Below are 285,423 nucleotides of genomic sequence, written 5' to 3'. Positions count from 1 at the left end.
TCGCCTTCACCGACCGCCCTGACCAGAGTCGCCTAGGGGTACTGAGGACCGGCGAGCGCCGTGGGCCCAAGGGTCTGGGCTGGTGGTCTTGGGGCTTCTCCCCTCCAGCGCCCCAAAGCCGTGCGCCTTGGGGCCGCCGCTTGCCCTGCCGATTCCTGGTCGCCCGGCAGCGAGCCTGCGCATCCTCGGGAGATGGCCTTTCTTTTCTTGGCTATTGACCTTTTGTACATTATTCAGTGGCCTAGACCAGCAAAGGAAAAGCCCGGAGTGAGAGGAGGGGAGTGCGACATTGTGGGCCCCAACCCTACATTCTCACACAATGGGGCAGGGCAGTCAGGCCACAGTTTCCATTTCTGTTCCTCCCGTCCCCCTTCCGACTGCCAAATCCGCCTCTCCCTTCCCGTCCCCACGCGCCTACATTTCGCTCTCCCCCACCCTATCCCTGTGCTGCCTCCTATTCCATGTTCCTTTCCGTTTATAAGTTACAGATGGACATACCCAAACTCTGCTGCATAATCCTTAATAGCAGATCATTATAAAATATGGTTAAGAACGTTAAAACTGGAGAGTTTAATCATATTAAAATACCCTCCACCTCCATCACCAAAACACGTCGACAGTTTCCTTTCCTTTCTCATCGCCCCCTCCTTTTCCTTTTCTCGGTCTACTGGAGCGGCAGAGACACCTGCTGATCCAAGAGAAGGGAGGGAGTAAGAAAGGACTGTGCTGCCTATTAAAAATAGAGAATTTCTCGACATTCAGGTCTTCGGATTTTTAGGGTGAGACTTCATTGCTTAAGGTTGAATGAATTTTCTGATCGAGGGCACTCAAGATTCAAATATAAGAATGACAATAAAACAAATCCAAAGATGATTTTTTTTTAGTCATCTGTTGTTTCTACATTCATGTATTAGTAGAACTCCTAGTTGCAGTGCATGGGGAGATGGAGTTGCATGTTTTTCAAACCCAGAATTTGTAACAAGCTGATCTTGAAATAAACAATGTAATAAGTACAATAGTATTCCATATTGTCTTCAAAACGATAGTCCGATTTCAATTTGGAAAGCCTTTCTAGTTTTGATATAGTTGTTGTCACCACCTGTTTCCTTGTTAATTAACAAAAGGTGTGGAATCTGTGTCATAAAGCCAGCAGAAGCATTTCAGTACTAATTCTTTCTGGAGGGAAATGATGTATACACACATAACAGCCTCCTCCTCCTTTCTTTTTTCAGAACTTTCCATCTTAAACCTGAAATACTCACCCATGGAGAGAGGAGCATGCCATTATTTTCTACTTTCAGTAGGTGGGCATGCTGATCATTGATAAAATAACAACTCAAATGTTATTTTATAAGTGAAGCCTTTATTTTTTAATACAATTCAAGATATTCTGTGCTGTTGAGTCTGGATTGATAGAGCAAATATTAGGGGGGAAGGTATTATCTTTCCTATTATTTTGAGCTAGATTTAGTAATATGCTATAAAAATGCTTGGATCAGAAACCACTTGGATCACATGCCTTATGCTTTCATTTTTCATGTGTGAGACAAACAAAAGTATGTCTGTACAAGTAGTCACATTCAATAGAACAAATGCTTAAATATTGACAAAACAAGGCAACTCAGAAATGTTAATTTCTTCCCCTGCACCAGAGTAGACAACCCATTTCTATACAAGTTCATTATCACTTTTAACTAGCTCATTGATGTTTGCTTGTACTTCCTATTAAATATATTCCTCTCAATTCAACACCCTGTCCCTCCTTTATACATGCTCCAGTTTGGGAACTGGAGAGGCTGTAGTGTGATAGCTCTAAGAGAACTTGTGGGCTTGAGAGACACCTACTTCAGGCAACTAGGGAGAGGAGATGTTTGTGGAGCAGGACATATAGAGATCTTTGACTGTTCTGTACAGAGGTGTAGAGAAGTTGCTTTTTGGCTCTGGTAAATGTGGCATCCACGTGTAAACTTGTTAGCCTTGGAATAAATGGAGATGAGGCAGAAGAAGCATTGTACCTTCTTAGTCTAGAGGGGAAACCTGAACTCATTAAATAGTGAGTTTTCAGGTAGATTTAGGAAGATGAAATACTTCTGGGGAATAGGGTTTTGTAGGGTGGGAGTTAGAGAACTCATTATTTCTGTAAAAGAAAAAGACTAGATTAAAAGGGAATAGGTGAAATTATAGATAACTTCTATTTAAATTACATATAGTAATACTAATGTAGTGAATAATAGCAAAGTAGGCTCTGGCAATCATTTAAGAATGGTATATAACTATTATGGAAGATATGGTTATGAAATAGTGCAACTCATTTTTTAACACTTTTTTAAAAATTTTTTACATTTCAATTGAGTGTTGTCCTAAAGTAGTAAACTTGGGGAAATGTACTTTTGTTAGCCATGTTGGCATTGTTAAAAACATTATGAGAATTCTTTCTTAGGTATAATTATTGTGACTCTTTGAAATTCCTACTTTAAAAACAACCATTCTTTTATTAAAAATAAAAGCAACATGCTGGGCGCAGTGGCGCATACTTGTAATCCCAGCGGCTTGGGAGGCTGAGAGAGGACAATCACGAGTTCAAAGCCAGCCCCAGCGAGGTCGATGCACTAAGCAACTCAGTGAGACTGTGTATCTAAATAAAATACAAAATAGGCTAGAATGTGGCTCAGTGGTCAAGTGCCCCTGAGTTTAATCCCTGGTACTGCCCACCCCTCGAAAAGCAACAAATTGTCATGAAAGAAAAAATAGAAACCATAGATTAGCAAAATGAAGAAAACAAACACTATGAACCTGCCCAAATTTAGGTATTCACTAATACCCTGATCTGTATCTTTACAAAATCTTCCACAACTATTTTTATGTACACACACACACACTCTCACACACACACACTCTCACACACACTCTGTTCCTTCCTCTTTAAAAAGTAAAAACAACATACTAAAATGTAGTTATTAAATCTCTGCAACTCATTTTTTAGAATATACCCAGTGATGGGATAAATCTTTACCTTTTGAAGATGAATATTTTTAAATTACACAATGTTATCTAGAGTCAAATTGTAGAGTAGATGTTCATCAAACTTTGAATTTTTAAACAGACCTCTCTTCAATCTATTCTCTATCTGGATTCCCATTGTCACTGACCTCATCAAGGCTTTTGGTATCTTGAACCCAGGTTATTTCCATAGCTTGCAACAGTTTCTTACCTGCTCTAATTGCCACCAGAATAGCCCCTTGAAAATACATATATATTTTTACCAATCTTTTGCTTAAAATGTTTTAATAGTTTTTCAAAGCCCTTACCATGAAAGTCCAAACCCTCTTGGTATGGCATTCATTTGAATTTGTAAAGAATTTTATAACCTCCTAATTTTAGAATCATCTTTTTCTTTTAGCTCCCCGAACACATACATACTTACATTTATATGTCTATTACATTACATCTTAGTCATTTTTTTCCCAAAATAAGTCATGGCATAGAGGGGAAACACCAAGTCCAATTACTTCTTAAATCCCCACCCATAGCATGTGTATCTGGAATGTGCTGTTAAGGAAGCTATAAACTCAAAATACATAAAACATGATGTTTACTTAATGTAACTTGTAAAGGGGTTTCCATTTCCAAAGAAGAGTTAGAGAAATACTTTTGAGTGATGAACTACACTCAGATGATTTGGTCTTGGTTTTGCTTCTTAAAAATCTTGATCTTATAGAGCAATGCTATCAATAGAACTTTTTGTAATGGTAGAAATATTCCATAGTTCTACTATCTCAGAGTAATCATTAATCACATGTGGGTTTTTTTTTTTTTGTCATAGATGGACACAATACCTTTATTTTAATTGTTTATTTTTATGTGGTGCTGGGGATCAAACCCAGTGCCTCACGCTTGTTAGGCAAGCGCTCTGCCATTGAGCCACAACCCCGGCCCACACATGTGGTCTTTGAGTACTTGAAATGTAGCTATGGTGAGCATGGAACTGAATTTTTAATTTTTAAAATTTAATTTATATCTAAATAGCCACTATTGTATAGCACAGCTCTAGAGTTGCATCTCAACTATAAAAGAACACCTCCCAAATTAGTGGCACCCTAACTAATGAGCTTTACTATATCTCAATCTCATTCTTCAGGAATATGTGTAAACCAATCTTCACCAAAGTAATGAGAACAGGGCTTAAAGAGCTCTCATAACAAGCCTAAAATATCAAGTAACTTATATATAGATAGATAAAGATATATTTGCATGTATACAATATCTTTGCATATACAAATATCATATGTATGTTTGCATGTATATACAAATCTATCTCCATATATTTGCATTTGTGGGTGAACAAACTACATTTTTACCACATCTTAGCTCAGTGCTGTGGAGATATTTTAGAACCTATTTTAGAAGAACATGTTAATAACAATAAATATTGAAATGCCTGCATATGGTTTCTAAGGTTGCTGAAAACATCATATCAGAATGACAGGCATTGCTAGTCGTTCTTCCTGTTTGTCTTGTTAAGAGAATTCTGATTTAACTTGGAATGGCATGCTGCTAAGTTAAAAGTGGTTTCTTCGCTGGACTTTCTCATGGGAAATAATGATCATGTGACATAATTCTGGCCAATGAGGTATAAGTTGAGTGTTATAGAGAAAACATTTGCTATTATTATTCTTGAAATGAGGATATGATGTTTGGATGTGATGCTGCAATCTTTGGAAGGAATCAGAAACATTCCTGAAGTTGTAGAACTTCTACAACAGCTTCGGCTGTTTATACTTGGATTGCTTGTTTCATGAGTCAAATAAATCCCTATCTTGTTTAAATCTATATTAATTTTTCCTGTCATTTGCAGCTAAACACATTACTGTTACGCTTAGCACATGTGCATGCATATATACATACAAACACACATATAAGCCCATAGATTTTCTTGTTTTAGCTAATCTATAATCTAGTCAACTGGTTGATTTCTATGGTTAGTAGTTTAGGAATTGCAATAATCTTTATGAAAGCATAGACTTTCTTTTTCAAAGTTAGAAAAGATGCCTCTATGGTTTAACTCCAACTATTGGAAAGAAGAAATTTTTGAACCGTGAAAATAGGCTTCAGTTCTGGCTTTTCTGATTTTTAATTAATTATGTGGCTTTGGCAAAATCACTCTAAGTTAGTTTTCTTACCCTTACACAGTGTTGTAAGGGAAAATTAGAGAACATACAAAAGGGATTTGTAAACTATGGTTCATTTTACCTTAATAAGCATTACTTGGTACTAGAGATGGTGCTCAGCACTTTTACTGGATTGGCTTATGTATTCTCAGGAACCTACTTTGAATATTGCTGTAGAGTAGGGACTCATCCCCATTTTATACATGGAGAAATTAAGAATCATATCTGGTAAGCTGTTCAGATTCATCTCCTAATTCTCTGCAAAAAACAGAATAGTTGCTCAAAATAAATTTTATGGCAGAAATGAATACATTTTGTTCCTTTCAAAATTCTGTAATTGAGCTGCATGTGTTGGTGCATGCCTGTAATCCCAGAGGCTCAGGAGGTTGAGACAAGAGAATCTTGAGTTCAGCAAAAGAGAGGCACTAATTAACTCATGAGACCCTGTCTTTAAATAAAATACAAAATAGGTCTGGGGATGTGGCTCAGTAGTTGAATGCCCCTGAGTTCAATCCCTGGTACCTCCCCACCAAATTCCATAATTGTATACCACTTAGGATATTATAACCCATAGTAGATTTGGCTATAATAGAGGACTGCAACTGAAGGCCTACTAAGTGCCTCCTTGTTGTCCAGCATCTGAATGGAACATTTTCTACTAGAGCTACTGAAATAATCACTCTTTATTAAGGTGGAAACCAAATATAAGTATCTTAGGCTAGCCTTTTTTCTTATCTTTCAAGGTTTTTGAGGATAGATTCAGAGGTTCCCAGCTTTTAACATACTAGCATATTTTTGGCTCACAGGCTCAACAAATATTGTTGGCAATATTTCACAGAGATTGATTGTTGGGGCTCTGCAAATATTACTACATTAAAACAATTCTTTGATTGACAGAGTGTATTCTGGAAAGATTTTAGTAAATTAACACATCAGGTATTGGAGTTTAATTTTTTCAAGATTTTTAAGATATATACAAGGTGATTTTTGTTTGCTTTTTGCAGGATGGGGGATTGAACTCAGGAGGATTCTACCATTGCGCTCAACATTCCTCCCCTTTTTATTTTTTAGTTTGGGACAGGGTCTTGCTAAGTTGTCCATGTTGACCTTAACTTGCAATCTTCTGGCTTTTGGTATCAGGGTAATGCTGGCCCTATAAAATTAGTTTGGAAATGTTCTCTCCTCTTCCACTATTTGAGAAAGATAAATTTTCTTTAAATGTTTGGTGGAAATTACTAGTGAAGCTATCGGGTTCTAGGCTTTTCTTTGTTAGGAGGTTTTTGTTTACCAATTCAGTCTCCCTACTCATTCTTAGTCTGTTTAGAGTTTTTATTTCTTTGTGAGTCAATCTTAGTAGAGTTTATGTTTCTGAGACTTTTCCATTTCTTCTAAGTTATACAATTTATTGTCATATAATTGTTCATAGTTTTTAAATGATTCTTTAGATTTCTGTGGTATCAGTTATAATGTCTGCTCTTCATTTACAATTTATTTGAGTCTCCTCTTCTTTTTTTAGATTTTTCAATGCTGTTGATCTTTTCAAGTAAGCCAACTCTTCGTTTCATTGATAATTTATTTCTCTTGTCTATGTTTCATTTATTTCTGCTCTTAGCTTTATTATTTCCTTCCTTCTGCTAACTTTTTCTAGTTCCCTGAGGCTTAAAGTTAAGTTGCTTATTTGAGATCTTTTATATTTTTCCTCTTTTTCTTTGTCTCTCTCTTTCCTTCCTTACCCCAGGTATTTGTATACATATTTGTAAATTTTCCAATTTTCCTGCTGCTATAGGTTTTCCTCCAAATTTCAAATTTTATACCATTTCAAATTTTAAATCATTGTGGTTGAAAAAGATACTTGTATGGTTTCAGTCTCCTTATATTTTTTAAGAGTTGTTTTATGGTCTAACATATAATCTATCCAGGATAATGTTCACAGAATGTATACTTGAAAAGAATGCACATTCTGCTGCTGTTGGATGCAATATTCTGTTATGTCTTTTAGGTCTATTTGATCTATAATGTCATTCAAATCCTCTATTTCCATATTAATTTTCTCTCTTGATGATCTATCCATTATTGAAAGCAGGATGTCTAAATTCCTTACTATTATTATACTGCTATTTCTTCTTTCAGGTCTGTTTCTCTTTTGCTTTATATATTTAGGTGCTCTGATGCAGGTAGCATATATTTACAATGGCTATATCTTTTTAGTGTACTGACTCCTTTATCATATAATTATCTTTACCTCTTGTTATTCTTTTTGACATACTCTATTTTATGTGCTATAAGTAGCTACCTCTGTTTCCTTTGTTTAACATTTGTATGGGGTATCTTTTCCATTTCTTCATTTTTAGTCAATGTGTTGTCCTTAAAGCTGAATGAATCTCTTATAGGCAGCATATAGATGGATATTGTTTTCTCTTTTCAGTTAATTCCTCCACTCTGTCATTTGATTGGAGAATTTAATCCATTTACAACTTAAGTAATTATTGATAGATAAGGACTTAACTATTGCCATTTTGTTAATTGTCTTCCAAATGTTTTTTAGCTCCTTTGTTTTAATATTCCTCTCTTACTATCTCTCTTTATGATTTGATGCTTTTCTGTAGTGGTATGCTTTGATTCTATTCTGTTTACCTTTTGTGTGTCTAACATGGATCTTTTCATTGTGCTTACCATAAATAAGACATATAAAAATTTTAGGGTTGTAATAGTCTAAGTAACAACTTAATTCTATATACAAAAACTCTTTAATTTAATCCCCCACATTTTATTTTTTGATGCCACAGTTTGCATATTTTTATATTGTATATCCAGTAGCAAATTATTGTAGCTATAGTTATATTAAAGTATTTTGTTTTTTAATTTTTTTCTCCTAGGGTTAAAAATGACATATATACCACCTAACATAACATTAAAGTATTTTGAATTTGATTATATCCTTGCCTTTACAACAAGTTTTCACATATTTTCATAATAATGCCGGGGTTCACAGTGCAGCTTGCAGGGGGCTCTTCCTCCACGTCCCAACTGGGGACTCAGAGAGATGGGCATGGGGAATCCTTGAGGCTCTTAGGAAATTTCACTCCACTTTTCCTGCTCAGTGGTGTCTTTGGTAGGCATGGTGTTCTTCTGTGTCTCATTTTTATTCATCTTGGCCTTGCCGAGCTCCTCTTCCTGCCCTAGCGTTGCTGCAGCAAGAGACCTAAACCCCTTTATAAGGCGGGTCTGGTGGGAATGAACTCCCCCAGCTTTTGTTTGTCTTTATGTATCTTCATTTCTCAAGGACTACTTTGCCTTATTTAGAGTTTTCTTGGTTGGAAGTTTTATTCTTTTAGCACTTAGAATCTATGATCTTAATCTCTTCTAGTCGGTAAGATTGTTGCAGAGATCCACTGACAGACCGATGGAGGGTTCCCTTGTAATGTAATGAGTTGTTTTTCTCTTGCTACACTTAAAAATCTCCTTTTCTTTAATTCATGGCGATTTAATTATAATGTGTCTCCATGAAGATGTTTTTATGTTTAATCTATTTGGGGTCCTTGGGCCTCATGAATCTGGAGGCATTTCTGTCTTCAGATATGGGAGGTTTTTCTGTAATTACTTTTTAAAATATACTTTCTGCCCCTTTTCTTTTTCTCTGCTTCCGAGACTCTCATAATGTATATATTGATCTACTTGATGATGTCCCATAATCCTGTAGACTTTCTAGGTTTTTTAAATTATTTTTTTTCTTTTTGTTCTTCTGATTGGATAAATTTAAAATCACCGATTCTTTCCTGTAGGCTTTGTCAGCTGTTGAGGCTCTCTGGAAACTTTCATTTCAGTTATCATGTTCTTTAGCTCCAAAATTTTTGTTTGGTTCTTTTGCATGGTTTCTTACTTGAAAATGTCATATCAGAAACGGTGGGAATAATAGGGTTGTCACTAAGAATCCAGATTTGTTCTCAGAAAGGTGTTTCCAAAAGAAGTTTTTATCATTATGTATTTCCTTCACAATGAAAAAACTGGTCAGAGATAAGAAAAAGTGAGAAAATTAATGTTCTGTGAAGGAACCAGTGATCGAAAATTCTATTCTACTATCCTGCTGATGCCACTCTGTAATTGATTTTTAAAGGGCAGACAAATGTGAAATTGGGATTTTCAGTATCACCATTTTTAGACAAAAGCATGCATACTAATGAGATACATGCACATGTTAAATCTTCACAACTAATGAGGTGATTTAAGCCTTACTGGAGCTATTTCAGTCACATATTTCTTCATAGGAGGCTGGCATGCTGAGTCACTTCATCAACCATGGGGTAAAAGCATCCTATGAAGTAGGGATTACCCACATAAGGACACCTTCCAGGATGTCAATGAGTTCCTAGCTTCAGGGGATCCAAAATTGCATTCTGATGATTATGAACCATTTTTTCTTATCTGTGACCCTTCTTTTCACTGCAAAGGAGATTTATTTAATTGCAGAAAGCTAAGTGGCACTAAAAATCTACTTTTTAGGAAATATGCTGTCAATGTAGAAGTATTAATATATTTGTAAAAAAGCTCATAGTGAAAGTCAAGATGTTTCATAAGTTCCTTAATACTCATATGCTTTTGTAATTCATACTGATTAAAACCTCTTTGAGACCCCTTTCTAAGGACAAATCTGGTCCTAAGAGAGATATATAAGAGTTTTGACATTACCCTGGATTTTCTGGGCTTGTACACTCTTTTGTCTATTGCTATTGATGAGACATTTGTTTGCAAGCCCAGAAATTCCAGTGTAATGTCAAAACACTTATCTATCTCTCACTGTAAGTTGTGTAACACTGAACGTTTTAATTTTAGAGGCTCTTACCAACTTTCCTGTTGGTAAAAACAAGTCACCAAGTAACCAATGTTGTTAACTTACTGCAGAGTACACAACAATATATTTGATTTGGTGTCTTGAATGTAAATTAATTGAACTATCCCTAAGGAGTTTACAGTCTAGTACAGTGGTCCTCAAACTTGTTTGAAAAATTGAATTGTCATCTCAAATAGTCAACAGTCAGATCCAAAAATTTAAACTAACAATTCTTTTATTTTTCAGTTCCATAAAAATGCTGTATAAAATTGACAGGCTTATTTTTTGTCTTTTCAGATATCAGCACATCATATGTATCCATATTCTGTTGATGAAATAGTGGAATGTTTAATTTTAATGAAAGCCAGTTAAAAATGGATAACAGAATTACTTTGGAGAGCTTATAAAAATTCAGACTTTACCTAGAGATTAAAGTTGTCAAGCTGCAAAATTATCATGGAGGGTGGTGAAAGGGTGGATCTTCACATTGTATTCTATGAGAATAACATTCCTGGGAATGTAAGTGTTCTGCCTTTGTGGCTATAGTCTGAGAAGCATATAGGCATTGTGGTGTTTTCTCATCAATTTCTCCTTATCTTGTTCATACACATCCTCCCATTTTTACCTAGTGTGCTTTAGGAGAAGGTGTCTCCATGACTGGATATAGGTGTAGGCACATTGCTTAGAGTTAATTAGTGTGAGCCCATTTCATGACTGAATTATTCACCTCAGGAATGGGCACTTGACTCAATTCAGGTAAAGAAGTGTTTCTATTTTAAGGGAGAATGCTTCTTTAGAGTACTTGCAGAAACAACCTCCTCTTTTTTTCTAAGATGTGATACAGGAAGCAGATTCTCAGGGAATAGAAGATAGCTCTCTTCAGAATGAAGCTGACACCATGGAGGGTGGAGAGGAAAAAAAATAAAGCAGTTTTTGCTGACATTGACAATTCACTGAACTTATTTATAAAATCTCATTTAATCTCCTTTCATTTAAATTTTTTTATTTGTTGTTGTTGTTGCAAACAATAAAGTAAATCCTAGCTGAATGGTAACTTTAGGGTGAACCTAGTATTCCTCATTTTTAATAAGCTACAATAGGTGATTCTGAAGTGGGTGGCATTGTGCCTAGTGTAATGTTTGGACAGATATCATTTCAGAGAGTAAAGGTGCTTACTTCATAAACTTTATTTTAGAAACTTTAAAGGAAAATATGTTAAATTCATAAGAATTTAACATTTTGATAGTTTGAGTTACTTGTTTGTAATATATCTGACAAAGATAAATGTTCTCAAAACTTAAAATCATACATTTTCTGTTTGTTAGCATTAAAAGTGATTTCATGGCAGCCACAATGACACAAATTTTATGCCTTTTGTATGGTAGATAAAATGGGTTTTAAGCAGTCATTAATGAAAACTGAATTGCCATCTCAAATAGTCAACAGATCCAAAAATTTAAACAAAACTGACAGTTCCTTTAATCTTCAATTCCATAAAAAATGCTGCATAAAATTGATAGGCACCGTTATTACTGTTTTTTCCCCAAATATCGGGTCACCATATGTATCTATATTATGTTGATAAAATGGCGAAGTGTTAAAATTTAATGAATGACAGTTAAAAATGGACAAAAGAGGGGCTGGGGATGTGGCTCAAGCGGTAACGCGCAGGGCACTGGGTTAGATCCTCAGCACCACATAAAAATAAAGATGTTGTGTCCACCTAAAACTAAAAAATAAATGTTAAAAAGTTTATCTCTCTCTCTCTAAAAAAATGGACAAAAGAAAATCATTGTTTATTAACTAATACCTTAGAGGATTGAGTATTAAAATATTTTGGTAAATGAGAATTCATTAATATTCTTAATTGAATTTATTTCAGTTACTTGGAAGTACTCAATGTATCTGCTATTTACATTTTACTCTCCTGAAAAGTGTATGTTTTATGGGGAAAAGACATAAAAGGAAGGGGATAAATACAATTTTAATGTAGTTTCTATAAAATTTCAACTTGCACTTTTAAAACACCTTAATTTCTTAAATAAATGAATATGATTTTACAGCACTTATCTTTGGCATGAGTCTGAAATCTTTTTGTCTGGTAATAGAGGTCTCTAAATCCCTTGAGGCAGAAATTCCATTGACAGCAAGATATGCAGAATTTTAAGATGGTCCCTAGTCTCACCCTCCTACCCAGAACCTGTGATGAGACTTCACTTTTTGTGATTGTTTTATATTGTATGACACAATTGATCTTAAGACAGAGAGATTATCTAAGTGGGCAATAGAAATCAGAAAGACTCAGTGTGAGAAGGGGTCCATGTGCCATTGCTGGCTTTGATGATGTAGGGGGCTACATCTTAGTGACTTTAAGGAACTGAGAGAGAGATCCCTGGCTGGTTGCCAGCTGGGAAACAGGGACCTCAGCCCGGGTTCATGGGACTGAATTCTGCCAACAACTTGGATGATCTTAGAACAGATTCTTCCTGGAGTCTCCAGAAAAAAGCCAGACAGCTGACATTTTGACCTTAGCCTTGTGGGTCTCTAAGTAGAGAACCAAGCCAAACCTCCCTGAACTTTTGACCTATAGATCTGTAAGATCATACATGAATATTGTTTTTAGCTGCTAAATTTGTGGAATTTTTGATACCACAAAAACTAGAAAACTAATATAGTCAGGAAATTTGTGACTAGAATATTCAAGGTAGAGGGGACCTAAAGAGCTTCTATCCACTGGTATCCTAAACAAAGGAGTTCCCTAAACACTGGAAACTGTGTGAAACTCAAACTGATTTAAAACTTTAAAAAGCTTAAATTAAGAAATTCAAATATTGTCAAATACTGCTGCACAGGCTTACTTAATCTTGATAAATCACCCTGTTCCTTTGTTTTCACTCCTACTGAAACACAAGCACTACTTGGGCAGGGACATTGACTCCTTTGTTCACCACTGTCCCCAGTGCCAAGTGCAGAACCTGACACCCAGTAGGCACTTAATACTCATTTATTGAACAAATAAATAAATGATTAAGGCTAGAATTATATCAGTCAGTATTAGAACAATTATTCAACTGTTGGCAATTATTTATGCTTGAATTCATTATAAAGATTATAATAAACTTATTTGATGTGAAAATGCAGTTAGATTGGCCATTTGAAACAGGATTCATGAGTGTGTTAGTTAGGTTTTCATTACTGTGACTGAAATACCTGACAGAACAACTTAGGGAAAAAGTTTTGGGCTCATGGTTGTAGAAGTTCCAACCCCAGTTAGCCAACTCCATCACTTTGGGCCCAGGTGAGGCAGAACTTCATGATAGAGGGGCATGGTAAAGGGAAGCTGCTTAACTTATGGCCACCAGAAAGCAGAGAAAGAGAAGGAGGAACCAGGGGGACGTGATATAATCCCCAAGGGTACATCTGCAGTGATGCACCTCCTCCAGCCATGCCCTGACTGCCTACAGTTTCAACCTAATTAGTTCTTTCAAATTATTAATCCATCAAATGGATTAATCTGATTAGGTTACAACTCTCACAATTTAATTATTTCACCTTCTACATTATCATAGGAGTTTTTGGGATCATCTTATATCCAAACCATAACAGTGAACAATGGAAAGTAATAAAAGGATATTAGTTATTAATTTGGGGTTTTAAAACATTATTTTTGTTTTTCCTTCCTAAAAATACAGGTGAAAGAATGGGAGCTCGATTTAGGCTAAATAATATCTGATAACTAAATTGTGGTACTGGCTTTGCATGTTTATAATAGAAAATTCTTTAATCACACAAGAGTCCATCCAAGTTTAAAACTGATAAGTAATGCTGCTAAATCAGCTGTGTGAACAGAAAATGAAAACAGACTAAAAATAGTAGGTTTCAAATTCATAGTCACCAGAACATGAACTCAATTTCATTTTGTTTAATGAAACAAAATCTACCAAAAACTATGTGTAAGATATTAATAGATATTCTTTGTGTTAGAAGTATGAGCAAACATACTCTGACCTTCTAGAAGTTCCAGTCTAGGAAGGGTTCTTAAGGTAGAACATGAGGGGCACTATTATGGAGGTACAAGCAAAGAACTATGGTAGCAAAACCAATGTGGTGTTTGTTTCTGTATTTGTTTTATAGTTAGAAGTGCCTGGAAAAATTTTGTGGGGAAAGGCTTCACTGAAGAAGCATTCTCTGGCAGCATGGCAATGGTCACCGAGTAGCCTTCAATGTTTATTTACAATAAACAGCAAGGATGGCTCATCAGAAACTTGACATTTGGATTTTTGTCTCATCAGTGGCCTGGAATCTAAACAAGGAAAAGTAGCTTATAGAATTGGTATGCCTCAGAAATAAGCATTGTTTTTAATTTAACCTAATATTTTTGTGGAACTAGGAATTGAGCCCAAGTCATCACATGGGCTAGGCACTAGGCAAAGTGCTATGCTTCTGAGCTCCATCCTGCCTCAGAAGTAATATATAGAAACTTCTTAGAATGAACGCTGGACTTGATTTTTACTTCCTGGGTTTCATAAATGCTTATTCCCTTGTCCATAGTTTTTTTCTTAAATATAATGATGCTTGACTTCACCCTCAGAACAATATAGAGACCTGGACATTTTTAAAATGTTAAAGATATAGCACTGATTTATTCAGATAGCTGCTTCATCTCTCTTTTAGTCTGTAGTTTCTTTTCTCCTGGCCAGGGAATTAATCCCAGACTCCATACTGGCAACAGTCTGTTTCAAGTGTTCTTTTTTACATTTGTGGAATTTTTCCTCAAGATTAAATGTAGAATTGATGAAAAACATGGCAAAATGTACAATGAACATCTGAGAAATTAGATACATTTTTAAAAACTACTTCTGTTACCTGGAAAGGCATCTACAGCGTATAGTAATCTTGATTACATTGCCCTCTGGTGGTGATATGAGATTATGAAGTGCAAGAAGCATTCTCCTTTAGGTAGTCTTATTCAACATTTATTGAGCATCTATTGTATACCTAGCATCGACAGGTTGGCTTTGAGGCTACTGAGATGATGAAAACATAGTTATACTCTTGTTTACTTCTAAGTCTAACACAAGCTGCATTGCAACAAAATAGAGCAGAAGTACTACAAAGATTCATGAGTGTTCTGAGGAAGAAATAGTCAAAATTTCCCTAGTACAATGTAGATGGACTTTTCAAATTCATTGCATTTGAGCAGCACCTTGAAAAATGCATAGGAGTTTTTTGCGTGCATGTCTGTATGTGTGTATGTACACGTTTATGTAATAGAATTGGTATGCCTCAGGAACAGCCTGTGTGCCAGAAGCCAGTCATTAAAATGCAGGGTGTGCTCAGGTGACCATTAGGTGCCTTTCATGTGAGATTCACAGTGTGTTTCAACCAAGTGTGACCATCCTGCTTCCCCACTATCATACCCACAAAATCCTTCTCAAACTTAGCTCAGGTTATATATTAGAAAGGTTCAGACAAACTAATGAAAGGCATTTCCATCATAGTCAAGATTTTGCTCCACCATGGTTCTATCATGATTATTTATAATAATGTATCTTATATTTAATAAAATATAATAATATATGTATATATAATAAAATATAATAATATGTACAACATTGTTTTCTTAATCTAGATACCTGTTGTTATGATGCATGTTCTCATCCTCTCTTTCCTGGGTATATAACGTTGACTTTCTTTTACCAGTCTCTAAAAATTCATATGGTTTCTTGATTTTGTTGGGGGGAATTAGAGCTTGAAAAATAAACCTACGTAATCACCAAAGTCCAGTGGATTTGTTGACTTACATTATGGATGAGGGTCTTTTTCTGGCCTCTGGGCCAAAACTCATGCAAAGTCCTGTGCTATTCCCATCTCAGCTACCATCTGGCTCATGTGCCTTAGGCAATTTCTCCTAGTGTCCATGTGTTTTATCAGGTCTGTGGAGTGAGAAATGGAGGGAGGGTGAACAGGATAATTGTCTATGACTTCCCTCTGTAAGGGCAACATCTGGTAGGCAAGCAAACTTGGGTTCTGGAGGAAAGCAAATCTAGGTTTAAATTCTGGCTCTGCAATTTACTGTGTGATGTTGGCAAGTGTCTTGGTCTCCTGTAAGTTTCTTCACCTGTAAGTACAAGATATTAATATCTAGCTCCAGGATTGCTAAAGGGATTAATAAGAATATGTGATAATGCTTGGAACAGAGAAAGTAATCAATGAAGATTTTCCTTCCCAATTCCCCTCATTCATGAGACAATCACCAGCTGTATCATACTTCCACTTAAATTTGGGATGATAAAACAATTTTTATGTATATTCCGTTTTTCTGAAACTACCTAACATCTATGGACTCACCATCTGAAACTTAATCTCAAATACCTCATCTCATTTTGGAACCTTACACAACTCAGTAGGTAGGGCATCTTAACATCTCTTGCCCACCGTTATTGAGAGTCTGCTCTGTGCCAAATAAAATACTAGGATTAAAGCACTCAATCACTGCCTCCCCCACCCACACTCCCATCTAGTGGGAGGAATCAGATGGTAAAACCAGCTATAACTGGGCTTGCTATGTGGCAGAGGAAGGGTATTAACGGGGAGGACATCAGGAAGTGCATCTACTTTAGTTGACCCTTGGGGTGAAGTGGGAAGGTAAACTGAATCAGGCAGGAGAAGTAGGGAGATGGGAGGAAGAGAGGGAGGGGAAAAGGGAGACTGGGGAAGAAGAGGATGATGGGAGTAAACATTTCCAGGAAGAGGAAACACAAATTGTTGAAGGTAAATGACAAAGACCATACTTGTGATCATATAACTCTTCAAGGTCACCATTGGGCCTTAGAGTTGTGAAACAAATGGGCTTTGTAGCCCAGGTTACTGGAACATCTTTAAAAACAAAACAAAACAAAATGAAACAAAACAAACAACAACTGTTGCCTCTGTCTGAAATAACCTAGCCATATTCCAGTTAAGCACAAATCAAAATCATTAATTAAATCACTAGCATCTCTAGTACTAATTAAAGAAGCAGTTATTTGTTTTTGGAGTCATGGTGCTGATACCATTTCATATAACACAGATATTCCTATGAGGCATTTTTTTTCTTAAAGAAAGTGATACATTTCTTTAACTATAATTAGTACCCTTAAAAGTAGGAATAGTTTCTTAGCTAACAATATGATTTATTTATTCATTCTGCCCTTACCCATTCCATCCATGCAACCCGGCTATTCAGCAGATGTGGAGGTTTTGGATTCACTCCTCCTTTTGCTTAGCTACAAAGGAAGCTCTCAAAAATTAGAATGCCAATTGTAAGGAGAAGGGGAACTGCAGTGTGAGGAACAGGCTTCCAAGCTACGATGGCGATGAAGATGTGCTGTGAGATGCACAGCAAATTTTTTTTTCCCTCCCCAACTTGGGCAGGGTGAATTCTCCAGCCTTGATTACTGGCATGAACAACTAAAGAGCTGCATTTTTAGAGACTTTTTTTTTCCTGAGGGGTGGGGTGTGAATGTTTGGTGTGTAGGATTTTTCCTCCAAGGATAATTTTAGCACCAAAAATGCATCAAATTATTTCAAATCCTGGCAAGTTTTAAAATATGAGTGGGTGACTTAGGGAAGATCTATTCTCAAGAAATAACAATGGTGTCAGCACAATCCAAGAGACTTGGAAAAGAATTTACACACACACACACACACACTCTCTCTCTCTCTCTCTCTCTCTCTCTCATTCTTTCACTTCCCAAAAATTGAAATTGATTTAACACATTGAGATCATGTTTCTTGGGTGTTTCTTTTAAATGCCTAGGAACAAATTTACTTTGGCATTGGAGGAAAAAACAGTTCTAACCCATAAAAAAGAGGGCATAAAGTTTGGGCTTAAAAAGTATTATGGCATAATTACTGTTACAAGTGTAACCCTTTCCCCTGTTCTCCACTCCCTCGCCTTTCTGAGGTTTTCCTCATGGAATATCAAAATCAATGGGGCACCAAGCATGATGGTGCATGCCTGTAATCCCAGTGACTTGGGAGGCTGAGACAGGAGGATAGCAAATTTAAGGTCAGCCTGAGTGACTTAAACCTTGTCTCAAAATGGAATCAAAAGGATTGAGGATAGGGCTGGAGTTGTGACTCAGTGGTAGAGTGCTTGCCTCGCATGTGTGAGACCTGGGTTCAGTCCTCAGCACCACATAAAAATTAAAAAAAAAAAAACAAAGAGGGCTGGGGATGTGGCTCCAGCAGTAGCGCGCTCGCCTGGCATGCGTGCGGCCTAGGTTCGATCCTCAGCACCACATACAAATAAAGATGTTGTGTCTGCCGAAAACTAAAAAATAAATATTAAAATTCTCTCTCTCTCTCTCTCTAAAAAACAACAACAACAACAACAACAAAAAAAAACACAAAGATATTGTGCCCATGTATAACTCAAAAAATATTTTTTTAAATAAAGGACTGGGGATACATAGTTCGGTGGCAAAGGATCCCTGGATTCAATTCCCAGTACTACAAAAATAATAGTTTAAAAAAATCAATGGAGTTTAAAAAAACTTTAATAAATCGATGGGGCAAGTAAAATAGAGATTCAGGAGATATATCAATTGTTCTGCATGGTTTCAGAACATACATATGAGGACAAAAATGAAACACCCTGAAAGAATAAGTAACTATACATTAGCACATATAATTACTCATATTTGCTTGTATTCTTCATTCTCCTTCTCTTAATTTCTCCCCCTGTCTTACAAGTATTGAGAAAGGACTGCAAGATGTATTTTCCTAGGTACAATATCTTCCCAGGTGGGTGCCATTGTCTGTGGTAGCAGGTAAATAGTAGATTTGAATTGACTGCTTTATTTCTTTGTATTTCAGAGACCAGAACAATCTAGGAGCTCAAATTAATAGTTCTGTGCATTGACAGGCTGAAAGTTAATCTACACATACATACACTCAGTCACCAGACTTTCAAAATATTTCTACAGGACCAAACAATGACTCCCCAGTGTTTGCAACCTGGGGTTCTCTGGATCACAGACTCAGGGAAGCAGCTCCTCTTTTCCTCATTTGGTTGAGGAAGGTGCCTTTCTAATCATGGTGGAGGTCCTTAAAGCCATTGGCAATTCTTTGCCTCCTAGTCTATCCCTTATTAAATTCCCCACCACTGCTCTTTTCCAGCTCCCTTGTTTCTGCTGTTTCCCAAACTCTTCTGAGGCTTTTATCTTATAAGGGACCTGGCCATTGATTTTAATCAAGATCTTAGGCCACATTATTTGAACCTCTTAACTTCTTTTGTCTTTGCTTTAAATCTCCTTTTTCTTTACAACTCTGAGGAAGAGCTACTCCTTACAGTGCTGAGTAGACAGTTAACTGTATCTTGGTCCTCCAGTCACAGTTAATTACAATCTGAGTCAAAGTCAGACCATCCAATGGCAATCTGGTTTTCTATTTGAAAAGTAAAATAAGCAAAAGATGGAAATTAATGTCTTTACACAGGTTTGACCCTAAAACTGCTGTGGAGTCAGGCATGGGGTAACAGTCTGGGTCATGCATTGGGAAAGCAAAGAGTAGAAGGAGGATGAAGCAGGTAATAGGGAGCAGGTGTGGGATGTTAGTGACCCCAGAGTGAGCAAGATGAAGGGAGTGGCTTCCAGATCACTGACTGGTTCCCATGAAGCTGTGCTTTCATTCTCAGTTTCTGGGAAATGCCCCCAAATTCTGTCAATAATCCCCATTTTTTACTTGTGCTAGTTCAAGTGGGTGTCTGTTTCATGCTAACTTTCTGGTTGGCCACTCTCTGCCAAGGTTGAGAAATCTTGGCACTATTAATATATTGGGCAAGTAATTGTTTATTGGGAAAGAGGTGGTGTGTGCATTATAGGATGTTTATTAGCATCCCTGGCCTCTACTCACTAAATATCAGTGTCTGCCACTCCCAGTTGTGACAAACAAAAATATCTCCAGGATACTTAAGCCCCAACTTAGTAGGATGTCAAGCATCTGGAGCTGTTCTGCCCCGAGTAGCAAGGGGGCCTGGAAGTGCTGTGGGCAGGGAAGTGAGAGGTGGGGACTACGGCCTGGTGAACAGATAGTGCCCACTAGGGGTTGGTCAGGGAGTGGACTGGCTGGTTGGGCATTTTGTACATATGCTTATTTTTTTTCTTAACCTGGAGACTCGTTTTGGCATTTCTGCCTGTCTCATTCCCTGAGATCTGGTGAGAGATACAAGGCCAGAGTTGGAGAAACTCTCCAGTTGCCTGGTGAGACCTCATTTTATGGGAAAGCTTAAGATGTCCAAAATGCATGTGGATACTGGGGAATCAGGTAAGAAAACTAAAAAATAAAGATATAATACTGAGGTCATCCTGCTTCTCATATAATTGGAGAGGAACAAGGGGAGAGGTGAGGCCATCCTGAGGAGGGGTGTGACCAGCCTGAAGAGGGGTGTAGGCCTGGCTCTGGATAGCTGCAATGATGTGAAATCTCAGAAATTATACTGACACACAGATTCCTACAGTGCTTGTGCTTTTTGTATTTAATTTTGCATAGTTTCTAATAAAAGACTAAAACATTTAAAGCCAACTAATCAACCAACAAACCAATAGTGTCTCCAGTCATTGCCAAATCTCCACTGAGGGGCAATCTCATCCACAGGTGAAAACTTCAATCCTAGGCTAATCCCTCCTTAGGCTCTCAATGCTGATTGCTCTTTTCAGCCCGAGGATATACCATAGCAATGCTTTTACTTTAACTTATAAGCGTGCTCTAATATCCTCTATTCTTCATTGACTAGTTTTACTTTCTAGCTATTTTCTCCCTTTTCTCCTTTCCTTTATGGTTGAACTGAGTTTACTGTCTTGTGCTTACTCTTTTCAACCTCAACCAGTCGGATTTCCCTGTTGGAATCTCTAGGACTCAATACTATTTTTTCAGAAAGTCTCTTCTAACCTCATTCTTCAATAAATCCAATGTACTCATAGGAACCCTACCCTTCACCTGCAACCTCTATGCCACCGTTGCCATCTATTCACCTGTGCTATTGGACTAGACTGACTTGGAAAAAAGAGAGCAAAGCACCATATTCTTTGACAGCTATACTCAGCAAACTTTTAGCTTTCCTGGTATAGCAAAATGTACTCACAAAACAGTAGGAAAATTATCATAGAAAAATGTAACAAAATTCTAACTTGAGTATCATTAAATATTAAATACAGGAAACACATTTACTTAGGGAATTATGGCAGATCCAGTTTTGATATTATAGGGAATGGAGAAAAAATAATATTTGCACTCAAAAAGTTTATATTTTAATTACAAATCCAATGCATATGCATATGACTATATATGCAGATGCATATGCATAAGATAATATATAATGGATTTGTATTATAGGATATAGAAAACAAATACTATACAAGTTAAGAGGAGAACTAGCTTTAGATTACCTTATATGCATAGTCATCCCTCTGTCTCTGCAGCTTCTGCATCCACAGTCAATTGACCTTGGACCAAAAATATTTTGAAAAAAAATCTATCAGTAATGAACATGTACAGATATTTTTCTCGTCCCCACTCCCTAAATAATATAGTATAACAACTATTTCCATTTATATTGTATAGGTATTATAAGTAATCTAGAGAAGATTTAAGGTATACAGGAGGCTACATGTAAGTTATATGCAGATACTGGTTCATTTTATATAAGGGACATGAGCATCTGTAGACTTTGTAATACTGAGGGCAGGAAGTCTTGGAACCAATTTCCCATGGATACTGAGGATGATTGAATGTACTATTTTTGCCATTCTCTGAGAATAGAAACATAACAATTACTTAGTGAATATCTGCAACATGCCAGTCTCTAGGTAGAGAATTTGACACTATTTGCTTTGTTGTACAGGGAATGAGATATTGAAAGGGACTTTTCTAGAGATCTTGGACTTGGTAAGCTCTTCAAATCTGAGAGCAATGGACCCTATATTTTTAATTAGAGTTATTGAAAACACCCCTGCCAGACTAATTGAGAGGATAGTTGGTAGGTAATTGATATAAGAAGGAGGAAGGCAGAGGTTGGAGGAAAGTAAAACTATTTCCTATATTTTTTTCATCAAGTTCAGGAGGTTAACAAACTGGCTGAATACAAAACCCTGTGAAGTATGATCATTGCCTGATAATGCTGAAGTTCAGAGGACTTTAGTTACCTGTGTGAGGTCTCATGGCCCAAGAGTTGAGATCTCAGAGCTGGAACCCTGGGGCCTATGATGTTGTGCCCAGTGCTCCCTCTGTGTCAGCTGTTCACTTAAACAGAGCAAGGTTTGAGGATGACATTTTTTTAAAAAGATAGGGAATTTAAAAGAGAGTACAGGTGATGGCTCTGAAGGCAGGTATGTGTGAAGTCTTGGGACACTGTACCAAGAAGGGTCCATATGCAGAGGACAGTCCAAAGTAAAGTCAGTTAAGGAGAAGTTAGGTTACTAAGATGCACTGAGATCTGAAAAGGGGAATCTGGTTCCAGCTGTCCTAGTAGGACTCTGAGCCAGCAAGTTAGATAATGAAAATGTTTCATGAAGGTGGCCTAATAGGGGTGAGGGAAGACTCAACACAGAAACTGGACCCTCTCAGCAGCTAGGGTGTGAGAGATAATGAGGGTTAGAATGATGATGCTAGCAACAGAAATTGGCAGAACATAATAACAGTGGGAATAAGGAGAGGCTTAAATAGAAGATTACTTCCTTAATCTGTTGAGGTAAATAGCTTGAAGGGCAACCTGTCAGTCATAGCTGCTGTTAAGAGCCCACTCTTACTCAGGAAGGAAGATTGGCCTAATCTAGTTTGGTTTTCCTTCTGTTCTTTTCCTTGAATGGGGACACAGTGTGAATTCTGAGGCCTGTGGTTAAGGCAATTCACAAGGGCATTGCCCAGGAAAACCAGCTGACTTCCAAGACACCGCACAGGGTGACATTCACTGTAGTGCATTAAACACAGGGAAGGGTCTGGTGTTAACCAGAATTTTCCCCTCCGCCTTCTTCTTTCCCTGGGGCATGGCACATTCCCAAATCCCCTCTGAGGTCAGGCATGCACTAAGCAAAGTTAAAAGAAAGGGGTCCTTTGTTAGACCCTCCTCCTGAAGCAGGGACTGGAAACTCTGTAGTTCTATCCCAGGGAAGGAAAAAAAGAAAAAAAAAAAAAGCAGATGGAGTGATTGACAACACAAACCAAGCATAGAGGAGGGGAAGGGCTGAGATCAGAGAGCTAGGGTTGGAGCCCTTTAAAAGACAGAGGTGGTAGGGAACAAGGAGGTTTTGATAAAGGGGAGAGGCTCCCCAGGACCCTGGGAAAGGGGTAGCTGTGTGGGTGGCCTGGGAGTTAGGAACAAAGGCCAGGCGGGGGTGGAGCTCTGAGTAGGGTAGATGCTGTTGGGATTAGAGCAGATGGTTTGAGCAGGAAGTTACTGTTCTGAACATTCTTCTGGACGTGTCAGCGTGTGAGATTGATCAGCTCAGCTTTGTACCATGAGAGAAGCTCTCCAAAGCCATAGAAATGAAAATGTAACCAGAATGCCAATGATAGATTTTATAATGAAAAAGACAGCTGTCCATAGCAGAGTATTTACGTCAGCAGGTTGTGAGTTATCATCTTGTGGGCAAGATGCAAGGGAAGCCAAATTATGGACAGGAGGTTGTCATAATTCACCACAGGAATGCAGCCTGCACAAAGCAGGACCATCCCCTGGGCAGCATTTAGAAGACTCCAGTAGCCTTTCTTAGTGGTATTTTTGTTTGTTTGTTTGTTTTTAATTGTCTAGGCTACTGAAAACTGCCCACATCCAAATTCACCAGAAAACTTAAATATTCAGATTCCTAGGTGTTATCCCAGGCTTTCCAGAATCAGTCTCAGAGAGAGGCCTTGGAATCAGCATCTTAAATAAACTTTCCATAGAATTTATGAAGCCTAAGAGCAGTTTGAAGCTAAGCATTCACATTATTTTAAGTCTTTCTTTAAGTGGAATACATTTGGTGGATTAGGTTTAGCTAATTAAATGTGTGATGAGGTCAGGAATGCCAGCAGCTCATTCCTCCCCCACTTTGGGTTTGAACCCATTAAGTGATCGATATAAGAAGGCAAATGGGATTCTAAGTGTTAGTTTTATGTAGTGCTCTATAGACAGGCTTAGATCAACAAATGGGTTAGGACATCTCAGCTCTCTATCAGATCTTGGGACTTTCTTAGGCCTGAAGCTAGAGAGTGGGGCCATGCCAAGGGGACGAGGGGTTCTGCGTGGACAGTGGAGGCAGAGTAAGCCACCAATAAGCAGGTGTAGAGGAAGTAAGCGGCAAGAAGCTTAGTGGTGCTGAAACATGGTAACCCTGCCTGATACACAGGTGTGACTTGGAAGTCCCTCCTCCTGTTTGGAATAGGATAAATCTTGATAGAAGAGTTTCTATCTAGAATCACACTGAAGTTCTGCTTCCTTGAGTTCTTAGTTGACTTTTACCTGACTTCTCAGTGAGTTTGGGGAATCATCTAGCCTCGTTTTTTGCTTAGCTCTTTCCTTTAGCTCAATTTCTTTCAGTGTGTCTACTGGGGCTTCTGCTTTTTTCTTGCCTCCAAGGATCTATGCCCAGGCTCTGATCCCCTAGTCAGGTCTCCAGGCAGACCACTAATAATAGAATAAGGGGGAATCAGGCACAAGCTGGACCCCAGTCTTGGTTACTTCTTCTTGTGTCTCCTTCTAAAGCTACCTTACCAATATCACAGAGTTGGAGAATGATTTTTAGTCAAAGGAAAAGGCATAATTGTGCTTACTTACTAGACTCTCCAAACAGTTCTGTCAGTGGTTTTGCATTCATGGTGAGCCTTAGTCAGCCTGAAAAAATCAGGATGACTCCACAAAGCAAATGTCTCTTTCCTGGCAGCCTAGGACCAGCAGAGTTGCCTAAGTATATTTGTGCAAGTTATGTGGCAGCCTATGGCAGGAGCTTGCTGGTCGGTGGGGAGAAGATGCAACATGCCTGAAACAGAAAGGCATGTTGAAGAATTTAGGTACAGCAAGAGCCAGCGGAGGAGTGAAGTGAGAAGAGGCTGGAAAGGGGACCGGAACCACATCCTGATGCATCTTCTGTTGTGCCAAGCTTAAAAGTTTGAACTTTATCCTCTGGTCAGTTGTCTCCAAAGTGGTTTTATCTACCCCTTGTTTGGGATATGCAAGTTGAACTACTGCAGTGTGAAATGAAAACCTAGACCTAATTATATTCATTAACAAAGATTAACTTTGGGCTAGAGTGATGATGGCTCAGTGGCAGAGTGCCTATCATGAGCGAGGCACTGGGTTCAGCTCTCAGCACCACGTATAAATAAATAAAATAAAACTCCATTGACAAATAAAAATTTAAAAACAATTTTTAAAAATCAACTTTATTGAGGTAACTCAATTCTAATCTGAGAAAATTAGAAATAAGTGAAACATTCCTAAACTATATGGTACAGATTTGCCTTGACACCATCTCTTATTCTATCTGTCCAATGTGTCACCTATAGAATATGAGGTACTCTGAGGGAAGAGAGGAAAGGGAGCTCTGTAACTCAAGAGGCCCTCTTTCTTCGCTCTCTGCATATAGCACATTAGAATCCTTATTACCTGCTTATTTACAAAATAGATACATTGTTTAAAAGAGTTTAGCAAAGAAATTTGAGATTACTAAAAAGCTTTTTGCAAACTGGGCTGGGACACAGCAAATGGCTTTTAACTATATGAAGAGATATTTAGTCTAACAGTGATAAATACAAACTAAAATTTCCACTTAGTAGATTGGCAAAGATCCAGAAGTTTGATTCAATGCTGCATTGGTAAGGCTGAGGGGAAACCAGTGTTCTTGCATTGTAGGGGGGATGCAAAATGGTAGAACCCCTATCGAGAGAGTTTTTATTATCTAGCATAATTATATAAGCCTGATTATTTGTCAAACCAGATATAAGAAAGCCATTAAAGACTACTGGGGTCATGTCAAAAAAAATGCAGGAGTCAATTTGAATTGGCTTCTACTGTTCATATATGGGACAAATTGAGCATTATTCTTTTTATTTATTTATTTAGTTGTAGATGGCACAACACCTTTATTTATTTATTTATTTTTATGTGGTGCTGAGAATCGAACCCAGTGCCTCAAACGTTCTAGGCAAGCACTCTACCACTGAGCTCTAACCCAAGCCCACAAATTGAGTATTAAAAAGAAACCTAAGTGGAGTGGATTGAAACACATAACATATGTTTAAATCTATGTGTTTATAATGATAAAAAAAATTTTGGTTACCTTTGGAGGATGGTAAGGAGAAAATTGATAGTTTGAAAAAAATATAGCACTTATTCTCCTTTTCCTGTGCAATTCCTATTCCTTTGACAGTAAGAAGTATTGACTTTAGCTGGGCACTATGGCGCACATCTATAATGCCAGTGACTTGGGAGGCTGAGGCAGGAGGATCACAAGTTCAAAACCAGCCTCAGCAACTTAGTGAAGCCCAAAGCAACTTAGAGAGACCCTGTCTCAAAATAAATAAATAAATAAAAAAGACTGGGGATGTGGCTTAGTGGGTAAGCACCCCTGGGTTCAATGCCTGGTACAATAAAAAAGTATTGACTTTATATTCAGTTTACTAAGTGAAGATGGCATGATAGAATTAAAATATAACCATGAAGAGAGGGTTGTCTTTATACATGCATTCCAGCTAATAAATGAAAAAAGAATGCTAAAATTAGAACAATTTCATGTTTGTAATGAATTAATGGATTTATGCAATGATTACCTAAGGCTGCTAGCATTGTAAAATATACCTTCTGATAAAATTGCACACCATTCATAGAGTGATTTGCCCAAATCAGTTGAACTTGAATTTGATTAAATATCTATATGTAATTACCAATTTATGGGAAATATAGGCAACTGAGGAATATGTTGCATGACACCTGACCTCTGAGCAAAATCCAGGTGATGGGAAATGTATAGGACAGATGACTGTTTTTTAACATGTAAATTGGAGGGAGGGAAAGGAGAGAGAGAGAGAGAGAGAGAGAGAGAGAGAGAGAGAGAGAGGAAATTTATATTGAAAGAGACTTAAAACATATATAATCAACCACCATGTCTGAATAATATCTGGATGCTAAATCAAATAGATAAAAAAATTAAAGTTAATATCAGAAAGTTTTGAAGAATGTATATTCATGACGTTAAGGAATTATCATTATGTTTTAAAGTGTGCCAATGGAATGACAGTTTGCTTTTTTGATATACACACTGACACAATTACAGATGAAATGATATGCTATGAGGATTCACTTCAGAATAATCTATGGCCAGGGAGGGTGCTGTGAGAAGTGGGGGGAAGTACAGATGAAACAAGATTGGCTGTGAATTGATAACTGATGAAGCCGAGTGAAGAAGAGATCACAAGGTTCATTTGCTATGTCTACTTTTGCATATAACTAAGTTATTTCTATAATAAAATAAAATAGATTTTTACAAATAAAACACATCCTAAATATAATACAATAATGCAGATACCAACAAAAGGGCAGAGATGACAAATGTATTCCTTTATGAGTCTTTCGTTTGCCATCTAATAAGACAAAAGCAATGCTAACTTAACTAGAGAAAAGTTGGGGGAAATCATTTAAATTACCGATACTACTTGAAATATTTTTAAGGATGAACTGTGATATTGTGCTAGTAACAGTACAAGATGTCAGGATTTCTGCTCATGACTATGAGAGAGTAACAGGGACTGGACTCACTCTCCTGAATCAAATGACTGAAAATAAAAAAAAAAAAAACATGCAAAATATATTAATCAGTGGTTCTCAGACATTGGATAACAGACAATGTGGGCAGTGATCTCTGAAATAAGGAAAACGAATATAGTGAGCCCTACAATCACCTCAGCTGTTAGAGAGAGTTTCCAGGCCACCACACCAGGAAGAAATCCCAAAGAGCCTGGTGAGCAACTTGAATTCAGGAGACAGAGCTGAAAATTCAGAGGCCAAGCTGTTTAGATGAAAAATACAATGTATAAGATGAAAAACATACTGAATATATATGTATGTGTGTGTGTGTGTGTGTGTGTGTGTGTGTGTGTGTGTGTATATATATATATATATATATAAATATTAGAATTTCAAAGGTGAAGAAGAGTTGAGGGCAAACAGTTTTGAAGAAATAATGGCTGAAATGTCCCCAAATTTGATTTTAAAAAAACCTAAATATCTACATATCCAAGAATCTCAGTGAGCTGTGAACAAATAAATAATTGAAAGACCCAAGGGACACCCTAACCAATTTGATTAAAATGAATAATAAAGGGAAAAATCTTTAAAAAGAGCCACCATAAAAATACATTACATAAAGAAGAACAAATGTAAAAATGACAACAGACTTCTTGTTAGAAATAATGTGAGTAAAAAACACTGGAGTCACTTTAAAACATTGAAAGCAAATGTACCTATTAGAATTTTATACTTAGCAAAAATATTTTTCATAAGTGAAAGCAAAATGAAAATGTTCTAAGGTATGAAAAAGTATTAGTTAAACAGATAACTAAATACTCTCTCTCTCTCTCTCTCTCTCTCTCACACACACACACACACACACATAGTGTGTTTTTCATCTTATACATTGAATTTTTTATCTCTAGAATTCAATATGAGTCATTTTTATACCATCTATATCTCTCCTGAAACTACTCTTTTCTTTCTACATATTGGAACACGTGGAATGTTAATCATAGATTTTTAAATATTAATATCTCTTAAGTCTACATTCTATAGTCCATTGTTTCTGGGTTTGTTTCAGATTGACTTTCCTCCTCACTGGGGGTTACCTTTCTTCTGAGAAAATACATAATCATTTTAAAATCTCTTAAAAGACCAGAATATTATTTTAGTGAGCAAAGTGCTTCCTTTTCTAAGATCAATTAATAAACAACATTATCTTATGTTGCCTTTAACCCATTCTTTAAATATTTGTTTTTATATTAATTTTATTATGTATCACTATATTAGTACAATTATTAATACATGTTATTTGTAAGCAGAAAAAAATATAGAAATTATACATTTTGTTTTCTGATAAGGATGAATAACCAAAAATCTTAGAGATGGCTGTCATAACTTAAAAAGACCAATTAGAGGGTTTTGAATAGTGATATAATCTCATTTAATTATTTGATTTTACTCTTAGAAAAAACCATGGGGTTAACAATATAGATAATTGCTTGAAGTAGTAGGTAATACCTAGAATAAAATTAAACTGATAAATGTGATCTCTCAAAATTCAAGGTCACTCAAGAACCCAGCTCACCATAGAATATAGGACTTTGATGACTAACTTCAAGCAAAAATACATGTGCCTCATCTTGGATGGTTGTTTTTGCTCATCTACAAAAAAGACAAGGCTTTGAACTATGCAGAGTTTTTAAGAACCTTGGAAATGGACCAATACTTATTTTATGAATTTGGAAACAGGCCCACAGAGACAAAGTTACTTGTCTAAACTGAGAGCTGCTTAATTAGATGGCAGTTGGCAGGCGTTTACCTATTATACTAGACTTTGAGGAAACTAACACAGGAATTTCAAGTAGGATCCCTTAGTTGCGACATCCTTAGGGATCCTTGTCTGTTGTGCAGAATTTTTGACAGTAGATGGCAACCTAGACAATAATGCCAACTCACCCTGTGAGTTCTCCAGTTTTGATTATCTGTTTAACTAATACTTAAACTGTTTGATTATCTGTTTAACTAGTGCTATTAACTAATGCTATTCCATCTTTGTTTCCATAAAATAAAGACATTTCCAAGTATTTACCTGGCTGTGTTGGAATGTAATAAACATGATATTCAGGGATTGATAACAACAAACAAACAAAAAACCTGTTAACAATTTTAGGAAGGATTGTTCCTTTATCTACATTAGCATCTTTCCCTGGAAAAATAAAGAAGCATAAAATTCCAATATATTCACTAGAAATCACATACAAACTTCCATTTTCTCCATTTAGCACAGATACAGTTGTTTACCATGCACTAACCTGCTTAGTACAGGAGGGTCTTTCGGGTCAATTCCATCTCATAAATTTCACCTCTCAGTGAACCTTTTGCCTTCTCACCATCTCCGTGCCTGCTTCCTGGTTCAAGTCTTACTATTGTTTTCTTGGATTCTTACAATATCTTCCTAGCTTGGCTTCCTGTTTCTGTTCAAACATATTTCAAACCCATTTCCCGTACAGTAGTCTGGTAGTCTTTTTGAAAATATAATCTGATTATTATTCCCTCTTATAAAATGCTTAAGGGGAATTTCTGTGTTATCAGGAAAGCATAGCAATTATTATTAATTATTATTGTTTGGAGTGGAATGAAGCTCAATGGACTTCACATTTAACCTCAGGATGGGGGATGGGGAGATGTGGGGATGTGGGTTCCAGCAAGGAGGAAGGGAGAGAGAGAAAAAAGAGAGAGAATTACCCCTATTACACAAGAGTTGTGATATCCTTAGGGCTTTCAAGGTTGCCAGACTCAGGTATATTCTCCCTTTTCCCCACCACAAGACGATAATTTTTGATAAGTTAAGCTACATAATATGGTTGGGAGCACGTACATTTGGGATGTGAATTTGGTTGTGGGAAGAGACTGAATTTGAAAGAATGATTTCTTGGGGAATAGGGAAGAAATACAAAGGATTTCAAAGGATTCTGGAATAAACCCGATTCCTTATGAAAAAAAAATTATAAGGCAAAAATATCCAAAGACTTATCTTAAGGGCCAAAATGTATAGCAAATAAAAGCCCCCAAATCCAGAAAGTTATCTAGGAGGTAGCTTTATTCTAGGCTATGAGCAAAAATGAGGATTCTGATGGTATCTAGGCAAATGTAAAAGAGACAAGGAGAAAACAACACTTCCCTCTTTATAGATGATTCCAGAACTCAATAGAATGCCCCTTCTTTAGGGATGAGTAAACTAAGATCAACACAAAACCAAAGGGAATACTTTCTTTAGCAATAAAGATAATAATACAATAATACAACACTCTAAAAGCTGGGAAGAGCTTATTTTTTATAAAGACCCACTTCATGAAACTAGTTACTTTTAGTGATCTGTGTTGAAAATATGGACTATATAAATGAGAAAATCAAAGATGAGAAGATAAAATATTGACATAGAAAGGGAGCTGATTGAGTGCTGGGTAGAAGAAGAGTTGGTTTTAAAAAGGCAAATAATGTTTAAAGGTAGTGAAAATGAAGAACAAAACTAAAAAAAAATCAGAATCAATACTACAGAATTAACACTATAGAAAATCAAATCTATGCTGTGGACTCCAGAGAACCAATATCAAAACTCTTCCAGGACACAGAATAAAAGAATTAGAAGAAGAGCCCTATAAGAAAGAGAAGGTTGAATATAGGGGATAGAGAAGAGATCTGAGGGTGCAGATCAGAAGAAAAGGCTAGAACCAGTAGAACTGGGGCAATGATGTCAAATATATGTAAACTTAAACTCAAGAAATATTTTAGTTCAAAAATAAAAGTAAATCATTGTGGTGTACTAGGGATGTTAATGTAAAGTGGCCAAGACTTAAGACAGATTCTGGTGGATTTTTTAACTGAAAACTTTATTGATATGATTGTAGGTTAATTTACAGTTGTAAGAAATAAGATGGAAAACCCCAAGTACTCTTACCCAGTTTCTCCTAGTTGTCATATTCTGCAATATCATAACCAACATATTGACATTGATACAGTCCATCATCTATCTTATGCAGATTTCTCCAGTTTTACCTGAGTTCATTTGTACATGTGTATTTTGTTCAATATGATTTTACCACATCTGTAGGTTTGTGTAACCACCACTAAAGTACCTATGCTGAATATTTTCATTACCAAAAGGATCCTTTGTATTGCCCCTTTATAAACCTCTTTCGTGCCTATATCCTGCTAGCCATTTATCTTTTCTCCATTTCTAAATTATTTTTTTGTTTCAAGAATGTTGCAAAAATGAAAACAAAGTATGTAACTTTTGGGGAGTGGCTTTTCACTAAACATAATTTCTTGGAGATTCATCCAAGTTGTTAAGTATATCAGTAAAAATTTGTTCCTTTTGATTACTAAACAATAGTAATTAAAAGAGAATAGTAATGAAGCAGTTTAAAAAATAAAGTGAGATCAAACATTCCAGTTTTGACAATGAGTGTTAATGGTTAAATTCTCTTATTATAAGGCAGACTTGCAGATTATACATGTAGGGTAATTTGGAGCCAAACCTAAAACAAAATTTTTTAAAAAGTTTAAAAGATGCATGGACGTTTTATAACAACTCCTGCTTTTCTAGAAGTAGGTCTAGCACTCAGGGGCCTCATTTTGATGTCAGAGCATCAGCAGCTCTTGGGTTAGTTGTGACTCCATAAAACTTGCTGCAAAATGCCACTTCAGTAGAACTAAAATTCCAGCCTCCTCATCTTTTCCACTTCCCCCTATAGTAGGAGGTTTACTTTTGGGAGAATCCTGTGTTTATAAAGGCAGGAATATCTTGACTAGTTTCTCAAAGGCAAGAAGAGAAACCAAGATAATTACAATGGTCCTCCCCCCTATCTGTGGTTTCTCTTTCCATGATTTGTTATCTGAAGTTAGCTGTGGTCTGAAAATAATAAATGAAAATTTTCAGAAAATTTTTTTTATAAATTTCAAATTGCATACCATCCTGAATAGTGTGATAAATTCCCACACTATTTCATACAGCCTAGGATGGAAATTATCCCTTTGTCCAGGGTATCCACAATGTATATGCTACCTTCCCATTAGTCACTTAGTAGCCATATCAGTTATTAGATCAACTGTCTTGGTATTGCAGTGCTTCAAACTTTATTTTGTTCAATAATGGTCCCAAAACATGAGAGTAGTGATGCTGGCAATTTGGATATGCCAATCAGAAGCCATAAATGCTTCCTTTAAGTATCATTTCATATCATCACAAGAAGTATGAGGATGGTACAATAAGATACTGAGAAAGAGATGTCACATCCACTTAACTTTTATTATGGCAAATTGTCATAATGGTTCTCTTTTGTGAGGAGTTATTGTTGTTAATCTGTTAATCTGTTACTGTGCTTAATTTATAAATTAAACTTTATCAGAGTTATGTATGCATAAGAAAAAGACACATGTTGGGTTCACAATGGTTTCAGCCATTGGGGGTCTTGAAATATATCTCTCACAGATAAAGGGCGACTAGTATATTTGTGAAGTTTGAGAGATTGTTTTTCTGAATGAAAAGGAGGCTTATATCTTACACTCCAGAAAAAAGTTTGGAAAGCTATAGTGATTGGAAGAAGGCTGAATGAGAGGGGACAAGAAAATTCTCTTGTGAGGCTTTCTCCTTGAGTTCCTGAAAATTTGGGGCAAGGGTGGGGAGATATATATATATATATATATATATATATATATATATATATATATCTCCCCATTCTTCCAGACTTGCCCGAGTTGGGATTGAAAACTGCAGACAAGGATGGGAGTTGTAGCTTGGTGGAGACTTCCATAACTTGGATCAAAGAGTAATATGCAGCCATTCTGGGTACCATCTGCAGCCAGATAGAAGATGTGTTTGATATTTAAAAGGGCTGTTCTGTGCCTAGGGAAGTTTCTTGGGATTGAAACCCTCACCCATGGGCATCCTCCATCTACCTAGTCTAGATAATGAGCTGGTTCAGCAAGGATGACAGACAATAAGAGTCAGTGGCTACCTTGTCACCACTGACGGGTGGTTGCTCATAAACGAGAATAACACTTAACGACGAACAAATCAGTAATCCTCAATGTCCCTTTTGCAGCCACATAAGAGAAAGTCTTTCCCTGCTACAAGCTGAGAGACAGTCACAGGGATGAGGGGCAAGAGAGCATAATAATGGTGTTGCTGACTTCCTCTCCTTTCCCCACTCTCCTGGACCCTTTCTCACCAAACCACTGCAAGCACAAATCTATTCTGTACTTGGAGGAGGGGGAGACATTAATATTCTAACTGGGAGCCTCAATAACCTAATAAGAAATGAGAATTATAAGATCAAACTAAAATATTATAAAGAGTCTATTCAGCTCAGCTGACAACAGTCATTTGTATAATAAAGCAATTCCATGTTTGTTCCCCCAATGAGTCAATATGCCTCAATCAAAATGGTTAAAAAAGGAAAAAAGACTCTATAATATTAATGTAGAATTCGAGAGAAAATGCAATCAGTGATCAAGTATAATTTCCTCAAAGGATAGCCATGACATTCAATAAAGATTTATAAAACAAAATGTTGCTGGGTGCAGTGGCACACTCCTGTAAATCCCAGCACTTGGGAGGCTGGGGCAAGAGAATTGTGAGTTCAAAATCAGCCTTAGCAACTTAGCAAGGCCCTCAGCAACTCAGCGAGACCCTGTCTCTAAATAAAATATTTTAAAAGACTGGGGATATGGTTCAGTGATTAAGTACCTCTGGGTTCAATTCCTGGAGATGGAAATATATATATCTCCAAAACTATCCAAATATATATATATATATATATATATATATATATATATATATATATATATATATACACACACACATATATATATAGTTAATTGTATATACAAAATAAATCTCAAAAATTGTGAGAAAGAAGATTCTTGTGATTATGCACAGAGAATATTATTGATTAAAAAGGCAAAATATCTTTGGAAGATTGAAATGATTTAATAATATTTTGATTTCACAAATTGGCTTTCATTTTTCAAGCAAGAACAAATAAACAGCCAAGCACCCAGCAAAGGAGTCATAATCTCATTGCATATGAAAGTCAACAGCATACAGCAACTGCCTCCTTGCTTCTTTTCCTCTCCTCCCTCCCTTATAAATAATTCGTGTAATAAATGAAACACGAATTTTAATAATAAAAGGGGGAACTCTTTCCTTTCCTCTGACCTCCAGACCCTTGGAATAACACTGTAGTCTGACAGTCTGCTACAGACCAGATGCTGATAATTACAGTGTCTCTTCAGCTTTTTTAGAAATTGCCAAAAGAACAAACTCTGCAACAACAACAAAAATATACACATTTGGGCAAAGTTTTCTCTTTGTAAAGTCTTTACATGTATAAAATTATCACATGGAAATTGTACATAAAAATCACATGGGCTGGGGTTGTGGCTCAGCAGTAGAGCACTCACCTAGAACGTGTGAGTGATGAGTGATGCGAATTTACATCATAAGGAAAAAAAGCTCCTATTCTCTCATACTGATCCATGAAGAAAGGGGAAAGGAGGCATCTTATAAGGTATGACTTAAAATAGACTAACAGCATTCGTCTATTCATGAGGGTAGAACTCCCCATAACTTAATACCTCCCAACACTATTGCTTTGGTAATTATGTTTTAACCTGTGAATTTGGGAGGGGGCATAAACATTCAAGTTCTTGCATAACACACATATTGCTATAAACCAAATAGTTGGGTTGCCAACTTTCCATCACTCAGCCTCATGGCTGTACAATGTAGCATTGGGTGTCCTACAGAATAATATTAACACAAATAAAAATAGGTAGCTCTCACTCTACTTCAAACACAGATTGAATAACAGGTTAAATATTTAGGGTAACTGAAGAAAAAAATATCCAAACATAGAAATTATCTATCTGTCTAAATTATCTATTTCCTGAAAAGATTTGCAGTATCTTCAAATTTTCAATAAAAACCCATATAAATTCATTTAGGTTTTCAGTGTCCAAGAGGCAAGGTTTACAAGGTGCATGTTGCTTTATCAGTAGTCATTAGATGCAAAGCTTTTTCCTGAAATATGATATGGCAATTGGATTTCCATCAAGAGGTATAACTTCCAGTGGCAGCTTGTTCCTAAAAATACCCTGTACTTTAGTTGTGTAAATCTGTCTCTGTTATCTTACAGGGAGCAAAAGGGATGGGAGGGGTGACTCAGGCCTACAGGAATAGGAGAGAACAGTGACTTCTTAGAAATGAAGAGCTGAAATAAAATCCTTTGAGTCAATAGGAAAGTTGCTACAATGGTGTGCATGCACACACATGCAAGTCTATATTTAGAGATGTGAATCATAGCCAGGAAGAATAGAGATTTTATATTCATACCTTATAAGATGCCTCCTTTCCCCGTTCTTCATAGATCAGTATGAGAGAATAGGAGGTTTTGTTCCTTATGATGTAAATTACATTCACATCACTCCTCACAGTCTGTAATAAGTAGCAGGATCCCCAGATTTTGCCCTAAATCTTGAAAAGTAACTCTGAACGTAATGGTGACATTTTATTTAGTGCCATTCCTGCCTACATTGAAAGTCTGATTTTGATCTTGCTTTTCCTAAGATAACTTGTCCACATCCCAAAGGTGGTAATTTCACAAGCACCTGTGTAGCCCTTTCTCTGAGTCTGAGATCTGTAGGAAGTGAAATGTAACCTGAGGAATATTAAAGGGGCCAAACTCAGGACATTGGAATTGGGTAGATCATAACCAGAAAGTGGAAAAGATTTAGAGTCAGTGAAGGAGTTCGCAACTTACTACAAAACTGACAAAGGCACCAAACCTCAGATTGAGCCTAAGCCTGGACTTTAAAAAGCCCTGGATTCTGCTTTGGCCATGTTATTACCCAAAGCTTTCCAGGTTCTTTTGGCAAAGAACTAATCAACAAATGACTGTTTTGTACATCTGTGGAATCTTTGGATCTTATATATATATATATATATATATATATATATATATATATATATATATATACATACATACATACACACACACACATATATATATATTAAGGAGGGGGTGTGGAGGTAGGAAAGATGGTGGAATGAGATGGACATCATTACCCTAAGTACATGTATGAAGACACTAATGGTGTGACTCTACTTTGTGTACAACCAGAGCCATGAAAAATTGTGCTCTATATGTATACTATGAATTGAAATGCATTCTGCTGTCATGTATAACAAATTAGAATAAATAAATAATATACATTAAGATAGCCTTTTGATTATCACTACATTATATCAGTTCCCAATGTACATCACCATGGGATTTCTGGGGTTATTTTGCAGAGGAAAAGTAATGTAAATTAAAAACAGGAAACAAAATGTAGGAATATGGGCACTTAATAGAGAGCTAAATAACTGAATCCTGAGGGATCTGAACAGAACTAGTTATTTTTCATGATTAGAAATATACTAACAAAGGACATCTGTGGTCAACCTTCTACATTTGTAGGAGACATTAAATTATTTGAGGGAGTGAAATAGGAGCCAGTGAAGATAATCATAGAGAGCTCACTGGAAAATTAGCAGCAGGGTGTTAGTGAGGGCAGATGCAAAGTGGAGTGTGAGGAAATATAATGATTTGAATTTTGCTTATGTGAATGGAATGGATTTTGAATTGTATGATATGCTCAGAAAAGCCCTAAAGTCAGTTTGACCCAGTGAATAGCTTTTCCACAAAACCTGGCTGAACACCTTCAGTGAGAATACTGAAAACAAACCAAAAGAATGTAATCTTGCCTGGGTTTAAAACCCTGGTTCATTCATATTTAGAAACATAAAACCACTATGACTGAAAAAAAAAATCAGCAGAAATGAAGATCCAGAGAAAGACAATTAGAATGGTTCAGCAGATGGGGGAATGTCATAAATAGACAGTTTGAAAACTAAGTATACATCTATCTGGAAATAGGAAGAGTAAAAGGAGATATCAGCTTTGTTCAGAAAAACATAGGGGAATGTGAAAAGAATGGATAGTGATTCATAAGTCCTGGAATATCAGGCCTGGGGATACTGCTTGAAATGTTACTGACAACAATAAAGATGATGATGACAGCAGCGACCACGTGGTAGGAAATGATTTTGTGCTTGAAGGATCCATGGTTACTGAATGCTTATCGAGTGAAATGGATCAACTACGCTCTTGTGGGCTAATGTCTGAAAAGCTGTTTCCAGGACCTCCCTCAGGAACAAAGGAAGATTTCCCTGGGCCTAGTCACACTCCCTTTGTCACTGAGAAAATTTTCCCAGAGCAGTAAGCAGCTGTGTACAGCAGTCCAAGACCGCCTCATCTGAGGAATGGAAGCCTCCTGGCCTGGTTATCGAATACTGGAGTCCCCAGGAAGCAGACCTTGGGGATTTTAGCATGCAGGGAATTTTTTTAAGGAGCGCTTTTGAAATTAACCCCTGTAGAAGGGAGGGAAAGGAAGCAGGATTGGGTAGAGGAAGAAGCTGAGCTGTGATGTAATATCAACAGATGCCTCAGCCAACCATACTGGGAGTAATGAAGGCTGAACCTTTACTCCATTCTGATAATCAGTTACTAGATGTGGGGCTCTGTGGGAAGGAGATAGGATCTTGATGAAGGCAGTTTCCTTACATTGAGGCAATCTACAAAGGGGACTGCCAGCTGAGGGCAGGGTGCAGGTAGCAGTCCCAACAGCCGGGGTTGGTTGGTCCTTCATTCCTGAAGAGGGATCTCAGGAGCTCATTCCAGCATCTCCCACACTCACCTCCATTTTGACCTTCAGTTTCCATTCCTGACTGACATGAGTGAACACCAGGAGGATATTGAGGATTTGTTTAGTGAAAGATGGTGACTTAGTTGACACATATAATACCAACCCCTTGCTCCCTTCACAATGCTTTTTCCTCTCCCTGCTCCTCCTTTCCTTGTAACTGCCCTTCTGCTGGCCTCCCTGACTTCTAATACTCCCAACTGTCTGGTGGAAATGATTTGATAAATTCATTCACCCAAACCTCTCAATGACAGAGGCTGAATTTGCAAAACAGTCTTGGGCCAAAAGAGTAAAATCCTCTGGAATTTCAGGCTGTTTGTTCAGTGAGGGGGTACATCTTCATGAGTCTTAGGAATGAAGTGGTATTAGGAATATTCTCTCTCTCTCTAAAGTATAGTGTAACCCTGGAAAAAGCCCAGAGATTGGTGCAGATAGAGCCAGCCAAAAAAAGAGGAGGAGAAAATAAGCTTTTCATGAAGACTCTTGCCTGCTGGGCATGATTGACAAGTGCTGATAAAAGCAAGAGCTGGGTGCCTCAAACTGGGAACTGCTGCTGCCTAGCAACTCAGGCTAAAGAATCAAAGCAGGGGTTTTTCTATCCTGAACTAAGAATCTGTCCCTTGCCAACTTTGAGGAGTTTGTTAAAGTAAATCCGAGCAGAGAATGGAGAAGCTAGATCTTTGTTAAAATGATGATGCTGAGGTAGTTGACTATTGTTAGCTCATCGGCCTTCTTCCTCATTAAAGACCTATTGTAGCTGCCAATATTCTACTTTTCAGTAGTAAGAACTTCTGATAATCTAAAAGAAGACCCTAAGAAGAATCTCAGATTTTACTGATAGATCATAACCCTTTTTTCAAGGCTAGATGCTTTCTCAAAAACTCTATGTGATCAAATGTACTATAAAACTGTCGTTATATCTCTTACCATTGAAGAACTTGACTCTTCCTTTGGTAATCCATAATTTACACCATGGATAACAAGTCTGGCAATGTATTTTGAAAAAGTTCATCACCCACATTTTAATATTGGTTGTTTCCTAGAAGCAGCATGTGTAAATTAAGTGAGTTACTGAAGAATGATGAGTAGATTTGGGGGAAAAAAAATTCTAGCTGTTTCTAGTTTTAATTCAGCTATGCTTCTGTTTACTTTCAATATAATTCTTCTGTATTATCAGTAATTTTTTTTAGATTTCACTAGAATGGAAATTCTATAAAGACAGGGATTTTTTTGTTTGCTTTGTTAATAGATTTATTTCTGCACTGAGAATGATACCTGGAACTTAGTTATGGAATCAGTAAATATTTATAGAATAAAATTAATATTTCCCCTTACCACCTGGGAGTTAGAAATTCACAGGCTGCTTTTTAGCATCTCAGGACATATTCAGTTCTCATAAAAATATAACTGTCTTTGCCTCAATCTCTCTTTTTGCTGATAATGACTTAACTAGTATAAGTTAAGTTTATTGTATATTGGTTTAGTATATTGTAAAAAGTTGATGAGATATTATGATTCCCAGGATTCGCCAAGTGTCAAACTAATAATTAGTTGGGGAACCTTAGAAAACTCATTTAGCTTTTCTGGATTTTAATTTGTTCATCTACAAAGGATAATTTAACAGTGTTTTTGTCTTTCAGGATTTTGATTTGATTAACTAGCATAACAAATAATTTAGTGGTTAAAAGTAAGAATTCTGAATCTGAAATCAAATCCTAACCTTTCTACTTTTGTCTTAGGCAAGTTATTGAATCTCTATAGGCTTTATATATATACATATAAAATGGAGATAAATATAGTTCCCTTCCCACAGAATTTTGTGTAGATAAAAATAGTATGTGCAAAGCATTTAAAATAGTGTTTGCCACATTTGAAAGTACTCACAGTAAATGTTAGGTGTTATTATTAAATGGAAAACACATTTAGAAAATTGTGAATTTCTGTACAAATATAAGATAATTAGACTTCCATTTTAATGGGTCAACAGTGTCTCAAGCTAAAATGAATGATTAATGTTCAAATTATAGACCCTGTAACAAGCTAGGGAATAAATGATTTGGCATCTCTCAAGTTACACCTCATGGTTGGCTATGTATTCTGTCTATTTCCAGAAATGGCCTGAGGTGCTCATCCACAAGGCTACCTGATAATTTACTCATGATGACTTTACCTTTCTCAGTCCTGTCATCATCTTCTTATGTGACATTGGACAAGGCCAATAACTTATCTGATTCCTAGTTTCCTCATTTGTAAAATGGGAATAATAACAACTTCTTGTTCTTTTTAGAATATTAAGAGAAAGGCCTAATTAAGATACTCACTATTCAGATGTGAGGTAATATCATCTACTTGTTTTTTCTCCCTAACATTTTGAAAGTGTTAACTATTCTGCTCTACAAAAATAGTAGATTGCTCAAATGTTCTTTTCTTTTTTGGTCCAGACTCCCCCATGATACAAAGTTGCAAACAGACTCAGTAAGTCATCCAACACGCTAAGGCCCAAATTGAAATGGATTGCATAGATAGCGGTGTTAGAGAAGGGCTTGTTGATTAATCATTTAGTTTTTATAGTCTATATCAGGCAATCTCAAAGTAAAACAGTGTTTGAAAATGGCCAAGTTAGTCTAATTGGCTTAGTTTCACAAGTTTAATATATTAAACTCCTTAGTGAATGAAATCATTTACATTCTTGTTATGTTCTAGAAATATGAATGTTATAGCATTAGAAAATTGGATGGAACTGGGGGTGGCAGCCCACACCTCTAATCCCAGTGATTCAGGAGGCTGAAGCAGTACATCCAGAGTTCAAGACCAACCTCAGAAACTTAGCAAGGTCCTAAGCAACTTATCAAGACCCTTTCTCAAAACTAAAAATTAAAAAGAAGGCTGGGGATTTGGCTCAGTGGTTAAGTGCTCCTGGGTTCAATTCCAGCAAAGGAACTTAACAGATACTTCTCAGAAGAAGATATACAATCAATCAACAAATATATAAAAAAGTTCAACATTTCTAGTAATTAGAGAAATGCAAATTAAAGCTACTCACTCCAGTCAGAATGGCAATTATCAAGAATACAAGCAACAATAACTGTTGGTGAGGATGCGGGGGGAAAGGTATGATCATACATTGCTGGTGGCACTGCAAATTGGTGCAACCACTCTGGAAAGCAGTAAAAGATTCCTTAGAATACTTAGAATGAATGCACGATTTGACCCAGCTATTCCACCCCTTGGTCTATACCCAGAGGACTTAAAAGCAGCATACTATAGTGACACAGCCAATCAATGTTTATAGCAGCTCAATTCACAATAGCTAAACTGTGGAACCAACCTATATGCCCTTTAATTGATAAATGGATAAAGAAACTGTGATATATATACACAATGGAATATTACTCAACATTAAAAGAGAATAAAATTATGGCATTGCAGATAAATGGATGGAGTTGGAGAATATGCTAAGCCAAGTAAGCCAATCCCCAAAAACCAAAGGCCGACTATTCTCTCTGATAAGTGGATGCTGATCCATAATGGGGGCAGAGGTCATGGGAAGAATGGAGGAACTCTGGATTGGACAAAGGGGAGGGAGGGGAAGGGAAGGAGCATGGGGTTAGGAAAGATGTTGGAATGAAACGGACATCATTACACTAGGTACTTGTATGATTACACAAATGGTACGACTCTACATCGTGTACAACCAAAAAATGAAAAGTTGTTCTCCATTTGCGTACAATAAAATGAAATACATTCTATTGTCATGTATAACTAATTAAAACAAATTTTAAAATAAACTACAAAGAAAATTGGATGGAGAATTTGGAAGAGGTTAAAAAAGTACTTTCATTTGTGTTCTTGAATTCAAATCTTGACCTTATTTTGCTTTCTGCTATGATATAATAATAGGTATTGAATTATTCCTGCTGAGGCAATCATAAAACTGGACAAAATATATGAAAAAATTGTAAAACACTGGAAAACAGGCAATATAAACCATGATCCCAATTTAAACCTATGAGATGAGCCTCACGTTGTTGTAGATTTGCCCAGCAACATTCTCCCAGACATGGCACAGGGAGCTATGACCTAAGCAGAGCACTACGTATGATACTGCTGAGCTGAGGAAACTTCAGAGTTTGGGATATTGGAAGTGACTAGAATCTGCAAGGAAAGGTGTCAGAGGGGAGAAGCTACACAGAATTGGGGTGAGGTCTTGGATGGAACTCTGCCTCAGTTTTTGGTTGAGAATTTTAATCTCATCTGAAGGGAAAGACTTTACAAGTTTTAACAGAAAACAACTACTTCACAACTGAGTATAGAACAGATAGTAAAAATTGAACAGAATTTGTAGATATTGGAGATCTTCCACAGCTACAGTGGATAGTCATCATTAATATTTGTAAACTTCTTAAGGTTTGAAACCAAGAATGCTGCACCTGAGGATAAGGACCACACCTTACAGAGAGTAAGATCTACTCTCTCAACCTCTCTACAATATGAATCCTTATAAGAAGCTAAATGGGAAAGCTTTCTATACATCTACTCGACAAAGTATAAAGACAAATCTATACAAGTTCAGGATGATCAGCCAATAATTGATCTGTGCTACAATAAAAGTTAACATTCCTTGGGGCTGGGGTTGTGACTCAATGGTACAGCACTTGCCTAGCAACTTGTGAGGCACTAGGTTCGAGCCTCAGCACCGAATAAAAATAAATAAATAAAATAGAGGTGTTGTGTCCACCTACAACTAAATTTTTTTTAAATTAACATTCCATTAAGGCAGATAACAGAATACAGAGTTTCTATACTATCTTGTGAATAATACCCAATATTCAAATAAATTACTGGATGTACAAAGGAACAAGAAATGCTAGGTGGCATGATCAAAAGATGGTAAACAGGTGAACTGGAGGGACTAGGGAGGAGTGATCCAGGCAGGAAGGGGGTGTAATTAACAACTCTCTGTAGAGAGGGACAATACCTGGGACAGGTTACCTTAGCAACAGGTTGGAGCAGGGGCAGGTTATCTTGATAAGGGTGGAGGAAGGGTTCTGAAGGAATTAACATTTCAATTTCTCCATTCTCCAGATCAACCTTTGCCTATCTGCCTGTGTAATTCTGGCTTCATTAACACATGGATAAATCCACAATCATAGTTGGTGTTTTTAACATTTCTCTGTCAGTAATCAAAATAATAAGTAAAACATCAGTAAGGATGTGTAAAATCTTAATGACACTGACAATAAATATACACAATCAACACAGTGAACTACATCAAACAATGCAGAATGCTTATTCTTCTCAAGTGTGTTATGCTCGAATTCAGGACCCCCAAAGACCACCAGAGACCCAAGATCCATGTAAGCAGCAAAGAGGTGTTTATTGCGAGCTAGCTTGGTCCTCCGCACGCATACACAGTGACTGGTGATGCTGAGAGGCCCGAGCCCAGGGTTTGCAGCAGTTTTATACATTCTTTGGAGAGGGCAGGAACTTTACATACATTATAGCAAATCATCACACACCTCGGGAAAATCAAATAACAACTCTAAAACATGATTAGCACATTCACTGGCGGGAACAAGTTGGGTAGGGGTGATTGGTCAGTACAAAAGGGGTATTCATTTGAACTGATTGATTTAAGCCAAGAGGGGTGTATGTGCTGAACTACATGGTTTCCCAACATGTTATCAACCACCATAAACTGGGAGGGTCATCTGGCATCCCAGGTATTTCCCTGTCTCATGCTGATTGGTGGTTGCTAGGGGGTTGCTATGGGTCCCCACCTAGCCTGACTGAGTCAGAGACACCTGGCGCAGCAGATCTCTCCTGTTATTTGTAGATAAACAACTTAGCAGGGTGGGAATGTGCTTAGGAGTGCTCTGTGGGTTTTTCCAAGGACAAAGGTGATATCCCTTCCTTGGACAGGCTTTGCTCTGAGATAGAGGCTGGTTTTTCAAGTGCACGTTGGACATTTCCTGAAATAGCTACATGCTGAGTCATAAGACAAATCTCAATTAATTTAAAAGGATTGAAATCACAGAGAGTATATCTTTGGCGATAGTGAAATTAAATGAGAAATTAATTCTAAGGAGCACTCTAGAAAATTCCTCAAATACCTGGATATTGAAATAATACATTTATTAATCCATAGCTTAGTGAAAAAAATCACAAATGAAATTAAAAATATTTTGAACCTAATGCTAATGAAAATATAAATTAATCAAAAATTGGGACTTGAGGAATTTAGAGGTTTAAATGCCTATTTTAAAAAGAAAAATGTTTCAAGATCAATAAGATCTAAGTTTCTGGAGATTCAAGATGGTGAACTTAAGGTTTGAATTATTCTTGCTGAGGTAAGCATTCCTTGTTGTATTTCTTGTTGCTCCTTAACTGGGTATTCAAGCAGAGGAAATATTGTTTCTCTGAGAGGCAGCCATGGCTGCCAACTGATCCCCTGCTGTTTACCCCCCATTCTTCCCTTGTCACTCTACCAGCAGGTTTGGTTACATGCAGCTGCCGCCATCTCAGGACACCAGCCAGGGTCTGCAGGTTTGCCACTGCTGCCATCGTGGGGCGTGCCTGTCTCAGTCTGGGGACACTGACCCAGGCTTGGAGATATATTGTTGGGGTACCTGCAAGTCTGGTTGCACCTGAGGTCTTTCTGCTGGGTGTGCTAGTGGCTGCCATTGGTGCCTCTTTGCAGGGTCCCTCCTTTGTGTGAGAGCATGGTGGTCTCTCTGCAAGTGGAAATGGCATTGGTATCTTGGGACTGCAGCAAGGCAGAGCCTGGAGAAGCTGAAGCCCAGGTTCTTCAGATTACAGCTAGTTCTTCAGATTACAGGGCCAGTCAGGGTCTAGCAAACCTGTGGGAAGCCAGAGACTAGGGACAGTATCCCTGGGGAAGCACAGGTTGGAGAAATTGAAGAAAACCAGGTTCTCTTCTACTCAGTGAGCCCTGAAGTGCACAGGGATGGAAGGGGCCAGCTAAAATGGTTGGGAAACCTGAAAGAGTGTGTGAGGGCATCTTGCCATCAGCTTGCCCAGCCAATCAGTTTGGCATCTACTGGACTGGAGGTACCATCAAACTTCAGACAACCCCACCTCTCCACAGAGAAGGGAAGCTGAGAAAATTTTTGAAAGCCAACAGAAGCAATCATTCAATTTTCCATTGAGACTTTTCCCCCTTCATCTCTACTATCGTTGAATCCAAATATTTATCATGCATCAATTTATTAGGGAATGGGATGTCTGATTAGTATATTATGGTTTTGTTGTATATGCTTATATTTTCTTTTTTTCTTTAAACTGTATATATATTTTTTCTCTCACCTGTCTCCCTGGAATCTCTTTCTCACTTCTCTCATACTAACAGTCACCTTCTATTAATTCTTCCCTTTGCTCTTATTATAAATCTTTACCTCTATCTTCTATCCTTTTCCCTTATAAACATCACATCTTACACTACTTCTGTTCCCTCAAAATTCATCATTTGAAACAGTAAACCCTTTTAGCATACTTACTGTTTACATTATAGACAATAATTGAATGCCCCATTTCTGTTTCTTGAAACAAAACTATAGAGGCTTAATAGGAGCTATTTGGTTTAAGGTTGTATATTGTTTGCATTGGGTGCTATTAAATTGGTGATGAAGAAGGAAATATTACGATGGACACTACTGAAATACAGATGATATTTAGAAACTATTTTGAAAATTTACACTCCAATAAAATAGAAAATCTTGAAGATATAACAATCATAAATATATATGCCTCCCCCTTATAGGTGAGGTAGTAGAAGCCTTCAGGGACACTATAAGACTATAGGGTAGAAACTATACTGCCTTAGATCCATACCACTAGATGGGAAGACACACAAACAACATGAAAAAACAAGGAACAAAGTGCCTCAAACAAATCAAGATGTTCCAAAACTAGAATCCATAGACAACACAGCAGAATAAATGTCAGGGAAGAAGTTTAGAAGGCACATAGACTAATCTTCAAAATAAAGGGTGGTGTTGGAGAGAAAATACAGAGAGTGAAACATCACTTCAATAAAGAGGCAGAGATTATAAAAAGGAATCAAGCAGAAATCCCCAAAATGAAGTAAATAATAAACCAAATTAAAAATTCAATGGAAAGCATTACCAATAGACAAGACCACTTAGAAGACACAACCTCAGGCAATGAAGACAAAAAATATATACTCTTGAAAATAATGTTAAAAAATCATGATCAGAACTTCCACAAAATATTGGATAACATGAAAAAAACAAATTTAAGATTTAAATAGACAAAGGCATGGAGATACAAACTAAAAGAATGTACAATCTTTTCAATGACATAATATCAGAAAATTTCCCAAACCTAAAGAATGAAATGGAAAATCAACCACAAGAGGCCTGCCTATAGGACCCCAAACGTACAACATTACAGCAGACTCACAACAAGACACGTTATAATGAGAATGACTAACATACAGAATAAGGATAAAATTTTAAAGGCTGAGAGAAAAAAAAAACATATTACATATAGGTGGAAACCAATTTGGATTTCAGCTGATTTCTCAACCTAGGCTCTCAAAGTCAGGAAATCCTGGAATAACATATATCAAGCTCTGAAGGAAAATGGATGCCACCTGAGAATTTATATACAGCAAAATCAGATTTGAAGATGAAATAAAAACTTTTCATGATAAACAAAAGTTAAAAGAATTTACAATTAGAAAGCTTGAACTATAGAACCTACTTAGCAAAATATTCCATGAGGAGGAAATGAAAAAAAAAAAAAAGCAATGAAAACTAGCAAAGGGAGGAACAACACTAAAGGAAAGGACAATCAAAGGAGAAACTTAGTCAAGTTAAAAGCCAAAAATAAACCAAAATGACTGGGTATACAAATCATATCTCAATAATAACCCTGAATGTTAATGGCCTAAACTCATAAATCAAAAGTTATAGACTGGCAGATTGGATTTTTAAAAAAAGACCCAACAATAAGCTGTCTTCAAGAGACTCACCTTTTAGAAAAAGACATCCACAGACTGAAGGTGAAATGTTGGGGAAAAAACATCATTCTCATGGGTTGCATAAAGAAGCAGGGGTTCCTATCCTCATATCTGATACAGTGAACTTCAAGCCAAAGTTAGTCAGAAGGGATAAAGAAGGAAATTTCATACAGCTTAAGGGAATCAAACATCAACAAGATATAACAATAATAATTATATATGCCCCAAACAATGGAGCATATATGTACATCAAACAAACCCTTCTCAATTTTAAGAATCAAATAGACAACAACACAATAATATTAATAATACTACTGAGTGACTTTAACACACTTCTCTCACCACTGGATAGATCTTCCAAACAAAAACTAAACAAAGAAACTACAGAACTAAATAATACAATCAATGACTTAGACTTAACAGACATATATAGAGTATTTCATCCATCATTGAGCGAATATACATTCTTCTCAACAGCACATAGATCCTTCTTTAAAATAGACCATATATAATGCCACAACTCTCAACTCTCAACAAATACAAAAAATAAAAAATAAAAAAATAGAACTAGTACTCTACATCCTATTAGATCATAATGGAATGAAACTAGAAATCAGTGATAAAATAAAAAATAGAAGCTACTTCAATACCTGGAGACTAAATAGCATGCTACTGATTGATGACTGGATTACAAAAGAAATCAGGGAGAAAATAAAATATTACTTAGAGGTAAATGAGAATAATGATACAACATATCAAAATCTCTGGGACACTATGTAGGCAGTGCTAAGAGGAAAGTTCATTGCATTGAGCTCATGCATTAAAGAAAAAAGTCAACAAATAAATGACCTAAAATTATATCTCAAAGCCCTAAAAAAGATGAAATCAACACCAAAAGCAGTAGAAGACAGGAAATAATTAAAATCAGAGATGAAATAAATGAAATTGAAACAAAAGAAACAATTCAAAAAATTGACAAAACAAAAAGTTGATTCTTTGAAAAAATAAATAAAATTGATAAACCCTTAGGTACACTAACAAAGAGAAAGAGAGAGAAAACACAAATTACTAAAATTGGTAATGAAGAAGGAAATATTACGTTGGACACTACTGAAATACAGATGATATTTAGAAACCATTTTAAAAATTTATATTCTAATGAAATAGAAAATCTTGAAGATATTGACAAATTTCTAGAGACATGTGACCTACCCAAACTGAATCGGGACATACACAGTTTAAACAGACCAATTTCAAGTAATAAAAGAGAAGACACCATCAAAAGCCTACCAACTAAGAAAAGCTCAGGACCAGATGGATTCTCAGCCGAGTTCTACAAGACCTTCAAGAAGAATTAACACCAATACTCCTCAAATTATTCCATGGGATAGAAAAGGAGGGGACCCTTCCAAACTAATTCTATGAGGCTAGTATCACCCTGATACCTAAACCAGATAAAGACACATGAATGAAAGAAAAACTTAAAAAAAGAAAAAAGATTTACATACTTAAAAAAAAAAAAAAACTTCAGACCAATATCCCTGATGAACATAGACACAAAAATTCTCAATAAAATTCTGGCAAATCTCATACAAAAACAAATTTAAAAGATAGTGCACCACAATCAAGTGGGGTTCCTCCCAGGGACGCAAGGTTCATTCAACATACGGAAATCAATTAACATAATATATAACATCAATAGACTGATTGATTAGGCTTCCCTCCGCTTGACTGCACTCTCCTGCTTCTGTAACCTGGCTTGCTTGCATTGGCTAGACCCCGAACATCCCTTTTGCAATTTTCAAACTTATAAGGAGCGCCCTTGCAATTGTTTGGGGCTGATCAGGGGAACAGCTTTATGTTCTGGTCAGTCGCTACCAATGTGCTTCAATAAAGGCTTGATTCGATTATACATGAGTGGTCTGGAAGTCAGTTTATGAAACCCAAGGATGAAGCTTTAACTATAATCTCAGGCATGAGAATAACTGTTCTATTTTATATATTGCTATGTTGTAATAAATTTGTAAAAATGTAAAAAAAAAAAAAAGATCTAAGTTTCCAAATTAAGCTAGAGAAAAGTTAAATAGAAAGAAGAAAATAATGAAGATAAAAATAGAAGCTAATTAAATAGAAAACAATAAAGAGAATTATCAGATCTAAAAGTTGGTTTTTTGAAAAGAGAATATTCTGGCCAAAGTAGAAATTATTCTATCATTTTTGGGGATTGAACCCAGGAGTGCTCTGCCATTGAGTTACATCCCAATCCTATTTTATTTTGAGACAACATCTCACTAAGCTTTCTTTGGCTCCATTTTTGACCATGTCTATTTTTTTAAAGAAGCTTCATTTAAATAAGATGAACAGGCAATGAGCTGTAAAAATTTCAAGTGTACAACTTAATAAATTCTGACCTACATACATCCAAGACACTATCATCACAATCAAGAACACATCCATCAGTCATGGAAATTTCTCTTATCCTTGTATAATCTCTCATTCCTGTCCTCCTTTGCCACCCAACTCCCACGTCCCATCCCCAGAAAACCACTCATCTGCTTTCTATCAGTATAGATTATTTTGCCTTTTCTAGAATTTTATTTATAGAATTTTATACAAATGGATTTAGACAGTATAAACTTTTTTGTGCTTGTTTTTTTCTCACATAATTTTTAAAGTTCCAAAATGTTTTTGCATGTATCACTATTTAATTTTTTAAAATCATTGAGTGGCATTCCATTGTACACAACTAATTGTAAAATTTAACTGGAAATGCAAATAAGCTAAAATAGTCATCTTTTTTTTTTAGGCAAAGAACAAGTTGGAAGATTTATACCACTTGATTTCAAGAATTATTTATAAAGCCACAGTGACAAGAAAGTATGTTATTGGCATAAAGACAAACAGATTAGTAGAATAGAATAGAGATTCCAAAAACAGATCTACATATTGGTAGTTGATTGATTTTTCAATAAAGATGAAAAAAAGAATAGTTTTTCAACAAATGGTGCTTAAACAATTGGAATAGTCTTATGAACAAAAATGAACCTCTTCTCTTACTTCATACCATAAACAATAAAGTTGATCAACACCTCGATAAAGTTGATTTTAAAATTACCATAGTCACTACATATACTATATCTAAATGTAAAAGCTAAAACCAAAATATAGGGGACTATCATCCTGATCTTGGGGTAGACAAAGATCTTAGAATCTAAAAGACCAAACTATAAAAGAATTTAATAAATTGGATTTGATCAAAATTAAAACATTTTGCCCTTTGGAAGAATCCACTTAGAATATAAAAAAGCAAGCTATAGACTAGGACAAAAAATTTTATCAGACATATATCTGACAAAGAATTATATCTAGAGGATATAAAGAAACAATAAGAAGTCAACCAACCCAATTTTTTGTTGGGGGAGAGGCGGGTACCAGGAATTGAATTCAGGGGCATGTGGCCACTGCCACATCCCCAGCCCTAATTTGTATTTTATTTAGAGATGGGGTCTCAACTGAGTTGCTTAGAACCTCACTGATGCAGAGGCTGGCTTTGAACTTGTGATCCTCCTGTCTCAGCCTCCTAAGCTGCTGGGATTACAGGCGTGTGCCACCGTGCCCAGCCAAATCCAATTTTAAAAAGCAGAAAATTTGGACACTTGACAAACAGATATATAAATAAGGCAATAAGCACACAAACACATGCTCAACGCCTCTCATCGTCAGGGAAGTAAAATTTATAACTACAGGCAGATCCATTGACAAGCCGACTGGAGTGACCAGAATTAAAAGACTGACAACAACAACTGTTGGTGAGGACCTAGAGCCACTGGCATTCTCCTGCCTTACTCACGAGAGTAAAATAATCACAACCTTTTTGGGAGACACTTTGGCAGTTTCTTATGAAGTCATTCCTGCTCTTGCAGCAGTTCCTGTCTTGTACTTGCCCAAGAGAACTGAAAACATATGTCCACACAGACTCGTATACATTTGTTTTTGCTGTGTTGTTCAAAATAGCCAAGAATTGAAAGCAATCTAAAATGTTCATTGAAAGTGAATGGAGCCAGGTGCAGTGAAACAGGCCTGTTCTCCCAGTACTGGGGAGGCTGAGGCAGGAGGATCACCAGATCAAAGCCAGCACTTAGGAACTTATTGAGGCCCTTAGTACTTAGTGAAACCTTATCTCAAAAAATAAAAAGGACTGGGGTTAAAAGCCCTTGGGTTTAATCCCTGGTACAAAAAAAAGTGAATGGGTAAACAAATTACGGTGTTTCTAAATAATAGAACAAAATAAAAAGAAAGAAGTATTGAGTACATACAAGGACATGGATAAATTTAAACAACTTTTGCTGAGCTAAAGAAGCCATGTACACAGATATATATACATATATATATACCTTATGGTTCCATTAATTACAATTTTAGAACAGATAGAATTAATCTCTATTGACAGAAAACAGATCTTTGGTTACTTAGGGCCAAGCAGGAATGGGATAGATGACTTCAAAGAGATACAAGGGAGGACTGGGGTTATGGCTCAGTGGTAGAGTGCTTGCCTTGCACGTGTGAGGCACTGGTTTGATCCTCTGCACCCCCCACCCTCCTAATAATGTTTTTTTTTATAAAAAGAGACAGAAGGGAAGTTTCTGGAGTGATGGAAACATTCTATATTTATCTTGATTGGGGTGGAAGTTGCAGAAATGTATACATTTTTTAAAATTCATTGAACTCTACCCTTATAATGGATGCAGTTTTTGTTATGCAAATCACATCTCAATAAAGTTGATTTTAAAATTACCATAGTCACTACATTGTGGGTTGCTGCCACATGGCATTTCTCCTTTTGGATACAACTTTTAGTACTCATGTGACCCAGAATTCCAGGTGAAAAAAAAAAAAAAACAGGAAAATGATAAAGAAAAGAAAAACCAAAACTTTATTTCTAAATACTTGTTAGCTTAAAAATACAAGGACATGCTTTATAGTTTTGTTGCTTTTGGTACTGAGGATTGACCCAAAGGGCATTCTGCCACTGAACTGCATCTCCAGCCCTTTTTATTTTTTATTTTGAATCAGGTCTCGCTAAATTGCTTAGGGCCTTCCTAAGTTGCTGAGCCTGGCCTCAAACTTGTGACCCTTCTGTCTTAGCCTCCCAAGTTGCTGTGATTACAGACATGTGCCCCCATGCCTGGCGCTTTATAGTTTTTGAAAGGTAACAAATGGGCATTACAAGATAATGGGAAAGTTTTTTCATTCAAGTAAACATGGGAAAACTCATTTTGCAAAAAGGCAAACTGGCATCTTATTTTGGCATGTACACAAAAAACGATACATACTGAGATTTATGAGTTTCCTAAGAATCAGAAGACAACTAAATACACTAAACACTAAAACTCTGCTGCACAGCATTGACTCTGATGACTCACCAGGCTTGTCACTCCCTGGGCCATTATTTATAAACACTGTGCTGGCAAAGAGTTGAAGACAGTACTATCAGAAATTAACAGATTTCCTACTTATAGAAGGTGAGAAGCAAGGGAATTCAATGCAGTAATATTTTTTGTTTTGTTTTTATTTTTGCTTTTTGGTACTGGGGATTGAACTCAGGAGCACTCGACCACTATGCCACATCCCCAACACTATTTTGTATTTTATTTAGAGACAGGGTCTCACTGAGTTACTTAGCGGCTCGCTTTTGCTGAGGCCGGCTTTGAACTCACGATCCTCCTGTCTCAGCCTCCTGAGATGCTGGGATTATAAGCGTGCACCACTGTACCCAACTGCAGTAGTGTTTTGAAAGAGGTCTTTTCAAAGTAAAAAAAGGAGTGAGTCCAATGGAGGAGATCTTAGGAATGAAGGAGGGCAGTGAAATGGGCCCAGTTTCTATCAATATTACCAGAAACAAGCTTTTGCTCTCATTTGCAGAGCCCAGGAGATATTTTTCTCAGCTGACAAGCTGAAATAAATAATTAGTGTTTTCTTTGTAAAAATCCCATTATTAAGAGAGATCTTGGGCTTTATCTTTTAACAAATCAAAAGGGGAAATTTAGAAATAAAAAGAGACATATCAACCAATTAAAATGCATTAAAATACATTAAACGTATTAAAATGTACAGGCCTAATTATTTAGACCCTGATATAAAGCAAAACAAAACAAAATTTTGTGGGATCATCAGGGAAATATGAATACTAATTTGAGTGATGGTAGAAAAAAATTGTGGGTAATACTTTTTAGGTAAACAATGGAATTTTAGTTTTGTTTCTAAAAGTTGTTTTTAGATACACACTGACATATTTATGGATGAAGTTATTTGATGTCTGGCATTTGCCACTATATAGTAGGATGAGAAAGGGCATAAAACTTTGGCATAATATCTGATTCTTAAAGGAAAATAGCTCCTGGAGTTCATTATTATGCATGCCTCTGAATGTTCACGTTAGAGTGATGCTCTGGGGAACATTTCTGGAGCTTCCTTTTCAAGTGTTTGGAGCATGCTCCTAACCAAGGTAACAAGAAAAGGAAAAGAGCCTTCATAGCTTTTTACTCTTTGATTTGGAAATTGCCTTATGCCATGTGCTTCCTTTCCCTCTCTCCATGTCTTTCCCAGCTTCTTGACTCCTTCTTTTTTTCCTGGTGTTAATTCCAGTGGTGGATCTGATTGAGTGCTGGCACTTCCTTGGTATGCTGTTTCCGGCATGCAGTTCTTTATCTCTGCATATACCATGACCATAGCCAAGTGGCACCATGTCCCCCAAACTTGCCAAGCCTCCTGGACACAACACTTCAACAGAAGTTCTCAAAGGCCATGTCTGTTTGAGGAGATGGAGAGGAAATTGGTCATCTACACAGTTTTCACATCTGATGATCAGAATTGGAAGAGAAAAGGTGAAATTATGGATGCATGACAATTCTACCAAAGAGTTGATGAGCAATATTATAAATTCCATATAAAACAATCTTGGAAAGTACTAATTAAACTCACTTTCTATTTATACATTGAATTTCATCAGAATGCTATAAATTGTGATAATTTAGATAACACTTCAAATAATGTAATAATTTTCAAACTACAGCTCATGTCCCTGTAATGGGTTGTGAAATTAATTCAACAGGCAGGAAAAAAGGCTTTTTAAATCGATTAGAGTAGGCCAGAATGGAACAGAATAAAATTAAAATATTAAAGTAAATGATAAATAGTTACAGTGAATATATTTTTGTAGAACTTTTTCAGTTTTGCTAAGTAATGTGTGTGTGCACACTTGCATGTGTGCAAGCTATGTCATTAATTTGAAATTAATTTCTTATTGTAGCTAATGCTGGAAAAAAAGTCTGAAAACCTCTAGGTAATGAATTTCTATATATAATCATCAAAAATCAAAAGGATTCAGGGCAAAAAAAAAAGATAACTGAATGAAAATTTCTTTCCAATCACAATCTTAATAATTAAATGGTCACCTAAATCAGAGAATTAAATTGCACCAACCAGCCAGAAATCAGAATTAACTGGACAGAAGAAGTAGGTTGCTGGGTGTCACCTGATTTGCTGTTGTGTTTTCATGTGCCTTTGCTTACTCTGCTTTCCTGCTGATTTTTAAAGGCCTTATACATTTTTGTTACTTGGTGACTGTGATTTTCCAGATTGCAATTTATCTCTTTTTTTTTTTAAGAGAGAGAGAATGAATTTTAATATTTATTTTTTAGTTTTCGACAGACACAACATCTTTGTTTGTATGTGGTGCTGAGGATCGAACCCGGGCTGCATGCATGCCAGACAAGCGCGCTACGGCTTGAGCCACATCCCCAGCCCTGCAATTTATCTCTTTCTAGATGCAACCAGCATGCTACTAGCCAACAGAAGGAAGACTGAGGTTGTGCCCCACAGGCCCAACTGAAGAACTATCCAAGCTGTGCACAAAGCTTAGGTCATGGTAAGAACAAGGTAAGATGACATTCGTCATTAGACTCAAGTTTTAACACCCAAGGCTCCTGCAAGGTTGGCTGTATGCCAAGGCCATATTTGGTCATAGAATGTGTGCCCTTTAAAATTCCAGTAGATACACACCTACAAATTCTCAGCTAATGAAAGGTTCATTTATTCTTGAAGCCCTAGGGTGGAGAAAACAATTTCCCCTGCCAAATATTTCTTTTATATAAAACTTTAAGAACTAAAAATTCAGTTTTTTTTAAATGCAAATCCTCTAAAAATCAGTGACACAGACTCTCCTTTAAGAGTCCTTTCAGAATGGATTTGCATGTACTCATCCCTTTATACAATGAGGTTAACCCAGAGATGGGGTGTAGGGGGTATAGTTCACTGGTAGAGCAAGTGCTTGGCATGTGCAAGACCCTGGGTTCAATTCCCAGCATCACATTAAAAAAAAAAAAAAAGATTAATTCCCAACTGGAAAAGCACTTTGGAGTGCGTAATTCAGATGAAAAATCTTTATCAATATGGCATGATCATTTGAAAAATGCAAAAATATTCAAAATCTGACTGAACAATTTAAGAGGAATCAAATGTGAAAGTCTTAAAAGGGGGTAGAGTGTAGAATACGGTTGGGTACAAAATATAAAAAAAATGTACATTATTTATCAGATGGCTTCACCCTGTGATCTTATTGGTAGCAAGTCCCTGTGCATGAAAGAGGCAGGCCTACCACAGAGAATGCAGAATACAGAGAGCTTGGCGTGGTTCCTCTGAGCAGCCACAAGTGATTCATCAGGGGCACAGCTGGGGCCCCAGGCAGATGGGTGAGGACACAGCAATGTGGGCACTGTGGGTTCCCAGGACCACAGAGATCCACAGCTCCAGCTCATCTCTGAAATAAACCAGGACCTTGCCAGGCTGTCATTTCCAGGAGGGCAGAGTCTGCTCATGTTCATGTTCTTGCCTAGCTGCAAATTTCAAATGAGATGACAAGAATAACATCTGGAACTTTTCCTGGCAAAGAGGTCATTTCTTCTCTCATTTCTCAGGCCTTGTTCTCCGCTTTCCTCTCTCTGCTCCAGCTTCACATTGGAAGAGTCTGGCGAGGGCATTCAAATCCACCCTTCCTACTTGCTTATTATGTGGAAACCATTGGCCTCTAAGCCTGTTTCTCCAGGAAGAGAATATAAAGAGAGAGATAATAACTTAACTTACAGAGTTGTATGAGGATTGGGATAATCCTTTTTTGGGTGTGACAACCAAAAATGATCCAGACATTGCCAAATATTCCCCATGAGGCAAAATCACTCCTGGTTACCTATGACTTACTTTCTCTCTCTCTTTCTCTCTCTCTCTCTCTCCACCCCGCCCCCCCTTTCCATTTTGGGCTGACAAACTGTCATATTAGGGACAGTGCAAATGGGCTTTAAAAGGGTGATTAAGTTAGAGATAAGACCAAGAAGAAATTTGGACACATAAAAAGACACCAGGGACGTGCCTGCAGGGCAATGACCATGTAAAGCCAAGCAGAGAGGCCCCAGAGGAAACCAACCCTTTATTTTGGACTTTTTTCCTCCAGAAGTATGAGAAAATAAACTTCTGGGGGCTGAGGATGTGGCTCAAGCAGTAGTGCACTTGCCTGGCACGCATGGGGCGCTGGGTTAGATCCTCAGCACTACATAAAAATAAAATAAAGGTGTTGTGTCCACCAAAAACTGAAAAATAAATAGTAAAAAATTCTCTCTCTCTCTCTCTCCTTCTCCCTCTCTCTCTCTCTCCTTCTCCCTCTCTCTCCTCTCTTTCTCTCTCTTTAAAATAAAAAACAACAACAACAACAAAAATAAACTTCTGCTTTTAAAGCAAGCCAGTCTGAGGTACTCTGTTTTGGCCATTGAAGCAAATGAATGCATGACTAACTGAGGTGTCCTGATGGTGATGAATTTAAAAGGCTACCATGTTCATAGGGTACACATGTGGCTTCTTCAGGACCTCAGAGGAAGTCTTTCCCAGGGCACAGATCTCTGGCATGGTAAATATGCAAGAGTTCAACCCTCTCTCTGTTCCTATGCATAACAGTTTACCCCCTTGCTTCTGGGGGTCTTTTCCCTAGTGGCCATATATGTTTCAATGATTTTTAATGCCTTTCTTGCTTCAGGCGTTAACATTCGGGGTGAATTTGGATCTGATGGACCTTTTAGGATATCAAATAAAGGTCCCAACTCTCCTGTTGGTATACCTAGATAAGGCCTTATCCAATTTATGTCTCCTAATAACTTTTGAAAGTCATTAAGTGATTTGAGTTGATCTACTCGTATTTGAATTTTTGGTGGACGGATCATGGTTGAGGATAATAGAACTCCTAAATAATTAATTGGAAAATTTAATTGTACTTTATTTATTGCTATCTCTAGATTATAATTTTTTAATAAGTTTGTAAGTGTGGCATAACAGTCTAGCAATGTGTTTTTAGCTTTGTGTGCTAATAATACATCATCCATATAGTGAAATATTTGTAGTTCAGGATTTTGATTTCTAAGTGGCTGGATTGCTTTGTTAACATAAATTTGACACATAGTTGGGCTGTTAGCCATCCCTTGAGGGAGTACTTTCCATTCATATCTCTGATCAGGACCTTCATGATTCAGTGCAGGGATAGTAAATGCAAAACGTGGACTATCCTCAGGATGAATTGGAATTGAAAAAAAACAATCTTTAATATCTATAACTAAAACATACCAAGTTTTTGGCAAAGCAGACAATTGAGGAATCCCCGATTGAGCAGGTCCCATAATAACCATCTCATTATTAATGGCTCTTAAATCTTGCAATAATCTCCATTTACCAGATTTCTTTTTGATGACAAAAATGGGAGTATTATGGGGAGATACAGAAGGTTGTATATGTCCTTCTGCTAATTGTTGTTTGACCAGATCATGGGCTGCTAGTATCTTTTCTTTAGTCAGGGGCCACTGAGGAACCCATACTGGTCTTTCTGATTTCCAAGTAATTTTTATTGTCTCAGTGGCCCTTTCTGAAAATCCAACCCATGTCTGTCTGTTCCTTGATCTATTTGTATTGGTGCTGCTATACCTTGTTCTTGTTTTCCTAATCTTTTTCCTTTCCTAAAACCTTGTCTAGTCATAATAGTGGGTGCATTTTTGTTGATGTTATTTGTTAATGTCAAACCTAATTGATCTAGGACATCTCGTCCCCATAAATTTATAGGAAGATGATCCAATACATAGGGCTGTATAGTTCCTTCACATCCTTCAGGATCCTTCCAATCTAATACCATTGCACTTCTATGGGGATTAGTCGCCACTCCTAGGCCTCGAAGCATTTGAGTGACTTGTTGTAATGGCCAATGTTTTGGCCATTCTTGACGAGAGATGATGCTAAGGTCTGCACCTGTATCTAGTAGCCCATTAAATTCATGTCCTTGAATATTTAGTTTTAGCATGGGGCGAGAATCTAAATTTAAAGACAGCATAGCCCAATCTACACCTGTGGAGCCTAATCCCTTGGAACCTCTTTCTATAGCACGACTGGAAAATTTATCATGTAGGCTTGGTATTATTAGTAACTGTGCTATTCTATCTCCTGGTGAAATTACTGATATACCATTTGAAGAACTGTCTATAATTTTTATTTCACCTTCATAATCGGGATCAATTACCCCAGGACTTATCATAAGTCCTTTTAGAGTAGAAGAGCTGCATCCCAATAATAAGCCTACTGTTCCTTTGGGAAGAGGTCCTTTCACCCCTGTGGGAATGATTTGAACTCCCATCTCTGGAGTTAGTACTGATCTGGTGGAGGCGCAGATGTCCAACCCTGCGCTCCCTCTGGTTTGTCTGATGAGGGATCTGATGGACAATGTGTCCTGGGCACTACCCTGATGGGGTTGCTGGGTTCCTCCAGTGCTCCGTATATTTGTGGTTTGGGGCCCCGGAGCATTGGGCCCCCCTGTCCATTTTTTGGCAATGGAGCCCAATGCCTTTCTCCACGATATCGTGGATAAACACTTGGTCCTTGTTCGTTTTTTGATAATGGAGTACCCTCTATGGTGATTTGAGAACGGCATTCATTAGCCCAATGTCTCCCTCTACGGCATCGTGGGCAAATACCCGGTATTCTACTCCTTTGATACCTAGTTTTGTTAAACCCTCCTCCTGTGGGGCAATTCCTTTTAAAATGTCCTGTTTGTTCACAATTGTAGCATGTTCTTGGCCTGGAATCTAAAGCCTGTTTTACTGCAGCTGCCACAATTTGCCCTTGTTCATTAATGTCTCTGGCATCTAAAGCCTGTTTTACTGCAGCTGCCATGACTTGCTCTTGTTCATTAATGTCTCTACATAATTTAATATATGTGTTTAAATGTTCATGTTTCCATGGTCTAATGATATCTCTGCACCAACGATTTGCTTGGTCATAAGCCAGTTGTTTTATTAATGGCATTGCTTGTTCTGTATTCCCAAAAACTCTGGTAGCTGTTTGAATAAGCCTATCTACAAATTCAGCATAAGATTCATTAGTTCCTTGTATTATCTTAGATAATTGACCTTGTAAACCTCCATGTCCTTGTAAAGTCTTCCATGCCTTAACTGCATCTACAGCAATTTGTAAATATACACCAGGATCATATGCAATTTGTTGCTGCTGATCCTCATAAGGTCCCTTTCCTAACAACATATCTAGATTTCTCTGAGGATAACCAGCTGCTGCATTTCGCCTAGCCGTCTCCTTGCAAAATTCCTCATTGGCAACCTTCCATAACAGGTATTGTCCTCCATTTAGCACAGCTTTACACATATTAGCCCAATCTGCTGGCGTCATGTTCAAGTTGGTAATGGATTCGACCAAGCTTACAGTGAAGGGTGCTTGAGGACCATAGGTTGTTACAGCCTCTTTTAGCTGCTTCACTGTTTTGAAATTTAAAGTATGGTAAATTCGCTGCCCTCCTACCTCAAATACAGGGCATGTTAATACTTGAGATCCTGTCTCAGGATCTGAACTATCCACTGCGGGGGTTGGGGGCCTCTCAGCATATGGACGTGGCCTTGTCAGTTGGACACTTACGTCCTCTGGTGATAGAAAGGTGTTAGTAGCAGTCTCCTGTAGAGGTGGTGCTGTTGGTTGGACACTTAAGCCCTCTGGTGATAGAAAGGTTTTAGTAGCAGTCTCCTTTTGTAACTTTCCCCCTGATGGCTTTTTCTGCTCTAAACTTTCCTTCTCTGTCTGATTAGCTCAAAAGACCTTCTCTTTTACTTGAATCTTTTCCTCTTTCTGACTAACTTGAGAGACCTCCTCATTTACTTGAATCAATATGTCTTCTCCTTCCTCTACCTTTGTCTGAATTGAAGGTTTTGGACTAATAAAACCAGATACCAATGCCCACAATGCCAATGTGCCAGCTGGCAGAGTTCCTGGGCTGTTCTTTTCTATTCTTTTTAAATCTTCACCATGATGGTTCCATTGTGATATATTTAACAACTCCTCCTTAAAAAGCCATGGGCTACATTTTTGCATTGTATCAACGTATGCCCCGATTGTTCTTGATTTTACTGAGATGCCTTCTTCCTCTAACAATTTACTTAACACTCTTTCAGTTTGTTTTTTACTAGTTTCTGATCCCGTATTTCTACTATAATACAACCCAACAAGATGACGCCAAACAAAACCGAGACAGAATGAAACAAAAAGGGAACAACAAAAATCCATTATAGCCTTTCTATCCTCCTTACATGTGCATCCGTCCTTTCTCCCTATCTGTTCCTCAGACGTAAATAGTTTTTCCTCAGATGTGAGCGGTTTTTCTTCCGTCTCACTCATCTCCAGGGACAGGCAACTTAAAACAAAAATGAAGCAAAACAAAAGAGGAATCTTAAAATGGCTCCCCATCCTCTCACCCTGCCCTCAGGGGCGAGCGGTTTACTTACCCTCAGTTGCTCCCCGTGCGAGCCACCAAATGCCGCAGTCTGGCTGGGCACAATTCAGGAGCCACTTGTCAAAAGAAACTAACTTTATTTTTAGAATCACACACGATAAACAAAACAGCTCCTCAGGAAAAAACCCTCAGAGCCCAACTGCCACCACCGGCTTCCCACAAGCCACACACCCCAACAACCTCTTCCTCCCACAATCCTCCTGCTCTTGAGGCCGATTGGCTGGGTCGCATGGGCGGAGCCAAAAAAGTCCCCCAATGAGCAGCTCCGTGGTCTGAAAGGGCAGGGAAACAGCCCAATGAGCATCACTGCAGAGGAGCCAATCAGCTAGATGTTGCTGGGGCCGCTGTGAGCCAATCATCAGCTGGCAGTCTGAAAGTTTGCTGGGGCCCCTTCGGCTATGGCTCTCAACACCCTTGCTTCTGGGGGTCTTTTCCCTAGTGGCCAAGCCCCTTGGGTAGGGTACCCAGCAGGGTGTCCTGAGTCCAGCCATATTCCAATTATCATTTCACTACAGGAAGCCCACTTATCTATTCCCCAGAGTAGGTGGGCAGACTCCTGGATGCTGTGGCCTCTTTGCCTAGCTCTCTGTTTCTCTGTCTCTGTCTCTATCTCTCTGGCTGTCTCTCTGTCCCCCTCTCTCCTGCTCAAATTAGACGCAGAGGGCATAAATAGTTCTACTAAACAAGCAGGTATTGAGCAGAGAAGAAAATGTGAGGATCCCCTTCTTATTTGTAACTCTGCCTGCTTCTTTTTCCTTATTTCTCTTTAGGGATAGTCCCCTTGTGAGGACAGAATGGGAAGCTCCTGTGTTCCCCACAAGGCTGACATCTCAGGACTCAGAATTCTCTTTGAACTTTTGTTTTTCACAGTGATCTGCATTTATATGGATCAGAGGGAATGATGAGCAGCTAGCTGGGCAGCTGAGCCCACCACATCAGCCCCAGGTGCTTTAGGTGACCTTTGGAATATGGATTACTTATCACCTCTAACTCCAGCCAGTTCTGGAACAACAGCAAAAAAAATGTCCTGTTCAACATCCTACTATAGGCCATTAACTTAAATATTTAATGACTGGCCTAGTATGAAAACACTGTAATTTGTTTAACTAGATTTTTGCGGAAAATATTTGGGATGGATCCAGGTTCAGTGAACATCTTCTTAGTATTTTTGTGAATATACAAGTGTTTGTAAGTGTGCCTCTGTGTGTGTCTCTGTATGTGTGTGTGTGTGTTTCAAGGGCTAAATTCTAGATCTAAAATTGTCGGGTCAAAATACCATAATTTAAAAAAGTTATTCTATACTCTTACTTTTACATTATCATAAAATAAAATTAACTTTTTTATTTTGGTGAGCAATTCTATGAATTTTAATACCTGATAGATTCATGTAACCTCCACTATAGTCAGGCTACAGAGTTATCCATTGCTCCCCATCCCTAAAATTTCTTCATGATGTCTGATATTGACCCTTTTCCTCCCACCCACAACCCTTGACATCATTGAACCATTCTACCATAAGTTTTAATGATAATAATCTTCTATCTGTTCAGTGTGAATGATTGACAAAGTAATGATTACTCTGTCATAAATAGGTTTAAGACACCAGTTGCTAGGTCTGTTAACTAAGATTATATTCCATGTAATTAACCCTAATGAGATGATAAACTATTTTAAAAATTTCTTTTTCAAAAACATTTCTGTAGAATAGTTTTCAAAACACTCCAAACTTAAGAAAGGTAAGGCTTATCAGCACAGAAGATTCTATCATCATATGTAATTCTGTGTATTTTTAGAAACAATTATGAACTAAATCATAAACTAACCTCTAAGTATAGTTTAAATAAGAAGATATCCTTATTCACATTTCCCACCTTAGGATATAGAATATTATGAACCATCAGCGCCCTGTTTTTGTATCTCCTAGACTCAAGGGTATCTACCCCTTCAAGCCAATGTTCTTTGAATTCCACTTAATGTTGGGAGGGGAAGAGAACTGGTTTTCTTCACATGGAAAACTGAATTATTCTGTGCAAGATGGAATAATGGTAGACAAAATCCCAAAGGTATTCACATCCTAACCCCTAGGACTTGTGATGAAAGAGTCTTTGCAGATGTGATTAAATTAAGAAACCGGGGGCGGGGAGAGATTATCCTGGACTATTAAGGGCAGTCCAGTGTGCTCACAGAAGTATAGGAGGGAGGCAAGAGGGTCAGCATCAGGCAAGGAGATGTGATTATGGAATCAGAGTTTGCAGTGATGTGAGGAAGGGGCCAGGAACCAAGGAGTGCAGGGTGCACAAATTCATGTTGTTTTAAGCTACTAAGTTTGTTGTAGCAGTGATAGGAAAGTAGATACTCTTTCCTGAGTTTTCAAAAGTGACTTATTGAACGTTCTACATATAATATGAAATCTAAACATTTTAAATAATGCCATTTTGAACTTTCAGAAAAATCATGAGACTAGTAAAACACCTCTATTTCATTTACACATATTCACCAATTGTCAATATTTCATTTTGTTTGCTTTATCATTTGTTCTTGTACTCCATATTTTTCTCTAAACCATTTGAAAGTAACTTAAGGATATTATGATTATTTAGCTATAAATTATTTCATGTGCACTTCCTAAAAGGAAATTCTCTTACATAATCATACTACAATGATCAAAATCACAAACTGTAACTTTGATATATATTGTAACCAAAAGTAGATTTTTTTGAGGGGGGTGGGTACCAGGGATTGAACTCAGGGGCACTCCACCACTGAACCACATCCCCAGCCCTATTTTGTATTTTATTTAGAGACAGAGTCTCCCTGAGTTGCTTAGCACCTCACTGTTGCTGAGGCTGGCTTTGAACTTGAGATCCTCCTGCCTCAGCCTCCTGAGCCTCTGTGGTTACAGGTGTGCACCACCTTACCTGGCCTAAAGTAGATTTAAGTTGCTCTAGTTGTCTCAATAATCTTTTTGATAGTTATTCTTTTTCCTAGCCCAGGATCTACTGCGGGAGCATGTGCTGTATGGAGTTGTTACATCTCTATAGTCTTTTGTAATCTCAGCAGTTTCTTCATCTCCAATCTTTCATGTTTTTGACTGTTGTAAAAAAGTAAAGCCTAGTTATTTTATAAGACATTTAAAATTTTACTTTGTCGGAAGTTTTCTCACAGTAAGTTTCAGGTTTACATTTTTGGCACAAACACCACAGAGATGGTGTATCTACTCTGTGTGTCTATCAGGAGGTGTGCCAGGTCACCTACTCCCATTATCCATGATGTTAATCCATCTGCCCCTCAGTAATTTATAAGGGAAGTACTTTGAGATTAGCTTTTCTACAGTGTTAGCTTTTCATTGCTGTGACCAAAGCATCTGACAAGAATAACTTAAAGAAGGAAAAGTTTATTTAGGGCTTACAGTTTCAGAGATTCAGTCCATGTTTGGTCTACTCCATTGCTCTGGCCCTGAGATGAGGCTGACCATCATGGTGGGAGAGTGTAGTAGAGGAAAAACTGCTCAGCTCGTGGCAGTCAGAAGGGAGAGAGAGAGAGAGAGAGAGAGAGAGAGAGAGAGAGAGAGAGAGAAGAGAGGGGGCAGGCATCCAGGGGAGAAGAGAGGAAAGAAATGGAAAGGAGAGGAGAGAGAAGCCAAGGACAAAATATAATCCTCAAGGGCATGTCCCTAGTGCCACACTGCACCTGGCTGTAGGTACCACCCAGTAATCCATTCACATTATTAATCCATCAAATGGATTAATCCACCAGTTAGATTACAGTTCTCATAACCTAATCATTTCACCTCTGAGCATTCCTGCATTTGCCTAACGTGAGCTTTTCAGGGGATACATCATACCCAAATCATAGCATCAACCAATCCCCATGCACCACAGTGGCAATTCTAGACTTTCCTCTTCAGTTTTAAATTCTCTTTAACGTTGAGAAAACTGGCTTCCTCTGTCATATAATATTTTAATCTATTTGAAATGTTCTTCTTGTCACTATTTTCTAATTACTTAAAATTCAGTATCATAATTCATTCACAGTTCCCCATGAATGAAGGTAAGTTATCTATACTTAATTACAAAATCTTATTCAATTTGTGTTTAAAGATTCTTTATTGGACTTTCAGGTTGTTGAAATGTTTCCCACTTTTCTGTAATGTTATCTTCAGTCTTATTTTGTGATTATTTGTCAAGAGGGAAGAGACAACTTACTGGAATGTATATAAAAATATACAACTTAGATAATAAAATAAATCACTTTTTCATTTCAGAATTTCAACAGCCTACAGCCATTCTTATCATTCTGCAGATCCCAGGTTTGGTGGAGCAACTATGGTTATTTGAGTCCCAGAGAACACCACCGTGGTCAAGTTTTTTTTCCTTTGGACTTCAGTGGGAACCTGAGTTAACTGACATAAATTTCTAACAGGTTCTAGTGATGTCTTAGTAGCTCTTATTGGTTTCTGTCTCAGGCCTACATTTTCAGCTAACACAGAGTTCAAATTGGGTCATGTTTGGGCAGAACTGATTTTTTCTTAAAGGATTATTCTATACCAATTGGCAATTTTCATTTCCTGGAGATGAAAATTTTAAAATCAGAATTCACTACTTGGTATGGTAATCTAGCTTGACTTGATCAGGGACAGAAAAGTTGATGAACAGAGAGGTCATGATAAAATTATACCTGTGAAGAATCTCTCAGTGATAGGAAGAATTGTTTTTCTTAGAGCAACCTGTAGAATAGAGGAGAGGCAAGGTACAATATCAATTGCACTGTGAACACAAACGACAGCAGAAAAGATTAATAAGGATATCTGACATGCATTCCTAGGAAAAAGCAGAATGTTATCCATGTAGACTTGGCTCTAGAATGTCTTTGATTTGAATCCTAGCATTGGCATTTATTTTAGATTACAGTTCTCATAATCTAATCATTTCAGTCTAATTATTGAATGACTGGCCAACTTACTTTTTAAAGTTTAGTTCCCATCTCTATACAATAATGAAGATTCTTTTATTATCTGTGTATTGTGAAGATTTCTTAATGCACGTGCCAAACTGAGTAAATGTTAACTGATGATAAGCCCATAGAGTCTAACCACTAAAGAGCTTAACTTGTCAATTCTTAGTTTTGTGAGTATTACGGGAAAGGGTCAAAAGTGAACACATTTTAATTGGCAGGCTGTATTTTGAAACAACAGGATCATATTTTGTAACCAATTGCGTGAGTTGGTAGATTGTATGAACTCCCTATTGGTGATCATGGAGCTACTGAAAAAAGTTTGTTTCCTCAGTATGGCAATATACTTAACTGTGATTTTATCCCAACACAAGGTGAACAAAACCTACTATGTTAAGTATATGATTGCCTTTTAATATCACTATCAGTGGTTAGAAGGCACATAAATGCAAGTCAGAGTCCTTGCTCTCCCATCCCCAATAAACTAGATTCTGTAGTGCCTCAGATTGGAGGATTATTCTTGCTATTGGCCATGATTGTTAGGCTGGTTTCTAGCTTAATCCCTGAGCTTAGTTTTTGCTGTACATTCTCAAATTCTGACTTCTGCAAGTGGCATCTACTCATGACCTCTGAAGCCTCAGGGTTCATTGGGCCTAGAACATCAAACATATTCAAAAGGATCCTGGGATTTGTACCTCTCCAGGAGACATCCAAGGAGGATGAAGTTTGGTTGGAGGGGACTTCTGAATTAACAGGACCTCCTCAGGCCTTGTATAGGGTGGGATCAGACTACAAGATGGAGGAAAGCCTTTACTCCAAGATTGATATGGAGTATAGGACCTGGAACTTGATTCATTATGCCTCCCTTGGCTCCCTGCTACCTAAATTTTAACTTCCTCACCAAATCAGTCAGTTATAAAAAGCAGATTCAGCTCTAGCCCACATCTGAGTACTGAGACATTATCATCTATGCTTGGCAAAAACAGAAGCATGAAATGTGAGTCAGTTGTTTTATTCCATTTCCTAGTGGAGAGATGCAGTTTCTCATCCCGTGTGAATCCAATCATTCAGGAAGAAACTCTCCCAAAGAATTATTCAGATAGTGATTGTGGCTGCTTCTAATTAGACACAGGCTGACTCAGGAGGCAGGGACCTGATGGGGCTGTTGCGCTGTAGCACAGCTGGCTGTTCTTGGCCATCTCACCAGGCTGGCCTATTACTCGGTCTCCTAGCACCTGTACCTCTCCCTCCAGCAAATGATCACAATTATAATTACTATCTATTTAAGTGTACCACACCAGTTTTCAATATCACATATCCCCCACTCCTGTCCCCCAATCCTCATGTTGGATTCCAGCTGTTAGAGTGCTTGTCTCTGCCAAAGCCTGAGATACTGCAGCCAGCAAGGCTGAAAGGAGACTCAGCAAAGCTGAATTGCTCACCAGGATGGAGATAGGAAAATGTAAGTTCCAGAGAGAGGAGGGGAACAGGAAGAAGAGGACATAAGACTGAAAGGTCCATAATAGTGTTCAGGGTAGAAAAGAATTCAAGATGGAAATCAGATACATCCTAAGGGAATTTTGTGTGTTTTGCTGAGGTGTTCCATTTTACTGAGATTTTAAATAGGAGTTTTTTTTATAAGATTTCTATAGTGTTACTGGTAACCGAGCCAAGGGAACTTGCCTGGATCCCAGCTACTGGTTTCAGCCACCCACCTGCATAAGAAATAGGCAAATGATAAAAATAGGTTAGTCTTTTCCCTATTTCCATCATTTGTCTATTTTTTTATGTGGGTGAATCGAGATCTAGGCAGGTTCTCTTGACTCAGCTGCAGATAACAGGAGATTTTTGTCAGATTTTGTATGGGAGTTTCCTATACAAAATCTTGGTCAACACCTATGTTGCCAACAAGCTTTTGGCATGAAACTGATTATCTGTTCTTGGAAATGAGAGAACGCTGTGTTCTGCAGCAAAGTTAACAGGAGATGAAAAAAGAGGCCCCTTGTGGGGAAAGTGACGTCTGAGTTACTTGTGTAATTACAGTATTCATTTCATGTTGGTTTCTCTATCTTTCTATGAGCCACATGAGGATTGGGACAGTCTCTTGTTAGTATATCTCCAGTGTCTAGCACAGAGTAGGTACATAATAGGTGCTCAAATATTTGTTGGATGAATCTATAAATGAAATGATTTGACTCAACGGCTGCATACAATTTCTGATCTCCAACTGAGTGGAAGTCAAAAAGAAAATGTTCCTTTGTTCCTTTGCCCAGGATCCTCAGGGGACATTAGGAAGCTGATGATTTGGCGAATGATAGGTCTGACAGCAGCACATTTTATGGCAATGCTTTCACAAGGACACTCTTTAGCCCTAATGAGGTGGTTCTGTTGGCTGACAACATAGCTGGAACACTGTACACGGGAAATAATATGGGCCATCAAGATGGCTATGGAGGAGGCCAATCTTCTTTCCATAAATATTAAAGTCACAACATTGCTAGGTATTTTGCATGCTGATTTATAAGGCTCTACTTGAAGAGACGCATATGTTCTTTCCCTGTTTACCCTCTGGGAACTCCCATTGTAAAGAGGGATTGAACTCCTGTTGTACTCAATCACGACACTTAGGAAGAATTACAAAATATTGTAGTTGCAACAACCTTCAATTTTTTCCCTTTAGGTTAAAATGAAACATATTAAATTGAAAGGGAAACTTTACAGGCTTTGTGGTATCAATAAAAGAAAATGGTAATTTGAACCAGAAATGTGGGTTGAAATCCCAGCTCAACCACTTAACCAGCTACATGAAGTTGGAGAAGTAAATTAAATGCTTGGAGCTTCAGTTTCCTCATCTGCAACATAGGAACATTAATATGATGTATATATGTGACATTTTGATGAGATAGCTTTGATGTAACTGTTTTGGTTTACCCATTTTCATATAACTAATTTTTACATTAAGTTTTTAAGCAAAGCACATATAAGAATCATTAATGCATTCTTGTCCCACTGTAAGGCTGGCCCAGTGTCTTAGTCTATTTTGTGCTGCTATAACAAAAATACTTGAGAATTGGTAATTTATAATGAACATAAATTTTTGGAGGGCTGGGAACTCCAAGATCAAGGGTCTAACATTTGGAGATGACCTTCTTGTAGAAGGTGGAAGGACAAGGGAGAGGGAGAGAGAGAAAAAGGGAGTGGAATAAAGAACAAACAAAGGGGGTCTAATGCTCCCTTTTATAATGACTCCACTCCTGTGATATTTGAGTCTCATGATGAGTCCATTTATTCACTCACTCTGACTCGGTGGCCTAATCACCTCCCATTAGGCCTCACCTTCAAGAATATTGCACTGGGGATTAAGTTCCCACACGTGCTTTCTGGGAGACACATTCAAATCATAGCACCCAGGACAGAAAATTAGGAATCAAAGATGGATTGAAAGTTAGCTGTATCTTATTAAGTACAGACCTTGATAATTAAGGGGAAAAAATTATCGCTGAAAAACAACAAAAACAGCAGCAACTTTCATATACCTGATTAGTGACATTTACATGAGTTGAGGTGCTTTGCTTAGGGAAATATGTTGAAGGACTTTTGGGAATTGAGCTTGGTCTGGAAGGAGAGAAAGAGAAAGAAAAAGAAAAGGCTAATTTTTTTTTTTAAATAAATTAGAGACAATGTGGGATTTCTTAAGAGCAATCTAGAATAAGGAAAGCAAATGGCTCAGATGTTAGAAAAGGGGAAGATAGGAGAGAAAGGGAGAGACCCAAGGTGTCAATAAATTGAATTCTAAACAGTAAAAATAGGTAAGAAATCCATGGTGGCAGAGAAAGGCAGCCTAGGCAGTCTAGAGTGTTCCAAGTCTTTATTTTAATAACTGATTTTGTTTTGTGTAAGTTCTCAATTTCTTAAAGAAACCAATAAAAAGAATAGACTGTATAAAACCAATAATAGTTGAAAGGTAGGTAATAGCCTTTCTCTAAAGAGAAAGACATACTTTCTTAATCAACAATATTTCTTCTTATTTACAGTTTTGCTGTCATCTGTCTAGGTGTGGCTTTTGTTTAGCTTATTCCAGACTCAATATGCTCCATGATTCTGAGGATTTATGTCTTCAATTCTGAAAAATTCTCAGAGTATCTCTTTTCCAGATTCCTTCTATTCTTTCTACTTTGTCTTTCTGGAACTCCCAACAGGCAATATTGGACTTTATCTGAGATCTGAGAGTCTAGAAAATAGAAATAATTAAGAAATCTCCCCTATCTTGTGTGTTTGACAAGCAGTAAATCTCAAAGGACCATCCTGCCGTTAAATAGTCCTACATAAGACACATCCTATCCTTCCACATGACTCTCATGAGTCTCTTGGTAACCTTCTTGTTTACCCAATGCTACAAACTCCAGGCCCCCTCATTAATGAACATTTATCTATTGTAAGCCTAAATAAACTTATCTCCCTGATTTTCTGTTATACTTTGAGTTGTCATGTTAGACATACCAGATACATAAATGATTAACATTTGTCCTCATTTCTCCATATTTCTACTTCTATTTTATAATTTCTACCTCTTTATCTTTCTGTCCTGTATTATCAGTAATTTATTCAAATTTATCTACCAGTTCATTAATTCTCCATTCAGTGTCTAACCTGATGTTTAGACAGGATTTCATTTCTAAAAGTTCTATTTGTTCTTAGTCTCTCCCTTTCTCTCTGCCTATTCTAACAGACCATTGTGTCCTTTCATTATGATGTCTTTATTTTAAACATATATCTATTTTTGTTTTATAGATTGATCTTCTTTTTTCTCCAGACCATGAAAATGCTGCTTCTCTGGCTTATTGCATCTGTCAATTCTCCCTTAAGGTAGATTGTGTCCTTGAGTAGTGTGTAATGTTCTTTCCTATGATAAAGTTATCTTCGTGGTTTCTTTCTTTTTTTTTTTTTTTTTTTTTTGAGGAGGGGGGCAGTGAATACTGTGACTGTGTGCTCTGAATTTTACAAGTATTCCCAAAGAACTATTTTGAATTTGTTTCTGCTTCAGACCTTGGAGTTTCATAAATCCTAGGCCAATTTTAATATTAATGTGTTACTTTGATTTCTTGCAACCATGAAGTTAGTAAAACTTTGGATCCTATACCTCTATATGGCTCAGACTTTGATTTATCATAAGTTTTTTTTCACTCAGGTTCCTGGTTACCTTCAAAACTTATTGACACTTTCCCAGGCTAGTGGATGCTTTAAAAAAAAAATTGTAGTTGTAGATGGACAGCATGCCTTAATTTTATTTGTTTCATTTTCATGTGGTGCTGAGGATCAAATCCAGTGCCTCACACATGCTAGGCAAGTGCTCTGCCACTGAGCTACAGCCCCAACCCCTGGATGGGGTTTCTCCTGGTCCCATTTTCACAAATGGATGGCTTTCCAAAATTCTCAGCTCTTTTTTTTTTTTTTACACATGCTTTTGGGGGGATAATTTTAAAAACCTATGTGTGTGGGTAGCTCAGATACTATTATTTTATCTCTCAAAAGAAGCAAACAAAACTGATTTGTTACATATCTACAAGTCTTAGGAGATGGGAATATAACTCAGTTGGTAGAATGCTTTCCTTGCCTGCACAAGGCCATGGGTTTAATCCCAGCACCCCCCCACACATACACACACACAATCACATATCTGTAAGTTTTAATTCATAAACAATTTTTCAGGATCCCTATATGATTTTTATACTTCTTCAGTTACCCTGATGTTGGATGAAGATAAAGTGTCTACTTCGTTCCCAACTTTTATTACCATTATAAAACTGACCCAGTTGTAGTCAGCAGTGAAAAGAAGAGTACAACTGGAGTCTTCTAATGATAAGCAATGGAGGAGGAAACTTCATATGGAGCAGGTATTTGAAACCTTATAATCAGAGTCTCAAGAGATTTACCTTCCCTTTGCTAGTTACTGTTGCTGCCACCGTGATAACTTAGGGAGTGGCTGCCATTCTCCATGAGTCTTGGTTGACCACATGTGGATCCACACCTTTCCTTAAAATAGGGAAGAAAACAAAAGTCAGGGACAAAATATGGGGCTAGAAATGAGGCTATTACAAGAACACATCTAAGAAGTCCATACATATGTGCTATAGATGAGGCATAAATTTGTCTTTATACTTTCCAACAGCCAATTCAAAGCAGGAAAAACTATTGCTTACATATTTCACAGTGATTAAGAGATAAAAACAAGTGAGTTGCTCAACTGAAGTTTGGGGTGTTAATAAATAAGGTGACCTAATAATGTGAGAGAAATATTGAAAGAAATACCTTGTTCTATCAGTTTGAGTGTAAGAACCTAAAGTTCATGCTTGAGGAAAATAAATACATATTAAATTGCTTTTTGAAGAGGATGTGTCTTAACAGATATGTTGTTGGATAGGGTATGAGGACAAAATCTGAAGGGAAACTGTGCTCACTCTGTGGACTCCCCTATACCTGCTATTTCACTCAGTCTTCCCTCCAGATGAAAGTAGAGTTTGAAGTGGCACCAAGTTTTTTCAGCCTTTCTGGAGAGTCTACATGATTTCATCCAGGTCAGTTTTGATGGTAAACTTCTCCTGGCATAGATTCTTCCTTTTGTCTCCCAAGTAATGCATTTATTGTGTCCTTATTTACTTTTCTCATCTAGTTTGTATCATCTTCCAATGCCTACTCCTGGGCCTCTCTGCCCTTTCAGGTTACTCTTACTTCTTCCTGTCACCTTGTACTTGAGGTTGAATAAACTACAGCTCGTTTCCTCAGTGGGACAGTGCCAGGGGAGTTCTCTAAGTCAAAGGAGAAGAATTGCCTGGGCTGAATGATGTGCTCCAGGAATTCAAGCCCAAGTCACAGATTTTCTCCAGCCATCATCTTCAGACTGGACCCTGTGCTCTTCGTTCTGCTTGCTTTTCTTTTCTTTTGAGGTTGAGATTCTTCAAGAGAGCATTCTGCTAACTTACTTCAGGATGGTGGAAAGAACCCTCAGACCTGGAGATCATGAGATTTATGTTAAAAGAAGCTGTGTAACATAGTAAGTAATTCACATTCTCTCTCCATTCTGCATTTTCACTTCAGAAGATAAAACTGTTGAAATAGAAGAGCAGATTTATATGTCTAAGATGTTTTCTTCCAAAGAAAGTTCATAATGTATCTAATAGATTAAAAGAGAGTTTTTGTGTCAAAGTCAATGTTTTGAATGTGGTAGTGATGGGTGCTATCCCCGTCCCTTTACTTCTTGGGGAAACCCCAGAGCATGCCTACAAAATTGCTCCAACTTTAGAAAGCAAAATTGAGAAAACCATTGGTCTGCATCAGGGTTCAGCAAAAATTTTTTTCTGTAAAAGGCCATAGAGATATTTGTTTGTTTGGGACACCAAATACTCTTTATTGCAACTGTTTAACTCTGTTTTTATAGCATGAGAACAGCCATAGACAAACTAACAAATGGGCATGACTGGATTTGGCTCACATGATCACAGTTCATAAGAACTAGATAAAACCCCTGATTGAGGCTGTTTCAGATATATGTGTGGATGTGGATGTGAGTGTGTGTGTGTATCATAAGACTCAGCTTAGATTTTATATCTATTTTATCTGTGTTTATTTTATCCAAGGAGGAACAACATGGCTTCAACTAGTGAGTTTTCAGGGGCCCTGTGTAAGGCTTTTCCCCAGATGACTTGGGACTCCATTGAGGTTGTCAGTTAAAAGAGCATAGGTGTCATCTCCAGTAAGATTTCTCCCAGCAGAGGGAAAAAGGGAGACATCTACCTGTTTCTATTCTTAGCAAATTCAAGCTGGCTTCTCAGAATTGAGAGAGAAGTTAAACACATCATAGAATTAGTACACAAGACATTAAAGTATTTGTTATAACTATAATGGTCACAAATAGATGGTGGAAGGAGTTGTGGTCAGGGTGTGTTGACTTTCCACTTCGAACCTTTCTTATAGTACTTTCCCCCCTTTTATTGAGATATAATTCATAAGCCATAAATTTATATCTTTTACAGTACACAAACTACAAAAAGTAGTTTGTTTTAGTATATTTGAAGAGTTGTGAAGCAATTACCACTTATCTAATTCCAGAACATCTTCATGATCCCCAAATTAGAGCCTACACCTACTAGCAGTCACTGTTCATTTCCTTATCATCCCAATCCTGGGAACAATTATTCTGCTTTTTGATCTCTAATAATTTGCCAATTTTGGACATTTCCTATAATGTGTAGTCTTTTGTGCTGGACTTCTTTCACTTGGTATAACATTTTCAAGGTTCATTCATATATTATTGTCAATACTTCATTCCTTTTTATGGCTAAGCAATATTCTAAAGTATGTGTATAACACATTTTATTTATTTAGTAGATGGATATTTGGGTTGTTGCCATTATTTATCTATTATAAAATTCTCCTATAAACATTCACTGGCAAGTTTTGGTGTGGACATGTTTTCAATTCTTTTAAGTATGTACTTAGGACTAGAATTGCAGGATCATATTAAAAACTCTTTGTTGAATGCTTTGAAGAACCATCATACTGTTTTCCAAAGTAACTAGTGAGTTTTCAGGGGATCTGTGTAAGGCTTCTCCCCAGTCTACTTGTGTCTGCATTGAGATTGTCAGTTAAAAGAGTATAGGTATCATCTCCTATAAGATTTCTCATTCAGAGCGGGGGTTGTGGCTCAGTGGTACAGTGCTTGCCTAGCATGTGTGAGGCACTGGGTTCAATACTCAGCCTTGCATATAAATATATAAATAAAATAAAAGGTCCATTAACATGTAAAAAAATTTTTAAAAGAATTCTCTTTCATTTTTGAGGGATCATTTTGCTCGCTATAAAATTCTTGATTGATAGTCTTTTGGCACTTTGAATATTTTGTGTCACTGCTTTCTGACATCCATGTTTTCTGATAAGGAAACAGCTGTTAACCTTATTTAGGATCCCTTGTATGTATTTAGCTGCTTCTCTCTTGCTTCTTTAAAGATTCTTTCTTTGTCTTTGTCTTAATAGTTTGGCTATGATGTGTCCAGGTATGCATTTTTGAATTTATCTTACTTGTACTTAGTTTAGCTTCTTGGATATATAGATTAATAAATATTTTCATTAAATTTGGGAAGTTTGGGCCTTTTAAAATATTCACTATGCCTCTTTCTTTCTCCTTCTGAGACTTCCATTATACATCTGTTGGTATACTTGGTGATGTCTCATGTGTCTCTGAAGCTCTTTCTACCTCTTTTGACTTTGATCCTCAGGCTGGATCATCTCCATAGTTCTATTTCAAAGTTTCCTGATTCATTCTTCTGCCAGCTCAAATCTATTGTTAAGCCTCTCTACTGACTTTCTTAAACCAAGTATTGTGCTTTTTAACTCTAATTTTTATGTATTTATTTTAATACTTCTTACTCCTTTGTTAATATTCTCTATTTAATAGTGAGACAACTCTTACTTACACTTTTCTTCAATCCTTTAAACATACTTAAAATAGCTGATTTAGAGTCTAAGTTGATTGGTTCAAATACCTAGGCCTGTTCACCAGTAGTTTATGTTTAATATTTTTTCAACCCTTATGTATGGGATAAATTCTTTTATTTTTTTGCATGTCTGATAACTTTTTTGTTGACAATTTGACATTTAAAAAAATATATTGTTTCAACACTTGAAATCATAGTCCTCCTTTCTTAAGTGTTTATTATTATTGTTTCTGTTTGTTGTTTAGCAACTTTCCTGACCTAATTCTGTAAAGTGTAGGTTCTTTGTCATCATTGGCAATGAAGTCTGTCATTGGTTAACTTAGTGGTGGTTATCTAATGGTTTAACAGAAAGTTACTGAAATGACTGAACCACTAAGTGAACCAACCATTACTGATGGGGCCTGAGTATGTTTTGGACAACATCTTTAATGTTCAGTAATGAAGTTTTTAACTTTGGTAGTCTTCACTTCCTGCTCATACAGACCACAAGATCATTAATGATAATAAGATAGAATGAAGATTTAATGGCTGTTTCTTGGGCAGTCACTTAGCCCTGAACATATGTGTAACTCTAAATACATGCCTGGCCTTCTCAGTGTCAAGTGTTACGGTTCCTATCTGGAATATTCCCCCAAAGTCTTGTGTTGGAAGCATGATTCCCCAGTGCAGCAAGGTTTACAGGTGGGGATATTAGATAATGATTGGATCATGAAGACTCTGACCTCATCAGTAGATTAATCCACTAAGTGGATTATTCATGGATTGCCGAATGAACTACTGGGTGTGGGAATTAGTTGGAGGAAGTAGATCACTGGAGGTATGGCTTGGAAATACTTATCTTCTACTGAGCCCCTTTCTCTCTCTGCTTCTAGGCTGCCATGAGCTGAGAAGTTTTTCTCTACCACACTCTTCCACCATGACGTTCTGCCTCAGGCCCAGAGCAATGGTGCTGACCAGCCATGGACTGAATCCTCTGAAACTGAGCCAAAATAAATCTTTTATCCTCTAAGTTATTCTCATTAAGTATTTTGTTCATAGCGACAATAAGCTGATTATTACATACCAAAGAATATGTTAGAGCTTTTAGAGCTTTTAAAATTCCCCTAAGGACATCTTATTCCTCATTTTTTTCTATTAAGTTTTTTGGTTAGCTTTGTGTTGGCTCCAACTATTATTGCAGTCTCAGACAATTGTGATATTAACAATTTCCACTGATTGTTTTCAACAAACCCCTGGGGAAAAAAATGCTCAAAATGAAAGATGTCTCAATCATGCCAAATAAAGGCAAGCTATGCAATTGGATATTTCTAGAATACTGCCACGTGGGTCAAATACTGACAATTATCTGAGAAAGGTGTGTTGGGAGAACTCCAAATCTATTCTACCACATTCAGTGGTTTCCAGGATGCAGGTTTTCATTATGGTTGTGGAAGACCCTTCCTCCTAAGGCCTTTGTATTGAAAAGCTTGACAGAGGGGTATGGGAATAAGGCAAATTAAATCACTGCAAATCTTGCCAATATTAATGAAATTTGATCATTTATCTTTAGTAAACCCTCCTTGGTTTGTTGTCACTATGTAGGCAATTTTCAGAATTATTAAAATGTTGCTTTTCAACAACTTTTTAAATATTCTTGTTGCTTTTATGGAGGAGCAAATTTCTGGAGGTTTTTGCTTCAGTGTTCACTTATAAGTATGTATAAATTTTAAAATAAAATAAATACATAAAAATCAATGAACAAAAACATGAAGTAAATATTGGTCAAGTTCTAGAACCTTATGAACATTATTTCTCTTGCTATGTAACTTGAAAATAGGGAACAAACTACTTTCTGGGAAGATATCTGTAGATTGAAATATTCTGCATACAGGATTTCCAGGTAAAATATAGAATTCCTCATTCAAACTGAATATCAGGTAAATGAAAGTAATATTTTTGTAGAAGTAGGTCCCCAACTATTTAATGAAAAATGTTTATACTGAAATTTTATTTGTTATTTATCTGTAATTCAAATTTATCAGAAAATTATGTTTTTGTTGTAGTTGTTTGGTTGGTTGTTTTTGCAAAATCTTACAATCCTGCCCACAAACAATGTAAGTTCTGGCACTGCAAAGAAGAGTAAAGGCTACACTTCTCAATTGTCAGTTAAAGCCATAGTGGAGATAAAGGGCCACTGATAGTACATTGACCTAAGGGCAGATGCATTTCTGGCTGTGGGGAAGGGGAGGAGCAATACAAGCCATCTCTGCGTTGTGAAGCTATGTTAATGAGAACTCCAAATGGACCGATCCAAACAGAACTCCAGTCTAAGCATTTTTCCTGGCAGAGCCTTTGGCTAGAAAACCTCATTTTCCCAAATTCCAGAGGTTCATCTTCTCTTTGCCTAAAATTCTCAATCTTTTGTTGTGTTCAGGTCTGCCCCTGGACTCTATATTTTTTGGGAAGATCTTCAACCAAAGTACCATATTTATTCTGTGTTAGGAAAAAAAGTATCATGTCAAGTCAAAATAACCAGTTCTTGTTCCATTTATGTAACACATGAATATAAACATATTTACATATAATATATTATGTATAATCTAATGTTGATCTCTATGTATCATTTGTTATCAAGAGAAAAAAGGAGGTAGAGACAGAAAGGAAGAGTTATCTGTAAAGCATTTACTTTCTCCTTTAAATTTTTCTATATACTTTACTATGTTATAAGTATGTATTCCTTAAACTTATTAGTTTTCATTGAAGTATAACATATATGTGTTACTGGCAGAAATTGGATTAGATCTGTGTTCCATGGAGCTGAACAATGAACACTGTGAATGCAAGAAAATTTGTTAAGAAGAAGGGAAACTATAGATCTCCCAGCACAGTCCATGGGAGGGGCAAGACTGCCATTTAAGTCTTAGGGTACACTCTTTTTTTATGGGCTTCTTTAGAGTAGTTATTGCTCCCTATTTGGATTTGTTTCTAGCTAGTTGATTGGTCATATCATATTAGCCATTTTAGGGTCCTACTCTGGACTCTCTGTTTTCATGTCCTGCTTTCACAAGTAGGTGGTGATGTAGGAGTTTAGCTAGTTCATCCTGTTTTGCTAGTTTATCTTGTTTTGAAATGACTGTTCCCATGACCTCTTTCCTGATCCCTACCCTACTCTGACTGCCAATAAGACCCCTATCTCACATGCATAAAAGTGCAGATATCATTAGTAGACAGCTCAATAAAATCTCTCAAATGAATCTTGAGTTACTAACACTGTTTTGACCAGATTCAAGATGAAACATATAAACTTCGAAAGTTTTTTTTTTCTTTCCCATCTTTCTCAGGATTTATGTCCCCCGTCTTTCCTAGAATCTTTAAAAAATCTTTAAATCCTCTTAGAGACTTAGTTGTTTCCCCATTCTACAATATTTCTCTCATGTAAAGCACTGAAGTATTTTTTTGTATGTGCCATGTATATGTCAACTATCAAATTCATTTGAATCATGATCTATCTTTGGTGTATTTTCAGTTTTACTTTGAGTGCCTGATTGTAGGAACTACTGTGTTCCTCTTCAAACCACCATCTCTAGCACTGTGCTCAACAGTTTAACGAATTTTGAATGATCATTTGGATGACTGGCATTCCTGCATAATACATAGAATTAGCTCCATAGGTAGCCTTTGGATCATCCAATCTTGATTCTAGTTGAGTCAGATGATTCTTTCCAAGTTCCTTTTATCCTTACAATTATTTTTTTTAATTCTAATGGGACATGAGGCAGAACCATGGATTTAGGTTGACCATAAAATGTTCCTACATTGCTTCCAAAGCCAATTACCCATCATCCCTCATCCTCACATGGAAGATTGCTTTTTACAAAGCAATAGGCAATTTCCAAACACTTAAGGCTTATTTAGAAAGACTTGTATCCAGGAAACTAAAAGCCAGTGGCTAGCAACCCTTGGATTAGCGATGGTTCCAAATCTTTTTTTTTTTTTTTTTAATTTTAAGAAAGGTATTGTTGCCTTTCAGATTTAACCAGAAGATCAGTGTAATGCAATTTAAAATGATCCCAACAGCTTTTCACACTACAGTACCCATTTTTCTTTAGGGGAAAAAAGTTTTCCAGTAAAGATGCATCAAGAAATTTTGTACCAAATTTTTCAACAAGATTCTTCATTTTTAGCTTATTTTCATACCTATTTACCCAACATTTTATGCATTTTATGCTCTTCTTCTATTCTCAGATCCTTCATTCCTATCAGTATGGTGACTATTAGATATTGAGTTTACTGCCATTCCTTTTGGGTACGTTCTACCTGCTCCACTTTCCAAGTTTTCCTCACTAAAGAAACTCCTCCTTTCAAGTCCCCCTCTGCTTCTGACCCTGACCCCTCTCTACTTACTGACCTCCAGAGACACTCTCCTTACCACCTTCTAGACCCTCCTGTCCTGACCCTCCTCCTTATCTGAAACTGGCTCAATCTGAGTCAGACCACCCCCTCTCCCTGTCTATTCCCCAGTAAGTGCCATACCAGGTCTCACCAAATGACTCAAGATCCTGAACTTCTCTGTCCTCTCCACGAGGTGGCAGGGTCTGAGGGCATCCTTGGGTTCATGTCTCTTTTTCTCAAGACCTCTCCCAAATCGAAAAACACTCAGGCTTTTTCTGCTGACCCCACTATCTTTATTAAAGAATTTGAATACCTTTCCCAAGCCTATGAACTTGGTTGGCATGATGTCCATGTCATCCTCACCCCCACCCTTACCCCAGATGAATGCACTTGAGTCCAGGTAGCTGCTAGGGACCATGCAGACCAGGTTCATTTGACAGATAACACCATGCCTTCAGGCCTGGCTATGGTCCCTGACACCAATCCTGATAGGGACTATCAAAATGGAAAACAGGGCTGTTGCTGCTGTGCCCAGATGATACAATGTCTGCTGGCAGGCATGCAGGCAGTTTCTAATAAAGTTGTTAATTTTAGTAAACTAACAGAAGTCACTCAGGGGCCTGATGAGAACCCTGCAATGTTCCTTAACGGCTTAACGGAGGCCCTCACTCTCCTTATTAGATTAGACTCTGAATCTCCCTCCGGGGAGACCATTCTGGCCATTCATTTTATTACTCAATCAGCCCCCCATATTAGAAAAAAGCTAAAGAGGACTGAGGATGGTCTCCAAACCCCCACCTGAGATCTGGTGAATATGGCCTTTAAATTTTATAATGCCGGGCCTGGGGTTGTGGCTCAGTGGTAGAGCGCTCGCCTTGCATGTGAGAGACCCTGGGTGGTTCCATCCTCAGCACCACATAAAAATAAATAAGTGAAATAAAGGTGTTGTGACCAACTACAACTAAAAAGTAATTATTTTTAAAAAAATTTGTAATGCCCATGAGGAAACTGCTGAACTCAGCTGGTAGGCCCGCTTATAGAAAAGGGTGGCACTCCAGACATAAGTCCTGGTTGTAGCTCTGAGGCCAGCCCTGGCCCCCCACTGGGGCTCCCAGGGGTCCTCAGAAGTCTGCCCCACCCAGGGCCTGCTTCAAATGTGAACAAGAAGGCCACCAGGCCCACCAGTGCCCTAATCCAGGGCCCCCCTCTCGCCTGTGCCCCAGCTGCACTGGACAGTCACATTGGAAGAGTGACTGTCCCCTGGCGGGTCCTCCCCAGCACCTCAACTTCGGGATATGGCCAGAGAGGCAGTCCCTTCTCTTGAGCTTCTGGGACTGGTTGATGACTGAAGAAGCCCGGACTCGAGGACCCCCATAACACTTGCTGAGCCCAGGTGATGCTCCAGGCAGTGGGTAAGTCCATTACCTTTCTTGTGGACACGGGGGCTACCTATTCTGTCTTGCCTGCCCACTCTGGGCCTTTATATCCCTCCCAGATCTCGGTCATGGGGATAGATGGAACACCCTCCTTGCCGTCTGACCTGCTCCCTAGAGGGACATCCTTTTACCCACTCCTTTTTAATTATCTCTTTCTGTCCAATTTCCCTCGTAGGACAAGATGTTCTCCAGCTCTTGGGGGCTACCCTTCACTCTCACCCAACTCCTCCTCCCCTTGATTCAATCCACTATAGACACACCCTTCCCCACCACCACTCACCCCGTCCCATTGACCCCCCAGTTTGGGGCGCCTCCTAACCGGTAATAGCAACACACCATCAACCTGTGCAGATTCAGCTAAAGCCCACCTCTAAGTCCCCCTCTGGGAGTCAATTTACCATTTCTCTCCCCATCACAGGGGACTCAAGCTCATTATTAAGTGCCTACTAGACCAAGGCCTCCTTATTCCCATAGACTCTCCCTGCAACACTCGGATCTATCCTACCTGTCCACAAACCATCAGGAGCATACCTCTTAGTGCAAGACCTCTGTTTAGTCAACGAAGGGGTTATTCCACTTCATCCAGTGGTCCCTAACCTTATACCCTCCTCTCTCACATACCGCCCTCAACTTCCCATTTCACAGTTCTAGATCTCAAAGACGCCTTCTTCACAGTCCCTTTCATCCAGATTCTTACTTCCTGTTTGCTTTCACCTGGAAGGACCTCACAACAACTAACCTGGACTATTCTCCCTCAAGGCTTCTGGGATAGTCCCCAACTGTTTGGACAGGCACTGACCCGAGGTTTAGCTACCTGTGATCTTGGAGTCAATACCCTTCTACAAAATATAGATGACCTCCAATTACGCAGCCCATCTTTAGAGACTTTTTGGGAACACACTGCCCACCTACCTCAATTTTTTAGGTTCCCAAGGATACTGAGTTTCCCCAGCCAAAGCTCAACTCTCAGTCCCCTCGATTACCTACCTGGGCATTCTTCTAACCCCTACCTCCAAAAGCCTCACTGTAGACAGAATCCAAGCTCTTAAGAGCTTGCAGCCTCCTTAGTTAGCAGACCGGATCCTCTCATTTTGGGGGCTCACTGGATTTTTCCAACATTGTGTTCCCTATTTTTGTTGTTCTTGCCAAGCCCCTTTACCAGGCAGCTAAAGACACTCCATTGGACCGTTGATATCACTGGCCCACATCTCTAGATCTTTCCTCAAACTCAGAGATGCTTGATCTCCTCACCTCCACTCTCCCTTCCCAACCCAAATCGTCCCTTCCACCTCCTTACAGATGAAAAACAAGGGATTGCCACTGGTCTTCTGGCCCAGTCCATTGGACCCTCCTACCATCCTGTAGCATATCTCTCTAAGCAGCTTGACTCTACAGTATGGGGATGGATGCTCTGCTTCTGAGCCCTCGCAGTGGCAGCTGAACTTTCTGTTTCGGCCTTCCGACATCCATCCAGTCACACAATGGCCCTGTCTTCACTTCTCAGATAATCCAACAGGTCTCAGAAAGCCTCAATATCTCGTGGAAACTTCACATTCCTTACAGGCCACAGTCCTCAGGTAAGATTGAGCTGGCCCATGGGATCCTCAAGGACCACCTTACAAAACTCTCAATTGAGCTTCGAATCTCCTGGCCCAATATGTTTCCCCTTGCTCTTACCCGATTCCGAGCTGCCCCTAGAGCTCCCACAGAGCTTTAGCCCCTTCAAACTACTCTACAGCTGCTCCTTCCTGATTAATCACAACCTTCCCATCCAACACCCACTTCTGGCCTCATATCTACCTTACCTTACCTTGCGCTACAACCTCCTTTGGGAACATGTGAACTGCCATCTTCCTGCCCCTGCAGAACTAGCACCTTCTGAGGGTCCACTCCAACCAGGAGACTCTGTTCTCTTAAAGGAATTCCATCCTTGGTCACTCCAACCATGCTGGATTGTGATTCTCATCACTCTTACATCAGCCAAACTACTAGGCCACTCCTCTTGGTATCATGTTTCTCGCCTCAAGCTTGCCCCAGACCCTAAGTCCTAGTCATCCCAATTGGTAGGACCCACTAAACTCAAGATCACCTCTGGGCTTCCCACTTCTTCTCCTCTTGAGTCTGTTCCTACAGGTGCCCCCAACCCAAATGATGTTGCCTAATCCCTACCGCTGGCATTTCCAGATACAGGGGACCTGGGATGGTAAGACCCGCACATTAGGAACTAGTGATTACCAACCTGCTGAATGCCAAACAACTGTCTCCATTCTATTAACTGGCCTCTGCCTTCTTGGCAGAGAGCCACCTATCCTCTGCTTTCTATATGACCAAACCAAGTAGTACTGCAAGTCCTAACCAGATGTTTATGGAGGATGCCCTCACTCCTCCTGCAATAAGCACAAGGTCAGAAGGACCACCCAAATCCAATTTCTGTATACCAATTCTGGAGGTAGGACCTACCTGAATATCAGAGATCCCTGGGACAATTGCTGGGCAGCAGAAGTAGAGGGAAAACTATATACCTGGTACTGGGACAGTTACCCTTACGGAACTCTTAAGATTTTCCACACCTACACCTGGGTGATTCCTCAGCTCCACCAAGAAATCCTCCAGAAAGAAACTGCCCTCATTCAACAAATAGGGGCACGCGAGGTAAAGAAGGGAGACCCATTTTCATGGTCAGCTCTTGTACATCAGGGGCTACAACTCCCAAACTACTTCGGGATCAATGATATTTCTAATTGTTTTCTGTGTGCTGCTCTGCACCGCCTCCCGGCAATGGCAGCCTCTCTGACCTTTCCCCTTAAGAATTCCCAGGGGGGTGATGCCTCTCTGGCTCTGTCAGAGATCCCCCTCTTTGACAATCCCCTGCAGCAGCAACAAAAATCTTTCCATCTGCTATGCCTCCCAGGCTGCCCCCAGGTGCAATGTGACTATTATGGTATCCTCTCAGGTCCATGCACCCTCAGGATTTTTCTTTTGGTGGAATGTGATGTTGACAAAAGTCATCAATTCCTCTATTGCCCCTCCTTTCTGCACCCCTACTTCCTCAACTAACACTCTATGGGCAGGCTGAGTTTCTCGCGTTGAGCCTGCCTCCACCCACTAGATCTAAGTGGGCGCCTTTCTTCCAGTGGTCGTGGGTATTTCCCTTGCCTCGTCCCTGGTTGCCTCAGGCATCAGGGTCAGGGCACTGGGCTATCGCTTAGCCACAACTAAAGAGCATGAAGAAAAATTACAGCTGGCAGTCGAAGCCTCTGCCAGCTCCATGGCATCTCTCCAAAGACAAATAACATGGCTTGCACAGGTCACTCTCCAAAACAGGCAGGCCCTAGACCTACTCATTGCTGACAAAGGTGCTACCTGTCTGTTCCTCAGGGGAGAATGTTGCTATTACATCAATGAGACCGGCCTCGGCCTCGTAGAAGAAAACATCCATGTGCTTTACATCGGCTGAGTGAAGAACTGAAAGGCAGGCAGCAGCAGTCCACCTCACTCCCGGGTGGTGGAGCTCCGCCCTCGCTGCTTGGTTAGGTCTGATTGTTGGCCCCATCCTCATGATCTGTGTCTTGCTAATGGCTGCTCCTTTTCTCCTCAGATTTATCCAAAATCGGTGGCAGTAAGTCAGATGCTCCTCCACCCATACAGCTGCCTTCCCAATGAGCCCCCAACTCCTGACCTTCCCGAAACAATGCCCCCTACCAGTAGGAAGTAGCTAGATTAGAAGGGCGCCCTATAACATCCAAAGAGGTCAGATGTTGGGCCAGTAGCCTTCCCTTCCCCCTCCCTTTCATTGGCAGCCGCCAACCACCATGGGTTCCTGCGGCTGAAGCAATCACCCTATCAACTCACATCGGCCCTGACCAACCAGCGACAGGCACAATGCCCCTAAACTAGGCTTGGCCAACCTGCTGTTGGTAGCTGTAATTTAGATGGCCTAGGCCTCCTACCTCCAGCTCCCTTATTAGCATGTTCTTGCCTTTCCCGAATGCCCTTTCTGCTTCACACTCAGCTATTTTACATCTTAAATTGAGACCAAGGGTTTACTCCAACCTTGACTGTGTAAAATGTATTCTGAGTTTAGAAATGAGGAAGAAGCCCAAGGTTGGGCCATTTCCAGAATCTCAATATAGAGGCTATTTTGCTGTTGTTTATAATCTGTTAAATGCCCTCTACGTAGGAGCAATTTGCTTTCACAGAGCTCCTTGCCTGGATATCCTGTCCCATCAGGTTTATTCTATAACATGGTGAGGGTGTTGCTTCTAGTAATGAAAAAGAGACTTTTCCAGAGAGTTCAGGTTTTGGTTAAACCCATCAACACCAGTTGAACCTAATATGGCTTTTCTATGAAAAAATATAAAAACAAGTTTGAAACCTTTCAGCAATGACAATACTTTCCACATATTGAAGCTGGGGGACAAAGGCAGTCAAAGCAGATAATAAATAATTGGGTCTGATCAGGAAGATAGGGGCTGGTTGGAAAGCAAAGAAATCAAATCTGACATCTCCAAAGCCCTTCCCCTTTCTCCTCCAACCTCTTTCTAAGGTAACCTGATCCAGGTATTATTCCTCCCTGCAGGGAGTTGTAAGAGTTGTTAATTAATAGCTCCTGGGCTGGTCCCTTCCTGCTCCTATCCCTAGGTGGCTTCTTTCCACCCCAGGATCTTTTGCACCCTGCATCTTTTGGCCCATCCTTTTGGTCACACAAACAGGATGTGGAGAAGGAGAGACAAGATATAGGGAAAGATTAGCATGAGAACAAAGGGAATCTAAAATGTAGAAAAGGGGAAGGACACACCATTTCTTTGGATATCCAGCTCTGGGGCCCCTTCTCTGGGGAGAAGTCTATCTCTGTTCTGTCCTTAAAATAAAATGTGCTTTCTATGCTTGCCTCTGCATTTCCCGGGTGTTCAGTCTTCACTTTTGTGGAAGCGGAATTTGCCCTGATTGATTTTCATCACCCACACTATCAGGAGTCAGGAAGCCTGAATGTAAGCATGTCTCTGGCACTTACCAGTTTGTGAATTGGTGGGTTACTTAATCTTTTTTGTTTCCTCTTCTAGAAGATGGGAATACAACAGAACTGATTTCATTGTGATGAGGATTAAATGAAATAATGAAAATCAAGCACTTAGCATACACTGCACAGGAAAAGCTCAACAAAAGGTCACTGGTGTTATTTTCACTGTCTTTTATTTCTTCTTCAAATCCATGGCATTTTGGGAGAAAAAAAAAAAAGTTCAGAGTAATTCCATTGGTTACCAAATTAAAAACAAAACAAAACAAAAAAAACCCCAAAAAACCCCAAAACCCCAAATACCACCAAATCTTTCAAAATTTTGCCCTCAGAAATACCCATGTTTCTGTCAAGGCCTTTCTATTTTGCCAAATAATTTGCAGTTTTTTTCCTGTCACTGGTTTCTTACAGATTATGACCATTTCCTTCTCCATTTATTGTAACCAAGTATGGCAAAACTCTCCCAGCAGAAAGCTGAGAAGAGGGGGTGAAAGAGAACCAGACCAAAATAAACAAAATGCTCTTAGTCCCTTTTCCAAGTATTTTGGCAACTTGAAACTGGTGTTAATACTAGTTAAGCTGAGTGCATTCTGAGAGGTATGAGTAAATGTTTGTATTCACACTGAGTTGAAGTTTTCATCTCAGTAGGGTATATGTACATTATGCACTGTGACATTAGGGTGAGCAGTTGGTACTCTCCCAATTTTAACCTTCATGCTAAAAGAGGCTGGGGAGTTATTGTAAAAGCCGTTTTCATCTGTATATATTCTAGGCAAGATATCCCCTGGGGGTGGATAGAAATACTCTGAGTCAGGGAGCCAACTGCAAGTCTTTGTTCGACCACAGAAGTTAACTGTTCCAATTAATATCACTAACAATAACTAATAAGCACTCCTGAAAAATTACCCCAAAAGTTTACACAAATTCGTGACAGGGCCTATGACACATGGCCCTCTTGTCAAGTCTGTCAAGTTATGGGGCAGCCATGTCATATGAAGAAATCAATAGTAACATGTACCTCTTATCTATTGTGTTTCATAGGCAGTGGGCTACGTTGCCCCTTTTGACTAATGACATTAATCCATCTACTCTTTCATACATTTCTGTCTTCTTGAAAATTCCTTGTCAAGGGATGGCCAGGAATAAATGTGATGAGTTTCCTCTTTAGATATGTTCCCAATCAACGTTTTGCTCTTCACTTGCTTTATTACAAAGTTCAAGAAAGCAGTGGATTGCTGTCTGTGACTGGTGGAAACTCCTGGAATAACTGTGAGAAGGCAAATCAAAACACATAATAGATAGCAACTTTATAGTTGTGTGGTGAACATACATAACTATACATGAGAACTCTGAGGAACTTGTAAGTCATATAAGTAACTTGTCTAAGTGAGTTTGAATAACTGACTATGTATAACTTATCCCCTTCCCCCTACTTGTACCTATTTAGGATCAGATTTTCTGCAGAGGGATTCTTTGTATTGTAAATCTTACAAGAAAGCTCCCTTCTCTGCCAGAAACCTTTAAAATTTCAGATCATTTAATTCTGGGATGCAACATTGGAAAGTCCTCTGCTGACATAAAACCTCATTCTCCAAAGACTTGCACCTTTTGGACTTTATCTGTGTTATTTCTCAGTTGATTTTGAACTTGGGCAGAGGCAGAGTATTTTACTGAACTTTTAAAGCCTGAACATTATCATTCATCTCGTGACTACCATCTGCTAAGCTGTCTGATCATATCATCTCATTTGATCCTCACTATGCCTGTGAATTTCGCAACTGTCATCCCCATTGTACAGAAGAATGGACATTCAGCGAATGTCAGTGAAGGGCAGAAGCCCGTGGTCTTCTGATTCTAATGCTCATCCTCTTTCTGCTCTGTAGTGATTTCCAAATAATTTTTAAGAGCAAGTCCCCCCCCCCCCCCGCTTTTTAATGAAGTATTTCCAGCCAAATATGCAAACCAGGAAAAAGATGAGATGCTCTAGTTTTGTATGGGTGAGGGGCTTAGAATTCCACTCATCTAATTCCTCTACCCTTTATTCCCTGTGGAAATCCTTGAGTAGGTCCCTGTGGCTCTTCTGAATATAGCTGGCAAGCCACTGCCTCTCTGGATTTCCAAGGGATCTTTGCAGTATGATTGCTCAGGCAGGAGTCTGCCAAGATTTGGGGTACAGTTCTCAGTCTCAGAGACAGTCACAGGTAGCTTCTTACTGAGTCATTCCTGAGAACAAAATACCTGCCTCATGTGTTCGTGACCTTGAGCTGCCTTGGTACTTGCCTGTGATGTAAGAGAAGATGATATGTGATGACAGCTTGGCTCTTTCAACTGCCCCGCCCCGCCCCCAGCCAAGCCAATCCTTCCCCAACACTGAAAGTGCTGGGGTTGAGAGGGAAAGGGCAGAGCCTGCAAGGACAGCCACAGCTCAAGAAGGCTCATTCAGCTGGAGGACAGCCGCACGTGGATGTGGCACGTTTCCGAAGGGATGAGGAACAAGCACGGGAAGAACAAATGGTCACATGTGTAATTTTTTCCTTTTATGCAAGTGAAAGGTCTAATTTACAAATCCTGTAAACCCTACTGACTGTGGAAAGATTTGGCCATATGGAAAGGTTCCCCACTGTTGCCTTGGCTGGAGAGAATATTTGTAAGTTTGGACTAATTGTCAGAAATTAGTCACAGGGATGTTGTAGGGGATGAAGTCAGCATCACAGCCCTGTGTGGGGGCAGAGCTGGCTTCAATCACAAGATGTTTCGGTGAATGTTTTTTTCCTCTCATTTCCTTTCAGAGGAGAATAATTTCTGAACCTTTCTAGTAACCAAGCCTTTGTTCAGTAACTAAGAAACATCACTTTGTAGAAGCCTCTAATAATTATTCTTACAACTCTCATCTAAGACAGGTTTTGCATTTCTTGCCTTAATTAAGCAGAGACTGCTTCCATTCTGGAGGCCCTTTATGATTGTAATTTACATATTGATGGATTCTACATGTGCAGCCTCTGGATGTTATTTATATTTATGGGCTAAGACACTAAGGAATGGTGTGCTTGCACGTCTTCGTGTATGCTTGGCTTGAACAAAAGGGTCAACTGCCCCATTCAGGAAAACAAATTCAGGGATTTACTACAGTAGTGACCCCCAGAGACAATTGGTCCTGTTATTATTAATGTATAATTAATTTCACCAAAATTTAGTGTTTTAAAATAATTCTTGTCCATTGAGAGTCAGATCTGCAAACAGTTTGGCAATGCTTGCTGGCCTCCATGAGTTTGCAGGCAAAGACCCCAAGACCCCAAGGTCTTCAACTGAGCTAGATGCCAAGGTATTCACACACAGGTTGGCAGTTGACGCTGGCTATTGATTGGCGACTCAGTGGGGCTGTTGACCAGCAAAGAAATTCGACAGTATAGCAGCCCCAGGGTCATCAGAGTTCTCCCATGCTGGCAGGGATAGGCTCTAAAGAGAACTGGGTAGAAGCAGGACGACCTTTTCTGACTTGGCCTTAGAAGTCTTGTTTCATGGCTTCCACTGACTTCTATGGTTACAACTAAGTCACGAAGAGACCCCGACACAAGGAGAAAAGACATGGCTGACCTGTCTTGATGGGAATATGTCAAGGAATCTTCACTTGCTAGGCACATTCTTCCAACTGACTGAGTCCACAGAGAATGACATTATTTTCCCCTTTCCATTCATTTTCCAGGTAAATACTGAATTTTCTGTTTTATTTTTCTTCTTTGTCCCATTTCTGAGCAGATAAATTTTATCCAGTTTTCCTTTTATATTTAAATTCTCAATTCAAAATGGAGAAAAATTGTATGTCAGCTGTTTATTCATGGGTTTCACAAATGTGCGCCATGTGTGTGGCACTGAGCTAGGAGCCAGGGCTGTGAATGGGAACTCACCTCCAAGAACTCATGATGTAGCACTGTTAGAAAGAGACCCAGGCTTTTTACTAATTCTATGTCCCTATGCAACTTGCAGGATTAATGACAGTACCAATGGTAAGGACAATGTTATGGGAATTGGAGGAGGGTGGTTATTTCTAAGACTGGAGGAAAGAGGAAGGAGAGGAAGAGTTTTAAGGAACCTCTTTGGGACCAATCATTGCTGTGTTTCAGGTCTGAGTGAGTATCACAGACACCTGACTTAGAATCAGGTATGTGGAGTTGGAGAAGAAAAATATAGAAAGATCTATTCTGGAAATCTTTTATCTTTTTGGTGGTGATGGGGGTTGAACCCAGGGCCTTGTGTATGCAAGGCAAGCACTGTAACCAACTGAGCTATATTCCCAGCTCATTCCCTAATTCATTCTGGAATTTTTAACTTTCTGCCTCTGTCTAGAGCTCAAGCCTGGGTAATAACTAGATGTTGATGGACTCTATTTGACAAGAAGAGCAAGACTCAATGTCTAATGAAACTATCTTTCGAATATGCAGAAATTTGGCTTTTTCACGTCTGGTTCCTGTCTGTATTTTAGTAACCTGCAAACAACGTGACCAGTGAAATATTTAGTCAAGACTATCTGAGCAAACAAATTGACATCTCTGTTTTCATTTCTTCATCCATGCAGTCAGTTCTTTTTTAGCACCTTATGTGTGTCAGGAACTTACTACACATAAATGATGAAGTGGTGAACATGATACACTGTATCTGTCTTGTTGGGGGAACATGGTTCTGTTTTGTTCAAATGTGCTGAATTTACATAAGAAGAATTGATTCATATTCAGCTCAATACCACAGGGTTCATTTGTGGAAGGAGAGTTGATATGGCTTCATAATGTCAAAAAATGTCAAACATACAATGGGAGAATTACACCACCAGGACCATGTGGCCAGTCCTGGGATGCTGGTATTAGTGCTTGGGCCACCAAGACTTTCCAGTCCTGTGGGATTCAGCATGCAACTTATAGTTGGGTTAGGATTTTGATTTTGAATTATAGTGCTAAGATCAGAAGGATCAATGGTGCACCTACACTAATATTTCTTCAAGTTGTGGAGGAAAATCAATTGGCTGTTAATGGAACATTTAAAATAACTTTCTTCCTTAAAACAAAACTTAATTAGGACTGTCCATAATGAACAGAATTTCATATCATGTTTTCCAAAAATTAAAAATCTCAATGAACAAATTCTCAATGTTATATTCCCTTTTGTTCTTCCGTTCAAATTAATATGATGCCCCTTTTGTAAGAGTATATCTTAATCTATTTTCAGATGTGTATTTTACATTGTTTGCTTTGACTCACCTTGTTTTCAAATCCCTTTCAAAAATGTGTTTACTTGTAAGGAAAATAGCTTTCCCTATAGATTCTAAAACAATTTATGAAAAGGCAAGATAGGTAGAGGAAAACTGAAGTTTATTCATGTATCAAAAAGAATATGTCAAACTGAGGTGTGATGAGCCTTAGTGTCTCCTGGTGGTCAGCTTCTTCATTTCTTCCTAAATCCAGCTCTTACACACTTTATAACAGCAAAAGTCATCTCTCAAAATTTCTGAGTCAGTGGTGTTTTGGTCAGATGATCACCTCTTGGACTTTAGAACTCTGATCACGTGTCTTCAAAGACTATAGGATCAATGATAGAAAAATTGGGAATATTAGCACATATTGGTTACTTGCAGAATAGTTTAAGGGACTGATCTGGATAAAAAAAAATGGCACTATTGAATGCAGAAAGGAAACAAAATGGATTTTTGTTGTTTTTGCTAATGCACACTTTTTCTGCCTATAACCTACAATTTAGTTGACTTAAAGATCATAATCTGGAAATCTTCAAGCTTAGAAATTCCAAATTTGTGGAAAGTTGATTGCACCTCTAAAAAGTAATAAGGAAGAAAAGTAGCAGGGGATAAGAGTTATAGGATTGTGTCAAAAGAAAATTTGATGTCCTACACTTCCCCTTAATATCTCTCATCAAACATTCTTACAAGACAAGAGGCACAATCTAGCTTGGAGGTACCTGGGAAGACTGGGATCTCAGGTGGAACCCCCCCTCTCCCCTCTCTGTCCCACTCCCTCTTTAACCATGTGGCTGTTTCTATCAGTTGCTTTAAGGTGAGGGGTGTTAAACTTTAGGTTCGGAGGTAAAAAGATGATAGACACACTGGGAGGAGAAAGGGATTGTGAGACTCATAAACTTTAGTCAAACAAGATGACTGCTCATATTGGCCCTTGGAATTAGCCAGAAGTGAATTCCAAACTTGACTGACAAAAGTCTGGATGAGTCAAGTTCTAAGGTGGTCCTGAGGCCACCGAATCTGCATCTGCAGGAAGTGGCTGCTACATCCTACAGGTTTCAGGTGGGCATCGTCTCCAATGGCTCACCCCAGAGGTGGCCATGGAGAACAATAGGCAAGGGAGGCTTTAGGGGAGCAGAACCAGGGATGGACAGAGGACTGACAGAGAAACACTGTCCGTTCCTGGATTGTGGAAAGAGTACTTGCTATACTTGTCCTGCAAGGAATGATGTGCTTTGGACCAGTGAGGAAGTCACTTTTCTGAATGGGAGGGTTTTTCTTTTAAATTGGATTTACCTTATTTCTTCTTAATAAGAGTTTAGTTTAGTTTAGTTTAAAAAAAAAAAAAAACAACAACTCATGGAGGATTAAGTGTATTTCATGAAATTGTGAGCATTCTTTGAACAATGTAAGGAACATGGATTTGGGAAACCCAAGAGGTGGACAGTAGAAGACAGTGATGAGATAGTTGTCAGCCCTATAATCTTCCTCTCTTAATTCCTTGCCAGCAGAGCCATTGTTTTGTTGTAAAGTGACCCCTTAAGGGGTCTATTCCTTATTTGAGGGACGAACACTGTGATTCCGTGTTAAGTATAATATTTCATCCCCTCTGCCATTGGTTATTTTTTTCCCAATGCACCTGGGTGTAATTCTGGCTGATGAGAAGAAAGGTTTTTTTTTTTGTGTGTGTGTGTGTGTGGGGGGGGGTGGTCTTTTTTTGCTGCTGGAAATTGTTATTTCTGGATGGGACTCCTGGAATGGCTCCGGTCTACTAATACAGAAAGATCCTTGACAATGTTAACCCAGTTCCCTACTTGTGATGAAAATATTGTTTAAGTAAGTTGAATATAGGATTTGTTGTTATTTGCATTAAACTAAATCTCATGGAGGATAAAGAAGAAAAACTATAAGGTGCTGATGGAAATTATATTCAGGATCTCTATCACAGGGCTGGTGAAGAAAGATCTGACAGAAAGCCCCTGTGGATAATTTACTGTTTGCTTGCTTGGTAAAAATTAGAAGAATGGTGTTGTCTTCCAGAAATCATGATAGAATTTGCAGTAAGGGCTGTTTGTCTTTAGAGTCATTGGATGCTATTCACTGAAATAAACAATATGTGGTCTGATTAGGTTTTTTGAAAGGGTCACTTTCAAGGACAGCTGTGCCATGTTTTTCTTCCAGAAGCTCTGTTCTGACCAAGGAGAGGAAGCAGATCATGGGTTGATTTTCCTCCTTCAGAAAGAAGAAGCAGCCTGTGTCCTCACTTGAGCTGAGCAACAAATTATCTAAATAGAATTTCCAACTTCATAAGACTGATTTCTATATGCTGCAAAATCCCAGGCAGCTTGTCTGAATTAGACCTTTTACCATCATATTTAACATACTAGCAGGAAAACGAATGGGCACTTCTACCAGTTCCCCAGTACAGATTTCCAGCCTACTGAATGTAAATAAAAATAACATTTAAAATCCAAATCTGGGGGTACTACTAAGCAATGAGAATGAACTATGACCACATGCAACACCAAGGATGCACTTACCAATGAGAAAGAGGCCAGACACAAAAGAGAACAGTCATCCTTTATGTTTCCTTAAAGTTCAAGAAACAGGCCATGCTGGTCTCTGACATCAGAAGTGATTCACTTGGCCACCTGGGAGTGCAGGCATACTGACTGGGAGGTGGCCTGGAATGTTCTGATTCTTGATCTTAGTGTTAATTACACAGGTATGTGCATTTTGTGAAAAGTCATGATTGAGGGGTGTGTGTGTGTGTGTGTTGTGTAATTCAATAAAAAGTTTGCTTAAAAAGTTTTCAAAACTGATCCTTAGACGATATCTATCAAAATGGATATGTTTAAGAAAAATATGAGGTGAAATCATGAGAAATTAGACTATTGCTTGATTCCTACTTAATATTCATTCTAATCACCCCCAAAGCTGGTCATACACCATTTTTGGTTAAGGCAGTGGTTACAAGTGGCAGAACTGGAACTTCAATTACCTCTGTCTCAAAGGGAGGGATTGAGTGAGTCACAAAATCTAAGAAAAATGTTCAAAACCAAGTTTGGGAAAGAGCAGGGATGCAGACTGGCATCAGGAATAACTAAGGTTATTCCAGGTTCTCAAAGTGCACGAGGCACTGCTGGCCTGGGGATGTGTTGTCCACTTCCTTCCCTTTCCTTGCAGGCTGAATCACTCTCCATGACCAGAGACGCATCCTTCAAACCTGATGCTTGGGTAGCTTCCGGCTTCAGTGACCAGAGGGAGACTGCTCAGCATCAAATCCAAATGTCTCAAGCAAAGGGATCAGTAGTTCATTTTGGATTGGGTGCCAACTCTTGGATAATTAACTGTTTTTAAGTTGTGTTCTTTTTCACAACAATATGGCTCACAGTGGTGTGGTTTGTGGACCCTGAGTGTCGATGAGACCCTTTATAAAAGGAGAGTTGTGTGACGTAAGTCTAATGTTAGTTTTCATGCTCATTCTCACCATAGACTTTTCCAGAGAATACATGGTGTGTGGTAAGATCATCGTGTTGATAGCTAATGGAACGTGTACTTGAGTACCCTTGTGTTTTAAAATTTTCTCAGTTTTAACTTCTAGTATAATAGATATTGATATTTATATAACCCACATAAACATAATCTCCTTGGAGTTCTCAATGCTTTTAAAAGTTGTAAAGGGATCCCAATAGCAAAAAGTTTGAGAACCAGTCCTGTGGTGAATAATATGACCCTCATGAAGCACCAGACATGAGCGTGAGCTTGGGCACCATCCAGGCCAGCTCCAACATTTTACAGATGAGGAAAATGAAGTCCAGGGTCCATGTGGTTTGCCAAGAGGTCATGCCAGGGGCAATGACAGAGCCAACTGGGCTCTGATGCCAGCTTCTGTTTCCAACCAACAGGATTTAGACAGGGAGTGTGCTTGTGCGTCCTTGGGGGAGGGTGTTCCTAGATTACCAGAGGATGCTGTGCACCCTGTTCTGCTTTCTCTGGCACATTCTTACAGAGAAAGGTCGACCTCCTAGTGTTTTTGGAATCTTGCCCTTAATGTTCCTTGTGCCCACACAAGGTTCTCTTTTTTCAGAAACAGTTCTTTTCTCAGAACATTTCAAATGGAACAAATGTACATCAATCAGCATGGAGTAGCAATCAGCAATCAGCTCCCTATTCACTGAAGCAGGTGACCCAGAGGTACCAGGAGCCCTGAGAAAGCAGCCAGGTGAGGGAGGCCGGGCCTCACCATTCCCAGCTGTTTTTATAGCCTTTCAGAGTTCTTCTTCCTAAGGGCATATGTCCCCTAGAAATTGCTGGTATGATGTTTCTCATTCTCTCCAAAGTAAAGGAGACCAGCAAAGTTAAAGGAGGAATGGGAGAGTTTTAATCTTAATGAGAATGAGGTGTTTATTCCAATCATATCCAGACTTTCCTCTGAGATGGAAACACCTCTTTCTTGCAGGCCCTAATCCTGAAGATGCACTGCATTCTCTTATTTCCCACCCTCAAGGTAAATCAGCTTTCACCAGCTGGGCAACGGTACTATTGAGGGCTGATGGCGCCCCCTGGAGGCCATGGTGGGGAACTGTATGACTCAACTGCAGCCACCACAGCTTCCCTCACATTCTAGGGGCTCCTCCTGCTCAGATCAGATTCTGGGCCCATTCTCTTTTCCGTATATATTACACACACACACACACACACACACACACACACACACACACACACACCCTTCTGCATATGAACACATAGCTAGCAAAGCATCCAGAGGCATGCATACATATCCCTCTTTAACCCCTTAAATCACCTCAACTCTGGGTCAGTTAGGGAGTGGGGGAAATAATTCTGCTTCCCTCTTTTTACTCCATTTGTGTTGCTCAGATTTTACTCTAATCACATCTTAAAAGACTCACAGGAATGTTAGAAAAAAAAACCCAACCCTGCAAGGGAAAATCCCACTGGCTTTGAGTGCAGTCAAGAGATATAAGCCAGACCCCCAGAAAGACTGAACAACCATCTCCCTGTGCATAGGACTGGCGGGGGGGGGGGGGGGTGGGATTTCCAAGATTTTAACATGCTGAAACTGGGTCACTCCTGTTAAAACCTAGACAGTTAGTTCACTCTACTCCCAGGACTTGGTGGGTGTCAGGAGGCTTCAGCCCTCCTTCAAGCATTCTCTTTAAAAATAGAGAAATGGAAGAACACTGAGAAAGGAGAAAGCAAGTAGCTCTTGTGAGTGATGGCATTTGGAAGACACTCACGCTCACCCAGACATTTGGGAAGGTGTGTACTACATACGGATTTAGATTTACTAGTGGAATAGTATTGATTCCATTTGCGAATCATTCATATTAACAACATTTCTTAACACAAAAGCAATCCAGATTTTTTGCCAAAGAAATATTTTGTGTAGCTTTTCTATAATTTCTTACTATTCTAGATAAATAGTATTTTCAGTTCATAAACCTAAATGGTAATGACTGGTTTTTATTGAACACTTTACATGTATTCTTCAGAAAACACAGCCTTTTTATTATGCTCAATTGACAGAGGAGGACACTGAGTCTTAGGCAGATATCTTGCCCAAAGTCAATGTCAGAGAAACATTTGCCCCCGGGTCTCTGATCACAAAGTCTGTGCTCTAAATTACCCATTTTTTTTTTTTTTGTATAAATAACAAATTACTTAAACATCTCCCCTGACTCCTATCTCAGGATACTATTCATCCCTCTTTAGTTTCTTTCCTATGATTTAGAATTTTGTCCTCTGATGAAGTACAAATGTCCCTTGTAAATTTCCCAGGAGGGATCTGACTTGATTTGTAGTCATACCTTCAGTGGGTTTTTATGGAGGGCTCTTGGGGAAAAGTGCAAGGCCTGACTGGCAGTCGTGGGGCAGGAAAATGTCTTCCCGAGAAAGGAACCTGTGGGACTCATGGGGCAATGTTAACTACTGCACTTGGAAAACTAACAAATTTTATTCTTTTTGAGTTTACTTTTTATTGCTCTATGTTTGTTATTTTCTGATCTCTGAAGCGAATTTGACAATATACAATAGAATGAAGAGTAAACATTTCTCTTTCCACTTCAAGTCTCATGCCTTATTTTTCAGTAAACATTCATGAACTTCAATCATGACTTTTTCTACTTATAAAACTTATTCTTATGGACTTTTAAAAAAGTGTATTTAAACTTTTAACAACATTGAAAGCAGGCACATTAAGCTGCCATCACAGCTTAAGGCAAAGGCAACTGATTTCTCTTCTACTAATATAGATCACAGGCCTAAAGGAACCAGGGAAAGAGACAGAAATTCTTGAGGCTATTCACATCTTATTTCCATTAGCTTCTAGCAGTAAAATCAATGAGTTACACCTTTCCCAGGACTCTGAATTAGCGCCAAGTGCACCTGCATTTTTCACACTGAGAGTTCATTGAGCATCTTTCTAGTGGGCTATGGCCAGACTATGCACTGATCCCATGAGAAACCTGTTGATGCAGTAAAGGAAAAACTATAAACATGGAAGTAATATAATGTAATGTAATGCAATATAATATTATATTATAATATAACATAACATAACATAGAGAATATCACTATACCATGCAAGAAATGAGTATCCCCAACCCCAGAACCATTCAGTCCAGGGGATGTGAACTGACATGTTCCCTCCTTTTCCTTTCCTGTTTGATCAAAAAAGTAGAAAAACTTGGGTTCCTCAATTTTCTGTGTTCTGGGATCTTTTGACCTGAGTGATTTCTTTGTCTGTGCCAAGGCACCCAAACTCTAGGATCATTTCTGTGAAAAGGGTAGAGATCCAGTGTCTCCTTGAGTCATGTTCATCCTTTGAATGACTGTGTGTTGGTTCCTTAGTAAAGCAAAGAGAAAGTGGAAAAGAGACATTTTGGGGCTGGGGGCTACAGCTCAGTGGTAGAGCACATGCTTGTTGTGAGGCTCAACCCCCTGCATCCCAAACACATACGTACCTACCCTCCATCCCTTCTCTCTCTCTCTCTCTCCGCCCCGCCCCGCACCCCAGAAACCACAGATTACAGTTCAGTACATGTATTTGCAGAGCTTCCCGCTAATCTATAATATTTTGGTGGTCCTCTCAGCAGGAGGCATCAGGACAGGGAGAGGGAGGGGGAGGAGGGTTACTGCTTGGCTGATGAGAAGCTCAGATTCATGGCTGACAGCATATGGTAGAGCAAAACTTCTCACCCAGAGTGAAGAGGAGAAGAAAGGAAGAAGAGGAGCAGGTGCACAGAAGGCGTCCCAGAGCAGAGCTCAGGGGAGAAGGGGCTGAGCTGGGTAAGGCAGTACCCTGGTTGTGTAGAGAGTGCTGGTGGCCAGGCCCTGGACAGGTTTGGTAGAGAAGGCTTTTCTCCAAACTTCCCTAAATTGAGCTCAGCTGCCTGTCCCTCCAGGTTTCTAGAGACAGCGGTAGGAGTTTGGCTGTGGCTGCTCCTCTCAGGTTCCATGTCATCTTCCCACCCTCTTGTTCTGAATCTTCCCCACCACGTCAGGAGCTTCACCCTGGACCTAGTAACTCAGGTCACATTGAAGGGTAAGCACAATGCACTGGGTGGGGGTGAGATGAGCAGAGACCCACTTTCCTTTCTCAGCACTATTTTCACCTTGAGCCCCACAGACACTGCCCTGGGGCTCTGTTGTTGTTTTTCTGCCTGGACTGCTGCACTGGGTTTCTCTGTCCTAGCTCCTACCCTCTCACACCCACTCTCAAGCAAGCTCCCAGAGTGATAATATTAAAATATAAAGGATGTCCAGCCACTGTTTAAAATCTTCCTATTGTGTCCAGAATGCAAATAAAGCTTTAAAATTTGGCCTGACGGCGCTCACCTGGCCCTGTCTTGCCTTCTTCTCCAGAATCCTCTCCCACGATTCCCCTTGTCTCTCCATTCTGGCTGCACTGGCTTTTTGCAGATTTGGGGCTGCCCCAAGACCTTGCTGCAATGACTTTTCCTCAGGAATATTCTCCTCCTGCTTTTTGCCTGGTGAACAGTAGCTTATCCTTCAGGTCTCAGCTTCAATGTCGTTTTCTTGTCCCCACGTGCTTTTTCATGGCACTTATTTCCTTCAGAACCTTCACCGGTCTTTTTATCATGTATTTATTGTGTTTGTTTCCTGTCTCCTGCCTCTTCTTCACTGTAAGCTTTGCTAGCATCAGGGTGGAGTTTGTTTGGTTCATTGCCACACCCCAGAGCCTAGTGCAGAGCCTGGTATTTGGCGGATGCCCCCAAACGGCGTTTTGACCACAGGAGTGACACACATGGCAGGTCTTCTGGGGCACACGCTGGCTTGCAAATGGCAGGTAGTTCTCCAGCTAATCATCCTCCAAGCAGGGGGATTCCTGGGGGAAGGCAGAAGACCAGATGAAAAGAAGAGTTGAACCTGCAAGAGGAGGAGAGAAGGGAAAAAGAGAAAGAAGGAGAGGAGAGCATAGGGAGAGAATGCAGGAAATGACAGAAAGGCACTGGATACATAAATGAGGAGAAAAGAGAGGTAAGAATAAAAAACAGACGGGAAAGGGAAAGGAGGAGGTTAGAAGTGACTGAGACTAAAGAAGAGACAAAAGAGGGGAGTAGGAAATTAAAGGTGCCAGGTAGAGAAGAAAAGGAGAAGGAAAGAATTCGAAGGAGAGAAAATATAAGGAGAGAGAAATGTAGGAGATGATAATGAAACTGGAAAAACAAAGCAGAAATGAATAGAGAGCAAGGAAGATAGAAATAATGGATTCTTCTTTCCCCAAGAGCCAAATGGATTCCACTGCTTTATGCCGACTCTCTGTCTTTGCTCCTTTTTCCAGGGGAGTCCTTGCTGCTCTGTGGTTGTGAGCCAGCCATCTGGGGTTGGGGACATAGAGTTGGGGACGGGCAGGAAGCCATGAGCTCCAGGGCAGTACACCCTGCATGGCTGAGCCCCTCAGGCCTGAGCTCTTCAGCAAAAATGCAGCAACATTGCTCCTGCTAGGACCTAGGTACTGAGGGCTTGGCTGAGCTGATTGCTGGAGAAGGGGAAAGGAAGAGAGAAAAAGGGAGAGAGGAGAGAGAGCTGGCAGGGAGCTCTGCGACACCATCATGTTGTTGCTGAGGAAACCCACCGCCTGCACAGCTGAAGGGACCGCGGAAATCTACGGCCACCACTTCTTGTGATTTTGCAGGAAGGATTTCATTCAAGTTTATTTGGGAAAATGAGAATAAGAGAGATAAGCATACAGTGTAGCCACTGAGTGGCCTGGACCATCTCTAAAGAGAACGGCGTGGCCCTCAACAGAATTGGGAGTTTTTAAGGGGTTTGAGGGTTTTGGGCCTCTTTCTGTTCTGTTGTACCCCCATAAATGGTTAATCATTCCCTGTATGAACTTTAGCAAATTTCCTATGTGAGGGCCATGATGGGACCTAGTCACAAAGAATGGCTGTGACATGGTTTAGGTGATAAGGGAGGGTGTCCTGGAGAACTGATCACCAGAGAGGATGGTGACATGTTCTAGAACCAGTAGTTCCTTAAGGGGTTATAATCAACTATGACTGGAGGCGGTTCTGACACACCACATCCCCTGAAGCTTATCTGTTTCAGCAAAGTTTCCCAAGATTTCAAGTAATAGTTCCCTTAAGGGGTTATAATTAACTATGGGTTTGGAAGGTTGGATACTTTGGCTCTCATTTTCCAGATGCTCACCTGTCTTGATGAGGCTCCCTGTGGACGGTTTTGTGATTCCCATGTCTGGTGTCTTCCTGTGTCTCTGCCCTTTACTGTCCTTCCCTATCCCCTGCTCATGACTGACTAACCTACTTACAATGGGAACCATGACCAAATGAAAGGTCTCTGGGGCCTCAGGTCCAGTGCCTGGCCCACAGCTTGGATAGGGAATGTGTTCATGTCTCCCTTCTTCACCCCAATACTTCCAGGTGTTAGGTAATGCTGGGGTTGTGGTGGGAACAGGAAGACAGATCTGCCCTCACCACACTTACAGGGATCTTACACAAAGGAAACAGCATTTATTTTTAAACTGAAAAGATTTCCACCTGGCACCTTTACACCTTTCCTACTGACCATGTGCAAGTTCTGAAGTAAGAGGTACAGACAGTGCCAGCAAAGGAGACAGCTGGAGGAAGTGCAAAAAGACGGAATGGGCTTTGCTCCTCCTTCTGAAGTCGTTTCAGTCACTAGTGTTTACTGGCCGTTACTCTGCAAGAGTTATGTGTTTGCAAATGTGAGGGATACGCCACAGCGACCAAGTCAACATCCCTTTTCAAAACTCATCATTCTCCTGGGAAGACATCAGTGATTGGTTGTGATAAAAGTGCCAAGTGATGTGCAAGAGGGAGGAAATATGGATCCACCCCCTTGAGGAGGTGGGATATGGATTGGGCCATGTAAAAGGCTTTGTAAATCAGCAGAAGTAGGAAGACCAGGACTTTCTAAGAAGGAAAGGGGCCTTTGATCACCAGAGAGGTGCAGGGCATTTTAGTTCTTTTTTCTCCCCCCAAGACAGAGTCTCAAGACCAGCATTGCTCAGGCTGATCTTGAACTTCTAGGCTCAAGCGATCCTCCCATCTTAGCTTCCGAGTAGCTGGACTACAGGAGTACCCCACCATCCCTAGAAGGGCATTTAAAATAGGAGTGAGCCTTGTGAAGAGAAGCAGGGCTTTGCAAGGAGTATCTGAGCTTTTTAAGGACAGGGTGTTATAAAGAATAGGGACACTTTGAAGGTAGAGTGGGTCTTCTAGAAAGAGCAGGGCTCATAAGGAGGGTAGGACTTAGTAGAAAGCACAGGAGTTGGTAGAAGTTGGAGAAGTTTCTAGGAGAAAAGGGCTTCCTAGGAGGATCCACACCTGGGCTTTGTCAGGTGGAGCAGGGTTTGCAGGAGGAGCAGGGCTTTGAGAAGCCAAGGCTTTGTAAGGAGGAGCTGCACTCTGCCAGGAGCAGGGCTCCCTGCTTTGAACAGGGCTTTGTCTGGAGGAGCAGGGCATAGGCACATGGAGTTAGCTTGCAGGACTGGGGCTCCTTGGAGGAGCAGCGCTTTGTTTAAGGGACAAAGGTTTATAAGAGGGAGCTGGACCTTGTAGAAGGGACAGAGTTTATAGGAATAGGAATTTGTTGACAGAAGCAGCAGGCTTCCTGAAGAGGAAGAGGACTTTGTAGGGAACAGTAGATTTTGTGGCTAGAGCAGTGTTTGTAAGGAGGATCAGGCTTTGTAGGAGGAATCAAGCGTAGCTTGGAGGAGCTGGATTTTGTAAGGAAGAGCACAAATTTGTTAGTAGTAGGGGAATTTTCAGGAGGCCTAGCTGTTTATAGGGGGGACAGGGCTTTGTAAAGAGGAGCAGGGCTCTGTACAACCAGCAGGTTTTGTGAGGAACAGGGCTCCCTAATGAGAAGCATGGCTTTTTAAGAGGCCTCAAGCTCTCTAGGTTTCCGAGTGGGAGTCCATTTTCTAGGTGGCATAGAACATTGTTAAAGTGGAACAGGGCTTAGTATTGGGCTTTACAGGAGGGTCAGACCATTGCAGGGTTTTGGAAAGAGGAGCATGGCTTATAGGAAGGCAATCCTTATCAAAGGAGCAGAGTTCTAGGAGTGCAGGGCTTTGTAGGAGAAGCTCGCCTTTTAAAGGAAAAGCAGTTTGCAGGAGGGCAAAGCCTGGTAGGGAAAATTAAAATTTTTAAGAAGGAGTCTGTTTCTTAGGAAGAGCAGGGCTGGACAAGGAAGAATAAGGTTTGCAGGAGGAGCAGGGATTATATGGAAGGAGACCCTGTAGAACAGCAGGGCCTGTGTTAGGTGTAGGATAAGCAGGGTGTTGTAAGGAATGTGGGGTTTTGTTAGATGGAGTGGGATTCTTAAAGGAGACTGTGGCTTTGGGAGGAGGAACAGTGCAGGGCATGTTGTTATTGGTGGGGCTTTGAAGGTGGAGTGCAGCTTTGTACTGAAAGTCAGGGCTTAGGTCTTTGTAAGAGGTGCAGGATGCTATTTGAGGAGTTGCACTTTGTAGGAGGAACAAGGCTTGGTGGGAGTAGGGTTTAAAGAAGGAACAGGACATTGTAGGAAGAGCTGGATTTGTAAGGAGGATCTGGGGATTTTGAGGAACAGGGCTTTATAGAAAAGAATAGGTATTTATAAGAGGTGCAGAGCTTTGGAATGAGGCCACAGTTTATGAATAGGCTTTGTTTATTTTTTATTTTCACTGGGTAGTGTTGCTGCCTATTCTTTCTGGCCATGATTCTCCATTTGAATTTTAGGGTAGCAATCCTGGAACCCCCAAATTCCACAGCAAGGGTGCTAAGATGCTACCTTATAAGGCTGAGCTTCTAAGGCCTAGCCTGATACAAGACCCCTCCCTATCTTTTGAAACTGATGAAGAGGTCAAAGTTGAGCCTGTGTTCACAAAACACTTCAAGACCTGCGTAAAGTATGATCCCTTTTCTCAAATGTAAGTGTAGAAGTGTAATTGGTCAGTTACAAAACTGTTCTTCCTCTGCTTGGGACATGGCTTCACAGTGTTCTCCAGCCTTCCTCAAAGTCAGGCCAAGGACTGGCTAATGACATGAGAGGAAAGGAAGGTGTCCTGCCTCCGAGCACTTCTCATGGGCAATCTTCCCATCAAGGAGCAGCCTTGGCAAAAGATGGAAGGAAGCCAAATCTTGCTCCTGGGAAAGCTCTTTCCATATCTTACTGAAGACAGGGGTTTCCAGCCACCTTGGAGGTTTCACTAATTAACAATAAGGCAGAGATAAGTCATCATGGCCTTCCTGACTTAAAGGTCTTGCTTTAGCCTCAAAAAAGAAAAAAAAAAATCCCTAGCTAAGTGTACATAGAGGGTATTAAAAACAAAACAAAACAAACAAAAAAACAAGCCAAGTTCTCTGACTGAAGGAGGAAATCCTTTCTTTTGATTCTCCAATTGCTTTCTATTAGGTTTGATTAATCTAACAAAAAAAAAAATTCTTCTCTCTGGGTGTAGACACCTAAGAATTAGTTGAATGGCAGTCTGCTACCTTAAAATTAAATAGTAGAAAAAGCTTCAGATCTCAAGTGCACAATGAATTTCAATAAAATTTGCTGCAGGAGCAGTACTTAAAGGAGACATTTTTAACCAAGGCTGCAATCTACAGTTGATAATATTAAATATACGACAAACAGCAAATTATGCAATCAAAATTTTAATAACAAAGATACTATTTTTAACATGGTCAAATATACTTGGCTAAGTCCAGATTAAAAAAAAATGTATCTAGCCCAACAGTACAATCATACAGCTTTGTACAGAACATTCCATCGATCAACAGAAAATACATTTGAGCACAAAAATAAAAAATATTTAAAGAGAATCTCTAAGCAGCTTTTTACTTCTGCAAAACAGACATATATCTTGTACTGATTAAATATCTACAAGTGCTTTCCTTTACAAAAATACATATATTCTTAATAGACTAAGTCATTAACAATGACCTGGTAATTCTTTCACTTCAATTTGAATGATTTATAAGCTAAATCTTACAACCACAAAAAGGTTTTTATTTGTATTAAGATGTTACCACTTTTGACAAAAAGCTTAAAATATTTCATATTTCAAAGTAAAATTAGCAACATAACATTACAATATATTCTATCATAGCTTTATTTATTGTGAGGGCTACCCTAATATAAACGGATGATCGCTGTTGTGTTGCCAGATGCAGGAATGCAGCGGAACATTGATACTCCCCCCACAAGCTCTTGTCCTGGACCACAGCTTCATAAGGACACTTAGGCCCCCACCCCCATTCTAAAAAATACGGCAAAAAGAAAACTGATCTCAAACAATGTTAGGCTGATCCCATTACATTTTAATGTGTAGAACTCCTGCTCCAGTGGATTGATGTGAAGTGTATGGATAAATAAACTAAACTGTTTCACTATTTCTACAATACCCAGAAATATTTAATCTTCATTTGTACTAGATTAGTTGCTTATTCCATGAAGTTCTGTAAGATGGAAGAAAACTAGATCCAGTATATATAACATGTAAGTTTCACTTGATTCTAGATTTAAAAACTATTTAAAAGTATTTCTGAAAAGTCAGTCTCAGTTTTGAATCACTGAAAAAAGGACATAATGACTACACAGACACATTTGCATGAGCATTTAAAGTGATCAAATTATTTTAAGTTTAATTTTATAACTTTCTGAAGAGGAAGTGCTCAAGCATTTGATTCTATTTGAAAATATAATAAGGACAGCAAATAAACATTCTATTTGTGAAAACTGTGTTACAAGAAGAGAATCACTTTTAAATTACCGGAAAACCACCATTGCTTTTTAAAAAACCAACACTATGAAAACCCTATACTGTATGTTTAAGAACATTTATAAACTTTATCTCATGTTTTCCACCAAAATATTACTGAACTAGGTGTATCAAGTAAATCCAGACACAGTTGTTTATCTTGTGCTTTGAAAGGGCTTCAGAGTCTTTAGTGTATTTAATGTTTTTCAAAACCAGATCTAGCAGACATGTTATGTTCTTTATTGGTCTCCAAACCATAGGGATATACATCTTAAAATAATGATAATAGTATTTCAAGTTTTTGTGTTTCTAATCCAGAAAGAAATGTTATGGCAAACTCAGTCATTTTTGAAATTCCTATAACCAATCAACACCTGGTATAAAGCTTAGCTGCTGGAAAGTTCCTTATGATAGTCCACAGTACATAATAGAGTGTACATTCACATTTAATCGATTTGAGGAGGTTTACCTAGTGATCCATCAGACAGACTTCATAAAATGAGTTTTATCTGAAAGGTGGCACACAGAATGAACTGAAGAAGAAATGGCATAATAGTACACCTCTCTTGATGTACATAGATGCTCTTGTATAGCTAAATTCTAATAATAATGCTTCTGCTGAGAAATAAGACAAAGAGTTACTTTTTAAGAAAACAAAACAAACAGGCCCTTTTAAGAAAACAAGACAAAAACAGGCCTTTAAGAAAATTTTGCTTCTGAATATTCAAAAAGCACTTATATAAATCCAGTAGAATGTACTATCTTCTTCACAAGTAAGAATGTTAACATTTTTACCAAAGTCTGTCTTGAAGAAAATTTCTCATATTACTAAGAACTTGGGAGCTAAATAAGTATGATTTATTTTATACTACCTCCATGGAAGAAAAGACTTCTCAAATTAAAATTTAAAATTTCAATTTCAATTTTCTTTTAAAAGTATTTCTCCCATATTTCATTCAGAAAAATGTGTTTATCGCTTTCTCATGTTTGAGGATTCCTAAAATCTGTCAGATGGTGCTGAAAAACAGTGAAAATATTTGAAAGGAAGTGTGCTCTGATTATTGCAAGAAAAACCTGCATTTGACCCTTCTCACCAAGAAAATTCAGTTTAAAGCCTTTCTTTGGTGATGTTTTAACAATTAATTAAGGTTATTGCCTAACTATATAAAATCAAGTTGCTATCTAAAACCTTCCAACCTCCAAACTGTTAAAACTGTCTCTCTAACACAATTATTAATTAACAATAAAATGTCTTTGGTGATATCTATATTCTTATGAAAATCTTTAAAAAGAAACTAATTTACAAGTGCCTATTTAGATATGAAACCATTCATGAGAGACAGATACAGACAACTCAAAATTGATGCAGTAAATCTAAAACAGAAATGCACTTTAGCAATGAGGCACTTTCTCTTAAATATTCAATAAAGCTAAACAGTTCACAATATAACATAACATACGTTTTTCCTTAAAGAATCAGTTCAAATTTAGGTGACATTTGAGTGTAAAATATAGTTTAGCAAACCCATTACATTTATAAAATGTGGCATATTAGTTTGGGATAGATGATGTTCAATGAGTAAAGAAATAATACACTTTTCTAAAAGTAGTTAAAAGATGTTACGCAAACCCAAAATTGAATATTACCTCATCAGTGAACCTTTTAAGTTTATTTTTTCATGCATCTTAGGAGTCTTATTGATCTAGAGAGAAGGCCATGTTTTGACTTCTCTATTAACTGATGTGATTAGTTCAATTAATGTGACATTTATAAACCACATTCTTTATATCCAAGATTCTTTGACCCTTCTGTATCTGATTTTTAAGGCAGATAAAACAGATAACAAAATATTTTATGGAAGTAAAGTTTTTTCAGTTTATTGCTTAAGAAACAACAGATTAAAGAGTAAATTTAGGGTTATTCTCTGATTTTTATAGATTCACAATATTACTCCTATAGATTATTAATATGAAGCATTTGTTTTTTTAGCACCTTATTTTATAAAGCTAACCATAAAAGGTGCCTGTACATTTTTTCTATACCTGGTTGCCTGCAAATTCTATGACCTGATGTAAGGAATAATTAACTGGGGATTTAGTGTATTACTGGTCATGACGGCAGTCAATACTTAGAAACTCATAGGTGACACACCAAGAGGTCAGATGAAGAATTTGAGGCTCTAGTGGCAATACAACATTACTCAGGACCATCAACAAATGTGAACCTTTGTCGAAATAACAATTGATGCCCTACTTTATTGTGTTAAGTTTTTTTTTTTTAAACATGTTTTGGCACAAATGCCATTGCATTTAAATAAAATGTCAGTGCTTTAACATTAAATAAAATAATTTTATATACAACTATTCTCAATTCCATAATTGTTTCCTATATATTTCCTTGGAATATAGTGAAACATATGATTAGGCAAGGGTCAAATTTAAAGAAATCTTGTATATAAAACTAGTTTATGCCCGTAAGTTTTGGCTAGGAAGCCAAAATATCCAAGTCCCATTTGTGGTTTTCAAAATGCACTCGTAATTCATTTTGAGTTAAGTAAGTTAAAATAACTTCTATATGTGTAAAATACTTAAATCATTAATCCAGATGTGATGCATTTATAATTATTTAAAAAATTTCTCAAGAATATCTAGGAACTAGGTTTCACAGTATAGCAAAATAATTTCTGTAACTAAAGAACAAATTCAGTTTTTTTGGAGGAGTGTAATGGTCTTTTCCAAGCATTGATAGTTAATAAAAACTGCCTTTTAAATTCTGCTTATGAACCCTTCCAAGAACACACATAATCTAACAAAATGAAGCTAAAAAAGCACTGCTGTAAACTTCTTCACCAAAGTCAGAACAATAACAGAAAACTTTAATACAGACTTTTGGACTTGATAAAACATATGTAAAAGATAATTATTAACTTTAAGCTTTTACATTGTGAAATGCAGCAAAATTGAGATGTCTATTGTGTATTTCTTAGAGTTGTATAATGTTTTATTTCTATGAAGCATTTTGACATCCAGAGGTGTTAACTGTTACATGTTACTGGAAAATGTAGCACAGCTACCATGTATACAGTATAAAAACTATGTGTGTAACACATAGATTGTGCTCATGTCAGATTTCTAAAACAATTTCTCCTAATCTCCAAGATTTTTTTTCCTAAATTTCAAATTTCAAGGTTGTTCCAAAGCAATTGATAAAACAATTTCCAAGGAGATTTGGTGAAAAAAGTGTGATTTTTAAAAGTTTTAAAATAAAGTTTTTAATCTAATTTAAGTTAAAAAGACTTTGACTTGCAGACTAATCTGAAATGAATGGAAGACTTAACAAAACTGCAAAACCAACATCATCATAGTTCTGACCTTTACTGAGATCATGAATAAAACAATAATCCCCCCCATTACTACAGTATCTAAAAGAAAATATCCTTAAACCATTAATTTTGGTTAGCATGTTTATCCACTACACTGTATTTAATCTATTTGATGCATATGGTTTGGAAATGTGACAGGTAACTAACAATTTGAATCTACAACAGTTTTTGAGATTTTGAAGCCATAAAATGTTATCTGCTCTAAAAATCCTAACATTTAAAATCATCAGACATAACCTTCTGCATGCCGCAATGACATACGCCTAAGGCCAATTTAAAAAAAAAAAAAAAAGCATTCATTAAATGACAGCAACAACATAATGATACATACATCAAATGGGCTATACGATGAAGTTTCATGAAGCAGCACCCGCTTGTCATAAGGCATTATGAAAGATTAACCTTACTTACACATTAATTTTATTAGAAGTAAATGTGATCAGCTGCCAACATTGTGAATGGTTGTGAATCTAACTTAGGTTGTCCAAGAAGTCACCTACATTTCTGATCTGGAGGGCTAACATGCCTTCCTTGTGCAAACTGGTAGACTATACAGAGAGATGCTTAGAATGTCTACAATTATGATGTGCTCCAATGTTAAAGAATAATTAGAATTCTTCACAAAAGGACTTGCACACTCAAGAATGAACTATTTCTTACACAAAAAGCTTACGAAGAATAGGACAGTGGCTCAGAAACCACTTATCTAAATACAGTTCCATACAAAATAATTTCAAGATATAATTATTAGGTTCTTGTACAGTACCCTATTTAAACAAGAATAAAATTGTTAAGTATGTGAAAACTGCAACACCACGAAAATTGAGCCATTTTACTAGTGTAATTAAACATTTGAACAATCTTGGAACAGGCAAGCAAAATATTCAGAAGGATGAATCATGGCTGCACACCTAACTGATTCCAGTCATGACGTGCACACTGTGAGACAGCACAAATACCTTATGCAGATGGATCAGTAGCAGAATGGCACTTGGTTTGCTCTTAATAGAAACAACATGAATGTTACTGACAATTTTAGAGACAGACAATGGCCTTATTTGCATGCTGAGAATCTGTGTCCCTCTAGTCCAACACCGTTCACTGTGCAATCTGTTGACGAGTAAACAAATAGTGCAGGATTCATTTCAGTGAAATCTAGGCCCCTTGGTCTAACCGAAATCAATTCTTGGTCGATACTGCAAAACCATAGGGTATGACTATAAAATAAAAACAGATGATGAATAAGACTATGTTTGCATAAAAACAATATAATTTACATACAAAAGATTTTAAGCATTTAGGGTTATAATTTACTACATTTCCTGATGCTAGTGATTATACCAATTAAGATTTAATTTACTATTTACGATTTAGAGTATTACCATTATTTCTTTTGGTTGCCATTATTTTTCTTCAATCAGTCAAGTTTTCACTAATATGCAGCAGAGGTCAAGTTCAAAGCCTGTAGAAACTGCGGGGGGCAGGGGCGGTGTTTGCATATGTGATCAAAGAGAGATAGGGCTTGTGGAGAATTATAAGCTACATGTCCCATTTCCAAGTATTCCACTAGTAAACCAGGTGTTGGGGTGGGGGTACTAGGAGTAGGGGCTGAACAAATGGAGCTGCTGCTGGTGAGAACCCACTGAGTCACATATTAAGAGACTCCATGCTCTGAATCTGTGAAACTGGAGTAGTTTTCACAAAACACATCTTTTAAATAAGTTTGATATTTTTTGTCATTTTAGCATTTACAATTTATTTTAATGGTCTTTAAAAAATATTGGAGTTTTGAATAACCAATAAAAAAAATAAAAAAATTAAAAAAAAATAAAAAATATTGGAAAACAAGTAGCTAATGTCACATGAAATACTATTTAGGTCACTGCATTTTTTCAACAGTCAGTTGATAGTATCATATATTCAGATGCATTGTATAATTTTAAAAGGTTCATATTGTCCTAGATGTTGCTCTATTTAGAAAAGGTATCATAAATCTGGCTACCATATAGTACTAGAAAAAATGTTTTGCAGATAAAGGCATAAGCCATGCCACCTCTGCATCTGTTTTTACCTCCAGTTTCTGTAATAATATAGAACCAAAACATCATAAAGTTGGAAAAGGTCTGAAGAACCAATACTTTTCCTTTTCGTAAAGCTGTAGGTTTCCCTTTTTAAAGTGAATTTGAGTAGCTACTTTCATGGAATCAAGAAAAGGGGAGATGGCCACTCACTGATGTTTCTTCATCAGTGTAGGCGAATGAAAAAAAATCCAGTATAGAGAACTTTATTCTTTCACATAAATAAAAGTACAGACTGAGATTTTACAATTCTGAAAATGACCACTGTAGCACTTATAACTACATTACATATTGACAAGACTCAACGTTGGGGTATCTTTTACAGATGGCTAGCAACAAAAATGCTTTCCGAGGTGAAGAAGTAATGGATATGTCATTACTAGCTTTCTAAGAACTAGAATAATAATCTTAGTCTCTTGAGATTTTCATGGTTTAAAATTATTTTGGTTCTAATTTTACTTAATCAAATTATCTAGGAGTGGGGCACAGGAATCTATATTTTATAAAACTCTCTGGAAGTTTCTGAAGCTGAGCCACATTTTGAGACCATTAACATAGGTACACTCCTAGTCTTACTTCATTAATTCCCATTCTACTTCACTCTAAGCCACAGCTTTCTGTTTATTATAATAATCTTCACTTTTTCTTTCCATTCCTGACTATTGAATGTGCACACATTCTGTAATTAAGTTACTCATTTTAGAATACACTTAACATATACAGAAGTATCCATCAACAATGGATGAAAGCAGAGAGGGGAATAAAATGGCTTGGTTGCTATTGGTTGAAATTTTCTCAGATTTGGGCTGAAGATGGTTTTGTCTCTCTTCTCCAAAAAATCATTTATATTGATTGTATGGCCATGTATGGAGATCAGTAATTTTATTGAACTGTGTCATAACATTGAAAATTCTTGAGTTGTACTGTAAGTTTTATTTATGTTTCAGTTACTTTCTGAAGTAAGATGGCATCCCATTTACTAAATGAAATATGGCCTCTCTTTGCATTAAATTATTGCACTGATTCTGTTTCATAGTTTCTAGTTCTCACAACTCATTGTGCAATAGCAACACACGATAAAAGTGTTCATTTTAAATGTGATAATTTTAGCAATGGTTAAAACTGTCCTTGATTAACTTTTTCCCTTAAAGAATAAATTCTTTTTATCATAAAACTGTTTTTATTTTAGATTTGAAAAATACAGAAAAGCATCAGTAAATAAATAAATAAAGGAAAATTATTTAAATCCTATCATCTAAAGATCCTTAAAGTCTTTTTATCTACACTTTTTTTTCAAAAGTAGATTCATGCCAAACATTTTTTCATAAACAATTTTGTCTATTAAAAACCTTTGTGTTCATTTAAAATCTCACATACACATTTCCATACCATTTAATACATTCCTACATGATCATTTTTTTTTTCTTTTTTGGGTACTAGTGATTGAACTCAGGGGTATTTGACTAATGAGCCACATTCCCAGCACTATGCTGTATTTTATTTAGAAACAGAGTTGTCTCTATCTTATGCAGTTTACAAAGGAAGTAGGGGCTGGGATTGTGGCTCAGTGGTAGAGCACTTGCCTAGCACACGTGAGGCACTAGGTTGATTCTCAGCACCACATATAAATAAATAAAGTCTATTAACAACTACAAAATATTTTTAAAAAGGAACTATATGTTAACCATATCTCCTTTTGCTGTACATTTGATATTATTCAATTTTTAGGCTATTATAAATTTATCTTAACCCACTGCTTCCTATCCTTCCCCCCAGGACATATTCCTGGATATGGAACTACTGATTTAAACAGCACATACATTTTTAAGGATGTTTTGATAAATATTATTACACTGGTCTTCAAAAAGCTGTTCTATTTTTACATTTCCCTAAGAAATATGAATGTCCAAGTACTATACTTTACCTCTCTTAATTTGGCAATTTAATAAACATAAGATAGTATTTTATTATTTTTTGCATTTCTTGACTTCCAAAGAAGTTAATGTTTAGAATCTGTATACACTTATTAGCCAGCTGTATTTCCTTTTTCTGTAACTTGCCTAATATGTTCTTTGTTCATTTTTTTTCCTATGGAAAGTTAGGCTTTTTCTTATAGATATTCTTATATTATATATTATACTATATTCTTATATTATATAGATATTCTTATACGAATTCTTTATGTATTAAGGACATTAAATCTTTTTTGTTATCTATTACAAATCTTTACATAGATTTTTACCATTTACTTTTCAATATTAACAGTTAACTTGATTAGTCTTTATCTTTTTTATAGGTACAATGAGAAAGACCATTCCCAATCTGAGATCAGTTACTCAACTATATTTTCTTCGTGATCTTTTAAGGTATCATTTTGAATATTTATCACTTTACACCATCAGAAACTTATACTGGTGTATAATGTGAGTTATGAATTAAACTCCCCTGTCTCAGTACAATTAATGAAAACAAGCCCTACTAGATCTGCATCCAATAGTCAACACTATCTCTGAATGTATGATTTCCAACCCCCCTCTCTTCTGTACTGTCTGCTCTAGCACCACTGGCCTCCTTACAATTCTTAAACAACCAGATTCACCCACTGCTGAGAGCCTTTGCAGTGTATTCCCTAGGCCAGAGTGCTCTACAGACAGATATTCAATTCATATAGCTATGTCTCTCATTTCCTTTTGATCAAAATCTACCATATCAAGAGGCCTTCCTTGATTATCTTAAAAGTAAATTCAATTAATCTATTTTCAATTTCTTCTAATACAAAAATTTACTTGTTTTTTTTCCCCATCTGTTATAGTCATTAGAGTATAAGTTCCATGAGAAAAAAAGGTTTGTGTTCATTTTAATTCTATATCCCCAGGGCTAGGAGTGACCAACATCTACTAAATGCACAATACTAATATGCTCAATGATAAATGAATCTTTTTTTCTTCCATTAGTTTATGATACTGTTTTCATAGATTCATAGATGCTGGAGTCTATTTCTGAATTATTCTTTTTTATTCATGTTTGTTTAAGTTACTACATGATTTTAACTATTTCAGCTTTATGATACATGTTTGTATGTGGCAGTGCACTTGTCCCCTTATTACTCATTTTAAAAATGTAACTGACCAGAAGCATCTGTGTGTGTGTGTGTGTGTGTGTGTGTGTGTGTGTATATTTATATTTGAAAGATAGAGATTTTATTCTCTTCCTATTAGGAAAGACATTGAAAAGGTCTTCAAGAGGGGTGACAATTGGTGACATTACAACCGTTTGGTATCACTCAGCAGAAGCATCTGTATTTTTTGATGAACTCTAGAATGCCTGAATTTGTTAAGTCAGATAAGAACCTGGAAAAAATATGTCTAAAATTATGCTTAAGTTCATAATTTTATCATGGGTAAACAGACATCTTTATGATATTTAATATACTCTTTAAATTTCTGGTGTGTGAAATGGAATTTTGGATAAATATAAAAGGATCTTTGTTCTTAGGAAATATTTGCTGCAGTATTTAATGGTCAACTGTACTGATTTATTTTTAAATAGTTCTACAAAAAAATAATATATAAAGAAAGAAATAAGAGAAAGATTTGGGAAAAGAGAGGGAGGGACAAAAGAGGCAGAAAATGTAATGAACTGTTAATTGGTAAATCTAAGTAAAGGTTAAGGCTATTCCTAAGTAATTATTTCAATTTTCCCACTCTTTTGAAAAAATTCAAAATAAAAACAAGTTAGGGAAAAAATCAGGACTTAACACTGAATTTTATTAAATATTATATATATATATACATACATATATGTTAAAAGACTTAAAATTGAGGAGATAACCCCATAATATTAACCCATTCTCGCATTTCTGATAAAAATTATACAAGGTCTTTGTTATTCTTTTTGTATAATATGTTAGTATGTTTAATGGACCAAATATACTCAAGAAAGACAAGGAATATAGCTGGTAGAGTCCTTGCTTAGCCTGTGTGAGACCCTAAATTTGATTCCCAGCACTACCAAAAAAATTTATGCAAAAGAATATTTAGTATATTTTAGTATATTGCTTATGTTCATACTTATATTCAAAATGAGATCTGGTACTAGTTTTGTTCTCTGTCAGTTTTGCTATCATGTTTATGTTACCCTTGTGAAACAAATTTGGAAGAATTCTTTTTCAGTGATTTAAAACTATATACAGCATGGGAGAGATCTACTTCTTGAAATTTGGAGAATGTGACCATAAAACCACTTAGGTGTGTTCCTCCCTCTCTCTCTCTCTCTCTCTGGTACTGGGAATTGAACCCAGGTGTGCTTAACCACTGAGCCACATCCTCAGGCCTTTTTATATTATTAGCTAGAGACAGGGTCTCCCTGAGTTGCTTAGGGCTTTGCTAAGTTGTTGAGGCTGGCTTTGAACTTGTGATCTTTCTGCCTCAGCTTCCCGAGCCAGTGGGATTACAGGTGTGTACTACCATATATGGCCCACTTATGTATTTCTTGAGGAAATTAATTCTTTAAATTTTTTTTTATGCCTTTTGTGAATTAGTGGTTTAACTTCTCTTTCTTCTTGGATTTTTTTTTTTTTTTTTGGTGGTGCTGGGATTCAATTCCAGGGCTTTATCCATGCTAGAAGATAAGTACTCTACCACTGAGCTATATTCCTAGCCCTTCTTGGGTAAATATGAACCACTAATATTTTCCTAGAAAGTTTTCTATTTCAGAAAATTTTCACAAAATTAAAAACTCAATAATACATAGCTCTGTATGTACATATAATACATATTTTTTCCTCTCCCTCTTTTTTTCTTTTGGTACTGGAGATTGAACCTGGGGGTGCTTTACCACTGATAAACATCCCCAGGCGTTTTTATTTTTTATTTTGAGACAGGGTCTTGCTAAGTTGCTGAGGACCTTGCTAAGTTGCTGAAGCTGGCCTCAAATTTCTGATCCTCCTCCCTCAGCCTCCCCAATCACTAAGATTACCTGTATATCAATATATTCTTGTAATAAAAAAGTGAAAACTTTTCCTAGAAAATTTCTGGTTTTGGCCAAAGATACATACAATTAACTACAAATTCAATTTTTTTTAAAGACTATTATCTATCTATCTACATATATGAGACTATTATCTGTAATGAAGTATTGAAGAAAGAAATGGAATTTTGTGTAGATTTGAAAATTTGTCTCATTCCAGTCATGTTCTAATAATTTGCACTAAGATTTAAGAATATCTTTCTTTCTAAGGACACAGACATTGATACTAAGAATAAAATAAAAAAGCTGTGTGTATGTGGGTTCTAGCTATGGACAATATACCATTATGGATCAGCCCCAAATCAGCTACAAAGCTTAAAGCTAAAACATTTATAAACTTCAGAGTTTTATAAACTTTGCCAACTCCAACTAAATTATTTGTTCATCCCTTACCCTAATCTGTGTAATAGAAGGTAAAGGATGATTTTTTCCCCCCTAAATGATTTCCTCTTGGCCTTTATAGATGTCATTATATTTGCTTATTCCACTGCTAAAAAAACTAGGACTTAAACTTTGCATATGAAAAAAACATACATCTTAGTGAAGGCATGGGGATTCCTACAACATAGCCTTGACCAAAAGACTGAGGGAAATTTTAGATAAGCTGCTAATTCAAATTTTTTGATTAGTATTGAAGTATTAATACTTAACATTCATTCATTTGTCCAACTCCAAAACTGCTACACTGAAGTTTACTAGTTCTAAAGTTTACATAATTCTCCTTTCTTGGCTCCAAGGAAATAGGGATGAAGACTACCTTAATTGCTGGCATAAAAAATCTGGATATTTTAAACAAATGCTATGATTAGTCCACAAGATTAAGGTGGATCATAGATCATCTCTGAACCTAACAATAATCCTTACTATAGGGCACTTAAGTCTCTACTTTCCAAAAATTTTTAAGTGTATTTTTACTAGATAAACTTTTCTCAGACACATGTTCAAATATTATCAGCACATTATTAAATTAGCTCACTGTCATTTCCTTATTAAAAGAGGTAATAGGATTAAAAAACTTAGAGCAATGCCCTATAAGCAAGCTCACAATTAGATTTTGTTCTTGCTCCTATTTAGTCATCTAACTTGGCATTTCATCTTTTACTTGTGGATGAATGGCTCATCAAAAAAAAAAAAAAAAAAAGAAGAAGAAAAAGAAAAAAAAAAAAGCCCAAACATAACATTTTGGGCTGGGAATATAGTTCGGGGTAGAGCACTGCTTAGTGTGTGGATGGTGTGGGTTTGATCCCCAGCACTGCAAAAATAAAAATAAAATCACACTTATACAAAGAAGGCAACATCCTGATCCAAAATGGATCAGAGATTTCTCAAGGACTGAAAGTAGTAATTATTAAGAACTTCTGACTCATAAATAATGGCCTTAACATTTATAATTTCAATTTATATTCAATAAAGTTAAATAGTTTTTTCAGGACAACTAAAATAATGGGGAATTTGGGGGATTTAAGTTTAGAAAAGATCATAAAAACATCAGTTTTACAGAGTGACATGTCTCAGTAACTCAAGTTGGGGATGAAGCGATCACTGCCATGGCATCATGATGGTCATATGTACCGTCGTGAGTGCCTCTTACCTGATACAAAGGGCCATCCTGAGAGCAGACTTGCGAAGCTGAGCAGTTCAGACACCGAAACTGCGGAGGAGATGAACTCATCAGATAAGAGGCATCCACAACTGGATACATATTTAAAATTGATTATTTAAAATATTTTAACGTCAAACATTAAGAGTCAACATGATTAATTAAAAAAAAACACTGAGAAAATGATAGTTGGTTTTGAAAAAAATAGATTTAATAACTTAGTGATTGGTAAAATTTAGCTTGAAGTAATTTTAGCAACTAGCTATGAGTTAGGTTAATATTTTGAAAATACCAATACGGTATCCTACCCTTTCCATCTCCTTTTCAAATACTAGTTCCTGAGAAAATCCTCATCTCTTGGTATATAAGGGCACCCTCTTTCTTCCATCCCTTCCTGCGGTCAGTCTCTCCTAGGTCTCCTATTCAGCTACCCCTGAAAGCAGCACTGTTCAGTGAGATCAGAGCACAGAACTTCGCTCAACCTATAAGGGATCCATTTCCTGTTTTATTTAGGTTCTTTATATTGCTCAAATTAGAGTCTTAGTCTCCATATCTATTTTAATAGCATTAGATTATGAGCTCCTTGAATATATTTCATATTTACACTTGCAATCTTATATAGATAAGATCCAGAACTGACAAACAGCAGCCACTTCATTAAGTGTTGTATAAGTAAATAAATGAATGAATATATTTTTAAACTACTGAGTAGATTCATTTGTAAACCTACTACCTTTTAACAGTTTAACCACATGTGAAATTGTTATTAATCTTGATTTCCAAAATATGTTACAACTTGTTAAATACAAATATAATTTTCATTGTAATGGGACTATAAAACAATACATATTTTAAATTATGCATATATGAATTCTACATTGCATATTCTTCAAATGGAAAAATTAAATACATAAAAGTTACAAATAAATCAGAATATTTCTAAATTCCCAGAGTAGCTTTTAAAAGATATACTTTGAAAGATTATAAATTTTCTATTTCCCCAAAATACTTGAGCAAATTTTTTTCTTTAGAAGTTGGTCCTTGATTTTGAGTATAGTGCTCATCAACATGCTATAAAATGTGCCTAGTAGTATGATTTTTTGGTGACTTCCTTTTTCTCTGAAGAGTTTCCAAGCTCTGGCTTATTCGACTTTGCCTAACGAGGCAAGTTGTACATAGCATTCTATTAGAGAGTTAAAGTGGAAAAATGCAATTTCACTAGTTGTTCTTTTCTCTATTAGTCTCTTTGGTATCAGTCAAGATGGGTACCTTTGCTTTTCCTAAAATTGCAAATAATACAAAAATAAGTCAAAGAAAGATAGATAAGCATGGTACAGTCACTTCTGTGCTGGACTAGCAGATGCTGCTGGAGGAGATGAAACTAAACAGGATCACCTAGGAAAAGGCTGTGATGACCACTGACAGCGTGAACTTTACCCTACCCAAGAAGGGAAGAGCAGGAAGACATGACTCCATGGCAAAAAGATTGAATAGAAAGATACTGACAGAGGTCAGAGGTGAAACCAAGTGAAGGAGGAGGAAACTATAATCATAATGAAAGTTAACATACATGAGCTATTACTAAAATAGTTAACATTTATTATATCAGGCACTCTGCTAAGAACTTGAGTATATAATATTTCACTAATTCTTGTTCAACTTTTCAACACAGGCATTGATAATTTAATTTTTAAGGATCAATTAAGGAAAACTAGGAAGCAGGACACATCTGGGAGAAAATTACCGCAACCTCTGTAACAAAAGATTCATACTTAGAATATATAAAAAGCTCCTTGAAGAAAATTTTAAAAAGTCAAACATAATGATGAAAAAATAAGACAATGAATATGAAAGTTCACAGATGAAATCTAAAATTGATAATATGCAGAGTTGGTGAGGATGTCAGAAACGGGACACTCCCTTGTATATTACTGGTATGATTATAAACTGTTCTTTTTAGAGAACATTTTTTCAACATTTCTCAAAATTTAATATATACATACTCTGTTGTAAATCTACTTCTAGGAATCCAGACAATAGATATGCTTGCACATGGGCAAAAAATACATGTACCCAAAAATATATGGCAATGTATATAAATATACGTCAAAAAACCTTAAAAAATCAAAATGTCCACCAAGCTATTTCATTAACTAAACAGTGCTACATCCACACATATTAAATTTTATCACTATATTAAAAAGAATTATTTCAAAGTTTATTTTTTCCACATATTTATTGCCAAGCAAAAAAAGAAGTCACAAAACAATATATACTGTTCATATTTCAGACAACAGTGATGACCACTGGCATGGATATTATGAACAAAATCCAAGCATTAGATTGATGATGACATTAGATGACAGCCCTTTCCAAACTAATTCTACACCTTCAATTTGTAGATGTAGAAGCCAAAGGACAAGTAAGTAGTCCTATCACACTAAAATCCTATTACTCAAGGATGGTCAAAGATCAGATACACTGGTTTCTTCTGGGAGCTTTCTAGAAAAACAGAACCTTAGGCTCTGTCTCAGACCTACTGAGTCAGTATCTGTATTTTATCAACATCCCAAGATGATTTATATCTTTGGGTTAAAGTTTGAGAAGTACCGTTTTGTTTTTTTTTAAGTATATTTTCTCCCACTAAGAAGCAAATATCATGGTCAGCCATGAGTACAAGAAATTCCAAAGTGACAATATCATTAAGAACTGAAAAAATTTCTAAGAAGTATCTAAGTTTGACTGGATGTTTGTTTTGATTCCTGAAGATAAAAATCTTTCAAAAAAAGATCAAAATGGAGAAGTGGGTCCAGAAAGAGCAGGGCTAAAGAAAAGGGTCTAAGGTTGAAGTGGAACTAGTCCTGGACAGAGGAAAGCAGTGGTGCAGAAGGTGCGTGGTGCAGGGAGACATTGCACTACTTGAGGACTTCAGGCAAAATTGATTGTCCTGAGATTCCTCCAGTAGGGTAGGAATGGGACAAGGTAAGGGGTGATCTGAATATGGAGTAGCCTTGCTAGAGGTGAAATAGCCAATATAGAGAGGAAAAAAACCTACAGATTTACTCAGAGACATAGATAAAGAGTAAGGAACATATGAGTAGATGTCTCACAGAAGCAAATACAATGAAAAACTATAATGATGCCAATTCCAGTGAAGCAACCTAGAAATATAATTCACTGCCAATCACAATCCCATTCAAAGATTAGTCTGGAAGAATGGGTAAAACTAGACAAAACAATTAAAAAAAATAGGTATTTTTTGCCCCAATAGGTACTAATATACATCATAAAGCAACTTAGAAGACCTACTTGTTTTATAAGACATTTTAGTTTAGACTCTAACCAAACTTATCCCAAGGTAAATGGACAGTTTTCTAAAAGGGTTTTTAGACAGGGGTGTTATATAATCAGATTTTTAAGAAGCTATATAATGTGTAATGCTGGTTCAGAATAAGACCTGCTCAAAAGAACAAACCAGAATACCCAGGGGCATATACACATATGTGTATGTGTGTATACATTCATATTCATGTATACATATGTGTAGATAATGCTGATATCTTGAAATAATAAGGTAAGGTATGGATTATTCAATAAATTTTATTTCTGATTAAAAAAATTTTAGAATAAAATAGAATTAAGACTTGTGAACATGTGTATGCAAATAAATCAATCTCAGATGGATTAAAATGTTTACTATAAGAAAGGATAAGAAGTGAAAGAACCACATTATACTCATTAGTTTAGGAAACAACCCCAGCCCAAAGCAGAACTAGTTATCCATGGCAGTAGATAGAATAATGAGAGTTTTTCAGACATCCTGGCCTCTTGATGGCAGAGATAGTAAGGAATGAATCACAAAAAATAGGCTAGTAGGGGCTTAATGAAGAAATGATTGTTTTATTACTATTGCTACATTTGTCCAGGTCACTCTTCTGCCAGAATTCATTTAAAATAATAATTTTGTACTTAATTGGAACCAGAGCAAGAATTTAAAGTTTGTTTAACAGAAAACAAACAAGAAACTAAGATTCAAATAAATAAAATTATCTTTAGGATATATTTCATGTAACTACTACTTTATAAAAGATAAAATTTTCATTTAATTTAGTCTTCAAACAAATGTATTGGGCAGTGTGTTAGGTGCTGGAAATTCAACAGTGACCAAATGAAAATGCCAGTTTTTTTTTTTTTTTTTTTTGTATCAGGGATTGAACCCAACAGCATTTAATCACTGAGCCACATGCCCGTGTCTGTCTGTCTGTCTCTGTCTCTCTCTCTCTCTCTCTCTTTTAATTTTGAGACAGGGTCTCACTAAGTTGCCTAGGCTGGCCTTGAATTTGCAACCCTCCTGCTTCAGCCTCCTGAGTTGCTGCAATTACAGGCATGCTTCACCATGCCTGGCTAAAATCTTAGGTTTTAAATTACAGTTAAGTGAGGGGACAAATAATAAACATATAATCAAGAGGCACAGTATGTCAGATGGTTTAAAATAACTATGAAAAACAATAATCATGAAAATGAATTAAAGAATGTCATCAGAGAGGGAGTTGTTAATTTTAAGGGAGGCCAGTGGCCTCATTGAGAAGGTGACACAGAAGCAAAATTCTTGAAGTAAAAGGTGTGAAGGAACTAGCTGGATGAATACCCAGGAAGGCAATACCAGTAGGGCATGTTTGAGGAAGCACAGAAGACACTGTGGCTAGAGGGCTGTGAGCCAAAGAGAGAGGAAATGGTAATGTGTGTGTTGTGGTGGGAGTGACAGGGAGAACTATGTGGGAGCCATCTCTATGGGTCTTTGGAAGGACTTGGCTTTTATCTAAATGATAATAAATTGAACAGAATGGCACAGAGTGACATGTCCTCTAGCTGTGGTATCAGGTGAGGAGAGTATGTGGGTAGGGTAGAGGCCAGCTAAGAGACTTTCAGAATCATAATGGAAAATGTCCATGGTGAGTGAGACCAGAGTAGTAGTAAGACACAGCTGGATTCTGATTCTAGTATTTTGATGGCAGTGGTTAGAATTTGCTAAGGATGAATGAAATAAAAAGAAAGTAATCAGGGCTGATTTCAGGAATTTTGGTCTGAGCAATTGGAAAAATGAAGCTACCAATCTCAAAACCACTGAGACTATGAAGAATGAGGGAGACATGGGTTTGGAGAAGAACAACCAAACAACCAGAATTATCATGAAAATAGAAAAAAAATAGACTAATATATTATTTTACTATGTACTAGATGTAAAAGGTGGTAATTTTTCTAATTGTTTTGTTTTTCACCTAAATGATAAATCATGATATTGAACCACTTTTTGAACTTTTATTAAAATATGACTCAAATAACTAAAGAATTCAAACTATTCAGAAATGTGTTACCAGAAATGTAATTATATTAAAAACTGATATAACTGATAGTCTATTAATACACAATTTCTGTGAAGTAGCTCTAGCTTTAAAATAACTGGCAGTATGGGTAACTTTTGACAGGGATCTTGTGAAGGACAGGTGAGCACCAGCAGAGGCCTCACACTGATGGCCATTTACATCTCTTTTAACACTGAACTAAAGAAAGCTAAAAGGACATCCAATACAATGCTAATGTTTTAGGTAATATTACAATATTCTCTCCCCAACAGTACTGGCTAAGAGAATTTACTCTCTCTGCAATCTGCACCTGGTGTCTGACAGATTTTGGTTTTAATACTTAAAACAAAAGTAATTCATACACAACCCTTTAAAAGCACTATGAAATGTCACAGAAAGGCAAGTAGTTATTTACCAAATACAAAGACAATAAAAAAAAACAAACAAAGAGATTCGATGAATTCTTTGAGATCAATAAACTAGTTGATGACTGACACTAAATGTAATTTTTTCTTCCTGGTCTTGAACTCTTTTTGCTATGGCTAATGGATTCAGCTTCACAAAAAGGATTCACCCATGTGAAACTCAAATAGGAAAAAATTCTGATTTAAGAAGTTAGGTGGTTCATGTATTATTATATCATATCAAGACATTTCTTCTGAAAAACAGCCAAATGTTTTACCCACTGTTTGCTTCTTAACAGTTGCAAAGATATTTACGTTCAATGTAAGTATGTTTGAATTACTGAAATATGACAACCCCTGTTATATCTGGATTTTACATTACCTATTCCTTGGGAGAGGTAACATTTCTTAATTTTGTGTTTTATTTTATGAGTAACTTACATTTTATAATAAAATATAATAAAACCTACTTACAAAATAAAAGCATTACATTTCTCAGAGTTGGAAAGTACGATATTGTACCATAAACCCCACAGAATCTTAATATCTTAAAGGTGACCTTAGAAGTTATCTAGTCCAACTTTTCAATCAGTCTTCATTAAGGCTTATTCATCACTCAGATCATGAAGAGAATTTCAGGTAGCATTACTGCAATATTCCTTACTCCCACAAATCAGTCTTATAATCCCTAGTGCCTCAAACTTCCCTAATATCCCATATTAAACTCAGATGTACTCAAACCTAAATTAGGACTAATAAAAAAATGAGAGTTCAAAATACAAAATTTACTTTTTGGTTTTCTTAGGTTTTCTCCTCTAAATAATTTCTCCTAGGGCGTAGGCACAATAATTAAATTCTGGTATCAGAAACCACAGCTAATTCACTTACCCTTAGGCCTGATTTTATACTTTCAATGTTAAGGAGGTACCTGAAAAAGAGATTATCCAGATTCTACCCAATATGTCCCTTATCACAACTCTAAATGAATTCTCTCATTGACCCTTAATTATACCAGTTAGGGCAGTACTTACTCTCCCCACCCCCTATCTATATACTGATAAGTTCCTATTAGTTACTGGGCTTTTAAAAAATACGTGTCATCTTTCTTGAGGTTAACAGAATCCTGAGCATATTTTAATGGAGTTTTGAACTCACCTTAAAAAACAAAAAACACGTATAACACAGACATTGGTCTTGTAGTTGAACCAGTTTTCAGAATGCTGAGACAAACAAGAGGAACCAGTTTCTTCTTCACAAGCCATATTTTCATAAAATTCCTAAGTATATTGTTAAATTTTAATAATAAAATAGTATATAACTAAATATACACATAGGTAAATATAAAAGCAATTTACGTTTTCTCCTCTTAGTCGCCATCTTGTCATATAGATGAATTCCATAGTATGATCCTTCCCCATAATTTCACCATTGCACAGCACATCCAACTTTAAAAAGAAGTTACAGATAATATTAACATAAATAATTTTCAATTCACAAATTTTAATTTTTTTCAAATTTCAAGAGATCCAAACAATTATAACAAAATAGAACTATTTCTTTTTAAAAGAACACTCAATATTTTTACTTTCTAGCACTTTTCTTTCTCACAGAATATTAACAATTCAGATATAAATAAAAGAAGCACTATTTATCTTGTCCAATATAACCTGGTTCTCAAGTTCAAACACATAATTCATAAATGCAATACAGACCTTCTTATTCCACATCTCTGTGCAACCTTAAAGGATTTAGCTACACTTTGCCCTTGCTGAATGAGAACAAACTGTAGCAAGCTCATAGTTCCTTACAGCTTCTCTAGCTTCTAAATTCATCTCTCAGAATCCTTTGGACTTTCCAAGATTGAAAGGGGTTACTTAGTTCCAATTTAAAGAAGGTAATGAATGTAGATACAATAATTTATAGAGTCTTTGAAGTATATGAGAATTTCTAGTAATTATTGATAATTAAATTGACATAACATTTAGGACTATAGCACAGATCTGTGTTCCAGGGCTAGTTGGGTTCTCTGGTTTACTTGGTTGGTACTTGTACAACAGTTACAGGATCTTCTTCTTACCAGGCATGAATTGTCAATAAAGGGTTATACTTATAAATGATCATTTTTGGTCTATGTTGCAGGAACCAAACAACTCCCCAAATCTTTGTGAAGGCCACAGGAACTCTGGCTACTGTTCATTAATTTGACAAAGCATAATTAAACAGATCTCTATAAATAACATTTCAGTTCTCTAGCTATTGAAATCAACTAGTAAGATTTCATAAGCATGAAGAGGAGTTCCAAAGAATGAGTTCTAAATAATTCTGTCTGGCTAGACAGAAACTACAATTTTGAATATTAAGTCTAAAACAAATATAGTCCCAATTGTATTAGACATGTGAGACTGAATTGATCTTTTGATGATTGATGGTGACTTATATGAACTTCAAAATGCTTTTCAGACATCATTTTATTAACTCTTAAAAAAACAAAGTAAATAATCTCCCTTTCTTTACATTGCCTGTAAAATTCACAAGCAAAAAAGTAAAGAAATTTATATAGGATGCGATTACTAATCATTTAACAACTAACTATCCTTCCCCAACTAGCAAGTCTGTAAAAGAAGTTCCAGCTGCCAGACATTTCATTAAATCATCCCCTAACAGGCCAGGCAGCAAGATAATGGGAGACAAACAATATTTCCACGAAATCATAGGAAAATTCTTTGGGACAGATAAGGAGCTATCAGTGGAATAAATCTGTTTTCTTTCCATCTTAGTCTACAGACAAATATAAACCTGCCAGAAGTAATACTGAGAGTAAGTGTTCCTAGCTCTAACAACTTTCTGAATAGAAACAAGAAACTGGCAAATTAATGAGTAAGACTTAAAAGTAAGGAGATAAAACTGTACATGGTATTTTGCAAGAAGAAAATAAAATATAAAACCGCATCATAAAAATGATTACATTTTCTACTTTTCACTGTGGTTATATCTACAAATTATTATCTTTTACTTTTACTAATCACTGGGCTCTGATACCTAATTGTTGCAAATTTTTAACACAAAAAATGATGTTTTTGGAATTTTTCTTTTGTGTTTGTTAGACCAAACTATAATAATAATAAAAAATTAACCCAGACTAATCAGTCATCAGAGAAAACTTAAGTTTAAGATCAAAGGCTTCCTTTAAAATACAGATTTCATACCTGTCAATGCCTATGTTCAAATCCTATCACACTGTATTTTTCTTATGCTTATTATTTATAATATTTTCTGAATACATAAGCTAGCTATAATCAATATCAAATTAATATCATTTCTTATAAGAAGATGAAAGTTTCCACAAAAGTTAATTTGAATATATTATGTTAAAACTCATTCTTTTTGTTAGAATTTTACTTCAGAACAGAGTTTTGAAAAAAAAAAAAGCAAAAAAGAAAGAAAGATTAGGCTGGGTACAGTGCTGCATGCTTATAATCCCAGCAGCTCAGGAGGCTGAGGCAGGAGGCTTACAAGTTCATAGCCAGCCTCAGCAAAAGCAAGGAGCTGAGCAACTCAGTGAGACCCTGTCTCTAAATAAAATACAAATAGGGCTGGGGATGTGGCTCAGTGACCGAGTATACCTTAGTTCAAACCTTGGTTCCCCCTCACCCTCCAAATAATAATAATAATTTAAAAAGCAAGGTTAGACATTATTTAACTTACCTCATAAGAACTTGGAAGTTTTAGTTTTAAACTTAGAAATTTTTTAATAGTTCCTACAGTTACACGTGTAGAACACCGAATGAATTTCTTCATTAGACCCTAAGGAAATAAAGATGGCTAATTAAAACATTCTACTTTACTTTTTATGAACCATTTTCACTATACTATCATTTTGAGTATTTTCAAAATGTTTTGTGAGAATGTTTCAATTTACAGCTCTTTAGTACTTGTAAGTAAAAACGTTCCTGGTTCTCAGACATTTACAATACATTCTTCAATATGTATATTTATGCATTCAAGGAAAATCCTGGCAAAAAGACAATAGGCTTATTATTAAGACATTTTAGTACAGAAAACACTGTGAGTTTAAATAAAAATAAAAGAAATACCACAAAAAGCATGCAAATATTCTATTATCACTTCTGAAAGCATTAGGGACATTTTCTAAACATGATGCCATAACTTAAATGATTTTAGAAAGAGCATAGATTTAAATGAGACCTAAGGAGCCCTAGCATGCAATAGAAGCCAGTTAGGCCACAACATGCCTCAGCAACTAAAAGCTATACAGTATAGAATCCGGGTTTCAAAAATCATGCTCCTCTGAGGAGCTACAATAATACTTGACTGGAAAAAAACAGGTCAGTGTGTTTTGATGTGTCTCATTTGTAAAATGCACAGAGCAGTACCGATTCACTCTTCAAGCCTGAGCATCTTTAAGATATAAGAATATCCCAGAATAGATATTCAAATTAAAAATGAGACAAAATGAGATCACACACATTATAAACATATGAACCAATATGTGAAACAAAATTACATCTCACAACCTGAAAAGTTATCTGCAAAGTGAAACAAAAACAAAATACAACTGAATCTTAAAGATACAAAGTATTACTCCTATTTAGATGCGTAACAAATTGGGTCAACATCCAGAACAATACCTTAAGTATTTTTAAATTTACTAAGTTAAAAGTAGAACTTTTCAGTTAATGTTCACTTCCTAGTAAAACACAGTTCCTGGCAAAAATTAACAGAAACAAATCCACAACTAATAATTGATTACAATTCAAATGGTAAAGTATCTATTAAAAGAAAACAAGCAAGTTAAAAGTTACATTAGTACAGTTTTGCAAGTTTGAGTAAAGTCAAAGCATGTGAGGATACTGGGAGACCTTTGAATGTAATCTCAACTGCAGAAGAACCTTGATATCAATGCAGAAATGACCTTAATATCACCACCCAATCTTTCAGAAAACATAAATTTTTTAGAGATGTCAGATGAGTTAAAGCAACATTTTTAAAATGGGTCAAAACTTTTAAATTTATAACTCAATAAGCTTTGACATGAATCTAACAAAATTTCAATGTGGATTAATTAAAAATTTTCATGTGACTTTTGGGATCAGTTGCCATTCTTGCAAAAAAGCAGTTAGAATTCTGCTACAAGTTTCACTGGACCTGCATAGCAATTTGTGTAGTATTGCCATCTTAATGATGTTGTCTTCTAATCTATAATCATTCGATGCCTTCACATTCATTAGGCCTTTAGTTTTTTAACTTTTATTTATTTTTAATATTTTTTAGTTGTCAATGGACTTTATTTATTTATATATGGTGCTGAGAATCAAACCCAATGCCTCAGACATGCTAGGCAAGCGCGCTACCACATGAGCCACATTCCCAGCCCTAATTAAAAAAAAAAAAAAAAAAAAAAAAAAAAAAAATATATATATATATATATATATATATATATATATTTAGTTGTAGATGAACACAATACCTTTTATTTATTTATTTTATGTGGTGCTGAGGATTGAACCCAGTGCCTCATGCATGTAAGGCAAGCATTCTACCACTGAGCCACAACTCGAGCCCCAGGCCTTTAATTTCTTTTGACAATGTTTTCTAGTTTTTGATTAAATATATTCCTAAGTATTTTATTCTTTTTGATGCTACTCGAAGTGGAATTGTTTTAATTTCATTTTTTGATTATTTACTCCTGATTTGTGTATATTGATTTGTATCCTGCAAACTTGCTGAGCTTATTAGCTACTAATTTTTCAGTAGATTCCTAAGAATTTTCTACGTATAAGATCTGCAAATACTTTCACTTCTTTTACAGTCTTTTTCTTGTCTATTTGCTCTAGCTAGAACATCTAATACAACACTGAATATAGATGATTAGAACAGAAATCATTGTTTTGTTCCTGATTTTAGGAAAAAGTTTTCAGTCTTTAATCATTAATCATGAGTTTCACATGGATGTCCCTTATTTGGGTAAGGAAGTTCCAATCTAATTCCTGGTTTGTCAAGCATTTTCAAAAAAGAAAGGATGATAAATTTTGTCAAATGCTTTCTCTTACTCCATGAGATGATCATGTGGTTTTTTTTACACCTGTACTTTATATTAATTGATTGATTTTCATTATGTTGAATTGACCTTGGCTATTTGTTGGTGTATATATATATTTTCAGTATATGTTGGTGTATATATATATCTTCAGTATATGTTGGAGCATATTCTTTTCTAGATAGATTAAGTCTGCTAGCATTTTGTTGAGGACTTTTGTAACTATATTCATGAGGAAAATTGGTTCATACTTTTTCTTTTCTAAAATTCTTTTTTTTTTTTTACATTTGAAAAACTGTGGTTAAAAAACACATGACACTGAATGAATGAATTAAGAAAATGTAAAATATATACACAATGGAGTTTTATGCAACCATAAAGAAGAATGAAATTCTGGCATCTGTTGGTAAATGGATGGAAATGGAGATCATGCTAACTGAAATAAGCCAGACTCAGAAAATAAAGGGTCAAATGTTTTCTCATAGGTAAAAGCTAGAGACAAAAAAAAGGGGTGGGGGGAAGAGAGCAGGGGAGAACTGGATATCATAAAAACATAGGGAAAATTAGTGGAACAGAAGAAGGAGATTGAGAAGGAGGTTTGGGAAAGGGGAGGAAATGCAGAATGAACTTAATGAAATTATGCTATGTGCATGTACCACAGTGAATTCCACCTTTATGTATATCTAAAAGCACCAATAAAAAAAATAAACAAATGAAAGGAAGATCAGTAGAGCATAGAAAGAATAGGGAGAGAGGAGAGGACAAGGGGGACACTGGGGACTGAAATGGAGTAAATAAAATTCCATGCATGTATGATTTTGTCAAAATGAACCCAAGTATTATGCATAATTATAATGCACCAAAAAAAGACAAAAAAACACATCACATAAAATTGATCATCTTAACCATTTTTAAGTATACAGTTCAGTAATGTTAAATATACTCACATTGTTGTGAAACAGATCTTCACCACTTTTTCATCTTGCAAACCTGAAACTCTATACCTAATAAACAACTACTACCCTTTCACCCCCCCTCTAGACCCTGATAACCACCATTCTATTTTGTTTCTGACTACCTCACATAAGTGGAATCATAAAGTTTGTTTTTCTGTGGCTGGGTTCTTTCACTGAACATAATATCCTTTGGGATTATCATCCACAATGCAGGATGAAACAGGATTTCCCTCAAAGCTGAATAATATTCCATTGTATGTGTAATAACACATTTTGTTTATTCATTCACCTGGTAATGGACATTTAGGTTGCTTTACCTGTTAGCTATTGTTAATAGTATCTTTATGAACATGGATGTTCAGAAAGTTCTTTGAGACCATGTTTTCAATTTTTTTTTGAAAAAATTATATCTGAAGGTAGAATTGTGGATCATATGGTTGTTCTATTTATAATTCTTAGAGGAACTTCCATACTGTTTTCCATAGTGATTACACCATTTTAAAATCCCACCAACAGAAAACAAGTGTTTCTTTCAATTTCTCCACATCCTCATCAACACTTGACATTTTGTTTCATTTTTTTTTTTAAGTATGGTACCCATCCTAGTGGGTCTGGAGTGATGTTTTATTGTTGTGATATGCTTTCTTTGATTAGTGATGTTGTCCATTATACATCACATTTAGAGACATACCTATTTAAATCATTTGCCCAATTTTTAATCAGATTACTTGATTTTTTGTTGTTGTTGTCAAGTTGTAGAGTTCTTTACATGTTCTGGATATTATCCCCTTCTCTGAGATATGATTTGCAAGTATTTTCTCCCATCCCACAAGGTGCCTTTTCATTCTGTTGACCATGTCTTTCTTTTCTTTTCATTTTTTTGGTACCAGGGATTGAACTCAGGGTACTCAACCACTGAGTCACATCCCCAGTCCTATTTTGTATTTTATTTAGAGACAGGGTCTCATTGTTGCTTAGTGCCTCACTGTTGCTGAGGCTGGCTTTGAACTCACGAATCCTCTTGCCTCAGCCTTCCGAGTCGCTGGGATTATAGGTGTGTACCACCACACCCAGCTTGACCTTGTCTTTTGATGCATAAAAGATCCATAATTTTCTCTTATTGTTACATCTTTGGTTTTGTTACCAGGGTAATACTGGCCTCAGAGAATGAGTTGGGAAATGTTCTCTCCTCTTTTATCTTTTGGAAGAGTTTGTGAAAGACTGGTACTAATTCTAATTCTTTAAATGCTAGGGCTTTTGTGGGAAGTTTTTTTTTTTTTTTTTTTTTTTTTTTTTGCTACCACTTCATTTTTGTTTAACTTGTTATTTATCTATTCATATATTCCATTTCTTCCTTTTTATATTTTAATAAATTTTCCATTTCATTTAGGCTATCTAATTTGTTGGCATACAATAGTTTATAGCATTCCCTTATAAAAACTTCTATTTCTTTTTTTAATATTTATTTTTTTTTTAGTTTTAGGTGAATACAATATATTTATTTTATTTTCATGTGGTGCTGAGGATCGAACCCAGTGCCTCACATGTGCTAGGCGAGTGCTCTACCACTTGAGCCACAACCCCAGCCCCTAATCACTTCTATTTCTATAAGGTTGATAGTCATGGCCCCTCTTTCATTCTGATTTTGATAAATTCATTCTTCTCTCTTATTTTTTGTTTTGGTTCATTCAGCAAAAGTTTTATCAATTTTGGTAATCTGCTCAAAGAACAAATTTTGAACTTGAAATTTTTTCTTTTATTTTCCTTTCTCTTAATCTAATCTTTATTGTTTTCTTCTGTTTGATTTTAAAGTTTGCTCTTCTTTTTTTTTAGGTGCAGACTGGATTATTAACTGAGACCTTTTTTCTTGTGTTAGTCACAATTTCACTGTTTGGGGCAAACCTACAACAGTCAACACAGGTTGCCAGCTCTGCTTTATTCTCCACTTTTTGCTTGTGCAGAGCCTCAGCATCAGCAGTAGGTACAAGCTCAGGGTCTTCTCGTGACTTTCCCGAGCATGTACACAACCCTATGGCTTTTAGATTCTAAGGAATATGTCAGAACTTTTCAAAGCTCCTACTGACATCTAATCCCCCTTTTTTTTTCTTTTAAGGTTAGTCTACTGACTGCCTATGCCTCAGAGAATCATGAAGTTAAAGTATTTTCCTGTAATTATTTTGGAAAATGCCCCTTCTTCCCAATCACAGATAAATCTTTTTCCACTGGGCAAATTCCAAGTCAGGTCAGATACAGACATTCTTAAAAGTGGGGTCTTCCAGGAAACAACCAGACAGGATATATATATATTTTTTTTAAAAAAATACATTTTTAGTTGTAGATGAACACACAGTATCTTTATTTATTTTTATATGGTGCTGAGGATCAAACCCAGTGCCTCACACGTGAGGCAAATGCTCCAGCCCCAGCCCCAGCCCCAGCCCCAAACATTGAAATTTTTGTTTTTGGTAATGAGGCTTTGAAAGAGCTCTACCTGTTTTTCTCCCTTGATGCCTGAGAGGTTGCAATACAAAAGCAGGCTGTTAATTTTTCCTGTTTTCACAAGAGTCAGTCATCTTCTTGATTAAATGCTCCAGGGGCTGCTATAAATCTTTGGTTAAGTATCAGATCTCTGAAAAATGTGATCCTAAAAAATTGTTTCCAGTTTTTTCATAGCTTTTATGGAAACACAAATTTTTGGAGGTTCTTACTCCACTGTTTTTACTAAAATCTTACTCTTGACTTTGATTTTCATATTATAAAAGCAGTAAGGTATACTGTATAAACTATGCAACTACCCTGCCACCACATTTGAGAATCACAACCCACTAAAGTAGAATAAGACAGTTGAGAAAGCTATGAAGCAATACAGATGGTATCTCTTCCTCTGAGGGGTTTTCAAGGACAAACCATACATCACAAAAGATAAAATTAATGATTAAAAGATAACTATTAATGCCTACCACCCTTAGGAACACTTAATAAATAACAAACTAAGCTCTAATTGAGAGATAAATGTTAAGCCTTACATAATTTCAGAAAAGGGACTCAACTAGGTATAAAAATTAATGAAAAGAATAAGGATCTTTGCTTGGGTCTGGACAGAAGCATAAAGTGGTGAGAAAAAGAGGAAATAAAACACCAAAAAGGAAGGATTAGTCAAAGGTTTAGAGGCCTTGAAGAATTGATAACATAAGTCTATACATTCTAAATGCAAATCTTTTGTCAGATATATGATTTCTAACACACACACGACTTATATGTAATGCAACCATCATTGGTCTTGAGAATGAAATTTTAATGGGGGGGAGGTTAATAAAAGATAAAGGTAGCAAGAGATGGGCTAGTTATAAAGGGCCCTGAATGCTAATGTAAATAGTGAAACAGTAGTTTGTAGGCAAAAAGGTGGCAAATCTTGGCCATGTCCTCAGGCCAAATCTGACTGGTCACCAGTTTTCCTAAATAAAGTTCTACTGGAACACAAGCCCCCACTCATTCACTCTTGTCCACAGCTACATTAGTGCTGCAATGAATAAGCTGACTAGCTATAACACAGACCATCTGGCCTACAGAGCCTAAAACATTTACTCTCTGACCCTGAAATTGGTCATGATCCATGACCTTACCTGCTGACTTGCCCACACTCAAGCAAGTGACACTATCCTTCTATAACAAGAGAAATTAAGGGTATAGAAAACACTTAAGAAAATGTGTTCCAAAATTAGATATAAAGGTTGAGTGGCACTAAACTGGGAGAAATTTTGCAGGACTTGGTGCCTGGTCGAAGGAAAAGAGTAAAGGATCAAGGATGATCCCAAGGTTTTGAAACTGTATAACTAGTTGAGAGATGGTAGTCAAAACACAAATGAATATTTGGATTTAAGTTAGGTTGAAAGTATAATGAATTTGCCTTAAGGAACATTAAGTCTGGGGTATTAGTGAAACTCCCAATGAGCATTTAAAAGTATTTACAATGCTTCAACTTGGGAGAAATGGCAGGATTGGTAATAGGGATTTAAAAGTTCTCTGCATAGCTGATGGAGAAAAAAAAATGGAAGAGACCTAAAGTATTTGGGATATACATATATCAAGTGCAAGTCAAAAAGCAGAGCCAGTGGAAACAAAGTAGAAAAGGCCTGGGAGAGAAGGTTAGAATTGGGGTAGCATGGAAGTCACTTATAAGCCAAGAAAGTTGTTTTGAGAATGAAAGTATAAAGATGATGAAAAGTCTACAAAGGAAAGAGAAAATGGATAAAAGGTCAACTGGAATATGAAGAGTCAGAAGTCAAAAAGGAGGATATTAAAGCGGGTACTTAGATAAATTTCTAACCTTCATACTAGAAATCATGATTTCCCAATTATTTATGAAACTACATTTGGCCTTTGTATTTACTTAACTTTCACTATGAGATAATAACTCATGCATTAGAAAGCTAAAGGATGACCACAATCTCTCTGAAGAACTTTTAAGAGGAGATACAGAAGTGGCTGGGAAGAGAAACAGAGCCATAAAGACCCCGATAAAAACACTTACAAAAGGGGAGAGAGGCTGCTCTGGAATATAAAAAGCAACAGAGAAGACTGGAAGGACAAACAGGGACAGTGGTCATTTCTCTAAAGGTAGTTATACTTTATTTCATACCATGTCAAACCAATTTCCCATTAACAAAATCAACAATCTTAATGTATTCTGGCTCCTTGTATGTGTAAGACCTAAACAAGTTTCTGGAGCAATAGGTTTTTTCTTACAACTTATATCATCATTGCCTAATATCCATTGGCAATGATGATATAAGTTGCATTGGCCCAGGATAATTTTAGCATTTGAGAAAAACCAGATGTCTGGTGGATAAATAATAATTGTATTGCCATGATCATATATATTATTGGTGTAAGATGCTGAGAAAACTTAAATGGAATTGAAAAATTATTTGTTTTTCATTTCCCAAGAGAAACATACCATTAAATGTATTATTAAAAAGTTTAACACACAGGCCTTCAAGATTTATACAGAGGGAGTAAAATAAATGAGAGGAAATGAATAATGGATATAGAATTTGAAAAATACAGAGAATACAAAGAGAAAAACAATCTTTAATGGCTCACATGTGCTAGAACAAAGTGACAAAAAAATCTAAAGAGATTATAAAGTAGTAAAAAGTAAAAGTAGTAAACGTTTATAATGCAATTAAAATTGACTGCAGTACAAGAAACAGAAAACATTATTTGAGCAATAAAGACTAAAAAAAAATCAAGAAAGTATTTTAAAATGCTTTATGAAAAGGTTCAATTAATAGACAAAGAGGGAAATAGGATTAGAAATGGAGATTCTACAGGAATCAAAAAGCCTTCAAGGACTTTCAAAGTTCACAGGTACTTTGCAACACTCAATTTGTGTTCATAGGCACTTTACAATACTTCAAAACCAATTAATTATATTATTCATACAACATTAGCCTGGGTATGGAAAACTTGCTAAGTTGCAAATTAAAACTTAAAAAAAAGACAAAATTAAATGAGAATTAATTAATAGGTTAGAGTAACTGCCTAGCATGAAATTACCTGAGTAGGTTACCAGACTTTAAAAAGGGGAGAAACAATGCATGTGAACTCCCAACAAAGGTATAGAAAGAGGTGGAGAGAAGTGGAGGTGTGATTCTTGCATTAGCCACTAGATGGTGGCATTGGCCCAGGATAATTTTAGCATTTGAGAAAAACCAGATGTCTGGAGTAAAAACAATTGTTTGACCATTTGTAGATATAGGATTGTCAGAGAAGAACATTCTAATGGGATATATTAGTAAAAACTTTGAGAATATTTTGAAAATTAGACAATTCCCTAACAAATTATCAAAGGTTTATTATAAACTTATCATTTAAAAGTACAACTGTATTTGTCCGCTCACCTTTACTACGTTGTCCCCTGATTGTCCATTATTTCGTAAACAATCTAGACAGATGGCAATTTGTGGGTCACTTCTATGATAGTCTTTATCATCTTGATTTTCATCACCTTCTTCATCTGCTTTAGGTTTGTCAACTTTTGAAGTATCGTCTACATAATTTAAATGAAATCAAGTTAGATGGAACAGAATATTTCAAATTAATCAACATCACTCAACAAAAAAAAATCAACTTTTTAAATAGTTTTTGAAGAATAATGAAAAGTTTTAATATCTTTTAACTGCTCTAATGAACTCAACAAACAAACAGAACTCATCAGAGACTTATCAGGGCCTAAGATTTCTAGTTTATTGGAACAGTCAAAGGAAAGATTCTAGATTAGCTAAATCTGGTCACAAGAATGACTGCAGTTAGTGATTAAGACCATTTTAGAAAGCAGACAGGATATAAAATTACTTCCAAATTTAATATATGAGTCTTTAAATTAAAAACCAAGTATTTACTTTTAAGTTTTATAAAATATTCTCTTTGAGTTCTTAAAATTTCAAATTATTAGATATGCATAAAGTCAGCTAGTGAAAAAATGAGTAGAATTCGTTTTTTAACATGTATGTAACTATGTAACATGTTAAAATTCCATTAGAGAAACTTGAATGGCAAAGTATTTACATGTTAATACCTGTGTTTTTATAAAAACTGCAACTGTACAGGGATGCACTCCTCACTAGGCACATGGGTTTGTGTCATCTAAGTTCTGCCTATGAAAACTTCATTCCAGAGGATCAAAACATAGAAAAATCCCCTGGTCTGGCTCTCAGCCACATCTGTTCCCTTTCCTATTAAAATGAACTTATAAAATAAATAAAAATGTAAAACTCCTGATTAAGTGATTGAAAGCTATGGCTATTTCTTACTTCATTTTCTCTCCAGAAACTATTGCTATAATCAACTAATCAGTTTCCTCATTTATCTCCCTTTTCGAGTCCCAAAGTTGGGTTTCCAATATTTTTAATTATTCTCAGAGTGACTCTAGATTTGATAGATTTATATAAAATCTCATGAAGAAGAATAGGTTAATAATGCAAGTAAAGGGATGCATGAATTTTCTGCATGAGAAAATTTAAGTTTGAAGAAAGATATTGGTTCACCAAAGCAACAAAAGTTGCCAATTTGAGAAATGCTATCAGATAAAGACAATAAAAAGTTACCTTGTCCATTTTCTTGAGGCTTATTTTTCTTCCAAAATTCTGATTCACGCTCAAGTTCTTCTAATTTAAAAGAAAAAAGTATAAAAACTATAAGAACAATCATGAAATTTTTAAGAGAAATGTTGATTTCATAAAACACAAAGTCTCCAAGAACCTAAAGAGCAACTTACGTTCTCGTAGTCCAGGTACCAGCTTAAATATAATTTCCTCCAATGTATTATCCAACCTTTGGGGAGGGGAAGAATATACTAACAATGAAGACATCAAAATCACATATGTAAATACTTGCAATTTATATTTTGTATATTTCAAAATACAGAACACAGATGATTTTAGCATATCTAGCACACCAAACTCTGCTACATGTGGAACACAACAATTTCTAGCTTTCCCCAGTGAGATACTTATTTCAAAAAATGGTACTAGACCCCAAATCTCTCGACATCCTCCCTTGATTATGGGGTATTCTATTTTCCAGCCCCAAGAATACAGGCTGGCCTTGAAACTTGCCAAAGAGAATGTGGCAAAAGTGGCCCTGTGCTTAGTTCTGGCCCTGTGCTTAGTTCTGACCCTGCCTCAATAGCCATCAAACACTTTTACTTGTTCTCAGAATCCTGTTAGCATAAAAAAAAAAATAATAAAAAGCTTAGAGGATGAGACACTGTGTGGAGGAGAACCAAGTGGCCCTATTCAAGCTATCTTAGAGTAGTCCACAGACTGTCCACCCAATATGTGACAGAACTTAGCCCAAAGCAGCAGAGCAGCCTACCCAATGTACAGCTAATGCAATCATAACAGTGAGCCCATCTCAAACCAGAATGACCTGCTGACTCATAGAATTATGAAAAATAATGAATGCAAACTGTCTCAAGCATTAATTTAGGGGTGGTCTGCTATGCAGCAACAGGTGGATATGCTCACAAGATTTTTACCACAATTCTGGCTCTTTCCTAAAAAGGAAATTACCTCCACTCCTCTTTTCTTAGAAATGTAGACCATTTAGTTATTGTACTTCCTAGATAAAATATTCAAATATTTATCTTAACTTTTTTTTTCTTGTTTTCTTTTCCTGCTATAATAACCCTTCCTTTTCATGGTTTTATTTCTTCAACCCATTCTCTTGCTCCAATAATACCCTCTTTTCCCTCCATCTCCTTGACCCTGTTCAACATTATTCTTCTCTGACTTCAAACACGCACAGGTTTCTCACACCTTTAAAACAACAACAACAACAAACCCAAAGCTATTACTCTGTTTCACAATCTTTTCTCTTAACTAGAAGAAATCTGAAAGCATAATCCATGTTATTTTAAAACTTTTTAAAGTTATAAAAGTTTTCAATTGTTAAAGATTAACTTTTCTCCTATATTGCTCTGCAGCAGTTTGACAGTGTTGCTTAATACTGCCTCTCTGAAAACTTCCTTTCCTGTTTTTTTTTCCCTCTCTCTTCTTATCTGTTCTTTCTTTGTTTCTTAGTATCTTTCTTTTTACAAAAGTGGTCCTTCAATGTGGGCAGGGGATTGGTCTAGGACACCCATCCCCACCCCCGCAACATACAGGTATACAAATTTCTGGATGGTCAAACCTTTCACATGGTATAATTTGCATATACCTTATGTGCACATCTTCCCATATACCTTAAATCATCTCCAGATTACCTACAATACCTAATACAATGTAAAGGTCACAGTTAAAATACTGTATTAAAAAGTCTGTATATGTCAGTAGCGATGTAATTTTTTCCCAAAATACTTTGAATCCATGGTTAGTTCAATACATGGTTGTAGAACCTACTGACACAGAGGACTGACTGTACTTCTGAGTATTCTCCATTGCTCTGAACTCTGTACTCTTTGAACTTCTCAATAAGCCATCTTTCTTAAGGACCTCACCCACTTTTAGTTTTTTGAAACTAACATGTAGGCAACTAACTTTGAATCTATCACATCTCTCCTGAGCTCCAGTTCCATATTGCTAACAGAAGCTAATACGTCCATCAACTCCTTTTGTTCATCTAGGTCCAGACTACTTCATCAACCCTCCTACAATAAAGTACTGAGTATGCCACTTCCCTGCCCCCACTGTCTCACTTTTTAAAACTGAATTTCTAAATGACACTACACTATACCAAATCAGTTCAAAATGAAAGGATTATCTTGACTTTTCTCTGTCTCTCGATTCACACACCTCTCACCAAGCCTCACTCACAGCTCCTCAAGGTTTCTCTCCCTTATCCTTTCCCCCTTTCTTTCTCTCAGCCACCACCCTATTAGGCCAAGACAAAGAGCTATTTTCCTTTTACTTGACATATTCACAATGATTCTTCCTGGAGCACTAATTTGATTATTTCTCAGCTCAAAGACCAACTTCTCCCTACTACCTGGTATCAAGTATTTATATAACTTGAGTCCAACTTATAAATCATAACTGGCACTATTTTCTCATGTCTCTCTTCTCTAGCCAATTGGATTATTCAGTTATCCCAAGAATTCCTTCTGTTTTCAAATCTGTTTTTCTCCCTCATGTTTTTTCTCCTGGCTCAGATGCTCTTCTTACTCTCTAACCAAACCAATGTTAATCTTATTCTTTAAGATAACTCAACTACTAACTCATTTACAAAGTTCCCCCAATTTTATAGTTGTTCTACACAATAAATAGTATTTTCCCCCTTCCTAACATTTTTAAACCAAACCATGTACATAATTTCAAAATCAAACTTCCCTACAAAGTTTATATTAAAACGTAACATTCTCACACACCATCCTCCCTATTCATGATTTCTACAATCCCAGAGGCAACCACTTTCAAATCCAACCTTTTTCTTCTAGTATTTACTTTCATGTCTACTTTTTAAAAGCCATGCTTTTTTTTCTGTCTAGGTTTTTCTGACTTCCTTTTATGGAAGACAGAAGTTTAATTCTATTATATCATCCCATCATCTCCATTCCTCCCAACATATGCCCCCGCCCCCAGTACTAGGGATTGAACCTGGTAATTTAATCACCGAGTCACATCCTCAGCCCTTTTTATCTTTTATTTTGAGAAAGGGCCTCACTAAGTTTCTGAGGCTAGCTTGAACTTGAGATCCTCCTGCCTCAGCCTCCTAAGCTGTTGGGACTACAAGGTATATGCCACCATGCCTGGTCATTCCTCACCATTCTGATATTCTCACTGCTCTCTTAATACAGTTTAAAGTGATGTGATCCACAGGCAGTCATTAAAATCACTCCATTGCCCATACCCTTGATTCCATGTCCCTCTCTCATTTGCTCCAAATTATTTGGTATAATCACAATTCTAATTAAATTCAGCTCTCCATCAACTGTGTACTCATACATGGAAAAGAAAACAATAATCTCCCTTCAAATGCAAAACTACAACCTAAATGTGTTTTTAAAACCATCAGGAGTCACTGAAAGACCTCTACAATAAAAACTACAGAATTCTAAAGAAAGAAATTAAAGAAGATGGAAAGATCTCCCTTGTTCTTGGATAGGCAGAATTAACATTGTCAAAATAACCATACTACCAAAAGCACTATACAGATTTAACACAATTCCAATCAAAATCCTAATAACATTCCTCACAGAAATAGAAAAAGCAGTCATGAAATTCATCTGGAAAAATAAGAGACCCAGAATAGCTAAAGCAATCCTTAGCAAGAAGAGTGAAGCAGGTGGCATCACTATTCCAGACCTTAAACTATACTACAGAGCAATTGCAACAAAAACACCACAATATTAGCACCAAAACAGACTGGTAGACCAATGGTACAGAATAGAGGACACAGAGACAAACCCACATAAATACAGTTATCTCATATTAGACAAAGGTGCCAAAAACATACTGCAGAAAAGACAACCTCTTCCACAAATGGTGCTGGGAAAACTGAAAATCCATATGCAGCGAAATGTAATTAAGCTCCTATCTCTCACCATGCACAAAACTCAAAGTGGATCAAGGACCTAGGAATTAAACCAGAGACCCTGCGCCTAACAGAAGAAAAAGTAGGCTCAAATCTTCATCATGTCAGATTAGGTTCCAACTTCCTTAATAAGACTCCTAAAGTGCAAGAAATAAAATCAAGAATCGATAAATGGGATGGATTCCAACTGAAAACCTTATTCTCAGCACATTAGATAGAGCACTATAAAGAACTCAAAAATCTTAACACCAAAAAACCAAATAACCCAATCAATAAATGGGCCAAGGACCTAAACAGATACTTCTCAGAAGATGATATACAATGATTCAACATATGAAAAAATGTCCAACATCTCTAGCAATTAGAGAAATGCAAATCAAAACTAGGATTTCACTTTACTCCAGTGAGGATGGCACCTATTAAGAATACAAATAAGTCTTGAGGATGTGGGGAAAAAGGCACACTCATACATTGCTGGTGGGACTGCAAATTGGTGCAACCAACACAGAAAACAGTATGGCGATTCCTTGGGAAACTTGGAATGAAATCACCATCTGACCCAGATATCCCACTCCTCAATTTATACCAAAAGGACTTAAAAAGAGCATACCATAGTAATACACAGCCACATCAATGCTTACAGCAGCACAACTCACAATAGTTAAATTGTGGAACCAACCTAGATGCCCTTCAGGAGATGAATGGATAAAAAACTGTGATACACACACACTCACACACACACACACACACACACACACACACATATTGTGTGTATGTATGTATGTATACATATACACAATGGAATATTACTCAGCATTAAAAGAATATAAAATCATGGCATTTGCAGGTGAATGGATAGAGTTGGGGATTATTATGCTAAGTTAAGTTAGCCAATCCCAAAAAACCAAAGGCAGAATATTTTCTCTGAAATGTCGATGCTGATCCATAATTGGGATGTGGGGGGGGCATGGGAGGGATGGAAGAACTTTAGATAGGGCAAAGGGGAGGGAAGAAAAAGGAGACAAAATGGGGGTAAGAAAGATGGTGGAATGAGACATCATTACCCTAAGAACATATATGAAGACTGAATGATGTCTACTTTGTGTACAACCAGAGACATGAAAAATTGTGCTCTATATGTGTACTATGAGTTGAAATGCATTCTGCTGCCATGTATAACAAATTAGAAAAATAAAACCAACAGGAATCATACTACACTTTCCTTGTCAATTTATCTCTTGGACAACTTCCTTTTTTTCTCTCCTTAGCCCTCCATATCCTTTTTCATCATTCTGGCTATTGGCTAATGAATATTTTCTCCTCAATGGAAAATAATAAAGCAATGGAAAACATACTTGCACAGACTATTGCCACTATATCTACCCATAGCATCTGTTATCTGAAAATAACTGCACTTAAAAATCACTCTAAGAAGCTAAGAGAAACTTATAATTTTATTTTATAAATGTATTTCCTAAATATTTAAGGTATACAGTCTTAATTTTTAACTCAATAAAATACTTTAAAAAATTCTTTAAAAGAAAAGTCATAAAATTCATAAGCCATAAGATATTAAGAAACATGATGTATTATAAAATCTAAGAGCTTATACAATTCATTAAATTTGAACTATGAAATACATTTCCTTACCTCAACATTTCTAATGGATTTGTCTCATGAACTTGGTTGCCACATCTTGGACAATCATTGCTATCTTCAAAGTGCTGCACAATACAAGTCTTACAGACTAAGAAGAAAGAAGAGGTAAGGTAAAAAATGCATCATTTGAACACTGACTTAAAGTTAAATTAAATGTAAATAGTAAAAAAAATCACCTACAACAATTGGAATACTATTATTTAATCAAACTTTATAAAACCTTAAATTTATAACATTACTAAAAAATCCAACTGAAATGAAAGCCTATTACCACAACATAAAAATATTTAGATAAATTCAAACATACCACATATACAGTCCAAACTAATAATAGTCAGATAAGAACTTTACTAGGTATTTCTAATTTTAAAATCATTAAATATATATAGAAAATAACATATTTGCTTATTGTTTTTATTAAACACTACTCTATTCATATTCCTTTAAAAAACTGGTGCATGTACACAAAAGAGATTTTTCTCACTTAAAGAATTAAGAAAGAGAAAAGTAAAAATTGTTAAATTTGCTTTTACTACTTTTGCTAACAGTTTGACTGGATGAAACATAAATAGTTCTTAATACAACTTAATAGAATTTGAGAGTTCTCAACACGTTGGGTTAGTTTTAATGGTAGGGAGTTACAATGAAATTTCTGGTCCTTGCAGAATGTGAAAAGTCTGTGTTCGAAGTACCATAGTTCTGCCGAGCACCAAGTACAGAAATAGTATCATATTGGTAGAAAGGCATGAGAGTAAACTGGAAGAACAACTGAGAGGGATAATTAAAATTTTAAACACAGATTCTAAACAAGACAATAGAAACATGATTCGTGGATTTGGGGCCATAACTCTATATAACCCCACATTTCTTTTGAGTAATACTAATTTCTATGGTTATGACTCTTTCACCTTTTATCTATTATGCCATCAGTCTTGCCTCAAACTTTGGATACATTTGTAGTACCTGCACTATATAATCCAATTCCCTATCCTAATACCCTTCCTCTATGTTATTACCCTGCATAATCTGAAATTCTCATCAGGTATAGATTGGCTACTCCACCCTCTTTTTACAATTGCATTCCAAGCTATTCCTTTCCCCCTCCTTTTGCCCTACACTCTAAAAGAAAGAAAACTTTACCTAAATGTATGGTCAAGAGCAAACAGTAGGATTCTACCATTGAAATTAGGTCTGAAAATTCAAACATATCACGTATACTGGCCAAACTAATAATAGTCAGACAAGAAATTTACTAGGTATTTCTAATTTTAAAATCATTTAGTATATATAGAAAACAACATCTTTGCATTTTCACATATTTATTCATTGTTTCCATAGGCAATAATTGAATGCTAGGCATTATACTAGGAGTTGGGGATGAAGAAGTAAACAAAACAAATTCCCATCCTTATGGAGCTTATTATTCAGAAAAACAAGCAAATAATTTAAGTCAGTGATAAGTAATATTTTTATCACCTTCTTCTTCCCCAAAAGGTAGAGATAGGGTGCAGGGGGTTGGAAGCTATTTATATAGAATGATGAGGTATGCTTCCCTAAGAAGGTGACAGCTGAGCAGATATTTTTGTGGAATGAGTACACTTGAATCCCATACTCCCTACCTTTCTGCACTTCATATCACTATTTAGGATAACACCCCCTTCATTATAATTCTCCCAAAATATGGGTGAAGATATCAGAAAAAAATATTTTTTAAAGTTTAGATACAAAAAATTAACTTGGTGTAAACATGTACAATTTAATACCTTCACTGCTCCCCATATCTCTTGACCCCCCAAAAGCTTTCTAAATATCTTTATAAAGAGTCAAAAATAATTTCTAAGAAGAGAGTGCTGCCTTGTTATGCCAAATTGAAGTGGAGGAGAGAGAAGATGAATTCCTTTAAAAGATTACTAGTATTTGCTCTTTTCCCAGAAACACTAGATTAGTCTTTGAACTTTGGGAAAGGGGGCGGCGGGAAGGACAGAGAAGAAACAAGAGTGAAGGGGTTTTACAAAGCCTAACCTGAAGCTCTAATCCTTGTGGTTCAAATGTTTATCACACTCAATGGATTTAGCAATCCCTGGTAATGTACCAGCCTTGATCAAACAGAGAGGTACACGTAATGCCCAGAGCAAATCCTCATGTAGGTCAGCCAAAAAGCTAAGGATAGGACCCAATCCTACTAGGGACAAAGATACTAATCTAAGTTGCCTGATGAAGATATAAGGCTCAAGCATCTAAAGAATAGGTTTTAAGAATAGGCTATGCTAATTGCTTGCGGGCAAAACAAGCACCAGTAACCAAGGATAGGGAATACTAATCTATATTCTAGATCTGGACAGTTCAATATGGTAATCATCAGCCATAAGTGGCTACTGAGCAATTGAAATGTGGTTAGTTCAAGTTGAGACATGCTGTAATTGTAGAACACATACTATATCTATAATATTAAATGTGAAAAAAACTCAGTTTTTGTTAATTACATGTTGAAATGACAATATTTTAGATACTGGGTTAGATACATTGTTACAATAAACTTCATTTGTTTCTTTTTAAAAAATGTGGCTACTAGAAAAATTTTAATTACACTTGTGGCTCAAAATTTATTTCTACCGAAAGAGAAATAAATTTATTTCTACTGAAAGAGTGCTATTCTAGATGAAAACAGAAACTCCCATCAAGAAGTGAGTTTACTTTTCATACCAACATTTGAGGTAAAGTATATTGTTCCACTTTTGCAGCTGAAAAGGGAGAGGTTTCTGTAGGAGACGTCACCTGTCAACTTGTTTTCTGATATAAATTTTTTAAAAGTTTTTTTTTCCAGAGGCTTAGTTCAAAAATTTGTTTTCATTAAAATTTCTTTTTCAGAATTCCACACAATTTAATAATTTGATCCTTACTACAACCCTATTAGTTAGATGAAGAAAATAATCAGGGAACTACAGCAAGTTATTTAAAGTCATGAAGCCAGAAAGTAGTGAAAGCAGAATTTGAATCTAGAGTCCATTTTATTTTAACCAACATTATGTGTATAGGACATATTTGCTTTTCATTTTATTTCTATAGATCTACAATATATAGAATAAGAATGCCTTAGGAATCCTTACATATGTCAACTTATAGACTTAGCTCTCTTTTTCGTATATTTTGCATAAAATATCCCCTTTAAGTAGCTTATTTGTTCTTTTAAAAAAAATCTAGAAAATATATCTTCCATATAGCTTTAAAAGCTATTAAAGTATAAACTTGTATAAATTAAAACCTGAGGAAATCCAGGACACAAGTTCAAATAAACTGAAAAGTAAAATGAGAAACTGGTTTCCCTTAGATGCTTGAAAAACTTCTAATGACCAGAAAACTGACCTGTGAGTCTTAGTTAATAATTTGAAATCTATACTAGCAGTAGAGCACATTTAAGAAACATCATAAAGATTTAATCCAGGCTCTCTAAATGCTGTACTGGTTAACTCAGCTGGTCCCAGAATTATTTTGAAAAGGTTCTAGTCTATAGTTGAGTCTAAGAATCAAAACCAACTACAGTCTCCATTCTCACCAACCAGACCAAAGACAGATGCTACAGCCACATGAAACACGAGGGTCAGAAATGGAGTTAGGTTCACCAAAGAACATCCCCAGTTGGAAAAACACTTAAATAACAAGTGCTGACATTTACTGAGCACTAACTAAATATCAGGCTCAGGGATCAGAGCTTTGTATGGATTATAGGATGGACTGCTACCATCCCCCTTTGGCAAATGAGTAACACAAACTCAGACTGGACAGTCTAAGCAGGCTGCCCACAGCTGTCCACCATGTAGCAGAGATGGCATCCATTCACAGAGGGTGCAGCTCCAGACTTAAAATCCAAACCACTATGTGATTTGTATCTTAGAATAAATAACATTTGGTTCCTGGCATCAAGGTTTTATATCTTCAATTGATCTTTATTTTTAGCTCATCACAGATATCATTTAACTTCTGCTTAAAACTACCTCATGAATTCCTTAATTTTACCATTTCTTAGATTTGAACAAGTTGTTTACAAATTAACAGAGAAATTTCCACCGTGCCTTCTAAAGCAGTTTTTCTCAGATTTATATGGGCATCACAACCACCAGTGAGATTTTTTAAAGAATACATTTGCAGTCTCCACCATAGACCAATTAAATCAGAATATCTGAAATATTAGCACCAGGACTTTACTCTGCAAAGACTTCTCACTGATGTAGCCAGATATAACTGGGAAACACTGGCCAATGAGGCCAGGAGATGGTCACAAAAAGAAAAACATAGAAACAAACAACAACAACAATAAAACCAGCTTTCCTGGCTAGTACCTTTCTTTGTTAGGTTTCATTCCAGGACCTGGCTCTCTGCTAAACCACAGTCAGAAGTAATTTTATTATCATCATTAGGAAATCACAGTCACAGGACAATATACAATCAAAAGAATATGTGACTAATGTACCTACAATAAAGATCTATGTGAGAAGCTAAGATAATATAGCATGGTTGTTCCAAAGAACCCTGAGGCATACTGCCTTGTTCTGTACCCCAGGTCTGCCATTAGGTAAATTACTTATTTTGTGCCTCTATGTACAATGCAGGTAACGAAGATACTTACCTTACAGAGTTCTTATAGGGATCAAGTAAGGTAATGTATGTAATGTTTATTGGTTTGCATTGTCTGGTAACTTGGAGGCACTTAATAAATATAAGCCATCACTATAAATTAGATTGCTAAATGAACATAAAATCATAAGAAGGATAATCAAGTACTGAATAGAATCAACTATGATTATTTTGATATGCTATCTGAAACAATGGAATGTCTCTCATTTGTTGGTCTTAATTCCCTGCAGGTAATCCCACCCAGGGTTAGTCTTGAAACTCATGTATGATGTTTCAGGCACATTGTTTCACCTCAGTAGAACTGCCTCCCTTTTCATGTAGGACACTTCTTTTTCTGGGATGGGGTGGAGCGAGTTTCTAAGAGTCACCAACACTTCTCTGTTAGGCTTCTTCTCTTAACATCATGTTTAAGCCAATACTAGTCAAGCCCCACTGGTGTAAAAGCTAGCTTATTTTGTCTCTCACCAATCACTTGGAATATACCTGCTTTGACACACTATTATATATGGATCTCATAGTTGAATTATCAAAGGGGTATCCTATTTTCAAATGCTTGGGGCATCCCCACAATAGGTATAAGGCTATTTATTGCTGTGGGTCTTGGATATATGACCCACCTATCTCTTTTATGCATCACACAGAACAAGCTTACCAGTTTTGATAGCATAAAACAATCTATACAGATTCTTCTTTTTGAGCACAAATTCTTATATCATGGATAATAAAACAAGAATAGTCTTTTCTCTCATGTTCTTGGCATTGTCTTTCATTGCTAATGCTCTGTTTATGAAAGCTGACCAAGGGCTGACTTTCTTTGCTAAAATCATCTGGTTGTGCTGGTTTTATATGTTAACTTAGATGATTGCTTTTTCCTTCTTTCTTAAGCAGTTGACTGTCTTTTTGTTCTGTGTATTTGTGTGTTGCTGGGGATCAAACCCAGAGCCTCATGATATTAGGCAAGCACTCTACCACTAAGCTAGATACTCAGCCCCTATGTACCATTCTTTTTTTTTTTTTTTTTTTTTGAGTTATGAAATAGATTCTATGTGAGAAGTTTGGTTTGTTTCTGAACCAGCCTGTCTGGTTTCTGCCTCTTTTATAAGAAAAGAGCTAGGTCTTTACTACTGCTAGAACACAATGATACATGATTTGGAGAACAAGGAAGGGCCATCCTTCTCCCCTGGTACCTGAACAAGAGAACAATCAGTACAGAAATGGCTTTGGCACTTTAACCCTAGAACATTGTCCCACAACTTGTTACTTGAATATTATAGTTTCACATGATTTTAACACTGTGCCATCTTCATACTTTTTACATACATTATTTATATTCACGGTAATAAAATTCCTTCATTTTAAAACAATATAGCTCAACCTCCAACTCTATGTACCATTCTTCCCCAATATTTTATATACTATTTGTCTTGAAAACGTTATCTGGTAACAGTTTATAAGTAATATAAAGTCATGTGCAAAGAAAAGAGGTATCAGTTTCCTGCTTTTCTTATGTATTCCTACATGTGAAACTAATATTAATTTTTAAAAATCCAGAATAGCTGTAATTTGCTTCCATGAGACAGTATCTCCTTATTTTACCTAAAGAACCAATGAACATCTTTATTTTTCTTATGCTGTTACATCTGGCACATCTCTTTCAAAGACTGACATGAATTGAAATTTTATGGAGAATGTTGAGGATGGCATTATTTTCTGAGTAGAACACTATATTCCTTTTTGTTCTTGTTTTTTGTTTGTCTTGCTAGGATAAAGGAACAGCAGCAGACTAGAGACTTTTGATAAGGGTCAAGACAGAGTCTGATTTAAGCATGGTCTGGAGACTGTAGACTGAGCAGGCCAGGGGTGATAAGAAAGATTACCCACTTCTTTTTTTTTTTAATATTTATTTTTTAGTTGTAGTTGGACACAATACCTTTATTTTTATTTGCTTTTTTAAAAAATTTTATGTGGTGCTGAGGATCAAACCCAGGGCCTTGCACGTGCTAGGCAAGTGCTCTACTGTTGAGCCACAACCTCAGCCCAAGACTACCTACTTCTTAGTCTGGCTTGTGGAGTCAAGTTGAACTACAAGGTCTAGATAGTTGCATAAAGCTTGAGTGCTGTGATGGCCTTACTTCTTTCCTTACCAATATAAATTGTATGATCACTCAAGATAATTACTTCTTCATATAACTTTGATAGCTCTGCTCTTCTCTACTTCTATTTTTTTATTCCTCTGCTATAGTTCAGATGTGGTTTGTCCCCCATCAGGGTCCATATGTTGCAGACTTGGTCTCTAGAATGATGATGCAGAAGGTGGTGAGACTTTTAAGAGGTGGAAACTAGTGGGAGGTCCTCTGGTCACTGGGTGCACTAACCTTGAAAGGGATTAAGGTTGCTCTCCTGCAATCCTTTGGTAGTTCTCACAAAAGGGCTTTTATGAAAAGAGAAGGTTCAGCACCTCCATCTCCCTGCTTCCTGGTTTGAGATGTGACCACCTGCTCTTACATCTGCTTTGGTCATGATGTGATGCCATCTGTTGCTATCACTAGAGGCCAAACCAATGAGGATATATCCCAATCTTGAACTCTAAACTTCCTAAATTGTGAGCTAAAAAAACCTCTTTTTATGAGCAGTCTGCCTCAGGTATTTCATTATAGTAATAAAAATCTGATAAAATGCCCTTTCTTCCTTGGTCATACTTGCTCAATTAAACTACAATTCTGTCTAAATCCAAATCTCTCTATATAATGCTTCTCTAAGATGATGGCTGGACATCACAGGAGAAAAACATACAACCATGCTGACTGGTCTATCACCTTAAATATATGACCATGAACCTCATGATATAGGTTTTTCATCTGCCAGGCAGCCATACTCAATGACCCACGTCCATTATACTCCTTGCCAGTACTTCATATTTCTCCTCTCTCTCAAACCCCCATCATATCCTCCTCCATCCTCACTTTCCACTGAAGACCTCACTTCCTATTTTACTAAAAACAAAAGGAAAAAGGGGGAAAAAGTGTATCAAAGAGAATTTGTACCACCACACCTACTCACCTATTAGCATCTATACTTATGCTCTTGCCTGTTTCCAGAAATACCATGTACCTATCTAAAGTCAATCTCTGCCCAGTTCACAAGATCCCCTCCCTCTCCATAACCTATACGAAAACCTCTGAAGATTCTTATTAATATTCAAACATATCGTTTCCTCAGTGTGAAACAAGCACTTCTGTTGCCTATACTTCCCTTATCAGCAGTCACTCTATTTTTGTTCTCTTTTACACTAAAACTCCTTGAAAGAGCTACCTATACTTACTCTTTTAATTTCTCTCTTCTCATTTCCAAAATCCTTACTTTATTGAAGTTAAATGTCTATATTTTTACAGTATAATGGTCAAAATCAGGAATTAAATTTTTTGCCCTCCTCCCACTCCACTGAAACTGCTCGATAAGATCAGCATTGCTAAATCCAGTGGTCTGTTCTCAGAACATCTTAGTCAACACATACAACATGCTACACACCACACACCACACACACCTCCTCCTTCATGCTACACATTTACTTTCCTTTGAAGGACTCTACTTTTTCCATTTTTCTCTTATTCATTGACTGCTCCTTTTCTTCCTGAGGGGTTAAAGCTGCTGTGGGCTTAGTCTTTGCTCCTCTTCTATTTCCTAGGTACACTCCCTTCACACTTTCATTGCTTAAGTATGACCTATAATGCAGATGATTTTTCAGGTTGATATGTCCAACTCTCAGCTGGACACCTCCATTTATAAGAAATAACTTACATTCAATTTCTAAAAAAATAATATTAAATAGCCTGATGTTCCACCCTTAGAATTTCCTCTATCATTTTTTAAAACTTTTTTAGTTGTAGATGGACACAATACCTTTATTTATTTTATGTGGTGCTGAGGATCAAACCCAGTACCTCACATGTGCTAGGCAAGTGCTCTACCACTGAGTCACAACCCCATCCCCCTATATTATTTGACAATATCTTTATACATCTGGTTTCTAGGGCCAAAATCTCAAAGCTATCCTTTTCATAATTCACAGGATAAATAAGGATCTACCTTCAAAACATATTCAGAATCTGACAATTTTCTACCACCACCACCACCACCACCTTGATGCCAGCCGTCACTGTCTCTCCTAGATTATCACATTAGTCTCCTATCAGGTCTGTTTTTAACAGAGCAGCCTAAGTGATTCTTTTAAACGTAAGACAGAAAAAAATTTTGTCATTTCCCTACATAAAACCTTCCCTGAAAGAGGTATTCTTTTTTTTCAGAATGAAAGCCCAAATCCTTTAAGTGGCCCTCTAAGAACTGTGCCTGTGGCCACACCCATTCCCATCAATTCTCTGACTACTCCTTCACTCACTGATGTCGGACTACACTGGCTTCATGGCCATTTCTCAACATGTCAGGCACACTCCGCCCTAGAGCCTTGCATGTTGCTCTTCCTTCTACCTGAAACACTCTTCCTCTGGATATCTGATGGGTTAACTCCTTTACCTCAAGTTTTTGTTCAAAAGTCACTAACTTAGTGAGGCCCACCCTGAAACAGGCTGATTTTAAATTGTAGCACCTCACTGACTGCCCAATTCTCCTTGCCCAGTTTGACTTTACTTTTCTCTACAGCATTTATCATCTTCTAATATACATTATGATTTATTTTTTGCCTACTATGTTTCTTGATGTATCTCAAATGCCTAGAACAGGACCTGGAAAAGGAAGTGCACAGTAAATATTTATGGAATAAATGAGGAAAGAGGATTAGAATAGAAAGGGGGCTCAAGTCTCAAGGGCCTATTCATGTACTACTATAGTTAAGTCAGAAAGAAGCCTACATTTCCAACTAACGCAAGATAAGAGATTTTGAGTTTACCAGTGACTTTTTTGACACTGAAGGAGGCTGATTCATAGTGAGGTTAGGAGGGGAAGCGTGGGAGGATTAGACAAACTCTAGATAGGGAAAAGGGGAGGAGGGAAAAGGGAGGAGACATGGGGGTAGAAAAGATGGTGGAATGAGATGGACATCATTACCCTAAGTACATGATGAAGACACGAATGGTGTGAATATACTTTGTATACAATCAAAGACATGAAAAATTGTACTCTGTATGTGTAATATGAATTGTAATGCATTCTGCTGTCATATATAACAAATTAGAATTTTAAAAAAAATGAGCTAATTGAATATTAACTAAAATCTAACATTGGTAATTTTGTATTAATTCAGTAAAGGAATGTCAATGGTTGAGTATTCTGAGAAATAAGTCCTACTTACTGGTTTTAAATTTTTTGACTCAATATCAAATAGTCTGATAAAATCCAATATGTAAAAAAGTAGCTATGAAGTCTTCAGAGTAATCAAAAGAAAATATAAAGTTAGACTGTACTTATTCATAATGCTTACATCCAACTTTCTAGCTAGATTCTTAAAACACTTATATACTCACCATGATTACAGGAATACTTTTGCACTTGGTTAACGTGCTTTCCTCAGTCTAACATTGATATCAGTCCCAACTCATTCTGACCTAGATATTATTTACTCTAAGAAGTCAATACAGAATATAATATCACTTCTTCACTACTGCTCTTCCCCAGTTTTGTCCTTTAGTGTCTGCTATGATGCTTTTGCTCAACTATTGAAACATTCCTAGCCAACGCACAGTTTTAAAAGCTAAAATAACCTTACACCTAATATATTTCATCTTTAATATTATTACTACTAATAAATGATTTCCATATTATTTAAAACCTATCATTTTCTTCATATTTAAAGTCATCAAAATGTATGTATGATCACTACAATCACTTTAATAAATGAATATTTCTGCTAAGATACTATTTGAAACATGTAACGTACGCTGATGACTTGATTTTGAGTGTAATCTAAATCATTTTATTTAAACCCACTGATAAAATAAATATAATTTCTACTTAGGCATATGATTTTTATTCTAAAAGTAGGATTTTTTTAACTCTAAAATTAAAATTTTGTAAAAAATGCATTACGGCAAATTTATATTTTTTTTCTTCATTATAATGACTATTCATTCAGGATAATAAATTCAGATCCTAATTAGGTACATAATAACTTATTCATATAATCACCAAAACATAGAAGAGGTCCCCCCATCATGCATACCAATTAACATGCTGCTTAAAGAAATTTCATAGAACTAAGAAAAAAATTAGGGAAATGTCATAATGCACTTTGCAGATTCAGAACCCAGCTCAAGCATTTATTGCCTGTATTCCTTAACATTATTCAATCTTGTCTCTGAAAAAAATTTGGAATAAGAATGTGAAGTACTCTTCCCTCAAACCTTTATGTAGCTTACTTCCTTCTATTATTTTAGTGTCTTCTCAAATAGCAACTCCCAAGAAAGATTTTTCTCTGCTTCATTTCCTCATAGCATTTGTTATATACAAAATCTAAAATTACATTCTTTACTTGCTTACTGTCTTTCCTGTCAGAACACAGGTTCTAGAAAGTTCAGACTATGCCTATTGTGTTTACTGCTGTGTTCCTAGAATATGGCTAGAAAATACTGACACATGACATGTAGGTGCTAATAAACATTTATTGAATGATTAAATAATACCATCTAGTTAGAGGGCTCTTTGTTAGATTAAATAAGACAATAGAAAACCCATAAGAAACATTCAATAAACAATAGCTGCTATTTTAATCTTTCATTAGCACTCATTTTAACTATGTATGATTAAAAGTACAATGCCCAGTTTCAGAGATGTCAGTAATATAAATGTCTGGTCCAGAGCAGTGCTTCTTCAACTTCAGTAAACCACAGAGTCACCAGGAGGGTTTGTTATTACAGATTTCTGGCCGTCTCCCCAGAGAGAATGATTCAGTAGGTCTATGGTGAAGTTCAAGAATTTGCACTTCTAATAAGTTCCCAGGTGATGCTGTTGCTAGTAGATGCTGCCGGCCTGAAGACTGCTCTTTGAGTAGCAAGGGTATGTAGCATAAGAGTTTTAAATGCTAAATTTCAAATAATCATGAGTTCTCTGCGCCTTAATACTTGTGTATTTAAGTCCTTATTCAAAAACAATTAAGTTTCAATTTTGCCATCATATGATTAAGTTATTCCTTCACTCTTACACATGGCCACATAAAATATCCAGGTCTTCTAATTGTAACATCAACTATATTTATCAATGAACCTTCTTCTTTGTATAAATAAAAAAAAATAAATACAATAATGTATTTTTCCAAAGAATTCATTCTGTGGTAAGGGATTACTGCCATAATCTCTGAAAGGACAGAAAGCTTTTCTTTCCTGTACCACAGAATTTCATGTCTATAAATATACTTTGTGCTGAGCAAAGACTCATCAGACTCCTAAAGGGGCCTCTGTTCACAAAAGGGTTAAGAACCAATGCACAGCATTCATCACATTTGAGTTGCCTGAACAAAGCTCCTTTGTCCTTAGTTTAAGTGAAAAGTCTTTCATTTTAAGTCAACAACCTATACAATCACCAGCAAACACTCTATGCAGCTTCAGAAAATTTCTCAGGATTCTGGTGCAAGAGATGGAACATCCCTTAATCTAGGACCACCTATTTCTAGTCCCCAGAGTCTTTCCCTTTTCCTGAGACCCATAAGACACCTATATAGATTCTCCAAGACAGTATTTCTAAAATTATAATTCCTAACCAACACTGCTTACATGCCTTTCAGATTATCTACTACTGCATTAAAATTTTCGAAAGAAAAAAACACAATGAAATAATAATTTATTAGTCATTCATTTGTTAATTTAAGCTTTTACTGAGTACTCAAATCCAAGATACCAAGAAGACATTTCACCCAAATCTGTCTTGGAAGCAAGTGGGTTGCACATCTTTGGGGGGATGAGTTTTAAAAGATGGTTAACTGTTAGCTGGGCCCAGAGGAAAAGTAGTTCTCTCCAAGCACAGTATAAACAGCTGAACTAAGTATCTGCATATGTGTGTGTCAAGTGGTGTGGCAGAAAGAGACGGGCAGAAACCAATCACAGCTAAGTAGTTTTAAGGGCAAGAAAGTACTTTATAAAATTTTGGGGTAGGCTCAAAAGTCACAGTGATAGAGATAGTAAGCATTTTTAAGTACCACCACTCTGACACAGGTTAAGAATGTGCTGCAGTGGTTCTGGTGAGAAGTAAGGAGTGTCCAAAAGAGAACAGTAACAGAGGGATAGAACTGATGGGACAGTCTTGAGAAATATCAAAGAGAGAGACCAGACAGGACTGTCACAGTTTTGCTACAATTCAATGTTAGTATCCCACTTGTCCATTTTTAGATATGCTGTGTTTCAAGTGGGCTTAGGACATTCAATTGGGATTCTAAAGCCAAGAGAAGACAGCTATAAGACAGAAAGATTTAGGAGACATCAGCATAGTTAGCTGAAGTCTCAGAATAGATGAGTACACATAGAAAAGAAAGATATATCCAAATACTACATGTGTCAGAATCTCTTCTTGGTTTATGAAAAGTTTGCTTGTTAGAGCATAAGTTCCAAATTTACCTTATTTACCACTCTACCCCCTGTTACTAGAAAAGTGCCTGACATGGAATTGTTTATTTTAAAAATTAAGACATTATTTGTGTGAACAGTTTTTTCCTTTAGACCAGGTTATTAAAATTATCTCACCATGATTAATGTAGATTTAGTTCATCTAGCATTAAGTGATCACTTGTGTTTGAAAATTTAAAATTCATTTTAAAGTTTTATCTATTTATTAAATGTCTTGACCTATATAAGGGAAGTGATATTAGGAGTGGGAGTCCTATATTAGGACTGATATTAGGTGTGACTTCTATGATGTTTTGCATCTCCTTGCCAGGGACCTGGGACATAGGTGCCCCACCATTTCTGTCCCTCCCTCTGTCTGTCCATCCCTCCCTCCCTCCCTCCTTTCCTTCCTTCCTTCCTTTTTTTCCCTTGCAATACTGGAGATTGAACCTAGGGGTGCTCTACCACTGACATATATCCCTAGCCTTTTTAAAATTTTTATTTTGAGAGAAGGTCTCACTAAGTTACCCAAACTGGCCTTGAATTTGTGACCCTCCTGTCTCATCCTTCTCACTGGGATTATAGAATTGTATCACTGCACCGGGGCTTCTTCCATGTATGTGTGTATGGGGAAGGTTTGTCCCTTTTTCTTTCTTCCACATAGCTAGAGTGCTGTAGGCACCATTCTGCTTGGCCTTTGGTTCTTCCTTCTATAATCACAGGGCAGTCAGGCAGTGTTAGCTCCAGAATTTCTATGGAAAATGGAAAAGCAACAATCTATCTGGCTTGAGGAAGAGAAATTTAGTTGAAATGTGTTTGCATAGTAATTTGAGAGAAGGCTGAAATAGCTTTGTGTATCCACATCAAAGTGAGGATGACCCCTGCCTTCCATAGCAATGAAGCCCTCGGCATCTTTACTGAAGCCAGGCCCAAGGGCATCTGATCCATAGAGTCTATGGCTTTAGGAATTTCAGAAGCATTCTAATTCCTTCTGAATTAGAGTAGATTCCACTCTGCACCAATATCTATTACATCACCCTGTGTCATTATCTTCATTACACTTATAGCATATGAATTTGTTTCATAAGTTTATTAACTCATTTACTCTTTCTTCACTTGACTACATAGTCTGGAGCATAGATTCCATCTCTGGTTTTGTTCATCAACAATAAAGCTTCACTTATATATTTCTCACTTGGATAGTAACACCAAAATCTTTAGGTTTCTTACAAGTTTTCATAACAAGAACTAGTGTTTACTCATTCTTTAATTATAGTGTTACACAATTGTAGTCTTTGTGCAACATTATTTTAATAAATTTTTTTAATAAAACTAACTCAAGATCTAAAAATATTATAGGATATCACAATGTCATTTAATATTTATTATTGCCTTTCCCATTTGGTCATTTAACTTAATTTTATATCATATAACTTAATTTTATATTCCAAATCATACTACCACTGTATCTATCCTAAATTATATATGAATATATAATTTATAATAGATACATATAAAACACAGACTGCTGGGCCCACTCTTGGAGTTTCTCATTCAGAAAGTCTAGAGTGGGGCCAATAACCTGCATTTCTTATAAGTTCCCAGGGTATACTCATAAAGGCACTGCCTGTCTAGGAATCACCCAATGAGGTGAAGTATGAAAAGTCTAACAAAATCTCTGAGCACATTAATTCCTTCAGCACAATTTTTTAAAATAAAAATCTAAAATAGGTCACTTTTTAAAAAAGTCATAATCAATAGTATGCTTCTGATTTTTAGAACATTTTGTATTTTAATAAAAATCCACTATGTATTGAGATTCAAATAACAGAAAAATTACATGCCACTGATATCTCAATGACAAATAATCTGAAAATCCATTCAAAGATAACTCTTAGAATTCCTTTTTTAAAAAGTTAAATTTTTATAAAAACAAAACATGGCAGTTTTAAAAGAACAAATATAGGTATAGGTACAATTTTTTAGATGACATAAAGAATACTTACAAGTATGGAGGCATTCTGTCACTGTAGTTGGCTTGATCAGATAACCTTTACAGATATAGCAGGTAATGTAAGGATTGAAATCTTTCACCAAATGTTTCCTTTGGGTAGCCATTAGTAGTTAGCTGGCTTTAGTAGCTCAGACAAACAGGGGTACTAAGTGGATGAAAGTCTGATCCCAGGAGCTGGTGTGGTGTTCCCAATAGGATGTCCCGAGGCATGAGAACTAATATCCAGATTTATCATGAGATCGCTGATCATCACTCCTTTCGGGAGCTCTGCTTTGCCATATCTGTTTCCATAATCATTATAAGAAGATGAGAGAAAAAGGTGTCAAATTCTTCATACCATATTAAAATCATTATTCTAACAGAAAATATTGCATGATTCAAATGTGAATAGAACATTTCCTTTACTATGCAGTTAACCTGCAAATCTGCTATACTTTAATTCAGAATAATAACAAATTTATCCAATCTTGGAATTCCAATTCTCACCTCATACTAATGACACACAAAGCTATTAACTCTGATTCAGTAATGCATTTTAACTTCAAATGCATGAAAAGGTGGAGGGCATCCATGTAATCACTCCAGGTTAGTTGTTAATCTGTTGACTGCTCTTTCAGGAGTTCCTGTCATTACAAGTTAAAAGATTCAAAACCAAATTCATTTTTCTCCCAATCAGAATGTTCCTATTTCCATTTTCCACTCTATTTGTATAGTATCTCTCCACCTACAGCCCATCTTATATTCTGCTGTCAGATTTATTTTATTATATCTCCTACAATCGAGTCTTCATCTCAAAAGAATGTCAGTGTCTCCTCTTTACAAACAGAAAAAATCTTTAAGTTGCTCTGTCACATAACACAATCCTCCACCCACACACACACATAACATATCCTTCAACAACTTTCTTAAGGCAAATGAAGGGATCACTTCCCTTCACCAGTCTCTGCAGTCTCTACTAAAAGCCTTCCTTTCTTCTGCATTCCTACACAACCCTCAAAACCCTTCTCCAATGCCATCCTCAATGTATCTCTCCTTCCTTTTAACCCTTATTTTCTATATTAATTTCCCTTTTTAGTTATATTCTTTCTTTATCTCCTCTATTAGACTGAAATATCCTCAATAGAAACTGGTAACATTTAGTAAGTATATAGCTTAAGCACTGTTACTTTCTAAGTTTCAGGGCTTTTTTTTTTTTTTTTTAACTGTAAAATGAAAATGAGTGTCAGCCTCCCAAAGTGGTGAAGATTAAATGAGACACTATACAAAGAGCTAGTTAGCACACGGTAAAACTGAATAAATGTCATTATTTTTTCCTCACAATCTTTAGCAGAGTTAGCATGCAATTAAATTAGTTTTTAAAAGTTTTTAGTTTCTTACAAGGAAGGTGTCCTCTTAGAAAACACAACATGAAATTAGGTGCTGATTTTCCTAAATTCATTCTGTAAACAGGAACTTTGCCCCATCTTAACTGTTAACGCATTGGCAAGTATGAAGTAACAGGAAAAGTAAAAGGCATCATTCCCTCAACACGTACCCATTGCAAATGTTCAGGGAATAGGTTCCGCGTGTAATCATCCTATCCGCTCAGGAAATAGTGTTGAGGGTGTAACAGAAAGAAAGTGTAATTAACCAGGACACCAGGGTTCTGGCCCTTAGCCTTGTATGACCTTCAGAGAAGCATTTAATAGCCGTCCCTGGGTCTCAGCTCCCCTTCCTCACCTTGGGATGAACTGCCCTGCCTTTTCCACCGATTTGCCTTGAAGCTTCAAAAGTAAGAGAAAGTCCTCTGAAAGAGGAAATGCTCTGTCCCGACCTGGGTCGTATTATGATCCTAAGGCACCGAGCCCTGTCAACGCGACAGTTAAAGGAAGCAAGTCCTTGCAGTGACGGGGCAGGGGCGGGAGGGAACTTTTCCGCCTCCTCCGCCAAGACCGGGCGCACAGATCCGTGCGGTTCAGGCACACGTCCGCCCGCTCGGCAGGTGCGCGGGCCCGGGCCCAGCCGATGCGCCGCTCGAGCCGGGCCGGGTCTGCCCGGGCAGGACCAGCCGCCTCCCTGGGAGCCGGGCGCCGGCAGCTGGCCGCCTCTCCTTCCTGGAGGGGAGGGCACGGCCCGAGGACCCCAGACCTCAGCCGGCCGTACCCGCCCCCAAGGGGCTCCCCGACTTCAGGCGGGGCCGGCCGCGGCAGGTGTCTAGAGGTGCCGCTCCCGCCCCGGCGCAAACTTGGGCGGGGAGCGCGGGGGCCGCCAGTGTCCCGGCCCCTCCCCAAGCCCGCCCGGTACCTACCCAGCCGCCACCACCGCAGCTCCTTGTCCGCCAGCGCGACGGCCTCGGAACGAAGGAAAGTGAAAGAGAAACAGCGCTCGCCGCGGCCTGGCCGGTCCCAGCGCCAGTCCGCCCTCCCCCTGCAGGCGAGAGCGCGCCGGCTCCGCGGGGCCACTCGGCTCGGGCCCGATAGGGCGCGGCGGGCCTCGGGGCCCAGGGCCGGTGCCGCCTCCAAGGGCAACTCCACCCACTTTCAACTGCCGGCACCTCCCGCCCGCGGCCGGCCACGCCCACCGCCGCCGAGCCACGCCCACCGCCGCCACGCCCGCAGGCCACGCCCGCCTGCCCCGGCTCCTCGCAGGTGCTGAGATCGCCTCGCCTGTCCTGCAGAGGTGGCTCGCGCGTGGCTCCTAGCTTTGGCCAAATTTTATCTCAGTTCTTTTTATATTCCCTACCCCCTCCCTGTTGTTTTCATCACAACAATGACTAGTATATTTTTCCTGGCGGGTTTAAAAGCAATCGTCACAGATGAGACTTGAGTCAGCCAGCAAAATTTGTCTCCTTTGCTGCCTTTTCCCGAAATCAGTCCCACCTGGGCGGCAGTGGGGACGAAAACATCCCTGGATTTGGACCTTATTTAAAAACCACTAACGAACTTGTTAGAGTTGGATGGGTCCAGTGATCCTGAGAGTTGACAATTCTAAGTAACTGGAACGTTGTGGAGATAGGGGTGAGGGGAAGGGTAAGTGGAAAAGATTTATTGCTGTTTGCAAGGGTCAAAACAAACAAAAAACCCCAGCACTCTTTCTAGTGGACTTTGAGATTTACAAGAGACCATTCATTGCAAAAAAACACTCATTCAAAAGCTTGCATTAAAGCTGCATTCCTCAGTCATTCAATCCTATTCTATTACATTCCACGCACTCACAAATTTCTACAACCATAATTTTGCTAAACATAAATTAGATCCGGCCCTTCCCTTCCTTAAAAGATTGTAATCCAGTAATCCCAGGATAGTAGGCGAATCAATGCACTCTTCACTGGTGAAACAAAAGTTTAAAAGAACATTCTAAAGGGAAAGTTGTAAAAGGCAACTTTCAATCTGATGTTTCAGAAAGAAAAATAAAATTTGCAATTCCATCATTGTCTCCTTTGCAGGAACCAGAGTAGGGATGGCTAAACAATTGAAAGTTAATGTCAAGTATTTGCTTTATTTCCTACTAATAGAAATCACCTTATTATCAGAGTGCTAGATTGTGGATATGAGCCTAGAGGCAAACCAATAAATGCAACAACCACTGGTTCTGTATTCCAGCAGAAATTCTACCAAAAAGTAGACTAAGGCAGTTTTAAAACTATTCTTTTTATAATTAAACTTATGTTAAAGCAGACATAAGTAAAACATTTTGCGACTTTAATATCACAGCAGGAACAATTCATTTTCTGAAACAACATTAAATGATCACATTTTTTGTAGTCCTCTAAATACAATTTTGCAAAACTATATGTCAGTTTCCAATTGGGATCAACTTCAGTGAGACACAGAAATTACAATAAGTAAAAGAAAACAAGTCAGGTCAAATTATTTTATAGCAGGATTAGTCATCATGTCTTCATCTAGAAACTGAATAGAGCAATATAGAAAAGTCACCTAATTTATACTGTATTTAAAATATGCAATGGATGATATTACTATATATACTACAATATATACACATGACTTGATATTTTTCTATTTTGTACCTGAACTTATTTTAAATGTATTTTTTAAAAGAATAACAGCTAATAAAGTCCTAGGAGCATGAATGTGATTGGTGATTAGCAGTAAGTGGAGTTAATTAGCATTCTCAGAAGAAAAATAAACTTAAGGGTGGATAGTAGGATATATATTAGCAATTGAAGGGGGATCACAAATATGCTACATAGCACATTCTCATTACTTTATATTTCATGTCTAAATTTTTATTACAGAAGGATGTGAGGTGGGGTTGCCATGTGTGTCTGCAACTGTGGAGGGGGGGGCGTGTTCTCACTGTTTGTAAGGAAATCTGTGCTTTGTATCCTAGAGGCAGCATAGTTTGTAGTGAAATGTTGTGTGATTTTTTCCTCCCCTCTTCAGCAACCAACCCACTTCTCCTAGCCCTATAAATAAAGTACATACAAAAATTTTAAAAAAACAAGCAATAATTTTTTCTTCTTAAAAAAATAGTAACAAAAGCAGTGGCAAGGGAGAATGTTACAAAGAGCAATAGAGCTATGTGTAGATTCTAAATTTTCAGACATGGAACTTTCAGCTGCTAATGTGGCCTCTCTCTCTGCCCTGTGGCTGCTTTCCTGTTACTTCTCTATTATCCCTTGGTCCTGCCAGTGGGTACAAGAACTAACTGTTGAAGCCTCAAGATGAGGATAACTCTGAAAACATACCAGTGGGACCATCAAGCAAAGGCTCACCCAGAACAACTAAATATATAAGACCAGGAAAAAGAAAAGGCAGGATAAAAGAATCCTAGCTGGGAGTCCCCTTATCACTAATCTACTTCAGTCTTCTCATTTTACAGATAAAGAAACCAAGATCCCAAGAAGTGGCAAATTCATAATCACAGAGCTGATTTTCGGTTGTACCAATATCAAAACAAAGGTGTCAGTTGAACTTTATTTAAACCTCTTAGGAGAACTTCTTTTTTTTTAATTTTTTTTTATTGGTTATTCAAAACATTACAAAGATTGCAGAATCACATCGGTTACACATCCACATTTTTACATAATGCCATAATAGTAACTGTTGTATTCTGCTACCTTTCCTATCCTCTACTATCCCCCCTCCCCTCCCCTCCCATCTTCTCTCTCTACCCCTTCTACTGTAATTCATTTCTCTCCTTATTTTTTTTCCCTTCCCCCTCAAATTCTCTTATATGTAATTTTGTATATCAATGAGGGTCTCCTTCCATTTCCATGCAATTTCCATTTTCTCTCCCTTTCCCTCCCACCTCATGACTCTATTTAATGTTAATCTTTTCCTCCTGCTCTTCCTCCCTGCTCTGTTCTTGGTTGCTCTCATTATATCAAAGAAGACATTTGTCATTTGTTTTTTAGGGATTGGCTAGCTTCACTTAACATAATCTGCTCTAATGCCATCCATATCCCTGCAAATTCCATGATTTTGTCATTTTTTAGTGCTGCGTAGTACTCCATCGTGTATAAATGCCACATTTTTTTTTATCCATTCATCTATTGAGGGGCATCAGGGTTGGTTCCACAGTCTAGCTATTGTGAATTGTGCTGCTATGAACATTGATGTGGCAGTATTCCTGTAGTACACTCTTTTAAGGTCTTCAGGGAATAGTCCGAGAAGGGCAATAGCTGGGTCAAATGGTGGTTCCATTCCCAGCTTTCCCAGGAATCTTAGGAGAACTTCTTAAGCATAAGAATTTAAGGGTAAGGAAGTTCTGTTTTTTTTTTTTAAAGATTAACTTACAAACATTTTCTGAAACAACATGGAGGAGAGGAAAAGGAGAAGAAGGGAGGAGAAGGAGGAAGAAAAGGAGGAAAGAATGAATGAGGGGAGGGAGGGAAATAACTGCCTAGATGACATTTAGGAGTGAACTAATCAACTGACTCTGATCAAAAAAACATAACTTGTTTATTCACTTGATTATTGATCCAGATCCTTTCAGGGAATCACAAATGGTTCTTGATAAACCTTGGAACTACTCATTACTTTATATTTTATGTCTGGGTTTTTATTTCAGTTAAGGATAGGCAATGGATGGATAGTTCTATACTGAAAAGTTCACATTCCTTTCTTGCTTAGTAAATATATCATCAAAATTAACTGATTTTAATGGCATAACATTTCAAAAATATGATTACATATTTACATTTCCCTAAAATATTAAATCAAATGGGTTTTTCATTACCATAAATGATTTTATATACCTAAATATTCTGTTCAATCTTTCAACACAAAGTATCTTTAAAATATGAACTACACTCTGTAATCTAAAAGTCTTCCTATAGAGATTATAGAGAATATTAAAATTTAACATAAGTGTCCTACTGAGCCCAAGCGTATTTATTTTCTGGCCATAAACATTATAGCTCAAAATCAATTATTGCCTAAAATCAATGATAGAGGAATGGGAGGAGAATAGAGAACTGAAGGATTTCCAATTGTCCTTGACTATGTCTCTTTTTCTTGTACTTCTCCCCCACCCACACAATCCTATAATTCTCAAGGACTCTTCTCTGCCAAATGTCTCTAGAGTCCTTTCACTTAGCCTTCCCGGTTCAGATCGCTATCATCTCTACCCACCATTACTCAATGGACTATTAAGTAATCTCCCTAAAGCTCTTGTCTGCTAAACCATTCTCCAGAGCACAAAGGATTTAACTACAAATTTGGTCATGCTGCTCCCTGGTTTAAAAAAACCCCAAAACTTTGTTTTGAAGATAAAACCGAAACATCTAATAATGCCATCCCATCCCTGCCACTTCTATAGCCCCTTGCTTGAACTCTATGACTCCGCTGTAGTGAACCTCTTTACCCTCTGGCTAAATAGATGAGTCTTCTTCCAAATGGACATCCTTATATAATCCCTTTGCCCTTACTCATCCCTGCAAGTTTAGCCAACCTTTGTTAATCCTTTAGGTAATGGTTGGTTTCAAAGACCAGCTTCCTGAGCAGAGCACGGTGACCTATAATCCCAGTGGCTTGAGAGGCTGAGGCAGGAGGATAGAGAGTTCAAAGTCAGTCTCAGCAAAAGCAAGGTGCTAAGCAACTCAGTGAGACCCTGTATCTAAATAAAATACAAAAAACGGCTGGGATTGTGGCTCAGTGGTCGAGTGCCCCTGAGTTCAATCCCCAGTATCTACCACCACCAACAACAATAAAACCACTTTCCTGGACACCTCAAAATTGCTGAGGGTCATCCTCTACAGACTCGGACCATATACATAAGTAGCAACTTATACTTAATTCTCTTAAAACACATTTCACTGTGTCTTAGATTATTTGATTAACTGGTCTGAACTGCCTACTACAATATAAGCCTAGTGGATCTACTATTTGATTATGTATCCCTTGCAGAGTGGATGGCAAACAATAAGCATTCACATAAATATTTATCAAAAAACTTGAAATATTGGACACATTTTATGACAGATTCTGTGCATTCTTTCTTGTGATTCTACTGGAGGGATCTTTACAAAGGATATGTAAAGTCATAATCCCTGCCCTCTAGGACTATTAATTAAAATCACACCAGGGAGTAGAGACTTATCCACAAGAAACAATTATTCAGCAATATACCAAATTTAATAAAGTGTTAAATGGAACCTGATCAAGGGACAAGAACTCCAGTTGAAAAAAGAACACTATGAGTGGTCAAGAAATTAGTCCCATGTACCAGTTATAAAGACAACATGGCATAATCCCCAAAGCTGTGAATATTAGTGGCAAATGGGAAAGTCAGAAACAAAAAGAATCAAGTCAATATACTAGAACAAATATTTCCTTTTAGTATATACACAGAGGCAAAAGTTAATTGTCTAACTCCCCTGTCGGGTGTCCCCTTCCCCCACCTAATTTGAAAATAAAGTTACACTCTAAGAGAGTATAAGAAAATAAGCAAAATATGGCAGTCACAGCTTAAACTGGTCTTCTCCAGATGAAATTTTAAAATGAATGTATGCATAAGTCTAAAGAGTTTTACAAACATTCAAAATCCCAATTGAGTAGGCCAGGCATGGTGGTGCACACCTGTAATCCCAATGGCTGGGGAATCTGAGACAGGAGGATCATGAGTTCAAAGCCAACCTCAGCAAAAAGTGAGGCACTAAGCAACTCAGGGAGACCTTGTATCTAAATAAGGGGATGTGGTTTAGTGGTTGATGTCCCTGAGTTCAATGCCCAGATAGAGGCCCACCCCTCCCCCCCAAAAAAAAAAACCACAAAAAAACAAAACCAAACAACTCCAATAGACTTAGGGAGACAGGACGGGCTAAAATATAATATATTTAGTAAACCTATCCATAATCAACTATATTTTACCCTATCTGGAAAAAGTTTATGTGAACAGAAAAAGAGGGATCAGTAAGGAGCACAAAAGGAAAGTGTAAAAGACACGGTCTTGGCTGCACAGGCAACACTGAGTAGGACCAAAAGAAACCAAGTTTGGTGAACATTGAACTAGTCACCACAGAAGTGTTTTCCACAGAGGAGCAGTTTTTTAGGCCAAAATTTCCATCCTCCATTTTCAGATTTTATTCCAATGCCCACAAAGTTACTTTCTGAGAATTAATTTGCATTGCTGTGTGCTTAAATAGTGCAAGCAAGTGCCCCGAAGTATAAAATTAATATTTTGTGACTATATTCTACTGCAAGCAAAAAATTTTCTCTTTATTAAAAAAAAAGGGTAAAGAAAATCATTAGCCAATAGTAAGACCCTTAGCACGTCATTTCATGAGACTTGATCTTCCTATCTATAAAACTGCAGATCTGGGACATGTAATCTTAAAGGATCCTTCCAGATCTTCAGTTATATGGTTGTGCAACTTGGAAGCATTATCTACTATAGGGGTTGACAAATATTATCTGTAAAGGGAAAGACAGTAAATATTTTAGGCTTGAAGGCCATATGGCATCTGTGGCAACAATTCAACTCTGTCCAAGTAGGGCAAAAGCTCACAAAAACAACATGTAAACAAATGCATGTGGCGGTGTTCTAATAAAACTTTGACACTAGAGCTGTAGTTGCTTAACTCCTGATCTAGTGAATAGCTTTCATGAATATGTATAGACAATAACAATTTAAAAGTTTCCTACATCCCATAACTGACCACTTCTAAGGTCTTGATGATAGTTTAAAATCAGAATACCTTAGTGCAATGTCTTAATTTATTGTTTTATGATTTCTAATTTTTAGGCAGCGAATAAAATATAGAAGCTTAGCTACCAAATGATATCACCATCATCATATCAAACAGCTCAGGGAGTTAGAAGCTATCTATTTATTCTGCTTTGTTAAGATTTAATTTGATCTTTCTCCTCTGTCACAATGGAGAAAGTCTTTGAACAAAGAGAAAAGGAATGTTAAACAAAAACATTCTCTTCTATTTGCCCAAAATCAGACTTGGTCTCACACTTATGACTTCCAAACACCAGTCTTAGTGATGATATTTAAAGTGAACCTATTTCCCCGTTCTGTCCAGGAGTCTAGGGTGCTGGCCTAAGAGAAGTGGGCTTCAATGGTAAGCTATCTGTGCACATACTTATAGAGAGTGCTGCTAGCTGGCCTGACCTCAGGAAGTCAGGTTTGGAGTGTGTTATCTGCCAGCTCCAGCCTTGCCATGGCCAGCTTCAGCAGCCTAGGTCCTGGTCTGGGAAGAGGTCCTGAAGGACAGGTTGGTGAGAGCTCACCATCCCATCACCTTTGAAAGACAGCAGCTCCAACAAGAGAGGGCACATTTGAAAATAAGGACACTGCAGCTATGGGAACCAGATCTGGCTCAATTTGCCTAAGGAGAAATACATTTATTTCTATAACGCTAAACAAGGAAGTTCATACTGTGGACAGTCAATGACAATATTTTCCCTTTCTAGCTTGTTGGGATGACTATAATATACAACTCAAGAAGTATCTGTGAATAGGGGAAGAGGTTTTCAAAGAATTTTGCACAAAAGTCACCAAGATTGATGTCCATTTGTTATGTATATTGTTGAATTATGAAGGAGTTGACTTTGATATTAGATCACTTATATATTGTCACTTTAATTTACTAAATTGAGAAAATTGCCCATCCCCCCCAAAAAAAAACTCAAAGAGGAGAAGTAATCAGATGTACTCTATTCATATATCCTTTTACAAATCAAGTTTTGTTAAGAACTGTTGCTCCTGACTTGAACTTTCTACTACACTTCCTAAAAATGTTAGAATGATGCTTATCACCAGTACTGCCAACGAAATTAACTGGAACTTGATGATTACAAATTAGTAGATCACCATTTCCCTTAGAGTATTTCCTTAATTAATCTTTAGTCCTCTTTACCTGTAAACACTGAAGTTTTAAATGGGGCACTCCCTTTTATTAGAAAAGGGAAGGATTTCTGCAATTAGAAATTGAAGTTATAAGCATAGATACGTGGACTTACACAAGAAGACAGTTCACTTTAGAAGTACCCAAACAATAAACTAGCCATTAACAAAACCAAATTTAAAAAATTTAGCTTTTAAAAGTTGACATTTATAATACCCATACTTGACAATCATGTGAGCATTTCATTTTTCTGTACTTTGCTCATTACCTTCATTATTTAACATGCCACATTAAGTGTTAAGTATTACATGTTAAGCACTGCACTGATTTCTTCTAAGTGCCTGTAAAGGATTGAATTGTGTTCATCAAAAAGAAATGTTGAAGTCCTAAAGCCTGGTACCTGTGAATGTGACTTTATTTGGAAATAGGTTCCTTGAAGGTAATAATCAACTTAAGATGACTATGGCCCTATAAGAAAAGGAGAGATGGGGAGAAAGCCATGTGAAGACACAGATATACAACAAAGATGGCCACCTAATGGCAGTGGCAGAGGCAGAGACTGGCTCAGTAGCATCCTAACTGTATAATCAGGGGAGGGGTTTTCCCCCCAGAGGCATTTACATTAGGAGAAGGGACAATACCCAGCTACCTGAGTATAAAATAAAATAACTGATAAAATTTAGAATCATGGCTAAATTTTCTCATGGCTATGAGAAATGGGAGAGAATTTCTCCAGGCTTATACAGGAGGATTTAAAAAACCAAACCAAATGTAACACTGAGAACCCAGTTGAATTGAATAGCATACTTCTGTCATAGTGATTTACAGACAGCCACTGGAAAGGGAGCCATACAGATGGATAAATGGACTAGCAACAGGCTACATGACCACCGATGAAGTGTATATAAAAACAGGGAGAAAGTTAAGGATGATTGCACTGAATTTGGAGAAGACAAGGAAGAAAATGGATGCAGACAGGAGCTAACTGAACTAAACAGAAATGATTGTTTGATCCCTATTCATATTAGTGCAATTCCCAAGTGTATAAACCAGAATAAGGTTATTTAAAATTAATTTATGCAGTACTTAATTCTAGATATTCTTTTGGATCTATTCTAAGAAATCTTATAAGATTAATACTTAGAATATGTGGCATAGAACTAATTTGTGCTACAAATAGCAAGTTATTGAGATTACTTGACATGTACACACATTCAGAATCTACACAGTCTAAGAAACAGAGAGCTATATGTCCTCAAATATTACAGTCATACTTTTAACAGGTTCATCTCTTTCATTATATAAGGCACAAATATCATCAGGACAATTAACAACTATTGGTATCAATAAATGCATGGCATATTTGGAAGGCTACAACAGACTCACTATTAGCATTTCTAAGTCTTGACTCTTGAAAACACTTAAATTTCATGTAAGAATACTCCCTAAAACAGATATGGAAACATCTATAATATTCAGAATCAAGTAAATAAAACTTATTGTGATAAACAAAAATGTGGGTGTGATATTATCTTCTGAAGATGTTGTTTATTATATAATGTAGTACACATACCATAAAATTGCTCATACAGTTTCTTCCAAGTGGGGCCTGAAGTGTAACTTATTCTTGTCTTTACAAAGATATCAAGCTTAGTAAAAATTCAAACTTCCTACTAGATGAATTAGTTATTTGTAGCTTAAAAAGTGATTAAAGAAAGAAAAGCTTCAAGAAAGAATATTCAAACAGAAGTCTTGTTTTTATAGAGAGCTATGTTCCACATTTCTTTTCCATCCAAAGTGCCCCAAAAGAGAATCAGCCCTACCCATGTAGTGTAGTTAGGCACTACAATTCTTCTAGGAATAGTCATAGTAGTTGTTTTACACTTGGAGTTATTTAGATTGAATCCTCTTTCTCATTCTTGTCAGCACAGTAGCCTCTAGATACATGATATAAAATATTAACCAAGAAAAAAAGCAAGCAAACAAACTTCCAATTACTTCTGGCCAAATAATTCACTTCCTCCAACTGACCAACATTAGAGTTCTCTCTGGCTATTAAAGGCACTTCCAATGACTGTGACCAAATCATTTCTGAATGTCTTTCGAACATAATCATTCCTCAAGTCTATGAACTGGAGATATAAGGGAGACAGAATAGTCTTGTTTAATGCTTCACCCCAAATACTCTTTTCTATGCCTTCCTGTATAGAAACTGGAAATCATGGCAATTCCTCTAAAATCCTGTATTTAACCCTACAAAGGTGAAAGGCAACTGCTCAAAGCTTCCATCAGCCTATTCTGCACATTGGAAGCTTTCCAAGGCACAGAATACTTTTTGCCCTTCCTTAATAGCTAATAATGGAAGGAGCGCTACCAAACAGGGGTGCTTAGCCTTTTAGATGGCTATTATTTCTTTTGTTATTTACACAACCCTGTGTGATAAATAAAATAATTCCTCATTTATCACCTTAGAAATGAGGCAACCATGACACTGAGAGCTTGCCTGACAACCAGGATCCCACAGCTCATGATGGATGAAGGCAGGAGTGGAGCTTGATGGTGTGCCTTCAGAACCATCCTGGTGCTGCTCAACCCTCTTCAGACCTTTTGCTCTGCAGCAGCAGAACACCTGTGGGATTGGAGCTTTCTGACCTCACCTCCACTGTTTCCAATCAAAAACCTTTATTTCAATGATCAGGCCAGGCCTGGTCACTGTTCGTCAAACACAGTGTGAACATCCACTTCCAGCCTTTATTTATGCCATGCCCCGTTACCTGGGGTACTTGACTCCTATCCCTCTTTTCCAGCCATTCAGGCCAGTTGCAATCCTGCACCTTCCCTCACTGTTCCTTTGTTCAGACTTCCTACCTCATAGGAATCTCTCTGAGAACTCTGGAGACCCATGCACCTGATACTGCAACTAATTTTGTATCAGTATTGATGTTTTATGTTTATGTGAATCAGGTTCAGAGGTAAATAACCTGAAGGCAGGGACAGGTAGGCTATAAATCTAGGTGGCAGTCAATAAATGCTGGTTGAATTTACAATAACCTCTGTAGCCATATAGTAACTAAAGTTAATACAGTACACTGTCATGGAGTATACTCTAAGAAATCATCTGAAGATCTTTCAGGCAAAATTAAAGGATCCACCTAACTTTCCAGGGTACTCTTTAACCTAACAATCAGTTCCTCTAGCTAATCATATAACTAGGTTTGCTCTTTTGTACTAGATGTAGCAAGCCAGATTATGTACATATGTGTGCATAAACAGCCAGGGGCTGATGTTCAAGCAAACACTGGAAATATAATGAAAGATTTAAGTTTTCTGTAACCAAAATAATAATTGATAAAGCAAATAAGATAAAAAATGAAAATAAAATGTATTCAGTTGCCATTGCTTTTTGCTTTGGAACAATTATTTCACAAATACCTCGAAGGACCTAATGCATGTTAAAAAACTGTTTGGTGCACTGTTCAAGATGCCACCATAGTCCTCCTAATTTCTCTCTCTCTCTCTCTCTCTCTCTCTCTCTCTCTCTCTCTGTGTGTGTGTGTGTGTGTGTGTGTGTGCATGTGTGTATTAAGCAGCTCCTCTGAAAATTTTCAGTGTCAGAAATAATGAGATATTCTTCTACATTTAAATGAGAGAATAGGTGAAACTTGCTCTCTTATTTATTACTACCCCAAGAATTTATACACATTTTTGAGAGGTTATAAAGATTCACAGAGATCTGGGCCAGTAACTGAAACATTTCTGATTTTCAATGATTTAAAAAAAAAAAATACAACTCATGGAATAGAAAAAGGAAGAGACCAAATAGCAGCAAGCAGGTGTGATCTAATTGGTGCCAGGTGTCTAGCACTAGTAGCACTGAAATAGCCTTTCTGCTTTCCAATGTGCTTGGCATGCAGCCATGACCAAGCCCCCCAATACTGTGATAGTGGCTCATACAGACCACAAGTTCTGTGGTCTCATACTGTTATAGCAACCACTGGCCCTTGGTGGGACAGTGAACTCTTACGAGGCTAAGCCAATTATACAGTTGGATACTAGAAATCTTCAGATGGCATCTTCCCACAAAGAAGGCTTAAAAGGTACCTACAAGCTTCAGCATCTTATTAGGAGATTTCCAGATAAGCTTTCGGAGGTAATAGTTCCATAGTGTGGTTACATTATTAAGGCAACACACACACTATGGAGGGAGGAAGAATAAAATTGTTCCTAATGTCACTTTATTCCATGAGCATGTAACTATGTGCTATGACCAGGGACCAAGCACAGAATGGGAGATTTTCTATTCCAGAAAGGGGCTGTAGCAGCAGGTAGATTCTTTGCAAGAAGAGAAAGGGTGTCTAATATCCCTCAGCAGGGTCAGTCCTCTGTGAAGAAGGGGGAACTGAGAGAGAGCAGTGGGACATACAAAGTGGTGAGTCATATATAGGTCAAAAACTGGCCAGCCTTCGCACAAGTCTGATACTATGATCAGATATTTTATCTAAATGCCAGAAATAGCAAAAGACACAAATTGGAGAGATTAAGCAAACAAACAAACAAAGCAAAACCCCAAACTCTCAATTTGGAAATCTTCCAGATTCTGCTAATTGAGTTGACATGTACATATGGGGTCTGCATTCACTCATTCCCCAATGCCATTAGTAGCTGCTAATCTAGGATGATTATAACTTTATTCAGCAGGTGTCCTCTCATTTCTGATGCATCCCTCAGACCTCCACAGAGGGAGTTCCTCCCTTGTGAATTTCTCTTCTTTCAGGGAAAAAAAAATCCCATCAATTCTTAATAGAACAAAGAAAAGGGAAATATAAGTCAGATGATAGATGGGCAAATAGAATTATGAAAGAAAAAAAAAGATCACTGATAAAGATGTAAACTAACAAGGTTACCCAGCAATGCAAAAGACCATGTGTATTTGGAAATTTTTAATGAATGTAATAGTTATGGACAAACTACAAATGACTAGAGTGCCAACAACAATCTTGCTAAAAATGACTCCTAAAGTGAAAAAAGGGAATTATTTGACCAAAAGCCACTGAAGGACTTGTCAATGGCTTAAACCTCATACTCCTACAGAGCAAGAAAAATTTCCCCTCTGCCTGGACCCAGTTGAGTAGAGCAAAGAAAGGAGGGAGAGGGGAGGTAATGGGGAATGAGGAAATTATGTGATGTGCATGTATGAATACAGCATGATGCATTTTACCATTTGTTTTTTGTTGAGAACTCAAATTACTTAACTTCCCTCATCCATAGGATCTGAGCTGACTTCAAGAATATTGGTAGATACACATCCACCATGGAGATCATTACTATTCCCCCAGAACCCAGAATCCAATGGCTGAATCCACCTCCCTGAAAGGTCAAGATTTCAAGAGAAATGCACAAGTAATAAGCATGATGAATGTGGGGAACTTAGCTCTCCTCATTACCTTAATTTCTGGGAATCAATTAGGTGAGGTCACTCTATGTCTACCAGAGCCCACCTATCCTCCAAAGGATCATTCTTTTTCATGTTGAAGAGGCAAAATTTTCATAGTAATACAAGGAGAGCAACATGAGTTTTAACTCTTCTAGATCAGCCTACAAATTCATGGAGCATAGCTTAGTGAAACTGCAGTCCATGGACCATCAGCATTACAAGGAATCTGGAGCCCAGGGTGATTTGTGTGCAATTAAAATTTGAGAAGTACTGTGACTGGACTAAAAATACTTAATACTCGTGGGATTAGGTATTTCTCTCCTTAGATGCTAGGAATCAGTGAAATTAGATAGGCCAACTCTAGAATAATGTAAACCTCAAAAATGAATGATAGTAAGGGATTATAACACATTGAATTTAAAGAAAAAAATCATGAGTCCATATTTATAACAAGCAAACAACAAATAGAGAAAGATAGGGTTACTTTTTCAACAGTTTGCCAAATTATAAATGTATAAGGAATAAGAGAGTTATAAAATCATCATTTTGCAACTGTTATTAATCGATTCAGGCAATAACTTCTAGGAATCCTAAACTATTAGGTGAAAGTTATTGGGGAAGTGGACATTTATTTAGTTTTAAATATCTCTTCATAGAGAGACTGTAGTTTTATGTAATTAAAATTCATAATGTAAACTTATGATTACAAAGGGGAAAAATTCCCTTACAGTGGGGGAAATCTGATCAACACTCTTTAAACCAAGTGGTCAAATTTAACAACACTATTCATGGGACGATCTGACATCATGCTGAGGTGATATACTTAGGAAGATACAATATTACTTATGTCATATTTCCGCCCCAAATATCTAACCTGGCTCTAATCATGAGGACACATGAAATAAGCTCACATTGAGGGCCATTTTACAAAACAAATGACCTATACTTATCAAAAATAGTAATGTCATTGAAGGACAAAGAAAAATTAAGAAAAAGTCAAAGAAATATTATAACTGAATATAAATATGATGGCAATTGTATCTCCTCCTTGGGTGATACAAACCTAGGTGTTTAGAGATAAAGATTCCTATTTGCAACTTATTCTTAAAAGGTTCAGTGAAAGCTGTAATCATGTGAACAGGTATAGAAAAATTAAGCAAATATGGCAACATGTTAACAAGTGGTGAAACTAAGTGAGAGATGTATGGGTATTCATTGAAATACTTTCTTGCAATAGATGAATGGACAAAGAACATATGGTCTATATACACAATGGAGTTTTACTCAGCCATAAAGAAGATGAAATTATGCCATTTGCTGGTAAATGAACAGGACTGGAGAACATTATGCTAAGTGAAATAAATCATACTCAGAAAGTCAAGGGTAGAATGTTTCCTCTCATTTGTGGAAACTAGAGAGAGGGTAGGAGGGTTGAGAAGGAAAGGGGAAGTGAAGCAAGGGAGAAAGAGGTAAATGAGAGGCAAGAGGGCAGGGGAGGAACAACCAAGGGATCTCATGAAAATAATAGGGAGTTCAACAGAGTAGAGGAAGGGGATAGAGAGGGAGAAAGGAGAGAAGTGTTGGGGAAGTACTGGGGAGTAAAAATCTACCAAATCATGCTAAGTCCATGTATGAATTCTACTTTTATCTATAATTACAATGCAATAATTAAAAGATAATAATAATAGTATAAATTTCCCCACTGCCTGGACCCAGTTGAGTAGAGCAAAGAAAGGAGGGAAAGAGGAGGTAATGGGGAATGAGAAAATTATGTGATGTGCATGTATGAATATGACATAATTCATTTCACTAGTATGCATAATTATAATATACTAACAAAAAAGGACATTCTTTATTTCTGTGATTCTAGAAGATTGGTGAAGAACTGGATAAAACATCCAGTTTTTTAAAACACTTAAAACATTTTAAAAACATTCAGAATTTACAGCATTTGAAATAATCTATTATCAAGTTTTGGGGTTTTTTTCTTTGCTGGTAGGTATTAGGGATTTTACTCGATGCCACTCTACCACTGAGCTATAATCCCAGACCTTTTTAATTTTATTTTGAGACAGGGTATTGCTAAATCACTGAAGCTGGCCCCAAACTTGAGATCCCACTGCCTCAACCTCTGGAGTCACTGGGATTACAGACCTGTACCCTGCTCTGTTAGCAAATTCATTTAAATGCATTCCTTGTTCTTAATGGAGTGAAAGTGGCATGCAGTCATTCAATCATCCCATAACTATTTTGATGAGCACCCACCATCTGTTAGGAACCATGTCAGGTGCCTAGAGCACAATGGTGATTATAAACATGGCCCTGTCTTTGAGGAGGTTACCTTCTAGAAGAATCAAATATCAATTAAGTTAAATTAATATTGATAAGTAAATATTAGTTAAGAATATCTAAAACAGATAATGGAGCACAAACTTCTCAAAAAAAAGGAGATGGGACTAATATAAAGTTATTCATGAAGATCTTTAACAATCTGACTAACCTTAAATATCCTAAGTTCAATTTGTTGCCCAACGCTGAAATCCTGTCTAAATGTCTCTGACAGCTGGACCTCTTCCCTATTGCAAGGTTTGTTGGAAGATTTTATTTAAAGAATGGACAATGTATGCAAACATTCTGTTCATAATTCTGAAAAAATTCATCTTTATAAAAGCAAGTAATATTACAAAACATGTACTCTTAAATTTTATCACTACCTCATTTGTAGTTCTGGTTACATGAACTGAAACATTTTTACAGTTTTGTGGTGTCATGCTTCACAAACTCAACAACCATAAATGACAACTAGTTGTACAAATACATTATGAAAACTGCATTAAAATGTTACATTAGCTTACACTGACACAGTACTCATTTCAGAAATGTGAGTATTAACTTGAGATCATTAGGTTCACAAAAATTAAAAAGCCTAACCATTTCTGTTATTGATAGAACACCTATGTTAGAAGAACAAAAGACTTAAAAGATCTATTTCAATTTCAAAATTATAAAGGAAAGCAAACAAAAAGTAGAAAATAGCAATAAAGGAAATTTTCTATAAATAGACAATTGGTTTGTTATATGTAGTTTTCAGGAAAATTAAAAACCATGACTTTTGGGCTGGGGTTGTGGCTCAGCAGTAGAGTACTCATCTAGCATGGGCGAGGCCCTGGATTCAATCCTCAGTACCACATAAAAATAAATACATTAATTAAAGATATTGTATCCAACTACAACTAAAAAATAAATATTTTTTAAAAACCCATGACCTTATACAAATATATATGAAATATATGTCAAAAATTTGTTTAGTCCCTTAATTAAGAAACCAGCAGGATGGTACATGTGGTTCAATGGAGTATAGGACAGACAAAAATATATATAGTCAATGACAGAATACTGAAATAAGATTTCTACTTTAGTCACAAAAACCCTATGTCCCAGAGGACAATAGAACTATAATCTTTGGGGGGATACTTTCTCTATCAGACAGAAATCACTTGCTAGCTATCAGTCTACAAATTCACTCTTACTTTGCAGAATCTGGGTCTTACTAATTCATCAATAGTAAGGTAAATGAAGGTATTTTTCCTAGTGAATTAGGTGATCCTTGCCTAGGATGTCTAACAGTACTCCAGGATAACACTGGAAGGATGCACTACAATCCTTGTGCTCATGCCCTATGCTTAAACAATTCTACAAAACCCTCATACATGGGCCTGTATGATATAACCTTTAACATGCTTAGGACCAAAGGGTATGCTGGGAGATGGAGGATGAACTTCCTCTTTCCCCCAATAAGGCTGTAAAATCACGGTTTATTATTGTTGCTGCTGGTGGTGGTTTGCTTTCTTGCTTTATATCACACATTGGGCCCTTTGTTTCTGATGCATCAGAAAATTTGCTGCCTAGCCTGTGTTGCTTCTAGTCACTTCCACCAACACATTTTCTTATTATTTTTCTTCCTCTTTCAAAAACTCCCTTGCTATGAATGCTAATCATGTCAACCTTTTAAATGATCCAACGCCCTCAACATAAATACATCTAAAATTCTGAGTCATAGTTTGATAATAAGCATCATATTATATAGCAAAAATGGTTAATCTCTCCACCCACCTACCTTTTGTCCCAACGTTAAGAAGCACATTGAAAACACTTATTATTTAAGATCAATAAGTTAATGACCTCTATTAACTGAAAACAAATAAGTAAAAAATGAAACTGTTCAAAGGTTTCTAAGGAATCAAATACAGTAAAAACTCCTGGCTCTGCACTATATATTACATTTGGACTCTTAATAATTAACAAGAATGATGGCTATGTGCCAGAAATTGTGCTAATAAGGGCTTCACAAATTTTATACTATTTAATCTTCATAAAAACCATGTAAACTAGTTTGTAGTATTAGCCACATTCTTCTGATAAATAAACGGAATCACAGAGAATTACATTAACTTTTCCAAAATCACAGTGGCGGTGGGATTCAAACCAGGTTATTTAGTTTCAGAGTCCTGTGGGCTTAACCACTGTGCTACAACAAAGAGAGGAAAACTACAAAAAAGAAGATACTTGGATGGGGTATTGGCTCAGTGGCAGAGCACTTGCCTAGCATGTAAGAGGCACTGGGTTCAATCCTCAACACTACATTAAAAAATAAATAAGTGAAATAAAGTTAACAAAAAAAACAAACAAAAAATCCCAGATACTATGTTGTCATCATCGTGGTTGTCTTCGTCGTCATCATCATCATCACACTGATAAATCACTTTTTAAATGCAGGGCTTTATCTAAGTATTGAACATATTAAAGACTCATTTAATGTTTCTCAACAGGAGCCTTTTGGGTAAATATGATTATTATTCCCAATTTGCAAAAGAAATTGAGGCAGATAGAGGGTAAGTACTTGCTCAAGGTCACAAGGCTAGTAAGATGCAAGGCTGGGACACAGCCTGGACAGCACGGCTCCCACATCCAGGAATTTCCCCTGATACCATGCTGCTGCTTATAACAATTCCTAAAGCTCAGTACCAGCCAACAGTCCCTACTCTTCAGAACCTCAGAGGTTGGAAAGCACCATATTAAAGCATAGAACCATAACCAAATGTTCATTAGTATAATCAAAAAATCACCAAGTACAGATTAAAAGGGTTTTCATTTATCTTTGTTAATAAGGTTAAACACACACACAAACACACACACACACACACACACACACACAAAAAAAAAAAGCAAAATTTAATCCAAGAAGAGTTTCTTAAAAAAAAATGCTTCTCTGGAAAACTAACTCAATTCAGAACAAATGAGGCATTACAATAGTTTTTTTTTTTTTTTTCCTTTAGAAATTGTTTTTGTTCTTGGAGCCTTGGGGTTTCTCAGAATTCCCTCAAGGGTTGTGGGTGGTTGAATGAGAAAAGGAGACAGGACCCTGGTTCCCCACTCCACTTTCAAATGAGTAGTTCTGTTTATATATTTTACATATTGGGTTTCCCCATATGGCTTGCTTTGGTGAGAGCTAGGCTCCCATAACAGTTTGATCTAAATTGGAAGTTCTCAACTTGAAGCCTTCCCCATTGCTTCCCCAGCAGCTCAGTAGTTGAACTTCAGAAAGATCTTCCTGGTGCTTCTTGAATCTCATGCTTACCCAAGCCCTGGCCACCTTCTCACCTGACACTCCCTTTCCACTCCCCTCTGCCAAAGATAATCACTACCACTGCTGGTGTCCGTCAAACTTCTACATGGCAAGCTCCGAGCTAAATATTTTTACATCAGTTACTCCACAGAGTGCTCTCAACACCCTGGTGACTGAGCTCTTTTAGTGATCCCATTTTATAGAGAAGAAAACTAAGGTTTAATTTGCACTCTGCCCAGTGACCACTATGTAATGGAGATAGGATGAAGAACTTCTCCGCACACTCCAGAGACCTACAGTTCTTCACCGGGATGCTATCCTGCCCCTCCTCTGCAACAATCATACTCAAATTCCCACTGAGACTCCGCAAGACTAAATCTCTTTTAAAAAAATGAACAAGAAGCCCCTTTTGTCCTGGAGCAGCCCTTTACAGCAGCAAAGTGACAAATGTAATACACAGCTGTTATCACAACCGTTTTTATCACCTGTGCTGGTGTAATCCTTATGCAATCTTCTCCTCTTCTTTCAGACATGAATGTGTATGTGGTCCTCCAGTTAGACTGTTTCTCAAACAGGGGCTACATCCCCTGCTTTCCATACCCTCACTCTCTCTTCCCCGGATTACTTAGAACTGTTTGGGGCACCAAGAAGGAAGATGTTCAATGATCAGTGGAAAGGACCATGGCCTACGGTAGCCAGAATACCTGAGTTCTAGATTGGGCCCATCCCCTGAAGCAGGTGCCACCATTCCCCTAAGCCCCTTTCTTTAATGGTTCACCTCAGAATCACCTCCACATGCTGAAGGCAGCTTTCTTGGATATCTGTGGTACTTATGTCTGGCAGAGAGGTCCCCCTCACAGAGTGAGGTGAAAATGCAGGAAAGTTAACACCTCCAGGAAACAGCCTTCAGTCAGGATGGATGGGCAGCTGACGGGCAATGTCCCTGTTTCCTTGCCCTCTGCGTAGGACAACTCCGAATTGTGTAGACTAATGCCTGGAGGTCCCTGAAGGGCCTGAGTCCAGCTGTCTGCAACAGTAGTTTATTTGGAACCCACCCTTTATTAACTTCTTTCTCTTCCAGTCCCCCTTTCCTACTTCCCTGATGACATTTCTGGGAAGAAACTTTCAAATAAACTTACCTACTCAAATCTTGATCTCAGGGTCCATGTCTGGGGGAAGCACATTGAGTTTTCTTCTCCCTTCTTTTATTACTTCACTTTCCCTTCTGTCAAATAAAAGGGCTGCAGGGATGATCTCAATGGCCTCTTTGGGCTCTGATACACTATGGTTTCGATATTAAATTAAAACTGCCACAGGTTGCTTCTTAGCTCAAATGTTATGTCATGTCTTAGAGTTGAAGCAGAATTTCAACTACAATATTGCAAAAGATGCTGGGAGATACTGAAGAAGACCCCCTTTCAGTGAGGTCTTTAAGCTGCATTTGCCAGGGGTGCTGCTGGCCTGTGCAGGAATGGCCTCAGCTGAAGAGGTCACTTTCTCAAGTTAGCCAATATGCAATGACTGAGGGATACAGGACTTAAAGGCCTCACCAGCTCAGTCAAAGTCAAGACAACTCAAGTTCCAGCATTCCCCATCAGGCTGGCACCACAGCTCAACTTCTCCTCTGCCCTCCTGGCCTCCTTCCCACCCTTCTTGCATGTAGAAGCCCACCTCGGAATCTGCTTCCTAGGTAACCCAACCTGTGGCAACTACATTTTAAATTTTGTTTATTAATGTCACAAAATTGTGCACTTTGGAGGTCTTTCCGTGAAACCGGGGGTATTCCTTTTAATGCTGTAAAAGACTAAGACGTGGTACAGACAAGGAAAAAGAAGCTACACTTTTAATAAAAGGGGAATGAGCCAGCTGCCAGACAGTTATGTAGGAGATGCAGTTTCAGTTTCTGAACAAAAACAAGAAATACAAAAAAGGTCAGCTCAGCCAGTGAAACTGAAAGCTGAGAACACTGAAGAGGCAGCCACAGAGGGTGATGAAAGAGAAACATCTCAGAGGAGGAGAAGAAGAGCCTTGCTGAGGAGGGAAAGCAGACTAACCAGGCTGAACACACCCAGCCAACACTCCATCCTTCTGAAGAAGGGCCTTCCGATTCAAGTAACTAACTCCAATCCAAAAGAGTAGGGGCCCATGGTGTGACAAGAGCAAATGTCATGCTGGGAATTCCGGCTAGGTAAGCTCAGGGGTGAATCAATGCTACTGCGGAGGCTGGGGAGATTCCCATGGCACTGCCACTAGGCAGGGCCTTTCCTGAGAACTTTCCCATCAGTACTGAAGGACAGAGATGGACTTGGGCTCTCCAACCTTCAGGGGCTGGTGATGTTGCTCTGCCCATGGTTGTGCCCAACTGGTGGCATCTGGTTACCTTCTCTGCTGGGCTGTGACCTCCAGGAAAGCCGAGGTCCGGGGTTAGAAAAAGAGGGAAACTGAAATAGAAAATAAGGCAGTCAGCAAAGGCATCAGCAAGAAGATAAAAAGAGGTGAGGGAGTTGGTTTCATAGTTAATCCGAAGGAGGAGTGGCTATTCGGAGAGAAAGTGCCAGGAGCAATGCCCGGAACAATACTAAGGCCCAAGGTTCCTCCATCAAGGAGGCCAATAGCTGAGAACCCAGCAGGGGCTGAGGTAGGGGAGATGGGGCTGGATCATGTAGGGCCTTCTGGGATCCAACTTGGAGAAGATGGGAAGCCACGGGGATATGATTGTGTAGAAAGACGTATCTGACCTGCTTCTTCCCCTCCTTGAGATTTATTTTTCTCCATAGTATTCTAACCATCTGACCATTACTCATGCTCTATATTTACTCACTATCTCAATTAGAATTTAAGCTCTGTGAGGGCAGATGTTTGGGGTCTGTGGTGCTCACTGGTGCAGATTCATTCCCCCCACCCCCTGTGCCTTGTGCTTGGTAGATAATCAGTGTATTGAATGAATCCACAACTCATGTTGAGAAAAGAGTCTGAGCGCTTTCCTAAATGGCAACAGGAAACCGGACAAGGAATGTTGTTCCTGCATCCTTTGAAGGTCTGTCTTTGAAGGTGTTCAAATCACTGTTGTGAGGACATCACAACAAATATTTATTTATCATCTCTTTGAGGCACTTAGGAGAGGCCCTGAAAACCAAATATGTTTCTAATTTCTAAAAACAAGATGCCAAGGTTCAGGGGAAAACCACAGAAGCATCAGTAGTTCAGGAGGCTTCACATTTATGGAATTGATTCATTAAACACATGCTGAACGATAGTATCTACAAGAAGCTCAGTATTAAGGTGGAAAATGGACAGGATTTTGGAATAGCTGCCTTTCTCAAGCAGGAATGAAGAATCCTGGGTGGGGTGGGGGTGAGGGTGGGGAGCACCTACAAAGTACACTGGTTCCCCCTCTGTCAAGGTGAGGCCCCTCCTCTGAAAATCACTGGCATAAGTCATTCTCAAAAGTACCCTCTGGTTGCAAAAAAGTTTGAGATTCACTGATAAAAGGAAATGTGTCCCTTTTCTATATAAAAGTTTTCAATACAGCAATATCTTATTGTCCCAAAAGATTTTCAAAAATCACTTTGAATGCTTTTTCTTGACATATTTCCACATCAATCCTCAGACTCAAAACACAACTAGAGTGATTTATATTTCCAATGGGGGAAAAAGGGAGTAGGAAAAACATCATTGGAATGTAATTGAACGAAATGAAGATATATTGATACTAGAGGAAAGAGAAAGAAGGCCATGAGGAGTGGAGGGATTGCTGACAGAGGACTCAGTAACAGATCCATGTTCTGCTTCTCCTCTGGAAGCAAGGCTCCCACCCACCCTTTCACCACTAAGTTCAGAAGTCCTTTGTGAGCATACACCAGTCACGGAACCTCACCTAGTCTCTATTGCTTCATTATTATTAAAAAAAAAAAAAAAAAACAAAAACCCAGCTACTTTATAGATTTGTAAGGAGCAAAATAACAGAATACAAGTATAACACGAGGCACTGCCTGGACCACAGTAAGCCTCAACAACGTCAGTAGCCATTGTGATGGTAATGCAGCCTAAAGAGATTTTGTTTTCCACAGACACATGGTGATGCAGCCATCCTTGGAAAATAACATGTGATCAAGAGGTCACCCAGAGTTATGGACTTGCCCAAGGAGCCCAGGTGTCTCAAACCATGTATCAGACATGTGAACAAGCCTTCAGGGGATTCCAAACCCCAGTTGTTGAGCTCCCACCCCACCCCACCCTACAGATGCTGCATGGAAGAGAGACTGGCCACACAGCCCACTGAATGCCAGACTCCTGACTTAAGAAACTGTGGGAGATAAGAAATGATTACCGTCATTTTAAGTCATTAAGTTTTGGGGTGGTTTGTCACTCAGATAACCAGAACACTGCCATTAATTGACTCCCCTGTCTATTCTAACATAGAAACCCTATCATGCTACTCTCTTGTTTAAAAAAAAAAAAAAAAAAAAAAAGATGTGAGTTGCTTCCATATGCACAGGATACAAAGAACTTGGAAGCTCCTCTACAGATTGTGAGACGGGTGGGGAGGGCCTGTATCTTGTCTTCCAGAGATTCTCAATGTCTCAGCAGTTCCTCATCCAGTAAGCGATTTCCTTGGGTGGGATGAAACCAGTTACCAGGAAAAAAAAGTGAAGAAAGAAGATGAATTATGAAAACCATGTAGTCATCAAGTATGGACTTGGCTCCTTTCACTTGTGCTGGGAGTACTACTGTCGAGTTGTCCTTATGGAGCTGGGTGTGTGATTTACAGAGCAGTGAAGGGGATGGATGATATACACATAAGTAATGGACAAATCACTTTTGTCATTCTCTGAAATAGTGAAAAAAATACATCAGAGCAATGGGAAGGAGCTGGGTGAGAGTATGTGTTAAGGGTGGGTGGGATATTTTGTTAGGGTAGCAAGGAAAGTCTGAGGATATTATCATTTCTGCTGAAATCTACATGAATGTGAAGCCACGGAAAGAATAAGAGAACAAAAGACCAAGAAAGCATCAGGCATGGTGGTGCACACTTATAATCCCAGCAGCTAGGGAGGCTGAGGCAGCAGGATCACGAATTCAAAGTCAGCCTCAGCAATGGCGAAGCACTAAGCAACTCAGTGAGACCCTGTCTCTAAATAAAATATAAAATAGGGCTGGGGATGTGGCATGTGGCTCAGTGGCTGAGTACCCCTGAGTTCAATCCCCAGTACCAAGGAAAAAAAACAACAACCAAGAAGGCATAAATGCAAAGGCCCTGAGGTGGGAAGGGCCATGAAACTGAGTTTCCATCAAGCTGTGGTTGCCCAGCTGTTTCAACAAATATGCCTGTATTTGTTTTTTTTTTTTTTTTTTGCTTAGGGTTTTTTTGTTGTTGTTTTTGTTTTTATTCTGGGGACTGAACTCAGGGCCTTCCACATGCTAGGCAAGTGCTCTTCCTGCTCTTCCTCTAAGCAACATCCCCGTCCAGACTAGGAAATCCAAGAAATCAACATTTGAACTTTGTATATAAAAATTCAGGTCTGTGCTACAATAAATTTTAGTAGAGATTTCTGTAATTAATACATTACTGGACAATTTTGACCCATTTCACTACTCTTGTAGACCTTTTCACTCCAGCTTGCTGACAAGTGTCTCACTTCATCTACACCTTCATCTCTTATGGCTTGCTCTGCTGCTAACATGGGGGCTATCTGGAGGGATGCTCTGAGCCATGCACAGTCCTGTCTTGGACTTAACATCCCGTGGGGCAACAGTTGACCAATAGTTGATGGGAACAAGTTGATAAATAGTGAATAGCCTCCCTAAATTATGTCTATTAGACAATTTTAAGAATTCATGTCCTTGTCAGTTCCACCTTGAAAAGGCCATCTACCTTCTTTGGCCATGGCCTTCTGAACTTCCATGTTCAAAGTTAGCAACATTGCCTTTCTCTGACCAGGTTTCCAAAGTCATATTGGCCTCTCACCACCATGGGAAAGGTTCTCTACTTCCAAAAACTCCTGAATATGTTGGGTTCATCCAGATAATCCAGTCTAATTCTGCCATCTCAAGGTTAACTTAATCATATTTGCAAAGTCCTTCTTACTACCTAAGATGACACATTCACAGATTATGGGGACTAGAAAGGATGTGGACCTCTTTGGGAGACATCACTCTGCCTATAAAACTCTATTTCCAACTGGATGTCTGAAAGACACTTACTACGTACAAACAGACTTCTAGCTCACCACGGACAGCAAGTCCTTCTACCTGCAGCTTTCTGTACCTTAGCTGACCACAACTCCATCCCTCCAGCCATTCAGGCCTAAATCTGTGGAAAAGTCTTTGCCTTTTCTCTCACATACACATTTCACATCTAAGTCACAAAGAAATTGACATTTTCTTCAAAATAGATCTAGACTGACCACTTCTCACTCTCTTCATTCTTTCTGGTCGGCGCCACCACCACCTTGTGTCAGGATTCCTGTGATCATTTCTAATTGGCCTTCAAGTTTCTCCCCTTCTCCCTTAGAGTCTATTTTCAGAGCAGCCAGTGTGACCCCTTTTTAAATGAAGTAAGTCATATTGCTTCTCTGATCAAAATGTATAGCAACTCCCTATTTCATTTGGACAAAAGACAAAGCCTTTTATAGTCTCCACCCTCTACCAATTTCCTTACTGACCTCATCTCCTACTAATACCCTTGTTCTCTCCACTCCAGCCACACTGGCTGCCTGGCTGCACCTCTAACACTCAGGTGTACCTCACCTCAGGACTTGGCTCTTACTGTTCTCTTTGCCTAGAATACTCTTTCCCCAAAATACTCTTTCAGTACCAGCTTGGCTAACTCCATTCCCCTCTGGATTAGTTTTCTATTGCTGCCATGACAAATCACCATAATAAAGCAACTTCAAGCAACACTCCTTTATTCTTTTCCAGTTCTGCAGGTCAGAAGTCTGGGGACAATGTGGATCAAGTGGGTCCTCTGCTTGGTGCCTTACAAAGCCAAAATCAAGGTGTCAGCAGGAATACATTCCTTTTTGGAGTTCTGGGGATGAATCTCCTTCCAGCTGTTGGCTGGATTCAGTTTCTCCTGGCTGTAGGACTGAGGACCCAATTCCTCACTGGCTATCAGTGGGAGGCTGATCTTTGTGCTCAAGGCTGGTCCCCTTCTTTCTCATGCTTTCCACATGGCCCCCTTTGGCATTGGCAGGTAGAGTCCCTCTTACATTCTGAATCACTACAACTTCTGCCACCTCTCAGGGTACACCCAGGATGATTTCTCCACTTTTAAGAGCTCATTCACTCAATTAGGCCACTTGGATAATCCAGGAACATCTTCATTAAGATATGTAAACTTAACCTTAATGAAAGCTGGAAAGCTCCTTTAGTCATGCAATATAATAAAATTTTAGGTTTCAGGAATTACAACATGGACCTCTTGGGGGAGGGCGGGGGGAGTCATTCTACCTACCACACCCTGTTTCCTGACCATGGTATTTACACATTATTGTAACTCAGTTCTCCGTGTCCTGCCCACCTTGGATTCCCCTTTTCTTACTTGATTTTTTTCATTTCCCCATAGTTCTTACCACCTTATAATAAGACATATAACATACTTATTATGCTTATTGATTATTGTCTGTCTTCTTCTGATAGAAAATTAACTTCATTAAATCAAGAATCTTCATTTTATACATTGATAACCCAAAGACTTCCTGTAGACAACTCAATAGGTATTTCTTGAATGAGTGAATGAACTTATTACTAAAATATTTTCCAAAACCATTTCCATAGGGTTTTTTCCTTTAATTTCAACAGTTTGAAAACGCTAATTAGATCAAAGATCTCTAATTGACGATGAACGAGATTGGTAAATATCAAAGAACTGCTCTCTGAGTATTTCCCCAGAGCTGTGGTCAGTAGTGTCTAACCAGTTTAATTCTCATTAATAAAGACTCACAGAAATGCTCACTGGGGAAAATGTGTTTAGTCATAATTTCTAGAAAAATATGAATGCTTTATTTTTGTACTATTATGCAGGTATACAAGCAAAACAAAATGAGTTGTTGAGTTCATCTGGTCTCAAAGTGTCCAGAAACCCAGACACTTTAAGGTTAGAGAGAGGATGGCAAAGCTATAAAGAAAAAAGAAAAGGAGAGAGAAAGGGAGGAAGAGAATTTTATAAAGACATTCTAGAAATAAAATTCAGGCTTTATGGAGGAGGAAACTGAGGCTTAGAGAGGGTAAACAACTTGTCTATTTTCACATAGCTGGTCAGGGATGTGACACTATGCATACAGATTCTTACAGAATAAAGAAAGTGAAAATTAAATGTTTTTTTTTTTTTTTTTTTTTGCTTTAGGCATTAAAAATGTTCATTTAATGAGCCAAGTCTCTACATCAAAGGGCTGGATCCAGCACAGATGATCATAGTCAGGGAGACAGTGTCTTCCAGCCTGGGACTTGTCCCAGTCAAGTCAAGACATCTCACTTCAGATGGGGAGTTTCTGGAGAGGGGACAATCACCAAGGAGCAGGATCACAGACCTTGGAACCTGAGTGATTCTCAGAGGGCCATTTAGGACATCACTACATCAAAGACAAGATTATGAAGTGACACACTGAGAAATCAAAGGGCTTAAGGGGCAAAAACAAACAAACAAACAAACAAACAAAAAAACCATGATGGTGTCTAACTAGATTACCTATGTGTTAATAGAGGAAAATAATTACCAACACAAGGATCTCGACAAAAATCTGTAAATATTTATAGATGGACTTTCTGCCAGCAGAAAGGCAAAAAATGAAGGAAAACATATTTTAAGAGAAGAATAAATAAGGTATATCTTGAATGGGGTTCTCACACAAACATAAATGACAGCAGGGACTGATGTGAAATAGTTTCTAAATTTATCAAATCACCACCTTCTGCTTTTTTGAATACCTATAACAGAAATGAAAAACAGCACAATAATTCAGATCTATATATAAAACAAGAGACAAGGGCTCATTTGTTTGGTATTTCTTAAGACAGCCTTCCATTCACTTTTGAGCAGCTGGCATAAAAAGAAATCAAGAAATTGGTTTATTAAGGCAATATACACAGAGTGACTTACTCAATGGGAGAGCATCAATGTTATACAGAAGGAGAAAATAAGTCTATTTTTGGAGCCACCAATCAACTTTCCTCACCATGGTTACAGGCTGTGTTTCATAACTTTCCAGAATCACAGATGATTCAAAATGACCTTGGTAGTAATTTAGACCAAACCTCATGTTTTATACATGGAGAAACTAAAGCTTAGAGAGGTAGGGCAGATTGTCTGACACCAGAAACCTTTAGTAACTCACCATAACCAGGACCCAGGTCTTCTCCCTCCTAAGAAATAATGTGAAGTCACATTGTTATGTCTGTTGTGGTCTGGATATTTGTGTCTCCTTCCAAATTCATACACTGAAATACAAACCCCTGAGGTGCTGGTATTAAAAGGTGAGGCCTTCGGAAGGTGGTTACCTCATGAGGGCACAACTGAGATTGGTGCCTTTATGAAGGAGAACAGAAAGCCCACCAGTCCTTCCTTATCACATAAAGACATAGCCAAAGGGTGCCATCTAGAAATCAGAAGTGGGCCCTCAGCAGGCATTAAGCTGTCTGAAGCTGCATCTTCACATTTCCAGCCTCCAAAAGTGTGAGAGACAAATTTTTGTTGTTTATAAGCCACCTGGTTTATGGCACTCTGTTGGAGCAGCCCAAATGAACTAAGCCATAAGCCAGGATAAATGGCACAAGTAATTTATGTCTGTTTTTTATTTGTCAACTATATGAAATTGTTCAGCAGTTAAAATTTCCACGTTTCTACATGATTAAAGAAAATCTTTCAAACTACATTTTTATACTCATACTTCAATGCAACTCGAAAATATAGGTGTGTTCAATATTGGATGACATGTTTCCTACTAGTCAAGGAGGCCCATCTGAAAGATAACAGCTAAACCATGTACACTGTACAGACTTCTTTGAAGTTTGTTATCTCAGATATCTAATTTTAATGAATACTCTTTGATCTTTTTAACTTCTCTCCAATTTTATGCAGATCTGTGTGACATACATACATATATATATATATATATATATATATATACACACACACACACACACACACACACAACTGTACATATATCTGGAGAGATGCTATTAACTTAGGATTTGGTAGAGGTAAATCAGAATAATAATTAAAGATATAATTTTTATGTCATATATTACTAAGAAGAATTCATTTTGAGCCCCCAACCCCAATCGCAACAATTTACAGGGTTGAGAATCTTTCATTCATGTACCCAGTATTTATTATTTGGGTATAGTATGTGCCACATTCTGTGTTATGAACAGGAATTTCAAATAATCACATACTGACCCATGCCGAGATCACAACCTGGTGGGGATCCATGTGAACAGATGCTTATTGTGGCAGAGAAAGTGTAACAACAATGGCTGGCTAATGGGACAATGGGGACAGAATGGAGGGAGATGACCAAATACCATGGGAGTAAAGGGAGAAGGTCTGAAAAGAGGACAAAATTATCTGTCAGGGTCTTAATAAAAGAGGAGATGGATTTTCCAAGCAAAGATAGGGAAAGTGTTACTGATGGAGGCCCCAGTCTATACAAAAGCAGAGAGAAGAAATAGAAAAGGTTGATCAGCATTGGCAGAAAACAAGGTCCATGTCCTCTATATCTGTGTCTCTGCAGCCACACACAGGTTGGTTTTACTTAAATCTACAATCACCCATCTCAATAGACCTTTCACACTATCCAGGAGCCACACTTCACTTCCTCAGTGCCATTTACTCCCCCAAACCACTTTTTCATGCCTCTTTACCTTTCTCTTCACATCTCACATATTTCCTTCCCAATCCTCAATCTCTCCTAAAGGAAGTGATGGAGGGTGTGGGTGGAGAAAAAGTAGGCCAAGTCAGAAGACACTACAATTCTCAATTCTTCACAAGGAGGGGGCCATACCCACACATTTACCTCCACAAGAGAGGTCTCTGACAGAAGAATCTAAGGGGCAAGATGGCAGTAGGGAGGTTCAGGGAGGAAATTAACATGAATACAAATAAAGACCATCTTACTGAAGACAGTGACCATGCAGCAGACAAAAAAAAAAAATATATATATATATATATATATATATATATATATATATATATATATCAAGAAAAAAAAATCAAAGTTTTTTATGACTCAATAGTGGGGAGTACAGGAGAAAATTTCAATTTCTTAACAGCACAATTATATTTCATTTTAATCCACTGGTTTTAAAGCTTATTGTTTTCAAGAAGGTGTTATTAGTCATAACTTTAATACATATATAAATTGTTTTCTCTGCTTCTAGGATCATCTTTGAAATAACAACAAAACGCTTCACATTTAAACAAAGGCCCATGAATTTTGAGCAAACAACTCATCAATTTGCCATTAGCAATGGGAGCTCCTGAGTGTAACAACAGTCCTTCTATCAGGATGTTTAGTCACTCAAATTTGAGGACAAGTGAATGTAAAAAAAAAAAAAAACCCTAAATTTTTCTAACTAAGGGCAATGAAACATGCAAATACTAGAATTTTAACTATGCAGAAGTTTTGCAGGCATGTATATTTTTAGGTAAACATAAACAGAGATAAGAAGTAAGAAATAAATGCAAAATTTTCTCTGATGAAAACAAAGCATCAAGATTGTGTTTATAACATACTTATTGAAAGGACACAGAAAACAGAAGGGTCTCCTGAACAAAGAGATGCCAAATTTGCATTCAATCATCAATTCAAACCTTGGTATATCAGTTGACATATGGGTTCTGTTCTTTATGAAAAGACCATTTTTTTCATTCTTGTATATTCCCCTAGGAAGCCTCCTCCATATCATCTCCAGGAACCTGGTCATGAAGAGGATCCCCTTCTCCAAGTTCTGTATCCACAAAGCACATATATTTACATCATAGAGTTTATGTGAGGTGCTTCCCAGATGGCTACAAAATCCACACATGAGGATTTTTACTATGAGTCACAGAAGAAGTGTTCCAAGCTTGTAACAATGGTTCCCAACCTATTCTCACTTTAATGTCAAATCTGAGATATCTATATCATTTCTAACTGTACATCATGCCCAGGCCCTATCCTAAACCAAATAAATCAGAATCACCACAGATAGATTCCAGATACCAGTACTTTTAAAAAACTCTCAGATGTTTCCAGTGTACAACCAGGGTTGAGACCACTGGCCAGAACCTTGCTTATTAGTAATGTAAACTCTCAGGTCCTCTCTGAGAACAATTAATTCAGAACCTGTGATGTAATGCCATTCATTCCCAGTGATTTGTGTGTGAGAAACACTGGCCTAAAAAGAATCTTGGATCAAATGGGCAAACTTTAAGATTTGATGATGAGATGGATGAATCCCTCACCTTAAAAAACTTATTCTGGGGGCTGGAGTTATAGCTCAGTGGTAGAGTGTTCATCTAGCACATGCAAGGCCCTAGGTTCGAGCCTCAGCACCACATAAAAAAATAAATAAAATAAAATAAAAGTATTAAAAAATAAATTAAAAAAAAAACAAACATTCTGGCCCAGGGGTAGTGGCTCAGTGGTAGAGCGTTCGCCTAGCACGTGCGAGGCCCTGGGTTCGATCCCCAGCACCACATAAATAAATAAAATAAAATAAAAGTACTAAAAAAATAAGAAATGTTTTTAAAAAACATATTCTGGTCCAGTGGTATGAATGTTTATATATATTCTTCAGAAGCTACCCAGGATAGCTCCCCATACATGAACAGAATGCTAAAGGCAAGTTCTAGCACTACATAAGAGAGGGCATTGACTTGACATGAACCAGTTATAAGTAGATCATTTACACATCTGATTCATGGGGGCAGCTGAGTTTAGGGAGGCCAAGAACAGAATTGGGGAAAGGTACAAAGAAAGTTTTATCTGTAACTTGATGTTTGAAAAAATCTAGTTAGACTTTTTATAAAATAAAGAAGTTTTGAGCTGGGGAAGTAGCTCAATGGTAGAGTGCTTTCTTAGCATGAGCAAGGCCCTTAATTCCATTTCTAGAACTGGAAAAAAAAGTTTTTCCTTGATGTCTAGAACATTTATCCCATATACACAACAAACATTTCTTCTTTGGGTAATACAAGTCTCTTTAAAGCCCAATTTAAAAAACCTTCTAACTTTGGGAAACTATATAGTTCTTATGTTCCTTCATGACTTGCTTATTAATCACCTAAGAATTCCTTCATAGAAACAAGTGAGCTATGAAAAGTGCTGGTGATCTTGGTTGCAAACCGGAAATGTTTCTACTTATGAATTCTTGGAAGACTGCAGCTGGGATATTAAGAAGGAAAATCCAGGGAAGAGAAAAAAACTGGAGGGCAACCTGGGGGTACAGCTGATATAGCCCCAAGAGTTAACACTAAAGGTAAGGAGATAACAATATGCTACTAAGGTCAAATTTGCTTGAACTTGAGATCTAAAATTATTCCATAAGAAATTCAAGATAAGGTCATCAATTTAAGTAGTTTGTACAGAACAAAAAGAGACACTGGCTCTCTGACAACCATTTCCATTACTCACAGGTCATCTGAATGCCCTCTCTCATCTCTCTCCCTTTTTGTCCTCCCACTAGTCTGATATGAAGGGGATCATACTAGTTCAGACCTAGGGTAGAGAAGGTCTTACTTGAAGTGGAAGTAGTGAGAGAGATCAGAGTGGGAAGAATACAAAAGATTTTTAGAAGCAAAGATGTTTAAACTACTTGGCTGGAGGGGCTAGCCCAGAAGCAGTTGGGAAGTTTTTAAAATTACTAATTCTCTAGGGCCCAGCAATAAGTGAAATAAATCAGAATCTTGGAAAGGGGGGTTATATGAAGTTTCTAAAAGCTCCCCTAAACTATTTTGGAGATAGAGTGAGTGCTGGGATCACAGTTGTGGGGAAGAATTCTAACTTCAAAGCAAGAATGCTTCTTCACAATTAATATACATATTTTAAAGTTCTGGATACAAGGTAAATCATTCTCCAATTCATTCATTACCACCGTATTACCCTTTTCTCTTACTAATTTTATTTTTATCCATGAAAATCACTAATTACTAGTTTTATTTTTATCCAAATAACCCATGAAAATTATTTGAAAACTCAAAGTATACTATCAAGTTGAATATGAAAAATAGCAGTACCCTGCTTCACCTCTCCACTAAGGGGAATTACTAAGAAAATTTTTAGCTATTTCTTCTAAAATTTAGTTTCATATCCTAAACAATATGTGTATGTTTCTTGATTTATTGTTAGACATTTATTAACTAGTTAACTGCAGATGTCCCACTATATACCAGTTGATCCTCTTCCATTCACCTGATAGAATCATGGCAACATTTTTTTTCCCAGTTTCCCTTGCATCAGGTATAGCTAAGATCAATATTTAGTCTGTATGGCTTAGTATAGCTCTACTGATTACCATTAAAAGACTTCTACACCAGCTGGTAAATAGCTGCTACCCAAGTTTTATCTAATCCTTTTTTGGACACTCCCCAACCCACTATTTCCCATAATCCAGCAAACAAAGAGTTAGCATGTGATGTACCTGGGAGCTTTCAAGACCTGCCTCCACTCCACAGCAGACCTGTGTTCTGACTTGTCAGTGGCTGGGCTACCAGTTGTTAAAAATTCTGAATACTGCCCCTAGGTGTGGCCACGTGATTACATTTCTGCTGTTAGAATCTAAGCAAAAGTGATGGATGCCACCTCCAGGCTCGGGTCTTACACCTCTGTCCCTTGCTACCCTTTCCTCTTCTTATGTGCTGTATCACAGACATTGACCAGGTTTTGACCATACAGATTAGGGCAATGCCCTAGAGAATGGAAGAAATCTGGGTTCCTGACTTGAGCATTTCCCACTTGAAATGCTCACCTTGAACTGACACATGAGATGAAAATAAATTACTTTGTTCTTTAAGTCACAATCTGAGGAGTGTCTATTATAGCAGCACAGTCTTACACTCTAACTAGCACTCTAGTGATTTATATTATCATGACCTCTGTAAATATCTACTGAGCCATTTTCACTCTGTTTCTTTCTTATACAACCATTTATTTTTCTGGAGTTTGCAATTTTTTGAATTGGTAATTCATCCTCAAAGTTTCACAGGATCTAGAAACTCCTTCTGAAAAATATTTTACACCTGGCCAAATGTATCAGGTCATCTATCAGATTTGTTTTTATTTTTACTTGGAAACTCCTATAAGTTATTCTTCCTGGAATCATCCTGCCTTCTATTTGGATCTAGACTAGCTTCTAAAACTTGTCATTCTGGAATTTTCTTTCTTTCTTTTTATTTTTCTTTCTTTTTATATTAGACTATCTGCTTCTGGAATTTCACATAATATTTTGTCATGGTTTATCCTCAACTTAAGATTTTTTTAAAAGAAACCTTCCAGTTGCTTCCTATGACATTTCACAGTGAATAAAATTTTTAGATCTTTTATCTCAAAATGTTTTTATTTTACGTTGCATTTGATAGTTTGATGCATTTAAAATTTTACTTTGATAAAAATTCCCTCTGAATTCTGAAGCAATGAATCCACTGTTCTGAAGATTCCAGTGTTGCTGTTTTGACATCTAGTCCCATTCCACTTTCCAATCTTCTTGCATGCAACCTGTTTTGCAGGATTTAGGGTAGCTCTGTTTTCCTTAGTATGTTGAAATTTTACAGTGATATGATTCATACAGTCGGTGTCTTTGTGGTCTTTTTTCCTTATTCTCCTGGCTAATCCTCAAATTAATGTCCTCCAGTTCTGGGGAAAAATCTTGTATTACTTCTTTGGTAATCTCCCCTGTCCTTTGCTTTTCTCTGTAGTCTCTTTCCAGAACTCTCATTAGTTTGATATGAGAGCTGCTGAACTGATCCTCTATTTCTGTTTCTTCTCTCCTAATTTTGATATTTTTGCTTTTAATTTTTACTTGGTCTTCTTGTTCTGCTTAACGACATATTTTGCCATTTTACTTTTAAATATTAAGATCTATTTCTTATTCTTTGGTTATTATTTTTTCAGTCCCTGTTCTTATTTTATGGGAGCATTTTTTTCATCTCTCTACATATTAAGTAGGTTAGTTTTGATTATTTTCATTTTCTTCTTCTCTTTGTGTTTCTCTTTCTCCATGTTTTTTTTCCTTTTTTTCTTTTTCTTTTCTTTTTTTGGTGAGGGGATTCAACTCAGGATACTAGACCTCTGAGCCACATCTATAACCCTTTTTTGTATTTTATTTAGAGATAGGGTCTCACTGAGTTGCTTAGCACCTCAAAGTTGCTGAGGCTGGCTTTGAACTTGCGATTCTTCTGTCTCAGCCTCCCAAGTCCCTGGGATTACAGGCTTGTGCCACCGCACCTGGCTCCATGGTTGATCTTGTTGTTGCTTTCATATTTATTTTGATTTCAGTCTTTTTTGTTGTTGTCGTTGTTGAAGGCTTTCTTCAAATGTCTCATATTTATTGGCCATATAATTGTATTCAAGAGCAAAGCACTAAAAAGCTGACTGTGAGTTCCATGTTCATGGTGGGTGGGAGGAAATAGGGTTGTGGGATTGTTGACTGGTTGGTTCACTGTAGAAAGAATAAGTCATAAGTCTTTTTTTTTTTTTTTTTCGTTGTGGGACTTCAAATGTCAGCATCTCTAGGTCTTTTCTCTAAGGCTTCTCAGTTTACTTAGAAAAGAATTCTTTCATTTCAGGAAGGACTAATAGTAAACACATATTTTCAATGTACCAAATTCTAATTTGAAGACCCATTAACCAAATCTTACAACCACAGAGACTGCCATCAAAGAAGATTCTTTCTTTATTGATTTCTTTCAGAACGCATTGCTTTTCTGTTTTTTTAGACACATCTGAGTAGCTATTTCCCCAATTTTCTTACTATTTGTTAAAATGTGAGAAAAGTCTTTCATTCTTAATCACAGAAAAATATTATTCAAGAGAATTCTTTTCAGAATAACACAAAAGACTTTTAATCTATTAATTCATTAATTTAGTCTTAAAACATGATAGGACTTATAACACTAGACTAATATTAAAGAAAGGAAATACGTATTTTTCAAGCAATAAAGCTTTTTCACTGAATCCTTCCTGCCACTTCATATCCAGCTATGGTGGGTGACCTGAGCTGAAAGGTATTTGCCTTGATAACTGTCAAGTATTTTCCAAGCAGACCTCTGTGTACTATATAAAGCCATCATCAGTACTTGAATCTTGTCTGTATTGCTTCTAAAAACAGTCAAAGGAAGGAAGAAGAAAACTTTTAAAAAATAATCAAGCATGAAGACCTTTCTAATATCCAAAGGATCACAATATTTTCACTCTCATGTAAAAGGGCACGAATATGAAGATGATTAGCCTAAAGATTTTAATCTTTTAAGTCTGAAGACACAGTGCTTGCCCTAAACACTAAATTTGCAGCTAAAAAATAAGAAATTCCAAGAGAATCATTAGAACAAAACACTAATATTACACCTTTCGTCTAATTCCATTTGAAATGAGCATATAGCTTGGACCCACCAAAACTTGATAATTGCCTCCTGCTATTAATCATGACTTCCCAGTTGGTCTGGGGGAAACCACCAAGCATCTAACAGGAGAAAAAATTCCCATGGGGAATTTGATTTTATTAAATCTGTCTAGTTCTTGAGGATCCAACATGGCGGCCGGCGAGGAAGCTGCACTTTCAATATCTCCACATTAACGGGATCAGAAACACCAATTAAAACAGCTACATTCTACCTACTGAGGATCTTCTAGCAAAATTCCGTTGAAAGGAGACCTGCCGAGAATTAGTAAGTTTATTAGACGTGACAGTTTGCCCCAAACAAGTGAAACTTGACTGGCAGCGCAGGCTCAGAGTCCAATCCCGCGGCCACCCGCCGCTTCTGCAAGCGGCAGGCGGCCCAGAGCAGCGCGGCAGAAGGGTCCCCGCCCAGCCAGCAGACAGCGCCCGCCATCCCGGCTACCCTGGCGGCCCTGCTTTCGCCCGGCGAACAGCCACCCCACCCGGCTGGTTCTTAGCCACGCCGCTGCAGACACCCGGCTTTACAAGCGCCCCCGGCGACCCTGCTCGGCGAGAAGGGTCCCCGCCCTGCCGGCAGACAGCTCCCGCCATTCCACTCTTGTTCTGCAAGCAGCCACCCCGCCCGCTTGGTTCTTAGCCACGAGGCTGCAGCCGCCCGGCTTTACAAACGCCCCCGGCGACCCTGCTCGGCGAGAAGGGTCCCCGCCCTGCCGGCAGACAGCTCCCGCCATTCCGCTCTTGTTCTGCAAGCAGCCACCCCGCCCGCTTGGTTCTTAGCCACGAGGCTGCAGCCGCCCGGCTTTACAAGCGCCCCCGGCGACCCTGCTCGGCGAGAAGGGTCCCCGCCCTGCCGGCAGACAGCTCCCGCCATTCCGCTCTTGTTCTGCAAACAGCTAGCCCGCCCGCTTGGTTCTTAGCCACGAGGCTGCAGCCGCCCGGCTTTACAAGCGCCCCCGGAGACCCTCCTCGGCGAGAAGGGTCCCCGCCCTGCTGGCAGACAGCTCCCGCCATTCCGCTCTTGTTCTGCAAACAGCCACCCCGCCCGCTTGGTTCTTAGCCACGAGGCTGCAGCCGCCCGGCTTTACAAGCGCCCCCGGCGACCCTGCTCGGCGAGAAGGGTCCCTGCCCGGCCAACAGACAGTTTCCGCCATCCCGGCTACCCTGCCGGTCCCGCTCTTGCCCTGCAAACAGCCACCCCGCCCGCCTGGGTCTTAGACACGCGGCGGCAGCCACCCGGCTTTACAAGCGCCCCCAGCGGCCCTGCTCGTCGAGAAGGGTCCCTGCCCGGCCGGCAGACAGCTCCCACCATCCCGGCACTCCTGGCGGCCCGCCCGCTCTGCGAAGGGTTACCCCACCCGGCTCTTAGCCACGCGGGCGCCATCTGCCTGGCGCTGAGGGAGCCCCCGGCGGCCCAGCGCAGCCAGAAGGGTCCCCGCCTGGCCCGACAGAAGGCACGTGCCCTTCCGGCTCTGCTAACGGCCCTGCCCACCCAGGAAAGGGCTCCCCACCTTGAGAGGATGGGAAGGAAATCTAACCAAGCCTCTATGAATTAGCGAACTGGGATCTAAAACCAGAGATTATATCAGACCAGAGACAAGCCAGTTCCACCTCTCCCTTCGGTCACTCCTGCAAGGAGCCAGGGGCCCGCCATAGCAGAGAGGGGAAGTCACCAAAGATCGGCCAAAGAGATTCCTTCCCAGCGGACTCTAAATTAGCAGGAGCGGCGAGGGAGCCGGACGGAGCTGGCGGGAACCGCGGCAGCGGCACGGGAACCGGCGGGAGCTGAGGCGGTGCTGACGCAGGAGCCGGCGGGAGCCGCGCGGCGCGGGTCTCCCAGCTACAGCCCCCACCAGTGCTGACAACTGAGGTCTCTTGCACCAGATACGGGGGCGTGGCTACCAGAAGAACGAAACGCGATCAGTATGAAAAGACAAGGAAAGAAAGGACCACAAGCAATGCAGGTCAACTCAACTTTAGAAGAGGTAATATCTGCAGCAGATGGAATGTCAGATAAAGAATTCAGGATATACATGCTTCAGATGATCTGGAGTCTCAAGGAAGACATTAGACAGCAAAATCAGACAATGAAAGACCACTTCGACCACTTCGACAATAAATTACACAAACAAATCCAAGAAGCAAAAGATCAATTATACAGGGAGATAGAGGTTATAAAAAACAAACAAACAGAAATCCTGGAAATGCAGGAAACAATAAACCAACTTAAAAACTCAATTGAGAATACTACCAGCAGAGTAGAACACTTAGAAGATAGAACATCAGACAATGAAGACAAAGTATTTCAACTGGAGAAGAACATAGACAGCTCAGCAAAGCTGTTAAGAAACCATGAGCAGAACATTCAAGAAATATGGGATAACATAAAGAGACCCAACTTAAGGGTCATGGGGATACAGGAAGGTATTGAGGTCCAAACCAAAGGAATGACCAATCTATTCAACGAAATAATACGAGAAAACTTCCCAGACTTGAAGAATGAGACAGAATCCCAAATCCTAGAAGCCTACAGGACGCCGAATGTGCAAAATCATAAGAGAGCCACACCTAGACACATTATAATGAAGATGCCCAACATACAGAATAAGGAGAGAATTTTAAAAGCTACAAGAGAAAGGAAGCAGATTACATTTAGGGGTAAACCAATCAGGATAACAGCTGATCTTTCAACACAGACTCTGAAAGCTAGAAGATCCTGGAATAACATATTTCAAACGTTGAAAGAAAAGGGGTTCCAACCAAGAATTGTGTATCCCGCGAAATTAAGCTTCAGGATGGAAGATGAAATTAAAACCTTCCATGATAAACAAAAGTTAAAAGAATTTGCAGCTAGAAAACCAGCTCTTCAAAACATCCTCGGCAAAATATTACAGGAAGAGGAAATGGAAAATATCAATGAAAACCAACAGCGGGAGGTAGTACAGTAAAGGTGGGGGGGAATAATCAAAGAGGAAAACAAACCATGTTTAGTAACATAAATAAACAAATATGGCTGGAAGAACAAACCATATCTCAATAATAACTCTAAATGTTAATGGCTTAAACTCACCAATTAAGAGACACAGGCTAGCAGAATGGATCACTAAACAAGACCCAACAATATGCTGCCTTCAGGAGACACATCTGATAGGAAAAGACATACATAGACTGAAGGTGAAAGGTTGGGAAAAATCATATCACTCATATGGACTTCGCAAACAAGCAGGAGTGTCCATACTCATTTCAAATAAAATAGATTTCAAGCCAAAGTTAATCAAAAGGGATGAAGAGGGACACTACATACTTCTCAAGGGAACCATACACCAACAAGACATAACAATTATAAATATATATGCCCCAAACAATGGTGCAGCTATGTTCATCAAACAAACTCTTCTCAAGTTCAAGAGTCTATTAGACCACCATACAATAATCATGGGAGACTTCAACACACCTCTCTCACCACTGGACAGATCTTCCAAACAAAAGTTGAATAAGGAAACTATAGAGCTCAATAACACAATTAATAACCTAGACTTAATTGACATATATAGAATATACCACCCAACATCAAGCAGTTACACTTTTTTCTCAGCAGCACATGGATCCTTCTCAAAAATAGATCATATATTATGTCACAGGGCAACTATTAGACAATATAAAGGAGTAGAGATAATACCATGCATATTATCTGATCATAATGGAATGAAATTGAAAATCAACAATAAAAGAAGTAAGGAAAAATCATGCATCACTTGGAGAATGAACAATAGGTTACTGAATGATCAATGGGTTATAGAAGACATCAAGGAGGAAATTAAAAAATTCTTAGAGATAAATGAAAACACAGACACAACATATCGGAATCTATGGGACACATTGAAAGCAGTTCTAAGAGGAAAATTTATTGCTTGGAGTTCATTCCTTAAAAAAAGAAAAAACCAACAAATAAATGATCTAATACTTCAACTCAAAATCCTAGAAAAAGAAGAGCAAAAAAACAGCAAAAGAAGAAGAAGACAAGAAATAATTAAAATCAGAGCTGAAATTAATGAAATCGAAACGAAAGAAACAATTGAAAAAATTGACAAAACTAAAAGTTGGTTCTTTGAAAAAATAAATAAAATCGACAGACCCTTAGCCACGCTAACAAAGAGAAGAAGAGAGAGAACTCAAATTACCAGCATACGGGATGAAAAAGGCAATATCACAACAGACACTTCAGAAATACAGAAGATTATCAGAAATTATTTTGAATCCTTATACTCCAATAAAATAGAAGATAGTGAAGGCATCGATAAATTTCTTAAGTCATATGATTTGCCCAGATTGAGCCAAGAGGATATTGACAACCTAAACAGACCAATATCAATTGAGGAAATAGAAGATACCATCAAAAGACTACCAACTAAGAAAAGCCCAGGACCGGATGGGTATACAGCAGAGTTTTTCAAAACCTTTAAAGAGGAATTAACACCAATACTTTTCAAGCTATTTAAGGAAATAGAAAAAGAGGGAGAACTTCCAAATTCATTCTATGAGGCCAACATCACCCTGATTCCTAAACCAGACAAAGACACTTCAAAGAAGGAAAACTACAGACCAATATCTCTAATGAACCTAGATGCAAAAATCCTCAATAAACTTCTTGCGAACCGGATACAAAAACATATCAAAAAAATTGTGCACCATGATCAGGTAGGATTTATCCCTGGGATGCAAGGTTGGTTCAATATACGGAAATCAATAAATGTTATTCACCACATCAACAGGCTTAAAAATAAGAACCATATGGTCATCTCGATAGATGCGGAAAAAGCATTCGACAAAGTACAGCATCCCTTTATGTTCAAAACTCTAGAAAAACTAGGGATAACAGGAACATACCTCAACATTGTAAAAGCAATCTATGCTAAGCCTCAGGCTAGCATCATTCTGAATGGAGAAAAACTGAAGGCGTTCCCTCTAAAATCTGGAACAAGACAGGGATGCCCTCTCTCACCACTTCTGTTCAACATAGTTCTCGAATCACTGGCCAGAGCAATTAGACAGACGAAAGAAATTAAAGGCATAAAAATAGGAAAAGAAGAACTCAAATTATCACTATTTGCAGATGACATGATTCTATACCTAGCAGACCCAAAAGGGTCTACAAAGAAACTATTAGAGCTAATAAATGAATTCAGCAAAGTGGCAGGCTATAAGATCAACACGCATAAATCAAAGGCATTCCTGTATATCAGCAACAAATCCTCTGAAATGGAAATGAGGACAACCACCCCATTCACAATATCCTCAAAGAAAATAAAATACTTGGGAATCAACCTAACAAAAGAGGTGAAAGACTTATACAATGAAAACTACAGAACCCTAAAGAGAGAAATAGAAGAAGATCTTAGAAGATGGAAAAATATACCCTGTTCATGGATAGGTAGAAGTAACATCATCAAAATGGCGATATTACCAAAAGTTCTCTATAGGTTTAATGCAATGCCAATCAAAATCCCAACGGCATTTCTTGTAGAAATAGAGAAAGCAATCATGAAATTCATATGGAAAAATAAAAGACCCAGAATAGCAAAAACAATTCTAAGCAGGAAATGTGAATCAGGCGGCATAGCTATACCAGACTTCAAACTATACTACAGAGCAATAGTAACAAAAACAGCATGGTACTGGTACCAAAACAGGCAGGTGGACCAATGGTACAGAATAGAGGACACAGAAACCAATCCACAAAACTACAACTATCTTATATTTGATAAAGGGGCTAAAAGCATGAAATGGAAGAAGGATAGCATCTTCAACAAATGGTGTTGGGAAAACTGGAAATCCATATGCAACAAAATGAAACTGAATCCCTTTCTCTCGCCATGCACAAAAGTTAACTCAAAGTGGATCAAGGAACTTGATATCAAATCAGAGACATGGCGTCTGATAGAAGAAAAAGTTGGCTATGATCTACATACTGTGGGGTCGGGCTCCAAATTCCTCAATAGGACACCCATAGCACAACAGTTAATAACTAGAATCAACAAATGGGACTTACTAAAACTAAAAAGTTTTTTCTCAGCAAAAGAAACAATAAGAGAGGTGAATAGGGAGCCTACGTCCTGGGAACAAATCTTTACTCCTCACACTTCAGACAGAGCCCTAATATCCAGAATATACAAAGAACTAAAAAAATTAGACAATGAGATAACGAATAACCCAATCAACAAATGGGCCAAGGACCTGAACAGAAATTTCTCAGAGGAGGACATACAATCAATCAACAAGTATATGAAAAAATGCTCACCATCTCTAGCAGTCAGAGAAATGCAAATCAAAACCACCCTAAGATACCATCTCACTCCAGTAAGATTGGCAGCCATTAGGAAGTCAAACAGCAACAAGTGCTGGCGAGGATGTGGAGAAAAGGGTACTCTTGTACATTGCTGGTGGGACTGCAAATTGGTGCGGCCAATTTGGAAAGCAGTATGGAGATTTCTTGGAAAGCTCGGAATGGAACCACCATTTGATCCAGCTATTCCACTACTCGGTCTATTCCCTAAAGACCTAAAAAGAGCACACTATAGGGACACTGCTACATCCATGTTCATAGCAGCACAATTCACAATAGCAAGACTGTGGAACCAACCTAGATGCCCTTCAATAGACGAATGGATAAAAAAAATGTGGCATTTATACACAATGGAGTATTACTCTGCATTAAGAAATGACAAAATCATAGAATTTGGAGGGAAATGGATGGCATTAGAGCAGATTATGCTAAGTGAAGCTAGCCAATCCCTTAAAAACAAATGCCAAATGTCTTCTTTGATATAAGGAGAGTTACTAAGAACAGAGTAGGGAAGAAGAGCATGAGAAGAAGATTAACATTAAACAGGGATGAGAGGTGGGAGGGAAAGGGAGAGAGAAGGGAAATTGCATGTAAATGGAAGGAGACCCTCAGGGGTATACAAAATTACATACAAGAGGAAGTGAGGGGAAAGGAGGGAAAATATAAGGGGGAGAAATGAATTACAGTAGAGGGGGTAGAGAGAGAAGAGGGGAGGGGAGGGGGGAGGGGGGATAGCGGAGGATGGGAAAGGCAGCAGAATACAACAGACTCCAGAATGGCAATATGTAAATCAATGTGCAACTGATGTGATTCTGCAATCTGTATATGGGGTAAAAATGGGAGTTCATATCCCACTTGAATCAAAGTGTGAATTATGATATATCAAAAACTATGTAATGTTTTGAACAACCTACAATAAAAATTAATTAAAAAAAAAAAAAATAAATAAATAAATCTGTCTAGTTCTTGATTTGGGTGGTAGTTACATGGCTGCTTACTTTTCACAATTCATTAAAGTGTACATTTACATTTCAAAAGTTTTCTGTATAATTATGTTTTGCAATAAAAAGAACTTTTCTAAAAAATGTTTAAAGAGAAATAGATAAGGCAGAAATTTCACTTGTCAGAGAGCTTACTGCCTTCATCTTACTTGGCTAGAATTAATATACAGTCTGACATGGATAAAGGAGAAAAACTGCTATGATTTATTTTAAAAGGCTAAACCCGTATTCCACCACATTTAAATAGTTTGTTTTACTCAAAACATTTTATTTAAAATAAAATTTCTTAAACTTCACAGTTGACATTGCATCCCCCATGGTAATATTGATGCTTTACATTTGCATATCACTATTTGCAAAGAACTTTCACATCAAATCCTCAGGAGACAGTACAAAGATTACATTCTCCCATGTTACAGATGAGGAAACTGGGGCACTTAATAATTGGTTAATAAGATTACAAATAGTAGGCTGGGGATATAGCTCAGTGGTAGAATTCGCCTTGCATATGTGAGGTCCTGGGTCTGATCCCCATCATTACACAAAAAAAGCAAGGATTAAAAATAGTGACAGAATCAGGACATAAAATAGTAACATAAGTCTAAAAGGCTTAAATATTTTACAAAGGGAAAAGAAAGGAAAAAGGAAAACAAAACCCTACTTTTCCAAAGTTCTTATTTCTAAGACAGGATCTCAAAGCTGGTAGTCTCTGTCATGACATCTATGAATTTCCTGAGATGCCCAGTGAGGAAGGAGGGAGCCAGGAAGTGTGGTTGCAAAACTGATAAACCAAGGGTCTGTGGTCAAACTGTTCTTGGTCATCTCAACCACTCTCAGTTCATAACAATGCACCTGATGCCTTAGAGAGTAGTTCAATTCAAATGCAAACAACAAAGTTACAAGTATTCACTAAGTTTATGTTAAAGGGAAAACAACACCTCTTTGCCATTCAGGAAGTTTCCAAAGGAAGGATATTAGGTATCCACTCTTGGCATCTCATCCTACACCATATTCTTCCCCATAGAGGTGGAGCAAGTGTGTGACTGTTTCACAGGTCTCAGTTCTAAAATGGATGGCCTTTTTCTATCAAAGATATTCAGCATGAAGTATTTGGCTTCTTCCTCTTGCTCTCTACCTGGACAGTAAAAGGCAGAAACCTGGGTGAGTATTTCTGTTCTGTAGCCTCAAACTTTCCATGTGAAGTTTAGAGTAGGGGAATGAAGGTGCATGAGATCATTTTGGGCTTCACATCAAGGTATATTTTCCAATCTAGCCTTCATTAGTAATGAAGTTCATATTTTGTTTACCCATTGATTCTTTTTTTTAAAATGCAGTCACAACTTCAAGAGGGAATTCCTACTTTTTTAAAAAATATTTATTTAGTTGTAGATGAACACATAGTATCTTTATTTATTTTTATGTGGTGCTGAGGATTGAGCCCAGTTCCTCACACATATGAGGCAAGCACTTTACCACTGAGCTACAGCCTCAGCCCTCCCATTGACTGTTATCTTTTTAAAAACTGGTGGTGTTTTTTATGGGTCCTCTTCGAAGATGCCATAACCTGCCTTTAGTTAGAAGTCAGAGCACATGGCTTGTACACCATAGCTCTCCTTGGCTGATTTCTGTGCACTTTTACACTAGTATTTTCTAAAGTACTGGAAAAGTTGTACTTGGGGAAGCTTTCTAAGATTTTTTGATTGGATACTTTAATTAATTCTGTCCTACAGGACAATATTAACTGAGATTCAGGGAAACTAGTTCTCTCCAGTGCCAGCTTTGCCACATGTCTGTGATCTTTAGCACATTTCTAGAAAGTGTCTGAAAGAATTTAGAGCTTCCTTATCTTTTAACATCTTTAAGGCACTTTCCAACCCTATGGACTAAATGCTCAGAAAGGCTTTAACATGCATAATCTCTTCTAATTTTTAAAACAGATATTGGCACTGTTATACAATCATTTTGATACTTTGGTCTTATGACTCAAGACCAATTAATGACCTTCTGCCTCCAGTGACCTGAGTTCCTTCACAATCCTCAAGTTCAGCCACACTTTGCAATAACATCATCACTTAGAACTGAGCCCTCTATGATTATAAAATCCCCTGAAAGTTCCTGTGCCCTTTACCATTACCCTCAGAATGTCCCTCCAGATTCCCATTTCTCACTCTCCTTTGCTCCTGCAGAACCAGACATCACACAGGCTGGCCTCATCCCTGTACTCAGTCTCTAGCCCCTTCCACTCAACTGAGGGCCCATATAGAGTTGGAAGTTTCAATGACACCCACACCATCTTCACTTCCAAATTTTCTGAGCATTGCTGGAGAAAGTTATGAACACAATAACCATTTATGCTATCACTGGAGCAAGGCCTTCTAGCAACTTGTCCAGGCCTCATCACCTTTGGATCTTCAAATTGCATATAGATCCACAGCTTTCCAAGTCTTTCTGACTCAGGATCCTCTATCTCAGCTTCATGTCTCACTCTCAACTTATTTCTAGCAAATCAACAAAAGAGAACAACACATTTAAATACAGCCCTCTCCCAGCTTTGCTCCTTAAAACTCAGAACCTCTTTTGCCTTCATCTAATTTCTCTTTCTCCATGTCACATCTGCATGTACATTTTTGCTTGTACATTCTATGGGTTTGGACAGATATACAGCAACATGTTTCATCATTATAGTATCATATGGGGTACCCTATCATATGGGGTACCCATACCATATGGGGTGCCCTAAAAATCCTCTGTGTTTGGCCTATTTATCCCTGCCCCTCTACCGTAACTCCTGGCAACCACTGATCTTCTTATTGTCTCCATAGTTTTTACTTTTCCAGAATGTCATATAATTAAAATTGATCATACAATATGTAGCCTTTTGAGATTGCCTTCTTGTATTTCTTAATCTGCATGTAAGTTTCCTCCATAAATCTTTTCATGGCTTGACAGCTCATTTCTTCCTTTCTTATTAGCATCAAATAATATTCCATTGTTTGGATATACCAGTTTATTCTGAATGATATATTGGTTGCTTCAAAGTTGAATATCTTGGTTACTTCAATTATGAATAAAATTGCTATAAATACCATTGTACAGGTTTGTTTTTGTTTTTGTTTTTTTGTTTGTTTGTTTGTCTTTGGTGAACAGAAGTTTCCAACTCCTTTTGGCAAACACCAAGGAAAGCAACTGCTGGATTGCATGGTAAAAGTAAGTGTAGTTTTCTAAGAAACTACCAAACAGTCTTCCAAAATGCCTGAACTATTTGGCATTCTCACCAGCAATGAATGTTTCTGTGGTTCCATTTCCTTGTTACCATTAGGTGTTGTCAGTGTTCTAGATTTTGGCCATTCTAAGAGGTATGTAGTGGTATATCACTTGTTTTAATTTGCATTTTCCTGATTGTGCTTGATGTGGAACATCTTTTCATATGTTTATTTGCCAGTTGTATTTTCTTTTGGTGAGATGTCTGTTAAGGACGTTGGCCCATTTTTTTAAATTTGGGTGTTTTTTTTTCTTCAAATTATATATTGAATTATAAGAGTTATTTGTATATTTGAATTATAGTCCTTTATTAGGCGTGTCTTCCCCAAATATTGTTTCTCGGTCTATGGGCTCATTTTTTATTCTCTTGACAATGTCCTTTGAGAGGCAGACTTTTGAAAAATTTTAATAAAAGCATTGTTTATCAAATTTTATTCCCTGAATCATGCCTTTGATGTCATATCTAAAAAGCTATCGCCAAATCAAAAATCAGATATATTTTCTCCTATGCTATCTTCTAGGAGTTCTAATAACTTAATATTCAGGGGTGTGATTCATTTTTAATTAATTTTTGTAATGAGTATAGGTCTGTATCTAGATTTAGTTTTTTCATGTGGATATCCAATTGTTCCAACACCATTTGCTGAAAAGATGCCCTCTTCATTTTATTGCCTTTTCTCTTTTTACAAAGTCAATTATCTTTATGTAGGTCCATTTCTGGTATCTCTATTCCATTCCACTGATCTATTTGTTTAATCTTTTGTCAGTACCACATTGCCTGGATTACTACATATTTATGGTAAGTCTTAAAGTTAGGTTGCTTATCTTTCTTCTAATTTTGTTGTTCTCCTTCACTATTGTGTTGGCTGTTCTGGGTCTCTTGCCTTTCTTGCTTTCTTTTTTTTTTTTAAATTTATATATGACAGCGAAATGCATTACAATTCTTATTACAATATAGAGCACAGTTTTTCATATCTCTGGTTGTATACAAAGTATATTCACACCAATTCATGTCTTCATACACGTACTTTGGATAATAATGATTATCATGTTCCACCATCATTTCTAACCCCACACCCCCTTCCTTCCCCTCCAACCCCTCTGCCCTATCTAGAGTTTCTTTTGTCTTTCTTTATAAACCTCAGAGTAGAGAAATAGTCAATATCCACAAAATAACTTGCCAGAATTTTGACTGAGATCGCACTGAATCTATAAATCAAATTGGGAAGTCTTGACAATATTGAGTTTTCCTCTTTGTGAATGCAGAATCTCTTTCCATCTATTTAATTTTTTTCTTTGATTTACTTAATCAGTTTTATAGTTTTCCTCACATGGATATTATACATGTTGTTAGGTTCATACCTAAGTATTTCATTTCTTTTTGGATGCTAATGTAAATTGGACTATATTCTTAATTTCAAATTTTGTCATTTCATTTCTTGTATTTATGAAAGTGATTAATTTTTGTATATTAACCTTGTATCCTGTACCTCTGCTATAACTGCTTATTAGTTTTAGGAGGTTTTTCTGGTTATTTCAGATGTTTTATATAGAATAATGTTATCTTCAAATAATGACACTTTTATCTTCCTTCCCAATCAGTATACTTTTTATTTGTTTTTCTTGTCTTATCACCATGTGTTTTTTTTTTCACAAAAAAACTTCTTTATCATAATTAGGGTGATCAAATAATTTGTTTTCAGAAGAATTTCTTTTAGATTAAAAATAGGTATTATCTGTCCAAATATTATTCCATAATTAATTAAACTTGGATAACAAGTATGAACTGATACTTGTCCTGGGTAATCCAGATATAAGGTCACCCTATTTTGCTCCTGTCCTTCCTGAGGACTGCCTGGCACATTAATTCTCCTCTTACTTGCTCCCTTGGTCTTCAATTTCTTCCCCTCCATTGGTAGCTACTCCCTCCACAAACAGTCCTGGGCTTTCTGTGCAGTCTTATATTTAAGAAAATTTCACATCCATTCATCACCTTCATTATTAAGTTCTTCAATTTTCATAGCTTAGCCATAGTTTATATTTGCTCTCTCCATTTCCTTCCCATTCAGGCATACCTCAGGTATCCAACTGACCTCTGTTTCCATTGCCTAATGAACCCTGCTCTTCAAAGGCTACTAATAATGGTCTCACTGACAAATCTAATGAGCACCTGCAATTCTTCAATCTCAGCCCCTCAATTTTATCAGGCTCCTTCAAATTCTCCTTCCTCGCCTTTCTTTTTCTAAAAAAATATTTTCAGTTGTAGGTAAACATAATAACTTTTTAAAATTATTATGTGGTGCTGAGGATCGAACCTAATATATAAAACATATCACCTATCTTTTCCTCATTCTCTTATGCTTCTTTTTTCAGTATCTTGGCTGCTACCTTCAGTCTTTCTCCAAGACTTCAAATATTCTTTCCCAAGGCTCTGCCCAGGCCTCTTATTATTCTCACCTACACACTCTGGATATTCTCATAGGTTTATTGTCCTCCCCCAAAAGAATGCCTCCAATCTTTCTGTTTTAATGGTTCTCATTCATCTGGATAGTTCTTAGGCACAAAAAAGTTAACATATCCAATTCCTAATATATAAACATCTCCATAAATTAGACAGATATTTATTGATTGAGCACTATCTGCAGGTATATTATTAGTGGTTTTCCCTGGCCATCTATTTGAATTCCTGTCAATCCCATCCTAGGTTACTCAGTTTCTATTTTTGATTCTCCCTCAACTCCCACATGCAATGAGCCAATAAGTTCTCTTGCATGTACTTCTAAATGTATCTCAGCCAACTCGCCTGCCCCCACCCTAATTTAGGTTATCATCCCTTCTTTTCTGGAGGCTATTTTAACAGTTTCCTAACTGGGACTACCCATGGTTCCCAGTGCATATCAATCTTAAAGCACAGCTTTAAACATACCATTTCCCCACTTAGCATATCTTTGGTGGTTCTATAATCAACAGGCTTAGTCTAGCATTTGAGATGCTTCACAATGTGTTCCTAATCTTCCCATGCCGCCTTCTCTCCCATTAAACTGCTTCCATGCTCCTCAATCTCCATCATAACCACTTTCTTCTCCATTCCTGCATAAACTCCTATATTCTTTGCTTCAAATCTTAATAAAGGCTGGTTTCCAAATTTCTGCCAGTTGATGTCCGACCAATTCTTTAAGGCCTTGCTCAAAATTCCCTAATTCTTTCCCCAAATTTTTTCCTAGTAATAGATTTTTTTTCCTTCTCTGAAAAGCATTTTCTTTGTGCCTCTATCATAGTTCTTCCTTGTAACACAGGCTCTCATTACCTGTCTTACCCTCTATATGACTGTTGAGCTTCTCAAAGGAAAGATTCCATGTCTGATAAACCCATGTCCTCCTTGTACTGCCTGACCTATAGTAAGCTGAATAAGAGAACATTCAACTTACATTTGTATCCTTCTTACAGCGTGCAAAATAATAAATTATACTTCATTTCATCAAAGTTAATTAAAGCAAATTCTTAGGCCTAGAAACTAACTCTTGTTAGATCAAGAGTATAGAAATCATTTTACTTAAACTAAAATCACTGAATTGTATATTTTAATTGGTTCCCCAAATCATAAAGTGTCGGATAAGACATTAGAGATCCTTCCCCCATCCCAATCTCCAATTCTATAGTTGAGGAATTTGAAGAATTAGAGATTATGCTGATCCCCATAGTCATACAAATCAATAGTTGTAACTATAGCACTTATACTTATCAAGGGCCTCATACATAGCAAGCAGGCTCTTTATACATTATGCCAGTCTCACCACAATCCTTCAAGGTAAAGGGCACCCTACCACCACCACATAAACATGCTTTAGAGATGAGAGAATTTCCCATGACATTACGTAGCTTGCTGTATAGAACACTGCTTGTTAGAAGCAGAGCTGAGTTTCAGCCCCAACTGGTTGGCTGGAAAGACTTGGCTTTTCTACTGAATACTGTGGCAGATACAAGCCCTACTTGACTTCTGTCTCCTACTGTTTCTCCAGTGAATATGCCAACTAAGTGATCTGAATACTTATTAAGTTTTAAGTCATTAAAAAAATCTTGGGAGCATGAAAATTTAGCAATTAATCAGTAGTTTTACTGATTTTAAAGTTATTTACTGCTAACATTTTCTCATTCTCTCTCTTGCTCTGTTTTTTTAAAAAAAACAAAAACCAAATTAACTTATTTGTTAATTATTTTTGTGGTGCTGGGGGTCGAACCCAGGGCCTCATGCTTGTCAGACAAGACCTCTACCATTGAGCAATATTCCCAGCTCTACCCTGTTGTAGGTTGACTCCCAAGCCCCTTTCTTGGGTGCTGGGGAAATCAAACCTAGGGCTTTGATTTCCTTGATTACTTGCTAGATGAGTGCTCTACATTCTTTAGCCCCCAACATTCTCATTTTATATTATCAGAAACCATCTTCAATCTAGAAAACAAATTTGTTTTCCTGCTTTTCCCTTCTTTAATACATTTTCAACCTAAAAATTCATTTATTCCAACCACATTCAACAAGTTTCATTCAGCACCTAGATGTTCAGGGACACTGGAGGGTACAAAGCTGGAAAACACATACTTTTGCTGCCTGAAACTACTGACAGGAGGACCCCCACTGCCCCATGGGCGCTCTGGCTAATTCAGGGACTTCCAACAATGTAAGGCCTAGAATATGAGTCAGGACTCAGTTCTAATCCCAGACTGCATCTTGGGCAAGTCATCTCACTGTGCCTTAATTTCCTCAGTAAACAGATTGTTAAAAAGGAAAGAACTATGTCAAATAATTTCAAGGTCTCTTTTAGCTCTAAAATTTGATCTTCTTTGAGATCACTCTTGAGATTAAGCTTCTAAAAGTGATCACAGTTACTGTTATGAAAAGTGCACACTCTTCTTTAACTTTGGAGTACTAAATTATAAAAAGTATTGCTACGAGATTAAAACTGATTAGTATGCATCCAAAGTTTATTATTTATAACATAAAGTTTATCAAAGTTAATCATCTAGAAGAGTATCCAAAAATCCTTCTTTAATCACATTCCTGACTAATCTTTAATTCTTTACAATTCATTTAAGATGTTTACATTATAATTGTATTTTTTACACTGTAATTTTAAGCAACTATTATGCACTCATCTATGGAGTTACTGACATTGACCACAACAATAAATTTGAATTAAGGCCTTTGTAGAATAAATCTTGTATTCATTTAGTCCAATTAATACTTCACGTCTACTATAGACCTTCCCATACTACAGCTAAGTTTGAAGACGGTTTACAAATAGTGCGGAGGAAGGAATATGGAATATCAGTATTTGAAATGAGTGGGAACATACAGGAATGTGAGAATTTTACTTTGCAGATTCCGCTTCGGTGTTTTGCACTACTTTTTCAAGTAGCACAGATAATATTTTTAATCATCCACTAACCTACACAGTAATGCACTTTTTCTTGACAACGATCCAAATGCCTTCTTCCTTCATACCAAGGTTAGGATGCTTAAAGCCATCTTGCGCTGTAAGTTAACAGCATAGAAGGCAGAAATCAATCAAAATTAGAAGTCAAAAGAGACTTCTCATAAAAGGCATTCCATTCAAACTGTCAAAGATAGCCCTACCAAGAAACCGGGAAAAGAGTTAATCTCTTCACTCTTCAAAAAATTCCAAGTGCCTAATATATACCAGGCACTGTTCTAGATGCTAGGGTTATAGGCAGTGAACAAATGAAATCCCCTACCACAGTGGAGCTTACATTTCTGTAAGAAGAGATAGGACCTAAAAAATACCTAAACAATATATCGAACAACAATTAAATGCTATGAAGGAAATCAAATAGAACAGCATAGGGAGGTTGAAGTGGAAAGGGTCAAGAGGTTAGTAGAGTAATGGAGAGGGCCCGGGCGGATAGCCACTATTTGAGAGGAGCCTAATATGATGACAAAACTTTATTCATCCTACAAGTGTGGAGTGGGATGGGAATGAGTCTAGTTAATGTTTAAGGGTGTTCACAGTGGGAAAAAAAAAATCTGTTTATGAATGGTAAACTAGGTGTTGTTTAGAATTTGGCCTTTAAAACAAACAAACAAAAAGCCCAAAATGTAATCTTTCAGACCATCCACTTAAGGAGTCACTTATTTTTTAAAGATACACTTACTTTTTATATTTGCTAATTACTGAATAGCTGCTTTAGTAGATGAAATTATTAGAAAGATTCCTTCAGAGTCCGATTCCTCCCTCACTTGACACCATCCAAATTCTGAATGAGATAGTACCAAGCTCTGCAGCGAATCCGCTCTCCTCCACCGGTTCATTAAAGCAGCCAGGTAGAATTTTGTCACCCATCCAAAAATGCGAAACAAGCCTGGGGGAAGATGGGGAACCTGACACCCTCAAAGTTATCATGGAAGGGAGGGAAACCCGTCGCCCTTTTGCACTATCTCTCCTCGGCCCCTCCAGGCGTCATCACTGCAGAAGGGCCGCTCTCCCTGGGTCTGAGGCACACGGCGAGTACGCGCGCGTGTGTGTACCCCGCATGAATCATCCAAGCCGGGTCCGCGGGGCGATGATTCATTCACCGCCCCGGAGCTCACTGCCACACGTTCCGGGCGTACTATGACGGCCGCACACGCAGCTTCCTTAATATTAAACAAATGTTTCAAAGTACAAACGCCTGGAGCCAGAAACGTGTAGACCCGGGGGAGGGGGCGGAGAGGAAACAGCACATTTCGGCCGCGGCCCAAGTGTTCCTGGGGCTGGGAGGGGAGTGGCGGGCACGGTTGTTCCCCTACCCCACCCTGACACGCGCGCGGGCGGCGCCCGCAGGGGGCGCGGAGGGCGCACAGGTGGGTCCCCGCCCGGCCCAGCCTCTGGCCGCTCCCTGCCACTCGCGGAAGGCCAGAGCGTCCTCGCCGACGCGCCTCCCGCTCGCCCCTTTCCTCTCCGTGACATCTTATATAATAACCCAAGCTAATCAAAACGGAAGCGACGCGCGCTACCCGGGCCCGTCTCCCGGCCGGGAGGAGATGCTCGCACCCTGAGCCAGCGGCCCCCGAACTAGGCGCCTGGACGCACGGCTCCGGGGCGGGGGAAGGGCCGAGCGCCGACTCGGCTAGTCCCTCTAAGGCGAAGGCGCTACTGTTGCCGGTCCCCATCAGGAAGCTGCGAGCGTCACAAACTGCGTCAGCTTCTTCAAACACATTTCATGGTCTCCCTCCAGCCCGGGAGCCGCTGCTTCTGTGACGGGGCCGCTGCCGGGGCTGGCAGGCGCCCCTCTGGGGAGGAGAAAGTTCCTCCGGGCCCTCCCCTAGCCGGCACAGCGCCGGGCCCGCCGCGCAGCCCCTCTCCATGCGCCGCCCGCCCCGCCGCGCAGCCCGCACCAATGTCAGGTTAGGCAACTTGTGACCCTCGGCGCCGAGCGGCCCCCTCCCGCCCGCCAGGCTCGCTTGGCGCCGGGGGCCTTCCCCTAGCCCAGCGGAAAACAGCCACGCCAGAAACTTCCCCGGGCTGTGCCGGGCGGGGAAGTCGCCTTGGTCTCTGCGCATCGCCCTTACCTTGCTCTCGAGAGGCCACGATCCGGGCGGGCCGCGCGGGGCGCCTGGTGCGTGAGCGCGCGCGCGCGTGGGGCGGTAGGTGAGGGAGCCCGCGCCGACGGGGGCGGGGCGGGGCAGCGGGGGTGCGAGCGGCGCGGGGCGGGGGGCTGGGCAGCCCGGCGGGCGGGCGCGAGGAGAGCGGAGCTCGCTGTGGCGGCGGTAGCGGCAGCGGCGGTGGCGGGCGCTGGGCGAGCGCGCCAAGGGGGCGGAGGAGTTGCCGTGGGTTTGTTTACGCATTGCTGCCCGGCTCGGGGCACAGCCCGCACTCCCTGATTGGACACAAACTGGGGCACAGCCTCTCGCCGCCGCCCGCCAGGCCTCCTCAAGCCGCCGCCGCACAGCTCCCGGAGCGCCTGCCCTGCACGGCCCACGACAGTGCCCGGGCCTGGAGGGGACGAGCGCGGCGGCTGTCCAGGACGGGCTTGGAGCCAAGCGTTCGCCCCGGGCTTGCAATCGCCCACCTGTAGTGGACCGACCTTGGCAAGGAGAAACTCGAAACTTCCTAGGCTAGAGACTTCTTATCATCCAGCAGCAGAAGTCCCCCCACACCCAACACACACACCCCACAACCTCATCCCACACACACAGACGGAGGGAGCTTGCCCTTGAATGGATAGAAAAGCTTCCCTAATGGGAATATGCTCCTTTGGCGAGGATCACTTCGAGGCTTCCTGTTTAACCTGCCCTCCGGGTACTAGAAGTACCTTCCCCTGCCTCAGGCTTCTCTACTTCTAATCTGCCCTTTGCACTGCATTCAACGTTGCCCTCCCAGAAGTGACCTTGCCACTCTGATGCTCAAGATCCTCTGATGACACCCTGTCATGGCCTCAAGCTTCAATGCATTAAACTCCGAGTCCCCCACAAGCGGGTCTCCATGTTTAGATCTCCTCTACACTACCCAACCATCATCCTAAAGCCCCTGTTTACAGACAGAACCTCAGATGCCTATCTCTTTACACTCTTATTTGGAGGCTGCTCTGTTCTCTGCCTGAAAACTCCGTTTTCCTCCACCTGTCAAAAATCCTCCTAGATTCTTCTGACTGTGGTTGGCATCATTCTGACTTGGGAGTCAGTCTTGTGCCTAGGCTGTAGCCCCACTAGTCTGTGGATTCCTTAAGAGGAGCCTGGTTTCAACAGGGTGTTGGTGATGGGAGAAATGAAAGAATAATACCCTGTAGTCTTTCAATGTCTGCAGTGCTGCTGGGACTGGAAAAATTGAAGTCTGTATCACAAACTTCATCTTGCCAAAAACAAATGCTTCCCAAAACCGAACACACCCTCCGTTTTCCCTGTGTCTCTGTATTTACTTCCCACCACTATGTACCCCTATACTCATAGTGGGCACTTAACCCTTGGAGGAATAAAACTGAATTTTACAGAGCCGTTCCTTAAGCCAAAGCTCACAGTGATCAAAGTGAATAAAGTACATCATGGAGGAATAGTCAGGAACAGACATGAATGCAGTCATTTTACAGATATTTACTTGGGCTGGGAGCCCCCAGTACCGATAGCTGGTGTAGATTTGTCCCTGTCTGATCAAACACTTCTTCTAATCTGTCCTCTGGATGGACCCAAACCCTATTGGACTCTTGGGATGGCTGGATTCCTTTCTCTCTATATATGTGCTGCTTTATGGTCCCATTGGGAAAGTGTCTTTGAACTTGAGGTGAATCCAAATGAAAGCAAAGTTTTCTTTCCCAGATAATTCAATAGTGATATTTCAGTGTGGCCAATTAGTTACAAAAGTATTGAAAGAACTGGAGTGCAACCAGAAGAGGTTGAGGCAGTGTTGAGATTAGCAACTGCTGGAAGCATCTCTTCCCCTAGGGCTTGAGGGACTGAAAGAGAAGGTTGCCAGAACCATGAACGGCATTGTGAACCAAAGCCATGAAGGAAGTGCAGCAACCGCTGGGGACCCCTTCTGGAGCAGGGTGCTGGGGAGAAATTCCTTGGCTACCCCTTTTCTCCCACCCTTCAGAGCCGCCCAGTGGTAGAAAGCAGGACAAGCCAGCAGACTACATGACAGAGCGTGGTGATGGTATTCCCACAGTATAAGCCAGAGAAGGAAAAGCAGAATGGACCTGAGAGCACATTAACAAGTGACTGGTGCCCTGAGCTTGGGTGCAGCACCTCGTTGCCTCTGGGATTTCTCCTCCAGGTCAGAATCTGCAGTACAACCAAAGGTTTTCTTCCCACGTTTCTTTCGTCCCTTTCTCTTTGACTTTTGGCTTCCATTCTCCTCCCATCCTTCTCTACCATGACTTCCTGACGTTCCTTTTGCTCTCTCTTCTCTGTCTATGGCTCTCATTTTCTTCTTTGTGTTCCCATCTATTTCCTCCTGACATCTCTTTCCCCCACTGAGTCTCTTCTCACCTCTGCTTGTCATAGCCCTCCCTGGGCAGGATTCAGCCTTCTTCAGCATGAAAGAGGTGCCTGGGTTTCTTAATAGGTAATACAATTGTAAGCTACCATGACATTGCTCTTCTAGATACTATGTTATATATTTTACATACATTATCTCACATTTAATCTTCATCTCCTACCTATTAGTTGGGCATTGGCTGAAGACAATTTGTGGCTTTTCTATTGCCTGTCACAGAGAAGGCTTTGTGCAGGTCACCCACAACATTGCTGACAGTTCTGTTATGGTTCATAATTGTGTTTCCTTATACCCTTTCTTCTAAGCCTATACCTTTTCCCTTCACTAGCACAGATATTTCCTCCCCAAATCTCAACCCATGACAGTCTAACCCATTCCCACTCAAAATCTCCAAAGATTGAGAATGGCTACTGGGAAGAGGTAGCATTTCAGCTAACTTTTGAGGAAAAGATAGAATTTGAAAAGCTATCTATTAAGGAAGGGCATTCTTGGTGGGACAGAAAAGAATATGGTCCAACTTGACTGAAATCCAAAGGAAGGCTAGGATAACTAGATCGTCTTTTGGAAATTTGTCTTTAATCTCAGTTCTTTGAGATAGCCTACTCAGAAATACAGATTAACTATGAATACAGTAAATACAGATATAATTCATATAATTAGAACCATGTTTAAGTCATAAGGAAATCTCAACATTGTCTAGCCTAACATGTCCATTTATTTTTATAATATAAATGGTAGCCCTCTTTATTTCTTTTCTTATTTATTTTGGGGGTCCAATCTAGGACCTTTCCTATGTGAAATTTGCACTCTACCACTGAGCTACACTGATAGCTTGAAGTGTTTATCTATTTATTTATTTTCTTCCTTTTTTTTTTCAGTACTTGGGATTGAACTGAGGGATACTTTACCAAAAAGCTACACCCCAAGCCCTTTTTAATTTTGAGATAGGGTCTTGTCCAGTTGCTGAGGCTGGTCTCGAACTTACAATCCTCCTGCCTCACCATCCCTGGAATGACAAGATGTACTACTGTGCTTCAGTGTCTGTTTTAAGTGAAGAATCTGAGCCCTAAAATACTTGGGTACGTGGAAATCCAGGTGATTAAAATTTGATATTAGAGTTTGACTACCCCTTTTCAAATTTCTACTTTGAAAAATGGTAGGTTATAGGATCTTGAACTTATCTCTGATTAAGTTTTCTCATCTATATAGTAGATGAAATGGTGTAATCTCTGCCTCAGTGGGTTGTCCTAGGAATTCTGTTACATGTGAAAATATTGCTTTAATCAATTTGAATTGCTATTACAGACTATCATAGACTGAGTGGCTTAAGCAACATACATTTACTTCTACAGTTCTGGAAACTGGAAATCTGTTGTCAGAGTGCCAGCATAGTCAAAGTTCTGTTAAGAGCACTCTTTCTTTTCCAGAGTACGTACTGCCAACTTCTTGAATCCTCACAATGGAAAGACAGTGAGAGCTCTCTGGGATCTCTTTATAAGGGCAATAATCCCATTCATGAGGATCCAACCCTCATGATATAATCCCCTCTGAAAGGCCCCACTTCCTAAAATCATCAAGATCTCAACTGATAAAGTTTGGGGGTTCATGGATATTCATTCTATTATCTATTAACATGAAGCACAATGCTTGGTATATAGTCAGTACTCAATAAGGACAAGCAAATGTTATTATGATTTCCTGTGGTTCCCCCAATTTTAAGCCCAATATTTTCTGCATTGCATGATGTTATATCTTATGGTGCTTGTTTAATGCCATTTGTGAAAATATGGAGCCTCTGTGGTTTATTGTTGAAAGAGGTTCTCCTTTATCTTTGTAGTTCCAATTCCTTTATAATTCTTCTTACTCTTGCCAGCCCTGGTTCCCCCATCAGTCTTAGCAATCCTGCCATACAGTAAAGTTCCAGAGGGCTGAGGAGCATGAAAATTAGCCATGGACTTGTATTTCATAGTCAACCATATAGTTTATAAGATCTGATACAAAATCTTACTAATTTAAATTTCAAAGGACCCAAAACTCATTGTATTAAAGAGATTTGGATGATCTGCCCACAGAGTATCAAATCTACCTGCCTAAATTTTAATAGGTTCTTATAGGGACCGAGAAAAAGGTTTTCCTTAAATTTAGGGTTTCTAATTACTTAACAAAATAATTGTTCTCATCCAGATCACTATGGGTTAGGACCATGTACTAATAATATCACAAGTTAACATACCTAGAACATTGTGGTTTGTGGAAATTAGATGTACCCAAGATCTCATAGCAATGGATGAAAACAATCTTCTTTTTCCCTCCGCCTTTCCTTTGTTAGTTGCTGGGCCCACTTTTCAAAACTCTCTCTGTCGCATGATCTTTATGCAGCCCACTTTCTTTGGACTGTAAGCATCTTGAGGCAATGAACCACACTTGACCTTTTGCCTTTAGAACTGTGCTCCATATCTGGAATGAGACAGGTGGCCCCACATGTTGAACTGATTTGAGCAATACCACACATACCAAAGGAATCCCTTTCTCCTGCCCTTCCATATATTGGTCTCTGTAGCAAGTTGTCATCCTGCTACACTAATTCACTGGAAAGCATGACAACAGCTGAATGTGAAATAAATGTGCATTTTACAACATAAAGTGCATTTGAAGAGGTTTATTTTAATGGTGTAAATCTAAGCAGTATTTTAAGAAGGCCAGGAAGACATTTTTTTGAGCAGCTGGACTTTTCCAACACCTTCGTGTCACACTACACAAACCGAAGCTTATCTTCTACAAATAAAGGCTATTTGACTTTCAGTGTTACACATTTTACTTTAGATTTCTTAATTTATAGACAGCATTGGTTCTACATGTGGCTGAATTAATATCCTAAGTAATTTCTTAAAATGTATTATTTTCTTTAGTTTTTAAAAAAGTCAATAATTTCCTCATTTTTCTCTTTTACATCAAAGCTAGGATTTTAATACTTTGATTACTCCATGTCCCCCCCTCCCAATACTGGGGAGTTGAGCTCAGGGCTAACACTGAGCTACATTCTCAGCCCACTCAATGCCTCTTCAATCCCTGAAATTTACCTTGTACATTCACTACTTCCTTCATATGCTTTTTCTAGGAAGTTGAAAGGAATCTAAAGGGTTAATTTTAGATCAGCTCTTCATTTTGCAAAAGAAGAAACTGAGGCACAGAAATGTTAGTGGCAGACCCTTGAGTTCCCAAAGCACCCATCCCATGCCCCATCTATGTGTATTTAAAACGTGCCTAGTGGTGAACCCATCATTGCCAGACTTCCCTATTTCTGCCATTAGTCCATCGGACCCTTTTGGACTAAAATGAGTAATCCTTGACTCCTCCATATCTTTAGGCCTCCACTTCTACTTTGGTTTGTCTCTCTCTTATCTTTTTTAGTCTGAACTGGCCCATAATTGAGGGCATTTTCACTTGACAGCTCTGTTGCTAGAATAGGTTGCTAAGGCTTCCACTGTTTCCAACCTCTTCTTCTTAGAATAAGAGGAAGACCCAACCATCTTTTCTTTTTTTACTGGATATTGATCATAGGGGCACTCAACCACTGAGCACATCCCCACTCCTATTTTGCATTTTATTTAGAGACAGGGTCTCACTGAGTTGCTTAGCACCTTGACATCACTGAATTCATGGAACATCTGGAAAGTAAGTTCCAAACCAGCAATAAAGCATTATGTTTTATTTTTAGCATCATCAAAGGGCTTAAGACAGTTAAATCAGATCAGCTGACGATCATGGTGCAAGATATGCCCTAAGGGAAAGAAATGATATACTATAGTAGAAACCAAAAAATTATTTGCAGGAAACCACTGGGGAGATCTCCTTTCCTAAATTGTCTCAGCCTCCTGAGCCATCCAGAACCAACTTGATATAACTCAAATTTTTAGTTATAACAACATATATGCCATCTTGCCATATACAAACAAATTCAACATACATTTAGACCATCAATAAAATATGAGTTTATTATTGTCAAGTCATTCCAATTCTGAAAAATATACTAACTATGTGATCTTGGTACATCTAACTTCCACGAACCACAATGTTTTAGGTATGTTAACTTGTGATATTATTAGTACATGGTCCTAACCCATAGTTATTTGAGGATTAAATGAGATAATAAATGTAAAGCACTTAATAATAACAGTTGTGATAGACAGCTGATAGTATTTGTTGAAGCCCTACCATGACCATTATTTTGAGCTCTTTAAATGAATTCCCTCATATTAACTCTATAACATAGATACCATTATTATTCTTAGATGAGAAAACTCAGGCCCAGAGGAATTAAGAAACTTTTTCAAGGTTAACCAGGTAAGTGGCTGAACAAGGATTCAAAACTGGACAAAACTGCTCACCACAGTTTGATATCCAGAACTTCATAAATGACAGTTATTTTATTGTTGTTATATATTATGATTGTTACTTCATTCAATTGAGGGGAAAAAAAACCCTTTCCTCTACTTTCATTTCAGATTTCTTTCTGAAATTGAGTCTTAGCACTACTTTAGGAAGAGATGGATAATTCTTTATAATCAAATGTGCTAGGTATTGCTTGTTTCTGCTTCCCAAAGAGAGGCAGGAGAGGTTTTGTACTGCCTGAGCCCTGAAATCACCCTGACCCTCCTCATACCACTCTGCCTTCCTTAATATTCTCAATAAAATGGAAATCATTCAGGAGATCTCTTATCAAGGCATAGCTCATAGTGACCAGCCAAAATTTTTTCTGATTATCCTTTACAGTTCCTCTAGGGCTTTCTCATGGAGAGGACCAGAAAATTTTTTGTTTAGCTCTGTTTATTCTTCTATCTCAGACATTTCTGCCTCAGAAGACAATTTAGAAAAGGGAATCTCCCCAGTGGTTCCCTGCAAATAATAATTCTTTCGTTTCTACTATAGTATTTCATTTCTTTCCTTTAGGACATATTTTGTACCACGATCATCAAATGGTCTGATTTAACTGTCTTAAGCCCTTTGATGCTACTCAAAAACAAACAAACAAACAAACAAACAAAAAAAAAAAAAACATAATGCTCGATTGCTGGTTTGGAACTCACTTTCCAGGTTTTCCATGAATTCTTCTTTGGCCCATTATATTTCTGCAACTTATGTGATACACCACCGCGCCTTCTCTGCTCTCTTGCTACCCTCAAGTGTGTGTGTGTTTCCCCCTGAGCATCTGTTTATGTTTGAACATCTGGTATTTTTGATTCATAGCAAAAGTTGACCTTGGCCTTCTAATAATGAGATTTTTATAGATGCTAGAATCGTAAAATGTTAAAGCCGGAAGGACTTTTGTAGATAACAGAGGCCAACAGATTCCTTTTACAGTGAGGAACCAAGACCCAGAGAAACCAAGTATCAAAAGCAAATCTACACAGACCATGGCGGGAGGAAGCTAGAACCAGCTCCAAGACTTCTGCTTCATTTGTTTCTTATGAGTTGAATTTGGATATCTGGAAATGAAAAAATGAGAAATTCACAAGGATCATCCCCAGATGATCATCTTTATATTAGTGGGTTTTTAAATACATTTCCAGGAGGCACAGAGAATAGTATTTCCATGACTGAAAAAAAACTCAGGCATAATAAGACAAGAGGTACAGAGCTGGGACAGTATCCTTAGTGGATCACCTTTCTTCCCCTGTGGTATTTTGTACAGCGCTGGTGCACAGTAAATTCTCAACAATATTGATGACAACAATGGTTAGTGATGAACCAGTTCCATATTTCTCTGCTTTCAGTCCTTTCCTACCATTTTATTCTCCATAGTGCCCACTATTTCTGGATTTCAAGCCTTCTGGATGCCTGTCTCATCTACCTAGTTTAGAGTTTTGTTGTTGTTGTTGTTGTTTTTAAATGAGAGCGTTAGCTGCATATTCAGTATCTGCCTTCCATAATAGATGGTGGTGACTTCAAACGATTGTAAATCTATCCCCAAGCATTTGCACATACTTTGATGCCTTTCTAAATTTGAGAAAGTAGGTTTCTAAAGTTTTACCAGTTACTACACAAAAGAAGCATTTTCTGGTCAGATAGTTTGGGAGAATACTGGATAAAACAAAATTAAACAGTTTAGAGTTGGTTTTGTTCTTAAGGAATTCTCAGGTATTTAAAACACTAATGTAAATCCTGAATTTCTAAGGGCGATGTTATGGTTCAGATATGAGTTGTCCCCTCCAAATGTTCATGGTAGACAATTCAGGAATGTTCAGAGGTTAAATGATCAGATTATGAGAACAGTCACCTAATCAGTGGATTGGCCCACTTGATGGTATAATAATTTGATTGAATGGATTAACTGGGTGGTAACTGTAGGAAGGTGGAGCAGGAGGAGAGGAAATAGGTCACTGAGAACCTTTTGTCCGTGTTGCCTGTCTCTGCTTCCTGGCTGCCACGAGCTGAGCAGTTTTCCTCTGGCACACGCTTCCACCATGATGTTCTGCCTCACCTTGGGCCCAGAGTAAGAGAGTTGGTTGACCACAGACTGAACATTTAAAAATTTTGCCCAAAATAAATTTTTCCTTCTCTAGGTTATTCTTATCAGGTATAGTGGTCACAGCAACAAAAAGCTGACTAACACTTTTGGGGAGGGTGGAGGGTCATAAAATATATAGAACTTTTGAAACATATTTGATCCTAAAATCACTTATTGACTGAAACTCTAGTATAACATGGAACAAACTTTGGGAAATGTTAAATATTCTATGAGTTTCAATTAAACACAGTAGATATCCCATTTGTTCTAAAATATTTTTAAACAATAATATGCCTTTCCCTAAGGTTTGTTTCCTTCTGTATAATGTATCTCTTCCTTTTATTTATTATTTCAGAACTTAGGTGCTGTTGTTTCTCATCCTGAATTTCTGCAGACAGAAATCATAGATTGTTTAAGTCTGACCTCATATGTGAGCTGCTCAATTCCCATAATCATTTTGGCTCTTCAGTTCTAATCACATAGTTTTCAAAGTGCAGAGTTAAAAAAAAAAAAAAGTTAATTAACTATTAGCAATGAAAACTAGCATTTATTGAGTGTATCTTGTGGACCATACATCATGCCAACAGCTTTACATATAACATACTATATTTCATCACAATATTATGAAGTAGGTGTTATTAATATTCCCATTGTGCACACAAGAAGACTGAAGAGGGTTTTAAGTAACGTTGTCCAAGTAGGTCTCATTTTATGAAGAGGATTGGGAATGGGTTTAAAAATTGTGCTTTACTCTTAGCTATTATCAGACATTGCCTTTCCAGGGTTGATTTTATTTTTAAATAAATGTAGTACTACCTCCTGACCCAGAATCCTTAAAGAAGAAATGTGTCTCAGTCCAGCCTTGGGTGCTAGCACAGGACCTGCCATGCTGTAGCCAATACTCATTTGAAATAGTGATTAAGCAACTTGCCCAAACATTTAGGTAGTGAAAGTTTTGAAACTATTTCCATAATATACACAAATTTTCCATCAGGACCATGCTCAGTACCTATTGAGTTCTTCCTCTCCTTGAAGATCGTTTTCACTGGGCTTTTGAGTGCCCCAAATAGATGATTTTGTCCACCCTACCCCTATATCCATTCTGCCCTTGCCCAAACACACAACAGTCTTAAACCTATTAACTAAATTTACCAGCAAATGGCTAATGCCTTGGAAAGCAAGAAAGCACTTTTGTTACTTAAAATTTTTTTTTTGTTTGCTAATTTTATTCTTATTCGTATTGTTAGGATGAGGCTCTCAACCCAGGAATTTCCCACTTGGGAACCCTTTCAGATGTCCAGATTTCTCAATTTAAACTAAAAACGCCATGATAGCCACTGGGTGGGGGCACAGAGCTGGGGACACCCCCAACCGTTCCGCAGTTACGTTAGTCCCACGCGCTGTCCCAAGCCTTGGCGGTTGGAAGCACCAGGCGGTTTTTAGGAAACCCAGTCCATCAGAGGACTTTTATGGGATAAACGTGACCACCTCCCCAGGGGCCTTTCAGATCTGCAGGGAGAGGCTGCGTCCTGGAAAAGTGGAGAGTGGCCAAAATTCACGTGGGTTGCTGGGTCGCAGATGGTTGGACGCCACCTAGCAAAGACTTTAGCGACTGTCTCTCTCTCTCTCTGTGACCTTGGTCTCTGGGGCAGTCAGACCCAGCAGCTGCCCCAGCATCCTGGCGAGCGGGAGCCCATTTTCCTCTTGTGAGTTTCCTCTAAACTTCGTCATGTCGGGTTGGAACTTGACTGAGGAGAACCTGCACAAAAAGTCCAGGACATCTCCATACCCTGGCTCCAATGTGGAGCGAAGCAAGGTCCCCGATGAGAAAGTCAGCTGGTTGGTTGAGTGGCCAGAGTACAGCCCTGTGGAATACACTGCTGGCGCCGTTTTGGCTCTGCCTGCATGGGCAGACCCCCCGGTGGGTGGAAGGAACTTCTCTCCCAAATTCAATGAAAGGGATGGGCATGTAGACAGAAGGAGCCAGTTGAACGTGGTAGACCCAGAAATCCTGCCGGTCGGACAGGGCCGGCTGGCAGAGGGCTTTGGGGTCGTTGGGGTCCCAATCATGCCGCCGATCCCATCTTAACCAGGTGGAAAAGGGACGCTAAGGGAGACACAGTTAATCATCCTATTTCTGGGAAAAACATGCTGCAATTTGTAGCCATCAAAAGGAAGGATTGTGGCGAATGGGCAATCCCAGGGGGGATGGTGGATCCAGGAGAGAAGATTGGCACGACGCTGAAGAGAGAATTTGGCGAGGAAGGCATGAACTCCTTACAGAAATCTCGAGTAGAAAGGCAAGAGCTGGAGAAAGACTTGCAGAGACTATTCAGCCAGGAGCATTTTGTGGTCTATAAAGGCTATGTGGATGATCCTCGGAACACAGATAATGCGTGGATGGAGACAGAGGCTGTGAACTACCATGATGAAACAGGTGAAATAGTGGACAATGTTCCCCTAAAAGCTGGTGATGATGCCAAGGAAGTGAAATGGGTAGACATTAATGATAAGCTCAAGCTTTATGCCAGCCACTCCCAATTTATTCAACTTGTGGCTGAGAAGAGAGGTGCCCACTGGAGTGAGGAGCTGTGACCTGACTGTCAGGGGTGGACAAAGGTGGATAAGAAACAAATAGCACAGAATTTCCACTAAACAGGGCGGATCACCTGTTTGGTAATCATTTACCAACTTCGCATAGGGTGAAAGCTTCATAACCTTTTGGTTTTCCATTAGAACAGGAGAAATAGAGTCACATGTTGTATATATGGTTTAAACAAAATTATACAATTAATGTTCTTTGAAGAATTGTAGGTAGAATAAAGATATTTTCCTTACCAATTAAGCCAGTTTGCATCCGTCATTTTTTTTCTTTCTCCTGATGTGTTGGAATGTGGCCTCATCTAATGAATAATCTGAGTTTTGTGGGAACATTTGTTTTCCAATTTAGTCTCATGTGGTCTTGTATTCATTGTGAGTATGGAAGCTTTGTGATTATTCTCATTTTTAGAGGCTTGATTTTATGGGAAAGTTCAGTCTCTGTTTTAGTCCATAAGGATCAAGTATTTGAACCAGGCCAAAAAAAAAAAAAAAAAAAAAAAGGTGTGGGCAGAGGGAGAGAGAAACAACAAAATGAGCTTAAAAGTCAACCCTCTGTTTTTCACAATTTTTTTCTTTCTGAATGGAATAAACTGAGCTAAGCACATTGGTTTCCTCAAATTTCAGAAGAGGACCCTGCATGATTCCTGCCATGAACAAGGCTTTATTAGGAGATATATGTAATCTAAGCTAATGGAAATACAGCTAACTCCTACTGCCTTTTGTCAATTCAACAACAACAATATCAAACCCCAATATCCAAATAGAGAACATGCTTATTATTGGGGTTCAAACATGGAGATGGCCCCCCAACACCAAAAATGAGGGGATTCCAATAGCAACACACAGGCCAAAAAATAACTTACTGTCTTATCAACTAAAATAAATCAGTTAATTTTATTTTACAACATAACAAAATTAACACTACAACGACCCTTTACGACTGCAGAAAAAATAGACTATTACAGGAGTTGGTAAGCCCCAGGAAGATCAATACTTGCAGCCAACACATTTCCCTTACTAGGTGCAAACACCCTTTTAAGACCTTTCTTGATGGTAACTTGTTTACTTCTAAGATCGCCCTATGAAGGGGGTACACTTGTTTCAGGTTGAGTTCCCTGGGAAACAGAGCCCAAGAGGGAGTTTAGCATGCAGGGTGTTTATTAGTCAGTGGTTTTGGGATCAAATATAGGGAAGGAAGGAGAAGAAAGCATGATTGGGCAGAAAGCCTGAACTGGAATGCAGCCCCAGTGAAGGCCTCAGCCAGGTCCTTGTGGAGCTGAACAGCTGGAGAGGCCCTGCTAGCTGCCCTGCTTTGGAACGACACAGGCAGGCCCTCCTTCATGCACCTTGTTGATCACTCAGGTGACTGCCCCTGGAATAAGATGCTGTCTTAGGATGGATGATTTCCCTAGCTAAGGCAATCCCCCAAAAGGGCTGATAACTGAGAAGAGGAATTTGAAAAGGAGGGTTGTAGGATATGTCTTTTTTATGTAACATATAGCTGAAGATGTGAAGCTTGAATGAAGCAACACAACTAGGTAAGTGGTGAAAGTAAGATTAGAGCACATTGGTTTGGCTCCAGAACCACACCCTTGACCAATATACTCTAAAGTCTCTCCAATAATTGCCCTCCTATTCCCTCTGCATTGTTCCTTTGAGGAAGAAATTACTGCTATATCCCTTGCCACATGCACGTTTGGTCAAAGTCCCCTCTCTAAACTTAAAGGACAGCTGCATGATTGCACTTGTTTTTCTCCTAAAAAACGTGTTCTTATGGGCTATGACCATTGTGAAAAGGTTCATTCATGGATGCCCATCATTGTTCATGCTCAGGAACAAATTTAACACATCACTTTTACTTGTGAATTCTACAACTGCTTGTTTTCAAGATAGAGGCATTTGTCCTATTAGTCTCATCTCAATAACTTTCCCAGGTGAGATAGGCCCCCTGTCTTTATTGGAATAATTGAAGCACCCAGTTGGCTTAACATTTTTTGAATGTTCCAAAACTTACTTCATTATGCTTTTAAAAATGTAAGCACAAAAAACCCCACTCTGCATTTACATATTTATTACATAACCATTGCAAAAAGAAGAAAATGAAAGTTTAAAAAATGCCTCAAATTTAAAATGTTCAGAATTCTTGTCCCCCCCACCCACCAAAAAACAAATCCTTTTCCTTTGTAATGCTTCCCTGATAAATCGCACCCAAATCCATGCAAGTTGGACAAGAAAACAAGGAATAATCTGGATTCCTTGCTTTTCCTCACTGCCACAGTCAACTCATCTGCAAACTGTAGTCAGCTCTATCTCAAACTATTATCCATAACTGTTCACTGCTTTCAAACTTCACTGACTACCCTAATCAAGCCACCATTCCTCCTCAAGATTACTGCAAAAACCTCCTTACCGGTCTCCCTTCTGTCACTCTTGTTGCCCTCCTGCCAGTCATTTTTCAAAAAAAATGAAATGACATTTTAAAGAAAACCAGTTTCATCACATGTTACCCCTCTTAAGACCATCCAATTGCTTCCTTTTGTACAGAAAATAAAATACAAATTCCTTTTGCCATCCTTCCTGTTTTGGACAATGTCTATTGCTCCTGGCTGACCTGGTAACATTCCACACTTCATCTTTGCTTTTGCTCCAGGGTCTTTGCTTTTCCTTGCCTAAAAGTCTCATATCTTCACAAAGTTGACTCATGTTTCATTCCAATAACACTCCCTCAAAGATGGTTTTCCTGGCCATCTAATCTAAAGCTGCTTGCCCCATTTGTTCCTACTCCCTTATCCTGTTTTTTTTTTTTTTCTACGTAGTATTTAGCACCACCTGAAATTATCCTGTATGTTTTCTGTCTACTTTATATGAGAAATAGAATCCATAAGAGCAAGGAGTGTGCTTTATTATCGACTGCTGTAGCCCCCATACCAAAATAGTGTCTAGCATGTCAACAAATTTCTTTTGGAAAATAACTGCTCTTAAGAATTTTCTGTATCCTGTCTTTAAAAAAAATACGAACATGAACTGGGCATAGTGGTATAATACACCTGAGGCAGGAGGATTGCAAGTTAGAGGCTAGCCTGAACAACTTCTCAAGACCCCGTCTCAAAATAAAATGGAGGGAGGCTAGGGGTGTTACTCAATGGTAGAATGCCTTGGGTTAAATTCCCAGTATCAGTCTCTCTCTCTCTCTCTCTCTCTCTCTCTCTCTCTCTCTCTCTCTCTCACACACACACACACACACACACACACACACACATACACACACACAAACACACACACACTTATGTGATTATATACTTAGTCTAACTTGTTTTCTGAACTTTTTTATTTTCAAGTAATTTTAGAGTTACAAAAACAGTACACAGGATTCCCATTTAACCCTTCACCCAGTTTCCCCAAATGTTAATAAGCTGATTTATAAATAAGACAATTACTGAAACCAGAAAGTTAACATTGGCTCAATGCTTTTCACTATTAATTAGTTTAAAGATCTTGTTCAAAATAGGCCAATCTTTTCACCAATGTGTTTTTATGATTCTAAAACCCAAAGATTCCACATTTCATTTAATTGTATTTCCTGGGTTTCCTCCAATCTGTGAAAGTTCCTCAACCTTTCTCTCTTTCAAATCTTGACATTTTTGAGGTTACTGGTCAGTTTTCTAGAAGAATGTCTTATAATTTGAATTACCCTGACATTTCCTTGTGGATACGTTGAGATTGTATATTTTTGGCAAGAATACCACAGATGTCCTGTTGCTTGGTCAAACTTTTTTCACAGAAAAAAAATTAAGGTAAAAATTTCAGTGTAATCACTTCTAGATAACAAATATATAGCTACATTTTTAAAACATCACTATGGAATTCCCAACACATTGTACTATTTTTACCAGCATTATATATTTATGCATGAATGTACCATTGAATATATGTTTATCTAACTCTCCTACTCTTTCTCTGTAGGAGACTTAATGGCCAGGAGGTCCCAAATTTTATTGCCTATTATCTTCATCCTTTTCTTTAAAGTTTCTGCTAAGATGACAGTTGAATGCTGTGTTATCCTGCTATAGCAGTTACCTATATTTCTTTCTCTCTCTCTCTCTCTCTCTCTCTCTCTCTCTCTCTCTCTCTCTACACACACACACACACACACACACACACACACACACACTGCTGCAAATAATCCCTCTGGTAACTTAAAACAATAAACATCTAATTAGTTCATGAGTTTGAAGGTTGACAATTAGGGTTGGGTTTGAATGGATAGTTTTTCTGGCCATAACTGGGCTTATTCACATGTCTGAGAATTGACTGGTTGTTGACCCTCTGGGGTAACCTCAGAGGGAATGAATGACAAGAATCTTCTCTGTGTCACATATCTCTCTCTATCAGACTAATCCAGGCAGGTTCTCCTGGCAATGGAAGAGGAGCAAAGGTCAAATGGGAACATGCATGGGCTCTTGAGTCCCAGACTCTAGCCACCAAGGCACCAAGTCCTGGGCTTAAGTCCCAGGTATCAGGTCATTTCCCTGCACCCTCAGTCCAAATTCAATGGATGGGGAGATGACTCTTTTTATGAGAGGAAATGGAAAGTCACATGGTAAAGGGCATAGGTATGGAGAGGGGTGAGGAATCTAGTCCATTCACACCCTCATGAATCCTACATCCATTATGCTTTTTTGTTTTTTTCCTAATAGCTTTGTAGAGAGACAATTCACCCATTGTACAAGTCACCTGCTTAAAGTGTGTAGTTCAATGATTTTTACGCCATTCACAGGATTGTGCAATAAACACCACAATCACTTGATCACTTTTTTTTTTTTTTTTTTTTTAATCCTGGAGATTGAACTCAGGGGTACTCGACCACTGAGCCATACCCCCAGCCCTATTTTTATTTTTATTTTAGAGACAGGGTCTCACTGAGTTGCTTATTGCTTCACTTTTTGCTGAGGCTGGCTTTGAACTTGTGATCCTCCCACCTTAGCCTCCTGAGCCACTGGGATTACAGGCATGTGCCACCACCATGTCCAGCCAACCACAATCACTTTTAGTATATTTTCATCAACCTCAAAAGAAGCCCTGAATTCATTAATGGTTATTCCATCTCCATTTCCCTTTCAAACCTCTACTCTGAGGCAGTCACCAATCTACTTTCTGTCTTAGGATTTCACCTCTTAACGTAAATGAAATCATACAATATATGATTCTTTGTGTCTGACTTCTTTCACTTAGCAAGTTTTCAAGGTTCCTCCTCATCACATGAATCAGTATTTCATTCTTTTAAAAAATTTTCAAATACTCTTTCATTAAAGTGATATAACACATTTTATTAATCCAATCATTAGTTGGTGGACATTAGGGTTGTTTTCACCTTCTGGCTATTTTGAATAATGCTGCTATAAATGTTCACGTACAAGTTTTTGTGTGGACATGGGTTTTCATTTCCCTTGAGAACATGCTTAGAAGTAGAATTGCTGGCTCATATGTTAACTGTATGTTTAACATTGAGGAATTGCCAAATCGTATTCCTAAAATTACTGCACTACTTTAGATTCTCACCAGTACCATATGAGGATTCCAATTTCTCTACACCTTTTTAATACTTGTTTTTAATCTCTCTTCTGAATTATAATTATGCTAGTGGATGTGAAGTGACAGATCATTGTAATTTTTGTTTACATTCCCTGATGGCTAATGATGTTGAGTATCTAATCATATGCTTATTGGCCATTTTAATATATTCTTTGGAACATATGCCATTTTTAATTTGTTGTCTTTTAATTATTGAGTTGTAAGAGTTTCTTAATATTTTCCAAAGATAAGTCTTTTTACTAAATAAATGATTTGCAAATATTTTCTCATGACCTGTGTTCTCAATTTCTTAATGAGGTGTCTAAAGAGGCATAATGGTTTTTAATTTTAAAAAATTTTTATTTTATTCATTTATTTATATGTGTTGCTGGAAATCCAGTCCCTCATACATACTAGGCAAGCGCTGTACTACTGAGCCACAACCCCAGCCCTGGTTTTTAATTTTGATAAAATCAAATTTAAAAAAATTTTTTGGACACTTGAGTTTTTAGAATCATACCTAATAAGGCTTTGTCTACTCTAGAGTATTAAACAATTTACTCCTTTATTTTCTTCCAAGTTTCTTCTCTTGCATTTTAGGTCTTTGATCCATTTCAAGTTGATTTTGTTATGTGTAGTGGTCTAATTCATTCTTGGTCATGTGGCTATCTGGTGATCGATCAGCACCACTGAAAAGATTGTTCTTTCTCCCATCAAAATGTCTTGGGCACCTTTATCAAAAGTCAGTTTGCCTCTAAATGAAAGGACTTATTTCTAGACCCTTAATTCTATCCCATTGATCTATATGTCTACCCTATGCCTGCACCACACTGTATCAATTTCAGTAGTAAATTCTGAAATTGGGAAGCAACTGCTGTGATTTTTGTAATATCTTATTTTTGTAATATCTTATTCGTTTTGACATTCCCAGTGCCTAGAACAGTGTCTGATCCATAGTAGGTGCTCAAGAAATGTCTGCCATAAAGAATTGAGTGAGCATTAGGTTTTGCTTGTTCAACGCTGAAGTTAAACTATTAACATTTCCTAGGCTTTCAGCATAAGTGCAAAGGGTTTTTGGGGTGGTATCAGTGCAACTTTCTGCACTTTCCACACCTGGTAGTGGCTGGGCAATTGTTCACTTTGACCAGTCATTCCCAGTTACTCCTTGTATGACACTAAACATGCTCTTTTTGTTTATCAGAGTTTTTTATTGATCAAGATGATAAAATGATGAAAATGTGGTTTGTGCCATCATTTACTTAGAGTTTGGTACTCACTGTTCCTGCAGGCCTCTCTTTTCCTTTCTCTCTAGTAATTAGAACAATAGACACATTTACTCTTGCCAGGTCCTGTGCAGTGTTATCCTGAAAGCTTTCTTATCAAGACTAAATGAAATGCTTTTAGATTGCCTTTTGTTAAGCTAAGACAGATCTATCCAAGCCTTTTCAGACAAGTAGCTTTGTGAGTCCAGAGGCTGTGTGCTCTTTTTCAGCACCTGCTATAGCTGCATATGTCTAACAACAACCTGAATGAAACAGAAAAGCTAAGAAAACATGTCCTCTTTTATTATTGAATAATTTAGAGTGAATCAAGGAGTCAAATAAAGTCAAAGCCATTTGACTCAGCTCAGTTGAGCTTCATAATGCTGAAATTTATATATGGTAGTCGACCTTCTGGTTAAAAAAAATTGGGGGGTCTTTTAGGGGTTCTTAAAAGTTTTGATAGTACATTCTTTAAAGAAAGAATATTGCCAGGCATGGTGGTGCATGCCGGTAATCCCAGTGGCTAGGAGGCTGAGGAGGAGGATTGCCAAGTTCAAAGCCAGCCTCAGCAACTTAGTGAGGCCCTAAGCAACTCAGTGAGACCTTGTCTCTAAATAAAGTATTAAAAGGGCTAGGGATGTGGCTCAGTAGTGCCCCTGAGTTCAATCCCTGGTATAAAAAAAAAAAAAGAGAGAGAGAGAGAGATTGTAGAGGTTTTCCTCATGGCTATATATCATATGTATGTTAAAATCATATTTCAGTGTTGTAAGTTTTGCTTTTGTCATTAACTAGCTGTGAGAACTTAAGCAAGTTGCTTCACCCATTCAGAATTTTCTTGTAATTTATAGTTCTATATAACGTGTTAAACCTACAGCTATTTGCGTCATATACATTTACAAAAAGTGACTTTTTCAAAATAGGAATAAGGATTGATATCTGTGATAAATATGAATCTCATTATGCTACTGTTTCTTTTAAGAAGATCTTTTGAGAAAATTGATATATTGGTTATTACTGTGCTTAGCAATATTATAATAAATGTATGGTTAAAACAACACCTATGGATTGTCTCATAGTTTTGTGGCTCAGGAGTCCAGGCACAGCTTAGTTTCTTCAAGGTATCAAAAAGATGCAATTAAAGTGTTGTCTGGGGCTGCTACTTTACCTGAGGTTTAGTGGGGCAGGATCTGCTTCCAGGCTCCCGTGGTCATTGGCAATTTTAAGTTCCTTGCAGACTGTTGCACAGAGATCCTTGGTTTTGTACTGACTGTTAATCAGAGGCTGCCTTCAATTGCTTGCTGCTTAGGCCTCTTCATTGGTGGGCTTACAACATGGCAGCTTATTCTTTCAGAGAAAACAAGAGAGAGAGTCGCCTAGCAAAATGGGATACAGTGTTGTGTAACGCAACCATGGACATGTTTTCCTGTACCTTCTGGTGCATTTGCTATATACAGAGAAGCAAGTCACAGGTCCATTCCCTATTTGAGGGGAGGAAAAACGACAAGGCACAAGCACCAGGAAGTTGGAATCATAGGGGCTATCCTAGAGTCTCTCTGCCATGATAAGAAAACTACAAAATGAATTTGAGCAGTGGAATGGGGTGAAATTCTAGGAGGCATGCCAACCCCAAACATACACACACATAAATTCATATAATAGAGTAAGTATCTTGCTTCTCCATTGTTTTCTATTTCAAGAAATGCTTCTATCCATAGCTCTGTCCTCAAACCTAGGTGATACCTTGACTACTTTGTTCTTTCCAGCCATCTTACCCCCAATGCAGACCACCAATAGGATACAAAGAGGACCCTTCTCTCTGTTTCCACTGCTTCCCCACCATCCCAGTCACTACTGACTTTTCCCCTGATGTTGTTGGACTGCAGCTCCTGGATACCGCTCTTGCCTTCCTTTATGGCCCACTCTCCCCTCAGCAGTGGGAGTGCTTTTCTTAAAAAAATGAATTGAATTGAATTATGTTGTTCCCCTGCTTCAAGTCTTCCATTGATTCCCAATTGAATGTAATTACAGTCATGATTCATTTATCTGATCTATAGGATCCTATATAAACTGACACCTGCCCATTTTTCTAACCTCACCTATTAATTTTTAAAAAAATTTTAATATTTTTTAAAAAATATAAAACTACATTTTTGACTTGTTATAGAAATTTTTATAGAGTATTAACAAATTTAACAAAGAATACAGTAGTGCCAATTATCATTTGAAAATGTAAATTTTAATAAAGCAAGCATTTGAGGCAAAGTTTTTTTAATGTAAGAAAAGTTACATAGCAATTGTGCCTTTGTGCATGATCTGTTTCACCTTCAATCAGATAATTTGATCCAAAAAAGAGATATGTTAAATTAGATTAAGTTTTGAAATTATATAAAATCCCAAGTTAAAGTACTAATACATGTTAAAACAAAAATAAGAGAAGAGATTTATCTATAGATTGGTGAGGTGGTTTTTATTTTTATTTTGTGTGTGTGTGTGTGTGTGTGTGTGCGCGCGCGCGTGGTGCTGGGGATTGAACACAGGGCCTTGTGCATGCGAGGCAGCCCCTAGAGTGGTGAGTTTTATTACTTTGTTTGCAGGGGAACGAGAAAAAAATTATGTGCAACTTATTAGTTGAGCTTAATTATATTTGAAGATATAAGTCACATCTCAAATTAGAAGTACACATTTACACAACTTTCTTTTATTTCTTATGAGCTAAAACCAAAACCAGTCCCTTTCAGTGACATAGGTCCAATCTCTTAATGTATTGCAGACTACCAATACCACCCGAGCGTGTGAACAACCTGGACCCACTGGAATTGAATCTGAACTCCACAGTTTGGTAGCTGAATGACCTTGTTCAATATAATCAAACTGATCGAGTCTCACTTTTCTCACAAATAAACAGTGGTAACAATAACCAATTTTCAGAGTTGTTTTAAAGATTAAATGAGACAACATGCTTAATGGTTTATTGTATATGCTAAGTAGATGTTATTTTACTCCTTTTCAGTCACTTCTTAGTTAATCAATCCAAAAGCACCCTAAATGCATCTGATTTCTATTTATTTTCATTATATTAGACATAGGACAGCTTAGGTAGAATCAAATAATTAGGAAAAATATCATAGAGGTATTCATTTTAAGACAGGCGCCATACATGAGAAAAAGATTTTAGGAGGAAGTGGTAAAATCACATAGAAATGCTATAAAGACCAAAGTGCTTTTTCTACTCAGACAAACCACTCATTTTGGTGGCAGAAGCAATCAATAGGAGGCAAAAACAGAGTGTTCTTTCTTACTTTATTATAATCATTCATACAATACTTCACACAGAACACTTTTGTGACCAGTTGTGTGGGGATTTCCCCCCATGCACCAAACAATTCTGCAGCAGATAATTCAATTCTGATATTATCTACCTGATATAACATCAGGTCCCACAGGTGGAGGGCTCATTCCCATAAGACTTCCCCACCCCCATCGGATGCCAATCACAAATCCCAGGTTGCAACCCAGGAGTTTGACTGACCAGCCATAAGTTGGGGTTCCCATGACCCTCTCCTTGGGTTTCAGTTAGTTTGCTAGGGTGGCTCACAGAACTCAGCAAAACACTTTATGTTTACCCATTTATTATGAAGACTACTACAAAGGCTACAGATGAACAGCCATATGGAAAAAGATGATTAGGGCAAGACATACAGGATGGGGTACAGAGTTTCCATGTACTCTCCAGGTGATACGACCCTCCAAGAGTCTCCATTTGCTCGGCTATCCAGAAACTCATCCGAACTGTCCTTTGTCCTTTGTGCTTTCGTAGAAACTTCAGTACATATGTGTGACTGATTAAGTTGTTGGCTATTGGGGATCAACTTAAACTTCAGTGTCTTTTTCCTCCTTAGAGTTTGGAGGGTAGGACTGACTATTCCAACCCTCTAATCCTACCTTGGTCTTTCTGGTGATCAGCTCCCTTCCTGAAGCTATCTAGGAGTCCTCAACCATTATCTTATTAGCATACAAAAAAATGTTCTTATCACTCCAGAAATGCCAACTGTTTTAGGAGGTGTATTTCAGGAAATAGGAACAAAGACTAAATATATATATTTCACAGTATTAAAAATGCAGAAGGAATTTGTGCTTATTTGTGAATAGGTAAATCATGGAAAGCGACAGGACACTTTTGGGTAAGTGATGTTGTCTGAATCTGTTTCTGCTACTATAACAAAATGCTACGTATTGGGCAATTTATACATAATACAAATTTATTTGTCACTACTCTAGAGACAAAGAAGTTCAAGATCAAGGTGCCAGCAGAGTCAATATCTAGAGAAATCTCACTCTTGGCCTCCAAGATGGCACCTGGCTGCTGTCTTCACAGGGCAGAAGGGATGAATACTATGTCTTCACCTGGTGAAAGAGAGAGACAAAAGCCATACAGTTTGCTGAAGACTTTTTCTTAAGAGCGTTAGTCCTATTCATGAGAGTAGAATTAATCCTTCATGGCCTAGTCATGTACCAGAGACTACCCCACAAAACTGTCACTTGGGGTCTAAGTTCCAACACATATTCACACCACAGCAGATATTTATTTATTGAATAGTCTCTTGCAATAAACAAATAGTCTTTGCCTTTTCAACATTTTGAATGTAATGAATATTATTTTGAAATAGAAATCTGTGTTGCTGAGGGACTTTTAGAAAAATTAATTTTCAAGTATCGAATGTAGTGCAAATTAATTACTTGTATTTATCATCAGAAGTAGTTGTTTCATCAGATGAGCATTCTTTCATTATTATTCTTAGAGCAACAGGGCTTTTTGATTTTTTTTTTTCAGGTTGCTTTTGGGAGAAAAGATATTGCAGTTATATGCATTAATAAAGAAAATTCTTTAATGGCTTCTCACTTTGGGATGCTGTTGGATTGTGTTGGGAAAAATGTAGGCAGAATCTTGTGTTTATAAATGTTACATAATCTTAGTGGTTTTTATGTTACCATAGATCCCAAAATATCATTGTATAAATTTTATTATGGAGAAGCACTGTTTCATATTCCACTCCTTAACTTCTGCCTACCATGGTTAATTACTTACCAAAACAACCTCAGTAAAAACACTCATTTTTTTTTTTCATCTTAAACCCTGAAAGCAACAACTAAATCCTTGGTTAAGCATGGGTAGACACTCAGATTCTCTCTTCCATTTGGATTTTATTAACAAGTAAGGCAACCAACTGTCATACTTTGCTCAGCACTACTATCCTGTATTTGGCGCTGAAGGATTTAGTGCTGAAAGTCTTTGGGAGCTCCTCAGTCCCAGGCAAACCAAGAGAGTTGGTCACCCTATCATATTTCTTAGGAAAAAAAATATTTATTGAATACTTACTCTTCCCAAGCGTTAGAATACCAGGGTGAGTAAAACAGCCATTGCTCCTGCCTTCATGGAACTTAGAAATATGCAGCTAGTCCATCCACATTCCTCAGAAATATAACCAAGATGAGCAAAGAAATCAGGAGTAGCCTGGACTTTGACTGTGGTGATTATTATTTTTAAATGTGTTGTTTTCTAATTGGTTACTGCTGGTATTAAGAAAGAGGCTATTGATTTGTATGTGTTGGTTTTGTATACTACCCATGTATTTAAATCTTTTAACCTTATAGCAATTTTTAGATGCTTTTGGATTTTTCCACATTACACAATCATATTCTCTATGAATGACAAATTATTTTATTTCTTTCAAATTCTTTTACATATTGTTTTTCTTACCTTACTTATTTCACTGACTAGGAATTCTAGAATGTTACTGAGTAGAAGCAGTGATAGTGGATACTCTAATTTTATTCCTCATTTTAAAGGGCAACATTCTAAATTTTATCATCAACTATAATATTTGATGTGAGTTTTGGGGGAAGATAACATTTTAAAATTAAAATTTTCTTCTGTTTTCTGTTGCTGTTTGTTAAAAGTTTATATTAGAAAAATTTTTAAATTTTATTTATTTATTTATCTTTGGTATTAGGGATAGGTTCCAGGGGGGCTTAACCTACATCCTTAGGCCCTTTTTTAAATGTCTTATTTTGAGACAAGTTCTCACCAAGTTGCTGAGGCTAGCCTTGAACTTGTGATCATTGTATTTTATGTATGGTTTTTGTGTTTTTGTTATTGTTATAAATTTTTCTTTCTCATGATGTCATTTTCTAATAAATTCTGTATATCAGTTAGCTGTTGATGTATTAAAAAGAAAACTTCAAAATATAGTTGCTTGAAATACATTCATTATTTCATGTAATTCTGCGCCAGCTGTGAGTGTTTCTTCTGATTTGAGCTTAGTCAGGAGTCTACTTGGCTGGGGCCCTGACAATCTCAGATAGCAGCACTGATAGGTCTGGTTATTGGGATGGTTCCTTAGTTGAGAAGCTTTCCTCTGTTCCACGTGACTTCTAAACCTCCAATAGTCTAGCTCAAATTGTAACATCCTCACATGGTGGTCTCAGGGTTCCCAAAAGCAGCCAGAAAAGAAAAATAAGCCCAAATATATAAATGCTTTTTAAGCCTTTGCTTGTGTCCATTTTCTATTGTCCCATTGGCTGAAAATGTTACATGGCCAAGACTAAAGACACATGAATGGATGACTAAACCATGGGAATGATGGTAGCCCTTTTTGCAAAGAATCTAGAATATCTGAGCTCTTTCTTGATTCTAGGGCTTCCAAAGCCAAGGAAAAGAATTTGCTGTGTTACATTCTATCACTATAGAAGGGCTCCCAGAGTAAACTGAGACCTCTTTAAGTAACGTGCTGTCATGGAGAGTGTAGAAAAGCCATACTGAAGACATGCAGATGGCAGATAAAAAGACAATGAATGCACTGAAGTATTTGTCCATCCTTCCTTCCTCACTTATTTTCTCCTTTCCTCCCTTTCTCCCTCCTTCCAGCTTACTAGATAACTGTTTCGTGCTAGGCACTATGCTAGGAATTAAAGATACAACAAGGATACATAGTATCAGTTGAGGATACAAAAAGCTTTTGATGAATTATGGGGATGGACAAATAGAAAAAGGTGAAACATTGTATGTGAGGAGCAGCATGATTAGTAAGAATTTTTAGACCTTGTTTCAGTATTATGTATAAAAATGTGCATAATTTGTCATTCAAGATGTTCATTGTGTATTGTCTTAAAAATGAAAAATATGGAAATAATGTAAATATTTCTGAGTAGGGGGATGATTATATAAAGTCTGATATATACATATTATGAAATACTATGAATCAAATGAAAAGGAAAGAGTTTTTTTGAATTGATTTGGCAATGTATTATTATTGGAAGAAGTTTTAAAGCAATTAGCATAGTATAATATTTTGTTTAAAAATCTGTTTGTGAGCATGGGTGTGTAAATATGTAAGAGAGAACTTTCTCAGTAATGGCATCAAGGGAAGCAGATCCCAGCCCCAGGGGCTCTGGCAGGCATGGTCACAGTCTGGGTGTGCAGTGGGGTTCCAAACAGATTGACAACAATTAATGTACCCATCAGAGAGGAGCATGCTGGGAAATACAGGGTGTCAAATATAACCTCTGAGGCGGATGGATGCAAACATCTTTGCTCTTGTTACCTGTGTCTCATAACTGCCCAGATAGGTATAGCTCAGAGGAACCAGGGCTGCGCAAAGAGGGTGATGGAGAACCTCAAGAATGTAGCTCTTGTACAGGAAGTTTCTGCTGCTCTTTCTGAACTCCCAAAGCATCATTTGTGCCAATTTGAGTTGTTCATGCCAGACTCTGCCTTCCTTGTTAGACTGAGCTCCTGGAAGTCAGAGGCCATTGTGTGTTCAGTCCTTAATATTGTCTTCCATTACTGTACCCCCCAACAGCACTTATCCCAGTGTGTGTTTGACTCGTGCTTATTGCCAGTGATGAAACTGTGTTGATATGTTACAATAAGTGGGAAGCTAAAGAATTAGATCAAGTGTTAAGAACCAGGTAGTTCTCCCCAAAGAAGGAGTTATATGTTTGGTAGCAATTCTTTTGGATCAGGACCCACTATAGAAATAAGGAGTTAGGGGTAATGCAAATTGTTTTTTTTTTTTTTTTTTTTTTTTTTTTTAGAAAAAGACGTTAAATCCACAAGGAAATAATCATATTCCATTTTGTCTTGAGTGGTGATCAGGAATAGCTACAGAAAGTAGTTGTGGGTGAACTGTTATATAACAGTGACCATATAATTGAATTTAGAATCTAGAGGGAGAGTAAAATAAGGGGAAAAAAACATTAAGATGCTTAATTTTAAAAAGAAAATAAGACTAAACTTCTAGGTTGAAATAAATACCTGTAGTTACATTTAAAACAAATAATACAGAGGAGATATGAAGACTTTAAAAATTCATTGGTGAGAAATAAATGTCACCAATTTTATAAATTAGGTATTGGAGGAAAAATTGTACATTGTATACTAGAGTAATAAAAGAAGCCACTGGAGGTCAGAAGGTTCAAGGGAGAAGGGAGAGATTCTATGAATGACAAAAAACAGGAAAGGGTATAAATTTTCTCAGATCAAATTTATATCAGCAATTTAAGGTAGGAATTATAAGATCATATAGAACAGGGAATGCTATTTTAACATGAATCATCTCTGAGTATAAGGAGAAATCATCTTTAAAAATCTCTTACAAATTCTCAAGGGGTGACATGCATTCACAGAGAAAGGGAACTGTGAATGTAGGGTATTTTGACTATCATCAGCCTTTGACTAGATCACGCCACTGACAATCCCATGGAGAGGTTTTGTGAAACCAAGGGCAATGTATAGTCAAGGGCAGGAGGTTGTCTTTGAGACAAGTTTTCTATAAAGCCTTTAAGGGTAATAAATAAAGAGGGCAATCCTATTTAACAAGATATTCTTTAATAGAACCATGCAGCCTACTCTAAGTATACCATAGAAGCTTCAGTGTAAGCAAAGTAATCTTGTTCTACTTTATAGAGTTTATCCTTTTAAGATTTTATCCCCTACCAGTAAGTGGTTCTCGAACTTTTTGGTTCCAGGCCCCAAATTAAGATTTATTAAGGCTCCAAAGAGTCATGTATTAGTTAATTAAAAAAAAAATCACAACAAATCTATTACATTTTAATATAAATATGACAAATCTAATTCACTATATTTTCCATATAAAAATAATGAGAAGAATGGCATTGTTTTATATTCTTGCAAATCTCTGTCATGTATGACAATAGAAAATGGTTGGATGATTATATTTGCTTCTGCATTCAAGCTGTTGAAGTGCTGTTTGAATTGAAGTTTATGAAGAAATTCTGGTTTCACATGGATAGGTAGTTGGAAAAAGCATATATTTTCATTCTTTTTTGATAATTGCAGATATCCTTCTTTGAGACTGTACCCAAACTCAACAAGCGGTAGGTGTTTAGAGGTTAGTTGTAATGGAGAATCTGAAGCCATATTAATATTCATGCTCTATTAAAATCCACTGGCTTATCTTGCAGTTAGAATAATTAAAAATTTTTAAATTTTTGTTACATAGTGAATTATTCATTTGGAAATTGTTGTTCCATCACATTCTGTAGACATTCCTAAGGTTGATATGTTTTATTCTATAATAAACTGTGTAGGATTTCTGATAAAATCCATCGTGATTCTAAATGTCTGTAGGCATTTAGAAGCTGTTCAGTTTTCAAAGTGATACAAGTTTTCTAAACTTCTAATTTTTACCTAAAAACTAGAATTTTATCATTGGCAACAAATACTGTCAGCTTTATTTCTTTGAAATGATAGGCTCACTTCATTAATTTTGGAGAAAAAGTCTGCCAAAATTCTATATCCAAAACTTGTCCGTCAGTCATTCTCTCAAATAAAACTGATGTTCCATGCAAAAAAGCAATGAATGTAACTCACAATTCAATTGCATGTGTGCTTTTCCTCAAGACAGCCTTCATATTTAGAATGCAGCAGAAGTGATTCATGTATGGTTCTCATTTTGTCATCCAGGATATTAAAAAGACATGTTCTCAAGGGTCACAACTAAATATAATTGATATTTTTTACAGCTTCATCAAGGCCTTCTGAGTAAAATTGGCTTTTTAATTTTTTTTTAAACTGAATGTATGGTGGTAAAGAATATAGTTACTGCTCATGCTATGGAGCCAGCAGTGTGACCCATCATTGCTTTTGTACTGTCAGTGCTAATCCAGCCGAGTGACAAATGCAAATGATTTTTTTAAGTAGGTCTCAGGGACCTTAAGGGTTGTGGGCCACATCTTGATAGCTACATACATTGCTTAGATGGATCCCTGAATAGATATATTACTTCTCCTAAGATAGGCAAGAAAATGCACAGTCTCATTAACCTGGTATGGGAAATTAAAAACAGTCTTTCATAAAAAATTAAATATCTGCTTCTCTAAATTCATGACTCTTCTTTAACTGAAATACCTTTCTTTGAACATAAAAAAGATTATTTGGGGAAGAGGAACTATAATTATTCAGTGTTGGAGGAATCACCTATAAGAGAAGAAAGACTAGAATAATTAGTATCTTCCTTTGGAAAGAGAGGGAGTTAAGTGTTTAAAAGACACGATTTCATTGGATTGGTGTTTATCAAGCACTTGTAGAGTTCTATGTGTTATATAAGAAGGCATATATTTGGGTTCCTGCTCTTGTAGAACTGGAGTGTGGTTGACAAGGCAGGATGTAAAACCATATAAGAGAAATAAGAATTCAAGAACTCAATGGAGACATAAGATGACACCATCAGAATGTGCAGCATGCAACATGTGATCCATTTCCAAATGTGTGATGCAGATTATGGGGAGGCGGCCAGCACCTCCTTAGAGGTTCTTCTTCCTGCCAAGGAGGGTATAAGTCACCTAGGAATTTTAAAAAGTCTAGAATAATTAGTAAAGAACAAAAGACAAAGTCAGAATTAATTTTAAAGGATTGGAGGGCTTGACGGGTCCAGTCCACACAGGAGCTGGAGCTAGACAATTAGAAAATGGCTCTCATGGTTTATTTCAGGGGGTACACCCAAGGCAGGGATAAAGTTACAGGGGTAGAGTCTTCCTTGTCTTGCAGTAAGCAGGTTGATTGGCTTCTTGGCAGATAACACCCATCTCAGAAGGGCTGTGCGGCTACAGTAGGTCACCCCATCTCCAGTGCTGTATGGGACCTTTGGCAGAGCTTGAATAGGGCTCACAATGGGTCTAGGAGTAAGCCAGAGGAAATGTCCAGTGGAAGTTCCCAGACACCAGATTATCCTATTCACTAGGCTGCAGTGTGCGATATAGTCCACACACAGCCCGCAGGCGGCTCTCAACTGCAGATGATCAGGGATCCACAGTCCTGGGTGAATCTTACCAGTCCCAGCCTGAGCTGTCAAGAGTGTGCTCCTACCCTTTGGCCCCACCTTATCCTGTTACCAGTGACATTTCAGACCAGCACCATGGAAGCTTTCTCCCAGCTGACGTGGCAGGGTAATTGATGGAGCTCTTGTATTTGTCTCTGTGCCGCAGTCTCTGGCTGGGCACAAGATCACGAGCCACTCAAACAGGAACAAACTTTATTTGAAAGAACCGCCAATAACACGTCCGCCCGGGAAGCTTCCCGATCCACCCACGCGGCGTACTCCCGGTTCCTTTCCGGAACTCTAGCGCAAGCGCCTCCCCGGAATTCCCTCCTACTGCACTTTCCCAACCAATGGGAACTCTCCAGGAGTCCCGCAGCAGGAGTCCGGTATCCATATGAATGTAATTTTTAACATAATCATATCATCTCAATGGCTAGCTGGCATCACCTTTCAATCAAAAATGCCATGCATCATATTAATTGGCTGTGGCTCCCAGCATCTCCCCCCTTCTGTTTAATTAAGTAACAAGTAATGTGGCTAGGGACCGTGCCTGTTAGGTTTGTCCAATTCAACATATGGTTCTTACCCGTCATTGGAAAACTGACCTTTAGGCGTCAGCCTCCTGTCTTAGGTTGATACCACTGCAATTGGATCATACCCGTCACTGACTACCGGTCCAGCATATAGCCATACTTGTGGATAGGCCTATGCACCAGTGGGGGGGTGAGGTTCTTTGCCTCACCTCTGTTGGCCCCCAGATTTGGCCTTGGTGCCAGTGGGGGGGTGAGGTTCTTTGCCTCACCTCTGTTGGCCCCCAGATTTGGCCTTGGTGCCAGTGGGGGGGTGAGGTTCTTTGCCTCACCTCTGTTGGCCCCCAAGATTAGACCATCACTAGTAGAAGGGAGGAGGATACAGAAATGCCACAACACCACATCAATTGACGACTCCTAGGGAAAATTGCATCACTGGTGACACATCAGCAAAAATACGCCAGCATTACCATAATTTGTTGTATCAACAGATAGATCACAGTGCATACAAGTGATACATAGTCCAGGCAAGTTTTGTAAGCAGTTCATAGTGGAGGAATCTATCAATATGTCCATTTCCTCCCAAGATCATTGATGTATCAGTTTATACAGTTTGTTGTGATAATTATCGAAGAAGTTGTAGTTTGGTTTCATCTTTGTCTTCACCGGCACTGGGATGAAAAATAGGAATTCTGACAATGATGTTAAAGAGAGAAAGAAAAAAAATGTAACATTTTAACAGGTACTAAGAAAACATTTTTTTTTTTTTTTTTGGAACAATTTACATTATCTTGAACAGAATTATTAAATATAATGAAAAGGAAAGATGAAAATAAACAAACAGATTTGTTAACCTGCTTATTTGTACACATATTAAAATAATTTTTAACAGCTGTTTACCCAATTTAAATTAAACCATTAAAATTACGTGAATAATAAAAAGTACTTGGATCCATATTTTTTATGAGCACTCCTCATATATGATCTATGGACATACGCACATATAGACACATAACACAAAACAGAAGTGTGCACATATAACATGCAACACATAAGACAATAGTAAAGGCCTTGTAGTTTCACCTAGGTGAAATCTCCATTGCAATGTTAAAAACTCCACAGTTAAAAAATAAAACTGATCAGAAAAACATCAACCTAGGTCTGTATGAGCTCAAAAATAAAATAGAACCTTATGATATGGAAAAATGCAATAATAAAATAGATATTGAAAAAGGCATTCTGGTTAATCACTGTCGCAGATGTAAGAATGGCCAAGCTGGAGTTCTGGATATCAGCTGTTATGGATTTGAGTCAAATTATCTTCTTTTTGATCTGTAGAAATCGTTTTAGTTAGTCTTTCTGGAATCCAGATCGGTTGCTGTTCTCCCTGTGGAAACACACAGACAGAGCCCCGACTCCAGACAATCACTGGATCAGGACCTTTCCATTGTCCTGTTAGAATATCTTTCCAAAGAACTTTAGGCTTATGCAGATTTTTTGGATACATATGCCTTTCCGCAGCACTAAGTCCTGATGAATCCAAATTTAAAAAGTTTAGAGTAAAGAGGGTTATTTTAAGTTTATCTTTGGGGGATATATACCCCTTTCCAATTCCCTCCTTTTGTTTTAATAAGTACATTTTAATAGTTTGATGAGCTCTTTCAACTATACCTTGTCCCTGTGGATTGTATGGAATTCCTGTTATGTGAGTAATGCCAAATGATGAGCAGAATTGTTTAAAAGGGGTAGAAGCATAACCGGGACCGTTATCTGTTTTTAACTGTTTTGGAACGCCCACAGTGGCAAAATTTTGTAAGCAATGAGCTATAACATCTTTAGTTTTTTCTCCGGCATGAAGGGAGCCCATCAAAAATCCAGAAGAAGTATCAACTGTAACATGCAAATATTTTAATTTTCCAAATTCTGGCAAGTGTGTGACGTCCATCTGCCAAATATGGTTAGGTATCAGTCCTCTAGGATTGACTCCAAGATTAACTTGTGGTAAAAATGTCACACAATTTTGACATTGTTTTATTATATGTCTGGCTTGTTCTTTAGTTATTTTAAAACGTTTTTGTAAAGTATTAGCATTGACATGAAACCTTTTATGAAAATTTATAGCTTCTTCTATTGTGGAGAAAATATGTATGTCATGTGTAGATTTATCTGCTAATTCATTGCCCAAACTAAGGGCTCCAGGCAATCCTGTATGTGCCCTGATATGTCCTATAAAGAATGGATCTTTTCTGTCCCAGATTAGACTTTGTATAGTGGAAAACAAAGAGAAAACAGTAGAAGAAGGGGAAATCCTACCTGCATCTTCAAGGGATACTATAGCATTAACTACATATTGACTATCAGAAAATAAATTAAATACGGAATCTTTAAACATCATAAAAGCTTGTAATACTGCATTAAGCTCTACCTTTTGAGCTGATTGTTTGGGTACTAAAAATGTAAAAGTTTGATCAGGGGTAACTACTGCTGCTGTACCATTATTTGACCCATCAGTGAATATATTTGGAGCATTCATGATAGGGGTCTTTCTTGTCATTTTTGGAAAAACTACAGGATGCTTAGACCAAAAAGACAACAAAGGATTAGATGGCAAGTGATTATCAAATGAAACATTAGATTTACACATGATTATTGCCCAAGTATTTAACTCATTGGCTAACTCATCAATTTGATCCATAGTATATGGAGTAATAATTTTATTGGGAGAAATCCCAAACACTCCCTTTGCTGCTTTTATTCCTTTGAGTATTAACTGTCCTACAGCCTCAGGATATCTAGTAAGAATAGTATTAGGAGAATAAGATAAATGTATCCACAATAATGGACCTTCTTGCCAAAATACTCCTGTAGGAATATTTTTTGTTGGTAGTACAATAAATAATAAAGGCAAACTTATATCAATTCTATCCAAGTGCATATTTTCCATATATGTTTCAATGATTTTTAATGCCTTTCTTGCTTCAGGCGTTAACATGCGGGGTGAATTTGGATCTGATGGACCTTTTAGGATATCAAATAAAGGTCCTAGCTCTCCTGTTGGTATGCCTAGATAAGGCCTTATCCAATTTATGTCTCCCAACAACTTTTGAAAGTCATTAAGTGATTTGAGTTGATCTACTCGTATTTGAATTTTTGGTGGACGGACCATGGTTGAGGATAACAGAACTCCTAGATAATTAATTGGAAGATTTAATTGTACTTTATCTATTGCTATCTCTAGATTATAACCTTTTAATAAATTTGTAAGTGTGGCATAACATTCTAGCAGTGTGTTTTTATCTTTATGTGCCAATAACATATCATCCATATAGTGAAATATTTGTAGTTCAGGATTTTGATTTCTAAGTGGTTGGATTGCTTTGTTAACATAAATTTGACACATAGTTGGACTATTAGCCATCCCCTGAGGGAGTACTTTCCATTCATATCTCTGATCAGGACCTTCATGATTTAGTGCAGGGATAGTAAATGCAAAATGTGGACTATCCTCAGGATGAATAGGAATTGAAAAAAAACAATCTTTAATATCTATAGCTAAAACATACCAGGTTTTTGGTAAAGCAGACAATTGGGGAATCCCTGATTGAGCAGGTCCCATAATAACCATCTCATTATTAATGGCTCTTAAATCTTGTAATAATCTCCATTTACCAGATTTCTTTTTAATAACAAAAATGGGAGTATTATGGGGAGATATGGAAGGTTGTATATGTCCTTTCGCTAATTGTTGTTTAACCAGATCATGGGCTACTTGTATCTTTTCTTTAGTCAGGGGCCACTGAGGAACCCATACTGGTCTTTCTGATTTCCAAGTAATTTTTATTGTCTCAGTGGCCCTTTCTGAAAATCCAACCCATGTCTGTCTGTTCCTTGATCTATTTGAATTGGTGCTGCTATATTTTGTCCTTGTTTTCCTAATCTTTTTTCTTTTTTAAAACCTTGTTTAGCCCTAGTAGTGGGCGCATTAGAATTGATGTTATTTGTTAACGTTAAACCTAATTGATCTAGGACATCTCGTCCCCATAAATTTATAGGAAGATGATCCAATACATATGGCTGTATAGTTCCCTCACATCCTTCAGGATCCTTCCAATCTAATACCATTGCACTTCTATGGGGATTAGTAGCCACTCCTAGGCCTCGAAGCGTTTGAGTGGCTTGTTGTAATGGCCAATGTTTTGGCCATTCCTGACTAGATATGATGCTAAGGTCTGCACCTGTGTCCAGTAGCCCATTAAAGTCGTATCCTTGAATATTTAGTTTTAGCATGGGGCGAGAATCTAAATTTAAAGACAGCATAGCCCAATCTACACCTGTGGAGCCCAATCCCCTGGTACCTCTTTCTACAGTACGACTGGAAAATTTATCATGTAGGCTGGGTATTATTAGTAACTGTGCTATTCTATCCCCTGGTGAGATAACTGATATGCCTCTTGGAGAACTAGCTATAATTTTTATTTCACCTTCATAATCGGGATCAATTACCCCGGGACTTATCATAAGTCCTTTTAGTGTGGAAGAACTGCGTCCCAATAATAAGCCTACCGTTCCTTGGGGAAGAGGTCCTTTTACTCCTGTGGGAATGATTTGAATTCCCATCTCTGGAGTTAGTACTGCTCTTGCGGAGGCGCAGATGTCCAGCCCTGCGCTCCCTCTAGTTTGTCTGATGAGGGATTTAATGGATAATGTGTCCTGGGCACTACCTTGATGGTGCTGCTGGGTTCCTCCATTGCCCCGTATATTTGTGGTTTTGGGCCCCGGAGCATTGGGCCCTCCAGTCCGTTTTTTGGCAATGGAGCCTGATGCCTTTCTCCACGATATCGTGGGTAAACACTTGATCCTTGTCCGTTTTTTGATAACGGAGTGCCCTCTATGGTGGTTTGAGAACGGCATTCATTAGCCCAATGTCTCCCTCTACGGCATCGTGGGCAAATACCTGGTATTCTATTCCTTTGATACCTAGCTTTGTTAAACCCTCCTCCTATGGGGCAATTCCTTTTAAAATGTCCTGTCTGATCACAATTGTAGCATGTTTTTGGCCTGGCATCTAAAGCCTGTTGTACTGCTGCTAAGACTTGTCCTTGTTCATTAATGTCTCTACATAATTTAATATATGTGTTTAAATCTTCATGTTTCCATGGTCTAATGACCTCTCTGCAGCAACGATTTGCTTGGTCATAAGCCAGTTGTTTTATAAATGGCATTGCCTGTTCTACATCTCCAAATATTCTAGAAGCGGTCTGAATAAGCCTATCTACAAATTCAGCGTAAGGTTCGTTAGTTCCTTGTATTACCTTAGATAACTGTCCTTGTAAATCTCCATGCCCCTGTAAAGTTTTCCATGCCCTAACTGCATCTGCAGCAATTTGTGCATATACACCAGGATCATATTCAATTTGTTGCCGTTGACCCTCATAAGGTCCCTTTCCTAACAACATCTCCAGATTTCTTTGAGGGTAACCGGCTGCTGTATTTCGCCTAGCTGTCTCCATGCAGAATTCCTCATTGGCAACCTTCCATAACAAATATTGTCCTCCATTTAGCACAGATCGACACATGTTAGCCCAATCTGCTGGTGTCATGTCTAAGTTGGTAATAGATTCGACCATGCTTATGGTGAAGGGTGCTTGCGGGCCATAGGTTGTTACAGCCTCCTTTAATTGCTTTACTGTTTTGAAATCTAAAGCACGGTGGATTCGTTGCCCTCCTGCCTGCTCAAGTACAGGGCATGCTAGTCTTTGGGATCTTGCCTTAGGATTTTGTGTATCAACTACGGGAGTTGAGGGCCGCTCAGCTGTTACGCCCTCTGGTGATAGAACGGAGTTAGTAGCAGCCTCCTGTTGTAACTCCCCAACTGATGGTCGTTTTTCCTCTAAGCTTTCTTTCTTCAAATTTTCCTCTGTCTGACTAGCTGGAGAGACCTTCTCTTTTGCTTGACCTGACATGTTTTCTACCACAGTTTGGACCTCTAACAATTTACTTAACAGTTTTTCGGTTTGTTTTTTACTAGTTTCTAATCTACTATAAAGGTAACGCAACCCAGTAAGGTAGCATAAAACAAAGCCGAAACAGAATGAAACAAAAACGGAGCAAAGAATAGTTGTATCAATTTTCTCTTTCTCCGGGCCAAACAACTTCAAGCCTTGAGCCAACCATTTTTCCCAGTTTGCCTGAGAAAATTCTAGGGATAGGCAGCTTGAAACAAAAACAAAATAAATCAAAAGAAGAACACATTGTTTTTTGAAATGGTTACCCATTCTGTCGCCTTCCCTCAGGGGCGAGCAATTTTACTCACCTCCAAGCTTCAGGCGCTCCCCGTACAGGGCCACCAGTTGCCGCAGTCTCTGGCTGGGCACAAGATCACGAGCCACTCAAACAGGAACAAACTTTATTTGAAAGAACCGCCAATAACACGTCCGCCCGGGAAGCTTCCCGATCCACCCACGCGGCGTACTCCCGGTTCCTTTCCGGAACTCTAGCGCAAGCGCCTCCCCGGAATTCCCTCCTACTGCACTTTCCCAACCAATGGGAACTCTCCAGGAGTCCCGCAGCAGGAGTCCGGTATCCATATGAATGTAATTTTTAACATAATCATATCATCTCAATGGCTAGCTGGCATCACCTTTCAATCAAAAATGCCATGCATCATATTAATTGGCTGTGGCTCCCAGCATCTCTGTTCAATTTTCTGTGGTGGATCCTGGCCTCCAGGTTGTTTCCATGGCTGTTCTTTGGAAGCCACTTGAGAGCACAGTCTTTCCCGAGCAATCAACATAATATAAACAATCTGCATTAACAAGGCATAATCTCAACTTTAATCTGAGAAGTTGATGCTGCGAGGCATGTGTGGGAAAGGAAGAAGCCAAAGGAGGGAAAGGGAAGTGGAGATGGAGACAGTGATATTGATGAGGCAGGCTTAGGGTGGTGCCGTGTGCTGGGAGACCACGGAGGCTGATGTGTGCGTCTCCAAGGGAGGCGCTTGGTGCCTTTTATTGAATCAAAATTTATGAACCAATCATTATGTCCCAGACACTGAATGGAGAAAGCCCTAGTTGTGAGGGCTTAGTTGCTAGTCTGAAGATCTTCTTGAACTCTTTAAAATCTGTTATTTAAGCTTGTCACTATAGATATCTTTATATTCTGAGTTGCCAGAAAAATGTCTTTTAATATTCTACGCATGCCATGGTGCCTATATCCTGTCTTCCACCTAGATGGCAAACCCTATAATTTCTAAAATATCTTATGTTTATGGGGAGTTGGTGAGCTTTTAGAGTTAGAGGGAAGGGACCTAAGATTATTCCAAGGTGACTCTGAAGTTTGATTGGGAAAGTTCAGAAGGACGTAGAGTCTCATATTTCTCTTGTTGAACATGTAGGGGGAAATAAACAAAATGCAATTCACAGATAGGTATTTTACCAAGGGGAATGCTTTGAAAGGTCTAAGTCAGGGGAGACCTTTAGGCTGTGGAATAGCAGGAGTGTCAAACCTGACTGCAGGTTCCCATGGAGGCTTTAGCTGAACACTTATTTTGGTGTCAAAGTGGTAGTGAAATTATCTTATGCGTGCTTCCCTGCGTTTGCCATAGACTACAAACAGAATCACCCCAAAGGAGAGAAATGAAAAGGAATAAGGAGCAAGGGGGAGAACAGGAAAAGCAATTGAGTCTGAAGGGTGAAAGAGAGGCAGTTCTGTTGCCCAAAGCTCAGTCCTTGTCCCTGATGCCAATCCGATAACAAAGACACAACTTTGAGAAAAAGGACAAAAAAGGTTTATTGCTTTGCTAGCAAAGGAGAAACACAGGAGACTCCTGTCCCAAAGGCTGTGATTCTCCCTATCAGCAGGAACAGAGGGCTTTTAAAGAGGTGACTCCAAGGCTGCATTCCATGTGTTCTCTGTCTGGAGTTGTAATTCACTTGTTAATTTGGGAGAGAGTTATTTCTGAGACCTTTTGGCACCATCCCCAAGTCTGGATTAGTTCCTTCCTATGGTGGCTGTGTACTCAGGAACAGATAACTCTGCCTAGGATGGGGAAGAAAGGTAATCCTGTTTCCCCTGAGATTAGGGAGAGGGAAAGATTAGGGAGGAGCTGGGAGAGAGGGAGAGAAAAAAACATGTCTATTTTTAAAATAAGTTGCAGTGTCAGAGTAGCAAGGGCTTTATTAAAGCATAAAGTGGACCACTGTTACAGTTCTCCAACGTATGTCTAATTCCAGTTGACTCCAATCTTATGCTCCTCCTCCCTCCTCTCTGCAGTTTGTGGGTCTGCTGATCACCTAACAGTGGGGCTGGGTGGTCTCCTTGCTCCATTGCCTGACTCCATTCACCAACTCCTTTAGTGGCTTCTTTGACCCATTCATGGCTCAACTTGGAACTAGGATTTTTCTAGGAAGCTGTAGTTTTCTGGGCAGTTGGGAATGGGTGGGGCTACCGGAAGAATCTCTAGCCTGATAAAAAGGAATCCACTCGTATACAAACGTGGTTCAAGGACAAATGATTGAAGTTAGAGAAGTGGGATCATTTTGAATATAATTAGAGGCATACCAGAGAAACTTAATTTGGCAAGTATAAAAAGATGAGCCATTAACTTAGAGAGAAGATTTTTCCCCCCTGATATATATAACAAAGACAGTACTGAGGTATTCAAGAATCCTTAAGACTAGATAAAAGGTAGCTGAGCCTAGTGGTGTAAGCCTGTAATTCTAGACTTGGAATGGCGGGGTAGAAGGATTTGAAGCCAGCCTCAGCAATTTAGTGAGACATCATCTCAAAAAATCAAAAGGGTGGGGATGTAGCTCAGAGGTAAAATGCCCCTGGGTTCAATCCCCAGTACCTACAGAAAAATAAAAATAAAGGACAACTCAATAGAATTGGGCAAAAGATATTAACAGATGAATCACAGAATAATAAGCAGATAAACAAAAATGACCAATAAGCCTATTTGGAAACACTCTCAACCCCACTATTGAGTGAAAAATCCAATAAAACCATAATGGGATACTAATTTATGATCATTAAATCGGAAAAAAAAAAATTTAAAGGGTCACATGTTGGCCTTGATGTGGAGTAATCAGAGCAGTCACATGATTCTGGAAAGGGGGTAGGCTGGGGAAGAGTTTGGTATTACCTAGCAAAGCAACATTGTGTACACCACAACCCAGGGGTTCTTTTAGGACTTACCTTACTTTACCCTAGATGGTCAACTGCATATGCATACTGAAGGGAAGACATAAAGAATGCTCATGGCAGCTTCACCCATGTTTTTTTTTTTTTTTAAATGGAAAAACCTTAAGTCCAATAACAGTAAAATGTATAAATAAATCAATGTATATTTACACAAAGGCAAACTCTATAAAAGTGAAAATGAAAAAACTATGGCTATTTACATCAACGTGGATGAACCTCAAAAGCAATATTGAGTGCTAAAATCAAATCACAATGATTTATTTCATGTGAATTTCAACAAACAGGCAAAACTAAGAAATATAAAGTTTAGGCATACCAATCTGACTGATAAAAATATAAAGAACACATGGGAATAATTAATATGAAATACAGGGTGGTGTTTACCACTGAGGTAAGTAGGGAAGTGGGGACAGATTGTGAAGAAGCATTTGAGAAAAGTATTCCAAGGTATTGGCAATGCTATTTTTTTAAAATGGGTTAGTTTAATTTTTAATTATTATTCTTTTATTATAATATCATATATATTCTTGTAGAATACAGCTTGTTACAAAAATAGTAATTTGGAAAAATAACCTGAAAAATCAATGGTATCTTTGTTGTTGTTGTTAAAGGTGTATCAAGAAAATTGGGGAGACATTTTACCTCCCTCTTCTATGGTAGATTGTTTTGGAAGATAGCATAATCTCTTCCATGTTTCATATCCTTTTACAATGTGACCTTGTCACTCCTCCCATCAAGAGCAAGAATCAATTTCCCATCTCCTGAGTTCTGGGTTGACTTTATGACTTGCTTTGGGCTTCAGGAGAAATATACAACTTCTATTCTTACTTTCCTGATATCCTGAGACCACCATGCAATGAAGACATCCTGAAGAAAGACCAGGTAGAAGAGAGGCCCATCACCTGCATGTCTCATCTGAGCCAGTCCATGGCAAACACAGCTGCTGCATATGAACTAACCGAGAGAAGACCAGCCAGCCCCCCAAATCATGAGTTATAATAAATTATTGTTGTCATAAACTATTAAGCTCGGGATGGTTAGTTAAACAGGAACGGTTAATGGACACAGTCCTAGTAGTAGAACCTGTGGGGAAATTCCCTGTAGGTGGACAGGTGGACGTCAAAGCAGATCATCCAGAAAGTGCCCAGTGTCAGGTGAACAATGGAGAATTGGCACTGGACAGAAGTATTGATCCAGTACTGCCCACATTTTCCAGGTGTCATGGGAGACCAAGTGTTTCTATATGTTTCTGCTAAATGGTGATGATAGCCAATTGCCTAGACACCTCCAGCCCCTAGATGTGCAGACTTTAATCCATATTTCATTTAATTTAGAAAAGGTAAGGAAGGAACATTTCTTATATGTGAGTGTCACAAGCAATTTGTAAATCAGACACCAGAATGTGTGGTTGAGTTTATTCTCTGGTTCCTCTCCTACTTCCTAACACCTCCCACTTCCTTTTAGGATCTCTCTTAGTAGAGACAGTGACAAGCAGAGGTATAGCAACATATGAAGTGAATGGAGACACAAGTAAATAGGAGCATAAGACCGAACTGCTTATGATCTAGACACCTGAGAGGCTGAGGGTGTTTTCAAATCACGAATCTGTCACTCAAGGTTGAATTTGGGAATTTAAAATAAAAATGGACAATGTATTGGAAAAATGCAATGGAAAGGAGAAAGAGACAGTGGTTGCCTACCTGGAGTATCCCGCAGTCTGGGCTGGGAGCCTACACTGGGGTAGCATTTAGAAACAGGACCCTCCAGGAAGGTTGCTTTTATAAAGAATGAGAGGCCGACTTCCTGATTCTAGTGGCAGAGATCTGAGGGGAAAGTAAGTCTGACAAGGCCCAGGGAATCCCAGGAGCCCACTCTGTTTGTGGGGAGAATGCCATGTGGGAGATCCCAGGAGGGTGCGAAGGTTGAATGTAAACAGGGATGAGTGTGATGGACCCAGGATGTGTACAGCAACGTGAGTATTCATCTGTCTTCAACTCCACAGGGAATACAGCTGCTCAAGTCAGGTCATGAAGGAGAGTATAATAAATGGTTGATTTCAATGGTGTGGACAGAACTCAGGGAATTCTACAAGGAATAGGGCAGTCCCCTTGAGCAGTGATAGCAGAGAGCCATCAGGTCTGAAGAGGAGAGGTAAAAACCAGCGACTAGGATTTGAGGAAAGAGAAGAGCTGCCTGACAGGAGCTGTGGAGCTGTGGCTTTTGAAAATCCCCCTGGCTTACACCTTGTCTTGGCCAAATCCCACTGATCCTAAAGGGCAGATAAGCCCATTTAAAGCAGATCTCTACAGATCTGTCCACATGATCACCAGCCTTTGGGTGAAGAGAAGAAAGTGGATCTGTAGAAGTGTCAGCCATCAGCACAGAGTACATTTCAGGGCTGATTAAAATAGTTTTGCATTCTCCTCCAACAGTGAGGGTCTACCCTCCACATGTAAGAGCAGAGAAAAGAGAACAGAGGGGAAAGGTGGGGGCTTAGGGATGGGGCCTGGTGGGGTCATTATTGTTATTATTTTGATTAAAGAATATTAATACATGTATCTTAAAAAGAACCTTTACTGTTTATTATTATAAAAGAAATACATGCTCACTTATGGAGAAAGCCAATCTACAAAATACAGAAAAATACAAAGAAGGAAGCAAAGCACAATAGTAGTCTTATTGCCCAGAGATAATAACCATTTGCATTTTGGTGTACTTCCTTCTAATGCTTTCTTTTCTCTATATGTGTATGTGGTTATTAAAAAATGTATATGTGTGTTTGTGTTACTTATCTACATGTTAATTAAAAATAATTGAACAAATTACTGTGCAATTTCTACTTGTGGGTATATGTCAAAAACCTGTCTTTGTACCACTTTTTATTCATTGCCTTAAGGAAATGAAGGAATAAATTCTGGCTGCCATCTTAATGTTTTGCAGTGATATGCTGGGATGAATTAGACAGTGTGGTGCAGTGTGGCATGAGAGGCACATAAATGAAACACTTGTACAAGTAGAGAAATAACATTCAAAGTTTCTTTACAAGTAGATTTTGTATCACATATAACCTAGTTACTGAATAATTCATTTTTGCAAATAACTACTTCTTTTTTAATTACCTTATATTTTTTAAGTTATCTGTAATATAGACAGTTGACATCTGGCTTTTTCACCTGCCCTTATATTGTGACTCTTTTCCTATCTTGTTAAATCTTGTGTGAGAACTATTGCCTTCCTACTCATAATTCCTGAAAGGGACCAATAGTTCACCATAAGACCCTTCAAACCCTTTTAGTCATAGCTGTTTGGATCAGAGGTAGGACACAAGTAGAAAAAAAAAAATCACAGGTCCAACTATGCTAATCAGTTAGTCTAAGATTTTAGCCTGAGGGACACAGGCTGTGATGAACATCTTGTTCAAAACAATTTTTTTGGATATGCATGGTTATATCCTTAGGGCACATTCCTAGAAGGTCATTTACCTAGTCAGAAGGATTGGAAACATTAAAAATCTTGATACGTATTGCCAAGTTGCTCTCCAAGAAAGTAGTAGAATGCACGTCTTCATGCATTATGAACTTCCTGGCTGACATTTCGGATTGCATTAGGATGGCAATGTTCATTTATTTCAGAGGTCATCCACTAATATGGTTCTGATAAAAAGGTGGCAATGACAGCTCACAAAGGGGGCTTAACCAGGCTGTGTGTTTCCCTTTTTATCACTTTACAATTTTCTAACTTTAAGGGAGTGCATGTTGCTTGCAAGTCCAGCTTCAAGTAATTTGTCATGGGATCTAGGTTGGGAGGGTATCGTGTGGCACAGGGATGAGAGTTATGAAGATGTTCTAATAGGAAGGCAGATAGGTTTGGATAAGTATAGTGGGAGGGTAAAAGAGATGACTGGTAAGGAGGCTGTGGATATCAGATTTCCAAAAATTCCCTCTTCACCTCTACTAAGGTTGGAAGTACCAAAAAAAGTTGTCTACTTCCCTGGAAATATTTAGCCCAGTGAGGACACATTGTCATTTTGTAGTGGAAGATAGAAAATGATGAGATATTAGAGAAGGAAGCATATTCTTCTGGGGACAAGAGCTGACGACCTGAGAACCTTGCTTATGGCTAATGTGGAATGGAGGCAAAGGTTTTCTGAATGCTGGCTCCGGGGTCAGCAAACTACGGCCCTCAGACTGAGACCTAAGAATGATTCTTGTATTTTTAAATAGTTTAAAAAGATAAAAGAAAAAGAATACTTTGGGTATGTGAAAGTTTTATAACATTCAAATTTCAGGGTCTATAAATAAATCAATTGGGCAGTTGAGTAGTTGTGGTAGAGATTCAATGGCCAAGAAGAACTAAAATATTTATAATCTGATTCTTGAAAGAAAAAAGTTCACCTAACTCTGCAATAGAAAAACTTTCATTTCTTGGGCACTTACTTAGGGCTGGTGATGTGGCTCAGTGGTGGAGTGCTTGCCTAGCATGAATAAGGCCCTGGCTTCAATCTTAGTACTGTAAAAAATTTAAAAAGAAAGAAAGAGACACTGTAGCAATCGCTTCACGTGCATTTCCTCTTTTCATTTCACAATGCTTCTTATAGTGAGTGTATCATTTATCCACACTTTACATCTAGGAAAATTGAAGAAATTAAATTTTCTGTATCTGGTGAAATGGTGGAGCTGAGATTCAAAGCCAGGTATCTATCTTATCAGAGAATCTGAAAGTTTAATTGTGTGAAGAGAGGTTAGTAGATATCTTTCTACAATGTCCCTTAGATTTTCCTGTCTTCTCTGATTCTGGCACTGTATTGAACCTACACCTGGTGTGTGGAACAGGATGGAGTATGGAAAATACCTGGTGAGGCTGCAGTCACTGATCAAGGATTCAAAATACACTAGCTAATATTATTCTGAAGATAAAAAATTAACGAAGTGCCAGATGACTTATTTTGTCCAAGACCTGACAACCCATAGTTAGTTGACATGATTTTTGGTCACATTATTACTGCCTACTTCTCACATATAGATACACACATGGATACTATATATATCAAATTATCATTGCCTACTTCTCACATATATACATACATAAACACACGCGGATATATATATATGTATATATATACATATATATATATATCTGTGTGTATGTATCTTTCTCTCTCTCTCTCTCTCTCTCTCTCTCTATATATATATATATATATATATATATATATATATATATGCCACACACACATCTATCTATCTATCTGTGTGTGTGTGTGTGTGTGTGTGTGTGTGTGTGTACAAATACATCTGTGTTTTCAAGAACTATAGTCTTTATTATTTTTAACTTTATTTTTATGTGGTGCTGAGGATCAAATCTAGTGCCTCACATGTGCTAGGCAAGTGCTCTACCACTGAGCCACAACCCCAGCTCAACGGCTGTAGTCTTTAGGCAAAGCCTTTCCCTTTCTTAGAGTTCAGAGTGGTAGTGTTTCCTCTCTCTATTCAGGGTAGCTCTTCCTTTCATTTTGATGGGGGTTCTAATTTCTTCCAACTGTTGTTGTAACTTCTTTCCTCTTTCTTTCCTTCACTTCAGTTCCCTGATCCATCTCCATTTATAATCTCTCTGTAGAACTCAAAGGGCTTTCTGTTCCTGGAAAAAAGAAGAATTCTAGCATCAGGAAGAGGTTTGACATACCTGTGCTCCAGTACCTAGAGCACCAGAATGACATCATTAAGTTTTGACTTATAGATCCCTTTTATGAGCCATCTAGCTCTGTAAACTTTGTTTTCTATAATCAGAGATTCTCAAAGGTAGACGAGATTTTTATAAATGATTTAAGGCAACCTCGCAACTATTGTTAGAAACTCTTTTAGTACATCTATGACAGATGTGTACCCAGGTTTGCTTGGATACTTCCAGTGACTGAGAACTCATTCTCTCCAAGGTAAAGAGAGCCAATTTTTGGAAAGTTCTTTCTCATGCTGAATTGAGTTTGCTACTCTTAATCTACCCTGCGGTCTCAGGAATCAAATAGAAGAAGTCTGCTCCTTCCTCCTTGGGACAGTCATTCACACATTTGTCAGCTGTCGTCTTGTTTCCCTGTCCTCCCCGCCTTCTGCCCTTCGACATGGATAAAGCTTTATGTTCCTCTTTACAGTCTAGATGACTGTCCTTGGAAGATGTTCATTGCACTATCATGATACCTTTTAAAGCATCTGGAGTAGCCATGGAGAGAGGCACTTGATATGCTCTGCCCAGCACTAAATGCCATGAGTTTGGACTATCAGTAGAGTAGTCTTAAAGGTTGGGGTAAAAAATAAAGCAATACCTTGAGTGATACCAAAAGTTTAACGTATATCCTAATACTAATTGCAAGAGAGGCATGATCTTAGAGCAATCCAAATACATGAAAAAAATTGGAATATTTCATCAAGTACAAGACCTTTTAGAGTTAGATGAAAATGACACTTATTGTCTTAAGAGCCAAGGAAATGTAAAATCTAGTCAAGTTGTTGATTTGGGTAAGAATTACAGACATCTATGAGAAGAATAAAAAGCAGGTAATGTATAAAACTTGAGTCCAGGGAAATGGGTAACTTGTCTTTCCTTTCGCCCCTTACCCCCCGTTCCACCCCATAAAACTCTGAAGTTATGTAGTCATTACAATAAAAGCTAATTTGGTTCAAAGCATTCCATCAACCTTTCCAAAGGAAAATATGCAGCCAGTTATCACTGAAATCCCTAATTATTTTGTAATTTCATTCTGAGAAAGTCATTCCCACATTATATGAGAAGGTAATTCCCAAAACTGTGCAGGATACTAAAATATTTAACTTAAAGTTTAAGTTCTTTCCAACCTGTGAAGATTTAGAATTATGTAAGTATGTTTTAAGAAAACCAAACCAAGAATATTAATATTTTTACTTCAAGGAACCAGCAAATATTTAGTATTTTGAGTATTCGAAAAAATTAGAAAATTTTATGGAACTTTTGTATTACCAAAATTTAAATAATTGAGAATGTATGATTTTTAAGTGAAAATCTTTCTCAGTGTATATGCATTATTTAAACATTTAATAGAAATTGAGTCATGTTTACATTGTTTTAATAATAATTACTTAAGTGCTTGGGAAATTTTGTCTTCTAAGCCAGACATTAAAGAGATTTGCAAAAATGTAAGACTATATCAAATATATATGTACATAAATAAATATTTCAAATCCTTAAGTTTATAATTAGGGCCAAGTATTATTTCAAAATCCCTTTAAAAATGATTGTTAAATTTACTAGAATTGAATGATAGGCTTTGGATTCTTAACTTAAAAGTTTAAAAATTGAAATTTTAAAATGTGTACCCTAAAGCATTACATATCAAATTTTAAAATAAGCAAACAAAAGTCCCAGAAATAGGAATTAATGTTTTAAAAGTTAAACAAAACAAAACAAAACAAATATTCAAAGAACCACCACCACAACAAAATCAAAGCAAACGAAACCCCTCATCTTGAATAATGATATCCCCAATTTTATCAGTAGCTTCCTGCACTTGAGTCAAGAATTTCTGCCCAGAATGAAAACTTGTGCTCATATCGAGCTTGCAATTGATTGATAGCTAATCTACCCCTTCTTGAATTTTTTTTCTTACATGAAATACTGTTAGCTTAGGGTTACCTACTCCTGACCTTGTGTAGTTGACGTTTGGGACATGAGAACAGGTCTTTGCATTTATTCCCATCAATTGTCACCTCCTTGGCCTCTTATACTAGCTTTTCTTCTTCCTCTGAAGCTCTGGCTGAGGATAAAATATGAAAGCTTGCTTATATTCAGCCCCCTCCACATTGATCCAAAGCAGGTCCACTTTTAGAGCATAGCTCGATTCTCTACCCCTCAGCCCTTGCTATTCTCCCCTTTTCTAACTTCCTGTAGCAAATATGGTCTACCAATCATTTTGTCCCTTAATTGTATGTTAGCATGCACTGACTTAACTTTCCCTTCCAAGCTGTTTGCTCTGGGAAGGTAAGGCCTTTGATTCATTTGTTCTTCAACTGCTAGCACAGAGCCAGTGGGTGATCAATAGGCATTTGATCAATGAAAGAATTTCCTTAGAAACATCATGGCACATGGTTTCTTTACCACCTGTATGCAGGTACCATTTAAACAATACAGAAATGACTGACTTCTCAATCTCTTCCAGGCGTCTCTCCGGTTATGTTAGTGGTAATAGTAGCAGCCGTCGCAGTAGTGACAGGTATTCATTAAAAACTTAATGTATATGTCACTTGTTCTAAGTGCTTGACCTGCGTTAGCTCATGTACTCCTCAGGGTGCCTTATAAGAGAGGTCCTACAAGTACTCCAAAATCTCAAGATTTTTGAAAATTGTCACGACACCACAAGTGAAAAACACCACACCTGACCTTATGGGATGAGTTTAAGTGAAAATGCAGGCATACTAAAAATATTGTATAAAGTTATCTTAAGGCTGTATGCATAAGTCACATGTAAGAAACAAATAAAGTTTGTCTTTGACTTGGGCTCATCCCCAAGACATCTCAATATGTATAATATTCTAAAACCTCTAAACATACAAAGTCCAAACCATTTTTGGTGCCAAGTATTATGGTTGAAGGATACTCAATCTATATTCAAAAAATGGATGAATAACCTTCTCAGGATTATGCAGCTGGTAATTGGTAGAATACACTGGATTCTGGGTGCAGTGACCTCCTCCTCCATTGACACCCCACCTGCCTATAGTTACCACTCTGTCAGTCTATTTAAACTGAGAGGAACTGATTAGGTTACAGCTCTCACAATCCAATCATTTTATTCTGACTATTCCTGCATTATTAGGAGCTTTTTTTTTTTGTTGTTGGGGGAAGGGCCACCTCATATCCAAACCATAACATATAGAATCTTAAAATTGGAAAGAACTTCAAGTGTCTTCTAGTCCAGTGACCTTTAAACAGGGGCATTTGTATTTCTAGAAGAATGGGAAGTTTTTCCAAGTGATACTTGAGCATGGGTAGTTGAAGAAAATGCATTCCCAGATCTATGACTTCCATATTATTACCACTTAATTAGATTTTTTTCATTAAACTTGATATGGCTCATAAGTGGTTCATATTCACAGTAGTCATTTTTATACTTTATAAAAGAAAGACCTGTTTCTCACTCTTCTAAATCTTACTTTGGTGCTCTGAGTTGTAAATATTTGTGGACACCAGCAAAAGAGTAATCTTAACTGACCATGAATCCCAGAACACTGGATACTGTGGGAAGCATTTGTATCTAAGAATTTCTGGACTGGACACACTGGTGCACAACTATAATCCCAGCAACTCTGGAGACTGAAGCAGGAGGATTATAAGTTTGATGTCAGCCTCAGTAACTTTGTGAGAATCTGTCTCAAAATAAACAAATAAAAATAAAGGGCTAGGGATGTAGCTCAGTTGTAGAGCACCCCTGGGTTCAATCCCAGTAACAACAACAAAAAAGAGTTTCTGGTAAATTGCCAGAAAAGATGAAAATTAATGGGCACCTTCATGATCCCCAACTAGTTAATAATACATTCAAGAGAGAAGCTACATCTCAAGTCATGGAAATTACATTGCAAAGTCAGAATTTGTAGGAAGAGGGTAAAGTTTTGACAGGAATGGAGAAGAAATTTTAGTTGGGAGCATAGTACTAAAGAAAATTTAGACAGAAATGAGTAAGCCCTGTATTAGTGAACTATATATATTTTCTAGGATAGGTCTGGTCTTCGGATGAATGAATAAAATGGACTATTTAATGACAGTGAAGGGATATTACTTCTATCCTTGAAATGCTATAAAGCTTCAGTAAGTTCCTAAACAAAATAATCCCCAGTGCTTTTGCAGGAGAACTGGATGGGAAAGAGATCTTAAAGAAAAGGTGTTCAAGAAACTGTAGTGATAATTTAGGGGTGACATAAACACGTCTTGACTTGCTAGAGGCTACAGAACTGCGGGGAGGGCATGAGGCAGGACTGAAACAGGTTGCCGAGGTAAAAATCAATAGACTCTGCTTTGGTGATGAAGGGAGATCAACCACGGCACCTGAGTTCTGGGCCTGGTGACTTACAGAGCGTGATGGTGACTTTGCTAAGGAACTGGTGGGAAGGCATTGCTTCACTTTCTAAGTCCACTTGACAAGTATTTTTGGGGTGAACACCAAGTGCCAGTCACTGTACTACATGATGACTGTACAGTAGGGGAATAAAAAAGATTTTGTTGCTGTCCTCATGGAGCTTGATGTAGGAAGGAAGGAAAAATAAGTGATACAAATACCCAATGCTAGATAAGTGCTGTCTAGAAAACAAATAGCATGCAGGTACAGAGACTAGCAAAGGGAAATGTTTGTTTATAGAGCAAGTGATCAGGTAAAACTTATTTAGCTAATGTTTTAGATTATGTATCTGAAGTCTAATCTCTCATTTTCTATTTAAAGAGGTAAAAAAGAGGGAAGCAACATTTGTTGAGCACCCAAGAACACCAAAAGATTGGTACCATATTACTGTATTCCCACTTTACAAACGAGAAAATCTCGATAGCTACCTGACCAAAATCCCACAGGATTTAATCCTAGGAGCCCACAGCATGTGCTTATACATGTCAATATCTTACAAGTGCTTTTAAGGAAAATGAGTGATCAAAGAGAACAATCTTCAGTGAAAACTTGGATGTGATATTGGAAGGATTATTAGAATCATAAAGAAAGAGACCACATACCTACTTCAGGTGATTCCAGGTCTCTAGATTGAGATAAATCCTATGCACTGAAGGAGATCAGGGTAATAATGCAGAGGCACTGTCAGAAACCTCTGAGAAAGCACTGGGAACACATTAGAGATCAGCAAATGTACCTTCTTTTAAAATATAAATGGAGGTGCTAACTTATAAAAAAAATAGTAGAGCAATAAAATTGGCATTGATCTCCCTGCAAAATTCTGGACCTGCCTGCCAGCAGAGAGGTCAAGAGGCCAAGCTTTAGTGTCTGACAGACTTTAAAATAGTAAATTTTAGTTCTTCTACTTCCTAGCTGTGAGCTGTGACCTTGAGCACACCACTTAACCTCTCTGAGCCTCAGGTTCTTCATCTGCAAACAGATGATTGTGTTCACTTTATAGGGCTATGGCGAAGGTACAATGAACTCATGTACATAAAGCATTTAGTACAGTGCACAATAGATGGAAAGCATTCAATGAAATATAATTATTAGTTACAACTTTTCAAATATATTACTAATCAGATGAACGGTGAGCACTTAAAAAGGAAGTGGTAATAGTTAATCAGTCCTTCTTTCCACACATATTTATTGAGCGCCTACTAAGGGTCTTTCCTCGGGAGAGAAAAGAAGATGCAAAAGAGAATTGTGATTTATATTCTGTCTGCAAAAGAAAGATTCGGCTTATTCATTAACTATCCCAAGTTTTCATTACTGGTTACACAGTACACAGTACTTTCTGCTTCATCTGGCAGAGAGGTTGTAATTCTGCATTTTTTGTGTGTGGCATTGCAATCTATCTGTTGCCATGGAGAGATAAAGTGAAAAGAAGGCAAACCCTGGCTTCAATACAAACAGTGTCAAAGAACAAATATAGAAAAAAAGTATGTAATGAAAACAAATGGAAAAAGCGAAATGGCTTTCTGCTTGAATGTATATATGACAGCATGAAATCTCTTCTGGCATTGGATAAAACAGGAAATAGAATCAATACCCCGTCTTTTAAATATTGGTTTGAATTCATATTTTTAAATGCATAAAACTACCCATGAAAACATCATAAACAGAATACAGAATATATTAATTGTAAATCACTCCTGCACTTTCTTTTTCTAGATGGTTAGAGCTAATTTTATAGCCATTTTTTAAACTGGTTACCCAACATCTGGGTTGTTTGAATTGCAAAAATGATAGAAGGATTCCTTTTTTCATTTTGACTTGCGAAAAACAATTTAGGAAATTTTAATTATATTATAAATGTTCCAAACACATATCTTCCTGTAGAAAGGCATTGTTCAAAGGAGGGCATGAGACACAGGAGGCAATCTATATTCACTAAGCATCTACTATGGTCTATACATTTGCATATACATTATTTCACTTGATGCACACAACAAAACCAAGAAGTCTCCAGGATACTCTCCATGTTTAGACAAAGGAACTAAGATTCCAAGAAGCTTTTGGACTTGCCCAAGATCCCACTTCTGATAAAACGCTGGTGAGGAATTTTTAACCTAAAATCTTCAGACTCTAATCTCAGGGCTTTGAGTACTTCATGAAGCTACCACCTATGAAATAAAGTGGTTTAGGGCCAGAATGCAAGCTGACCAATAGGAGACCCAGAATACATTAATTATATGTGAATTGTATGTGAATCAGCCCTAATGTTTAGAGCTGTGGGGTTGGGAAATTACTTCTGCTGGGTCATTTTCATTCATAAGAGAGAAAAAAACAAAAATGGAAGGTTGGAATAGCTGGGCTTACTCTCCAATTCCATCCAAAGTCCCATGATCCATGATGTGAGGTGGACTTAATGTTAAGCTAATAAAGTTTGAGTTCCAGAGATTTCTACTTGTGTAGCTCCTGTGATTCCAATTGTTTCAGGGAGCTGTGGAATGTTCTGGGTGGGAAGGGAAAACCATGTAGCTATTAGGAAAGCATTTCTATGTACTGATTTCTGGTAAATTGCTAAAGATATCTCAGATCTCATTCCTCAAAGATCTCAGAGGAATGGTCCAGAATTTCTAAGATTCCAGGAATTTGAAGTTTAAATAAATACTCATTTTTGTGCTTAATTCATATTTATAATGTTTAATCCCTTTTCTTAAAGAGGACCTTGTAAATTGTATAAACATCAGAGATTATCTCTGTTTCTTGGTTCTACAAAAAGGTAGGAGAAAGGTCTGGGTGTGGTGATGCATGCCTGTAATCCCAGCTGAGGCAGAAAGATTGCAAGTTTGAGGCCAGCCTCAGCAATTTAGGGAGATCCTAAATGACTTAGTGAGATCCTGTCTCAAAATAAAATATAAAAAGGGCTGAGGATGTGGCTCAGAGGCTGAGTGCCCTGGGTTCAATCCCTAGGACCAAAAAAAAAAAAAAAAAAAAAAAAAAAAAAAATTAGGAAAAAGGACAGGAAAAGGAGCAAAGCTGAGGCAGGAGATTTCAGAAGTTTCCTTAACCTTACAGGCTTAAGCTTTCAATTTTTTTTTTCTTCAAAATATCCTAGTAACTGCTCCCAATTTCCACTTCACTTTAAAAGGCAAGAGATAACCTCAGATTTTCTTTCCCAGTTTAATTATAGGAGGCAGAATGGCTGAGGTAGAATGAGTCATATTGAGGGTTGCTGCCTTGTTCCTTGGCAGATCCATCTTGATCTTAAGTAGACACCAGAACTGGCAGAATTTACACACAGGGCCTGTGTTTGTTCCAATTCTCCTTCCTACCATCCTGTTTGCTACCCTCACCTCTACTCCAAAATGCAATTCTGATGATCTTGAAACTCTGGAGGCTTAGTTTCTCTTATAATTGAGGCCTAGAGGCTCAGGAAATGATGGAATTAGATGCTCCGAATAGACAAATAGTGCTCTGTGTTTTAGTCAGCTTTGCATAACTACAACAAAGTACCTGAGACAGGCTACTTAGGAAACAGAGATTGATTTTGGCTCAAGTCCAAGAATGGGTGGCTCCGTAGGTTTAGGTCTTTGGTTAGGGCAGGGAAACACATCATGATGGAAGCCTGTGTCAGAGTGAGAGGTCATGTCCTGATCCAGAGACAGAGAGGAATGAGGAGAAGGAGCGGGGTGGACAGAGAGAGAGAGAAGATGGGCTGATCCCATAATTCCTTCCTTTCAGAGACTTAAGGAACTACAATTGGTCCTATTTCCCACAAGTTCCACTACTAAATAGCTGGGAACCAGCCATATTACCCATATTCATACCATGCACGTTTCTGTCTCTAGAGACTGGCTCTGTCCGACAGAGCTTCCTGCTATGTTGGAAATGTTCCACATCTTGTGCTGTCCAATGTAGTAGCCACCAGTCATGCAGAGTTACTGAGCCCTTGAGATATAGCTAAGGAACTGAATTTTAATTTTATTTGATTTTAATTAATTTAAATTTAGTAAGTCACTAGCTCACGTGGCAGCACTACTCTAGGTCTCAGATCGAATATGCTCCAACCTGTGGATCAATCTGTGTTACTGGTTTTTAGAATTCGAGTCATCAGGAAGGTTAATTAACACAATGTGAATCAGAAGGAATTGGTGGTATCGGACTTTTCATAAACATCCAAATGGATGACTTTGCCCTTGTTCTGTAATTGATAGAAAGAAGAGATGAAAACTTTTATTATTGAGTGCCCACCAGGTGCCATGCATCTTAAGCATATCACATATACATATGTATATTTATGATTCAAAATCATTTTCCCACCTTCTGCTTTACCAGTCCTCCACAATCGTTGTTAGGCTGAGAGGAGCAAAGGTTCAGAGCGCTGGACTGAGGAGACAAGAGAGGCAGAGACTGGGTACAGCATATTACATATGAAAGAGCTGGAGCTTATGAGGATGGGGAAATGTGAAGAAAATATCTAGAAGGCAGACAGAGGGCATTAATCAAAGAAACAGGAATGTTAGAAAGAGACAAGACTAGGGAAGCTGCCACTCAGTGTGGGACTTTGGGGACTTGATCATGTTAAAGAAAATAAGGGTGCTTTGTTCTGTGCTGTGAACTGCAATACTGATCATCATGGCAAACGCTTCCTACGCTATGTTCCAAAAACTGCTCTTTATGTCTACTGATACATCTAGGCCTTGATCAGAGGAGAAGCTGGGCCCCCAGAGATTCAGGACCATTGGAACTTACATTAGGGCAGAAGTGAGGGTAACAGTCAGGGTGGCAAGAAGGAGAATGGGGACAGGCACAGGTGTTGCATCTAAGTTCTGCAAACTCCAGTCTACCTACAATCAAGACAGGTTTCTATGAAACAAGGCAGTAGGCCCCACAAGTTATACCTCAACTGTTCTACCTCTTGTACTTCTGGTTCCATGAGATAGATATTATTATTACATCCATTTTACAGATGAGGAGACTAAGGCAGAGAGATGACCTTGGTGTCCTGCTCAAGACACACAACCGATAACAGGGGAGCCAGGATTTGAACCTAGGCAGTTGGCTCTCAGGTCCAGGTCTTAATCATATGTGTACTGCCATTTCTAAGTCCCATTTGTCATCTTAAAAGAGACACTTTTCTTTTTATATAGGTACATGTATATTTTTTTCCTAAGTATTTCGGCATTTCTTTTTCCTTTGAGTATGACACCCCCAACAGCGGAAAGACATATCTGTGATGATTCTTATTTCACGGGTTCTAGGAGGTTGAATGTCTTAACTAAAATGCCTCAAGGGTTTGACTAAAAGGCTCTAAGACTTTCCATGTTCTTTCAAATATACCAATGTGTTTTTGTCTCCAAAGTTACATTCACAGACTTCTCTTAATTTAGGGGCAGGGGTCGGGGAGTGGGGGAGGGGGGAAGCCACTATTTTTTTTTTTAACCTAGATGTTGAATGAACAAAAAGCTACAGAGGAGGTTTGACAGGAAGGAAGCCAGCCTCACATTCTATCATTCTGTCTCCCGGAGCGGGCAGGCTCTTACAGGGCTACTCCACATTAATTATGAGGGATGGATCCCAAAGGGAGTAACAGCAAAATGAAGATGGTTTGTAGAAATGAGATTTATGAGCAGAGGCCAAAGAAATTGGATTCATAGATTGTAAGCAGGGTTCTCAATTCTTTCTACATGAAAATGATTTGGAAAGCTTTAAAAATATAGGTGCCCAGAGCATAAGACAAAGATTGAATCAGTAGACCTGGAGCTTGCCCCTGAGTCCTGTTCTAGAGACAAGAAAGAAAGAAGGGGCAGGTGTGCATGTGACTGTGGAGCTGGATCTATTTCCACAGCAGCTTGTCAGCGCAGCCACCTCTGGGCACTGTAGGCTGAAGTCCTGAGTTCAAATTCTGGTTCTGATCTTTATAAGATGTATGATTTTAGTCATATCCCAAATTTTGATTTTGATGTCTGGAAAATGAGGAGATTTTTCTACTCTACTACTACCTGTTGTGTGAAATTGTGTTCGAAAATTATTTAAAATAATGATTGCCAAGTTAACCTGGCACACAGCAGGTGTTTAATGATTCTGACAAATTTGATTTAAGCATAAATGGAGAAGAACATTTGGAATGAAAATGCTTGTCAGACATAGGGATGTACCACCAGGAGAAATAATGAATTTTACTCTGGATATTTTAAATAATTTGTGGTTTTCCTGGCACTGTCTGAATACTTCCCTAAACTTTAAAGTTTCCTTATAATTAAACAAATTGACTAGAGCACTACTTCCTGATAAAAAATCAATTATGAGACCTACCTTTCATTTTTAAAAGAATTTTCATCAATAGTCCACTTTTATCAATGAGTAATTATATTTTTAATTGCACAAATGTCCATTAAACAGGATCCTTTTCAAATGCTACAAAGCACTGGACATTTCCTGAAAAGTCTGTTATCTGTTAAATGGCTGCCATGGAAATTCTTTTAAAGGCCAAGTAAAAACCAGACCTGCATTAAAGTGCTTTAGAAGTATCAACAGAAGAGTTAATTAATTCTCTTCAAAGACATTAAAATAGTTCTGAGTTATGACTGAAGCACTGAAGGAAATGAATGACTGTTGTACTAGCTAATAACCATTCCCTTTTCAAGCCAAGGGCGAAGTTATAGAGTGCTAATCCTCTAACTCATATAGCAGGAATACTGAAACCTGTAAGCAGGCACAAACATTCTTGGGTTTCAGTTCCAGAAGAAAAAAGGATTCCTAATATGGAGCAGTTATTTATCCTGCTCTTTCAGAATGTGGTCAGCCAATATCCATGAGTGACCACAGGGAGATTTGTCTGTTTTATCTTGAATTTTTATAGGACACACAGGGGACCCTTTTCCAAAGGAGAAGTTGAATTTAATAGGCTCTGGATGTGTTTGCCTGGGATTCCCAGGAACACAATGCAGGACTGGTATTGTTGCTAATCAGCTTCAGTCAGTCCAGCCTTGGTTAAATATCTGCCTGGTTTTCTTGTTATCCAGAAAACAAAGACGGCATGCCTCTTAAGGATTCGGCTTAGCTGCCTCAGTTTCCCTGCTTTCTTTCATGTAAGAAGCATATTATTGCAAGTTTGGTAACATATCATGCTACCAAGCATATTATTGGTAGAGGCTGTGATTGAGATTCTGTAGGGGCTTCATCAGAGACAGTCATGCTACATGCTGAACATGAGCTCCATGGATGGTGGACATGTTCTTTTACCATCCAAATCATATCATTGGCAGAGTTACATATTTATCTTGCTTTCCCCAAGTCAATTCTACTTCCCTAAAAAGTCAGCAACTTGAAAAGAGCTGTATTTTGATGTTAGGACTTAGGGGATCTGCTGTTTTTCATCTTTGTGACTTTGGGTGAGTTTTCTTATCTCTACAATGAGAGTGATAAAATCAGCTTAATATAAGGGTTAAATGAGATGATGCATACATAGCTTTTAGCACAGAATATACCAAACTTAAGTTTAGAAATATAACTTTAAAAAATTGATTCTCTTGCTCCTGGCCCACCCATAGTCACTTGTTTGGTAAATGATGTATTAAATTACAAAAAAGTTAAGAGAGTGTAATATAGGAAAGCCTATATTTCTAGAAAATTATTGAACTGTACCAAAGCCATAATAATCAGTTCTTTAGGAAAGTGGGTTATAAAACTATATGTACTTCTAATGCTTGTTATAAAAACATGTGCATCCATCCATTCATCCATATTAATGGGAAGGGTCTTGGATAATATGCAATAAGATGTTATCAATGATTCCCCATATGTGTGGTGAGAATTTTATCTTTGTATAAATAGATTTTCTATTTTTCTTCAAGAAATATGCATCACATATGAAATCAGAATCCATTTCTAAAACTACTCTGTAGTACCTAAAAGGCATTAATTTAAATATACCTTTATTCCATTTCCTTCGATGGCATTAGAACAATGGGCTACCTGGCTTCCCTGCTTGGTAACACAGGAGGACAAGATGCTTAGGCCTGTGTCTTAATGTCCTGGGTCTGAGAGAAGGGAGAGAGGACCTGGTGAAGGACCAAGGAAGATGCCTCTTTATTCTTCAAAGTTGGGGATTTGTACTGACTGTTCAAGGCTCCAAGGAATTGTTCCTGAAGAACATCAGGCAGGAAATGGGAATGTTAATGCAGGGAACAGTCTTCCAGGCAGGAAATCTACATGGAAGAAATGTTTATAAGGTATACAAGAGTAGTCAGTCAGGACCTGCCACTCCTAGATTTTCTCCCTGTCTCTACTTAACTTACTCTGTCCCACAAGACTTTGCCATCCTGTGCACCTCCACACCCCTCCACACCTCCAGCCTTCTACATGCACACGACACATGCACACGCAGGCATGCATAGGAGCACATACAAAGACACACTTGAATTTTCCTGTCATTCGGCTCCTGCTCACAAGAAAGGGGCAAACCTACTGAGGTCCAAGGAACTACTGTGGATTAAGTGGAGGATCTTACTTGAGAAAGACAGTTGATCCATGGAAGAGAAGGAATCTAAGTATGGTTTATCAGAAAAGCCCAGGTACTCCAATGCTCTGTCCTAAGGGAGAACCAAAGCTAAAACAGAAGCTATAGATCTCAGTCCAGAAGCTGGGAAGAGAGGAAAACAGACCAGAAAGAACAAAGTGGATGTGCAGATCAGTCAAGCCCAAGTGCTTGAAATCAGATGAACTTGGATTTCTCTGTGTTTTGCCATTTCCTGTTCTGAGTTTGGGGAAGTCTTTTCACCTCCCTAAGTCTCAGTTCTTCATGTGGAAAGTGAACTTGATTATATAACCTTCCAGGGTTTTGAGGGTGGGGGTCAGACATGCAAGATAGTGAGGCCTGGTTTAATAATAAACTTAACTGTGTGGCTGTAAGGCTGGCCATGGAGACAGTGGAGGGCTGCAGTGAACAGTGGGGAGTCACAAAGCACCTCAAAGTGGGTGGGCAATGGCTGTGGATGCCCAGGTACAGGTAATAAGAAGATGCCTTTTCTGTAGAGAATTTAAAAGTAGGGGCTAGGGTTATAGCTCAGTTGATAGTGCTTGCCTCGCATGCACAAGGCCCTGGGTTCAATCCCCAGCACAAAAACAACAACAACAACAATAAAAAACCCCAAACAAAAAACCAATGTCATTGATAAAACTTTCCCCCTTATAGTGGTGATTTGTTCTACTGCCACTGCTTATCTTACCCCCAACTCCATCCTGTAGCACAGTCTAGACTGCAGAATTAGCAAAGGAAACTGCCACCACAGGATTCTTATCTATCTCTCAAATGACCTGCTTCTTCTGCTTGGAGAAAGGAAATGCACTTCCCCTCCCCACTACCAGGCTGGCACTGTGGAGCTAGTTCCTCAGGTCGATCATTCAGCCACCAAAGATTTTGAAGAAGAAGAAAGAAGAATCATTCATGAGTGGACTCAAACTCTATTTCTTGATGCCCCCAATAGTGAGGCCTGGCATCAACTGGGTATGTGGGTGTATTAGCCAGTTAGAGGAGAGGAAGAGAGGGGTGCCTGGAATGAAATCACATAATCTTCTTTTTGATCAGAGCCTTTCTGACGAAGTTCTCTCTGTAGTTTCCCAGGAATGGTCCCCCAGGAGGTCCCTGCTGCTGTGGTTCCAGTCTAGGGTGAATCTTAGCTGCTCAAAACCAAGGCCCGGAGGGAGGCTTAGTTTGGGAGGATGGCAAAAGATGCCACAGGCAGAGGAGAGAAACTGTACTAGGACAGCTGAGGGACTGAGGCCCTGGGACATTTAAGACCAGAGTTCCAAACTCAGACATGTAAATTAATCAAATGAGGCTGGCGGGTGTCAGAGGTGAAATATGATAGTGTCTTCCCATTTTGGGGAAATTCTGATCCTCTCAAGGTAACATTCATTTTTCCCACTTTTTGTGGGAATGTGGATACAGATAAATATTTCTTAAGCCTTTGTTAGAAAAACAGAGCACTTGGTTTCTGTGATGAGTAGAATTCAGTAGGATGGGACACTGTGTAGATGGGAGCTGGCTTGTCCCATGTGAAGGGGTGGCCACCGCTGGGCTCTGATCCCTGCAGGAAGGAGGGTAAATTCACAAGAGATCCTGGCAGTCTGAACAGTCATAGAAACCCCTCTAATATTTGAATATTGGTTCAATTAAATACAACAACAGTTCTGGAGGACCAAAGAAAATGCACCAGATGTGCCCCTAAGGCCACTCTGTTTTGAAGTCTGCATCAAACATCGCTTCCCCTTTGTTCCCAAAGGGAGGTAAGATAACAATTTCCTGTGTAGGCCCTGGCCTTCCTAGAGGGCAGTGGGTTTGCCATCCCTCCCTGGTTACATCCTACAGCTGCTCCTGAAGAGATAACAACCCCATCCAGTCCCTGGGCTGTCCCTGAAGAGTAATGCAAGGTTGTAGATGGTTGTGCCATTTTTTTTTCCTGTTCTGTCCTAGATTGAAAATCCTCCTTGTCCCAAAGTCCATGGCCAAAGGCAGCCCCAGAATCTGTATTTAGAAGGGATTTCAGGTTGATGGTCTTGTTAGTTGGAAGTGAGACTTGAAGCTGTTTTTTGCATCACACTTTATATGCAGTTGAGAAAAGACTGTGAATAATCCTTATCAAACTATGAAGAGAAAGCTGCCTGAGGCCATCATAATGTCACATTCTCCCCAGCAGAAACATTGGTGGAATGGGATGGGATGCAGCTGTTCACACAAAGCCATCAATTATTGAGAAGGTTTTATAGTGGCATCTTTCTCAGGAACAGTAGTATCCTCACAATTCTCTTAAGCTGAATGAATTCGTCTTTCTTAGCCGAAAGTGCTGGTCAGGGCTCCTGCTGTTTAAAATCCTTTTCAGATTAAATACAAAGACCTAAGATCACTTACAAAGCCCAGTTGGATCTGGCCTCACTCCTCTCTCCTCTCTCTACCCTTACCTCCCACAACTACTTCTTTCCCTCGTTTTTAGTTCCTCGAGTATGATATGCTTTCTCTTTAGTATCTCTTGATTTGGATGGCTCCCACCATCCTTTGGGCTGCTTGATTCCTCTTCCTCTGGATTGTCCTCCCAGCTCTCCCACCAGACTCTCCCCCTCCCCCTGGACCTGGCTAGGTGTCCTTCCTATGCGCCCTTCCGGTCCACCATTTCACCCTACCATATCACACTCTTGCAGGTTGCATTGCTTCAAGATGTAGCTGCAGAGATTGAGGAGGGACATTTGTGAAGGTGAATGTGTCAGTTCCTGGGGCAGTCACAATAAATCACCACAAACTTGGTGGCCTGAAATAGTAGACATGTGTTCTGTCATAGTTTGGGGGGCTGTAAGTCTAAAATCATGGTTTGGGCAGGGTTGCATTCTCTCTGAAAGCTCCAGTGGACTCTGATCCTTGCCTTTCAGCTTCTAGGGGCTCCAGGCATTCCATGGCTTGCTGCTGTGTCATTCCACCTCTGCCTCTGTGGTCACATGACTTCTTCCTCTTCTCTGTCTCTGTCCTCTGCCTGTCTCTTAAGAATGCATGTGATTACAGTTAGAACCAAGCCAGATAATCTAGGATGATCCCCTCATCTTGGATCCATAACTTACAGCTGCAAAGAAGACTCCTTTACCAAATATGGTAATGTAAACAGATTCCAGAAAGTAGGAGATGTGGACATATCCTTTTGTGGGACAAGTTGACACACCATTCATCCCAGTACAGGAAGGAAGCCTGGAAGGGCTGTCAGACATGATGCAGATCTGACAGTCTCTGCCAGCCAATAGGGACATTTGGAGTACATGACCCACTAGAATAATTCTGTGTTGATTGGAAATGGCCGGCCCTTTTCACTCTGTTCTGGGCCAAGGGCTGCTCAGACTGGGAGGCTGAGGTCGATGTTGATGGAGGTAACAAGGGCTGGGGTTGTAGCTCACTAGATTTGATCCTCAGCACCACATAAGAAAGAAAGAAAAAAAGGAAGGAAGGAAGGAAGGGAGGGAGGGAGGGAGAGAGAGAGACAGAGAGACAGAGAGACAGAGAGATATTGAGATTTTTATTTTTAAAGGCCATAACAATTGGAGGTTGCAGCGAATGATAATCCTCAGAGCCCATCTCTGTTTGACACAGTCTACCCCTTAGATTGTGCGAGGAGCCTCTTTCCAAGGCTCTGGCGGGTCTTTATTTCTGAGGGGAAACTTAGAAGAGGGAGGTTAGTGGGAAAAACTAAAGCCCCCTACTGGTGCTATAGGTCTTGGAGTTACAACTGATACTCATAATCCCCGCTTCCATTATCCATTCTAAACCCTCCTTGCTTTCAACTATTACATTTGCTACTCTTGGTGGTCTAGGCAGTGCAGAGACCCAAACTCTGATCCCATAGTAACTATACCTTCCTCAGATCAGGGTTGCCATATTTGTCTATCCACAGTCACAATTGGTCAAAGGAGTACTGAGGTGCCCATGTGAATCAATTGGGTTCTGCACATATTCTTCCCTGCCCGCTTTGTATAAAAGCAGTCCTTCTTCCTGATTATCAGGGTCAATTGCCCCTGACAAGACTGTGACTCCTCTTCCTGCTTGTGGATCTCTGAAAATAAGGAGCCAGCAGTTCCCTTGTGGCAGTTACAGCTTACAGTTCAACATGACAGTTTCTGTGCCCCTGGTGGGTGTATTCCTTTGGGGGACCATGACTTCTAACCCAGCAGAGCCTAGAGTTGCAGGAATGGGAAACAGGAAAGCCATGGAGGATCAGTAGGAGTGATGGTAAGTGAGGCCTCCCACTATTGTCTTTTGGCTTCTTGATCCCTGTGTTCTTCCCTTTGGGAACAGTGACATCTATAGAGCTCTGCCCTAAAGTATACACAGTAGCATTCTGGAGGATGCTGTTGCCTCGAGCAGGTACTTAAGTGTCCTTCAGCAGGACACTCCAATATCTCCAGAACAGAACTTTTGGGTGGTGCAGTGTGTGATACAACTAGTGAATCCCATGGTCACAGGCTCTTCCCATGGAACAGAACAATATTTTGAGGTATGGAATGTTTTGTTCCAGACCCTTTAAAAATCTTTTGGCTTTGCACTTTCTTGTTTTTGGTAGGGATGCTACATATAGCAATTTGTCTTTTACTTTAGACAGAATGTCTAGCATAGTTTAAACCTAGGTCCCCTTTTACTGAAGTGGCAAGACCCTGAATCTTCTAGGATTTACTGTCATTCCCTGTGAAGCCCACATATCTTATGAAGACTTCCAGTGTGGTAGTCACCTTTGCTCATCATGTCATCAATTTAATGGGTCAATGTGATATTCTGCATCTTATACAGATGGTCCAGATCTCTTAATAATGTATTGTGGCAGAAAGCATGAGAGTTAAAATATCTCTGGAGCAAAACTGTCAAGTATATAATATTGCCCATTCTATTTGAGTGTAAACAGCTTCTAATGGTCTTTACTATTTGGAATTGGGAAAAGCTTTCATTACCAATCCAAGTGTGCATACCACATACCCAAGGCCATATTAATCAGTTCTAGCAATGGTAGAATGCCTGGCACAACATATACAATCAAGGGTATTATGTGTTTGTAGCTGCAATAGTCTATAGTCTCCAAGATTCATGCAGTTTTCATAGGGTCCAGAGATAGAGATATCTCTGATATGTTAGAGACCATCATCCCTGTATCCCTAATCTCCACTACTCTCCCAAGGATGCAATATTGATTTTGATTTGCTTCTTGTAGGCAGCAATTTCTGAGACTTCTGCTTGACCTTCTATGGTATGAAAGTTTTTATCTAGAGGTCAAGAGTTCAGTGTAATAATACCAATGCCATATTAATAATACCAATTACGCAGTTTCAAATAGGAAAAATGACTACTATATGGCCCATGGATCAGCAGACTCACATCACAAACCTTTGTCTGGCCAGGAGTCCATTTGTTGCTGATACTTCTGTTCTCTGTTTATTATACAGGCCCATGATAAAGTTTCATTTCTTTATGTATCAATTATAATTTAGACCCTATGTCCAATAGCCACTGGAAAGTCTGGCTATTTCTTTTTCTTCATTATACAATCAACCACATAAATGATAGTAGGTCTCTTTGGGGAAGGACTTTGTGAATCATTAGTGTATGTTTCTGCCATGATATTGTAAGGTTTTATTTCTTTATTTATTTATTTTAACCGTATGAACTGCTTCAGTCAACAGGATTTCATTCTGAAAATGGGCCAGGATGTCATGACACTGTATTGCAGCAATTGCTTTCAGACTCTTGTTCATCCGTTCTTTCATATGTATATATATATTTGCCATCTTCTAGTTTGTTTATAGAAATTCTGAGTTCTATTCACCATCTCCAAGAGGATGTATGAATTAGATCTTCTTGATTCACACTCTGTTCTTAGTTGTCATAATTGCAACTACCTGTCTTCTAGTAGTTAAGTCCAAGTACCACACCTGGCCTCAGTTAGGGAAGCCCAGCATCCTCATTTCCATCAGTGAGCCAAATTCTGTGATAGACTCTTGTATTGTTAGCTCTGGCCCCAGAGGAGATGCACCACTGAGCCACTTAGTGATATCAGCTGTGCCTCTCACCAGCATGTTCCTGATGGCCTTGTTAAATGGTATGTTCTCTGAATGGCCTTTGGTCTCACATGATACTCCACTTCTGAGACTTTTAATTTCTTCCCTATGTCTTCCATGGCAAATAAAGCAATTCAACCTCTCAGCTGGGGTCATTGCTTTCTCTAGGCTTCTAAATGCTACCTTTGCAGCAAGTTCACATCATTTTGGGGAGTGTTGAATTCTGAACAGTGCCCTCCCCCCCCCAAAAAAGAAAACTTCTGCAATGCAAATTTAGACACTTAAGTTCTTGCCTTCTTAATGGTGCATCTTGATCTCTGCTGGCACACCTGATGCCATCTTATAACTCCTTTAGTTATGGTCTCTTTCTTCCCTAAGCAGGCCCAGATTATTTCTGACTGTATGGTTTTAGGCAATAGGGAGCCACCTATTGCCTTTTGGGGGGAAGTCCCTTGTACCATCTTCCTGCACAGGAATGTGCCAGCTCTTAACTGAAAGGGGTGAGCCATGCCACAGGCTCTGTAGGTTCAGAGGATACTAAGGAACATCCATCCAAACACTCCAAGTGTCGTGGTCCCAGGTTTTGCCAAATAGGACCCTGATTTTGGCATCACAGCCCTGCTTTGGTTGAAAACTCAATTGTCTTTAAAGTTCAGTAACTTAATTTAATCATGTGCTTCATCTTCAACTTTTTCTGCTTACCCCTAGTGAGAAAGAGTAATTGTAAAAACTCCTTTCATATTTGTTTCCATTATTTGTAGCTGCTCTCAGCTTTTTATCAATTATTCTTCTTTTAATACAATTTAATAATACTCAACAAATTCCTTTATTCTCATACTTACAAGTCACCCTATGCATTTCAAATACTTGAATCTGTATACTCCTCTCTGCCACATGCCATCCCAGTCCACCACTGATGAGAGTTTTAACAACTGGACCTCCATCTTATGCCATCTTATACCAAGAGTTGTAAGGGACCACCATGGATGGGGTCCTCACCACCAGCTGAGTGGTGGATGAGCCAGATCCTAAGCCTTTTCTTACCTCCTGCTTTCTCAGACCATTCTTGATATCAAGCATTACAAGTTGAGTTTTCCAGGAAGTAGATGCTGAGATGGAGTTAGAATTTCAAAAGGTTTTGGGGGTGTCATACACATTAATGGAAAAGGAAACAAATCAGTATTGTGTAGAGAGATGTCAGAAGAGAGGACAAAGACCACCAATCCAACAAGAACTCCAGAGCAAAAACTACCTATTCATAGTATACAGGGTTGAATTGGGGAGACCTCTGACCCACTGCCTTGCCCAGCTATTGTTGGGAAGTAAGCCTGCTGGATAAAATATAGAGTGTTCAGTTAAATTTGCATATCAGACAAACAATCACTTTTTTAGTATAAGTTATGTCTCATGCAATATTTCGAATATACTTAAAACAAACAAAACTTCCTTCTTTATCTGCAATGCAAATTTAACTGGGTGTCTGGCGTTTCAATTTGCTAAGTCTGACAAATCCATCTGGGGTCACAGCAAGATGTAAACGCCCCTAGTTATTGCTGCTTTCTTCAGCCATTGTCTGGGAAGTCACCTTGGAAACACTGTGACTTTGGCTTGAAAGTCAAGGTAGACTCAAAAGTGCCAAATAATTCTGAAGGCTGCCAGCTAACTATGTTCTTGATAGCTGGGCAGCAAGTTCTTTCTTGAAGGCAGAACTGAGCAGAAGTTCCCTGCATTTGTTTACTTTCAGTTTAACCTTTGTCTCCCTTACTAGATGTAAACCAGGTGAGAATTTCTTGTCTATTGCTGTATCCTCGGTGTCTAACAATGCCTGGCTCATGGTGCATGCTTGGCTGTTACTTGTTAAATTGAATGTATTTAAGACTTCAGGAATCTGGGATCTTTAGGGAAGACAGAAAGAAGTCTTCATTTGTTCTGTCTTCAGAATCATACTCTGAGTTCTCCTGAACTTCAGTGACTTTCCGTGCTGGTTGTGCAATAAGCACAGGTTAACAGCTGGAAGATCAGCTTTAAGTTGCAGAGTCGGGGTTCACAGCCACTGAGTTCTCCATCAGAGCCAATTGTTTATGGAATTAGTTAAGTGCTTTACAAGTAAACAAAGTAGGCTCTAATTGAAAAATTTCAAGAGAGACTTTGTATGCAAAGGTAGTTGTCTAGTGCCAAAATGTCCACATGGGTTTACCACAGAGGTCTTCTACAGAGGTCTCCAATCTAATGGACCCCAAACAGAACTTCCTATCTTATTCCAGTACTGACTCCTCTACCATTTTCCTTCTATCAATAAGCCCAAAATTCTTGCCCCAGCCAGCTGCAGTATGTAGTTTCCAAACTTGGAGTGAGCTCCGCAGATTCTGCCTCATTTTTTCTGACAGCCGTCTCTTCCTCTTCATCCTGCTGCTACGTTTATAGTTTGGATCGATCGGCATCATGTCTCTTACCAGGGTATGAATATGCCAGTTGGCCTCCCTGACTTTGGTCTTGCCCTCTCTCCAATCCATCTTCTGCAGTGTTGTCAGGCAGTTAGCGTCAAAACTTTAAAAGAAATTGCATTAAATCAAATCAATCAACTCATGTTATTCTCTTTTCTTACATCTCCCCTCCCCTTGGGCTCATGCCCAAATTTCATCTATTACTGTGCTCGCCAGAAAAGTTCTTACTTCATTTTTAAATGTGCAATATGATCATATCACAGCCTTACTTTACCTGCTCCTCATTACCGATAGGATAAAGTCCAGCCCTCTCTGCATGGATTACAAGGCCCTCTGTGGTCTGGACTTGCTTAAATTCATGCCATATCCTCCTTCACACTCTCTGCTATGACTTAGTTTCATAAACACACCATGCTCTATTATGTCTGCCAGGCTTTGTTTAAACTGGTCTCTCTGCTTGAATTTGCTCTTCTTCTACCCTTCCTTTATCCATTTCTTTATTGAGGTACCAAATACCTGAGAAATTTGCTCTAATTTAGATGCTGATTCATTGGGTCTGGAGTGGGGCTCCCAGGTGTGTATTTCTAACAGGTGATACTGATGTTGCTGGTCCATGGACCACACTCTAAATAGCAATGCTCTAGATAAAAACCTGTCTTTCAAGTGTCAGCAAGGTACTCTTGTCTCTCTGAAACCTTTTGTGAACCTTTTAAGAGGGATTGTCTGCTTCTTCCTTCCTCCACCTACGGTTCACTATGGACTTCATCAAAACATTGGTCACATTTTATTGCAATTTCACCATGTTTCTGGCTTTCTCTTCTAGACCCATATTTCATTCATCCTTGGATTGTAAGTCCTCATAATAGGGCTTTATATGTAGCAGATATTCAGTAAAAGCTTATTGAATGAATGAGTGGAGAGTCAACCTCAGAAAGATGCCAAGCGTATTTATATGTAGGGTTCTGTTACTTTTCAATTTTCTTTCTTTTTTAATTTTTTTTTAAGTTTTAGGTGGATACAATATCTTTATTTTATTTTTATGCGGTGCTGAGGATCAAACCAGTGCCTCACACATGCTAGGGGAGCACTGTACCACTTGAGCCCCAGCCCCAGCCCCTCTTTTCAATTTTCTGATGAAAGATTTGAATATACTAAATTAGGACTCTTTTGATTGTAAATGTGAATGACCAAACCAAAGTAACTTTCTCAGGTTGACTTAGATAGCTGAGAGTGATCATGAGAAGCTCACAGAATTGAATGAAGAGATGAACAAAGAGTCTTGGGGAGGCAAGGTCCAGAGATACAACCCTTTTGAGAATAAGAATAATGATCTTCTCCTTGGGAGGTTCCAATGGTTAACTCTGCCTACGTTACCTTTCATGCAACTTCTGTTTCTGCTGGTCTCTACTTCTTTTGTGTTGACCTTTTAATCTATTGCAGACTGTCCTATACCAAATTGTTGGGCTTCAGACTCTTAACGGACCCAAGTTAGCATCCAGTAAGGAAAAACTGTGTGGCCAGGCTGAATGATGAGGAGAGGTGTGTGTGCACATGTGTGTGTGCATGCACACACCTCTGTGGGGAGGATGCAGAGAAGCAAGATCTGTGAACAGAAATGAGATGTAAATTTTACTAGTTTGAAATTAATAGCTCCTCTAGTCAACTAAATTCTTCAGTTCAGAAAAATCGTCATCAACATAAAGTGGCAAAAAAGGGAGGGAGACAGATGGGCTCAAAGAAGGATAAATGCAGTGAAGCTAAATCCATCTTCTCCCTTCTACTCCCACTAGTGGCCAGTGCTGGTGCAGTTTGTTTGGAGTATCTGAACCACATTTCCAAGCATGTCCGTTTTCTCTTGGTGAGGGCCATTCAAGCCACGTGAGGTGTTTACTAGTGGCACTGTAGAAGCCTTACAAAATAGATAGACATGACTTTTGAAGCATTCACCAGCCTTGGTTTTCTCATCTATGAAATATGACTAATAAGAACACCTACCTCACAGAGGTGTTATGAGGCTTCAACAGAAGGATGCATGCAAAGTACCAACATTGACTGAGCCAGCAAGGCAAAGTAGAGTCACAGTTCCTATCTCCTAGCCGAAGCAGACCTAGCTTGTCCTAGGTCACACAGCTTGCAGATTTATAGGACAGGGTTTTAAACTCAATCTGTCTGAAGTCTGGGTCTGTGCTCCTTTCTGGAATCTGTAAAGATAAGTCCTGTTTATATGGGGGTTTGAGGTAGAAAGGAACAATTTCTCCATATTTGTCACAGCCTGTTGTGACACAAGAGCACAGTTTGACCACAGCTCCTGTGAGAGTTGCAGGGAGGGTGGGAAGGGCTAACAGTGAAAGATTTTGCCAAGGACTACATATAGTAACTGTCATCAGCATTAAGTCTTTGGAACTTACAAATGGGGAAAAACTCCCGGGAGTACATTTTTCTTTTTTAAACATGAGCAATGGTTTACCTAAAAGAAATGCTTCTCCATGAAGAGAAAATAATCCAGTAGTGTTCTACTTTATATACTGAATTTCCTCCTGATCTCTGTTTTTAGTTTACTGGTCTTGCAATTGTTCTGTTGCCACATTTAACAGTGAATCAACTTCTTCCTCCAGGTCGTTATCTTACCTCAATCTCGCGGCTGTCTCAGGAAATGCAAACTAACTTTAATATTAGTCTAAGCAAGAATGTAGCAGGTTTAACTGGCTGCTAAACAGAAATAACAGGACCTATACTTAAATGAATGATAAAAACTGGAGGGTTAT

At 38.1% G+C, this 285,423-nt stretch overlaps 1 protein-coding gene, 1 non-coding gene and 1 pseudogene across 5 annotated transcripts; 2 read left to right on the top strand and 1 right to left on the bottom strand.

Annotated features, from left to right (window-relative positions):
- Positions 1-92,183: 92,183 nt before the first annotated feature.
- On the bottom strand, positions 92,184-216,269 carry Pcgf5 (polycomb group ring finger 5). 4 transcript variants are annotated; one of them, XM_076834549.1, is made up of 10 exons: positions 216,084-216,269; positions 158,961-159,249; positions 143,771-143,867; positions 138,366-138,421; positions 138,196-138,255; positions 136,990-137,138; positions 127,778-127,876; positions 125,428-125,517; positions 118,297-118,356; positions 105,095-110,816 (listed from the first exon to the last, which is right to left on the bottom strand). In XM_076834549.1, the coding sequence occupies exons 2-10, from the start codon at positions 159,070-159,072 to the stop codon at positions 110,769-110,771; spliced, it is 771 nt and encodes a 256-aa protein (XP_076690664.1). In that variant the 5' UTR covers positions 159,073-159,249; positions 216,084-216,269; the 3' UTR covers positions 105,095-110,768. The 4 variants fall into 4 exon arrangements, with proteins under 4 accessions (XP_076690665.1, XP_076690664.1, XP_076690663.1 ...); XM_076834548.1 differs by lacking the exon at positions 216,084-216,269 and adding an exon at positions 161,256-161,405; XM_076834550.1 differs by lacking the exons at positions 105,095-110,816; positions 118,297-118,356; positions 216,084-216,269 and adding exons at positions 92,184-92,263; positions 161,256-161,405.
- Positions 192,939-193,009, top strand: Trnaa-agc (transfer RNA alanine (anticodon AGC)). Its single transcript has one exon. It is a non-coding gene; the product is annotated as a tRNA-Ala (tRNA).
- Positions 216,270-226,588: 10,319 nt separating the features above from the next.
- On the top strand, positions 226,589-227,605 carry LOC143381064 (ADP-ribose pyrophosphatase, mitochondrial pseudogene; annotated as a pseudogene).
- The last annotated feature ends 57,818 nt before the right edge of the window (positions 227,606-285,423 follow it).

Source organism: Callospermophilus lateralis, chromosome 15, assembly GCF_048772815.1.
Source record: "Callospermophilus lateralis isolate mCalLat2 chromosome 15, mCalLat2.hap1, whole genome shotgun sequence".
Lineage (NCBI taxonomy): Eukaryota > Metazoa > Chordata > Mammalia > Rodentia > Sciuridae > Callospermophilus > Callospermophilus lateralis.
This window is presented reverse-complemented; position numbering and strand designations above follow the sequence as displayed.

Excerpts from the sequence above, each read along its gene's own strand:
- Pcgf5 (XM_076834549.1), bottom strand. The coding sequence starts at position 159,072 with ATGGCTACCCAAAGGAAACATTTGGTGAAAGATTTCAATCCTTACATT. Across the intron at positions 138,422-143,770 it reads AATCCATTAGAAATGTTGAG|GTTGGATAATACATTGGAGG; the intron begins GTAAGGAAATGT and ends CCCTCCCCAAAG. Across the intron at positions 137,139-138,195 it reads GCCTCAAGAAAATGGACAAG|ACGATACTTCAAAAGTTGAC; the intron begins GTAACTTTTTAT and ends TAAATTATGTAG.